At 32.3% G+C, this 266,283-nt stretch overlaps 2 protein-coding genes and 2 long non-coding RNA genes across 4 annotated transcripts; 1 reads left to right on the plus strand and 3 right to left on the minus strand.

Moving 5' to 3' along the window:
• The first annotated feature begins 2,645 nt into the window (after positions 1–2,645).
• LOC127723350 (60S acidic ribosomal protein P0-like) lies at positions 2,646–242,642 on the plus strand. The gene is made up of 10 exons (XM_052229929.1): positions 2,646–2,657; positions 232,552–232,648; positions 234,888–234,987; positions 235,506–235,581; positions 236,306–236,393; positions 239,316–239,462; positions 240,001–240,109; positions 240,640–240,716; positions 241,188–241,328; positions 242,401–242,642. The coding sequence occupies exons 2-10, from the start codon at positions 232,595–232,597 to the stop codon at positions 242,560–242,562; spliced, it is 954 nt and encodes a 317-aa protein (XP_052085889.1). The 5' UTR covers positions 2,646–2,657; positions 232,552–232,594; the 3' UTR covers positions 242,563–242,642.
• On the minus strand, positions 191,027–230,595 carry LOC127723349 (probable hydrolase PNKD). Its single transcript, XM_052229928.1, has 10 exons — positions 230,510–230,595; positions 219,480–219,601; positions 217,180–217,286; positions 215,901–215,959; positions 213,205–213,297; positions 211,030–211,193; positions 209,860–209,946; positions 209,079–209,146; positions 200,650–200,697; positions 191,027–199,224 (listed from the first exon to the last, which is right to left on the minus strand). Exons 1-10 carry the CDS (start codon positions 230,545–230,547, stop codon positions 199,042–199,044), a joined length of 969 nt encoding a protein of 322 aa, XP_052085888.1. The 5' UTR covers positions 230,548–230,595; the 3' UTR covers positions 191,027–199,041.
• A 5,714-nt stretch (positions 242,643–248,356) lies between the features above and the next one.
• Positions 248,357–252,020, minus strand: LOC127723358 (uncharacterized). Its single transcript, XR_007992014.1, has 3 exons — positions 251,766–252,020; positions 250,488–250,784; positions 248,357–249,335 (listed from the first exon to the last, which is right to left on the minus strand). It is a non-coding gene; the product is annotated as an uncharacterized LOC127723358 (long non-coding RNA).
• Positions 252,021–252,819: 799 nt separating this feature from the next.
• LOC127723786 (uncharacterized) lies at positions 252,820–253,747 on the minus strand. Its single transcript, XR_007992251.1, has 2 exons — positions 253,454–253,747; positions 252,820–252,959 (listed from the first exon to the last, which is right to left on the minus strand). It is a non-coding gene; the product is annotated as an uncharacterized LOC127723786 (long non-coding RNA).
• Positions 253,748–266,283: the final 12,536 nt, after the last annotated feature.

Below are 266,283 nucleotides of genomic sequence, written 5' to 3' on the forward strand. Positions count from 1 at the left end.
ATGTGTCAGACCTGAATTTTTTTTACAAAGAATACCGAAAATTTCCAATATCTTCATAAAAACTCAAACCACCCAATTTCAAAACTTAAGTCCTTTATTAAAGGCGAAGGCATTCCTATACTTAGAAACACAAACACTGGCAGTGAATTTCAAACCAGAATAAATCTCTTTATTGAAAGACTATTAATAAGGGAATATAAATTGAAATTGGTAAAACAAATTCTATCAAAAATCAAATTCCAAGACAGACAAGATAAATTAAAGAAAAAGAACAAAGTTGAAAATAAATATAATATATCATTCATTACAAATTACTATCCTCAAGCAGAAAAACATCAAAAAGTATTCAGGAAATACTGGCATCTTATTAAAACGGATTCTACAATAGGAGCCAACTTCCATAAAAACCTATCAATAGGATTCAAAAGAAACAGAAACATTGGTGAATTAGTGAAACGAGCTATAAAATATTTTATCTTAACCTCCCAGTTCCTACTTAACATTTAACTGTACAGAACTAATTAATGACCATCATGTAAACAACACATGTAAACTGATATTCTTATGAGGACACTTTCTTACTATGAAACACGTAATTAATTCAACATTGGTTGAAAAAGTTAGAAAAACAAAACATCAAAAAACTAATTAAAAAGTGTAATTATCAAAAACACCATTTAAAAACTATTTAAAAATTAAAAAAAATAAAAATTAAAACTGTAAAAATTTAAATAAAACAGTAATAAAAAAGAAACACACGAAAAAACAAAACAAAAAACAAAAGGGGTGGTCTCTGATGAAGGTTTCCCTGGAATAAAAACATTTTCGAAATAACCCGAAACATTGCGTACATAGCACAGTATCAATGTCAGGCCACAGATATGATCCGCACCTAAATTATGGATATTGGATCAATTTCTATGAAATTAGGCCAGATACATGATTTGCACCTAAATGAGAGGATATTGGATCCATTTTTATGACATTGTGTCGATGCTTTGTCGCGGACTATAACAGATAGTATCAGGCAATTAGAACAGATCTTCGACACAAAAATATGGTCATTATGTGTTTAACAATTGATTAATAGTATAAGACCTAATAGTAATGCATTCTACAAAATGAAATTTAAAAGATGAAAAAAAAAATACACAAAATACAAATGATAATTAGGTTATGAACATGTCAGTTATAATCACAAATGTACGAACACGTTTTAAATTCATCAATAGTTTTCCAGACGTAATTCAGTCTTCTTATCATGCGTACACACGTTCCATTCACAGCCGGTTGGTAATTTCCCCATTTAGAAAAGTCATCAATGCCCCATCGTTATATGTCCATTTGTTGGAGGGGGTCTATCATACTTGTGCCTTGTATACAGATAGCGTTCTTAAAAACTAGACCAATGTCAGCTGAAAATTGAAATTGTGTCATGTATCTTCACACATAAAAGGAAACAAACATGCTTGCGTATATATCAATTCTAATTCTACAAAGATATATTATATCAAGGGGGCAAATAAATCTCTTAAGTGAAAAAACAAATGGATTAGCAAAGCGAAAACTAAACATCCGTTCTACGTGTTCTAATAGATAAGAAAGGTTTAAATTTCGGAAAAGTTTCTTGTTTAAACAATCTTTACCTTTTTATGTTGTCATTTGTGTTACTCGTCAATTTCCCTATGTTGAGCATAAACCAATCCTCTGCTTATATCGTATAGAGTTAACTTGTCTGAACTGATACATTACGATCGTGTACGTTCTTATTTTACCGACCGCTTTTACAGTATTGATCTCCATACACACAATCTTGGCCTACATCCTGTACTTAGCTAGGAGGAATAACGACTGAATTCGACCGAATTCAATACTTCATAAATTGTAAGATAACCATCAGCAATTTCGTTGACCTCAAAAATATGTCTGTGTCTCATATTTGTCTCACTATTGTCATGATTTACAGTCATAGATCTTAATTAATTGTACACAGCAAAAAGTGCAACGCATGTTTTACGTACGTTTTAGATAACGTCTGTAAAACGTACGTTTTACGTATGGAATACGCATGTTTTAGCCAACATGCGTTTAACGCCTGAATCAAAACGGGTGTAAAACACCTGTTTAGAAACGGGCGTAATACATCACGTACGTAAAACGTATGTTTTAAAAACGCATGTCAAACATCAGTTTACCATGTGTTTTAAGTGCGTTTTCATTATATATTTTTGTGTTACACAGCCTATTTCTCTCAAATTAAAACTCATTTAACATCAATTAAACATTTAACTTCAAGAGAATTTTTTTTCACAATTTATTTTCCATTGTTTTTCATTTTTTAGAGAGCATATTTATAAATAGTGTATAAGCTGATAAAAAAATAACAACAGCATACTGTAAACATGAATATTTGCATAATGGTTAAAATTATCTGTTCATGCTAAGCCTTTTAGTACAACATCCTCCTTTAAAAGCTATTATATGTATTATTTAAACTTAAAATTTACACATTAAATGTACATTCATGTGAATCTAGAATTTTAAAAATGCATGTGCAAATTTTCAGGTGAAGTTATCTTATTGGCAATCATACCACATCTCCTTATTTTCAAATGAATCAAAGAAATCAATGTGAAAAAGTAAAACATTCATTTTACATGAGAAATTTCACACAAATTTCATGAATTTTAAACATAATTACCAATTTGTATTCCACAAAAAAATGTGTCTTTTCAAACTGTCCTTGTTTCTCAAGATTAATTTTATTTTACTTAAAAGGTATAGTTACATCTCTAGACATACATGACAGGGCTTATTGAAAGTTATGTGTCTTGGTGTATATGGATTCAAAATTATATAAAGTCAATCAGAATGCATCTACAAAATAAACACGGTAGGGTGTGCCATTTTTGCCGAAAAAAGTACCCATTTTAATATAACATTCACTGACTTTCAGTACCTATAGTTATATAAATATTTAAAAAAGAATGCCCTGTACCAGAGATATAAATATTTTTAATTAATCTGCACAAACGTAGTGACTTTTGAACAGGTAAATTTCGCGCGAACGTCGATTTGTTTTTTCGCGCAAACGTGACGCGCTGGTGTATATATGTCTCTGCCTATATACTTATATACAATATTTAAAATATGTTTAAAAGTTTATATAACTGCTTTTAATCTGTATCATCACTCATAATTCATAAATATGCAGCTACCCTCAAATTTCTGGAGTTTATTTGGGATATTATTTGAAAGGTAAACTTACAAATGGATACACTATGAACCATATTTTTAGCACATCGCCGTTAGTATGCCAGCTTTAGCTGGCACTTATGGTAGAAGCATCGAATAGGAATAGAGAACGATAACTCTCTCTACATGATCAATCTAAAATGTTTCGTCACTCTCGTTAAATCTCGTACGATTTTTTAAACATTTTTTTCGAAGTTGGTCAAGTCAAGTTATATTACTCTTAAAAATATTTTTTTTCTTTTTTTTTCCTTGTATTTATTAAATAGATATTGTATTCTTGCTTGGCTCCAAATATAAAGTCAATTCTTCAAATAATGAAAACGAAATTAGCATTTGAATATCCGTCAGGACATTGTCAGGACATTAGTTTAACCCTTATATTTTTAATGGCTGCAAGATTCTCGTTTCATCGCGATCTTGAAAAAACAGAACAAAACGGAATAAATTCGATGTGAAATACGACATGAATTTTTACTTGTTTACAAAAAAAAGAATTTAGAAATTTTAGTTACTTGTGTAGTTTACTTAAATTTTATTGTACCACGGAAATAACCGAAGTTTGGACAACAACATCTTACGCCATGTTTTATCGTCTGCTTCATCTTTCCATTATCAGTGACAAATTTCCTAAATTACCACAGGTACTTCATTTAAAAGTTACAATATCATAATTTATGATAACATTTGTAGTGTAAAAGTTCCGTCCAGCCATGGGAACACAGAAAAACCCTCTGCAAGCAATAAATTTCGGGAGAAACGTAGCCGGAGGCGGAGGTAGTAAAATCCGGTGCTCTGCCTCTAGTTGACCATGCCTACTTTTATTTATCTGCTACAGAATTTCCCATATCAAGTTACAGTGATAATGAAGTTGGTTACACTGTTTAATCACTGTAGCTCACAGACAAATGCTGGTGAAATTCAAAACCTAAGGTTCATCATAACAAATGGACAAAAATGACTGTGTTTAGATCTCAAAAACTACTCTGAGTGCAGACTAACCTGTGCAGTTGGAATAGTTTTAAGGCCTGGCATCCACTAGATATATAAAAGTTAAATGCATTTTTTGTTTCAGAAAGATAAAAATTTTTTGGATTGTGTTGAGCATTTATTTTCGTTCCTGCAGAAGGTGTAAAAATAAACTAAGTTGGGGTACAACTTTGAGATGCTCCCTCTCAGGTTAAAACTGTATTGTAGTGTATTGGTTGTCCTTGATTGGCATGGACAATAGACAGACAATAGATATCTACACAACTATAGGTGAGTTAAAGGGTGTAACTGAGTGAACAGTATCTAAAGCAATTCAGGTGCTTGTTTATTTTTACACCTTCTGCAGGAACGAAGAAAAAAATGCCCATCAAAATCCAAAAAAGATTTTATCTTTTTGAAACACAAAATGCATTTAACTTTTATATATCTAGTGGATGCCAGCCTTAAAATTTTTCCAACTGCACAGGTGAGTCTGTACTCGGAGTAGGTTTTGAGATGTAAATACAGCCATTTTTGTCCATTTGTTATGGTGAACCTTAACAAATGTTTTAAACAAAAACAATATATTCAATTTCATTATCTGTAGACTGTACTTCCTTTGGCAAACTTTCAAAGTTCGAGGATTATGCCAGGCAATGGGCTAAACGCGAGAAAGAAGACGTAGATACTCTTTCCGAATGGATTAAGGCTGTGAGGTCGTTGATACAAATCCGAATTAAGAAACTAAATGGGCATATCAATACCCACGCTACATCAATTTTTAAAGACCCAAATGTTGCAAAACACTTGTCCTACCTCCATGACAAATATGTTGTTGTCCCCGCAGATAAAGCCCCAAACAACATCGTTTTTGTGTGTAAATATCATTACATAAACTGCTTGATAAATGAATTAGGTATTGACAATTCACTTGGAAACTCAACATATACCCTCACGACACTTACAAAAGAAGAAATCCTGGATAATCATAGGTCTGTTCTATGTTCCTTTGAAATTTCAACCAAAGATGAAGAACTGGATCTTCCATCACTGTATTGGATACCTAAACTACATAAGTGTCCTTACAAACAACGGTATATTGCTGGGTCTTCCAAGTGCTCCACGAAACCTCTTTCTAAATTATTAACATCTATTTTATCAGCAATCAAAGCGGGGCTCCAAAGTTATTGTGAAACTGCCTATTCTAGAGGTGGCGTGAATCAGATGTGGATACTAAAAAATTCCAAAGATCTTTTAGAGTACATACAAAAGACAAATTGAAAGAGTTGGTTTTACTTTGTTTCATTAAAAAGAATGGCGAACGTAGATACAAGTATCTTGTCTTGGGGAGGGATACATCATACTTTGTAAAGAATCACTCTGATTCAAACAAAAAATTCTCTGAAACTGACATTATCAAGATACTTGATTTCTTGATTGACAACATATTTGTTACGTTTGGAGGACGTGTTTTTCAACAGACTGTCGGAATTCCAATGGGAACCAATTGTGCCCCTCTTCTTGCCGACTTGTTTCTTTATTATTATGAGGCTGACTTCATACAGGAACTTCTTAGGAAGAAAGATGAGAAGTTAGCAATATCCTTTAACTCTACGTTCCGCTATATAGATGATGTTCTTTCACTAAATAATACAAAATTTGGTGACTATGTTGAACGAATCTATCCCATCAAACTAGAGATAAAGGATACTACAGATAGATACAGTTAAGTCTGCCTCATATCTTGACTTACATCTAGAAATTGACAATGAGGATCGGTTGAAAACAAAACTTTACGACAAAAGAGATGATTTCAGCTTCCCAATTGTGAACTTTCCATTTCTATGTAGCAACATTCCAGCAGCGCCTGCATACGGAGTATATATCTCCCAATTGATACGATATTCCCGGGCTTGTGTTTCCTATCATGATTTCCTTGATAGATGATTGCTGCTCACAAGGAAGCTATTAAGCCAAGAGTTCCAAATGGTGAAGTTGAGATCATCTCTTCGTAAATTTTACGGACGCCATCACGAGTTGGTTGACCGTTATGGAATAACCGTTTCACAGATGATATCGGATATGTTCCTTATGTCGTGACTACAATACCCTTCCCTTTTCACGAATGTGACTTACCGAATTAGACTATTTACCGGATTTGTAATAACATAAGCAACACGACGGGTGCCACATGTGGATCTGCTTACCCTTCCGGAGCACCTGAGATCACCCCCAGTTTTTGGTGGGGTTCGTGTTGCTTAGTCTTTAGTTTTCTATGTTGTGTCACCTGTACTATCATTTGTCTGTTTGTCTTTTTATTTTTGGCCATGGCGTTGTCAGTTTGTTTTCGATCTATGAGTTTGACTGTCCCTCTGGTATCTTTCGTCCCTCTTTTTCAACAAATCTTGTCATTAATTATGACACATTTCTACCTTAAACAGTCCCAGGAGATGGAGACTGTTTTTTTCACTCTCTAAGTTTAATCATAAAACAGCTGTAAAGGGAGAATTGAGTCTGAGTGATACATTTATAGGTATATATATTGTAATTTGTATGCGTCCATATTGTCAAAAATAGGATTTTATGGGAAGATGGAGTTATGATAACCCATGACAATACCATGACTTTTGGTAGGTATAGAGCATGTGGGCTACATCCTTTGAAATTCAAGCTGCCGACACATTATTTGGATGCAATATAAGTAATTGCCTCCCGCAGCCGCCTGTATATTTTATGCGTCAGTTTAAACCTGATCAAAACATTTTCCCTTTACTGAATACTTTCATTAGGTGCACATTTCAACCTATTAAAGCAATAAACATTTATGGCTATAACGTCACAGTTCCCAAATTGCACCGAGTACCCAATTTGCACCTATTCAACAAAAATAACTGCGGAAATCTTACAAGTTTTCTTTGAGACTAAACAATTTGTATTGTTATGATTTGACATTATACATGTCTTTCAGAATCGGTTAATATATTTAAATATACACAAATCGTTCACAATGAGAATATGTCAACAGATGAAGCATTCCCGGGAAAAAGTAAATCTTCGAAAACGTCAGTGTTGTCACCATGCAAAAATATCTAATTATAATCTTTTAAAAATGTAAGCAACTTCATAACTACAAGATAATTTTCATGACCAAAATAAAACAAAGTACAAACAAAAAAGCAATAAAATGCTTCGCCTAGCTAAGCCTAATACAACCGCAGATGTAGATTTAGCATATAAAACACACCAAAAATTTTATGTCAGTTGAAACCAAACATATTTTAATTTTGAACCCTTCAAACTTTAATATGGACTAATTTGAAAACAGGTATCAGGGGAGCCCGAATATTTCTATTCAGCAGCAGTCTACAACTACATATCTTAGTAATATATTGATCTTACTGAATCATAGGTCATTATGTAGTTTGGTGTATTGCTGTCAAATTTAAGGATTAAATTAATCTAGGTAAAAAAGCTAGAATTTGGAGTTAGGACTATATTCAGATAGTACACTTTAATTCTTTTAATAACTTTTTCAAATCAACTTGGATTTTCATCAAACTATACAGCTACCTTGGTAATATATTGATCTTACTGAATCATAGGTCATTATGTAGTTTGGTGTATTGCTGTCAAATTTAATCTAGGTCAAAAAAGCTAGGATTTACAATTTTGGACAAAATTCAGATAGTACACTTTAATTTTTTTTATAACTTTTTCAAATCAACTTGGATTTTCATCAAACTATGCAGCTATATTAGTAATATATTGATCTTACTGAATCACAGGTCATTATGTAGTTTGGTGTATTGCTGTCAAATTTAATCTAGGTCAAAAAAGCTAGGATTTGCAATTTTGGACAAAATTCAGATAGTACACTTTAATTCTTTTTATAACTTTTTCAAATCAACTTAGATTTTCATCTAACTATACAGCTACCTTGGTTATATATTAATCTTTACTGAATCCCAGGTTGTTAAGAAGTTTGGTGTATTGCTGTCAAATTTAAGGATTAAATTAATCTAGGTAAAAAAAGCTTGAATTTGCAGTTCGGACTATATTCAGATAGTACACTTTAATTCTTTTTATAACTTTTTCAAATCAACTTAGATTTTCATCTAACTATACAGCTACCTTGGTAATATAATCTTACTGAATCCCAGGTTTTTAAGAAGTTTGGTCGAGACTAGTCGAGTAAAATGTGTGCTCGACTTTACTGGTCGAGCACAAAAACTGGTCTTTTCAGACTCAGAGCAGTTTGAAGGGTCCAAAATTAAACTTTGTTTGATTTCAACTAAAATTGAATTATTGGTGATTTTTTTATATGCTGAATCTAACCATGTTGTTAGATTTTGGATATCAGACCATTCTTAGTAAATTAAATGTCCCATTTCAAATTTTTAAGATCATTGACCACATTTATTTTGTGTCAGAAACCTATATTATGTCAAACATTTGATCACAATCCAATGTCTAATTGAAATGCAGTGTTCTAGGGCCATGCTTGAATGCTTTCTCCTACCTAAATAAAAGTTGTTGTAATTGTGATTTTCTTCTTGGAATATAATTTTAGAGTACTAGTACTTACAATATTTGTTACACAAAACATATATAAACTAAAGAAACAAGTCCATTCTTAATATCATATATATGTTTTTTTTGTAGATGATTCCCAGCTAGAAAAATGAAGCAGTCTACAAATGATAAATGTGCACTTATGATTTGTAGGAAATATAGACAGATGTCAATTGTGGATGAATTCATAATTTTGTGTATATTATTTATTGCTTTTGGAAAAATGAATAGCTCAAACAGCATTGTACAGTACCATGAAGTGATGTTGGGATTAAACTGGACAAGAAGCAAATAGTACATTGAATAAATAGCACACTAATAATTTGTTAGAAAGATCATACAACTGGATGGCTGTTAATACCTTGGATAATTATTCATTTGAAATAGCAATTTGGAATTATTAGTATTCAAAGTCTTAGTGCATATAATTGTAGTGCATCATCATGCTCATACATGTATCTGAATTTAATCGTGCCTTGGAATAATAAAATTTCATAGATTCAGTGAATATTTATATTATAGTTCACCTGAATTTTCTGGATATGTTGCAATGTTTACCGCCAATTGACTGCTTACTGTGCTTAAAGTCTAAATGTGTACCGATACATGTATTTCTGATAATCTTAATTACAAATGCACTGTTTATAACCAAACTGGCATTTTATTCTGGTCAAGCATATTAACAATACTTCAAAGTATCATTTTATTTATATGACCATTGATCACAGCTATGTTTGCTATTAAACAAAATTCAGACAACAATAAATATTCAATTACATGTACATGTACATGTAATTATATTCATGATATTGTAGTCTTGTATAATATAAATTAAGGAGATGTGGTATAATTGCCAGTGAGATAACTATCAACCAGAGACCAAATATGATGTTGCAACAAACAACCGCTAAATATGTGCCTACCAAATTTAAGTAAGGGTGATTGTAAGTTAGTTTCTTATTCTAGACTTAAAATTAGTATTTGCTACTCCTCAGTATACATGACGAAGCATGTAGCATTCAAAAAAGAGTTGAATGTCTTTCAGCAAACTATTTCTTTTTTGAGGTAGCATGCTTAAAATCTAGTTAAACCTAGATCGGTCTACTACAAATTAAAGCGGGTTTCTTACATACATGTATAAAAATGGTGTCCATAATATGCATAGTGTTTTCCATTGATGTAAAGCCACCTTCATTCATTGGAACAGAAAAAAAAACATGTGAATACCAGTGTTAATAGAGGTCACCAGCTGGGGTCGAAGTCACATTATAAAAAAAGTTCAGTTAAGGCTATGATACAATACCAGTAATGCATAGATGGTAATAGTATGTCCCATTATTTGACCGGATTGAAGAAGTCCAAAACTTTCTTGTAGTCCGGATGGGGGCACCTTAAACATGTTAATTTTTGTATTCTTTAAATGTGTAGACCATTTTTCCTCATCTTTGAAAAAAGTGTTAATTCAGTTTAAATTCTTTTGAAAATCATTTTACTATTAGATTTTATTTTATTAGTTATACAAGTGTATGATTTCTTTATTCTGTACTTCATTCATTTCTGTAATCAGTATTGTAATTTTTATTTACAGCCGTTATTCTTTATACTTTGGCTCCCCATTTTTCTCTATTCTTTATATTGCCATTATTCTAGATTGATTTAACCCCATCCAGACCTACATTACTGCCGAGTCTTATATTTTTAGCAAATTCCGTTCAGGAAAAATTGTATTCTTGTGGATATTTAATTTAGTGGGTTTGCCAACGTCTAAATATAATTCTTTAGAAAATGTGTACTTCGTTGAACATTTAATTTTGTGCTTTACAAAAAATGTATCTATTACCATGAAATCCAATATTTGGTATCCCAAACACTAATGAATCCAAAGTAGCAGACATCTACCCATCAACCAAAAATTAACAAATGTCTTAAGGTCAACATATACTTATAAAAAAGTTTTTTGGAAATTTTAACTAGAGAATAAAAAAAAATTAGATGTGGTATAGTTGCCAATGAAACAAAAACCCACCAGAGACTAGATGACCTAGAAGTTACCAACAGACAACTATATATAGTTCACGGTACGGCATACAGCAGTGAGTAAAACCAAGAATGTATATATAAATCAGTGGCGGATCCAGAAATTTTCATAAGAGGGGGCCTCCTCCAGTCATGCTTCAGTGATTCCCTATATTATCAACCAATTTTCCCGGATCATTTTTTTTCAGAAAAAAAAAAACATAACCCCCTTTAATTGTCTGTCCCTATGAACAAATTACACGAGGAGCTATATGAGCAAATTGGACCTTTTTCATATTTGAATGATTAAATTTGTTAAAGATATTATAAATACATGTACATGTATATCTTAAGACTAATAAAGTTGAATAACGACAACTAGCAACCTAAAATACAAATGGATATTAACCAGTAAAATGCCCAGGACTCTTTAAAGTTATCGTATATGCACACAGGACGGATGTATCTATTCGTTGCACGCTGTTTATTTTAGTAGTAAATTTTGGTAGATTTTGATAACGAACTTCGAGAGATATTTATTATATTTATAAAATAATGAGGGCACGTGTCGCTGATTACACAACTACTCAGCCGTGAATTATCCAATCAACAAAATTAAAGACTATGCAAAAACAGTCTAACTTGCGAAGCCTACTTTGATATTCTATATGACAAAAAATAGTGATTCTTTTTGTAGATTAAGAACTTTGAACACAAAAATTTCTATTGAAATTGGTAGATGGCAAAATAATAAGAGAGAAAATTTTATTTGTACTTTATGTAATTCCGGTGATATTGGCGACGAGTTTCATTATTTTTTAGAATGTTCGGCAATAGACAAAAAGAGACAAACGCTGTTTAAACGGGGGTTTTGACCCCCAAGAACGCCAAATTTTGCAATGAATTTTATCGATATTTTTTAACGTTTTCAAATGAAATAAATTGAATGGAAAATTTCCCGACTTTGTGAAGATTTCTCAATTGGCTTCAATATTTACAAACAAAATGAAAACAGTATGTTTATTATTTTTCAAAGGGAAACCTTTTTTGTTTGCCAAGTTTACTTGTATGTGATTATTACCATCACTAATCACAGTGAAACTCTTAATTATTAAAGATCAAACGACCTAATCAGCATGATAATTGGTTATGCATATCCCCAAAAACGGTACGTGTCGATAAAAACTTAAATAACTTTCCAAATATTGAATTGATTTTATGAAAACAAAAATTATAAGATCAAAAATTAAATTATCTATCGAATGCATACCCTTAACGCACACTAAAACATCTATTACATGTCCTGAGTGCACTTTTTATGTTCTGAGCGGTATTTAGACGTATCGTAATGTTAGTGGCCGAATAAGGCTAATTCGATAACCAGGTGTTTAGTGTTCGGTGACCCGTATCGGCGCACACTATACATGCATGTATCAGACAAATTAACAAAAAAGCTAATCGCCAACCCAATCAAGGATGTCCACCTCGGCTTTAAATCACATGTTACAGTCGGTTGAAAGTTACCTGTGTATATTTAGTTCTAACTTTTAATAAAAAAAAAAAGAAATGCATGCATATGCACAAGCCTTACATGTTTGCACATTTTATTTCTACAAATTACCAAACTATTTCAACTCTCTTCTTGAATGTACTTTTCAGGATAATGATACAATGTAAAAAAGGGGGTTAAAATAGTCAGTTTTAAAACATGCTATCGTGTTACCATTAAAAAGACAAACTATACAAGAACTGCATATAAGGTTTAGACATAGGCTTTCCATGAAGATTATATAAAATAAGATCATGATAACTTGTATGTATACCTATGGAAGATTTGCATGTACTTTCACGGCAATGGCTGCATGACTGCATTCTCTATAGACGACACGTTGATGATCATATTTTTTTTGGAAAATTGAAATTATCCCACACCAAATTTACTCTTTTTAAACACTTATTTCCTAAATGAATTCATATTATACACAGACCTTGCTGAGTGAACATGTTTAACTTGAGATAGAGATTTTGAATAAGCATTATTTTTAAAACATCTTCACAAAAAAAAAATAATCACAGTATCACAGCTTCACGTGTTACGGTCTATATATAAATATATACTTACTTTGAGCTTCAAAAACATAATATCATTTATGAAAATGATCGATTGATAATTGCTTAACGTCCAGTGGCAAATATTACATGCATGTTCAGAATTTTTTTATAAAAATAAAATGGGCGTTGATGGCAGATATTTCATTGTTTCCGTTAAATTAAATAAATTCTCAACTGTTATACACTATATGGGTAAACCTGTCTACTGTTATTGACTGTATGTTGGTCTTGTGATGTCTTCTGCATATTGTTTTCGTGGCGTTGCTGTCTTTTCACTTATACCCAATATATTCTTACAAATGTACATTGAATTTCATACTTGTCGGGTTGTTAAAATAATTGAATGTCGTGGTAACGAGCAGTATTTTAGATTTTAAAGTATAATCGTGGAATAAAAACTTTACATGCATACTTGGACATTGCTCATTTTCTTGATCAATATAACTGACAAATAAAACCCTCAAAAATTTGATTCATTTTTACTGTTAATTTTCACTGAAAAGAACAATTTAAACACAACACGTGAGAAAATAAACTGAAGCTTCAAACAAAAGTGTACATTATATAATAATAAAATATTTCAGACTGTCTGGTGGAAGAGTAAATGTTGATATTTGGTTTAACGTAAACAGAAACATTAGTTCATCAATATTATCATTTATTATGCATAACCGCTGGCAGTGACATTTTTTTCAAAATATAAATAAGGAGATGTTGTATAATGCCAATAAGACAAATTTCAATCAGAGTTTCAATGACAAATATATCAGCAATTATATGCCTTCAACCAATACAGACATGTACAGACCGAATAATCTGTTTTTTGTGTGTTTATACTTGTCATTTCATATTTAATTTGTCAACCGACCAGAGGAGGGACGACATTCTGCATACGACACGCATATTGGACTTATATTATCGATCGGTCGCAGTCACCTGGACAATGGAAATTTGTTGGATGATATTATACACATAAGCAATAATATACAGTTGTGATGATTATATAATATACATACATGTATACATAATAATTGAATTTGGTATTTGTCATTATTTGCCGGGTATACACGAATTTACCCCTTTATCAAACTGCTATTTTCCGGGTGCTTTTTTGTACGGCATGGACATTATAATTGAAAACTCGTTTATTAAAGTAATTTTAACAAATTTTGGGTTTTTATTTTGGTCAAAATTTTATTTTATACAAGATTATAAATATTAGACTCTTTTTATCATTTGTCATTAAAAAAAAAGAAAAACACCAGAAAACAAGTAAAATACGAAGCCAACCAATATCCAAATTAAACATGTAATTTAAAAAACAAAAAGCTATCTTACATGATTTTTTTTTCTTTTCGGGGGGGTGGGGGGGGGTGTGATCATTTTTATTTCAATTATCTTGAATATCTGAAATACGCAATTCATGGTATTTGTTGCTAAGGTTTACGTATTTACGTATTTACTCACGGATTTGACAACTTTTTTTTGACATTTTATTTGAAAATCGTCGTTTTTTAGCGACTCATTATGCAGCAACAAATGGAGACTTATGGAGCCTTTTATGTTTTATGCTGTATAAACAATATTCTTTAACGGTTATAAATTTCGATTTTTTTTTACTTGGTAACTAACGAAGTATTAATAAAAGCTTGTGTCTAGTATTTTTACAGACCTCGAATAAAAATTCCTGTCATTACGGAACATAATCTTTATTGATACAATTTACCAAAAAGAAGTAAAAAATATATTACAGTTTTTATGTAAAAGTTATTTTCGATCATCAATATTTCTTTCCATTTGAAAACTTGCTATATTTTTATGATTGCAATAGAGTATATTTGATATTAAAACATGAACAAATATACATTGCAAGTTGAATGATATTCAATGAATTTTAATCTCATAAAACTACATGTCATAGTTACAGTTAAAATTGATTTTTACAATAATAAAGTGTTATTGTCAAGTCCGATTTAATCAATTGAGTATACATTTTTTAAAGGTTAAAAGTTTTAGAATTTTACCGAAAGCCGTTAAAGCTAGGTAAATTTGTACGCAATTCCGAAAAAACATTTTTCATTTTAGTTGTAATTTATGCTCATTTAACCCTCACATATATTTTATTTTGGACAATTGAACAAAGCAAACAAATTTTCACGGAAGGACATGAATATAATTGAGAAATCCGGGTATTACAAAAAAGCTCGAATAAAGGGAGACAAACCTTATTAATCTGCACAAACAATTTTATGTCAAAATTGATAGATTTACCTGGTACTGGATGCTACTGAAAACTCCCAATCAACTATTTTATCGATGAACTGACGTGTACTAAAATGTACTAAACAGTACTGGATTTAACGCTAGGCGTTTTTTCTTAAATTCCTAAACCAGTATTGACTGGTACTTAATCGATCGCGATAGTTAGTGTACTGAACATGTACTGCACAACTGAAAAAGATCTTGACATTTTTCCTTGCGGTAAATTCAGGCATTTAAGAGTTGTTCAGTTTCAGTAGTAAAACCCGTTACTAGTGGCAGTTCGGGAAATTACTGTAAATTCAGAGATGTTTGCGATGTTTTTTTTTTTATTGTTGAGAAATATGTGACCGGATATCTTTTGTAAAAGTATAAACGCGTATTCTAAATTTTTAGTGCATTTCCTTGAATAAAATATTCATTTCGGAAATATTAATTGTCAATTTTTCAACATTACCTAATACAAATAAACTCATCATAGGAACCAGGATTGACATTTTGTATTTGCGCCAATCGCGCGTTTCGTCTACATAAGACTCATCAGTGACGCTCGAATAAAAAAAAAAGTTATAAAGGCCAAATAAAGTACAAAGTTGAAGAGCATTGAGGACCAAAATTCCTAAAAGTTTGGCCAAAAACAGCTAAGATCTACTATTCCTGAGGTACTCAATGACTAAAACCTTTATGAATATACGGTATAGATTTTTTTTTCATCAAAATGTGATAGACACATTCAATTTACGAATTTCGGTGAACTAATCCTCTTGTTATCATTGATGTACATTGATGAACCATTTATTCCTGTTCATTGTAGTGGTGTTTTCATTACAGACATCAATACATTCGAGGATGAATAATCGAATTGAAACGGGGTTTGATTTATTCGGATTATGTTTTAATTTATAAACAGGCTCCCTCCTTTGGATCTTTATTCGTATGTCGTTTTATAGTTAAGAAAAGTCGGTTGTTTGTGAATAATTTGGTCTCTTTTAATGTCGTCAGTGAATCATGTTATCTTTTTTTATAATTATTATTAACTTTACTTATTAAAAAAATACCATCAAGCTGGTATGGTTACTATTGAGACATATATGTTAAATCAAGTAGATTTAATCTGCCATTACTCACCGTAGGAACTTCAACAACGAAAAACCCTTACCTTTTAGTCGGGTATGACAGGCTCAAAAAAGAATAATATGAAACAATTCAATTGAGAAAAAACGAACAGTCTTTATTAAAACAAAACGATTTACAAAGTATACAGACATGAACCAACCACAACCACTGAATACATGATCATATCTTGGGACAGTCATATATAGAATGTGGCAGGGTTTAAAATGTTTGACTACTTTGAAGGATTTGATATTATTCATTATTCATTTATTGAACCTGCATCAAAATCCGAAAGTTTATTTTTGACTAGTAATTTCATAAAGCTAAAAACTATATCATAAAAATAAATAGTGATAATAGTTATAAATAAAAATCTAAAAGAACATATTCCTTTTGTCGTTAATATATTTTGTAAATCGATGTGTTTCTTTGACATTGTAAAATGGAGACACATGTATTTCAATCAATACACATATTATAGATATTATAGATAATACGAGAAATATTTTGCTGATACACATTATCATTAGACATCTCGATGACAGCATACATTGTAAAAGTTAAATCACAAAAATACAAAAAAAATTCAAAACAAAAAGTCACCAATCAAATGGCAAAACCAAAAGCCCAAACACATCAAACGAAGGGATAACAACTGTCATATTCCTGACTTGGTACAGGCATTTTCTTATGTAGAAATTGGTGGATTGAACCTGGTTTTATAGCTAGCTAAACATCTCACTTGTATAACAGTCACATCAAATTCCATTATATTGACAACGATGTGTGAACAAAACAAACAGACATAATAGGTAAAAATGTCAAAAATATAGCAGTCAACATTGTGTTATAATCTCAATTACTAAAAAAACATACAAATATGTAACAAATAAGCACAAAATTGCATATATACCAAACATATTAGCACAAATAAAAGACAATAACACAACGACAGGATGAATAAGTACAGAGCCACGTCATATATGTAACAAAGAAACATGAAAAGACATATAGACAAAGCACATTATCAAAAATAAAAGACAAGAATTCGAGATTATCATAAACAATAATGACAGGATGTACAAGTAGCACAAGAATCTTAATAACAATCAAAACAAACAAACATTTAACCAAGAAGCACAAAAAGGCATGTAGCAAATTTAACAACATCATTCATTGCTTTCGTATTTTGAATGTTATTTATGTATGTTAAATCCCCCATAAACGATTGAAATATTTTAAGCACTTGGACCGAATGGCCAGATAACAAATGCCGACTGACTATATCGTTTGATAGTGTGTAACTCTACCACACATTTTACATTTGTATTGCGTTAACAGCATTGTTTATCGAATGGTGTTATATCAATTATCCCTGGAAAATTAGTAAATAAGTATACGCAAATGTTCTTATAATGTATCAACTTTGTTGGTTTGAATTATGTGGATAAATGTGTTGCTCAATTGTCTTTCTATATATTGAATTAGGTAGTCACATTTACGTTGATATTAGAAAACATAACTCATATATAGTTGTAGTATTTGGTACATAGTTTTAAGTCAATCATGCCGTGTTTTCTTATCTATATATATAAATATTGTTCATCCTTCCTAGAAATCCGAGACGCTCGAGTTAAAAGAATTAAGAAGGTCAAATGACATACGAAGTGGAAGAGCATCAAGGAAGTAAAATACCGAAAGTTTTGCCAAATCCTGCTAAGGTTACGCCTACCATACCTCATTCTTATAGTAATCCAAACCTTAACTATAATAAAACGATATAAAAAAATATTTGAAACTTTATAAAAAGACGAGACGATTTTAATTTTACAATGAACAACACACAAATACTGCTAAAAATGAAGGCGAAGGAAACCAACGGGACATTCAATCTAAGTAGTTGACAGGAACAAACAGATAAACAACAATACGAAAAACATAACATTAAAACAAAAGACAAACACAAACCCCGCCAAAAACTAAGCAAATCCTTTGTCATATGTCATGTTGCTAATCTAAGTACAAACCCGATGATAAGTTTATTTGGGTAAGTCACATTCTGAGGAAATAATCCGGGTTGTCCTTACGATGATTGGAACATATTCTTTGTCATATATGAAACAGATACTTCAAAACAGTCAACCAACTCATGATGGCGTTCTTACAATTAACAAGGAGATAATTTCAACTTATTTGCGTATGCAGACCCTGCTAGAATGTTGCTACATACAAATGGAAAGTTCACAATGTGGAAGCTGGTTTCAATTATTTCGTCGTCCAGTCCATCATTGCCAATTTTAAGATGTAAGTTTAGAAATGAAAAAGAATTAACTCTATCTGTTGTATCTCAAGTTCGATGGGATAAATGCGTTCAACACAGTCCTCAAATTTTGAATCATTTATTGAGAGAACTTCATTTGTATATATATAACGGAAAGTGAAGTCAAAGGATATTGCTAATTTATTTTCATTCTTCTCAGAAGAAGTTCTTGTATGAACTCAGCCTCAAATAAATATTGAAACGTCGGAAAGAAAAGGAGCACATTTGAATTCAATAGGAATGTCAATTGTTTGTTTAAAAACACGTCTCTTAAGGATGTAATCTTCTGACGTTTCAGTCTCGTTGAATTCTCGTTCAGGAATTATTTCCAAAACATGTGATACAAGTGAAAAATACCAATGAATTTTAAAAATGTTATAGTCAAACTTAAATCTGTGAAAAAATTGTGTATTTACAATAAGTCGTTTTTGAGTAGTTAATTTTTCAAATTTTATTGCCAATCAAGTCAGTTGTTTTAGCCAAAATTTTGAGAAAATGGGTGAGATGTACAAGAAATGATTTTACAAGAAACATGTCTATCCCAATACACTTTTTTCTTTTTAAATTTCTTAGATATGTATTTGCTTAATCATTTATAACAAAGAAGTTGAAATAATATGCATTTTGTTCTTAAAACTGAAAAAATCACAAATTTACAAAATTGACAGCATGGTAAATTTAACACAAAAAGCATCAAAACGACAACACTTTCTTATATTAACACCTACATAAAGTTTGTTTAAGTTAAATTTATTCAGATTGGTCCACTTCATCTTTATTGAAACTATGAAAAAAGTTTAATTGTGGAACTTTAATTTTTTTCATGATAATAGCCCAAAAATGGGAAAAAATTGACGAAAAATGGGAAAATCATCAAAATTGGGTACTTTCAAAGGGCCGTAGCAAAAAAATAAGTGCACTACCATATGATTTTTTCTTCACCAATTATTTTTTCACAGTCATATAAACCCAAAAATCAGGTTAAGAAAAAAAGTTTAAATCTAGAAATGTTTTGCTCCTCAGAGGTGTACATCCTTAAAGGTTACACATATGTTTTCAAGAAATCAAACATCTTAATATTGTCAGTTTCCGAGCTTTTTTGGTTGAATCAGGGTGTTTTTTTACAAAATACGATCCATCCCTCACCAAGACAAGAAACTGCCTTGTATGAAGGCCTTTTTTTCTCATGAAACAGAGCAAAAACCAGATAGTTTTTCAGTTTGCAATGTGGAAAACTGTGTAAAGTCTAATGTTTTCATACTGTTGAAAGTTGAATGAGTTTAATTAATTTGAATGTAGTCTAAAGGATTTTTTTGTATCGACATCTAATTCACGCAATCTCTAAAATAGGTAGTCTGATTATCTGGGATTTACTCCTTTATAAATGCGGTGGAGGTATATGTTGAGTTTCCAAGTGAATTGTCAATACCTGATTCATTCATCAAACAGTTTAGGTGATGTTTTTTACACACACGAACGATTTTATATGGGGCTACATCTTCAAGAAAGAAAACATATACTTGTCATGCTGATAGGACAAGTGTATTGCAATATTTAGGTCATTGAAGAATGATGTAGCATAGGTATTAAGAGACATATTCAGTATCACATTACTATCACTGGATTACAGTATCCTTGATAAAGACAGGTACAGGTACAGATAGAATGTGGTTTAAAACGAAGGCGATTTAATTTTACCGGCATAAACTTGGATGGTGGTGGTACAACACAGCTTAAGAATACAGTGTAAAACACAGTTTGAAGGGCACGATTCGTCCGATTGTTACTTGGCTCAAAATTCAAAATCAAAACTTACAATACAAAGATGCAAAGAACATGAACTAATGATGATTAAGCTGACTGAAAAAAAATAAAAGGATATGTGGCATGATTGCAAATCAGACAACTATCCCTCAAAGTTAAATAAAGTAGATATAAGCAATTATAGGAAACAGTACGGCTTTCAAAAAAGGAAAAAACCTAAACCGTATAGTCAGCTATAAAAGCCCTCGACATGAAACAAATTCAACAATTCGATGAAGATATTTTTTTTTCAAATCCTACCAAAAAAAAGTAACTATATAAAACTCCAAGGAAAATTCAAAACGGAAGGTTCTTTATCAAATGACAAAAGCAAAATTCAAACACATCAAACAAATGGGAAACAGTTGTCAAATTTCTGACTTGGTACATACATTCCTTATATGGCAAATGCTAGTTTGTAAGACAGTCGCATATAAACCAGGTTCCACAGACTAAAATTCGAGTCAATTTATAGATAAATCATTGGGGCTCGAATTTATTGTAATTTTATCACGGGTTAGTCCTTTGTGCCAATTATTTTACCACGAGCGAGGCCAACCTTGGTAACATCAATATAAATTTGTCTTGACGACTTTCAAGTTATATTTTTCTTCTTGATTGAGGTATAAAACCACTAGTCCATAGCCCCATTCATATCTATGTTAAACTCTTCAATTTCAATCCTTCATGGCTACTTTGTTTTAAGTTCAAATAAAGTGGCAGTTAGTTCATGTAAAAACTATATATTATCCTGACTTGTGCAGAAATATTTAATATACCTTTAATTGCATATTTGAGCGTACTGGTTTGCGGAGGTTTGATAGGTTTGCCTATCAAGAACCATGACACTGCATGCAACGGCATACTCGATTTTTTTTATAGGAATATCGGGATGTAAATGACTTAACTTAACAAAATCTATTCTGAACGAAGGTTCATAAAAAATTGTTACATGTAATTATGCATTTATTTGTAGAAGAATGTTCTCAACCAGACCCTACCGCCAGAAAAAATAACAAGCATGCAACAAATAACATTGTCCCCAAACCCCCCCCCCCCCCTCCCCCCCCCTCTCCCCCCCAAAAAAAAATCCCTGATATTCTAAATTTTAAACCTTTACAATATTATAAGTTACACAGTATGCTAGTGACCTAATACGATATATGGGGTAGGTAAATTCAATACTGGGTTAGATCGATGCTCTAATCCCTATATGAATTTACTGCTCCAATATATATCGTGTTAGGCCTCTAGCACACTATTCAACGAATTTATCCTATCAAATATCTTTACAAGTGGTATTTAAACTATAGTGGCCTGTCAAAGTGATGAAGTCTTCAATACCGTTAGAAATAAGAACAAATTTCCATGGTCTATACAATAACAAATGCCAACATTAACAACTTGTTAGCTTTAAATGTGTTTTGTGAATTTATTTCAATCATTCATCATCAATTCTTCGTCTGTTGAAACTTTTAACAATTGTCCTCAACATCGTGTTGTTTTTATAAAAGGACGTAACAACACTTCTAACCGTAAATAGAAATAAGCCGCGCCTACTAACCTAATATGGAATATAGACGGTATCCAAGCGATTGCTTATAACCAAATCATATTCCTAGAAATGAATAAAAGGTAAGATAAATAAAGGGACTCGTTTAGTAACTTTTTACAGGTCCCTCTTCGGAAATAAACTGTGATGCTTAGTCAGCACAGTTTCATTTTTCATACTTGTAATATTATCTATACATTTCATACATTAGTATTTGTATAAATTAAAAAACGTAAAATATTATACTTGAAATCACATTGTTTTCGGGATACCCCTGCGTTTTTGATTAGCTATAATGATAGTTTCTGTTGTAAGAATCTCATCACAAGTCAGATGACATATATAACACGTAGGTCAGGGATCAGGCAATGCAGGTTTTAACTTTTTCTATTTGTACAATCATGCTCATGACTGTGTAAATGTTTCCTAATTTATAAACAAAATTACTGACCTTTTTTATCTTTATATTTAATTTAAGTATATTATTTGAGGATATATAACTTTCTGCATAATATTTTCAGGAAAAGAACAGAAACAAATATGCATATTGGGGTTACCACTCTTGCTACATATATAACAAAAAGTTGTTCAATTTTTAGAGAAACCTCTATTGAAATACAATTTCCATTTTTAAAATTTAACACTAATAAAACGTCTCTTTCTCCTTTGTCGTCCATCTAATGTTTTCCTTGCTTACCCTACAAACGTTAGTTTTATTAACGTCAAACTGTTCAGGACTAAGTACAGCAGGTTCATAATTTACTATGCTATTTATACACACTATTTTTATAAAATACACTTTGTTGACAGACGATGAAATCTCATTTAATTTCAAATTTGTGATAAATGCTTTGAGTAATAAAAAAGTTACATGCATTTTCATTCAGTCCTGTCATTGTCCTGTCATCGGTCCTGCAATTAGTTTAACCCCTCTACCGATTGAAATCCCTAAAACAATGTGTCCCGATTTCGTCCACGTGCGACGTCGGAATCGATTTAAAACGTCACCATTCTTGACCGGTCAATTTTGGTAGTTCCCATGAGTGACAGCTTTATACAAATTTGATTGTAGCTATATCTACCAAACTTCAAATGAAGTGGTTGTAAGCAATTATTGGCAACCGTACGACCTTCAACAATGAGAAAAACTTATACCGTATACGTGGTATATCGGGCTTTATAAAGTCACAACATGAAAAGTATGACAGATAACAAAGTAATATTCTTTGTCACATTGTATCCCACATAGCTCGTGAAATATTTGATTCACTTTGATTTAAATGTATTTGCTACAATATAAATACTTGACACTGCTTGAGAATTAATTTGCATCCCATAAAAATACAGGATGATACAATTAGTACAAAGATAAAAAATACTACACTGCTACCTAAAATTGTAGATGATTTCTAACCTTTTGAAATGAATAAATAAAAAAAAATTATTTCAATCTTTAAAACAAAACTTGTTCACCAGTACGTAATTGAAAAGGGACAAGAACAATTTACCTGTACAGGTAAAGTTTTGATGCCAGATGTCATTTACACACCATGTTTTAATCAGTAGATCAAACCAATGCATCTCTCCTGGTCACCTAATTATATTGATCACCAGCCCATGGTTTATGACCCCAATAAATTGCCAACATCCCAAGTTTAATAACCCCAAATACATGGTCATATTTTGATGTTGGACATAGCAGATGTTGATTATTTTTCAGAAAATATCACAGGTTGTACTGTATATACAAAAGTCAAATTTCAATTAGTAATCTTCTTTGGTTAAGTTTGTATTGAATTTATTTATAAAATTAATAGCTAAAACACAGCAAACGAATGGAAAACATTTTGCATATTCCTGACTTGGTACAGGCATTTCCTTATTTAAAAAAGGTGGATTGAATCTGGTTTTATAGCTAGCTATTCCTCTCACTTGTATTGCAGTCGCCTAAAATTCCATTATATTGACAACAATGTGTGAGCAAAACAAAGAGACACAATAGGTAAACATGTCAAAAATTGGGGTACAGCAGTCAATATTGTGTTATTATCTTAATCCATGTATTCTTTGATGACGCTCATGGATTTTAAAAAACATTTAAGGAACTATCTGTCAAAGTATCTATGGTATGCACTGGTAGATAATACGTTAGAGGTAAATAGTGTTACTACTTCGGTTTATTCCAATCATATTCTAATTACAAAAATGTAAAAGTACAAAAATATAGTCTTGTGTTCATTCATTTGTAAAATATATCAACAGTTAACCTGGAGATGTGATCTGCGAATTTTAAAATTCAAAAATCGAATTTCATATGTTTTTATAACGATGTTCTCTTTTTCTTATTTGAAATGCTACTAATACTTCATTTAACTGTTCACTTAAAAATAACATTGAATGCATTTGTTAGTTACAAAGCGCTTCTCCGGGTTTAACCTTTACCAGGAGCGCTTACATTAAAAAAAATTGAAGGTCAAGCACGTGTAGCTGAGGGAGGAAAAAGTTCATAAAGTGAACATTTGGAAATTTTGATAGATCATGATCCATTTTTAGAACTTATCCGGATTGGAATAAAGAGCGATAAGGTGTAACAAATCAGAAAGTTTATACATCGAGTCTGAAATTCAGACATTCCGGATAAATAATCGTCATTTCCAAAAATGAAGAAATTCAGAACTATGCACTAAAAATTAGACAGGCAATACATGAATGAACAAGAGAAAAACCATTGTTCCCCGAATTCAGTCAGGGAAAAAGTAACCAGTGGACTCTTTTGAATGAGTTACAGTTTACCTCCATAAAATCAACATGTCATTTAATATATCTGTATTATGAATACCACACCTGTTCCTGTGTTTGTCCAGTTTTACAGTATATTGTGTTCAATAAATGTGTTGGAGGAAAGGAACTTTAGCAACATCTTATGAGTGTTAAAAAAACTACATACACAATGGCAACAAACAAACAAAACAGGTAACAAAATAGCGCATGTTAACTCTAATAAATCGATTAAGAAAACACATCGATCTAACAAACAATAAACTGAGGTTATCGCATGAACTCCAAAAGGAGCGAGACCAGGTGTGTCGACAAGGAAAGCATCTTCTGACGACGGTGGTTAAGTAGTCGATCAGGTAAATTAAGTAAATGGTAAGCAGAGAAGCGTTTTGAAGGCACTAAATTTATAAAGTGTTGTTTTCATTTACTATCGCTGGGTAGATACCACTGCAGGTGGACTGCTAGTTCCCGATTTAAAACATATTTTGGTAAAAAAACAAACTTTTATACATATTCATAATAATATTATATTTTTTTTAAAACAGAATAACACATATAAAGTACCAATAGTATGATAGTATTTCATCTTCTCTCTCCAATTTTCCGATATTGGTTGATTTTTTATGATTTGTGAGAAAACAGATATTTTCGAAAATCATCTTATACAAAGAAAACAGTCATATCAGATTAACATTATCAGCAGTTCATACATCCTTTCTGTATAATTTATTTCAAGGGAATACAATGTTGTAATATAAATTCAAAATTATAGATTATTATGTATTTTAATGATGGTGTGTCTTTCAATGTCACCATTTGACACTTAATTATGATTTTGTCAACAAAAACAGCTCAAAATTCAAACTCAGCTTTGTAATTATTATATAAATTATATACTTAGTTAAGGATATTTTGTTTCAAATAACTATTTTCTAGAATATTTGAAGACATATGAAAGTAAGAGGTAATAATCAAAGGGCTTGACAAATTCCATAGCGTATACCGAAATTTAAAGACTGGATATAGAATAGAATGATTCAAAGAACAGGATAAAGTCCTACATTCTGATATAATAAAATAATCATGCTCGGCTCCGTCTATAGCAAAATGTTTCAAAACCCTCTTTGAGTTGACATTTTAGCATTGTAAACTTTCGTTATAGTTCCGTTTTTATGAATAAAAGTTATTTTTGTCTTAAAAGTCCATTTGTCTTTTGACTTGCATAACAACTAAGCCATTGTTCTCGATTAAAAATATAACTTTGATTGCCTACTATTCACAAATGAAGCCCATATTTTAAGAACCTTAACAAAAACATGTTTTTTTGTTCATTCTTTTTCCAATTTTTCAAAGTGATGAAAATACCACCAAATGTTCAATATAATATACCACAAAACAACATGTTTCTTTTTATACATTTTACTGTTTTTATACCAAACAATATCACAGGGAATGATTAAATGCCTTAAAAACAACACGACGTTTTTCATCATCATTGCATTAATTGTTTTGATAACCTGTGGATGAGAATATGTAAAATTATTTCAAGCGGAATAGCAAGACCTAATGTTTACGGAGCCCGGAAATTTAGATACGATCTGGGTAAACTTATCAATCCTTTAAATAAACTGACTCATGTATTGTAAACGGTTACCAATTCAACAGTGTTATCAGATCTTTGAATACTGTTTTTATAGCTATAGATATAGATTTTATTTTCAGTAAATTTTAACCATACTAACAATTATTGTTATACACATATTAACATTCACGGTTTTGCAATCTGTCGATACCTACATTTTGGCATTGCACAAGGTCATATTTTGACAGTTAATGACGTCTTTACACTCACTCAAAGGGATGTTTGATGTGTACTGGTTGATATTTAAGGTACTTAATTTTTTATTAGTTATTATTGGCTTTGAACTAGCTGTCTGTAACTGCGAGTACTCTCAGATCTGTACGTTGTGTCTTTTTTGTTTGTTTGAGGGATATATAAATATCCTGCAAAGTTCGGTCTGTGTGTTTGTAAGATGTTATTCTGATTTTTATCCATCTGTTGAGTAAAGCCCTTTCAGTTTGTTCTTATATTGTACTGTTACATCAATGTGCAAGGTTAGGGGAGGGTTGGCGTCTTCAAAATTGTTTAACCCCGCCTCTTTATAATGTGCCTGTCCAAAGTCAGGAGCCTGTAGTTCTGTGGTTGTTGTTGGTTCATATCTGTCATATTTGTTTTTTTCGTAAATTGTTTTGTTATAAATTAGGCCTTTTTATTTCTCAATTGAATTGTTTTATATTTTCATGTCGGGACCTTTTATTGCCGACTATACGGTATGGGTAATTTCTCATTGTTGAAAGTCATAAGAATGCCTATAATGCTTACATCCACTTCATTTGGACTTAGGTGGAAAGATATCTCATTGGCAATCATACCACATCTCCTTATTTTCATATAATAACTGTATCAAATGGATACTTTAAATCAATAGCGGCAGTGTTTTGGGACTCTTGAAATATTTGAGCTTTGAAAGAGATATGGAGAACAATTTAGTTGGAATGAAGTGAACTCCAGAACGTTATTGAACAGAAGAAAACAAACGATCAATAGGTTATACGATGATATATAGTTGTTAATATCCATTTAATTAGAATATTTGTCTCATTGGCAATCAAACCACTTCTCTTTATTTTATAATTAGAGCTACTTAGTGATTCGTATTTTTTATCTAAAACTAAATAACAGAGCGCTAAGTACGTTTATTTCGAACGTCTTTATGCGTAATGACTTCTGTAATACTTCTGATTCTTATGTTTGACCTTTTATGGTAATACAATTACAAAACAATTAGATCGTCCAAATTCGTGTTAATATATATTCAACTTTATAATTATATATCAGAATGTTCAAAAGAGGTAAACTTTGAAATCATGGAAACAATTTTTAATTTCTTAATCTCTTTATCGTCACTGTAATCAATTTAGTTAACAAGGATTTCCCACATTCCCACCGAAAGGTGATGATTCTCTCCGGGTATTCCAGTTCCCTCAACAAATAAACATGACAACCTTGTTACATCCAAGATGACTCAAAAGGGTGCTTAATGACAACAAAAAACAATCAAATTCCTTGATAAAGAACCAAAAACAGCCTTAACAATAATATTTTTTGTAACAGTCAAGATTATCACAAAAAGTCGTTTGTCATTGACGTATCGAATGGTGTCAATTCGATTTAGCGATATTTGTTTTCAACGTTTCACCAATTATCTACCATATAAGTGATGATAATATGGACATACCGTTTCTTCTAATCATAAATACATTATTATTGAAAAAAAATTTCACTAATTTTACTTAACATTCCATCAAGACATTTTGAAATGCTGATAAGCGAATAACTTATTTGGAAATGCAAATTGCCTCTTGAATATTTATGAAACCTGAACGTATGATAAACAAACTTGCATAAAGAAGACAGTTTCGTTTATTCACGTTATTATTTAATCCTTATTTATGATCAATCACCAAAATTCGATATCTAGGAGTTATTCAAGGGTTGCGATTTTTTGCTGTTGATTTTTTTCAATTATCAACTTTCAATTTTCTGCAAAATAAGGTTGACCAATGTAAAACGGGGAAAAAAAAACTATTCACTATGTGCAGTTATCTATCATGCACATTGATTGGAAACATTCATAAGAGATATATACTGCTGGAATGTTGCTACATAGAAATGGAAAGTTCACAATTGGGAGGCTCGAATCATCTCTTTTGTCGTAAAGTTTTGGTTTTCAACCGATCATCATGTCAAGATATGAGGAAGACTTAACTGTATCTGCTGTATCCTTTATCTCAAGTTCGACGGGATAGATGCGTTCAACATAGTCACCAAATTTTGAATTATTTAGTGCGATAACATCATCTATATAGCGGAAAGTGAAACTAAAGAATACTGCTAACTTTTTTTCTGTCTTCCTAAGAAGTTCCTGTATGAAGTCAGCCTCATATATATAAAGGAAAAAGTCGGCAAGAACAGGAGGACAATTGGTTCCCATTGGAATGCCGATTGTATGTTAAAAACATGTCCTCCAAACGTAACATTTTTGCGCCTGTCCCAAGTCAGGAGCCTCTGGCCTTTGTTAGTCTTGTATGTTTTTTAATTTTAGTTCATTTATATGTTTTGGAGTGTGACGTCCATTTTCACTGAACTAGTACACAATTTTATTTAGGGGCCAGCTGAGGACCACCTCCGGGTGCGGGATTTTCTCGCTGCGTTGAAGACCCATTTGTGGCCTTCGGCTGTTGTCTGCTCTTTGGTCGGGTTGTTGTCTCTTTGACATATTCCCCATTTCCATTCTCAGTTTTATGTCACACAAGTAAAATATTTACACACGTAACCAAGAATTTTATCATATCAAATTACGATTAAATTATCTTTGAAAGAAGGAATGAATTCGACAAAATGACAAAACATGTAAAATATATTGATAGAACACCTTTTAAAAAAGATTCGTCCTTATTTATGAAAATATAGTAGGAATAAAAAAGAGCAGACCATATGTAATAGTACAAACCAGACGGCACAAAGGAACCCATTATAAAAGAGGGACGAAAGATACCAGAGGGACAGTAATTTACGGTCAAAAGAAGCTTGTCCATTGTGCAAATCATTAGGCACAGGATACGTGCATACCAAAGTGTCTTTATGCATTTTTTTGCCGAATTGTTGCTGCCCTATTAACGCATCTTCTTTTACATTTATTAGTATATTTAAGCTTAACGAATATGTTTTGACACAAACTGATCCTTGATTTGATTCGTAGAAGATCTAATCATATTATAATTATCAAATAGATTATGGTAAAATACTCAATCAATATTGCTTGACATTTTCAACATATTAAGAATTCTTGACCCCACGAAAAGATTACCTTAGCTCGCAAAAACTTATTTTGGGTCCTCAATGCTTTTGAACTTCGTACTTCATTTGGCTTGCTTAACTTTTTTTTATTCGAGCGTCACTTTTGTCGTCGAAACGTGCGCCTGACGTACACATTTTAAAGCCTGGTATCTATGATGCGTTTTGGTCTTTTTTGATGAGTTATCGACTGTAAAAATTTAGAACCTTGATGAATACAATGAAATACATAAATGCATAAATACATAACGCTAGAAATATTGTGTAGGAAATATAGATTACTGTGTTGATGATCTGGATTTCTGCCTTCAAAAATATGTCGTCAGTAAAGAATTTGTGATCATATTCTACGAGGCTGTGTAACTAACATACCTTTTCATAGTTTATTAACTAATAACGTCTATCGCCATTACAAAACGATTTTTTTGCCTTATTTGTTCTGAGTATAAACTCCATCAGACATTATTCCTTAATGCAACTTATTGATCATTTCTACATGTGCGACTTAAAAACATAGATATTGGTTATCAATACATATAGCAAAAAATCCGCTACCGTCATTCATAGAGCCGTCTTTTAATTGGAATGATTCTTAGTTCACCATGACGGAGATCTTCTCAGTTTTCAAGATGTAGAACTTCAATCACAGCGCAATCTGTTTGGAATATCAACTATATCTCAGCATGTCATGGATTTTTCTTTCATGTACATATATTTAAAATTGTTTTTACACAATGTCACTAAATCTATAACAATAGTGTAGACGAGACAACTTTTTTTTAATTGCACAGAATAGGATAAAAAAAGTATCATGTTTAAAGAATTAAATCTCACATACAATATTTACAACAACAAAAATGAAGCGCTTTCCTGGATATATGCATGATATTTATAAAGTGTTGTTTTCATTTTGTTCTGCACCATTTTTCTCTTTTCGTTTTTTTTCAGATATGTTATCCTCTATTCTCTATCCGTCGTCCAGATCATCATGTCTTTTATTTTTTCACTGCTTATTATTAAACAACTATCAATCAATTGATATATTAATAATGAATCACATTAAATATGATTAATCAAATGTAACACATTACCTGTATCCAGTCACTGTGCACATGTCAACCAAAGGTTACTCCTAAATTATTTTGTTTTAGTAAATTATTCTTTCAATGCAATGTCGTTTCTGTTCGATCTTTTGAATCAGATGTTTGATTCATTCTGTAGATCTTTTGAAAGACTAAATAGTTGCCCTGTGGGTTACAATTTGTTAATACAGCTGATTCACAAACCTTTTGGGGGAGATATTTGATATTCATCAATATTTTTGTTTTGTTTTGTTCACCTGCTGGTTGCCAGATATGATCTCCATGTTTAATCTCATAGAGACAAAATTTTACCAGTATAAATGCAGTTGGATAGCGATCAAACTTAATTCTCAGTAAGACTCAAAGTAGAAAGAGGTCACGGGTACAAAATTTTAGCGTAGGTTAAAAGTCTTAGAAGTTCGAGGGATATACATGTTGAAAATATGCCACACAGCCCTTTGTTTTGACATCTGCCAAACAATAGTTGTGCATGTGAAAAATGAAAACAACACGTTTAATAATTCTATGTGTCCGAAGCGCTTTTCTGGATTTACGTTTATCGGGAACGCTCAAAGCCGAATATTTGAAAGCCGAGGATGTATAACATGTATAAGTACCGAAACAGTTGAATAGCTTTATGACATAAAATACATAAAAGATAGACAAATCCATCTAAGATCAACTTTGCTTGAGGGAGCTTTCCTTTACAGGATATAACTTATTACAAATTTTCATAGTAAAGTGGCACTCTTTCAGCCGTGGAATGAGTTCCTATGGGAAATGCATTGTTTATATTTACAAAGGTGCAACCTGTATTTACTTGACATTTAATCTCCAAATAATTATCTCCTGAAGATTATGAAGATAGTCCAAAGCTTTTGGTAAATTTTGACAAACTTGGACTATCAAACCCAAAATGAATAAAAAAGAAGAAGAAAATGTTTAACAAAAGCAAAAACTATTTATCAAAATCCCTTCAACAGCAACATATATTTTTAATAATATGTAAAATTGTTGACAAATGTTAAAGCGTGTGATATTTAGTCGTTAATACATGTATAATAATTAAAAAAAAATGAAAATGACCATTTTTAATTGTTTACCCTGTAAACCAAAAAAATAGAGGTTATTTGTCCGACCTGGTGTTGCAAAGACATACAATCTAGTTAAATATGTGTTATTTTTGTTTTCCAATATTTAATATATCCAATATTTCGTGTTCTAAGAGATCCTTAATATTACTCTGGGATTGATGGTTTAGGGTTTTTCTGTGTACTGAAACTGTTGGATATTTATATATGCTACATCTGATGTTGTATCTGACAAATTCAAAGGTGAAATCTTCTCGTTCTATGCAGTGTGTTGTATGCTTTTGAGTATATAAGGCCCTATGTTTAAACAATCAAAGTACCAAGAGAAATAAAACGTTAACATACATTCCTTAAAAGATAAATGTAATGTGATAATAATTATTATTGCATGTAACCCTAACTATCGTATTGAACAGATGCCACAATAAAGGGGGAAACAAACTGATAATCAATTGTAGAAAGGCCGGAATCAGCAACAGGAAAATCTAGAAAACAATAAGTGTTCGAATAGTTTAATACAGAATAAAGTTAAGTCATTACACTATTAAATAATATTTAATACATTGTTTTTTTCCAAAGTAATTGTAAATTGAAAACATTAATAAAAAAGAAACATATATTGTTCATTTTCCCTATATAATAAAACAGTTATAGTAATATTAATACTTATGATCTAAAACTTTTTTTAATATGAAATAAAATATTTTAACTATTAAAAATTATTTTAAAGATAAATAATCTGTTTGAAATTATTTTAATCTTACCTAGAATACAATAAGTGTTCGAATTGAACACAAATTATAAACATAGGCTTTTATAGACTTGAATGTAATATTGACAATCAAATTATCGTGGACGTCTTACCCACTTATGATAGAATCTTTAAGTATAGACATAACAACCACCTGCCGACGATAACTGCTTAATTATTATTTATCCCATCTGTGTATTATTTATGACTATCCAGTAAATAGAAAATAATTAACTTTGACCATGCTGCATTTGCAATTTGACCAAGAAAACATTAGAGATTTTCATTATGATAGAAATTGTCATAAATTCATTTATCTTTAACTTGTACTGACTAATAAATTATATAACAGTCTTTGTTGAATTGTGAAACTCAATTTTCATCCTTAATAACAGCAAATTGTAATCAATAATCTGTAATTATAGCAGAAATAGTTAGATAAATTGTTTAAAACCTAGTTTTTCCGAAAGCCATGTCAAATTTACCTCTATAACTTAAAGCATCAAGAATTAATACCAAATATTAGTAAATTGAACATTAACAAAATAAAAAACAATTTTACATTACAATAGTTGTTCTCCCTTTAACAAGATGAATATTCCACCAATAATGTATTAACACATAGTTTTTTTATACATCCATTAAATAATCATAAAGGAAATATTCATATAATATAAAAATAATTAGTAATAACAGACTATTATTTTTTTTTTTAATTCTTTATTATTTTTTTATTTTTATTTTATTTTTATATATGATGATAAAATGATATAATGCGAATAATATAAATCATACGATATAAACGTGAGCTAACAAGATGAGTAATAAATGCTACCATATACTAGTAATATGTAATTGAAATTCTTAAACAATGAAAGACCTTTATTACTTACAATTGTACATATTGAAAATTTATAATGAACCTCGATCAAATGAACACTTTAAAACAAACGATTATCGTTATGTAAACGTTATTCAATCAGATCAATATGCATGTATTTCAAGTAGTTTTTCCAAAATTAATTAACTTTCCTCGCATTACAAAGCAAGGAACATAATTTTTCTCATGAAAATGTGCTTCTTGGTAATGCAATGATAAATTATGTATCAATTGTGTACATTGAAGGCAAAGGCATCGAGCTGAAATGTGAACTTTATATTCATGCAAGCATTTGGCGTTTCTATACACATGCTTAAATTTGTTGTAGGAAATTAGAGGATCGCTTAACAACGATAAGGGAAACTTACCGCTGATTGCTCAATCTTTTGCAATATTTGGATAATATAAAATTAGTAAACAGTGAATAAATGGTAAGAAAGATTGGATATCATGTATCGAAATATGAGAAAATAGTACGAATTGCTGAACATTGTCTTCAGAAATGTTAAGAAAAGATAAAATTTCTACAATTTCAGTTAGAATATCTTTATCGAGAGGAATATTAGAATTATATATAACCTTTTCTCTATGAATTTGAAAGACACAAACTTCAAATAAAAAGATAAATCTACTTCTTTTTTTTTATTAAAGTGTTCTAAAGCTTTAAAATATTCAGAAAATTAATAAACTTATCATCCTCATGAGATAAAGGTATTGTACTTAGTGTTTTTGTGTTGTTGGGATGTACAAGTACCCGGCCATGTCCACTCTTTGTTTTTGTTAGATGTATTTCTATTTGTATCCATCTGATGAGTTAAGCCTTTTTCAACTGATTTTTATAGTTCGTTCTTTTGTTGTACCGTAACACCACTGTCCCATGTTATAGAGAGGGTCGGGATCCCGCTAACATGTTTAACCCGCCACATTCTGTATGTATGTGCCTGTTCCAAGTCAGGAGCCTGTAATTCAGTGGTTTTTGTTTGTTAATGTGTTGCATATTTGTTTTTCGTTCATTTTTTTGTACATAAATTAGGCCGTTAGATTTCTCGTTTGAATTGTTTTACATTTGTCATTTCGGGGCCTTTTATAGCTGACTCTGCGGTATGGGCTTTGCTCATTGTTGAAGGCCGTACGGTGACCTATAGTTGTTAATTTCTGTGTCATTTGGTCTCTTGTGAACAGTTGTCTCATTGGCAATCATACCACATCTTTTTTTATATTGTACTGTTTTTAAAGCTACGGATGATTTCCATTTGTTTAATGGTTATATTCATTAGCATTTGAAATGTATAATTGTCTTAATTCATAAAAATAATCAACGTGTAAGTAAATATGAGGGGGTACATCAGGAATGTATATACTAGGATTATAATAAATTGTAGTTATGCCCGGGTCCTCCACCATTCTATTGTAACAATACTTATTGATTCCTGTAACCTTAATTATCGTATTGACATATGCCACAATAAAGGCGGGACAGACTCGCAATCGATTGTAGAAAGGCCAAAATCAGCAACAGGAAAATGCAGAATACAATAAGTGTTCGAATTGCTTAATAATGTTAATACAGAATGAAGTGAAGTCATTACAATATTAGATAATATTTGATACATTGTTTTTTTTCCAAAGTAATTGTTAATTGAAAACATCAATAAAAAAGAAACATACGTTTTTAATTATTCCCTATATAATAATATTACAGTTATAGTAATAACAATACTTATGATCTTAAACTTTCCTGAATAAGAAATAAACCATTTTTACAACTAAGAATTTTTTTAAAGACAAATAGTCTGTTTGAAATTATTTTGATCTGACCTAGAAAAAAATAAGTGTTCGAATTGAACACAAATTATAAACAGAGGCTTCTATAGACTTGACTGTAATATTGATATTCAAATTATCTTGAACGTCTTACCCACTAATGGTAAAATCTTTAAGTATAGACAAACAACCACCTGCCTACGATAATTGCTTAATTATTACTAATCCTGACTGTATACTATTTATGATTATCCAGTAAACAAAAAATAACTAGCTTTGACCATGCAGCATTTGCAATTTGACCCAGAATACATTAGAGATATTCATTATGATATAAATTGTCATCAATTAATTTATCTTTAACTTGTACTGAATACGAAATTATATAACAGTCTTTGTGGAATTGTGCAACTCAATTTCCATCCTTAATAACAACATATTGATACCAATAATCTATAATTATATCAGAAATAGTTAGATAAATAGTTTACAATCTAGTTTGTCTAAAGTGGTCATCATATGGCATTCAACAATAAACAACTGGTTTTATAATTTGCAATATCTACATTGCCACGTGTCTATACAAGAAGTGATTACAGATTTGGAAGATCTACAATTAAGAACACACTTCTTAAAGTATATACTCCTCATCCTTTGTTCAATTTATATGATAAATGACATTTAATTAAATGCTTTGTCATTTAAGATTTGCTAAGAACTAAATCAATTTCAATAAATGCTTTTAGGGATATAGTTACGATACTGTTGTCAGGTCATTAAAGATTGCATATTTTGGCGTTAATATTGATTCACTTATAGGGTCTTTGCATCGGCACTAAACACATTTATTTAAAAACCAGTTGTTGGCATGACACGGGTTATGTTCTTCTCATATATGTTATGATGGTATGATACTAAACCCCTAACGGGAAGGATTGTGCCTGATATTCATATGATGAAGACAAACTTTCAATCAGTTTAATTGAAGTCTGGAGCTGGCATGTCAGTTAACTGCTAGTAGTCTGTTGTTATTTATGTATTATTGTCATTTTGTTAATTTTCTTTGGTTACATCTTCTGACATCAGACTCGGACTTCTCTTGAACTGAATTTTAATGTGCGTATTGTTATGCGTTTACTTTTCTACATTGGCTAGAGGTATAGGGGGAGGGTTGAGATCTCATAAACATGTTTAACCCCGCCGCATTTTTGCGCCTGTCCCAAGTCAGGAGCCTCTAGTTTAGTATGGCGTTCATTATCACTGAACTAGTATATATATTTGTTTAGGGGCCAGCTGAAGGACGCCTCCGGGTGCGGGAATTTCTCGCTGCATTGAAGACCTGTTGGTGACCTTCTGCTGTTGTCTGTTCTATGGTCGGGTTGTTGTCTCTTTGACACATTCCCCATTTCCATTCTCAATTTTATTTTACATGCTAAAGGAACAATGCTTATATTTTTAAGCCGACTTTTTACATCGTAAGTATTTTTTTTTGTAATTTATTTTTATTTTATCTGAAAAAGCACCAAGCATTGTGATACATGAATACATAGATAATTTATAATACATGTATTAATATTAAATTTTTCAATAACAGTCTAAAGTTAAAAAGTTAAAAATGCTAATTTTTTATTATCTATATGATAATTATCTATTAGATCATACTCATCATTTATCACTCTGGATTAGAGTACATGAATATGTTGATATTGTTAATGATGGCATCAGCCTTCTCCTCTTGCCACATGCATCACTGTCAATACTATGATGTTGAACATGAGAGGTACCAGGAGAGGCCACCAGAGATCATTAACAGATAAGGGTCAGACAGGACATGTTGGACAGAATCACAAAATAAATAACAACAGTCAAAGACAACCTGTCAAGGGGAGATAATTCAAATACAATCAAGCAAAACAAGTGTATCAATATATATATAACAATATCAATAAACATCATAGATAGCACTTTTATGATGCACACAAATCAAAAGCCTGGAAAGATCTAATCACTACTTCAGTGAAAATTATGCACATATCTAATGATAATTTTGAATTTCTTAAAAACAATAAAAAGTCATGTCAATTCTTTTATAAAAAATATCTTGTCAATGTATACAGAACGTCCTACAAAACAAGAAGACAAAATGTGTAAAGAACTAAGCACTCATATAGAAAATTGGGATTTCATTTATAGTTTACCCTTTTGTTGCACTAAAAACAACAAATTTAGTATGTTCCAGTTTAAGATTTTACATAGAACTCTCGCTACAAATGCATCATTGCAGAAATATGGGTTAAAAGAAACTAACTTATGTAGTTTCTGTAATGAAACTAAAGAAACTATAAGTCACCTTTTCTGGGAATGTACCCAAGTTAGAAATTTGTGGTTAGAAATTGCAGCACTTTTTCAAGTTAAAAATAATCTGACTTTAATATTTGATGCGGAAAATATTGTTCTTGGGTCAGAGTCTTGGGATGTTTCCCTAAGCTTATTCACTATTCTGGTTAAGTATTATATTTATACATGTCGCTTTAACACTTCATTACCGACTCTTACAGGGGCGATAGCTATGATTAAAAATTCCTACCAAATAGAAAAAATATCTACCTCCTTTTACAGATCCCCTAAAGCAAGAGAGAAATTTGATAGTAAATGGTTAAAAACTTAGTTTACATTTGAGGAGAGATCTTTCTTTTTTGTACTCACTTTAGGCTTTATAATAATTCATATAGAATTAATAATATGTTGATGCGCATCACAACTGGACAGTGATTTGTGTACATCCTAAGTATTTTATAATTATGTTTTGACAGTATTTCTGTCAATATCAATGTCGCTGCACATTTTCCAGGCTTTAAACACAACCGAAGAATTTATATATATCAGAAGTTACAATACAGTCTAAATAATATAGTCATTTCGATATTTGATAAATGTAGTTACAAAAAATTGTTAACAAACGATATCACTTAGCCACTAAATAATGTTGGTAATTTGCACCACATTTAACCAAGGTATGGCTCTTTATCACTGACATGTTTTGTGCAAGTAACTCAATAAAACAAATTTAAAGAGTTGTTACAAAATTCTGTACCTTCACATTAAGCTGGTATAAAAACAATTGACATGGTCAATTCGGAAATTAATTGTTGACAAAATGTTAAAACCATTTAAAGCAATAAGAGTCTCTTTTTCAGAGACAAAGACTTTATCCAGATTCGGTAAAATAAGTTTCATTTTGTTTTTTGGTGTTTTAGAAATTTTCTACTTCGTTATCACCACTGCTGATTATTATGTATACGAAATGCGCCTCCTTCGTTCTGAAATTTGAAGGCGGGTTTCTTTGATGGTTATAATAGATATGTTTCTTATTCGAGACTAATCGCTATGTATGGACAATATCTTGATAAAAATGAATAATATATTCCAGATGATATATTTTTCATTTTCGTATGTACAACCCACATATACGCCAACAATACTTATACGAGGAACTATATCTAACTTCTTACAATTGTTCTCAACGAATGGTCAGATAAATGATTCCATTGAAAATTCTTCCAAAACAGGTAGCATAAGTGTTGATTTCATACATTGCCCTTGGTGGTTCGTCGATAAATACCCATAATCCATGAATGGCTGGTGTTAAAAACCTCAGAATCATTACTAGAACGAAGAAGGACATATTTCGAGTGGCGACAACTAGTTGTTTTGATGCCATGCTTTGGTTTCCGAGGGTATTCTTTATTTGTTTAATTTCTACATAGAGTTTGCACCATATAAGGAAGTACAAAATAGATAGTACCGTGATCATGTTGGCGATAGGTATGAAGATTATCAAAAAGTTCCACAATACTCCTTTTCCTTCTTTCAGTCCACAGCTAAAAAAAAATCAAATGTTACTTTTTCAAATGTATGTACATTAAAATCAGGTGTACCTCAAGGGTCAGTTTTAGGTCCTTTATTATTCTTAATATTTATTAATGATTTGCCTTTATGTAATCCTAATCATAATATTGATCTATTTGCTGATGATACCACTTTTTCTTGGAAAAGACAAAAGGTATATAAGTCACGCACTCAATGTTGTATTAGAAAATATTTGTCATTGGGTTGATGAAAACAAAATGTTAGTAAATGTCAAAAACTGAGACAATGTGTATCGGTTCAAAACAAAAACTGTTTGTCATGTGCAATGACACATGAAATATATTCATTAATGGCCAACATATTAACGAAAAAGTCACTGTGAAAAAGTCCTTGGTATTTTTTTTGACGCCACTCTGTCTTGGCATGATCAAATTAATCATATTATCAAAAAAGTTAATTCTTCATTAGCGTTATTAAAAGAATCAAGAAATACTTGAATCATAATGCACGAATTATATTTTACAATGCTTATACTCTTCCACATTTGGATTACTTTTGTTCAGTATGGGGAAACTGTAACAAGTTTTTAATGGACATTGCAAAAAAGGGCAACTAGTTTTTTTAAACGAACACGATATTCGTACACCATCTATTGAACTATTTGAGGATTCTGGAATTATTCCCGTTTCTAAGGGAATACTTTACCACAAGTCATTATTAATGTATAAATCAAAACATGAACTGGCACCAAAATATTTATCAAATCTTATTGTGCCTACAAATAGTAAACAATTGTACAATACTCGACTTTCATCATCGGATAATTTTATTGTCCCTAAATCAAATACAGAATTATACAAATCAAGTTTTTCTTCTAGTTGCCCAAAAGTGTGGAATTCACTATCCAGTGAAATTAAAAAATCAAAAACTGTATCTGCATTCAAATACTTTTACAAGTCAATATATTTTTAACAGTGTGAAAGTTTAACCACCATGTATACTATAGGTGTATTATTTTTTGTTGTTATATTTTTGTATATATACATCTATTGTTTATATGTGTGTAATAGTAGATTGATTATGTTTTATTCATGTAGTTGATATTGTATGTAGAGAGTCTTATTGAAAATTGGTTTAATCCAAATTAGTAACTCTCTTTAAATAAAGATATTATTATTATTATTATTATTTTTTTTAAAACCGAATAGCACATTTGTCTTTTATAAAAGAACAAAAATAAAAAGTAATTTGTATACAAATTATCACGACTAATGTTTTACGATGTCAGGAAAAAATTTGATTGAAAAAAATCCATTTCCCGGGTTATTATTGAGACTTAAAAAAAAAACTCATCAAAGATTCGGGAAACATTTATACAAGTGTTTATTCAAGTCTTTCCATGTTTTTTCATATAAAACCATTGCTGGAGGTTTACTTCTTGCTTCGTCCGCAAATCAATTTTTAGAGATAACCATTTGATGAACTGCAATCTTGTCTTCGACCCACAAATGTACTCATGAATCGTATCAAATATACAACAAATGTAGATTTTCAAGCTTTTTCTTAAGCGGGAATTGTGTCCATAAACCTATAAAGCGTTATACTCAGTTTATATATGTAACACTCCCAAACGTGACCAACCCCACAAACGTGTCCGATATCCAGAAATTTCGCCAAAACGTGTCCTTAAAATCCCAAATCGCCGAAAACTTGTCCGATTTCACACCCCCAAACTTGTCTTATATTTGTTATTCGTCAAAACGTGTCCTCTTTTGAACACCACAACGTCCCAATTTTTTTAGCAATAATATCTCCTCAGTGACGTCAAAAACGTTAACGGCAATTCAATGATGGGGACACGATTGTAGACGTCGGATTTTGGTTGAAAGATTCTAAATTAAGATCAAAGCCGCCATCCAAGGATATCTGGAGGAAAGGTGTAGTGATGCTTATAGACAATTGTCCAAGACATGGTACACTATCCACAGTGCAATCACTGACTTCCTGTTTAAACTAAACAGACACCAGATAAGAAAAAAATGGGCACAATGAAAATATTTTTTTACTCGCAGCGGTTATATTTTGTTTTTTGTATCAATATGATTATTATTGTATTAAATGTTAAATGAAGATACTTCACACTTAAGAAATGACTGTCAGAAATCAAAAACATTTTCCCAGTGCTTCAACTATTGATAAAGTGGTCATTTATTAGTATTAGTGGGTTCAACGCCGGTTGTTAATATAAAGCATGATAGCTAGTTAAGTTGCAACACCTAATTTAACTTTTGACTGTTGGTTGCTTAATGTCCAGTGGCAAATATGTCATGCATATTTAGAGCGAACATAACAATTGCAATTAATTAATGTAATTTGTTTTGTACAGTAAAATTCGTCGTTTACTAAGTGAATTCTTTTGTACTTATAACCTCCCGTGATGTCTAACTATCTTAATAATATATGAGGGTATGGCACGGCCTGCTTCCTACAGATGTGGTGTCTGTGCTTTTAATGGTTACTGTCTATTTTTACAACAACACAAATCTAAGGTTCCTGTAATAATATAGATTGGACTGTATTTAAACAACATATTTGATATAATTACGAATCACTATTTAATAATGGTGAACACCTTTTTGTGTTTTTAAAATATGGACACGATCGAGCGTTCATAAGAGGGAAATGTTTGGACCTCATATGGACACGTTTGGGATTTTATAAAAATGGCCACGATTGGACGTTCATAAAAAGGACACACTTTTGTGCCCATTAGTAACTTGACATGTTTTGCAGTTCAGTGACGTTTTATTTTCAATGACTATTCTGAAAGAAACAATGTCCATATATGCTTCAGAATTCAGAGTGAAACTTTAATTAAAGAATTTCTTATTGACTTTTGTAATAACGCATATAAAAATAATGAAATTAATAGAATAGAGAAAAGAAATGGGGCATGTCTCAAAGGGACAACAACCCGATAAAGAGAGGAAAACAACCCAAGGCCACCAATGAGTCTTGAATGCAGCGAGAACATTCTCAACCGGAGGGAGGCTTCAGCTGGCCCTTACAAAATGATGTATACTAGTTCAGCGAAATGAAAGTCACACTAAACTCCGAACAAACAAATAAACCATAATTAAATAAAATCCAAAATACTAGCAAAAGCTAGAGGTTCCTGACTTAGGACATGCTCAAAAATGCAGCGGTGTTAAACAAGTTTTGTGGGATCTCAACCCTCCCCTTTACCTCTTGCCAATATGGAATAAACAAACACACAGCAAAACGAACAGTAAAACTCTGTTTTAATAAAATATATTACTTTAATTTTCCAGTTATTTGTCTTCGTGCTATTTTTTGTTTTGGTCGTATGAAGTGACTCTGTATTTATACATTCCCCATCGGTTTTTTGACTCTTTAATATTGGGCATTCCTGGTGCAGGTGGGTCTTGCGGTGAGTTTTGAGAAAGTTTTGATACTATATACGGTGTGTACTATCAACGACAAAAACGTTTGTTTGTTGATGTCATTGTCAAATTTTAAATTAACTATCTACTAAACATTTTTTGTTTGCGTTTTTGTTAGATTAAGTTGTATATTTGTTTGAATTTTTCAGTCAGTTGTGTTGTATGACTGTGATGTAAGTTTACACAGTTTTGGCTGCTAAATCAAAATTATTATCGTATTAACCTATTATGTCTAAATGGGTTGCCCACCCAATTTTGTAAATATAACGGAACTATTAACAACTGTCTTAGACGGAGGTCTAGCTAGCTATAAAACCAGGTTGTATCTACCATTTTCTTCGGAAAATTCCTGTACCAAGTTAGGAAAATGGCAGTTGTTTTTCAACTATACCGTTGATTGATACCATTTGACTTTCTTTTTTTTTTTCGTTTAATGGACTTTCCCTTAAATAATTTATCTTGGAGTTCGGTATTTGTGTAATACTTTTCTAAAAGAAGTCTGAGTCCGATGTTAGAATTTGTAACAGAAGAAACGAAGAAAAATGACTATGATAAACATGAATTATCAAATGACTAGCAGTTACTGACATGAAAGCTCCAGACTTCAATTAAACTGATTGAAAGATTATGTCTTCATCATATGCAAATCAAGCACAATCCATCCCGTTAGGTGTTTGGCATCATACCATCATGAATTAAACGAGAAGAACATTACCCGTATCATGCCAAAAAACTGAGGTTGGAAAACTTAGACAAGAGGCATAACACTGGTCCTAGAAACACGCTTTAACTCAAAGGACGTGTGGAATATGCGCAAAACTATTGATTGTGTCAGATGATACAAGTACATGTATGACTGTGACTACACAAATTGTAAATATAGGTTTCGGTGATCTTATTCGTTTTCTTTTGCTATGACCGAAAATCTTATTATACAACTTTAATATATTAAAATGTTCAATCTTTATTTAGACTTTCTTCCAAGTAAGTATACTGCTGTGTTTTTTGTTTTTTTTTTCTTATGCGTTTTTTTCTGTTTATGATTTTGTTGCTGTTGCAATCATATAGGTTATACATAGGCTGCATTTTAGTTCATAGTCTTATTATTTTATCTTAAGTTTTTCTTTAGTTTCGACCACAAACAAATGTATATTTATCATCATTCATTGGTACAAACAGGAAGAACCTTATATCATAAAAGGAAAATGGTTTATGTAAGGTGTCGTTTATAAAAACAAAGATTTTTTAGTCTATAAACGCATTTGGAAAATTTATATAAAAATTATCTACCAGTAAACAGGATCTTTGAAATGCTATTCATTGCTCTTACATACTTAAATGCTTCGTTTTGCTGTTGTTAAGCTTTTATTTGAACTGCTAGTGCTTTTTTATATGTATACTCATGTTTAATGTGTGCATAACAAGAGCCATTACTTTGCTAGTTTGTTAACCTTTACCATTTATAATCAGGTCAAGATTAAATTATATACTGCTTTGTGGAGAAAAAGTTTCCGCATGAATGCCCAATCTTACATCGCAAAATAGCATAAAAACTTACATGATTATTTGTATTAATTAGAAGAACTATAAGTTAAAAAAATAACCAAACAAACCAAATGTTACACTATTGTTTCTAGTGTACATACTGAGGTCGTCATTATTGAGAGCCAAAAAACATCCAAAAATCTAAAAGTTTTATTTATATTGTTGTATCACATGTTGTTTCGATGGGTCTTTGCAGATTTAAGACATAAATTGTGATTCGTAACAATACTAAAACAGGTCGGAAATAAGTGTTGCACAGTTAGTCTCCGTTGTAATTCCGATAACTTGACGATATACGGAATCTTTATAGCGAACGATAAGGTTTTCTAGTAAAGATTCAAGTGCAGTTATCATATCAAAGGAGATCCAAATGACATATTTTTGTTGTTTCTTGTCACTAAAATATTACCTAAAAGAGTTTGAACATTTAAATTCACATTCCGACTTTTAAATTGCTATTAATTAGGTATGTTTTGCTTTATGTGATTATAAGGCAAAGGGGTATGTAGGGTAGAATAATCAAAATTTGAACAAATTTGGAGGCACCGGTATCAATTACTTCCAACGAGTTGTTGACACTCCAAAAAAAATCAATTCCGCTATTTTCATATATCTTAAGTATTTTTGAAGTGAAAAAAAAACTAATTCAATTGAATATTTTAGACAAATAACGTGCTTTTGATGAACTTTTTGTTTAGGTGGACAGTTAAGACGGCTTTTCACTCTTAACACTGCACATTCATACAATCTTATCAAACGTATTTTTTTCTTTTTATGTCAAATAATTATTTGAATTATGCGATTACAGATTAATTTGATGCAACTCGTTTAAAACGTTCTTTGGTAAAGAAAAGCGATAAAAATTCTAGATATACTATTTGTAAAGGTAAAGAATTGAATGAAGCTGTCAATTTTCTCCTTGAGATCATCTGTTTACGTTACGCTTATATAGTTTACCAACAGGCTTTAGGTATTCCTATTGGCACCAATTGTACTTCTTTAATAGCAGAATTGTTCATCACACATTATATATTAGTGAATAGTAACATTGAATTAAATGGTCAGAGTCAAATATTTGCCTATTAAAACGTTTTCAGAAGTTGGTCGAAAATGTAACATTTTTGCATACTTATAAACTAATTTATATTAAATGCACTTACTAAAGGGACTCTGATGGATTTTTAAAAGCAAATAAATACACAACAAGCATATAGTATATTAAATATATAGGTGATAGAAATATAAAAAAAAACAGAAGAGTTTTAATTTCCTTGTTTGACCTTTGATCCCAAGCATCTGTATGATTTTTTTGAATATCTACATTTCTTCTGCCAGCATTTCAATTAACAATAAACAAACATTTAACTATTTACTAATGTGACTACAGCAGCAGATGTCATGCACAAAATGAATCGAAAGGATGCAAAAAACTAACGTATTTGTGTAGGGTATGATGATGTACGTATTTTAAACTTATGTACTATTTGACAAACTGATTTTAACAAAGTGCAGTGTCCGGTTTTATAAGTATATTAAGTGTTTACTACGGCTACCATTGGTGGATACTAACGGCGTGTTGTGAGTCCGGGGAGAAGGGCTACTCCGTTTTTCACATTTTTTTATGAGATATCCAAAGGAAAATTACTTCAATCCACCTTCCTACATGAAAGCCTCTAACATCAACCGTGGAGACTTTCTAGGAATGAGACAGATATAAAAAAAAATAATCATTACGAATCATAACTTGGGGCATAAAGTCCAGTGTGAGATACTTAATGCATGTTCAGGACGAAAACAACAAATACAAAAGTTAGGTCTAGTTATAAGGATAGACCTGAATGAAAAGGGGGAGGGGCATTTGAACTGGAAAATGAAGGTAATTTTGATGAGAACATTGCAATGAGCGTAAAAGTACACGAGGCCTTTAATTTAACGTCCCAATTCCTACGGTACGTGGCTGCGTATTTATACATCACACACCACCATACGGACTCCCCCCTTTGGCAAGAGTTTTATGGCGTCAGAACGAGGCTCAATGTGCAGGCACTTCTTTATACTTCAGTTCAAAATATGGACCCAAGATATAAATAATTCCGTTAAATTTCCTGATTTAATTCTATTAATAAGATAATGCAGGAAAAAGAATCAGATGAATTTGATAACGAATAAACCAGCACTTTCACTATAACATTTATAAATAACAATTTTAATGTTAATATCTTCAACTGAAAAGGATACGGCCAGACTTCCCTGAATATATTAGACATCCGGACCCTTTTCAAAGAGTCTTCAACATTACTAACATTCAAAGTATGATATCATCTTGTGTGATCTTTACAGTCAAAACTACAACTTTATTGGTTTTATTTTGATCATGTCACATAATAATGGGTAAAAACTGCAGTTTATGTTACAAATATCCATATTTACCACAAAAAAATGAATAAGAAAAGCATACTTTACTAAAGCTTTTGAAACAAAATCTTTATTTTGTCTTTCAGATACAAATCAATACAACAATATTTGAAACATCTGTGTAAGGCTGGATTAAAACACAACATCTTTCAATCAAGGAGTCAAAGCAGCTACATGTAAGACACGTTTATTTATCAGTAGATTAATCTTTATGCATGCAACGATATGTGATTGGTTGATTATTTTTGGCTTAATGTCCAATGTCAAGTATGTCAAGAAGATACTCATAGCAAATGCAATTATTCAACTACTTAATGTCTTCAAAAGTATCAGATCGGAAGGAAGAGCAGGAAATTTAGACTTCCAAATGTAATAGAAGGATTGTTAAGGACGTAATTTGATTTGCCTTGCAGAAAGATTAATGGTCTAGCTTAAACAAACGAGCCATCGATTAAAAGTTGACATAATCTGTTTGCATATTATATTATTAATGTATTCGATATCCCGTACAGCTAAGTTGAAGCAACCGCAGCAATAGTTTTACTTCCGGAATATAGAAGTACAGTTGGCCATATTTCTAAACCTAGGTCAACAATTTTGTTAGAAAACATATTTCATTTCGAATAACAAGATGATCAAGCCTAGTTCCATAACACCTAGGTTCAATACTACTCTTTTTTTTTTATTTGCAGATTGAATTTAAAAACACCTTTAAGATGTGCATGGATATATACTTTTTAAAATTAAATGCATCTTAATGCACACTGTATACATGCAACACTTTGACATGCGCTTGGTTCAAATTAATGAAGCAATTTTTAAATTTCGTAATGGATTTAGGGAGTGTTTCAGTGTTTACTGATTAAAGAATATATTGTTTTTATATATCTTTGACTTAAAATGGGAGATAATTTGATACTTCAGGTTAAGAAAATGTCTTTTCTGGTCTCAAATGATAGTTTTCTTTGAATTGATTCCAAAAACATATGGTTTCTTTTGCCTTTAATTAAGGATATCATTTGCTACTCCCGGTTAAGAAAATGTCATTTCCTGTTTCATAAGATATATAAGCTTATTTTCCAATGATTTGAAAATATATGGTCTCTATACACTTTTCTTTCAAATAAGAGATATAATTGTCTACTTCCGGTTTACAGAAGGCGAATTTCATTGTCTTTAAAAGATTATTGTATGCTGATTCTAAAAATATATAGCTTTTTAGGATTTTTCCCTGGAAAAAAGTGCAAAACAAGCTACTTCCGGTTTGCACGAGGTCACTTTCAGTTGATATTTTCAAGGTCATATGTCATTCAACATTTTGCAAACGACACTATGGCTTTATCATGTACCAGAATGAAGTTAAATTTGATTTACTTTAAATTTTAACATATTAGAGGTGATAACTCCTATAAGATATCATCAGATTTCTTTGGACCAAATATACCATTTCTTCAGTTTAACAACCCCAAAATTTTGTATCAGTTCTTTTGTTTAGCTTTCATAGGTTGAGGAGTGATGTACACAATATTAAAGAGTAAAATTTAGAATATGACCTTGAATTTTGACCTTGACCTGATTTTTCCAAGTTATAATTCAAGATTCTCAAATCAAAAGATATTAGGTCTTTACAGCTTACGGTTTATGACTTGGACTGACACAACATCGGACATACCTATAAAAAAAATGGTAACGGGTAGATACCTCCTGTAAAAAGTCACCGGATCGCTTCGCTCTAAATTGACTAAAGCTGAATGAGGATATAACGAATAATAAGCAGGGTCAATTTCTAAGCGCATAAACTATACGATACAACATAATAAATATCTAAGCGACATATTGCGAAACAAAAATTTAACGTAAGATCACTTTGGCGGAAGAAACAAAAAGAATAATTATAATAATAATCAGAACAAATCGATAGGTTTTTCCACAGAAAAGTATAAAGACCTATTTTTCTTTCTGTTAGGGTTTTCCTTAGAGAAATGTATAAGACGATTAAGTAAATACATGCATTATTCAAACTTTATTATTACTATTCCATAACACGTTTCATAAATTACCCTTAACTCACGTGAACAGATTATCCTGTACAGTGCCTCAAACTAATTTTATTAACAAAGGGCATTAATTCTGATCAGGTACTTCGAATGACAATATTTCATGAATTTCGTATTTGAGCGAATCGTTGTCGTATTCATGCAGCTAAATACAAATTCGAAGTTATTAACTGATTAAATGGCAACAAAAGATCGTAAATAATGCGACCAGTACCTTCTTCAATGAAAGTTTTGAACAATTATGTACGTACTAAAATTTAAACTATAATTGAAGTTTCCCAACTGCACTATGTAATGAACAGGGAATTTGGAGTTATTTTGTTGCAGAACCATTCTGACTTTGAGGCACTGGCGCTTTACCAATTCCTAACATATTTAAAAATTCAGGATATGGTTGTAAAGATAATACAATGAACGCAAGGAACGATCGGTCCTTGAAAAAACATTTTTAATTGGTCTATCTTTTAGGTAAAAAACTAAAAATTATTTTCTTCGCAATCAATTGCTTCATTTACAAAATTTGATTGAGATACATATAAAATTTTACTGTTCTCAACTTCTAGATACTGCGTGCAAACGTTTGATGTTTGTTTAAATTTCTATAAACAGCGCAAGGTCCTTACATAATATTTCGTGGTTGCATATGATAATGACAGATACACTTACTATAAATCATTATGACCCATTCCTCCATTAAAACTTGCTGTTACCAATACAACAGCTGGGAATACAAACATGAACGAAAACATCTTCCAATCATACTTTCCTAAATTCAATTCTGCTTGTTTAAGAATATAGTAGCAAGCTGAAGCTGCCGCAATTATGCTCAAGTTGCCCAGAGAATATGCAAACTCTAGTAAACAAATTGCATAAATTGAACAAATAGCGGGCGGAAGTTGATATTGAGGTCCTGGTGCCGTAACCTGAATGTTAAATATGAGTTGTACTCCGTAAAACAATATATCGCAGGTTGATGTCACTACAACGAAACGCTGAGCCCTTTTCCATTTGAAAAATGTTTTGCCGTTTTTCTTAAATGCAAAAATGATTACTAGCACACATACTGAAATGCTAACTGTCAAAAGAACAAGTGAAACATATGCAATAAACCTACACAATGATGTCTTAAGTGGTCAAATCGAGTAAAACATATTAAAAGTGAAAACAAGGGACACAAACAGTCTTTGAAAAACATGCCACGTTTTGTATGTGCTTGTCCAAAGTCAGGAGCCTGTTGTCTAGTGGTTCTTGCAAGTTCCTGTCTGTCGTATTAGTTGTTCGTAAATAGCTTTATTATAAATTAAGTCGTTGACATTTTTCATATTTTTTACGTCTTGACATTTTATAGCCGACTATACGGTATTGTTTTTTTTAATTGTTGAAGGCCGTATATTTGCCTATAATTGCTTTCGTCCACTTCATTTCAACTTTGGAGGATAGTTGTCTTATTGGCAAATACACCACTTCTCCTTTGTTTTTATTTTGAATCTTTTAAAAGAAGAGACATTTACCCAATGGGTATCATCTGTAAATAATAAAGTATATTTTTTATATAATTGCATGTTGATCGAAGTACATGTTGCTAGGCTGCTGATTCAACATATGCAATAGTTCCATGAAACAGCAGGTGTGCAAAATATCCCAAAAATTGCGCTCAGATGGAAGAAAATAGTTCTGATTCGATCGTGAAATTAACGTTACTCATGTTTGCATTAACAGTGTGATATTTATTTACATTGCAACAGGTCATCAGGTGAACTCTTTAACAAAAGTTTTAACAATTACTGATCAAGAAAGGATTTTGGTCTTCCATATGATTGTCTTTCTTCCTTTGTCCCGTATGCCGAATTCGAACTGAAAAATAAATAAAAAGTTATTCGTAGACGCTGATTCATTTAATATTTATTTGATTGTGACTCTTCAATTTGTACTAGATACACTAGTGATAAGGTCATATAGACTGTTAACAAACTTATTTTTCGCTGAAGTATCATTATTATTTGAATCAGGAAATCGTATTGTTAGTTCTTTTGATTATAAGGCAAAACACATAAATCTTTATTTCATTGAAAACTACTAATTTCATATAGCGCAAAAACACATGTCATCTACTGGCGCTCAGAAAGTCGTGAATGAGTTCTTTAACGGATAATTGGATTTAAGATTTCTAAATAACTATGTGCGCTCTATATATGACGCCCGATATTTCATCCACTGATATATGGTTCACAATTTTCATATAGGACAATACCTCGTTGTGTACTTAATGTACTGAGTTTCTATCTCAATATATACGTTTCAATAAAGAGAAAATAAATTTGCATTTTACTTTGAGTGCATGAAACGGACATGCTGGGTAAACGCATTTGAACAAATAGTATCCTCTAAAAAAAATCGGTTACATGAATGTAAATTTAAGTTGCTTGCTTTATTTATAAGTTGCTATTGACTTTTGTTGTATTTCCTAATTGCATAAATAATATTTAAGTTAATTCTGTACAACTTTCCATGACTACTTTTAGATATGCATAGACTTATGAATTCTTGTATACTGAAAACAATAAACAGCTTCTTTTTTTAAAATATGTTTTAGAAGTTCAGATTCGTGTTGTGTTACACAAATGACGCCACCATACTCACATGATACTTCAAATTGTGTATAAAAAGCCCTGTCTAATACGTGGTTGATTTGTCGCTGTATTGAAGACCCATTGGTGGCCTTCGGCTGTTTTTTGCTCTTTGGTCGGGTTGTTGTCGCTTTGACACATTCCCCATTTCCATTTTCAATTGTATTGTACAAGTACAGTTCAGCGAATAAATGTCTTTCATCAATTTCATCTCTATGTTGGTTCCATTATGCTGGTGTTGGAAATGCTTGATAACAGCCCAAAAACATATAGGTTCCTTCCTACTAAATACAATATGTTTTTTTTTATATCTATAACTGCAATTGGAAACCAATGATTTAGCCTTTTTTGAGATCACATTTGAATCATTTGTTATATAAGCAGCTACAACATCATATTCGTCATCAGCTGAAACAAAACAAAAGGTGGAATAGTATCCCTTAACACCTCCATTTATACTTTTTACGAGTTTTCAAACATTCTTCGGTACAGGTTTTTTGTTGCCGACCTGAGAGATAACTTGTAATCCATGATCATTGCTCACCCTTATTGCAGGACTGGTCTTAAGTTTGAATAAGAATAATTCTTTCAAAACTTAACGCTCAAGACACATTACAAAATATTAAACCTTACATCCCTACCGCTATCAATGTTACTTATGATTTTATGATATATTTCAATCAACAGATTAATAGTTCGTCGACTGGTTTTTACTTTAAACAAAAGGTTGTTACTCCTCAAATATCAAATCATACAAACGTTAACAAATCTTTTCAGTAATCTTGCAAACTATATACTCGTAACAGAAAAAGGACGACATTTAAGTGATGAATGTGAACGACCTTTTCCATTAGAAATATGATTTACATGTATTGTAAACCAAAACATTCGAACCTTTTTAGCAATATGAGATATATCAAATGGTTTAACTAAGGTGTAGAAATTGGTCCGAAAGCTTCTTTTTACATTCTTAGAATTGTATAAGCAAATTGACAGTTGAAGTTTTTTATTTGGCCAACAAATGGATACACGTATGATGATTGTGGTGGGGGAGGGGGGAAGGGGTTGCATCTCTAATTTAATAACAAAATGAACACAGAATTAGCAATTCGCCACCTTTTATCTATTCATCGTAAAAATATTGTAACTAACTAGCTCTGATGTCAGATTGCACCCGTTGTCACTCCTTGTTTTGTTTTACTAAACCAATAACATGAATAACTTTATTTCAAATTGTGTCAAAGGATTATTTGAAATTTTCACTTTATGTAACAACGTTTTTCATGTATCTATCTAATTGTGGGTAGAATAAATGGTTTTCATTTGGCCGTACTGTTTCTATAGGTATAATTAAAATCACCACTTCCCAGTTCGTTGCATTTTCGTCAAAAACTTTGGTTTTAGTGAACATCATCTGTGCCATTAGTGGCATCATCACTTCAATCCCATTTTGAGAGAGCGATTGAAAAAATATGATGATATATTGCAGGATTTTTTTGGCAAATTAAACTCTTATAATTGATAATTAGCACTGATGTCATTAGAGAATTGTGATTAAGAACCCACTGAAAAACCATTATTTCTGGTTTTACTGCGAAATGACGACCACGACGACGCTTGATGATATTTTATAGTGTAGATATACAGGCAGTACCCTGTATCTGGTAAATGACGTCAACAAGGCGTGTATATTTGACGAACTTCTCCAGTGAACGAGTAATTCATACCGATAAAAAATATATAAATGATCTCGTGCACCTTTTTCGTGTCTATTTGTATTGAACCTTACTGGTTTTTGAAATCTGTCTGATTTATTTTCGTCATCATTTAACGATTTAGTTTAAGATTCAACAAAAATATCATGCTCATGTAGTCCTGCTTTCAGGATAGAATAGTTTTTAAATCATATTTACTTCACCATTTCGACAGTTGTTTTCTATTCGTTCTGTTGGTTGATATAATCAGGAGTTTGGTTTTGTCAGGTTTTATATACCTTCCTCTTTTTGAGTTTACCTTGGAGTTTGGCATGTTTGCAGATACATTTTTTCTATGCTCGTATTATAAATTCTCAATTCATGCAAATAGATACAAACGTTATACAATGTCACTGAGGATAACATCATTTTTCTCAATTGCAATGACAATTAATCTTTGAATGATATTTGTTTTTAAGGCGAAGTATACGTAATTGCATGCCTCTAGCGGAATTCGGGATACAAAACGTGCGTCGTTAGTTACGCAAGTTATCTCCCCTACTCCAAGAACAGGAAATGGGCACATGAAAGAAAAATCATCGTTTTAATGACTTTGTGCGATCTATCATGAACCCAAACAAGTATTCCTGTACTATGTAAAATTTCAAAGAAATTAGCTGACTCCAATCAGAAATCTTAGATCTTAGTATCCTATAGCTTATTGTGTGTTAGTCTGCAACTGTTTTTGTTTTAGCCTCACGCAGGAGCGGGTACATAATACAGAATTGACCCCACAATATTATTTGAATGAAATTTACAGTGTCAGTGTAGCGTAATCTTGAAGGTAACCTAATCACCGGTAAATTGCATGTAAATATGTATGTTGAACTAGAAAGACGTTGGCATGTCCCATAGGCGGATCCAGGGGGGGGGGGGGGTCTGAGGTGCCCAGGCCCCCCCCCTTTCGTGGGAAAAATTTGGTTGATTATACAGGGAATCACTGAAGCGTGACTGGAGCCCCCCCCCCCTTTTAGGTCAGTCAGCGGGCCCCCTCTTACATAAAGTTCTGGATCCGCCACTGTACAGTCCCGTTTTTAAGCAATTGGAATTTTAGGATAATTTATATTTGTGTGAAAAGTATAAACGATGATAAAGGGTAATCGACCACAAGTGAAACATTTTTAACATGTATACATAAGTGGAAGGAAAAAGCTTACAGAAAAAAAAACGAACAAAAAATCAGATTCCGTCTACAAAACATTACACAGAAACTAAGAATTTAGCACTGTGACATTTATCTCAGAATACGTAAATCGTCTATCTCATCCAAATGCTCAAGGAGCAGAAAATAAACAGGTGTCTTCTATTCCGTCCGCAATTTTTTGGGAAAATAAAATTTAGAACCATGGTTGAAACTGAAACTACACATGTATGATAAAAATAGAACATGCAGTTTTTTTCTTGATCAAATTCAAATTTCGAAAGGATAGCTAAATTTGCATTCTTGTGTTGTTCTTTTGTGTATCATTCAGAAGTAGAGAATACAATTTTGAAGTATTTTTTTTCTTCTCAAGTCTCAATATTAAAGATAACTAGTATTATAGAATTATAGAGTATAAGGTATAGGGAAGAAGGGATAGGGTGAAGAAAATAATGTTGCTATGCCGGGGCCTTTTATAACCGACTAAACGTTAGGGATTTTCTCATGGTTGATGGCCTTATGGTTGACTAGTATAATTGCTTATATCCACTTCATTCAATAAGGCAGCTGGGGTGTCAAAATATTCGGCGATAAATGTTTCGTAAGCTTCTGTAAAAGACTTTTCGGTCAAAGTAATTTCAAATTTCAATATAAAAACTGGGGATCGCGGACCTTGTTTTTTCGTAACAATCGTTAAAATTAACCACATTTAGGGTATTTTATTTTGTTTATATAGGGGAAACTTAAGTTTTCCTTATTGAAGAAACATTAAACGATAGAATTGTCTAAAATTGGAAGAGATAATTTCGTTAATCAATACTTCTGAAATATATATATATATATATTTATAAAGAAAGGGATCACGGGCCTAATTTTCTTGAGAAAAAAATATTGATAGTTCAATCTTTAAATTTCATGTTGTAGGTATTTTGTTGTATATTGAATGATACTTGGTAACCTATTTGTAAAACAAATAAGTAATTTTGCAACATGACCAGAAAGGACGCTCAGAAAAAATACACCCGATAGATCTACCTTAAACTGTGGCAAATAGTTGTCCAATTTGCAATGATACCACATCTCCTTATTTTTATATCACATTAAAAAACCCAATTTATTTTCATTGGATACAGGCACAATACGCAAGGTAAACTCGTATATCATTTACATTATGAACAGTTTCCTTGCCAACTTCCGAAGCAAGGTTGTCGGCTCTCCGAACTTTCCAGAGATCCTGATTTTATTGCCGAGTTTATGAGCTTCGATCCTTGCTTAGAAGTGGTCTCCTTACATTATACTAGATACAATCTAATGAATTTACACTAGAAACATTTTTAGCATCATACTGGATGATTACATTCTCACAATATCGCCCTTGGTACATTCGTATAGCATTACATACGTACATTCGTATAGCATTACATACGTACATTCGTATATCATTATATAGGTACATTCGTATCGCATTATATACGTACATTCGTATAGCATTACATACATACATTTATTTCATGACACCAGTACATATACATCATGACAACAGTACATTTATATCATGACACCAGCACATTTACAGCATATAACTATAATACACAAAGCTTTAGACTTAGACTTAACGATTCGGCTTTAGCATTACAATATACACAATGCTAAGGCATAACACAGGCAGTGATCTTTGCAACGGGAAGTTATATAAAAAAAATCTGATCTGTTTTATTTTGCAGAAATTCATATACGGGTTCTTCTTTTGACCTTATTACAGCCATTCTCAAGATAATATGCATTTGCAGATTTCTTATTTTTTATGAGTCGTACATGTGGAAATTTAAGAAATAATTTTCTTTGTTAATGAATCTCCAGCAAACATTATACCATGTATTATGCCTTGTCGTGTCGTTAAAGAAAAGAGAAAGCTATCGAGACAGGAAATTTCCAAGTAAAATTGTAAAATCACGTGCACTAGTGTGAACTTGACAAATAGAATGGGTTGTGTACGCACTACCTCGCATAGTGCCGGAAATGATGAAAAGAAGCGATCCCAATATTATAACCGAATTTTTCAAATATGTATAGAATCATTCTGTACTAATCTGGACAACTCGATATTTTATTTAAAATTACTAGAACAATACAAATATTTCAAAAAAAAGATGTGGAACCCTGTCTCATCAAGAAAAGATGGAGCTAAAGTCTATACAGTAACTTTCTTTCACTTGCAGTATATTTATTTGCCAATTTGCATTATTTTGGCAGCAGAAATATCCTTAAACATTTTTCAGTTTGTATCATTATCAACCATGTCAACCGATTACGCTTTTATTTTTTTTAGCATTTCCAATACTTAGGAAAATGTGTTACACGCACTCACGATTTGTATGACAATACTGTACAGTACAATGGGTATACTAGCGTTATAGAGTAAGAATTTGTGGTGACATTACAGCAGACATCAATAACGTCGCCGAATATTTTATAATTTCCGCTAAAAATCAAACTTCAAGAGAATATAGCTTGAAAACTAGCACGGTTACTAAGGACTTTCTTTGCACCAATGGATTCGTCGTTTATTTTTGAATCGCATTTCGAACTTTAAAAAAATTCTGTGGACCAACGAATTAGAAAATCATGATAAAGTAAAAATATGTGCCGTTTTTTATGATTTTCCCTATATATCCTTTGTATTTCTGGCGTATCATGCTGTTAGTTTAACAGCTTGTATCTGAAAAACGAAAACGGTTACCCCCCTTTTTTATTTTATATTCTGATGTAATTTTACAAGCAGAATCCACATGTAAAATATAAAAAAAATCTGTGGAGTAGTTCTATTACGCACACTTCGCCTTAAAGATTTACACGTTTATAACATCGATGATTAGACAAAATCTTTCAAGGACAATAGGGGACATATATTAAAAAAAAGTGGAAATACTGGACTTAAAGGTAATATCAAAAGGTTGATGTTTATCAACGTTTGCAAAATAAAATGCGCCACTTCATTAACCAATAGAACGAAGGCAAATCCTGACTTGGTACAGGTATTTTCCGAAGAAAATTGTTTCTCTAATTTTTGTGCTATTTTCACATTTCTTGATCGGTGTGAGAAAAATATTTGTCCTCACTAGTGAAATATTTGTTTTCGGCAAATGATTGGTCCAAACCTAATTATGACGTCAAATGTTCTTGGTGTCTTATGAATTTTTCTATTGTGACGTCATGAAAAAAGGCGACTATGCAATGGCAAGTTAATATGTTATTTTGTATGACATTTGGTAATGGACAATAACAAGGATACTAGGTATTTGATTGTATTTCCGTTGATACCAATTTTAGAAGATTAAGGAAAACTCGTGATTTTGCAAAAATCTGCATAAATTCATATACTATTAGAACATTTTTAATTCATTGGACATTGGAATTTCACAAAAAAATTGTATCAACCGAATAATAATGAATCTACAGTATTAAACAGATGTCATGTGGTTGATGGAAGTCATAATAAAATAGAATAAGCAATCATGCTACGCCTATCTTATCAGGTCTAAATGTTGATTAGTCATATAATACCTCCATGACAAATATGATGTTGACCACGCAGACACTGCTTTTAACGATACATATGTTTTGTTTGCAAATCAAATGTTAAATGCTTGATATAGAAATTATGTGATGACATCTAATAAAAATGAAAATCAGCGACATTTTTTAATTTAGAATAGGAAGTAGGCTTTTTGTTTAACCAAACATGAAGAACTAAACATTCCTTCCATGGCGCTAACAAACAAACACATTCTAAAAGTTTCCTTACACAGGCCGTTATACTGATTTGTATGCCAAATGCTTAAAGAAACCCCTATCCAAAATTATTAAAATCCTTTTGATCAGGAATCAGAACAGTGCATTACCATTTCTAGAAATAGTATACTCTATAGTTTTGCTCTCGGAGCGCTGTTAATTAGATTTGGAAAATTTCAGATATCTGTTACAACACATCAGTTTTAGTCTTTTTCCGTGTCCGATATTGCTATAATAGAGTCGAGCGTTTGGGTTTTGTTAGCTTTATGGATTTGTATTCTGTCAATCGATTTATGACTTTTGAACAGCGGTATACTACTGTTGCCTTTATTTATGGACTTTCCGATTTTTAAATGTAACTTAGACATGTTAGAGTTCGATATGTTTGTGAAGGCATTTATTGGTACAATTTCCCAGGATCTTCTTTCATAATTGCTTGTAAAGAGTTGTTCATAATGAAGCCATTGTTGAAAGGAAACTATGATACAAATAAACAAAATAGTATATTGTCTATATTTGCATTACTACATGAGATTGTTCCGACATTCAATATGTTTTATTTGTTGAAATGTTAGAAAACAGTATTCGATATTGAAAAAAAAAAATAAAAATAAAAATGATCTGCTTATCCTTCTGGAGCACATGATATGATGTTTTCAGTTAATGTTTAACCAGTGAGTTTGATTGCCCTTTTAGAATCGTTCACCTTTTTTTATGTCTTTTAAAGTAGTATCTAGCAATTTTATAATTTGATACGTACATATGACTTTTGTCTTTACAAATAGCTCAAAATTCAATCACAAATTACTAAATGATTGTGTTCTTATTTGAGTATCTATTGTTTCAGATAAAAAGTGTTTTTAATGTAAATCAGTATTTTAAAAACATAGCAAAGTAACAATTATTTCCTTACGTACTCAAATTTACAGACAATTCTGATTTCAAAAGAACTGGTTCCAAGAATTGAAAACACAATTTATCAAAGGTTATAATTTGGTACGCCAGAAGCCCTTTTCATCAACATCTGACTCTTAATATCGCAAAATATGAACAAGGATTAATTCAAAGAATATCATTTGATGACAAACACATACAGTGCATATCTTTAATCTGAGATTGCCTTTTGGAAAACTGATCTAGTAGACACTTCTATTACTGCGACATATATTACACTTATTCATTTAAGTGCTTGAACTTTTAGGGGTTGGGGGGAGTGTAACAGTATAACAAAAAAACCGAACTCCAAGATAAATTCATAAAAGTGAAAATGTCCGTAAAAAGCAATTGTTAGAATTCAGCAAATACCACTGAGTGCCAAGGGTAAGCCTTCAGCTGAGTTTATAATGGATAAAGGTTGTTATTGACAGGTAACAATGTGAAACGTTTAAACATTTTCTTCTTCAAGAGTTCTTACCTTGACAGACGAAGGATGCAAGATATGATTAACAATAATTCTCTTGGGTAATACGTTATCACGTGACATTGATAAATATAGATTGTTGGATATTTTTCTCTCTTAAATTCAAACTGCAACTTATTTTTCTCATATAATACCCTATTTTAGACTTGTCTTAAGTAGGTTATTTAGATACCCCAAAAAATGATACCTATTACAGGTAACAATTTTTGAATATAAATTTCATAATATATACCAAAGTCAAATTTCAATTGGTAATCTTCTTTGGTTTAGATTTTGTTGAATTTATTTATATCAAAGGATGTATAAAGGAAAATATAAAAACTACCGAACTCCAAGGAAAAAGTCCCTTATCAAATGACAAAATTGAAATCTAAAACACATCAAACGAATGGAAAACACCTGGCATATTCCTGACTTGGTACAGGCATTTCCTTATGTAGAAAACGGTGGATTGAACCTGATTTTATAGGAAGCTAAACCTCTCACTTGTATGACAGTAACATAAAATTCCATTTTATTGACAACAATGTGTGAGCAAAACAAACAGACACAATCGATAAACATGTCAAAAGTTTGGTTACAGAAGTCAACATTGTGTTATAATCTTAATCCATGTATTCCATGGTGACGCTCATGGATTTTTAAAACATTTAAGGAACTGTCTGTCAAAATATCTATGGTATACACTGGGAGATTACACGTTAGAGGTAAATAGTGTTACTACTCCAGTTTATTCCAATCATATTCTAATTGCAAAAATGGAAAAGTACAAAAATATAGTTTTTTGTACATTCATTTGTAAACTATATCAACGATTAACCTGGAGGTTTTATCTGCGAATTGCAAAATAAAAAAATCGAATTTGATACATGTTTTATAACAATTTTCTATTTTTTCTAACTTGAAATGCTACTAATACTTCATTTTACTGTTCACTTAAAAAAAGCATTGAATACATTTGGTGGGTATAGAGCGCTTTTCCAGGTTAACCTTTACAAGGAACGCTTAAATTGAAAATAAATGAAATTCGAAGATGTGTAGCTGAGGGAGGAAAAAGTTTATAAAGTGAGCATTTTGAAATTTTGATAGATCATTATCCATTTCTATGAAACACAACTTAAAACATAAAAATGCTTTGTTTGAAGTGTTAAGGGTGTTATAAAGATGTTTCAATAAAATGTTTTATGAGCAATACATTCTTTAAACAGAGCCCAAGATAACTTCAACTGAATTGTGACGTCATGAAACGATGTGTAATTTCAGAACTTATCCGGATTGGAATGAATAGCAATAAGGTGTAACAAATTAGAAAGTTTATACATCGAGTCTGAAATTCAGACATTCCGGATAAATAATCGTCATCTCTAAACATGAAAAAATTCAGAAATATGCACTAAAAACTAGACAGGCAATACATTCATAAACTAGATAAAAGCCATTGTTCCCCGAATTCAGTGATGGAAAAAGTAACTAGTGGACTCTTTTGAAAGAGTTACAGTTAACTTCCATAAAATCAACATGTCATTTGATATATCTGTATTATGAATACCACACCTGCACCTGTGTTTGTCCACTTTTACAGTAAATTGTGCTCCATAAATATGTTGGGAAAGGGAACTTTAGCAACACCTTACAAAAAACTACATAAAAAATGGCAACAAATAAACAAAACAAGTACCAAAATAGCTAAGTTAACTCTAATAAATCGATTAATAAGACAAATCAATTTGACTAACAATAAACTGAGGGTATCGCATGCACTCCAAAAGGAACGAGACCCGGCATGTCGTCAGGGCAAACATCTTCTGACGACGGTAGGTTAAGCAGTCTATTAGGTAAATTAGGTAATTGGTAAGCAGAGAAGCGTTTCGTAGGCACTACATTTATAAAGTGTAGTTTTCATTTACTTTCGTTGGATAGATACCACTGCAGGTGGACTGTAAATTCCCGATTTAAAACATATTTTAGTACCAAAACTGTTTTATACATAATCATAGTAATATTATATCTATTTTTGAAACAATTATGACACATATGAAGTATCAATAAAATGATAGTATTTCATCTTCTCACTCCAATTTTCCGATATTAGTTGATTGTTTATAATTTGTGAGAAACAGATATTTTCGAAAATTATCTTATTAAAAGAAAACAATGATATCAGATGTACATTATCAGTAGTTCATACATCCATTCTGTATAATTTGTTTGAAGATAACACGGTGCTATATTAAAAATTAAAAAATATAGAGTATTATGTATTTTAAAGGTGGTATATCTTTCAAAGTCATCATTTGACACTTAATTATGCAAAAACAGCTCAAAATTCAAACTCAGCATTGTAAATTTTATTTCCATTATATACTTAATTACATATATTTTTGCTTCAAAAATAATTTTGAAAATGATCTTTTGAAAAGAAAACAATCATATCAGCTTAATACTATCAGTAGATCATAAATCAATTCTGTATTGTTTAATTGAAGGAAACACGATGCAATATAAATTCAAAATTATAGATTTGTATATATTCTAATGATGGTGCGTCTTTCAATGTCATCATTTGACACTTAATTATGATTTTGTCAACAAAAACAGCTAAAAATTCAAACTCAGCTTTATTAATTATGCTTAATTAAGTATATTTTGTTTAAAAAAAACTATTTTTTTAAGAGTATCTTATAAAAAGAAAACAATCAAATCAGATTATTAATATCAGTAGAGCATACATCAATTCCTGATTATGTAATTGAAGGGAAAACGATGCAATATGAATTAAAAATTATAGATTATTATGTATTTTAATGGTGGTGTATCGTTCTATGTGATCATCTGACGCTTAATTATGATTTTGTCAACAAAACAAGCGCAAAATTCGAACTCAGCTTTGTAATTATTATAGAAATTGTATACTTAGTTAAGGATATTTTGTTTCAAATAACTTTTTTCTAGAACATTTGAAGACATATGAAAGTAAGAGGTCATAATCAAAGGGCTTGACAGACTACATATCATGCATATTATATACCGAAATTTAAGGACAAGATATAAGAATAAAATGACTCAGAGAATTGGATAAGGTTCCACATTCTGATAAAATGAATAATCATGCTCGGCTCCATCTACAGCAAAATGTTTCAAAACCCTCTTTGAGTTGACATTTTAGCATTGTAACATTTCGTCATAGTTCCGTTTTTTATGAATTTAAGAGTTATTTTTGTCTTAAAATTCTACTTGTCTCTTGACTTGCATAACAAGTAAGTCATTGTTCTCGATCGAAAATATAACTTTGGTTGCCTACTTTTCACAAATGAACCCCATTTTTTAAAAACCTGACCAAAAACATGTTTTTTTCTGTTCATTTTCTCCCACTGTTTTAACCTGTTCAAAATGATGTTCAAAATAATTTATCACAAAACTACATGTTTCTTTTTATACATGTTACTGTTTTTATACCAAACAATATCAAAAGGATGATTAAATGCCCATATGATTTACATTATCGTCACTTTCAGAAGAAAAAATGTCTGCTCATTCTCTATGCTTATCACCGTTGCGTTTTTAGCATTGAAAAGCACGCATACATTTGTTGCATGTAATATTGTTGTCAACCCTACCTCTTTATCTTGTTGCGCAATATTTATCAATCGGCATACTCAAAATGAGTATATGCCAAAAAATAACTTTATTCAGCAAGTTTTATATTTATTTTACTAAGTAAATCAAAAACTTATATTGTCGGAAACCTTAGTTGTCAGGTGGTCATAGTGGTGCATCTACGTTAGTAAAGTCGAACCCATGTGGTGAAAAGTGCTTTTGACTCCTATTTCTTAAATGACCAGGGGCCGGTTTCACGAAGCTATCCTAAGACCTGTCATAAGATATATCTTAGGACATGTCTTATGATCCTCTTATGACTATCCTAGGACATATCTCAGACCTCGCCTCGAGGCTGTCTTAGGATGATCTTAGCTTAGATATCCTAAACCTGTCGCAAGTTCTTTAAATTTTCAAATATTAACATGAATTCATGGAAAAATTCATGTAAATGTATTATGTGTTTCCAATAAATTACTTAACGTATTGATTAACATTCCAGAATTAGATATTTTGTAAAATTAATATAAAGCATTAGTTTAATTTATATAAATAATCTATTAATAATACACCAATATGCATATAAAAATTCAATTAAAATTTGAGAAAAAAAACAATAGGCTGATGATTATTTGATTTTGTACAAGTGAGTTGAATTCAAGTTTTCACTGAATCGGTTATAAAAAGGTTAAAGGATAAAATCGTGCATTTTTGATATAAATAAATCGAATGTTCATTGTTGATAAATCATTGTTGATAATCCGCCAACCTATAAAGATTTTGTTACGAGTAGAACAAGGAGATTAGATTATCAAATAATAATAACATAATTTGCAAAATTAATATAAAAAATAAGTGTAATTCATAAAAATAAACTTATGACTATCCTAAGACCATCATAAGACACCTCTCGTGTAGTCCTAACTTTATGACCAACTTTAAGAGATGTCCTAAATTAGGACCACTTTGTGAAACCCACTTAGGACTAAGATATGTCGTAAGACCATCCTAAGACATATCTTAGTCCTAAGACAGCTTTGTGAAACTGGCCCCAGGATAACAAGTTTTTTTTGTAGAAGGACGTTGGTTCTTTCGTTTTTACGGCTTTTTCCACAAATAAAAACCTGCCGCAACAATATAGCAAGAAAGCAGAGCTGGGATGAATTACATGCCAAAATAATTAATTACATGTCATTTACATGTAGATTTTTTCAATTAAATTACAATAACAATTATGTTCATTTTGAAAAGTAATCAATTACATTGAAATTGAAATTGAAATATAATTATTTACATGTCAAGTACTTTTGTCCCAAAGCTTATTCAAATGCAAACCAGCTTATACTTTATGTCATACAAGTGAGAGGTTTAGGTAGCTATAAAACCAGTTTTAGTCCATCATTTTTTACATAAGAAAATGCCTGTACCAGTCAAGAATATTACAGTTGTTTTCCGTTCGTTTGATGTGTTTGAGCTTTAGATCTTGCTATTTTATAAGGAACTTTCCGTTTTGAGTTTTCCTTGGAGTTCGGTATATTTTTTATTTTATTTTTTATACATTAAATATACAACATTGAAACATGTGCGTACTGGGTAATAGCATTTTGTTAAGGTTTTGAATATTCATTTCATTGTTATATCTAATCGTCAGTGGTATCTGTTACAAGGAAATCTGTTAATTGTACAGAAATGGGGTATTACTGCCAATGAAATAGTCAAACCTGCAATAATGGTTTCCTAATTTCAGCAACCACCTGCCTCTACCGGCCACCTTCAGACCCTCCCAAACGTCTTCTCCATATATACTTAAATTCTCTTCAGCGGCCACCTGTCTAACGCAGTCAGCGATCACCTAATTTTTGCACGAAATCGTCATCTTTACTTTTAAAAAAGGCTATGTTCATGATTTTAACAAACAGAATATAATCATCATGATCATGACGAAATATATATGTGTTCAGTATCAATGACAAAATGAGTATCAGAACCCTTTTGCAACAGAGATTCCCCCATTGGAGGCGAATTTGTGAATTTCGCGAGTTCCACACCTATCAGTTTCCGTTGAAAACCGTACCATCGACTTATTTCTCCACGAATATTCACTATCTTGAGTGTTTTCTTCTAAGTAAGAGCGCTGGAATCTGCCATTTTTTATTTTTTTTGCTCGCACGAATGATAACTCAACCGATTAAAATCACTAAAACAATTTGTCCCTATCCCGTCCACGTGCGATGTCGGAATTTAAAAGGTCCACGTATTTGAGCGGTCAATTTTAGTACTTCTCATGAGTGACTGCTTAAAACAGGTTTGATTGTGACTATCTACCAAACTTCAAATGGAGTAGGTGTTCGCAATTATAGGCAACCGTACGACCTTCAACAATGAGAAAAACCCATACCATGTAGTCGGCTATATAAAGTCCCAACATGAAAAATATCAAAGATATCAAAGGAATATTGTTTGTCACATTGTATCCCGCATAGTTCGTGAAATATTTAATTCACTTTGACCTGAATGTCTGACTTTTTATTGTGAAAATCAAGAATTTATTGAATATCTATTATTCAACAAATAACCCCATCTTGAGAACACCAAATCGCTTACAAGGAGAAAATATTTAGAATAGGGAATTTACGGATGAATCGAAAAAATTGATGTTGTAAGTATTTTGTCTAGTCCTAGGTGTACGTGTAGTGATATCAACAAATCATCATCATTTAACACTTCTATGTCACGCAATAGGATACACTCTCATCGAAATTTTACACCACCTGCAGTTTACACCCTGTTAATGCATATGGATGGTTTGATATCCTCTGATCAAATACTTTTAGGAATGTATTATATATACAAACTATACTGTTTTCAATACCCTTATCGAAGCTCAATTCACTACTTCAAGAAGTTAAAAGCAATTCCGCTTTGAATACAAATACTGTTATAAACATATTGGTTGCAATAATAAGAGACGTTTCTTATTATATATTGTCCAAACACAAGACAAGAACATCCAAATATTATCGAAAACATCGTATAATTTGTTAAAGAAAATTCGTTTAGAAGTGTTTGGATGCTATCAATATTAGCAATATTTTCATTCAATCTGTTCAGAAAACAAATCGTATTACCTCAATGATCAAACTATATCTGTCACTACATATACATACACCAAACTCATTGCTTCCCAGCTTTTTAACAACAAGAGGATATCTGAGAGTTGTTAGCCAGAGGCCGTAAATATTGAAAATGCAAGCCCATCAACTTGAGGACGATCTTCAGGTTACTAATGGTTGCAGTTGACGGCAATGCTAGAAAACGGGCTAAGCGCGACCCAGATAAACACAACCATGACACTATGTCACATTGGAACACAGTTGTTCGGTTATGCATTTAGAAGCGTATACAAAACAACGATGTACCATGCTCATGTGAGTTTATAACCCTTTCAAGTTCCATGTTGTAGATGCCTTGTCATCTCTTTATAATTAGTTGTTGTAAAGTAGACAAAGCATCAAACAATATTGGTTTTTATGCAAAAAAAAATATTTGGAATGTATAACTATAGAAATCGGAAATCCCAGAGAGTCCCATTTATAATCTTACATCAACAAAAAAATCAAAGATTTGCAGAAAATCACAAATACGACTTTAATTATCTCCGGTGGTATTTGCATAAACTTTAGGTAATCGGGTCTTGTTTCCTGCACTGCTTTTTTGGTGGATTATATTGCTTCTATTAAAAGTATGCGAAACATTATTAGTGAATATTACTTAAAAACAACACGACGTTTTTCATCATCATTGCATTAATTGTTTTGATAACCTGTGGATGAAAATATGTAAAATTATTTCAAGCGGAATAGCAAGACCTAATGTTTACGGAGCCCGGAAATTTAGATACGATCTTGGTAAACTTATCAATCCTTTAAATAAACTTACTCATGTATTGTAAACGGTTACCAATTCAACAATGTTATCAGATCTTTGAATACTGTTTTTATAGCTATAGATATAGATTTTATTTTCAGTAAATTTTAACCATACTAACAATTATTGTTATACACATATTAACATTCACGGTTTTGCAATCTGTCGATACCTATATTTTGGCATTGCACAAGGTCATATTTTGACAGTTAATGACGTCTTTACACTCACTCAAAGGGATGTTTGAAGTGTACTGGTTGATATTTAAGGTACATAATTTTTTATTAGTTATTATTGGCTTTGAACTAGCTGTCTGTAACTGCGAGTACTCTCAGATCTGTACGTTGTGTCTTTTTTGATTGTTTGAGGGATATATAAATATCCTGCAAAGTTCGGTCTGTGTGTTTGTAAGATGTTTTTCTGATTTTTATACATCTGTTGAGTAAAGCCCTTTCAGTTTGTTCTTATATTGTACTGTTACATCAATGTGCAAGGTTAGGGGAGGGTTGGCGTCTTCACAATTGTTTAACCCCGCCACTTTATAATGTGCCTGTCCAAAGTCAGGAGCCTGTAGTTCTGTGGTTGTTGTTGGTTCATATCTGTCATATTTGTTTTTTCGTAAATTGTTTTGTTATAAATTAGGCCGTTTGATTTCTCAATTGAATTGTTTTATATTTTCATGTCGGGACCTTTTATTGCCGACTATACGGTATGGGTGATTTCTCATTGTTGAAGGTCATAATAATGCCTATAATGCTTACATCCACTTCAATTGGACTTAGGTGGAAAGATATCTCATTGGCAATCATACCACATCTCCTTATTTTCATATAATAACTGTATCAAATGGATACTTTAAACCAATAGCGGCAGTATTTTGGGACTCTTGAAATATTTGAGCGTTGAAAGTGATATGGAGAACAATTTAGTTCGAATGGAGTGAATTCCAGAACGTTATTGAACAGAAGAAAACAAACGATCAATAGGTTATACGATGCTATATAGTTGTTAATATCCATTTAATTAGAATATGTGTCTCATTGGCAATCAAACCACTCCTCTTTATTTTATAATTAGAGCTACTGAGTGATTCGTATTTTTTATCTAAAACTAAATAACAGAGCGCTAAGTACGTTTATTTCGAACGTCTTTATGCGTAATGACTTCTGTAATACTTCTGATTCCTATGTTTGACCTTTTATGGTAATGCAATTACAAAACAATTAGATCGTCCAAATTCGTGTTAATATATATTCAACTTTATAATTATATATCAGAATGTTCAAAAGAGGCAAACTTTGAAATCATGGAAACAATTTTTAATTTCTTAATCCCTTTATTGTCACTGTAATCAATTTATTTAACAACGATTCCCACATTCCCACCGAAAGGTGGTGATTCTCTCCGGGTATTCCAGTTCCCTCAACAAATAAACATGACAACCATGTTACATCCAAGATGACTCAAAAGGGTGCTTAATGACAACAAAAAACAATCAAATTCCTTGATAAAGAACCAAAAACAGCCTTAACAATAATATTTTTTGTAACAGTCAAGATTATCACAAAAAGTCGTTTGTCATTGACGTATCGAATGGTGTCAATTCGATTTAGCGATATTTGTTTTCAACGTTTCACCAATTATCTACCATATAAGTGATGATAATATGAACATACCGTTTCTTCTAATCATATAAACATTATTATTGAAAAAAAATTTCACTAATTTTACTTAACATATAGTAACTAAGTGTACAGAATTTGATGTTATTCTTGAAAATTTGAGGCAATTAATACTTTATAGCCTATCTGCATATAATTTCAAATGTGATGCTTAAAATGTATAAAACATGCAACTATGAAGGAGTTTTGTGTGTGTATCTTGGATGTTTGAATCTGTCTGTGTGTGTGTAGTACGAATATGACTTCAGAAAAATCAAGTATGTGTATGTTTACAAAATAGCTGATAGGTATTTTAAGGTCACGACACGGGATCATGTTCAATTGTTCATAACGTTATGTAGATCAAATAAATAACACGTTTATTTCAAATCATTTGATTTATAACAGATAAAAACATATAATTAAAACATCTCACCTTTTCGTATTTTTATTCCAAATTACAAAACATTGCAGAATTGTGAAAATCCCAACTTGAAGCACAAAAAACGTGCGAGGTCATCGACCAGTGACCGCATTTAGTTTCTGGAACATTTAAGATAGTATACAAAAACTCATTCCGAAATAAATAGTGATAAATTCCGTAATATATTGACGAACTTTTGTGATAACGTGTGTAATGTTACATGAATATATAGTATTTTATATAGAAAAAAATAAACATATTTTGTAGTAGACTATTTAAAACAGCTATTTGTAATAGCAATTTATTTATTTAGATATTGATAGAATTTTTTTTTGTTAATTCTACTGAATATTCTCCCTGGATATTCGGTGGCACTATTAACAGGGATACTTGATGGAATGCTGTACATCAAGTGTTATTGTTAACAGCAAGTTGTGCAATAAAGTATCAATTTGAGTGTTAAAAAAAAAAAAAAAAATTTTACTTAACATTCCATCAAGACATTTTGAAATGCTGATAAGCGAATAACTTATTTGGAAATGCAAATTGCCTCTTGAATATTTATGAAACCTGAACGTATGATAAACAAACTTGCATAAAGAAGACAGTTTCGTTTATTCACGTTATTATTTAATCCTTATTTATGATCAATCACCAAAATTCGATATCTAGGAGTTATTCAAGGGTTGCGATTTTTTGCTGTTGATTTTTTTCAATTATCAACTTTTAATTTTCTGCAAAATGAGGTTGACCAATGTAAAACGGGAAAACAAAACTATTCACTATGTGCAATTATCTATCATTCACATTGATTGCAAACATTCATAAGAGATATATACTGCTGGAATGTTGCTACATAGAAATGGAAAGTTCACAATTAGGAAGCTGAAATCATCTCTTTTGTCGTAAAGTTTTGGTTTTCAACCGATCATCATGTCAAGATATGAGGCAGACTTAACTGTATCTGCTGTATCCTTTATCTCAAGTTCGACGGGATCGATGCGTTCAACATAGTCACCAAATTTTGAATTATTTAGTGCGATAACATCATCTATATAGCGGAAAGTGAAACTAAAGAATACTGCTAACATTTTTTCTGTCTTCCTAAGAAGTTCCTGTATGAAGTCAGCCTCATATATATAAAGGAAAAAGTCGGCAAGAACAGAAGGACAATTGGTTCCCATTGGAATGCCGATTGTATGTTAAAAACATGTCCTCCAAACGTAACATTTTTGCGCCTGTCCCAAGTCAGGAGCCTCTGGCCTTTGTTAGTCTTGTATGTTTTTTAATTTTAGTTCATTTATATGTTTTGGAGTGTGACGTCCATTTTTACTGAACTAGTACACAATTGTATTTCGGGGCCAGCTGAGTACCACCTCCGGGTGCGGGATTTTCTCGCTGCGTTGAAGACCCATTTGTGGCCTTCGGCTGTTGTCTGCTCTTTGGTCGGGTTGTTGTTTCTTTGACATATTCCCCATTTCCATTCTCAGTTTTATGTCACACAAGTAAAATATTTACACACGTAACCCAGAATTTTATCATATCAAATTACGATTAAATTATCTTTGAAATAAGGAATGAATTCGACAAAATGACAAAACATGTAAAATATATTGATAGAACACCTTTTAAAAAAGATTCGTCTTTATTTATGAAAATTTAGTAGGAATAAAAAAGAGCAGACCATGTGTAATAGTACAAACCAGACGGCACAAAGGAACCCATTATAAAAGAGGGACGAAAGATACCAGAGGGACAGTAATTTACGGTCAAATGAAGCTTGTCCATTGTGCAAATCATTAGGCACAGGATACGTGCATACCAAAGTGTCTATATGCATTTTTTTGCCGAATTGTTGCTGCCCTATTAACGCATCTTCTTTTACATTTATTAGTATATTTAAGTTTAACGAATATGTTTTGACACAAACTGATCCTTGATTTGATTCGTAGAAGATCTAATCATATTATAATTATCAAATAGATTATGGTAAAATACTCAATCAATATTGCTTGACATTTTCAACATATTAAGAATTCTTGACCCCACGAAAAGATTACCTTAGCTCGCAAAAACTTATTTTGGGTCCTCAATGCTTTTGAACTTCGTACTTCATTTGGCTTGCTTAACTTTTTTTGATTCGAGCGTCACTTTTGTCGCCGAAACGTGCGTCTGACGTACACATTTTAAAGCCTGGTATCTATGATGCGTTTTGGTCTTTTCTGATGAGTTATCGACTGTAAAAATTTAGAACCTTGATGAATACAATGAAATACATAAATGCATAAATACATAACGCTAGAAATATTGTGTAGGAAATATAGATTACTGTGTTGATGATCTGGATTTCTGCCTTCAAAAATATGTCGTCAGTAAAGAATTTGTGATCATATTCTACGAGGCTGTGTAACTAACATACCTTTTCATAGTTTATTAACTAATAACGTCTATCGCCATTACAAAACGATTTTTTTGCCTTATTTGTTCTGAGTATAAACTCCATCAGACATTATTCCTGAATGCAACTTATTGATCATTCCTACATGTGCGACTTAAAAACATAGATATTGGTTATCAATACATACAGCAAAAAATCCGCTACCGTCATTCATAGAGCCGTCTTTTAATTGGAATGATTCTTAGTTCACCATGACGGAGATCTTCTCAGTTTTCAAGATGTAGAACTTCAATCACAGCGCAATCTGTTTGGAATATCAACTATGTCTCAGCATGTCATGGATTTTTCTTATACATATATTTAAAATTGTTTTACACAATGTCACTAAATCTATAACAATAGTGTAGACGAGACAACTTTTTTTAATTGCACAGAATAGGATAAAAAAAGTATCATGTTTAAAGAATTAAATCTCACATACAATATTTACAACAACAAAAATGAAGCGCTTTCCTGGATATATGCATGATATTTATAAAGTGTTGTTTTCATTTTGTTCTGCACGATTTTTCTCTTTTCGTTTTTTTTTTTCAGATATGTTATCCTCTATTCTCTATCCGTCGTCCAGATCATCATGTCTTTTATTTTTTCACTGCTTATTATTAAACAACTATCAATCAATTGATATATTAATAATGAATCACATTAAATATGATTAATCAAATGTAACACATTACCTGTATCCAGTCACTGTGCACATGTCAACCAACGGTTACTCCTAAATTATTTTGTTTTAGTAAATTATTCTTTCAATGCAATGTCGTTTCTGTTCGATCTTTTGAATCAGATGTTTGATTCATTCTGTAGATCTTTTGAAAGACTAAATAGTTGCCCTGTAGGTTACAATTTGTTAATACAGCTGATTCACAAACCTTTTGGGGGAAATATTTGATATTCATCAATATTTTTGTTTTGTTTTGTTCACCTGCTGGTTGCCAGATATGATCTCCATGTTTAATCTCATAGAGACAAAATTTTACCAGTATAAATGCAGTTGGATAGCGATCAAACTAAATTTTCAGTAAGACTCAAAGTAGAAAGATGTCACGGGTACACAATTTTAGCGTAGGTTAAAAGTCTTAGAAGTTCGAGGGATATACATGTTGAAAATATGCCACACAGCCCTTTGTTTTGACATCTGCCAAACAATAGTTGTGCATGTGAAAAATGAAAACAACACGTTTAATAATTGTATGTGTCCGAAGCGCTTTTCTGGATTTACGTTTATCGGGAACGCTCAAAGCCGAATTTTTGAAAGCCGAGGATGTATAACATGTATAAGTACCGAAACAGTTGAATAGCTTTATGACATAAAATACATAAAAGATAGACAAATCCATCTAAGATCAACTTTGCTTGAGGGAGCTTTCCTTTACAGGATATAACTTATTACGAATTTTCATAGTAAAGTAGCACTCTTTCAGCCGTGGAATGAGTTCCTATGGGAAATGCATTGTTTATATTTACAAAGGTGCAACCTGTATTTACTTGACATTTAATAGATCTCCAAATAATTATCTCCTGAAGATTATGAAGATAGTCCAAAGCTTTTGGCAAATTTTGACAAACTTGGACTATCAAACCCAAAATGAATAAAAAAGAAGAAGAAAATGTTTAACAAAAGCAAAAACTATTTATCAAAATCGCTTCAACAGCAACATATATTTTTAATAATATGTAAAATTGTTGACAAATGTTAAAGCGTGTGATATTTAGTCGTTAATACATGTATAAGAATTAAAAAAAAAAAGAAAATGACCATTTTTAATTGTAAACCAAAAAATAGAGGTTATTTGTCCGACCTGGTGTTGCAAAGACATACAATCGAGTTAAATATGTGTTATTTTTGTTTTCCAATATTTAATATATCCAATATTTCGTATTCTAAGAGATCCTTAATATTACTCTGGGATTGATGGTTTAGGGTTTTTCTGTGTACTGAAACTGTTGGATATTTATATATGCTACATCTGATGTTGTATCTGACAAATTCAAAGGTGAAACTTTCTCGTTCTATGCAGTGTGTTGTATGCTTTTGAGTATATAAGACCCTATGATTAAACAATCAAAGTACCAAGAGAAATAAAACGTTAACATACATTCCTAAAAAGATAAATGTATTGTGATAATACTTATTATTGCATGTAACCCTAACTATCGTATTGAACAGATGCCACAATAAAGGGGAAACAAACTGATAATCAATTGTAGAAAGGCCGGAATCAGCAACAGGAAAATCAAGAAAACAATAAGTGTTCGAATAGTTTAATACAGAATAAAGTTAAGTCATTACACTATTAGATAATATTTAAGACATTGTTTTTTTCCAAAGTAATTGTAAATTGAAAACATTAATAAAAAAGAAACATATATTGTTCATTTTCCCTATATAATAAAACAGTTATAGTAATATTAATACTTATGATCTAAAACTTTTTTTGATATAAAATAAAATATTTTAACTATTAAAAAATTATTTTAAAGATAAATAATCTGTTTGAAATTATTTTAATCTTACCTAGAATACAATAAGTGTTCGAATTGAACACAAATTATATATAGACTTGAATGTAATATTGACAATCAAATTATCGTGGACGTCTTACCCACTTATGATAGAATCTTTAAGTATAGACATAACAACCACCTGCCGACGATAATTGCTTAATTATTATTTATCCCATCTGTGTATTATTTATGACTATCCAGTAAATAGAAAATAATTAACTTTGACCATGCTGCATTTGCAATTTGACCAAGAAAACATTAGAGATTTTCATTATGATAGATATTGTCATAAATTCATTTATCTTTAACTTGTACTGACTAATAAATTATATAACAGTCTTTGTTGAATTGTGCAACTCAATTTCCATCCTTAATAACAGCAAATTGTAGTCAATAATCTATAATTATAGCAGAAATAGTTAGATAAATTGTTTAAAACCTAGTTTTTCCGAAAGTCATGTCAAATTTACTTATATAACTTAAAGCATCAAAAATTAATACCAAATATTAATAAATTGAACATTAACAAAATAAAAAACAATTTTACATTACAATAGTTGTTCTCCCTTTAACAAGATGAATATTCCATCAATAATGTATTAACACATAGTTTTTTTATACATCCATTAAATAATCATAAAGGAAATATTCATATAATATAGAAATAATTAGTAATAACAGACTATTATTTTTTTTTTTTATTTCTTTATTATTTTTTTATTTTTTTTTTATTTTTATATTTGATGATAAAATGATATAATGCGAATAATATAAATCATACGATATAAACATGAGCTAACAAGATGAGTAATAAATGCTACCATATACTAGTAATATGTAATTGAAATTCTTAAACAATGAAAGACCTTTATTACTTACAATTGTACATATTGAAAATTTATAATGAACCTCGATCAATTGAACACTTTAAAACAAACGATTATCGTTATGTAAACGTTATTCAATCAGATCAATATGCATGTATTTCAAGTAGTTTTTCCAAAATTAATTAACTTTCCTCGCATTACAAAGCAAGGAACATAATTTTTCTCATGAAAATGTGCTGCTTGGTAATGCAATGATAAATTATGTATCAATTGTGTACATTGAAGGCAAAGGCACCGAGCTGAAATGTGAACTTTATATTCATGCAAGCATTTGGCGTTTCTATACACATGCTTAAATTTGTTGTAGGAAATTAGAGGATCGCTTAACAACGATAAGGGAAACTTACCGCTGATTGCTCAATCTTTTGCAATATTTGGATAATGTAAAATTAGTAAACAGTGAATAAATGGTAAGAAAGATTGGATATCATGTATCGAAATATGAGAAAATAGTACGAATTGCTGAACATTGTCTTCAGAAATGTTAAGAAAAGATAATATTTCTACAATTTCAGTTAGAATATCTTTATCGAGAGGAATATTAGAATTATATATAAACTTTTCTCTATGAATTTGAAAGACACAAACTTCAAATATAAAGATAAATCTACTTCTTTTTTATTAAAGCGTTCTAAAGCTTTAAAATATTCAGAAAATTAATAAAATTATCATCCTCATGAGATAAAGGTATTGTACTTAGTGTTTTTTGTGTTGTTGGGATGTACAAGTACCTGGCCATGTCCACTCTTTGTTTTTGTTAGATGTATTTCTATTTGTATCCATCTGATGAGTTAAGCCTTTTTCAACTGATTTTTATAGTTCGTTCTTTTGTTGTACCGTAACACCACTGTCCCAGGTTAGGGAGAGGGTTGGGATCCCGCTAACATGTTTAACCCCGCAACATTCTGTATGTATGTGCCTGTTCCATGTCAGGAGCCTGTAATTCAGTGGTTTTTGTTTGTTAATGTGTTACATATTTGTTTTTCGTTCATTTTTTTGTACATAAATTAGGCCGTTAGATTTCTCGTTTGAATTGTTTTACATTTGCCATTTCGAGGCCTTTTATAGCTGACTATGCGGTATGGGCTTAGCTCATTGTTGAAGACCGTACGGTGACCTATAGTTGTTAATTTCTGTGTCATTTGGTCTCTTGTGAACAGTTGTCTCATTGGCATTCATACCACATCTTTTTTTTTATAGTGTACTGTTTTTAAAGCTACAGATGATTTCCATTTGTTTAATGGTTATATTCATTAGCATTTGAAATGTATAATTGTTTTAATTCACAAAAATAATCAACGTGTAAGTAAATATGAGGGGGTACATCAGGAATGTATATACTAGGATTATAATAAATTGTAGTTATGCCCGGGTCCTCCACCATTCTATTGTAACAATACTTATTGATTCCTGTAACCTTAATTATCGTATTGACATATGCCACAATAAAGGGGGGACAGACTCGCAATCGATTGTAGAAAGGCCAAAATCAGCAACAGGAAAATGCAGAATACAATAAATGTTCGAATTGCTTAATAAGGTTAATACAGAATGAAGTGAAGTCATTACAATATTAGATAATATTTGATACATTGTTTTTTTTTCAAAGTAATTGTTAATTGAAAACATTAATAAAAAAGAAACATACGTTTTTAATTATTCCCTATATAATAATATTACAGTTATAGTAATAACAATACTTATGATCTTAAACTTTCTTGAATAAGAGATAAACCATTTTTACAACTAAGAATTTTTTTAAAGACAAATAGTCTGTTTGAAATTATTTTGATCTGACCTAGAAAAAAATAAGTGTTCGAATTGAATACAAATTATAAACAGAGGCTTCTATAGACTTGACTGTAATATTGATATTCAAATTATCTTGAACGTCTTACCCACTAATGATAAAATCTTTGAGTATAGACAAACAACCACCGGCTACGATAATTGCTTAATTATTACTAATCCTGACTGTATACTATTTATGATTATCCAGTAAACAGAAAATAACTAGCTTTGACCATGCAGCATTTGCAATTTGACCCAGAATACATTAGAGATATTCATTATGATATAAATTGTCATCAATTAATTTATCTTTAACTTGTACTGAATACGAAATTATATAACAGTCTTTGTGGAATTGTGCAACTCAATTTCCATCCTTAATAACAACATATTGATACCAATAATCTATAATTATATCAGAAATAGTTAGATAAATAGTTTACAATCTAGTTTGTCTAAAGTGGTCATCATATGGCATTCAACAATAAACAACTGGTTTTAAAATTTGCAATATCTACATTGCCACGTGTCTATACAAGAAGTGATTACACATTTGGAAGATCTACAATTAAGAACACACTTCTTAAAGTATATACTCCTCATCCTTTGTTCAATTTATGTGATAAATGACATTTAATCAAATGCTTTGTCATTTAAGATTTGTTAAGAACTAAATCAATTTCAATAAATGCTTTTACATGCTAAAGGAACATTGCTTATATTTTTAAGCCGACTTTTTACATCCTAAGTATTTTTTTTTGTAATTTATTTTTATTTTATCTGAAAAAGCACCAAGCATTGTGATACATGAATACATATATAATTTATAATACATGTATTAATATTAAATTTTTCAATAACAGTCTAAAGTTAAAAAGTTAAAAATGCTAATTTTTTATTATCTATATGATAATTATCTATTAGATCATACTCATCATTTATCACTCTGGATTAGAGTACATGAATATGTTGATATTGTTAATGATGGCATCAGCCTTCTCCTCTTGCCACATGCATCACTGTCAATACTATGATAGTGAACATGAGAGGTACCAGAAGAGGCCACCAGAGATCATTAACAGATAAGGGTCAGACAGGACATATTGGACAGAATCACAAAATAAATAACAACAGTCAAAGACAACCTAAATCAAGGGGAGATAATTCAAATACAATCAAGCAAAAACAAGTGTATCAATATATATATAACAATATCAATAAACATCATAGATAGCACTTTTATGATGCACACAAATCAAAAGCCTGGAAAGATCTAATCACTACTTCAGTGAAAATTATGCACATATCTAATGATAATTTTGAATTTCTTAAAAACAATAAAAAGTCATGTCAATTCTTTTATAAAAAAATCTTGTCAATGTATACAGAACGTCCTACAAAACAAGAAGACAAAATGTGTAAAGAACTAAGCACTCATATAGAAAATTGGGATTTCATTTATAGTTTACCCTTTTGTTGCACTAAAAACAACAAATTTAGTATGTTCCAGTTTAAGATTTTACATAGAACTCTCGCTACAAATGCATCATTGCAGAAATATGGGTTAAAAGAAACTAACTTATGTAGTTTCTGTAATGAAACTAAAGAAACTATAGGTCACCTTTTCTGGGAATGTACCCAAGTTAGAAATTTGTGGTTAGAAATTGCAGCACTTTTTCAAGTTAAAAATAATCTGACTTTAATATTTAATGCGGAAAATATTGTTCTTGGGTCAGAGTGTTGGGATGTTTCCCTAAACTTATTCACTATTCTGGTTAAGTATTATATTTATACATGTCGCTTTAACACGTCATTACCGACTCTTACAGGGGCGATAGCTATGATTAAAAATTCCTACCAAATAGAAAAAATATCTACCTCCTTTTACAGATCCCCTAAAGCAAGAGAGAAATTTGATAGTAAATGGGAATTGATTAAAAACTTAGTTTACATTTGAGGAGAGATCTTTCTTTTTTGTACTCACTTTAGGTTTTATAATAATTCATGTAGAATTAATAATATGTTGATGCGCATCACAACTGGACAGTGATTTGTGTACATCCTAAGTATTTTATAATTATGTTTTGACAGTATTTCTGTCAATATCAATGTCGCTGCACATTTTCCAGGCTTTAAACACAACCGAAGAATTTATATATATCAGAAGTTACAATACAGTCTAAATAATATAGTCATTTCGATATTTGATAATGTAGTTACAAAAAATTGTTAACAAACGATATCACTTAGCCACTAAATAATGTTGGTAATCTGCACCACATTTAACCAAGGCATGGCTCTTTATCACTGACATGTTTTGTGCAAGTAACTCAATAAAACAAATTTAAAGAGTTGTTACAAAATTCTGTACCTTCACATTAAGCTGGTATAAAAACAATTGACATGGTCATTTCGGAAATTAATTGTTGACAAAATGTTAAAAGCATTTAAAGCAATAAGAGTCTCTTTTTCAGAGACAAAGACTTTATCCAGATTCGGTAAAATAAGTTTCATTTTGTTTTTTTGGTGTTTTAGAAATTTTCTACTTCGTTATCACCACTGCTGATTATTATGTATACGAAATGCGCCTCCTTCGTTCTGAAATTTGAAGGAGGGTTTCTTTGATGGTTATAATAGATATGTTTCTTATTCGAGACTAATCGCTATGTATGGACAATATCTTGATAAAAATGAATAATATATTCCAGATGATGTATTTTTCATTTTCGTATGTACAACCCACATATACGCCAACAATACTTATACGAGGAACTATATCTAACCTCTTACAATTGTTCTCGACGAATGGTCAGATAAATGATTCCATTGAAAATTCCTCCAAAACAGGTAGCATAAGTGTTAATTTCATGCATTGCCCTTGGTGGTTCGTCGATAAATACCCATAATCCATGAATGGCTGGTGTTAAAAACCTCAGAATTATTACTAGAACGAAGAAGGACATATTTCGAGTGGCGACAACTAGTTGTTTTGATGCCATGCTTTGGTTTCCGAGGGTATTCTTTATTTGTTTAATTTCTACATTGAGTTTGCACCATATAAGGAAGTACAAAATAGATAGTACCATGATCATGTTGGCGATAGGTATGAAGATTATCAAAAAGTTCCACAATACTCCTTTTCCTTCTTTCAGTCCACAGCTAAAAAAAAAATCAAATGTTACTTTTTCAAATGTATCTACATTAAAATCAGGTGTACCTCAAGGGTCAGTTTTAGGTCCTATATTATTCTTAATATTTATTAATGATTTGCCTTTATGTAATCCTAATCATAATATTGATCTATTTGCTGATGATAACACTTTTTCTGTGATTGGAAAAGACAAAAAGTATATAAGTCACGCACTCAATGTTGTATTAGAAAATATTTGTCATTGGGTTGATGAAAACAAAATGTTAGTAAATGTCAAAAACTGAGACAATGTGTATAGGTTCAAAACAAAAACTGTTTGTCATGTGCAATGACACATTAAATATATCCATTAATGGCTAACATATTAATGAAAAAGTCACTGTGAAAAAGTCCCTGGTATTTTTTTTGACGCCACTCTGTCTTGGCATGATCAAATTAATCATATTATCAAAAAAGTTAATTCTTCATTAGCGTTATTAAAAGAATCAAGAAATACTTGAATCATAATGCACGAATTATATTTTACAATGATTATACTCTTCCACATTTGGATTACTGTTGTTCAGTATGGGGAAACTGTAACAAGTTTTTAATGGACATTGCAAAAAAGGGCAGCTAGAATTATTTTAAACGAACACGATATTCGTACACCATCTATTGAACTATTTGAGGATTCTGGAATTATTCCCGTTTCTAAGGGAATACTTTACCACAAGTCATTATTAATGTATAAATCAAAACATGAACTGGCACCAAAATATTTATCAAATCTTATTGTGCCTACAAATAGTAAACAATTGTACAATACTCGACTTTCATCATCGGATAATTTTATTGTCCCTAAATCAAATACAGAATTATACAAATCAAGTTTTTCTTCTAGTGGCCCAAAAGTGTGGAATTCACTATCCAGTGAAATTAAAAAATCAAAAACTGTATCTGCATTCAAATACTTTTACAAGTCAATATATTTTTAACAGTGTGAAAGTTTAACCACAATGTATACTATAGGTGTATTATTTTTTGTTGTTATATTTTTGTATATATACATCTATTGTTTATATATGTGTAATAGTAGATTGATTATGTTTTATTCATGTTGTTGATATTGTATGTAGAGAGTCTAATTGAAAATTGGTTTAATCCAAATGAGTTACTCTCTTTAAATAAAGATATTATTATTATTATTATTATTATTTTTAAAACCGAATAGCACATTTGGCTTTTATAAAAGAACAAAAATAAAAGGTAATTTGTATAAAAATTATCACGACTAATGTTTTACGATGTCAGGAAAAAATTTGATTGAAAAAAATCCATTTCCCGGGTTATTATTGAGACTTATAAAAAAAACTCATCAAAGATTCGGGAAACATTTATACAAGTGTTTATTCAAGTCTTTCCATGTTTTTTTTATATAAAACCATTGCTGGAGGTTTACTTCTTGCTTCGTCCGCAAATCAATTTTTAGAGATAACCATTTGATGAACTGCAATCTTGTCTTCGACCCACAAATGTACTCATGAATCGTATCAAATATACAACAAATGTAGATTTTCAAGCTTTTTCTTAAGCGGGAATTGTGTCCATAAACCAATAAAGCGTTATACTCAGTTTATATATGTAACACTCCCAAACGTGACCAACCCCACAAACGTGTCCGATATCCAGAAACGTGTCTATTTCGCCAAAACGTGTCCTTAAAATCCCAAATCGCCGAAAACTTGTCCGATTTCACACCCCCAAACGTGTCTTATATTTGTTATTCGTCAAAACGTGTCCTCTTTTGAACACCACAATGTCTCAACATTTTTTAGCGCTAATATCTCCTCAGTGACGTCAAAAACGTTAACGGCAATTCAATGATGGGGACACGATTGTAGACGTCGGATTTTGGTTGAAGGATTCTAAATTAAGATCAAAGCCGCCATCCAAGGATATCTGGAGGAAAGGTGTAGTGATGCTTATAGACAATTGTCCAAGACATGGTACACTATCCACAGTGCAATCACTGACTTCCTGTTTAAACTAAACAGACACCAGATAAGAAAAAAATGGGCACAATGAAAATATTTATTTACTCGCAGCGGTTATATTTTTTTTTTGTATCAATATGATTATTATTGTATTAAATGTTAAATAGAGATACTTCACACTTAAGAAATGACTGTCAGAAATCAAAAACGTTTTCCCAGTGCTTCAACTATTGATAAAGTGGTCATTTATTAGTATTAGTGGGTTCAACGCCGGTTGTTAATATAAAGCATGATAGCTAGTTTAGTTGCAACACCTAATTTAACTTTTGACTGTTGGTTGCTTAATGTCCAGTGGCAAATATGTCATGCATATTTAGAGCGAACATAACAATTGCAATTAATTAATGTAATTTGTTTTGTACAGTAAAATTCGTCGTTTACTTAGTGAATTCTTTTGTACTTATAACCTCCCGTGATGTCTAACTATCTTAATAATATATGAGGGTATGGCACGGCCTGCTTCCTACAGATGTGGTGTCTGTGCTTTTAATGGTTAATGTCATATTTTTACAACAACACAAATCTAAGGTTCCTGTAATAATATAGATTGGACTGTATTTAAACTACATATTTGATATAATTACGAATCACTATTTAATAATGGTGAACACCTTTTGGTGTTTTCAAAATATGGACACGATCGAGCGTTCATAAGAGGGAAATGTTTGGACCTCATATGGACACGTTTGGGATTTTATAAAAATGGCCACGATTGGGCGTTCATAAAAAGGACACACTTTTGTGCCCATTAGTAACTTGACGTGTTTTGCAGTTCAGTGACGTTTTATTTTCAATGACTATTCTGAAAGAAACAATGTCCATATATGCTTCAGAATTCAGAGTGAAACTTTAATTAAAGAATTTCTTAATGACTTTTGTAATAACGCATATAAAAATAATGAAATTAATAGAATAGAGAAAAGAAACGAGGCATGTCTCAAAGGGACAACAACCCGATAAAGAGAGGAAAACAACCCAAGGCCACCAATGAGTCTTGAATGCAGCGAGAACATTCCCAACCGGAGGGAGGCTTCAGCTGGCCCTTACAAAATGATGTATACTAGTTCAGCGAAATGAAAGTCACACTAAACTCCGAACAAACAAATAAACCATAATTAAATAAAATCCAAAATACTAGCAAAAGCTAGAGGTTCCTGACTTAGGACATGCTCAAAAATGCAGCGGTGTTAAACAAGTTTTGTGGGATCTCAACCCTCCCCTTTACCTCTTGCCAATATGGAATAAACAAACACACAGCAAAACGAACAGTAAAACTCTGTTTAAATAAAATATATTACTTTATTTTTCCAGTTATTTGTCTTCGTGCTATTTTTTGTTTTGGTCGTATGAGGTGACTCTGTATTTATACATTCCCCATCGGTTTTTTGACTCTTTAGTATTGGGCATTCCTGGTGCAGGTGGGTCTTGCGGTGAGTTTTGAGAAAGTTTTGATACTATATACGGTGTGTACTATCAACGACAAAAACGTTTGTTTGTTGATGTCATTGCCAAATTTTAAATTAACTATCTACTAAACATTTTTTGTTTGCGTTTTTGTTAGATTAAGTTGTATATTTGTTTGAATTTTTCAGTCAGTTGTGTTGTATGACTGTGGTGTAAGTTTACACAGTTTTGGCTGCTAAATCAAAATTATTATCGTATTAACCTATTATGTCTAAATGGGTTGCCCACCCAATTTTGTAAATATAGCGGAACTATTAACAACTGTCTTAGTAGGAGGTCTAGCTAGCTATAAAACCAGGTTGTATCTACCATTTTCTTCGGAAAATTCCTGTACCAAGTTAGGAAAATGGCAGTTGTTTTTCAACTATTCCGTTGATTGATACCATTTGACCTTCTTTTTTTTTCGTTTAATGGACTTTCCCTTAAATAATTTGTCTTGGAGTTCGGTATTTGTGTAATACTTTTCTAAAAGAAGTCTGAGTCCGATGTTAGAATTTGTAACAGAAGAAACGAAGAAAAATGACTATGAGAAACATGAATTATCAAATGACTAGCAGTTACTGACATGAAAGCTCCAGACTTCAATTAAACTGATTGAAAGATTATGTCTTCATCATATGCAAATCAAGCACAATCCATCCCGTTAGGTGTTTGGCATCATACCATCATGAATTAAACGAGAAGAACATTACCCGTATCATGCCAACAAACTGAGGTGGGAAAACTTAGACAAGAGGCATAACACTGGTCCTAGAAACACGCTTTAACTCAAAGGACGTGTGGAATATGCGCAAAACTATTGATTGTGTCAGATGATACAAGTACATGTATGACTGTGACTACACAAATTGTAAATATAGGTTTAGGTGATCTTATTCGTTTTCTTTTGCTATGACCGAACATCTTATTATACAACTTTAATATATTAAAATGTTCAATCTTTATTTAGACTTTCTTCCAAGTAAGTATACTGCTGTGTTTTTTTTTTTTTTTTTTTTCTTATGCGTTTTTTTCTTTTTATGATTTTGTTGCTGTTGCAATCATATAGGTTATACTAGTACATGGGCTGCATTTTAGTTCATAGTCTTATTATTTTATCTTAAGTTTTTCTTTAGTTTCGACCACAAACAAATGTATATTTATCATCATTCATTGGTACAAACAGGAAGAACCTTATATCATAAAAGGAAAATGGTTTATGTAAGGTGTCGTTTATAAAAACAAAGATTTTTTTAGTCTATAAACGCATTTGGAAAATTTATATAAAAATTATCTACCAGTAAACAGGATCTTTGAAATGCTATTCATTGCTCTTACATACTTAAATGCTTCGTCTTGCTGTTGTTAACCTTTTATTTCAACTGCTAGTTCTTTTTTATATATATACTCATGTTTAATGTGTGCATAACAAGAGCCATTACTTTGCTAGTTTGTTAACCTTTACCATTTATAATCAGGTCAAGATTAAATTATATACTGCTTTGTGGAGAAAAAGTTTCCGCATGAATGCCCAATCTTACATCGCAAAATAGCATAAAAGCTTACATGATTATTTGTATTAAGTAGAAGAACTATAAGTTAAAAAAATAACCAAACAAACCAAATGTTACACTATTGTTTCTAGTGTACATACTGAGGTCGTCATTATTGAGAGCCAAAAAACATCCAAAAATTTAAAAGTTTTATTTATATTGTTGTATCACATGTTGTTTCGATGGGTCTTTGCAGATTTAAGACATAAATTGTGATTCGAAACAATACTAAAACAGGTCGGAAATAAGTGTTGCACAGTTAGTCTCCGTTGTAATTCCGATAACTTGACGATATACGGAATCTTTATAGCGAACGATAAGGTTTTCTAGTAAAGATTCAAGTGCAGTTATCATATCAAAGGAGATCCAAATGACATATTTTTGTTGTTTCTTGTCACTAAAATATTACCTAAAAGAGTTTGAACATTTATATTCACATTCCGACTTTTAAATTGCTATTAATTAGGTATGTTTTGCTTTATGTGATTATAAGGCAAAGGGGTATGTAGGGTAGAATAATCAAAAATTTGAACAAATTCGGAGGCACCGGTATCAATTACTTCCAACGAGTTGTTGACACTCCAAAAAAAAATCAATTCCGCTATTTTCATATATCTTAAGTATTTTTGAAGTGAAAAAAAAACTAATTCAATTGAATATTTTAGACAAATGACGTGCTTTTGATGATCTTTTTGTTTAGGTGGACAGTTAAGACGGCTTTTCACTCTTAACACTGCACATTCATACAATCTTATCAAACGTATTTTTTTCTTTTTTAGTCAAATAATTATTAGAATTATGCGATTACAGATTAATTTGATGCAACTCGTTTAAAACGTTCTTTGGTAAAGAAAAGCGATAAAAATTCTAGATATACTATTTGTAAACTTAAGGTAAAGAATTGAATGAAGCTGTCAATTTTCTCCTTGAGATCATCTGTTTACGTTACGCTAATATAGTTTACCAACAGGCTTTAGGTATTCCTATTGGCACCAATTCTTTACTTCTTTAATAGCAGAATTGTTCATCACACATTATATATTAGTGAATAGCAACATTGAATTAAATGGTCAGAGTCAAATATTTACCTATTAAAACGTTTTCATAAGTTGGTCGAAAATGTAATATTTTTGCATACTTATAAACTAATTTATATTAAATGCACTTACTAAAGGGACTCTGTTGGATTTTTAAAAGCAAATAAATACACAACAAGCATATAGTATATTAAATATATAGGTGATAGAAATATAAAAAAAAACCAGAAGAGTTTTAATTTCCTTGTTTGACCTTTGATCCCAAGCATCTGTATGATTTTTATGAATATCTACATTTCTTCTGCCAGCATTTCAATTAACAATAAACAAACATTTAACTATTAACTAAAAAAATGTGACTACAGCAGCAGATGTCATGCACAAAATGAATCGAAAGGATGCAAAAAACTAACGTATTTGTGTAGGGTATGATGATGTACGTACTTTAAACTTATGTACTATTTGACAAACTGATTTTAACAAAGTGCAGTGTCCGGTTTTATAAGTATATTAAGTGTTTACTACGGCTACCATTGGTGGATACTAACGGCGTGTTGTGAGTCCGGGGAGAAGGGCTACTCCGTTTTTCACATTTTTTTATGAGATATCCAAAGGAAAATTACTTCAATCCACTTTCCTACATGAAAGCCTCTAACATCAACCGTGGAGACTTTCTAGGAATGAGACAGATATAAAAAAAAAATAATCATTACGAATCATAACTTGAGGCATAAAGTCCAGTGTGAGATACTTAATGCATGTTCAGGACGAAAACAACAAATACAAAAGTTAGGTCTAGTTATAAGGATAGACCTGAATGAAAAGGGGGAGGGGCATTTGAACTGGAAAATGAAGGTAATTTAGATGAGAACATTTCAAAGAGCGTGAAAGTACACGACGCCTTTAATTTAACGTCCCAATTCCTACGGTACGTGGCTGCGTATTTATACATCACACACCACCATACGGACTCCCCCCTTTGGCAAGAGTTTTATGGCGTCAGAACGAGGCTCAATGTGCAGCCACTTCTTTATACTTCAGTTCAAAATATGGACCCAAGATATAAATAATTCCGTTAAATTTCCTGATTTAATTCTATTAATAAGATAATGCAGGAAAAAGAATCAGATGAATTTGATAACGAATAAACCAGCACTTTCACTGTAACATTTATAAATAAAAATTTTAATGTTAATATCTTCAACTGAAAAGGATACGACCAGACTTTCCTGAATATATTAGACATCCGGACCATTTTCAAAGAGTCTTCAACATTACTAACATTCAAAGTATGATATCATCTTGTGTGATCTTTACAGTCAAAACTACAACTTTATTGGTTTTATTTTGATCATGTCACATAATAATGGGTAAAAACTGCAGTTTATGTAGATGTTACAAATATCCATATTTACCACAAAAAAATGAATAAGAAAAGCATACTTTACTAAAGCTTTTGAAACAAAATCTTTATTTTGTCTTTCAGATACAAATCAATACAACAATATTTGAAACATCTGTGTAAGGCTGGATGAAAACACAACATATTTCAATCAAGGAGTCAAAGCAGCTACATGTAAGACACGTTTATTTATCAGTAGATTAATCTTTATGCATGCAACGATATGTGATTGGTTGATTATTTTTGGCTTAATGTCCAATGTCAAGAAGAAACTCATAGCAAATGCAATCATTCAACTACTTAATGTCTTCAAAAGTATCAGATCGGAAGGAAGAGCAGGAAATTTAGACTTCCAAATGTAATAGAAGGATTGTTAGGGACGTAATTTTATTTGCCTTGCAGAAAGATTAATGGTCTAGCTTAAACAAACGAGCCATCGATTAAAAGTTGACATAATCTGTTTGCATATTATATTATTAATGTATTCGATATCCCGTACAGCTAAGTTGAAGCAACCGCAGCAATAGTTTTACTTCCGGAATATAGAAGTACAGTTGGCCATATTTCTTAACCTAGGTCAACAATTTTGTTAGAAAATGGGAAAGTAGAGCCATGCATATTTCATTTCGAATAACAAGATGATCAAACCTAGTTCCATAACACCTAGGTTCAATACTACTCTGACTTTTTTATTCGCAGATTGAATTTGAAAAGACCTTTAAGATGTGCATGGATATATACTTTTTAAAATTAAAAGCATCTTAATGCACACTGTATACATGCAACACTTTGACATGCGCTTGGTTCAAATTAGTGAAGCAATTTTTAAATTTCGTAATGGATTTAGGGAGTGTTTTAGTGTTTACTGATTACAGAATATATTGTTTTTATATATCTTTGACTTATAATGGGAGATAATTTGATACTTCAGGTTAAGAAAATGTCATTTCTGGTCTCAAATGATAGTTTTCTTTGAATTGATTCCAAAAACATATGGTTTCTTTTGCCTTTAATTAAGGATATCATTTGCTACTCCCGGTTAAGAAAATGTCATTTCCTGTTTCATAAGATATATAAGCTTATTTTCCAATGATTTGAAAATATGGTCTCTATACACTTTTCTTTCAAATAAGAGATATAATTGTCTATTTCCGGTTTACAGAAGGCGAATTTCATTGTCTTTAAAAGATTATTGTATGCTGATTCTAAAAACATATAGCTTTTTAGAATTTTTCCCTGGAAAAAAGTGCAAAACAAACTACAAGCCGGTTTGCACGAGGTCACTTTCGGTTGATATTTTTCAAGGTCATATGTCATCCAACATTTTGCAAACGACACTATGGCTTTATCATGTACCGGAATGAAGTTAAATTTGATTTACTTTAAATTTTAACATATTAGAGGTGATAACTCCTATAAGATATCATCAAATTTCTTTGGACTAAATATACCATTTCTTCAGTTTAACAACCCCAAAATTTTGTATCAGTTCTTTTGTTTAGCTTTCATAGGTTAAGGAGTGATGTACACAATATTAAAGAGCAAAATTTAGAATATGACCTTGAATTGTGACCTTGACCAGATTTTTCCAAGTTATAATTCAAGATTCTCAAATCAAAAGATATTAGGTCTTTACAGCTTACGGTTTATGACTTGGACTGACACAACATCGGACATACCTATAAAAAAATGGTAACGGGTAGATACCTCCTGTAAAAAGTCACCGGATCGCTTCGCTCTAAATTGACTAAAGCTGAATGAGGATATAACGAATAATAAGCAGGGTCAATTTCAAAAGCGCATAAACTATACGATACAACATAATAAATATCTAAGCGACATATTGCGAAACAAAAATTTAACGTAAGATCACTTTGGCGGAAGAAACAAAAAGAATAATAATAATTATAATAATCAGGACAAATCGATAGGTTTTTCCACAGAAAAGTATAAAGACCTATTTTTCTTTCTGTTAGGGTTTTCCTTAGAGAAATGTATAAGACGATTAAGTAAATACATGCATTATTCAAACTTTATTATTACTATTCCATAACACGTTTCATAAATTACCCTTAACTCACGTGAACAGAATATCCTGTACAGTGCCTCAAACTAATTTTATTAACAAAGGGAATTAATTCTGATCAGGTACTTCGAATGACAATATTTCATGAATTTCGTATTTGAGCGAATCGTTGTCGTATTCATGCAGCTAAATACAAATTCGAAGTTATTAACTGATTAAATGGCAACGAAAGATCGTAAATAATGCGACCAGTACCTTCTTCAATGAAAGTTTTGAACAATTATGTACTTACTAAAATTTAAACTATAATTGAAGTTTCCCAACTGCACTATGTAATGAACAGGGAATTTGGAGTTCTTTTGTTGCAGAACCATTCTGACTTTGAGGCACTGGCGCTTTACCAATTCTTAACATATTTACAAATTATGGATATGGTTGTAAAGATAATACAATGAACGCAAGGAACGATCGGTCCTTGAAAAAACATTTTTAATTGGTCTATCTTTTAGGTAAAAAACTAAAAATTATTTTCTTCGCAATCAATTGCTTCATTTACAAAATTTGATTGAGATACATATAAAATTTTACTGTTCTCAACTTCTAGATACTGCGTGCAAACGTTTGATGTTTTTTTGAATTTCTATAAACAGCGCAAGGTCCTTACATAATATTTCGTGGTTGCATATGATAATGACAGATACACTTACTATAAACCATTATGACCCATTCCTCCATTAAAACTTGCTGTTACCAATACAATAGCTGGGTATACAAACATGAACGAAAACATCTTCCAATCATACTTCCCTAAATTCAATTCTGCTTGTTTAAGAATATAGTAGCAAGCTGAAGCTGCCGCAATTATGCTCAAGTTGCCCAGAGAATATGCAAACTCTAGTAAAAAAATTGCATAAATTGAACAAATAGCGGGCGGAAGTTGATATTGAGGTCCTAATGCCTTAACATGAATGTTAAATATGAGTTGTACTCCGTAAAACAATATATCGCAGGTTGATGTCACTACAACGAAACGCTGAGCCCTTTTCCATTTAAAAAATGTTTTGTCGTTTTTCTTAAATGCAAAAATGATTACTAGCACACATACTGAAACGCTAACTGTCGAAAGAACAAGTGAAACATATGCATACGGTTTTAAAACAGTTGCTTGAGCATGGAATTGTATGTCATTTGTTGAAGTAATGTTAAGAGATTCCACTTTTGTTGCATTTTCATATGTAGTTGAATTTGTATAGTTATGATTACTTCTCAAACCAGTTCCGTTATTATTAAACATTGTTAATACGAAATGTAATGCATCTTTTTGCAGTGAATAATCTTGGTGATAGCTTTTGCAGTTGAATCAAAAAGTAAACGCAATAATACAAGCATTCGGAATCGCCGAAAATTCACAAACAATTGCTTCAATACTTGTCGTAGGTATATTCTAAATCTATTAAAAGAAAAATCAATAATAACCTTCAACCAATAGATATACAGTTATATTTGTAGATTGATTTTGTCTGCAATAAACCTACACAATGATGTCTTAAGTGGTCAAATCGAGTAAAAAATATTAAAAGTGAAAACAAGGGACACAAACAGTCTTTGACAAACATGTTTAGTCCCACCACATTTTGTATGTGCCTGTCCAAAGTCAGTAGCCTGTTGTCTAGTGGTTCTTGCAAGTTCCTGTCTGTCGTATTAGTTGTTCGTAAATAGTTTTATTATAAATTAAGTCGTTGACATTTTTCATATTTTTTATGTCTTGACATTTTATAGCCGACTATACGGTATTGGGTTTTTTTAATTGTTGAAGGCCGTAAACTTGCCTATAATTGCTTTCGTCCACTTCATTTCAACTTTGGAGGATAGTTGTCTTATTGGCAAATACACCACTTCTCCTTTGTTTTTATTTTGAATCTTTTAAAAGAAGAGACAATTACCCAATGGGTATCATCTGTTAATAATAAAGTATATTTTTTATATAATTGCATGTTGATCGAAGTACATGTTGCTAGGCTGCTGATTCAACATATGCAATAGTTCCATGAAACAGCAGGTGTGCAAAATATCCCAAAAATTGCGCTCAGATGGAAGAAAATACAATCATCAGACACTGACAGAAAAACAATCGAATAGTTCTGATTCTATCGTGAAATTAACGTTACTCATGTTTGCATTAACAGTGTGATATTTATTTACATTGCAACAGGTCATCAGGTGAACTCTTTAACAAAAGTTTTAACAATTATTGATCAAGAAAGGATTTTGGTCTTCCATATGATTGTCTTTCTTCCTTTGTCCCGTATGCCGAATTCGAACTGAAAAATAAATTAAAAGTTATTCGTAGACGCTGATTCATTTAATATTATTTGATTGTGACTCTTCAATTTGTACTAGATACACTAGTGATAAGGTCATATAGACTGTGAACAAACTTATTTTTCGCTGAAGTATCATTATTATTTGAATCAGGAAATCATATTGTTAGTTCTTTTGAGTATAAGGCAAAACACATAAATCTTTATTTCATTGAATAACTACTAATTTCATATAGCGCAAAAACACATGTCATCTACTGGCGCTCAGAAAGTCGTGAATGAGTTCTTTAACGGATAATTGGATTTAAGATTTCTAAATAACTATGTGCGCTCTATTTATGACGCCCGATATTTCATCCACTGACATATGGTTCACAATTTTCATATAGGACAATACCTCGTTGTGAACTTAATGTACTGGGTTTCTATCCCAATATATACGTTTCAATAAAGAGAAAATAAATTTGCATTTTACTTTGAGTGCATGAAACGGACATGCTGGGTAAACGCATTTGAACAAATAGTATCCTCTAAAAAAAATCGGTTACATGAATGTGAATTTAAGTTGCTTGCTTTATTTATAAGTTGCTATTGACTTTTGTTGTATTTCCTAATTGCATAATTAATATTTAAGTTAATTCTGTACAACTTTCCATGACTACTTTTAGATATGCATAGACTTATGAATTCTTGTATACTGAAAACAATAAACAGCTTTTTTTTTAAATATGTTTTAGAAGTTCAGATTCGTGTTGTGTTACACAAATGACGCCACCATACTCACATGATACTTCAAATTTTGTATAAAAGAAGCCCTGTCTAATACGTGGTTGATTTGTCGCTGTATTGAAGACCCATTGGTGGCCTTCGGCTGTTTTTTGCTCTTTGGTCGGGTTGTTGTCTCTTTGACACATTCCCCATTTCCATTTTCAATTGTATTGTACAAGTACAGTTCAGCGAATAAATGTCTTTCATCAATTTCATCTCTATGTTGGTTCCATTATGCTGGTGTTGGAAATGCTTGATAACAGCCCAAAAACATATAGGTTCCTTCCTACTTAATACAATATTTTTTTTATATATCTATAACTGCAATTGGAAACCAATGATTTAGCCTGTTTTGAGATCACATTTGAATCATTTGTTATATAAGCAGCTACAACATCATATTCATCACCAGCTGAAACAAAACAAAAGATGGAATAGTATCCCTTAACACCTCCATTTATACTTTTTACGAGTTTTTAAACATTCTTCGGTACAGGTTTTTTGTTGCCGACCTGAGAGATAACTTGTTATCCATAATCATTGCTCACCCTTATTGCAGGACTGGTCTTAAGTTTGAATAAGAATAATTCGTGCAAAACTTAACGCTCAAGACACATTACAAAATATTAAACCTTACATCCCTTCCGCTATCAATGTTACTTATAATTTTATGATATATTTCAATCAACAGATTAATTATTCGTCGACTGGTTTTTACTTTAAACAAAAGGTTATTACTCCTCAAATATTAAATCATACAAACGTTAACAAATCTTTTCAGTAATCTTGCAAACTATATACTCGTAACAGAAAAAGGACGACATTTAAGTGATGAATGTGAACGACCTTTTCCATTAGAAATATGATTTACATGTAATGTAAACCAAAACATTCGAACCTTTTTAGCAATATGAGATATATCAAATGGTTTAACTAAGGTGTAGAAATTGGTCCGAAAGCTTCTTTTTACATTCTTAGAATTGTATAAGCAAATTGACAGTTGAAGTTTTTTATTTGGCCAACAAATGGATGCACGTATGATGATTGTGGTGGGTGAGTGGGTGGGGGAGGGGGAAAGGGGCTGCATCTCTAATTTAATAACAAAATGAACACAGAATTAGCAATTTGCCACCTTTTATCTATTCATCGTACAAATTATGTAACTAACTAGCTCTGATGTCAGATTGCACCCGTTGTCACTCCTTGTTTTGTTTTACTAAACCAATAACATGAATAACTTCATTTCAAATTGTGTCAAAAGATTATTTGAAATTTTCACTTTATGTAACAAAGTTTTTCATGTATCTATCTAATTGTGGGTAGAATAAATGGTTTTCATTTGGCCTTACTGTTTCTATAGGTATAATTAAAATCACCACTTCCCAGTTCGTTGCATTTTCGTCAAAAACTTTGGATTTAGTGAACATCATCTGTGTCATTAGGGGCATCATCACTTCAATCCCATTTTGAGAGAGCGATTGAAAAAATATGATGATATATTGCATGATTTTTTTGGCAAATTAAATTCTTATAATTGATAATTAGCATTGATGTCATTAGAGAATCGTGATTAAGAACCCTCTGAAAAAACATTATTTCTGGTTTATCCTGCGAAATGACGACCACGACGACGCTTGATGATATTTTATAGTGTAGATATACAGGCAGTACCCTGTATCTGGTAAATGACGTCAACAAGGCGTGTATATTTGACGAACTTCTCCAGTGAACGAGTAATTCATACCGATAAAAAATATATAAATGATCTCGTGCACCTTTTTCGTGTCTATTTGTATTGAACCTTACTGGTTTTTGAAATCTGTCTGATTTATTTTCGTCATCATTTAACGATTTAGTTTAAGATTCAACAAAAATATCATGCTCATGTAGTCCTGCTTTCAGGATAGAATAGTTTTTAAATCCTATTTACTTCACCATTTCGACAGTTATTTTCTATTCGTTCTGTTGGTTGATATAATCAGGAGTTTGGTTTTGTCAGGTTTTATATACCTTCCTCTTTTTGAGTTTACCTTGGAGTTCGGCATGTTTGCAGATACATTTTTTCTATGCTCGTATTATAAATTCTCAATTCATGCAAATAGATACAAACGTTATACAATGTCACTGAGGATAACATCATTTTTCTCAATTGCAATGACAATTAATCTTTGAATGATATTTGTTTTTAAGGCGAAGTATACGTAATTGCATGCCTCTAGCGGAATTCGGGATACAAAACGTGCGTCGTTAGTTACGCAAGTTATCTCCCCTACTCCAAGAACGGGAAATGGGCACATGAAAGAGAAATCATCGTTTTAATGACTTTGTGCGATCTATCATGAACCCAAACAAGTATTCCTGTACTATGTCAAAATTTCAAAGAAATTAGCTGACTCCAATCAGAAATCTTAGATCTTAGTATCCTATAGCTTATTGTGTGTTAGTCTGCAACTGTTTTTGTTTTAGCCTCACGCTGCAGCGGGTACATAATACAGAATTGACCCCACAATATTATTTGAATGAAATTTACAGTGTCAGTGTAGCGTAATCTTGAAGGCAACCTAATTACCGGTAAATTGCATGTAGATATGTATGTTGAACTAGAAAGGCGTTGGCATGTCCCATAGTCGGATCCAGGGGGGGGATGAGGGGCCCGGGCCCCCGCTTTCGTGAGAAAAATTTGGTTGATTATACAGGGAATCACTGAAGCGTGACTGGAGCCCCCCCCCCCTTTTAGGTCAGTCAGCGGGCCCCCTCTTAGAATAAAGTTCTGGATCCGCCACTGTACAGTCCCGTTTTTAAGCAATTGGAATTTTAGGATAATTTATATTTGTGTGAAAAGTATAAACGATGATAAAGGGTAATCGACCACAAGTGAAACATTTTTAACATGTATACATAAGTGGAAGGAAAAAGCTTACAGAAAAAAAAAACGAACAAAAAAATCAGATTCCGTCTACAAAACATTACACAGAAACTAAGAATTTAGCACTGTGACATTTATCTCAGAATAAGTAAATCGTCTATCTCATCCAAATGCTCAAGGAGCAGAAAATAAACAGGTGTCTTCTATTCCGTCCGCAATTTTTTGGGAAAATAAAATCTAAATTTAGAACCATGGTTGAAACTGAAACTACACATGTATGATAAAAATAGAACATGCAGTTTTTTTCTTGATCAAATTCAAATTTCGAAAGGATAGCTAAATTTGCATTCTTGTGTTGTTCTTTTGTGTAGCATTCAGAAGTAGAGAATACAATTTTGAAGTATTTTTTTCTTCTCAAGTCTCAATATTAAAGATAACTAGTATTATAGAATTATAGAGTATAAGGTATAGGGAAGAAGGGAGAGGGTGAAGAAAATAATGTTGCTATGCCGGGGCCTTTTATTACCGACTAAACGTTAGGGATTTTCTCATGGTTGATGGCCTTATGGTTGACTAGTATAATTGCTTATATCCACTTCATTCAATAAGGCAGCTGGGGTGTCAAAATATTCGGCGATAAATGTTTCGTAAGCTTTTGTAAAAGACTTTTCGGTCAAAGTAATTTCAAATTTCAATATAAAAACTGGGGATCGCGGACCTTGTTTTTTCGTAACAATCGTTAAAATTAACCACATTTAGGGTATTTTATTTTGTTTATATAGGGGAAACTTAAGTTTTCCTTATTGAAGAAACATTAAACGATAGAATTGTCTAAAATTCGAAGAGATAATTTCGTTAATCAATACTTCTGAAATATATATATATATATATTTATAAAGAAAGGGATCACGGGCCTAATTTTCTTGAGAAAAAAATATTGATAGTTCAATCTTTAAATTTCATGTTGTAGGTATTTTGTTGTATATTGAATGATACTTAGTAAACTATTTGTAAAACAAATAAGTAATTTTGCAACATGACCAGAAAGGACGCTCAGAAAAAATACACCCGATAGATCTACCTTAAATTGTGGCAAATAGTTGTCCAATTTGCAATGATACCACATCTCCTTATTTTTATATCACATTAAAAAACCAAATTTATTTGCATTGGATACAGGCACAATACGCAAGGTAAACTCGTATATCATTTACATTATGAACAGTTTCCTTGCCAATTTCCGAAGCAAGGTTGTCGGCTCTCCGAACTTTCCAGAGATCCTGATTTTATTGCCGAGTTTATGAGCTTCGATCCTTGCTTAGAAGTGGTCTCCTTACATTATACTAGATACAATCTAATGAATTTACACTAGAAACATTTTTAGCATCATACTGGATGATTACATTCTCACAATATCGCCCTTGGTACATTCGTATAGCATTACATACGTACATTCGTATAGCATTACATACGTACATTCGTATATCATTATATTGGTACATTCGTATCGCATTATATACGTACATTCGTATAGCATTACATACATACATTTATTTCATGACACCAGTACATATACATCATGACAACAGTACATTTATATCATGACACCAGCACATTTACAGCATATAACTATAATACACAAAGCTTTAGACTTAGACTTGACGATTCGGCTATAGCATTACAATATACACAATGCTAAGGCATAACACAGGCAGTGATCTATGCAACGGGAAGTTATATAAAAAAAATCCGATCTGTTTTATTTTGCAGAAATTCATATACGGGTTCTTCTTTTGACCTTATTACAGCCATTCTCAAGATAATATGCATTTGCAGATTTCTTATTTTTTATGAGTCGTACATGTGGAAATTTAAGAAATAATTTCCTTTGTTAATGAATCTCCAGCAAACATTATACCATTTATTATGCCTTGTCGTGTCGTTAAAGAAAAGAGAAAGCTATCGAGACAGGAAATTTCCAAGTAAAATTGTAAAATCACGTGCACTAGTGTGAACTTGACAAATAGAATGGGTTGTGTACGCACTACCTCGCATAGTGCCGGAAATGATGAAAAGAAGCGATCCCAATAGTATAACCGAATTTTTCAAATATGTATAGAATCATTCTGTACTAATCTGGACAACTCGATATTTTATTTAAAATTACTAGAACAATACAAATATTTCAAAAAAAAAGATGTGGAACCCTGTCTTATCAAGAAAAGATGGAGCTAAAGTCTATACAGTAACTTTCTTTCACTTGCAGTATATTTATTTGCCAATTTGCATTATTTTGGCAGCAGAAATATCCTTAAACATTTTTCAGTTTGTATCATTATCAACCATGTCAACCGATTACGCTTTTATTTTTTTTAGCATTTCCAATACTTAGGAAAATGTGTTACACGCACTCACGATTTGTATGACAATACTGTACAGTACAATGGGTATACTAGCGTTATAGAGTAAGAACTTGTGGTGACATTACAGCAGACATCAATAACGTCGCCGAATATTTTATAATTTCCGCTAAAAATCAAACTTCAAGAGAATATAGCTTGAAAACTAGCACGGTTACTAAGGACTTTCTTTGCACCAATGGATTCGTCGTTTATTTTTGAATCGCATTTCGAACTTAAAAAAAATTCTGTGGACCAACGAATTAGAAAATCATGATAAAGTAAAAATATGTGCCGTTTTTTATGATTTTCCCTATATATCCTTTGTATTTCTGGCGTATCATGCTGTTAGTTTAACAGCTTGTATCTGAAAAACGAAAACGGTTACCCCCCTTTTTTATTTTATATTCTGATGTAATTTTACAAGCAGAATCCACATGTAAAATATAAAAAAAATCTGTGGAGTAGTTCTATTACGTACACTTCGCCTTAAAGATTTACACGTTTATAACATCGATGATTAGACAAAATCTTTCAAGGACAATAGGGGACATATATTAAAAAAAAGTGGAAATACTGGACTTAAAGGTAATATCAAAAGGTTGATGTTTATCAACGTTTGCAAAATAAAATGCGCCACTTCATTAACCAATAGAACGAAGGCAAATCCTGACTTGGTACAGGCATTTTCCAAAGAAAATTGTTTCTCTAATTTTTGTGCTATTTTCACATTTCTTGATCGGTGTGAGAAAAATATTTGTCCTCTAGTGAAATATTTGTTTTCGGCAAATGATTGGTCCAAACCTAATTATGACGTCAAATGTTCTTGGTGTCTTATGAATTTTTCTATAGTGACGTCATGAAAAAAGGCGACTATGCAATGGCAAGTTAATATGTTATTTTGTATGACATTTGGTAATGGACAATAACAAGGATACTAGGTATTTGATTGTATTTCCGTGGATACCAATTTTAGAAGATTAAGGAAAAATCTGCATAAATTAATATGCTATTAGAACATTTTTAATTCATTGGACATTGGAATTTCACAAAAAAATTGTATCAACCGAATAATAATGAATCTACAGTATTAAACAGATGTCATGTGGTTGATGGAAGTCATAATAAAATAGAATAAGCAATCATGCTACGCCTATCTTATCAGGTCTAAATGTTGATTAGTCATATAATACCTCCATGACAAATATGATGTTGACCACGCAGACACTGCTTTTAACGATTAATATGTTTTGTTTGCAAATCAAATGTTAACTGCTTGATATAGAAATTATGTGATGACATCTAATAAAAATGAAAATCAGCGACATTTTATAATTTAGAAATCCTTGAGAATAGGAAGTAGGCTTTTTGTTTAACCAAACATGAAGAACTAAACATTCCTTCCATGGCGCTAACAAACAAACACATTCTAAAAGTTTCCTTACACAGGCCGTTATACTGATTTGTATGCCAAATGCTTAAAGAAACCCCTATCCAAATTATTAAAATCCTTTTGATCAGGAATCAGAACAGTGCATTACCATTTCTAGAAATAGTATACTCTACAGTTTTGCTCTCGGAGCGCTGTTAATTAGATTTGGAAAATTTCAGATATCTGTTACAACACATCAGTTTTAGTCTTTTTCCGTGTGCGATATTGCTATAATAGAGTCGAGCGTTTGGGTTTTGTTAGTTTTATGGATTTGTATTCTGTCAATCGATTTATGACTTTTGAACAGCGGTATACTACTGTTGCCTTTATTTAGGGACTTTCCGATTTTTAAATGTACCTTAGACATGTTAGAGTTCGATATGTTTGTGAAGGCATTTATTGGTACAATTTCCCAGGATCTTCTTTCATAATTGCTTGTAAAGAGTTGTTCATAATGAAGCCATTGTTGAAAGGAAACTATGATACAAATAAACAAAATAGTATATTGTCTATATTTGCATTACTACATGTGATTGTTCCGACATTCAATATGTTTTATTTGTATAAATGTAAGAAAACAGTATTCGATATTGAAAAAAAAAAATAAAAATAAAAATGATCTGCTTATCCTTCTGGAGCACATGATATGATGTTTTCAGTTAATGTTTAACCAGTGAGTTTGATTGCACTTTTAGAATCGTTCACCTTTTTTTATGTCTTTTAAAGTAGTATCTAGCAATTTTATAATTTGATACGTACATATGACTTTTGTCTTTACAAATAGCTCAAAATTCAATCACAAATTACTAAATGATTGTGTTCTTATTTGAGTATCTATTGTTTCAGATAAAAAGTGTTTTTAATGTAAATCAGTATTTTAAAAACATAGCAAAGTAACAATTATTTCCTTACGTACTCAAATTTACAGACAATTCTGATTTCAAAAGAACTGGTTCCAAGAATTGAAAACACAATTCATCAAAGGTTATAATTTGGTACGCCAGAAGCCCTTTTCATCAACATCTGACTCTTAATATCGCAAAATATGAACAAGGATTAATTCAAAGAATATCATTTGATGACAAACACATACAGTGCATATCTTTAATCTGAGATTGCCTTTTGGAAAACTGATCTAGTAGACACTTCTATTACTGCGACATATATTACACTTATTCATTTAAGTGCTTGAACTTTTAGGGGTTGGGGGGAGTGTAACAGTATAACAAAAATACCGAACTCCAAGATAAATTCATAAAAGTGAAAATGTCCGTAAAAAGCAATTGTGAGAATTCAGCAAATACCACTGAGTGCCAAGGGTATCTAGCTGAGTTTATAATGGATAAAGGTTGTTATTGACAGGTAACAATGTGAAACGTTTAAACATTTTCTTCTTCAAGAGTTCTTACCTTGACAGACAAAGGATGCAAGATATGATTAACAATAATTCTCTTGGGTAATACGTTATCACGTGACATTGATAAAGATAGATTGTTGGATATTTTTCTCTCTTAAATTCAAACTGCAACTTATTTTTCTCATATAATACCCTATTTTAGACTTGTCTTAAGTAGGTTATTTAGATACCCCAAAAAATGATACCTATTACAGGTAACAATTTTTGAATATAAATTTCATAATATATACCAAAGTCAAATTTCAATTGGTAATCTTCTTTGGTTTAGATTTTGTTGAATTTATTTATATCAAAGGATGTATAAAGTAAAATATAAAAACTACCGAACTCCAAGGAAAAAGTCCCTTATCAAATGACAAAATTGAAATCTAAAACACATCAAACGAATGGAAAACACCTGGCATATTCCTGACTTGGTACAGGCATTTCCTTATGTAGAAAACGGTGGATTGAACCTGATTTTATAGGAAGCTAAACCTCTCACTTGTATGACAGTAACATAAAATTCAATTTTATTGACAACAATGTGTGAGCAAAACAAACAGACACAATCGATAAACATGTCAAAAGTTTGGTTACAGAAGTCAACATTGTGTTATAATCTTAATCCATGTATTCCATGGTGACGCTCATAGATTTTTAAAACATTTAAGGAACTGTCTGTCAAAATATCTATGGTATACACTGGGAGATTACACGTTAGAGGTAAATAGTGTTACTACTCCAGTTTATTCCAATCATATTCTAATTGCAAAAATGGAAAAGTACAAAAATATAGTTTTTTGTACATTCATTTGTAAACTATATCAACGATTAACCTGGAGGTTTTATCTGCGAATTGCAAAATTAAAAAATCGAATTTGATATATGTTTTATAACAATTTTCTATTTTTTCTAACTTGAAATGCTACTAATACTTCATTTTACTGTTCACTTAAAAAAAGCATTGAATACATTTGGTGGGTAGAGAGCGCTTTTCCGGGTTAACCTTTACAAGGAACTCTTAAATTGAAAATAAATGAAATTCGAAGATGTGTAGCTGAGGGAGGAAAAAGTTTATAAAGTGAGCATTTTGAAATTTTGATAGATCATTATCCATTTCTATGAAACACAACTTAAAACATAAAAATGCTTTGTTTGAAGTGTTAAGGGTGTTATAAAGATGTTTCAATAAAATGTTTTATGAGCAATACATTCTTTAAACAGAGCCCAAGATAACTTCAACTGAATTGTGACGTCATGAAACGATGTGTAATTTCAGAACTTATCCGGATTGGAATGAATAGCAATAAGGTGTAACAAATCAGAAAGTTTATACATCGAGTCTGAAATTCAGACATTCCGGATAAATAATCGTCATCTCTAAACATGAAAAAAATCAGAAATATGCACTAAAAACTAGACAGGCAATACATGCATAAACTAGATAAAAGCCATTGTTCCCCGAATTCAGTGATGGAAAAAGTAACTAGTGGACTCTTTTGAAAGAGTTACAGTTAACTTCCATAAAATCAACCTGTCATTTGATATATCTGTATTATGAATACCACACCTGCACCTGTGTTTGTCCACTTTTACAGTAAATTGTGCTCCATAAATATGTTGGGAAAGGGAACTTTAGCAACACCTTACAAAAAACTACATACGAATGGCAACAAATAAACAAAACAAGTACCAAAATAGCTAAGTTAACTCTAATAAATCGATTAATAAGACAAATCAATTTGACTAACAATAAACTGAGGGTATCGCATGCACTCCAAAAGGAACGAGACCCGGCATGTCGTCAGGGCAAACATCTTCTGACGACGGTAGGTTAAGCAGTCTATTAGGTAAATTAGGTAATTGGTAAGCAGAGAAGCGTTTCGTAGGCACTACATTTATAAAGTGTAGTTTTCATTTACTTTCGTTGGATAGATACCACTGCAGGTGGACTGTAAATTCCCGATTTAAAACATATTTTAGTACCAAAACTGTTTTATACATAATCATAGTAATATTATATCTATTTTTGAAACAATTATGACACATATGAAGTATCAATAAAATGATAGTATTTCATCTTCTCACTCCAATTTTCCGATATTAGTTGATTGTTTATAATTTGTGAGAAACAGATATTTTCGAAAATTATCTTATTAAAAGAAAACAATGATATCAGATGTACATTATCAGTAGTTCATACATCCATTCTGTATAATTTGTTTGAAGATAACACGGTGCTATATTAAAAATTAAAAAATATAGAGTATTATGTATTTTAAAGGTGGTATATCTTTCAAAGTCATCATTTGACACTTAATTATGCAAAAACAGCTCAAAATTCAAACTCAGCATTGTAAATTTTATTTCCATTATATACTTAATTACATATATTTTTGCTTCAAAAATAATTTTGAAAATGATCTTTTGAAAAGAAAACAATCATATCAGCTTAATACTATCAGTAGATCATAAATCAATTCTGTATTGTTTAATTGAAGGAAACACGATGCAATATAAATTCAAAATTATAGATTTGTATATATTCTAATGATGGTGCGTCTTTCAATGTCATCATTTGACACTTAATTATGATTTTGTCAACAAAAACAGCTAAAAATTCAAACTCAGCTTTATTAATTATGCTTAATTAAGTATATTTTGTTTAAAAAAAACTATTTTTTTAAGAGTATCTTATAAAAAGAAAACAATCAAATCAGATTATTAATATCAGTAGAGCATACATCAATTCCTGATTATGTAATTGAAGGGAAAACGATGCAATATGAATTAAAAATTATAGATTATTATGTATTTTAATGGTGGTGTATCGTTCTATGTGATCATCTGACGCTTAATTATGATTTTGTCAACAAAACAAGCGCAAAATTCGAACTCAGCTTTGTAATTATTATAGAAATTGTATACTTAGTTAAGGATATTTTGTTTCAAATAACTTTTTTCTAGAACATTTGAAGACATATGAAAGTAAGAGGTCATAATCAAAGGGCTTGACAGACTACATATCATGCATATTATATACCGAAATTTAAGGACAAGATATAAGAATAAAATGACTCAGAGAATTGGATAAGGTTCCACATTCTGATAAAATGAATAATCATGCTCGGCTCCATCTACAGCAAAATGTTTCAAAACCCTCTTTGAGTTGACATTTTAGCATTGTAACATTTCGTCATAGTTCCGTTTTTTATGAATTTAAGAGTTATTTTTGTCTTAAAATTCTACTTGTCTCTTGACTTGCATAACAAGTAAGTCATTGTTCTCGATCGAAAATATAACTTTGGTTGCCTACTTTTCACAAATGAACCCCATTTTTTAAAAACCTGACCAAAAACATGTTTTTTTCTGTTCATTTTCTCCCACTGTTTTAACCTGTTCAAAATGATGTTCAAAATAATTTATCACAAAACTACATGTTTCTTTTTATACATGTTACTGTTTTTATACCAAACAATATCAAAAGGATGATTAAATGCCCATATGATTTACATTATCGTCACTTTCAGAAGAAAAAATGTCTGCTCATTCTCTATGCTTATCACCGTTGCGTTTTTAGCATTGAAAAGCACGCATACATTTGTTGCATGTAATATTGTTGTCAACCCTACCTCTTTATCTTGTTGCGCAATATTTATCAATCGGCATACTCAAAATGAGTATATGCCAAAAAATAACTTTATTCAGCAAGTTTTATATTTATTTTACTAAGTAAATCAAAAACTTATATTGTCGGAAACCTTAGTTGTCAGGTGGTCATAGTGGTGCATCTACGTTAGTAAAGTCGAACCCATGTGGTGAAAAGTGCTTTTGACTCCTATTTCTTAAATGACCAGGGGCCGGTTTCACGAAGCTATCCTAAGACCTGTCATAAGATATATCTTAGGACATGTCTTATGATCCTCTTATGACTATCCTAGGACATATCTCAGACCTCGCCTCGAGGCTGTCTTAGGATGATCTTAGCTTAGATATCCTAAACCTGTCGCAAGTTCTTTAAATTTTCAAATATTAACATGAATTCATGGAAAAATTCATGTAAATGTATTATGTGTTTCCAATAAATTACTTAACGTATTGATTAACATTCCAGAATTAGATATTTTGTAAAATTAATATAAAGCATTAGTTTAATTTATATAAATAATCTATTAATAATACACCAATATGCATATAAAAATTCAATTAAAATTTGAGAAAAAAAACAATAGGCTGATGATTATTTGATTTTGTACAAGTGAGTTGAATTCAAGTTTTCACTGAATCGGTTATAAAAAGGTTAAAGGATAAAATCGTGCATTTTTGATATAAATAAATCGAATGTTCATTGTTGATAAATCATTGTTGATAATCCGCCAACCTATAAAGATTTTGTTACGAGTAGAACAAGGAGATTAGATTATCAAATAATAATAACATAATTTGCAAAATTAATATAAAAAATAAGTGTAATTCATAAAAATAAACTTATGACTATCCTAAGACCATCATAAGACACCTCTCGTGTAGTCCTAACTTTATGACCAACTTTAAGAGATGTCCTAAATTAGGACCACTTTGTGAAACCCACTTAGGACTAAGATATGTCGTAAGACCATCCTAAGACATATCTTAGTCCTAAGACAGCTTTGTGAAACTGGCCCCAGGATAACAAGTTTTTTTTGTAGAAGGACGTTGGTTCTTTCGTTTTTACGGCTTTTTCCACAAATAAAAACCTGCCGCAACAATATAGCAAGAAAGCAGAGCTGGGATGAATTACATGCCAAAATAATTAATTACATGTCATTTACATGTAGATTTTTTCAATTAAATTACAATAACAATTATGTTCATTTTGAAAAGTAATCAATTACATTGAAATTGAAATTGAAATATAATTATTTACATGTCAAGTACTTTTGTCCCAAAGCTTATTCAAATGCAAACCAGCTTATACTTTATGTCATACAAGTGAGAGGTTTAGGTAGCTATAAAACCAGTTTTAGTCCATCATTTTTTACATAAGAAAATGCCTGTACCAGTCAAGAATATTACAGTTGTTTTCCGTTCGTTTGATGTGTTTGAGCTTTAGATCTTGCTATTTTATAAGGAACTTTCCGTTTTGAGTTTTCCTTGGAGTTCGGTATATTTTTTATTTTATTTTTTATACATTAAATATACAACATTGAAACATGTGCGTACTGGGTAATAGCATTTTGTTAAGGTTTTGAATATTCATTTCATTGTTATATCTAATCGTCAGTGGTATCTGTTACAAGGAAATCTGTTAATTGTACAGAAATGGGGTATTACTGCCAATGAAATAGTCAAACCTGCAATAATGGTTTCCTAATTTCAGCAACCACCTGCCTCTACCGGCCACCTTCAGACCCTCCCAAACGTCTTCTCCATATATACTTAAATTCTCTTCAGCGGCCACCTGTCTAACGCAGTCAGCGATCACCTAATTTTTGCACGAAATCGTCATCTTTACTTTTAAAAAAGGCTATGTTCATGATTTTAACAAACAGAATATAATCATCATGATCATGACGAAATATATATGTGTTCAGTATCAATGACAAAATGAGTATCAGAACCCTTTTGCAACAGAGATTCCCCCATTGGAGGCGAATTTGTGAATTTCGCGAGTTCCACACCTATCAGTTTCCGTTGAAAACCGTACCATCGACTTATTTCTCCACGAATATTCACTATCTTGAGTGTTTTCTTCTAAGTAAGAGCGCTGGAATCTGCCATTTTTTATTTTTTTTGCTCGCACGAATGATAACTCAACCGATTAAAATCACTAAAACAATTTGTCCCTATCCCGTCCACGTGCGATGTCGGAATTTAAAAGGTCCACGTATTTGAGCGGTCAATTTTAGTACTTCTCATGAGTGACTGCTTAAAACAGGTTTGATTGTGACTATCTACCAAACTTCAAATGGAGTAGGTGTTCGCAATTATAGGCAACCGTACGACCTTCAACAATGAGAAAAACCCATACCATGTAGTCGGCTATATAAAGTCCCAACATGAAAAATATCAAAGATATCAAAGGAATATTGTTTGTCACATTGTATCCCGCATAGTTCGTGAAATATTTAATTCACTTTGACCTGAATGTCTGACTTTTTATTGTGAAAATCAAGAATTTATTGAATATCTATTATTCAACAAATAACCCCATCTTGAGAACACCAAATCGCTTACAAGGAGAAAATATTTAGAATAGGGAATTTACGGATGAATCGAAAAAATTGATGTTGTAAGTATTTTGTCTAGTCCTAGGTGTACGTGTAGTGATATCAACAAATCATCATCATTTAACACTTCTATGTCACGCAATAGGATACACTCTCATCGAAATTTTACACCACCTGCAGTTTACACCCTGTTAATGCATATGGATGGTTTGATATCCTCTGATCAAATACTTTTAGGAATGTATTATATATACAAACTATACTGTTTTCAATACCCTTATCGAAGCTCAATTCACTACTTCAAGAAGTTAAAAGCAATTCCGCTTTGAATACAAATACTGTTATAAACATATTGGTTGCAATAATAAGAGACGTTTCTTATTATATATTGTCCAAACACAAGACAAGAACATCCAAATATTATCGAAAACATCGTATAATTTGTTAAAGAAAATTCGTTTAGAAGTGTTTGGATGCTATCAATATTAGCAATATTTTCATTCAATCTGTTCAGAAAACAAATCGTATTACCTCAATGATCAAACTATATCTGTCACTACATATACATACACCAAACTCATTGCTTCCCAGCTTTTTAACAACAAGAGGATATCTGAGAGTTGTTAGCCAGAGGCCGTAAATATTGAAAATGCAAGCCCATCAACTTGAGGACGATCTTCAGGTTACTAATGGTTGCAGTTGACGGCAATGCTAGAAAACGGGCTAAGCGCGACCCAGATAAACACAACCATGACACTATGTCACATTGGAACACAGTTGTTCGGTTATGCATTTAGAAGCGTATACAAAACAACGATGTACCATGCTCATGTGAGTTTATAACCCTTTCAAGTTCCATGTTGTAGATGCCTTGTCATCTCTTTATAATTAGTTGTTGTAAAGTAGACAAAGCATCAAACAATATTGGTTTTTATGCAAAAAAAAATATTTGGAATGTATAACTATAGAAATCGGAAATCCCAGAGAGTCCCATTTATAATCTTACATCAACAAAAAAATCAAAGATTTGCAGAAAATCACAAATACGACTTTAATTATCTCCGGTGGTATTTGCATAAACTTTAGGTAATCGGGTCTTGTTTCCTGCACTGCTTTTTTGGTGGATTATATTGCTTCTATTAAAAGTATGCGAAACATTATTAGTGAATATTACTTAAAAACAACACGACGTTTTTCATCATCATTGCATTAATTGTTTTGATAACCTGTGGATGAAAATATGTAAAATTATTTCAAGCGGAATAGCAAGACCTAATGTTTACGGAGCCCGGAAATTTAGATACGATCTTGGTAAACTTATCAATCCTTTAAATAAACTTACTCATGTATTGTAAACGGTTACCAATTCAACAATGTTATCAGATCTTTGAATACTGTTTTTATAGCTATAGATATAGATTTTATTTTCAGTAAATTTTAACCATACTAACAATTATTGTTATACACATATTAACATTCACGGTTTTGCAATCTGTCGATACCTATATTTTGGCATTGCACAAGGTCATATTTTGACAGTTAATGACGTCTTTACACTCACTCAAAGGGATGTTTGAAGTGTACTGGTTGATATTTAAGGTACATAATTTTTTATTAGTTATTATTGGCTTTGAACTAGCTGTCTGTAACTGCGAGTACTCTCAGATCTGTACGTTGTGTCTTTTTTGATTGTTTGAGGGATATATAAATATCCTGCAAAGTTCGGTCTGTGTGTTTGTAAGATGTTTTTCTGATTTTTATACATCTGTTGAGTAAAGCCCTTTCAGTTTGTTCTTATATTGTACTGTTACATCAATGTGCAAGGTTAGGGGAGGGTTGGCGTCTTCACAATTGTTTAACCCCGCCACTTTATAATGTGCCTGTCCAAAGTCAGGAGCCTGTAGTTCTGTGGTTGTTGTTGGTTCATATCTGTCATATTTGTTTTTTCGTAAATTGTTTTGTTATAAATTAGGCCGTTTGATTTCTCAATTGAATTGTTTTATATTTTCATGTCGGGACCTTTTATTGCCGACTATACGGTATGGGTGATTTCTCATTGTTGAAGGTCATAATAATGCCTATAATGCTTACATCCACTTCAATTGGACTTAGGTGGAAAGATATCTCATTGGCAATCATACCACATCTCCTTATTTTCATATAATAACTGTATCAAATGGATACTTTAAACCAATAGCGGCAGTATTTTGGGACTCTTGAAATATTTGAGCGTTGAAAGTGATATGGAGAACAATTTAGTTCGAATGGAGTGAATTCCAGAACGTTATTGAACAGAAGAAAACAAACGATCAATAGGTTATACGATGCTATATAGTTGTTAATATCCATTTAATTAGAATATGTGTCTCATTGGCAATCAAACCACTCCTCTTTATTTTATAATTAGAGCTACTGAGTGATTCGTATTTTTTATCTAAAACTAAATAACAGAGCGCTAAGTACGTTTATTTCGAACGTCTTTATGCGTAATGACTTCTGTAATACTTCTGATTCCTATGTTTGACCTTTTATGGTAATGCAATTACAAAACAATTAGATCGTCCAAATTCGTGTTAATATATATTCAACTTTATAATTATATATCAGAATGTTCAAAAGAGGCAAACTTTGAAATCATGGAAACAATTTTTAATTTCTTAATCCCTTTATTGTCACTGTAATCAATTTATTTAACAACGATTCCCACATTCCCACCGAAAGGTGGTGATTCTCTCCGGGTATTCCAGTTCCCTCAACAAATAAACATGACAACCATGTTACATCCAAGATGACTCAAAAGGGTGCTTAATGACAACAAAAAACAATCAAATTCCTTGATAAAGAACCAAAAACAGCCTTAACAATAATATTTTTTGTAACAGTCAAGATTATCACAAAAAGTCGTTTGTCATTGACGTATCGAATGGTGTCAATTCGATTTAGCGATATTTGTTTTCAACGTTTCACCAATTATCTACCATATAAGTGATGATAATATGAACATACCGTTTCTTCTAATCATATAAACATTATTATTGAAAAAAAATTTCACTAATTTTACTTAACATATAGTAACTAAGTGTACAGAATTTGATGTTATTCTTGAAAATTTGAGGCAATTAATACTTTATAGCCTATCTGCATATAATTTCAAATGTGATGCTTAAAATGTATAAAACATGCAACTATGAAGGAGTTTTGTGTGTGTATCTTGGATGTTTGAATCTGTCTGTGTGTGTGTAGTACGAATATGACTTCAGAAAAATCAAGTATGTGTATGTTTACAAAATAGCTGATAGGTATTTTAAGGTCACGACACGGGATCATGTTCAATTGTTCATAACGTTATGTAGATCAAATAAATAACACGTTTATTTCAAATCATTTGATTTATAACAGATAAAAACATATAATTAAAACATCTCACCTTTTCGTATTTTTATTCCAAATTACAAAACATTGCAGAATTGTGAAAATCCCAACTTGAAGCACAAAAAACGTGCGAGGTCATCGACCAGTGACCGCATTTAGTTTCTGGAACATTTAAGATAGTATACAAAAACTCATTCCGAAATAAATAGTGATAAATTCCGTAATATATTGACGAACTTTTGTGATAACGTGTGTAATGTTACATGAATATATAGTATTTTATATAGAAAAAAATAAACATATTTTGTAGTAGACTATTTAAAACAGCTATTTGTAATAGCAATTTATTTATTTAGATATTGATAGAATTTTTTTTTGTTAATTCTACTGAATATTCTCCCTGGATATTCGGTGGCACTATTAACAGGGATACTTGATGGAATGCTGTACATCAAGTGTTATTGTTAACAGCAAGTTGTGCAATAAAGTATCAATTTGAGTGTTAAAAAAAAAAAAAAAAATTTTACTTAACATTCCATCAAGACATTTTGAAATGCTGATAAGCGAATAACTTATTTGGAAATGCAAATTGCCTCTTGAATATTTATGAAACCTGAACGTATGATAAACAAACTTGCATAAAGAAGACAGTTTCGTTTATTCACGTTATTATTTAATCCTTATTTATGATCAATCACCAAAATTCGATATCTAGGAGTTATTCAAGGGTTGCGATTTTTTGCTGTTGATTTTTTTCAATTATCAACTTTTAATTTTCTGCAAAATGAGGTTGACCAATGTAAAACGGGAAAACAAAACTATTCACTATGTGCAATTATCTATCATTCACATTGATTGCAAACATTCATAAGAGATATATACTGCTGGAATGTTGCTACATAGAAATGGAAAGTTCACAATTAGGAAGCTGAAATCATCTCTTTTGTCGTAAAGTTTTGGTTTTCAACCGATCATCATGTCAAGATATGAGGCAGACTTAACTGTATCTGCTGTATCCTTTATCTCAAGTTCGACGGGATCGATGCGTTCAACATAGTCACCAAATTTTGAATTATTTAGTGCGATAACATCATCTATATAGCGGAAAGTGAAACTAAAGAATACTGCTAACATTTTTTCTGTCTTCCTAAGAAGTTCCTGTATGAAGTCAGCCTCATATATATAAAGGAAAAAGTCGGCAAGAACAGAAGGACAATTGGTTCCCATTGGAATGCCGATTGTATGTTAAAAACATGTCCTCCAAACGTAACATTTTTGCGCCTGTCCCAAGTCAGGAGCCTCTGGCCTTTGTTAGTCTTGTATGTTTTTTAATTTTAGTTCATTTATATGTTTTGGAGTGTGACGTCCATTTTTACTGAACTAGTACACAATTGTATTTCGGGGCCAGCTGAGTACCACCTCCGGGTGCGGGATTTTCTCGCTGCGTTGAAGACCCATTTGTGGCCTTCGGCTGTTGTCTGCTCTTTGGTCGGGTTGTTGTTTCTTTGACATATTCCCCATTTCCATTCTCAGTTTTATGTCACACAAGTAAAATATTTACACACGTAACCCAGAATTTTATCATATCAAATTACGATTAAATTATCTTTGAAATAAGGAATGAATTCGACAAAATGACAAAACATGTAAAATATATTGATAGAACACCTTTTAAAAAAGATTCGTCTTTATTTATGAAAATTTAGTAGGAATAAAAAAGAGCAGACCATGTGTAATAGTACAAACCAGACGGCACAAAGGAACCCATTATAAAAGAGGGACGAAAGATACCAGAGGGACAGTAATTTACGGTCAAATGAAGCTTGTCCATTGTGCAAATCATTAGGCACAGGATACGTGCATACCAAAGTGTCTATATGCATTTTTTTGCCGAATTGTTGCTGCCCTATTAACGCATCTTCTTTTACATTTATTAGTATATTTAAGTTTAACGAATATGTTTTGACACAAACTGATCCTTGATTTGATTCGTAGAAGATCTAATCATATTATAATTATCAAATAGATTATGGTAAAATACTCAATCAATATTGCTTGACATTTTCAACATATTAAGAATTCTTGACCCCACGAAAAGATTACCTTAGCTCGCAAAAACTTATTTTGGGTCCTCAATGCTTTTGAACTTCGTACTTCATTTGGCTTGCTTAACTTTTTTTGATTCGAGCGTCACTTTTGTCGCCGAAACGTGCGTCTGACGTACACATTTTAAAGCCTGGTATCTATGATGCGTTTTGGTCTTTTCTGATGAGTTATCGACTGTAAAAATTTAGAACCTTGATGAATACAATGAAATACATAAATGCATAAATACATAACGCTAGAAATATTGTGTAGGAAATATAGATTACTGTGTTGATGATCTGGATTTCTGCCTTCAAAAATATGTCGTCAGTAAAGAATTTGTGATCATATTCTACGAGGCTGTGTAACTAACATACCTTTTCATAGTTTATTAACTAATAACGTCTATCGCCATTACAAAACGATTTTTTTGCCTTATTTGTTCTGAGTATAAACTCCATCAGACATTATTCCTGAATGCAACTTATTGATCATTCCTACATGTGCGACTTAAAAACATAGATATTGGTTATCAATACATACAGCAAAAAATCCGCTACCGTCATTCATAGAGCCGTCTTTTAATTGGAATGATTCTTAGTTCACCATGACGGAGATCTTCTCAGTTTTCAAGATGTAGAACTTCAATCACAGCGCAATCTGTTTGGAATATCAACTATGTCTCAGCATGTCATGGATTTTTCTTATACATATATTTAAAATTGTTTTACACAATGTCACTAAATCTATAACAATAGTGTAGACGAGACAACTTTTTTTAATTGCACAGAATAGGATAAAAAAAGTATCATGTTTAAAGAATTAAATCTCACATACAATATTTACAACAACAAAAATGAAGCGCTTTCCTGGATATATGCATGATATTTATAAAGTGTTGTTTTCATTTTGTTCTGCACGATTTTTCTCTTTTCGTTTTTTTTTTCAGATATGTTATCCTCTATTCTCTATCCGTCGTCCAGATCATCATGTCTTTTATTTTTTCACTGCTTATTATTAAACAACTATCAATCAATTGATATATTAATAATGAATCACATTAAATATGATTAATCAAATGTAACACATTACCTGTATCCAGTCACTGTGCACATGTCAACCAACGGTTACTCCTAAATTATTTTGTTTTAGTAAATTATTCTTTCAATGCAATGTCGTTTCTGTTCGATCTTTTGAATCAGATGTTTGATTCATTCTGTAGATCTTTTGAAAGACTAAATAGTTGCCCTGTAGGTTACAATTTGTTAATACAGCTGATTCACAAACCTTTTGGGGGAAATATTTGATATTCATCAATATTTTTGTTTTGTTTTGTTCACCTGCTGGTTGCCAGATATGATCTCCATGTTTAATCTCATAGAGACAAAATTTTACCAGTATAAATGCAGTTGGATAGCGATCAAACTAAATTTTCAGTAAGACTCAAAGTAGAAAGATGTCACGGGTACACAATTTTAGCGTAGGTTAAAAGTCTTAGAAGTTCGAGGGATATACATGTTGAAAATATGCCACACAGCCCTTTGTTTTGACATCTGCCAAACAATAGTTGTGCATGTGAAAAATGAAAACAACACGTTTAATAATTGTATGTGTCCGAAGCGCTTTTCTGGATTTACGTTTATCGGGAACGCTCAAAGCCGAATTTTTGAAAGCCGAGGATGTATAACATGTATAAGTACCGAAACAGTTGAATAGCTTTATGACATAAAATACATAAAAGATAGACAAATCCATCTAAGATCAACTTTGCTTGAGGGAGCTTTCCTTTACAGGATATAACTTATTACGAATTTTCATAGTAAAGTAGCACTCTTTCAGCCGTGGAATGAGTTCCTATGGGAAATGCATTGTTTATATTTACAAAGGTGCAACCTGTATTTACTTGACATTTAATAGATCTCCAAATAATTATCTCCTGAAGATTATGAAGATAGTCCAAAGCTTTTGGCAAATTTTGACAAACTTGGACTATCAAACCCAAAATGAATAAAAAAGAAGAAGAAAATGTTTAACAAAAGCAAAAACTATTTATCAAAATCGCTTCAACAGCAACATATATTTTTAATAATATGTAAAATTGTTGACAAATGTTAAAGCGTGTGATATTTAGTCGTTAATACATGTATAAGAATTAAAAAAAAAAAGAAAATGACCATTTTTAATTGTAAACCAAAAAATAGAGGTTATTTGTCCGACCTGGTGTTGCAAAGACATACAATCGAGTTAAATATGTGTTATTTTTGTTTTCCAATATTTAATATATCCAATATTTCGTATTCTAAGAGATCCTTAATATTACTCTGGGATTGATGGTTTAGGGTTTTTCTGTGTACTGAAACTGTTGGATATTTATATATGCTACATCTGATGTTGTATCTGACAAATTCAAAGGTGAAACTTTCTCGTTCTATGCAGTGTGTTGTATGCTTTTGAGTATATAAGACCCTATGATTAAACAATCAAAGTACCAAGAGAAATAAAACGTTAACATACATTCCTAAAAAGATAAATGTATTGTGATAATACTTATTATTGCATGTAACCCTAACTATCGTATTGAACAGATGCCACAATAAAGGGGAAACAAACTGATAATCAATTGTAGAAAGGCCGGAATCAGCAACAGGAAAATCAAGAAAACAATAAGTGTTCGAATAGTTTAATACAGAATAAAGTTAAGTCATTACACTATTAGATAATATTTAAGACATTGTTTTTTTCCAAAGTAATTGTATATTGAAAACATTAATAAAAAAGAAACATATATTGTTCATTTTCCCTATATAATAAAACAGTTATAGTAATATTAATACTTATGATCTAAAACTTTTTTTGATATAAAATAAAATATTTTAACTATTAAAAAATTATTTTAAAGATAAATAATCTGTTTGAAATTATTTTAATCTTACCTAGAATACAATAAGTGTTCGAATTGAACACAAATTATATATAGACTTGAATGTAATATTGACAATCAAATCATCGTGGACGTCTTACCCACTTATGATAGAATCTTTAAGTATAGACATAACAACCACCTGCCGACGATAATTGCTTAATTATTATTTATCCCATCTGTGTATTATTTATGACTATCCAGTAAATAGAAAATAATTAACTTTGACCATGCTGCATTTGCAATTTGACCAAGAAAACATTAGAGATTTTCATTATGATAGATAATGTCATAAATTCATTTATCTTTAACTTGTACTGACTAATAAATTATATAACAGTCTTTGTTGAATTGTGCAACTCAATTTCCATCCTTAATAACAGCAAATTGTAGTCAATCTATAATTATAGCAGAAATAGTTAGATAAATTGTTTAAAACCTAGTTTTTCCGAAAGTCATGTCAAATTTACTTATATAACTTAAAGCATCAAAAATTAATACCAAATATTAATAAATTGAACATTAACAAAATAAAAAACAATTTTACATTACAATAGTTGTTCTCCCTTTAACAAGATGAATATTCCATCAATAATGTATTAACACATAGTTTTTTTATACATCCATTAAATAATCATAAAGGAAATATTCATATAATATAGAAATAATTAGTAATAACAGACTATTATTTTTTTTTTTATTTCTTTATTATTTTTTTATTTTTTTTTTATTTTTATATTTGATGATAAAATGATATAATGCGAATAATATAAATCATACGATATAAACATGAGCTAACAAGATGAGTAATAAATGCTACCATATACTAGTAATATGTAATTGAAATTCTTAAACAATGAAAGACCTTTATTACTTACAATTGTACATATTGAAAATTTATAATGAACCTCGATCAATTGAACACTTTAAAACAAACGATTATCGTTATGTAAACGTTATTCAATCAGATCAATATGCATGTATTTCAAGTAGTTTTTCCAAAATTAATTAACTTTCCTCGCATTACAAAGCAAGGAACATAATTTTTCTCATGAAAATGTGCTGCTTGGTAATGCAATGATAAATTATGTATCAATTGTGTACATTGAAGGCAAAGGCACCGAGCTGAAATGTGAACTTTATATTCATGCAAGCATTTGGCGTTTCTATACACATGCTTAAATTTGTTGTAGGAAATTAGAGGATCGCTTAACAACGATAAGGGAAACTTACCGCTGATTGCTCAATCTTTTGCAATATTTGGATAATGTAAAATTAGTAAACAGTGAATAAATGGTAAGAAAGATTGGATATCATGTATCGAAATATGAGAAAATAGTACGAATTGCTGAACATTGTCTTCAGAAATGTTAAGAAAAGATAATATTTCTACAATTTCAGTTAGAATATCTTTATCGAGAGGAATATTAGAATTATATATAAACTTTTCTCTATGAATTTGAAAGACACAAACTTCAAATATAAAGATAAATCTACTTCTTTTTTATTAAAGCGTTCTAAAGCTTTAAAATATTCAGAAAATTAATAAAATTATCATCCTCATGAGATAAAGGTATTGTACTTAGTGTTTTTTGTGTTGTTGGGATGTACAAGTACCTGGCCATGTCCACTCTTTGTTTTTGTTAGATGTATTTCTATTTGTATCCATCTGATGAGTTAAGCCTTTTTCAACTGATTTTTATAGTTCGTTCTTTTGTTGTACCGTAACACCACTGTCCCAGGTTAGGGAGAGGGTTGGGATCCCGCTAACATGTTTAACCCCGCAACATTCTGTATGTATGTGCCTGTTCCATGTCAGGAGCCTGTAATTCAGTGGTTTTTGTTTGTTAATGTGTTACATATTTGTTTTTCGTTCATTTTTTTGTACATAAATTAGGCCGTTAGATTTCTCGTTTGAATTGTTTTACATTTGCCATTTCGAGGCCTTTTATAGCTGACTATGCGGTATGGGCTTAGCTCATTGTTGAAGACCGTACGGTGACCTATAGTTGTTAATTTCTGTGTCATTTGGTCTCTTGTGAACAGTTGTCTCATTGGCATTCATACCACATCTTTTTTTTTTATAGTGTACTGTTTTTAAAGCTACAGATGATTTCCATTTGTTTAATGGTTATATTCATTAGCATTTGAAATGTATAATTGTTTTAATTCACAAAAATAATCAACGTGTAAGTAAATATGAGGGGGTACATCAGGAATGTATATACTAGGATTATAATAAATTGTAGTTATGCCCGGGTCCTCCACCATTCTATTGTAACAATACTTATTGATTCCTGTAACCTTAATTATCGTATTGACATATGCCACAATAAAGGGGGGACAGACTCGCAATCGATTGTAGAAAGGCCAAAATCAGCAACAGGAAAATGCAGAATACAATAAATGTTCGAATTGCTTAATAAGGTTAATACAGAATGAAGTGAAGTCATTACAATATTAGATAATATTTGATACATTGTTTTTTTTTCAAAGTAATTGTTAATTGAAAACATTAATAAAAAAGAAACATACGTTTTTAATTATTCCCTATATAATAATATTACAGTTATAGTAATAACAATACTTATGATCTTAAACTTTCTTGAATAAGAGATAAACCATTTTTACAACTAAGAATTTTTTTAAAGACAAATAGTCTGTTTGAAATTATTTTGATCTGACCTAGAAAAAAATAAGTGTTCGAATTGAATACAAATTATAAACAGAGGCTTCTATAGACTTGACTGTAATATTGATATTCAAATTATCTTGAACGTCTTACCCACTAATGATAAAATCTTTGAGTATAGACAAACAACCACCGGCTACGATAATTGCTTAATTATTACTAATCCTGACTGTATACTATTTATGATTATCCAGTAAACAGAAAATAACTAGCTTTGACCATGCAGCATTTGCAATTTGACCCAGAATACATTAGAGATATTCATTATGATATAAATTGTCATCAATTAATTTATCTTTAACTTGTACTGAATACGAAATTATATAACAGTCTTTGTGGAATTGTGCAACTCAATTTCCATCCTTAATAACAACATATTGATACCAATAATCTATAATTATATCAGAAATAGTTAGATAAATAGTTTACAATCTAGTTTGTCTAAAGTGGTCATCATATGGCATTCAACAATAAACAACTGGTTTTAAAATTTGCAATATCTACATTGCCACGTGTCTATACAAGAAGTGATTACACATTTGGAAGATCTACAATTAAGAACACACTTCTTAAAGTATATACTCCTCATCCTTTGTTCAATTTATGTGATAAATGACATTTAATCAAATGCTTTGTCATTTAAGATTTGTTAAGAACTAAATCAATTTCAATAAATGCTTTTACATGCTAAAGGAACATTGCTTATATTTTTAAGCCGACTTTTTACATCCTAAGTATTTTTTTTTGTAATTTATTTTTATTTTATCTGAAAAAGCACCAAGCATTGTGATACATGAATACATATATAATTTATAATACATGTATTAATATTAAATTTTTCAATAACAGTCTAAAGTTAAAAAGTTAAAAATGCTAATTTTTTATTATCTATATGATAATTATCTATTAGATCATACTCATCATTTATCACTCTGGATTAGAGTACATGAATATGTTGATATTGTTAATGATGGCATCAGCCTTCTCCTCTTGCCACATGCATCACTGTCAATACTATGATAGTGAACATGAGAGGTACCAGAAGAGGCCACCAGAGATCATTAACAGATAAGGGTCAGACAGGACATATTGGACAGAATCACAAAATAAATAACAACAGTCAAAGACAACCTAAATCAAGGGGAGATAATTCAAATACAATCAAGCAAAAACAAGTGTATCAATATATATATAACAATATCAATAAACATCATAGATAGCACTTTTATGATGCACACAAATCAAAAGCCTGGAAAGATCTAATCACTACTTCAGTGAAAATTATGCACATATCTAATGATAATTTTGAATTTCTTAAAAACAATAAAAAGTCATGTCAATTCTTTTATAAAAAAATCTTGTCAATGTATACAGAACGTCCTACAAAACAAGAAGACAAAATGTGTAAAGAACTAAGCACTCATATAGAAAATTGGGATTTCATTTATAGTTTACCCTTTTGTTGCACTAAAAACAACAAATTTAGTATGTTCCAGTTTAAGATTTTACATAGAACTCTCGCTACAAATGCATCATTGCAGAAATATGGGTTAAAAGAAACTAACTTATGTAGTTTCTGTAATGAAACTAAAGAAACTATAGGTCACCTTTTCTGGGAATGTACCCAAGTTAGAAATTTGTGGTTAGAAATTGCAGCACTTTTTCAAGTTAAAAATAATCTGACTTTAATATTTAATGCGGAAAATATTGTTCTTGGGTCAGAGTGTTGGGATGTTTCCCTAAACTTATTCACTATTCTGGTTAAGTATTATATTTATACATGTCGCTTTAACACGTCATTACCGACTCTTACAGGGGCGATAGCTATGATTAAAAATTCCTACCAAATAGAAAAAATATCTACCTCCTTTTACAGATCCCCTAAAGCAAGAGAGAAATTTGATAGTAAATGGGAATTGATTAAAAACTTAGTTTACATTTGAGGAGAGATCTTTCTTTTTTGTACTCACTTTAGGTTTTATAATAATTCATGTAGAATTAATAATATGTTGATGCGCATCACAACTGGACAGTGATTTGTGTACATCCTAAGTATTTTATAATTATGTTTTGACAGTATTTCTGTCAATATCAATGTCGCTGCACATTTTCCAGGCTTTAAACACAACCGAAGAATTTATATATATCAGAAGTTACAATACAGTCTAAATAATATAGTCATTTCGATATTTGATAATGTAGTTACAAAAAATTGTTAACAAACGATATCACTTAGCCACTAAATAATGTTGGTAATCTGCACCACATTTAACCAAGGCATGGCTCTTTATCACTGACATGTTTTGTGCAAGTAACTCAATAAAACAAATTTAAAGAGTTGTTACAAAATTCTGTACCTTCACATTAAGCTGGTATAAAAACAATTGACATGGTCATTTCGGAAATTAATTGTTGACAAAATGTTAAAAGCATTTAAAGCAATAAGAGTCTCTTTTTCAGAGACAAAGACTTTATCCAGATTCGGTAAAATAAGTTTCATTTTGTTTTTTTGGTGTTTTAGAAATTTTCTACTTCGTTATCACCACTGCTGATTATTATGTATACGAAATGCGCCTCCTTCGTTCTGAAATTTGAAGGCGGGTTTCTTTGATGGTTATAATAGATATGTTTCTTATTCGAGACTAATCGCTATGTATGGACAATATCTTGATAAAAATGAATAATATATTCCAGATGATGTATTTTTCATTTTCGTATGTACAACCCACATATACGCCAACAATACTTATACGAGGAACTATATCTAACCTCTTACAATTGTTCTCGACGAATGGTCAGATAAATGATTCCATTGAAAATTCCTCCAAAACAGGTAGCATAAGTGTTAATTTCATGCATTGCCCTTGGTGGTTCGTCGATAAATACCCATAATCCATGAATGGCTGGTGTTAAAAACCTCAGAATTATTACTAGAACGAAGAAGGACATATTTCGAGTGGCGACAACTAGTTGTTTTGATGCCATGCTTTGGTTTCCGAGGGTATTCTTTATTTGTTTAATTTCTACATTGAGTTTGCACCATATAAGGAAGTACAAAATAGATAGTACCATGATCATGTTGGCGATAGGTATGAAGATTATCAAAAAGTTCCACAATACTCCTTTTCCTTCTTTCAGTCCACAGCTAAAAAAAAAATCAAATGTTACTTTTTCAAATGTATCTACATTAAAATCAGGTGTACCTCAAGGGTCAGTTTTAGGTCCTATATTATTCTTAATATTTATTAATGATTTGCCTTTATGTAATCCTAATCATAATATTGATCTATTTGCTGATGATAACACTTTTTCTGTGATTGGAAAAGACAAAAAGTATATAAGTCACGCACTCAATGTTGTATTAGAAAATATTTGTCATTGGGTTGATGAAAACAAAATGTTAGTAAATGTCAAAAACTGAGACAATGTGTATAGGTTCAAAACAAAAACTGTTTGTCATGTGCAATGACACATTAAATATATCCATTAATGGCTAACATATTAATGAAAAAGTCACTGTGAAAAAGTCCCTGGTATTTTTTTTGACGCCACTCTGTCTTGGCATGATCAAATTAATCATATTATCAAAAAAGTTAATTCTTCATTAGCGTTATTAAAAGAATCAAGAAATACTTGAATCATAATGCACGAATTATATTTTACAATGATTATACTCTTCCACATTTGGATTACTGTTGTTCAGTATGGGGAAACTGTAACAAGTTTTTAATGGACATTGCAAAAAAGGGCAGCTAGAATTATTTTAAACGAACACGATATTCGTACACCATCTATTGAACTATTTGAGGATTCTGGAATTATTCCCGTTTCTAAGGGAATACTTTACCACAAGTCATTATTAATGTATAAATCAAAACATGAACTGGCACCAAAATATTTATCAAATCTTATTGTGCCTACAAATAGTAAACAATTGTACAATACTCGACTTTCATCATCGGATAATTTTATTGTCCCTAAATCAAATACAGAATTATACAAATCAAGTTTTTCTTCTAGTGGCCCAAAAGTGTGGAATTCACTATCCAGTGAAATTAAAAAATCAAAAACTGTATCTGCATTCAAATACTTTTACAAGTCAATATATTTTTAACAGTGTGAAAGTTTAACCACAATGTATACTATAGGTGTATTATTTTTTGTTGTTATATTTTTGTATATATACATCTATTGTTTATATATGTGTAATAGTAGATTGATTATGTTTTATTCATGTTGTTGATATTGTATGTAGAGAGTCTAATTGAAAATTGGTTTAATCCAAATGAGTTACTCTCTTTAAATAAAGATATTATTATTATTATTATTATTATTTTTAAAACCGAATAGCACATTTGGCTTTTATAAAAGAACAAAAATAAAAGGTAATTTGTATAAAAATTATCACGACTAATGTTTTACGATGTCAGGAAAAAATTTGATTGAAAAAAATCCATTTCCCGGGTTATTATTGAGACTTATAAAAAAAACTCATCAAAGATTCGGGAAACATTTATACAAGTGTTTATTCAAGTCTTTCCATGTTTTTTTTATATAAAACCATTGCTGGAGGTTTACTTCTTGCTTCGTCCGCAAATCAATTTTTAGAGATAACCATTTGATGAACTGCAATCTTGTCTTCGACCCACAAATGTACTCATGAATCGTATCAAATATACAACAAATGTAGATTTTCAAGCTTTTTCTTAAGCGGGAATTGTGTCCATAAACCAATAAAGCGTTATACTCAGTTTATATATGTAACACTCCCAAACGTGACCAACCCCACAAACGTGTCCGATATCCAGAAACGTGTCTATTTCGCCAAAACGTGTCCTTAAAATCCCAAATCGCCGAAAACTTGTCCGATTTCACACCCCCAAACGTGTCTTATATTTGTTATTCGTCAAAACGTGTCCTCTTTTGAACACCACAATGTCTCAACATTTTTTAGCGCTAATATCTCCTCAGTGACGTCAAAAACGTTAACGGCAATTCAATGATGGGGACACGATTGTAGACGTCGGATTTTGGTTGAAGGATTCTAAATTAAGATCAAAGCCGCCATCCAAGGATATCTGGAGGAAAGGTGTAGTGATGCTTATAGACAATTGTCCAAGACATGGTACACTATCCACAGTGCAATCACTGACTTCCTGTTTAAACTAAACAGACACCAGATAAGAAAAAAATGGGCACAATGAAAATATTTATTTACTCGCAGCGGTTATATTTTTTTTTTGTATCAATATGATTATTATTGTATTAAATGTTAAATAGAGATACTTCACACTTAAGAAATGACTGTCAGAAATCAAAAACGTTTTCCCAGTGCTTCAACTATTGATAAAGTGGTCATTTATTAGTATTAGTGGGTTCAACGCCGGTTGTTAATATAAAGCATGATAGCTAGTTTAGTTGCAACACCTAATTTAACTTTTGACTGTTGGTTGCTTAATGTCCAGTGGCAAATATGTCATGCATATTTAGAGCGAACATAACAATTGCAATTAATTAATGTAATTTGTTTTGTACAGTAAAATTCGTCGTTTACTTAGTGAATTCTTTTGTACTTATAACCTCCCGTGATGTCTAACTATCTTAATAATATATGAGGGTATGGCACGGCCTGCTTCCTACAGATGTGGTGTCTGTGCTTTTAATGGTTAATGTCATATTTTTACAACAACACAAATCTAAGGTTCCTGTAATAATATAGATTGGACTGTATTTAAACTACATATTTGATATAATTACGAATCACTATTTAATAATGGTGAACACCTTTTGGTGTTTTCAAAATATGGACACGATCGAGCGTTCATAAGAGGGAAATGTTTGGACCTCATATGGACACGTTTGGGATTTTATAAAAATGGCCACGATTGGGCGTTCATAAAAAGGACACACTTTTGTGCCCATTAGTAACTTGACGTGTTTTGCAGTTCAGTGACGTTTTATTTTCAATGACTATTCTGAAAGAAACAATGTCCATATATGCTTCAGAATTCAGAGTGAAACTTTAATTAAAGAATTTCTTAATGACTTTTGTAATAACGCATATAAAAATAATGAAATTAATAGAATAGAGAAAAGAAACGAGGCATGTCTCAAAGGGACAACAACCCGATAAAGAGAGGAAAACAACCCAAGGCCACCAATGAGTCTTGAATGCAGCGAGAACATTCCCAACCGGAGGGAGGCTTCAGCTGGCCCTTACAAAATGATGTATACTAGTTCAGCGAAATGAAAGTCACACTAAACTCCGAACAAACAAATAAACCATAATTAAATAAAATCCAAAATACTAGCAAAAGCTAGAGGTTCCTGACTTAGGACATGCTCAAAAATGCAGCGGTGTTAAACAAGTTTTGTGGGATCTCAACCCTCCCCTTTACCTCTTGCCAATATGGAATAAACAAACACACAGCAAAACGAACAGTAAAACTCTGTTTAAATAAAATATATTACTTTATTTTTCCAGTTATTTGTCTTCGTGCTATTTTTTGTTTTGGTCGTATGAGGTGACTCTGTATTTATACATTCCCCATCGGTTTTTTGACTCTTTAGTATTGGGCATTCCTGGTGCAGGTGGGTCTTGCGGTGAGTTTTGAGAAAGTTTTGATACTATATACGGTGTGTACTATCAACGACAAAAACGTTTGTTTGTTGATGTCATTGCCAAATTTTAAATTAACTATCTACTAAACATTTTTTGCTTGCGTTTTTGTTAGATTAAGTTGTATATTTGTTTGAATTTTTCAGTCAGTTGTGTTGTATGACTGTGGTGTAAGTTTACACAGTTTTGGCTGCTAAATCAAAATTATTATCGTATTAACCTATTATGTCTAAATGGGTTGCCCACCCAATTTTGTAAATATAGCGGAACTATTAACAACTGTCTTAGTAGGAGGTCTAGCTAGCTATAAAACCAGGTTGTATCTACCATTTTCTTCGGAAAATTCCTGTACCAAGTTAGGAAAATGGCAGTTGTTTTTCAACTATTCCGTTGATTGATACCATTTGACCTTCTTTTTTTTTCGTTTAATGGACTTTCCCTTAAATAATTTGTCTTGGAGTTCGGTATTTGTGTAATACTTTTCTAAAAGAAGTCTGAGTCCGATGTTAGAATTTGTAACAGAAGAAACGAAGAAAAATGACTATGAGAAACATGAATTATCAAATGACTAGCAGTTACTGACATGAAAGCTCCAGACTTCAATTAAACTGATTGAAAGATTATGTCTTCATCATATGCAAATCAAGCACAATCCATCCCGTTAGGTGTTTGGCATCATACCATCATGAATTAAACGAGAAGAACATTACCCGTATCATGCCAACAAACTGAGGTGGGAAAACTTAGACAAGAGGCATAACACTGGTCCTAGAAACACGCTTTAACTCAAAGGACGTGTGGAATATGCGCAAAACTATTGATTGTGTCAGATGATACAAGTACATGTATGACTGTGACTACACAAATTGTAAATATAGGTTTAGGTGATCTTATTCGTTTTCTTTTGCTATGACCGAACATCTTATTATACAACTTTAATATATTAAAATGTTCAATCTTTATTTAGACTTTCTTCCAAGTAAGTATACTGCTGTGTTTTTTTTTTTGTTTTTTTTCTTATGCGTTTTTTTCTTTTTATGATTTTGTTGCTGTTGCAATCATATAGGTTATACTAGTACATGGGCTGCATTTTAGTTCATAGTCTTATTATTTTATCTTAAGTTTTTCTTTAGTTTCGACCACAAACAAATGTATATTTATCATCATTCATTGGTACAAACAGGAAGAACCTTATATCATAAAAGGAAAATGGTTTATGTAAGGTGTCGTTTATAAAAACAAAGATTTTTTTAGTCTATAAACGCATTTGGAAAATTTATATAAAAATTATCTACCAGTAAACAGGATCTTTGAAATGCTATTCATTGCTCTTACATACTTAAATGCTTCGTCTTGCTGTTGTTAACCTTTTATTTCAACTGCTAGTTCTTTTTTATATATATACTCATGTTTAATGTGTGCATAACAAGAGCCATTACTTTGCTAGTTTGTTAACCTTTACCATTTATAATCAGGTCAAGATTAAATTATATACTGCTTTGTGGAGAAAAAGTTTCCGCATGAATGCCCAATCTTACATCGCAAAATAGCATAAAAGCTTACATGATTATTTGTATTAAGTAGAAGAACTATAAGTTAAAAAAATAACCAAACAAACCAAATGTTACACTATTGTTTCTAGTGTACATACTGAGGTCGTCATTATTGAGAGCCAAAAAACATCCAAAAATTTAAAAGTTTTATTTATATTGTTGTATCACATGTTGTTTCGATGGGTCTTTGCAGATTTAAGACATAAATTGTGATTCGAAACAATACTAAAACAGGTCGGAAATAAGTGTTGCACAGTTAGTCTCCGTTGTAATTCCGATAACTTGACGATATACGGAATCTTTATAGCGAACGATAAGGTTTTCTAGTAAAGATTCAAGTGCAGTTATCATATCAAAGGAGATCCAAATGACATATTTTTGTTGTTTCTTGTCACTAAAATATTACCTAAAAGAGTTTGAACATTTATATTCACATTCCGACTTTTAAATTGCTATTAATTAGGTATGTTTTGCTTTATGTGATTATAAGGCAAAGGGGTATGTAGGGTAGAATAATCAAAAATTTGAACAAATTCGGAGGCACCGGTATCAATTACTTCCAACGAGTTGTTGACACTCCAAAAAAAAATCAATTCCGCTATTTTCATATATCTTAAGTATTTTTGAAGTGAAAAAAAAACTAATTCAATTGAATATTTTAGACAAATGACGTGCTTTTGATGATCTTTTTGTTTAGGTGGACAGTTAAGACGGCTTTTCACTCTTAACACTGCACATTCATACAATCTTATCAAACGTATTTTTTTCTTTTTTAGTCAAATAATTATTAGAATTATGCGATTACAGATTAATTTGATGCAACTCGTTTAAAACGTTCTTTGGTAAAGAAAAGCGATAAAAATTCTAGATATACTATTTGTAAACTTAAGGTAAAGAATTGAATGAAGCTGTCAATTTTCTCCTTGAGATCATCTGTTTACGTTACGCTAATATAGTTTACCAACAGGCTTTAGGTATTCCTATTGGCACCAATTCTTTACTTCTTTAATAGCAGAATTGTTCATCACACATTATATATTAGTGAATAGCAACATTGAATTAAATGGTCAGAGTCAAATATTTACCTATTAAAACGTTTTCATAAGTTGGTCGAAAATGTAATATTTTTGCATACTTATAAACTAATTTATATTAAATGCACTTACTAAAGGGACTCTGTTGGATTTTTAAAAGCAAATAAATACACAACAAGCATATAGTATATTAAATATATAGGTGATAGAAATATAAAAAAAAACCAGAAGAGTTTTAATTTCCTTGTTTGACCTTTGATCCCAAGCATCTGTATGATTTTTATGAATATCTACATTTCTTCTGCCAGCATTTCAATTAACAATAAACAAACATTTAACTATTAACTAAAAAAATGTGACTACAGCAGCAGATGTCATGCACAAAATGAATCGAAAGGATGCAAAAAACTAACGTATTTGTGTAGGGTATGATGATGTACGTACTTTAAACTTATGTACTATTTGACAAACTGATTTTAACAAAGTGCAGTGTCCGGTTTTATAAGTATATTAAGTGTTTACTACGGCTACCATTGGTGGATACTAACGGCGTGTTGTGAGTCCGGGGAGAAGGGCTACTCCGTTTTTCACATTTTTTTATGAGATATCCAAAGGAAAATTACTTCAATCCACTTTCCTACATGAAAGCCTCTAACATCAACCGTGGAGACTTTCTAGGAATGAGACAGATATAAAAAAAAAATAATCATTACGAATCATAACTTGAGGCATAAAGTCCAGTGTGAGATACTTAATGCATGTTCAGGACGAAAACAACAAATACAAAAGTTAGGTCTAGTTATAAGGATAGACCTGAATGAAAAGGGGGAGGGGCATTTGAACTGGAAAATGAAGGTAATTTAGATGAGAACATTTCAAAGAGCGTGAAAGTACACGACGCCTTTAATTTAACGTCCCAATTCCTACGGTACGTGGCTGCGTATTTATACATCACACACCACCATACGGACTCCCCCCTTTGGCAAGAGTTTTATGGCGTCAGAACGAGGCTCAATGTGCAGCCACTTCTTTATACTTCAGTTCAAAATATGGACCCAAGATATAAATAATTCCGTTAAATTTCCTGATTTAATTCTATTAATAAGATAATGCAGGAAAAAGAATCAGATGAATTTGATAACGAATAAACCAGCACTTTCACTGTAACATTTATAAATAAAAATTTTAATGTTAATATCTTCAACTGAAAAGGATACGACCAGACTTTCCTGAATATATTAGACATCCGGACCATTTTCAAAGAGTCTTCAACATTACTAACATTCAAAGTATGATATCATCTTGTGTGATCTTTACAGTCAAAACTACAACTTTATTGGTTTTATTTTGATCATGTCACATAATAATGGGTAAAAACTGCAGTTTATGTAGATGTTACAAATATCCATATTTACCACAAAAAAATGAATAAGAAAAGCATACTTTACTAAAGCTTTTGAAACAAAATCTTTATTTTGTCTTTCAGATACAAATCAATACAACAATATTTGAAACATCTGTGTAAGGCTGGATGAAAACACAACATATTTCAATCAAGGAGTCAAAGCAGCTACATGTAAGACACGTTTATTTATCAGTAGATTAATCTTTATGCATGCAACGATATGTGATTGGTTGATTATTTTTGGCTTAATGTCCAATGTCAAGAAGAAACTCATAGCAAATGCAATCATTCAACTACTTAATGTCTTCAAAAGTATCAGATCGGAAGGAAGAGCAGGAAATTTAGACTTCCAAATGTAATAGAAGGATTGTTAGGGACGTAATTTTATTTGCCTTGCAGAAAGATTAATGGTCTAGCTTAAACAAACGAGCCATCGATTAAAAGTTGACATAATCTGTTTGCATATTATATTATTAATGTATTCGATATCCCGTACAGCTAAGTTGAAGCAACCGCAGCAATAGTTTTACTTCCGGAATATAGAAGTACAGTTGGCCATATTTCTTAACCTAGGTCAACAATTTTGTTAGAAAATGGGAAAGTAGAGCCATGCATATTTCATTTCGAATAACAAGATGATCAAACCTAGTTCCATAACACCTAGGTTCAATACTACTCTGACTTTTTTATTCGCAGATTGAATTTGAAAAGACCTTTAAGATGTGCATGGATATATACTTTTTAAAATTAAAAGCATCTTAATGCACACTGTATACATGCAACACTTTGACATGCGCTTGGTTCAAATTAGTGAAGCAATTTTTAAATTTCGTAATGGATTTAGGGAGTGTTTTAGTGTTTACTGATTACAGAATATATTGTTTTTATATATCTTTGACTTATAATGGGAGATAATTTGATACTTCAGGTTAAGAAAATGTCATTTCTGGTCTCAAATGATAGTTTTCTTTGAATTGATTCCAAAAACATATGGTTTCTTTTGCCTTTAATTAAGGATATCATTTGCTACTCCCGGTTAAGAAAATGTCATTTCCTGTTTCATAAGATATATAAGCTTATTTTCCAATGATTTGAAAATATGGTCTCTATACACTTTTCTTTCAAATAAGAGATATAATTGTCTATTTCCGGTTTACAGAAGGCGAATTTCATTGTCTTTAAAAGATTATTGTATGCTGATTCTAAAAACATATAGCTTTTTAGAATTTTTCCCTGGAAAAAAGTGCAAAACAAACTACAAGCCGGTTTGCACGAGGTCACTTTCGGTTGATATTTTTCAAGGTCATATGTCATCCAACATTTTGCAAACGACACTATGGCTTTATCATGTACCGGAATGAAGTTAAATTTGATTTACTTTAAATTTTAACATATTAGAGGTGATAACTCCTATAAGATATCATCAAATTTCTTTGGACTAAATATACCATTTCTTCAGTTTAACAACCCCAAAATTTTGTATCAGTTCTTTTGTTTAGCTTTCATAGGTTAAGGAGTGATGTACACAATATTAAAGAGCAAAATTTAGAATATGACCTTGAATTGTGACCTTGACCAGATTTTTCCAAGTTATAATTCAAGATTCTCAAATCAAAAGATATTAGGTCTTTACAGCTTACGGTTTATGACTTGGACTGACACAACATCGGACATACCTATAAAAAAATGGTAACGGGTAGATACCTCCTGTAAAAAGTCACCGGATCGCTTCGCTCTAAATTGACTAAAGCTGAATGAGGATATAACGAATAATAAGCAGGGTCAATTTCAAAAGCGCATAAACTATACGATACAACATAATAAATATCTAAGCGACATATTGCGAAACAAAAATTTAACGTAAGATCACTTTGGCGGAAGAAACAAAAAGAATAATAATAATTATAATAATCAGGACAAATCGATAGGTTTTTCCACAGAAAAGTATAAAGACCTATTTTTCTTTCTGTTAGGGTTTTCCTTAGAGAAATGTATAAGACGATTAAGTAAATACATGCATTATTCAAACTTTATTATTACTATTCCATAACACGTTTCATAAATTACCCTTAACTCACGTGAACAGAATATCCTGTACAGTGCCTCAAACTAATTTTATTAACAAAGGGAATTAATTCTGATCAGGTACTTCGAATGACAATATTTCATGAATTTCGTATTTGAGCGAATCGTTGTCGTATTCATGCAGCTAAATACAAATTCGAAGTTATTAACTGATTAAATGGCAACGAAAGATCGTAAATAATGCGACCAGTACCTTCTTCAATGAAAGTTTTGAACAATTATGTACTTACTAAAATTTAAACTATAATTGAAGTTTCCCAACTGCACTATGTAATGAACAGGGAATTTGGAGTTCTTTTGTTGCAGAACCATTCTGACTTTGAGGCACTGGCGCTTTACCAATTCTTAACATATTTACAAATTATGGATATGGTTGTAAAGATAATACAATGAACGCAAGGAACGATCGGTCCTTGAAAAAACATTTTTAATTGGTCTATCTTTTAGGTAAAAAACTAAAAATTATTTTCTTCGCAATCAATTGCTTCATTTACAAAATTTGATTGAGATACATATAAAATTTTACTGTTCTCAACTTCTAGATACTGCGTGCAAACGTTTGATGTTTTTTTGAATTTCTATAAACAGCGCAAGGTCCTTACATAATATTTCGTGGTTGCATATGATAATGACAGATACACTTACTATAAACCATTATGACCCATTCCTCCATTAAAACTTGCTGTTACCAATACAATAGCTGGGTATACAAACATGAACGAAAACATCTTCCAATCATACTTCCCTAAATTCAATTCTGCTTGTTTAAGAATATAGTAGCAAGCTGAAGCTGCCGCAATTATGCTCAAGTTGCCCAGAGAATATGCAAACTCTAGTAAAAAAATTGCATAAATTGAACAAATAGCGGGCGGAAGTTGATATTGAGGTCCTAATGCCTTAACATGAATGTTAAATATGAGTTGTACTCCGTAAAACAATATATCGCAGGTTGATGTCACTACAACGAAACGCTGAGCCCTTTTCCATTTAAAAAATGTTTTGTCGTTTTTCTTAAATGCAAAAATGATTACTAGCACACATACTGAAACGCTAACTGTCGAAAGAACAAGTGAAACATATGCATACGGTTTTAAAACAGTTGCTTGAGCATGGAATTGTATGTCATTTGTTGAAGTAATGTTAAGAGATTCCACTTTTGTTGCATTTTCATATGTAGTTGAATTTGTATAGTTATGATTACTTCTCAAACCAGTTCCGTTATTATTAAACATTGTTAATACGAAATGTAATGCATCTTTTTGCAGTGAATAATCTTGGTGATAGCTTTTGCAGTTGAATCAAAAAGTAAACGCAATAATACAAGCATTCGGAATCGCCGAAAATTCACAAACAATTGCTTCAATACTTGTCGTAGGTATATTCTAAATCTATTAAAAGAAAAATCAATAATAACCTTCAACCAATAGATATACAGTTATATTTGTAGATTGATTTTGTCTGCAATAAACCTACACAATGATGTCTTAAGTGGTCAAATCGAGTAAAAAATATTAAAAGTGAAAACAAGGGACACAAACAGTCTTTGACAAACATGTTTAGTCCCACCACATTTTGTATGTGCCTGTCCAAAGTCAGTAGCCTGTTGTCTAGTGGTTCTTGCAAGTTCCTGTCTGTCGTATTAGTTGTTCGTAAATAGTTTTATTATAAATTAAGTCGTTGACATTTTTCATATTTTTTATGTCTTGACATTTTATAGCCGACTATACGGTATTGGGTTTTTTTAATTGTTGAAGGCCGTAAACTTGCCTATAATTGCTTTCGTCCACTTCATTTCAACTTTGGAGGATAGTTGTCTTATTGGCAAATACACCACTTCTCCTTTGTTTTTATTTTGAATCTTTTAAAAGAAGAGACAATTACCCAATGGGTATCATCTGTTAATAATAAAGTATATTTTTTATATAATTGCATGTTGATCGAAGTACATGTTGCTAGGCTGCTGATTCAACATATGCAATAGTTCCATGAAACAGCAGGTGTGCAAAATATCCCAAAAATTGCGCTCAGATGGAAGAAAATACAATCATCAGACACTGACAGAAAAACAATCGAATAGTTCTGATTCTATCGTGAAATTAACGTTACTCATGTTTGCATTAACAGTGTGATATTTATTTACATTGCAACAGGTCATCAGGTGAACTCTTTAACAAAAGTTTTAACAATTATTGATCAAGAAAGGATTTTGGTCTTCCATATGATTGTCTTTCTTCCTTTGTCCCGTATGCCGAATTCGAACTGAAAAATAAATTAAAAGTTATTCGTAGACGCTGATTCATTTAATATTATTTGATTGTGACTCTTCAATTTGTACTAGATACACTAGTGATAAGGTCATATAGACTGTGAACAAACTTATTTTTCGCTGAAGTATCATTATTATTTGAATCAGGAAATCATATTGTTAGTTCTTTTGAGTATAAGGCAAAACACATAAATCTTTATTTCATTGAATAACTACTAATTTCATATAGCGCAAAAACACATGTCATCTACTGGCGCTCAGAAAGTCGTGAATGAGTTCTTTAACGGATAATTGGATTTAAGATTTCTAAATAACTATGTGCGCTCTATTTATGACGCCCGATATTTCATCCACTGACATATGGTTCACAATTTTCATATAGGACAATACCTCGTTGTGAACTTAATGTACTGGGTTTCTATCCCAATATATACGTTTCAATAAAGAGAAAATAAATTTGCATTTTACTTTGAGTGCATGAAACGGACATGCTGGGTAAACGCATTTGAACAAATAGTATCCTCTAAAAAAAATCGGTTACATGAATGTGAATTTAAGTTGCTTGCTTTATTTATAAGTTGCTATTGACTTTTGTTGTATTTCCTAATTGCATAATTAATATTTAAGTTAATTCTGTACAACTTTCCATGACTACTTTTAGATATGCATAGACTTATGAATTCTTGTATACTGAAAACAATAAACAGCTTTTTTTTTAAATATGTTTTAGAAGTTCAGATTCGTGTTGTGTTACACAAATGACGCCACCATACTCACATGATACTTCAAATTTTGTATAAAAGAAGCCCTGTCTAATACGTGGTTGATTTGTCGCTGTATTGAAGACCCATTGGTGGCCTTCGGCTGTTTTTTGCTCTTTGGTCGGGTTGTTGTCTCTTTGACACATTCCCCATTTCCATTTTCAATTGTATTGTACAAGTACAGTTCAGCGAATAAATGTCTTTCATCAATTTCATCTCTATGTTGGTTCCATTATGCTGGTGTTGGAAATGCTTGATAACAGCCCAAAAACATATAGGTTCCTTCCTACTTAATACAATATTTTTTTTATATATCTATAACTGCAATTGGAAACCAATGATTTAGCCTGTTTTGAGATCACATTTGAATCATTTGTTATATAAGCAGCTACAACATCATATTCATCACCAGCTGAAACAAAACAAAAGATGGAATAGTATCCCTTAACACCTCCATTTATACTTTTTACGAGTTTTTAAACATTCTTCGGTACAGGTTTTTTGTTGCCGACCTGAGAGATAACTTGTTATCCATAATCATTGCTCACCCTTATTGCAGGACTGGTCTTAAGTTTGAATAAGAATAATTCGTGCAAAACTTAACGCTCAAGACACATTACAAAATATTAAACCTTACATCCCTTCCGCTATCAATGTTACTTATAATTTTATGATATATTTCAATCAACAGATTAATTATTCGTCGACTGGTTTTTACTTTAAACAAAAGGTTATTACTCCTCAAATATTAAATCATACAAACGTTAACAAATCTTTTCAGTAATCTTGCAAACTATATACTCGTAACAGAAAAAGGACGACATTTAAGTGATGAATGTGAACGACCTTTTCCATTAGAAATATGATTTACATGTAATGTAAACCAAAACATTCGAACCTTTTTAGCAATATGAGATATATCAAATGGTTTAACTAAGGTGTAGAAATTGGTCCGAAAGCTTCTTTTTACATTCTTAGAATTGTATAAGCAAATTGACAGTTGAAGTTTTTTATTTGGCCAACAAATGGATGCACGTATGATGATTGTGGTGGGTGAGTGGGTGGGGGAGGGGGAAAGGGGCTGCATCTCTAATTTAATAACAAAATGAACACAGAATTAGCAATTTGCCACCTTTTATCTATTCATCGTACAAATTATGTAACTAACTAGCTCTGATGTCAGATTGCACCCGTTGTCACTCCTTGTTTTGTTTTACTAAACCAATAACATGAATAACTTCATTTCAAATTGTGTCAAAAGATTATTTGAAATTTTCACTTTATGTAACAAAGTTTTTCATGTATCTATCTAATTGTGGGTAGAATAAATGGTTTTCATTTGGCCTTACTGTTTCTATAGGTATAATTAAAATCACCACTTCCCAGTTCGTTGCATTTTCGTCAAAAACTTTGGATTTAGTGAACATCATCTGTGTCATTAGGGGCATCATCACTTCAATCCCATTTTGAGAGAGCGATTGAAAAAATATGATGATATATTGCATGATTTTTTTGGCAAATTAAATTCTTATAATTGATAATTAGCATTGATGTCATTAGAGAATCGTGATTAAGAACCCTCTGAAAAAACATTATTTCTGGTTTATCCTGCGAAATGACGACCACGACGACGCTTGATGATATTTTATAGTGTAGATATACAGGCAGTACCCTGTATCTGGTAAATGACGTCAACAAGGCGTGTATATTTGACGAACTTCTCCAGTGAACGAGTAATTCATACCGATAAAAAATATATAAATGATCTCGTGCACCTTTTTCGTGTCTATTTGTATTGAACCTTACTGGTTTTTGAAATCTGTCTGATTTATTTTCGTCATCATTTAACGATTTAGTTTAAGATTCAACAAAAATATCATGCTCATGTAGTCCTGCTTTCAGGATAGAATAGTTTTTAAATCATATTTACTTCACCATTTCGACAGTTATTTTCTATTCGTTCTGTTGGTTGATATAATCAGGAGTTTGGTTTTGTCAGGTTTTATATACCTTCCTCTTTTTGAGTTTACCTTGGAGTTCGGCATGTTTGCAGATACATTTTTTCTATGCTCGTATTATAAATTCTCAATTCATGCAAATAGATACAAACGTTATACAATGTCACTGAGGATAACATCATTTTTCTCAATTGCAATGACAATTAATCTTTGAATGATATTTGTTTTTAAGGCGAAGTATACGTAATTGCATGCCTCTAGCGGAATTCGGGATACAAAACGTGCGTCGTTAGTTACGCAAGTTATCTCCCCTACTCCAAGAACGGGAAATGGGCACATGAAAGAGAAATCATCGTTTTAATGACTTTGTGCGATCTATCATGAACCCAAACAAGTATTCCTGTACTATGTCAAAATTTCAAAGAAATTAGCTGACTCCAATCAGAAATCTTAGATCTTAGTATCCTATAGCTTATTGTGTGTTAGTCTGCAACTGTTTTTGTTTTAGCCTCACGCTGCAGCGGGTACATAATACAGAATTGACCCCACAATATTATTTGAATGAAATTTACAGTGTCAGTGTAGCGTAATCTTGAAGGCAACCTAATTACCGGTAAATTGCATGTAGATATGTATGTTGAACTAGAAAGGCGTTGGCATGTCCCATAGTCGGATCCAGGGGGGGGATGAGGGGCCCGGGCCCCCGCTTTCGTGAGAAAAATTTGGTTGATTATACAGGGAATCACTGAAGCGTGACTGGAGCCCCCCCCCCCCTTTTAGGTCAGTCAGCGGGCCCCCTCTTAGAATAAAGTTCTGGATCCGCCACTGTACAGTCCCGTTTTTAAGCAATTGGAATTTTAGGATAATTTATATTTGTGTGAAAAGTATAAACGATGATAAAGGGTAATCGACCACAAGTGAAACATTTTTAACATGTATACATAAGTGGAAGGAAAAAGCTTACAGAAAAAAAAAACGAACAAAAAAATCAGATTCCGTCTACAAAACATTACACAGAAACTAAGAATTTAGCACTGTGACATTTATCTCAGAATAAGTAAATCGTCTATCTCATCCAAATGCTCAAGGAGCAGAAAATAAACAGGTGTCTTCTATTCCGTCCGCAATTTTTTGGGAAAATAAAATCTAAATTTAGAACCATGGTTGAAACTGAAACTACACATGTATGATAAAAATAGAACATGCAGTTTTTTTCTTGATCAAATTCAAATTTCGAAAGGATAGCTAAATTTGCATTCTTGTGTTGTTCTTTTGTGTAGCATTCAGAAGTAGAGAATACAATTTTGAAGTATTTTTTTCTTCTCAAGTCTCAATATTAAAGATAACTAGTATTATAGAATTATAGAGTATAAGGTATAGGGAAGAAGGGAGAGGGTGAAGAAAATAATGTTGCTATGCCGGGGCCTTTTATTACCGACTAAACGTTAGGGATTTTCTCATGGTTGATGGCCTTATGGTTGACTAGTATAATTGCTTATATCCACTTCATTCAATAAGGCAGCTGGGGTGTCAAAATATTCGGCGATAAATGTTTCGTAAGCTTTTGTAAAAGACTTTTCGGTCAAAGTAATTTCAAATTTCAATATAAAAACTGGGGATCGCGGACCTTGTTTTTTCGTAACAATCGTTAAAATTAACCACATTTAGGGTATTTTATTTTGTTTATATAGGGGAAACTTAAGTTTTCCTTATTGAAGAAACATTAAACGATAGAATTGTCTAAAATTCGAAGAGATAATTTCGTTAATCAATACTTCTGAAATATATATATATATATATTTATAAAGAAAGGGATCACGGGCCTAATTTTCTTGAGAAAAAAATATTGATAGTTCAATCTTTAAATTTCATGTTGTAGGTATTTTGTTGTATATTGAATGATACTTAGTAAACTATTTGTAAAACAAATAAGTAATTTTGCAACATGACCAGAAAGGACGCTCAGAAAAAATACACCCGATAGATCTACCTTAAATTGTGGCAAATAGTTGTCCAATTTGCAATGATACCACATCTCCTTATTTTTATATCACATTAAAAAACCAAATTTATTTGCATTGGATACAGGCACAATACGCAAGGTAAACTCGTATATCATTTACATTATGAACAGTTTCCTTGCCAATTTCCGAAGCAAGGTTGTCGGCTCTCCGAACTTTCCAGAGATCCTGATTTTATTGCCGAGTTTATGAGCTTCGATCCTTGCTTAGAAGTGGTCTCCTTACATTATACTAGATACAATCTAATGAATTTACACTAGAAACATTTTTAGCATCATACTGGATGATTACATTCTCACAATATCGCCCTTGGTACATTCGTATAGCATTACATACGTACATTCGTATAGCATTACATACGTACATTCGTATATCATTATATTGGTACATTCGTATCGCATTATATACGTACATTCGTATAGCATTACATACATACATTTATTTCATGACACCAGTACATATACATCATGACAACAGTACATTTATATCATGACACCAGCACATTTACAGCATATAACTATAATACACAAAGCTTTAGACTTAGACTTGACGATTCGGCTTTAGCATTACAATATACACAATGCTAAGGCATAACACAGGCAGTGATCTATGCAACGGGAAGTTATATAAAAAAAATCCGATCTGTTTTATTTTGCAGAAATTCATATACGGGTTCTTCTTTTGACCTTATTACAGCCATTCTCAAGATAATATGCATTTGCAGATTTCTTATTTTTTATGAGTCGTACATGTGGAAATTTAAGAAATAATTTCCTTTGTTAATGAATCTCCAGCAAACATTATACCATTTATTATGCCTTGTCGTGTCGTTAAAGAAAAGAGAAAGCTATCGAGACAGGAAATTTCCAAGTAAAATTGTAAAATCACGTGCACTAGTGTGAACTTGACAAATAGAATGGGTTGTGTACGCACTACCTCGCATAGTGCCGGAAATGATGAAAAGAAGCGATCCCAATAGTATAACCGAATTTTTCAAATATGTATAGAATCATTCTGTACTAATCTGGACAACTCGATATTTTATTTAAAATTACTAGAACAATACAAATATTTCAAAAAAAAAGATGTGGAACCCTGTCTTATCAAGAAAAGATGGAGCTAAAGTCTATACAGTAACTTTCTTTCACTTGCAGTATATTTATTTGCCAATTTGCATTATTTTGGCAGCAGAAATATCCTTAAACATTTTTCAGTTTGTATCATTATCAACCATGTCAACCGATTACGCTTTTATTTTTTTTAGCATTTCCAATACTTAGGAAAATGTGTTACACGCACTCACGATTTGTATGACAATACTGTACAGTACAATGGGTATACTAGCGTTATAGAGTAAGAACTTGTGGTGACATTACAGCAGACATCAATAACGTCGCCGAATATTTTATAATTTCCGCTAAAAATCAAACTTCAAGAGAATATAGCTTGAAAACTAGCACGGTTACTAAGGACTTTCTTTGCACCAATGGATTCGTCGTTTATTTTCGAATCGCATTAGAAAATCATGATAAAGTAAAAATATGTGCCGTTTTTTATGATTTTCCCTATATATCCTTTGTATTTCTGGCGTATCATGCTGTTAGTTTAACAGCTTGTATCTGAAAAACGAAAACGGTTACCCCCCTTTTTTATTTTATATTCTGATGTAATTTTACAAGCAGAATCCACATGTAAAATATAAAAAAAATCTGTGGAGTAGTTCTATTACGTACACTTCGCCTTAAAGATTTACACGTTTATAACTTCGATGATTAGACAAAATCTTTCAAGGACAATAGGGGACATATATTAAAAAAAAGTGGAAATACTGGACTTAAAGGTAATATCAAAAGGTTGATGTTTATCAACGTTTGCAAAATAAAATGCGCCACTTCATTAACCAATAGAACGAAGGCAAATCCTGACTTGGTACAGGCATTTTCCAAAGAAAATTGTTTCTCTAATTTTTGTGCTATTTTCACATTTCTTGATCGGTGTGAGAAAAATATTTGTCCTCTAGTGAAATATTTGTTTTCGGCAAATGATTGGTCCAAACCTAATTATGACGTCAAATGTTCTTGGTGTCTTATGAATTTTTCTATAGTGACGTCATGAAAAAAGGCGACTATGCAATGGCAAGTTAATATGTTATTTTGTATGACATTTGGTAATGGACAATAACAAGGATACTAGGTATTTGATTGTATTTCCGTGGATACCAATTTTAGAAGATTAAGGAAAAATCTGCATAAATTAATATGCTATTAGAACATTTTTAATTCATTGGACATTGGAATTTCACAAAAAAATTGTATCAACCGAATAATAATGAATCTACAGTATTAAACAGATGTCATGTGGTTGATGGAAGTCATAATAAAATAGAATAAGCAATCATGCTACGCCTATCTTATCAGGTCTAAATGTTGATTAGTCATATAATACCTCCATGACAAATATGATGTTGACCACGCAGACACTGCTTTTAACGATTAATATGTTTTGTTTGCAAATCAAATGTTAACTGCTTGATATAGAAATTATGTGATGACATCTAATAAAAATGAAAATCAGCGACATTTTATAATTTAGAAATCCTTGAGAATAGGAAGTAGGCTTTTTGTTTAACCAAACATGAAGAACTAAACATTCCTTCCATGGCGCTAACAAACAAACACATTCTAAAAGTTTCCTTACACAGGCCGTTATACTGATTTGTATGCCAAATGCTTAAAGAAACCCCTATCCAAATTATTAAAATCCTTTTGATCAGGAATCAGAACAGTGCATTACCATTTCTAGAAATAGTATACTCTACAGTTTTGCTCTCGGAGCGCTGTTAATTAGATTTGGAAAATTTCAGATATCTGTTACAACACATCAGTTTTAGTCTTTTTCCGTGTGCGATATTGCTATAATAGAGTCGAGCGTTTGGGTTTTGTTAGTTTTATGGATTTGTATTCTGTCAATCGATTTATGACTTTTGAACAGCGGTATACTACTGTTGCCTTTATTTAGGGACTTTCCGATTTTTAAATGTACCTTAGACATGTTAGAGTTCGATATGTTTGTGAAGGCATTTATTGGTACAATTTCCCAGGATCTTCTTTCATAATTGCTTGTAAAGAGTTGTTCATAATGAAGCCATTGTTGAAAGGAAACTATGATACAAATAAACAAAATAGTATATTGTCTATATTTGCATTACTACATGTGATTGTTCCGACATTCAATATGTTTTATTTGTATAAATGTAAGAAAACAGTATTCGATATTGAAAAAAAAAAATAAAAATAAAAATGATCTGCTTATCCTTCTGGAGCACATGATATGATGTTTTCAGTTAATGTTTAACCAGTGAGTTTGATTGCACTTTTAGAATCGTTCACCTTTTTTTATGTCTTTTAAAGTAGTATCTAGCAATTTTATAATTTGATACGTACATATGACTTTTGTCTTTACAAATAGCTCAAAATTCAATCACAAATTACTAAATGATTGTGTTCTTATTTGAGTATCTATTGTTTCAGATAAAAAGTGTTTTTAATGTAAATCAGTATTTTAAAAACATAGCAAAGTAACAATTATTTCCTTACGTACTCAAATTTACAGACAATTCTGATTTCAAAAGAACTGGTTCCAAGAATTGAAAACACAATTCATCAAAGGTTATAATTTGGTACGCCAGAAGCCCTTTTCATCAACATCTGACTCTTAATATCGCAAAATATGAACAAGGATTAATTCAAAGAATATCATTTGATGACAAACACATACAGTGCATATCTTTAATCTGAGATTGCCTTTTGGAAAACTGATCTAGTAGACACTTCTATTACTGCGACATATATTACACTTATTCATTTAAGTGCTTGAACTTTTAGGGGTTGGGGGGAGTGTAACAGTATAACAAAAATACCGAACTCCAAGATAAATTCATAAAAGTGAAAATGTCCGTAAAAAGCAATTGTGAGAATTCAGCAAATACCACTGAGTGCCAAGGGTATCTAGCTGAGTTTATAATGGATAAAGGTTGTTATTGACAGGTAACAATGTGAAACGTTTAAACATTTTCTTCTTCAAGAGTTCTTACCTTGACAGACAAAGGATGCAAGATATGATTAACAATAATTCTCTTGGGTAATACGTTATCACGTGACATTGATAAAGATAGATTGTTGGATATTTTTCTCTCTTAAATTCAAACTGCAACTTATTTTTCTCATATAATACCCTATTTTAGACTTGTCTTAAGTAGGTTATTTAGATACCCCAAAAAATGATACCTATTACAGGTAACAATTTTTGAATATAAATTTCATAATATATACCAAAGTCAAATTTCAATTGGTAATCTTCTTTGGTTTAGATTTTGTTGAATTTATTTATATCAAAGGATGTATAAAGTAAAATATAAAAACTACCGAACTCCAAGGAAAAAGTCCCTTATCAAATGACAAAATTGAAATCTAAAACACATCAAACGAATGGAAAACACCTGGCATATTCCTGACTTGGTACAGGCATTTCCTTATGTAGAAAACGGTGGATTGAACCTGATTTTATAGGAAGCTAAACCTCTCACTTGTATGACAGTAACATAAAATTCAATTTTATTGACAACAATGTGTGAGCAAAACAAACAGACACAATCGATAAACATGTCAAAAGTTTGGTTACAGAAGTCAACATTGTGTTATAATCTTAATCCATGTATTCCATGGTGACGCTCATAGATTTTTAAAACATTTAAGGAACTGTCTGTCAAAATATCTATGGTATACACTGGGAGATTACACGTTAGAGGTAAATAGTGTTACTACTCCAGTTTATTCCAATCATATTCTAATTGCAAAAATGGAAAAGTACAAAAATATAGTTTTTTGTACATTCATTTGTAAACTATATCAACGATTAACCTGGAGGTTTTATCTGCGAATTGCAAAATTAAAAAATCGAATTTGATATATGTTTTATAACAATTTTCTATTTTTTCTAACTTGAAATGCTACTAATACTTCATTTTACTGTTCACTTAAAAAAAGCATTGAATACATTTGGTGGGTAGAGAGCGCTTTTCCGGGTTAACCTTTACAAGGAACTCTTAAATTGAAAATAAATGAAATTCGAAGATGTGTAGCTGAGGGAGGAAAAAGTTTATAAAGTGAGCATTTTGAAATTTTGATAGATCATTATCCATTTCTATGAAACACAACTTAAAACATAAAAATGCTTTGTTTGAAGTGTTAAGGGTGTTATAAAGATGTTTCAATAAAATGTTTTATGAGCAATACATTCTTTAAACAGAGCCCAAGATAACTTCAACTGAATTGTGACGTCATGAAACGATGTGTAATTTCAGAACTTATCCGGATTGGAATGAATAGCAATAAGGTGTAACAAATCAGAAAGTTTATACATCGAGTCTGAAATTCAGACATTCCGGATAAATAATCGTCATCTCTAAACATGAAAAAAATCAGAAATATGCACTAAAAACTAGACAGGCAATACATGCATAAACTAGATAAAAGCCATTGTTCCCCGAATTCAGTGATGGAAAAAGTAACTAGTGGACTCTTTTGAAAGAGTTACAGTTAACTTCCATAAAATCAACCTGTCATTTGATATATCTGTATTATGAATACCACACCTGCACCTGTGTTTGTCCACTTTTACAGTAAATTGTGCTCCATAAATATGTTGGGAAAGGGAACTTTAGCAACACCTTACAAAAAACTACATACGAATGGCAACAAATAAACAAAACAAGTACCAAAATAGCTAAGTTAACTCTAATAAATCGATTAATAAGACAAATCAATTTGACTAACAATAAACTGAGGGTATCGCATGCACTCCAAAAGGAACGAGACCCGGCATGTCGTCAGGGCAAACATCTTCTGACGACGGTAGGTTAAGCAGTCTATTAGGTAAATTAGGTAATTGGTAAGCAGAGAAGCGTTTCGTAGGCACTACATTTATAAAGTGTAGTTTTCATTTACTTTCGTTGGATAGATACCACTGCAGGTGGACTGTAAATTCCCGATTTAAAACATATTTTAGTACCAAAACTGTTTTATACATAATCATAATAATATTATATCTATTTTTGAAACAATTATGACACATATGAAGTATCAATAAAATGATAGTATTTCATCTTCTCTCTCCAATTTTCCGATATTGGTTGATTGTTTATAATTTGTGAGAAAACAGATATTTTCGAAAATTATCTTATAAAAAGAAAACAATGATATCAGATGTACAATATCAGTAGTTCATACATCCATTCTGTATAATTTGTTTGAAGATAACACGGTGCTATATTAAAAATTAAAAATTATAGATTATTATGTATTTTAAAGGTGGTATATCTTTCAATGTCATCATTTGACACTTAATTATGATTTTGTCTACAAAAACAGCTCAAAATTCAAACTCAGCTTTTCGACAATTATTTTTTAAAAAGAAAACAATCATATAAGATTGATACTATCAGTAGATCATACATCAATTCTGTATAATTTAGTTAAAGGGAACACGATGTAATATAAATTTAAAATTATAGATGATTATGCATTTTAATGATGGTGTATTTTTCAATGTTATCATCTGACACTTAATTATGATTTTTTCAACAAAACAAGCGAAAAATTCAAACTAAGCTTTGTTAATTATTATATAAATTATATACTTAATTAAGTATATTTTGTTTCAAAAAACCTATTTCGGAGATTATCTTATAAAAAGAATACAATCATATCAGATTAATGCTATCAGTAGTTCATACATCCATTCTGTATAATTTGTTTAAAGATAACACTATGTTATTTTAGAAATTCAAAATTATACATTATTATGTATTTGAATGATGGTGTGTCTTTCAATATCATCATTTGACACTTAATTATTATTTTGTCAACAAAAAACAGCTCAAAATTCAAACACAGCTTTCTTAATTATTATATAAATTATATGCTTAATTAAGTAAATTTTGTTTCAAAATACTATTTCGAAAATGATCTTATAAAAAGAAAACAATCATATCAGATTAAGACTATCAGAAGTTCATACATCCATTCTGTATAATTTGTTTGATGATAACAGGATGTTGTATTAGAAAATCAAAATTAGAGATTATTATGTATTTTAATGATGTGTATTTTTCAAAGTCATCATTTGACACTTAATTATGAATTTGTCAACAACAAACAGCTCAAAATTCAAACTCAGCTTTGTAATTATTTTATAAATTTTGTTTCAAAAAACAATTTCAAAAATTATCTTACAAAAAAAAAACAATCATATCAGATTAATGCTATCAGTAGTACATACATCCATTCTGTATAATTTGTTTAAAGATAACACTATGTTATTTTAGAAATTCAAAATTATAGATTATTGTGTATTTTAATGATGGTTTGTCTTTCAATGTCATCATTTGACACTTAATTATGAATTTGTCTACAAACACAGCTCAAAATTCAAAGTCAACTTTGCAAATTATTATATGAATTATATACTTAATTAAGTATATTTTGTTTCAAAATACTACCTCGAAAATGATTTTATAAAAAGAAAACAATCATATCAGATTAAGACTATCAGAAGTTCATACATCCATTCTTTATAATTTGTTTGATGATAACAGGATGTTGTATTAGAAAATCAAAATTAGAGATTATTATGTATTTTAATGATGGTGTGTCTTTCAAAGTCATTATTTGACACTTAATTATGATTTTGTCAACAAAAACAGCTCAAAATTCAAACTCAGCTTTGAAAATTATTATATAAATTATATACTTAATAAAGTTTATTTTGTTTCAAAAAACTATTTCGAAAATTATCTTATCAAAAGAAAACAATCATATCAGATTATTACAAGCAGTAGTTCATACATTCATTCTGTATAACTTTATTGAAGGGAACACAATATTGTATTAGAAATTCAAAATGATAGATTTTTATGTATTTTAATGATGGTGTATCTCACACTAAATTATGATTTTGTCAACAAAACAAGCGCAAAATTCAAACACAGCTTTGTAATTATTATATAAATTATATACTTAGTTAAGGATATTTTGTTTCAAATAACTATTTTCTAGAATATTTGAAGATATATGAAAGTAATAGGTCATAATCAAAGGGCTTGACAGATTCCATATCATATACTGAAATTTAAAGATAAGATATAAGAATAAAATGATTCAAAGAATTGGATAAGGTTCTACATTCTGATAAAATGAATAATCATGCTCGGCTCCATCTACAACAAAAAGTTTCAAAACCTTCTTTGAGTTGACATTATAGCATTGTAACATTTCGTCATATTTCCGTTTTTATGAATAAGGGTTATTTTTGTCTTAAAATTCCACTTGTCTCTTGACTTGCATAACAAGTAAGCCATTGTTCTCGATCGAAAACATAACTTTAATTGCCTACTTTTCACAAATGAAGCCCATATTTTAAGAACCTTAACAAAAACATGTTTTTTCTGTTCATTTTCCCCCACTGTTTGCTCATTCTCTGTGTTTATAACCGTTGCGTTTTTAACATTGAAAAGCACAAAATAGCGTGTTTCATACATTTGTTGCATGTAATATTGTTGTCAACCTTACCTCTTTATCTTGTTGCTCAAAATATATCAATCGGCATACTCAAAATGAGTATATGCCAAAAAATAACTTTATTCAGCCAGTTCTATATTTATTTTTCTAAGAAATTAAAAACTTATTTTGTTGTCGGAGACCTTAGTGGCCAGATGGTCTAAGTAATGTATCTACGGGTGATCACTATCCTGTAAACACTGAGTTAGTGAGGTCCAGCTCATGTAAAGAAAGGTGCTTTTGACTCCAATTTCTTAATTGACCAGGATGACCAGCCTTCTCCACAAATTAAAACCTGCCGCGAGCAAGAACGCAGAGCTGGGATGAATTACATACCAAAGTATTTAATTACATTTCAATTACATATGGGTTTTTCAATTAAATTACATTAACAATTATGTTAATTTTGAAATGTAATTAATTACATTGAAATGAAATTGGAAATATAATTATTTACATTTCAATTACTTTTGTCACAAAAAAATGCAAACCAGCTAATACTTTATGTCATACACGTTAGAGGTTTAGCTAGCTATAAAACCAGGTTTATCACACCATTTTTTACATAAGGAAATACCTGTACCAGTCAGGAATATTACAGTTGTTTTCCATTTATTTGATGTGTTTGAGCTTTTGATCTTTCCATTTTATAAGGAACTTTCCGTTTTGAATTTTCATGGAGTTCGGTATATTTGTTATTTTACTTTTTATACATTCAAAAAACAACATTGAAACATGTGCGTACTGGGTAAAAGCATTTTTTTAGGGTTTAGAATTTTCTATTTCATTGTCATATCTTTATCATCAGTAGTATTTGTTACAAGGAAATCTGTTATTTGTACAAACATGACAACATTGGGTACTACTGCCAATGAGGAAGTCAAACCTACCTTAATGGTTTCTTCGTTTTAGCGGTCACCTGCCTCTAACGGTCACTTTTCAGACCCTCTCAAACGTCTTCTCCATATACTTTAATTATTTTCCGTGGCCACTTGATTTTCGCACGAAATCGTCATCTTAATTTTTAAAAACGGCCATTTTCCTGATTTCAACAACCAGAATATAATAATGACGAAATATATATGAGTTCAGTATCAAGGACAAATGAGAATAGGAACCCTTTTGCAACTGAGATCACTCAAAAGGAAGTGAATTTCTGAATTTCGCGTGTTCCACTCCTTTCGACTTCTTTTGAAAACCGTATCATCGACTTAATATTCCACGAATATTGATTGTTTTCTTCTAAGTTAGAGAGTTGGAATCCGCCTTTGTTTGTTTGTTTGATCGCACGAATGATATTGTTCGGGTTACACTAATGACAGGACCAATAACAGGAAACAGGCCAATGACAGGACCAAATGACTTAAAGGATGTCTTCCAATTGTGAAATCTAATAAGATTTCATCATCAATATAAGAAAAAAAAAAAAAAAAAAATTTAAAAGCTTGCGAAAACGTCACTGACAATGACCTGACTACCATTGACAATGACCTGACCACCATTGACAATGACCTCACCGATGAAAAGTCATAATTGTTTTGTTATTTTACTTACAAAATTTTAAAATTGTTAAATTTTGATTCATAATTAATAAGATATTACTATAAAATCGGTACAATATATTTTAAGGGTGAAAAATTTTACCTGACCAACGTCGACTGTGTCCTAACTGTAGTACTGATCAGGGGAAATTACTTTATACTTATACAAATGTTATAGGATTTATAGAAACATTAAACATGTTAAATAACTGCAATAGTAGTATACCGCTGTTCAATAGTCATAAATCGATTTAACTGAAACAAATCCGGGTCAAAAACCAAAACTGAGGGAAACACATCAACTATAAGAGGAAACAAAACGGAACAACAGAAACACTGAACTGCTACAAAAACAAACGCCAACATACATAGAAACGGACTATGTGATCACAACTGCCATATTCCTGACTTGGTACAGGACATTTTAAGTAAAAATGGTGGATTGAACTTGGTTTTATGGCTAGCCAAACCTCCCGCTTATATGGCAATGTTAAAAATACCGCTAAAATGACAACATTACGTGACAGAAATACAGTACAAATAAATGCAAGAACAGTCAGGACAGAGAAAACATAAATAAATAATAAAATAGTCCATTTCAACATGTAAACCACAGAATAACAACGAACACCTAAAATTGATTTACGACAGAACACAAATACAGCACAATAGAATAATGAACTGTGAGTCACACGAATGTATCAACGTCACAAAAAGTGACGTCACAGGTAAATTTCTAAAAATCCAATATGAAATTAAGATTAAGTTTGTAATGGTGTTATTTGGTGTATTTTCTAACCATTACAAGAATATTAATATAGAATTATGTTCGTAATGGTGTTATTATTTGTATTTATAACCATGTCGGTTTTTCGTCTAAATCAAACCGTGTAAAAACAAATAAATCCTATGCATTTAGTTGCTTTAAGCTAAAAATCATATAAATGAACTAGGTGATTAATATCTTTACTTTTACATACATATAGAAAATAAAAAAAGAATTAAAACCACAAACGTTAAGACATAAAACAACATCCAACCAGAATTACAATTGGGTCATCATAACTAAATACATGAATGTTGGATGTACAAATACCGAGACACGTCTAATAGCAATGCGAATTCACACTCAGCAAAACAGTCATATTCGGGAATAAGTCACGTTCGGTACTTAGAAGACCAGACGACACAGATGGTAAACCAGTCTAAGACGTGGTAAAAGTGTCGTTATTTAGTTTAGACACAGACACATCGTATAGATCAACCAATTCGTGGTGGTGTCCATAACATTTACGGAGTGTCATCTTTCCTCCTCATAACTCTGTTGGAGCAGTTTCTGCGTAAGGAGCAAAATCTTGTATATGAAGTCCGTACAGTGTGAACATGCACGAGCATAACGTATCAACTGAGATATGTAAACACCATACGATGGGGCAGAGGGTATGTTACTACTGAGAAATGGGAAATTGATAATTGGGAAGTTGAAATAGTCCCTTTTGTCAAAGATTTTAGTGTGAAGTCGTCCATCTGTGTCAATATTGAGGAAAAGATCAAGGTATGAAGCAGTCCTTCTAGTATCAGTAGTATCCTTAATTTCAAATTCACAGGGATAGATGAGATGTAAGTATTGGTTGAAATGGCTTTTCAGTGATAGGACATCATCAATATATCTCAAAGTAAAATTAAAGAATTTCGCAAGGTGCTTTTTCATTTTGTCTTTTAGAAGGTTTTGAAATAGTTCTGCTTCATACGAGCACAAAAACAAATCGGCCAGTAGGGGTGCACAATTAGTACCCATTGGAAGACCGACTGTCTGTTGAAATATCAATCCTCCAAAATCAACAAATATATTGTCGATCAAAAAGTCCAGCATTTTGATAAAATCATCATCTTCAGATATTTTTGGTAGAATCAGTGTGGTTCTTCACAAAATAAGAATTATTATAACCCAAAACAAGAAATTTATATCTACGATTCCCATTTTTATATAAAAAAGCTTTGTTTATTGAGATCTTTTAATTGAGCACGGGGAATAGTAGTGTAAATATATATAAGAAGATGTGGTATGAGTGCCAATGAGACAACGCTCCATCCAAGTCAAATTTATAAAAGTAAACCATTATAGGTCAAAGTACCGTCTTCAACACGGAGCCTTGGCTCACACCAAACAGCAAGCTATAAAGGGCCCCAAAACAGCATAGAAAAATCAAAAGTTTTAATGTTGCTGCAAAATTGCAGAGATTGTGATTTAAGATTTAGCAAGAAATTCTAAGAATCCACATCTGATTGACAACACTGATGGAATATATCTCATCACAATATTTTTGAAGGCCATATTTTACTGTAGAAAGAATAGTAGTCAGCACTTTAGAAAGATGTTTAGTTGAACATTTTGATGGTTCGGCTATGTATCGTTCTTTATAAGGAGTTTTGTGAAGTTTTGTTATCCAGTAAAATTACAGTAGATTTTTTTCGTTTTCTTTGATGTTAATACCAAAAGAAAGAAGGACAGATTTGTGATTTTGTAAATTTCATCCTTTGTAAATGATGTTTAAGAATATGTATGATTACCTGGTTTGCTGTTCATTCCAAGTTCTTTTGTGAGACATTCCAAGTAATGGTTTTTAGATATGAAGACAATATTATTGGAGGCTTTATCTGCTGGAACAACGACATATTTGTCATGCAAAGAAGATAAAGCATCTACAACCTCCGGGTTCTTGATTGGGTTAGAAACCCTTGTGCTAATAGTACATCGTAGTTTCTGAATGCGTTTCTGAATGCATGATCGGATAGTTTGGATCCGGCTTTTCAGACAAATTGTCCACTTCTGGGTCATCTGGTTCGCGCTTTACCCATTTTCTGGCATAGTCTTCAGCTGAAGACTGAATCGGTAAGTTTATCAACTTAACAAAATGGGGAAAAAATAGTTTAGGGGTAAAACACGTGACCTGACCAATGTACACCTTGCCTAAACTAATCGAATTATCAGCTTATTTTGATAAGATTACTGGCTTGTGAATCCAATTCATTATCAATAAACATCCAATGTAATCAGCTACTGATTAGAAGGATAATTGGTGAGCATTGACTCAATAAAAGATAAAATAAAGGGTTTGATTGTAACTATTTACCAAACTACAAATGAAGTGGGTGTAAGCAATTATAGGCAACCGTACGACCTTCAACAATGGGAAAATCCCATATCGTATAGTCTGCTATATAAAGTCACAACATGAAAAGTATGAAAGATATCAAAGTAATATTCTTTGTCACATTGTATCCCGTATAGTTCGTGAACTATCTATTTCACTTTGACTTGATTGTCTGACTTTCCATTATGAAAATCAAGAATTTATTGAAAATGTATTATTCAACAAATGACCCCATCTTAAGTACACCAAAATCGCTTACAAGAAGAAAAAAAACTGGAGTCATGAATTTACGGATGACTCGACAAAATTGATGTTGTAAGTATTTTGTCTAGTCCTAGGTGTACGTGTAGTGATATCAACAAATCATCATCATTTAACACTTCTATGTCACGCAATAGGATACACTCTCATCGAAATTTTACACCATCTGCAATTTACACCCTGTCAATGGATAAGGATGGTTTGATATCCTCTGTTCAAATGCTTTTAGGAATGTTTCATATATACAAACTATACTGTTTTCAATACCATTATCGAAGCTTAATTCACTACTTCAAAAGCTAAAAGTAATTTTGCTTTTAATTCAAATACTGTTACGGACATATTGGTTGCAATATTAAGATATGTTTCTCATCATATACTGTTCAAACACAGGATAGGTACACAAATAAATATTGAAAACGTGGTTTAATTTGTTAATTTAGCTTATAAGTGTCTGGTTGCTACCTATACTAGCAATATTTTCCTTCAATCTGTTTAAAAAACAAAATCGTATTAAATCAATTTGTACTTCAAAGATCAAACTAGATCTGCCACTACATATACATATACCAAACCCATTGCTTCCCAGATTTTCAACCACAAGAAGGTATAAGAATTTTGTTAGCCAGAGGCCGTAAATATTGAAAATGCAGGCCTATGAACTTGATGGCAGTCTTCAGTTTACTAATGGTTGCAGCTGAGGGCAATACAAAAAAAACGGGTTAAGCGCGACTCAGATGAACACAACCATGACACTATATCCCAATGGAACACAGTTGTTCGGTAATGGATTTAGAAGCGTATACAAAACTAGTAAGTACCAAGATCATTTCAGTTTCATGTTGTGGATGTCTCTCTTTACGACAAATAAGTTGTTGTACTAGCAGAAAAAGCCTCTAACAACATTGTTTTATATGCAAAAATAAATATATGGAATGTATAACTAAAGAAATCAAAATTCCCAGGGAATCCCATGTCTAATCTTAAATCAACCATGAAAGAAAAGATTATTTTTTTAGAAAAATCACAAATACGATCTTATGTCCGTTTATATTAACATAAACTTTAGGTCATAAGGTCTTGTTTTCTGTACTGATTTTTTGGTGGATTATATTGCTTATATTAATTATATGCGAAACCTTATTAGTGGATTCTTCTTTTAAAAAAAATACGTCGTTTTTCATCATCATTGGAAGTAATTGTTTGGATAACCTGTGGTAAAAATAGGTAAACTTATTTCAAGCGGAATAGCACATCCTAACTTTTCACGGTGGTGTTGTTATTTAAGGATTAAAAGGTTTTTTGCTTATTCTTAATTATCAACTTTTAATTTTCTGCAAAATAAGGTTAAACAATGTAAAACGGGAGAAAAAAACTATTCACTTTGTACAATTCTCAATTATGTAAATATGCCTGTCCAAAGTCAGGAGCCTCGTGAAAGTGCCATGTTATACCTAATTGGATTTGTTATACAGGGTTGTTAGGGTTGATTGCACATTTCCAACTGCTTCTCTTAAAATTTTCTATTATTTCTTAGACTAAAGATTGATTGACAGCCTGAGATATACAATATACATGGGTTTTGATTGTTTAGGTTAGAGCGTTCATGATGTATGTACATTACGAAAATCGCATCAGATACTCTACATTTGTTATTTCCATTTACTGGCAGTGTCCATATATTGATTCTGGTTGAATGTAAGTCCGCAAGGGTAACATCAGCTAAGCAGTCAGTGCTTTCATACTGAATTGATTTATAACATACGTTTCTAAAAAATTGATAAATACAGAAATCATTATGAAACTAAGATCCAACTCCCTCATGCAAGTTGACCTTAGATGAATTTGGCAATTCTTTGTCGGTCATTATTTTTATTGTATAGCTCCTCGGTTTCCATTTCCACTTACGTCATGTGCGTTCATATATCTCGAACTGACCGTTCCTGAGAACTGTTAACTCACAAAAGCCAAACCAACGCACTAAGTGTTTTAGTGTTATTTTTTTTCTTCTTCCGATTGCAGACATGATTAAGCTTTTGCGTCGCGGAAACTGGACTATATATGCAACCATGTTTAAGTTACTATTGAAAGTTTTTGTTATGAATAATTGAGACGTTTGCTGTCAAATCCTGATTCAGTAAAGTTGAAGCAAACCTTGTCTTTCGAGCTTCAAAGTCAGAATATTTACTGTACGCTTTATACAAGCCCCACAGTATCTTTAGAGTAGTAAAACTTTTACGTTATATGCAAGTGATAATGTTGTATTCTCTTGATTATGGGAAATTAACTTCATTTATTTCAAAACTAAGATCGTAATGTTTGTAATGCAGATTAATTCGAGGATGTTCTCAATTCAAGATATACTCATCAAGGGGTAGCACTACTTGTGTTTCAACAAATAAGACCCTTACAACATCCTTCTGTAACTTGGTTTCTTTTAGCAATATGCAAATTGTATGAATAATCATAGTAAACATACTATTCAAATAAGAAAATCTCATAGGTAATAAAAAAATCTCAACACTTGATAATATTTGATTTTATTGCATTAAATAAAGAAAGAAGATACACCTGGAAGCACATTAACATTCACATGCATAGAAAAATACAAGCCTTCACACATAAGACAGAAGACTCAGCTATTTCCATTGTCCATGCATTTATCATGTAAATGTCATACATTTCTGAACCCTATTTAGACGAAAGTACTAAAAGCAATCTGTAAAAATGTTACTTGTTAGAACTACTTTCAAGTGTGTTTAAGAATTTCATTTAAAACTTTGAATTGAGAAATTATTAAAATCGCAACAATAATTTATCTCGCATTTTTGTCCATTCTCCAAAAATTGCAATAATTTCTACATTTTTAGTACCGAATTAATTAAAAAGTCTAGGAATTATACATAATGGTTATGTACCTTATGCTATTTGAACTTATAAAACAATATGTGTTCAATACCACATACTGCTATAACATGTACTGCAAGCCATAACTTAAACAATGCGATAAAGGTCCTGATTTTATTTTGAATAGGATTGAGTTAACATTAATTTTCTAATCCTCATATTAGAAAAAAAAATTTAAAGAATTTTTAAGAAGTATTTCGGTTTAATTTGAAATGGCTATACAAACATATAGCATATAACGGATCATCTTCAGTAATATAATATTATTCACAAAAACAATATTACTATCACATACTATTTGTTACATATTCAAAAATTACGCTCAAATTATACAATAAAAAATCCCCAATCGTTATAAAAAGTGAAATAACAAAAATATCGAACTCCAAGGAAAATTCAAATTGGAAAGTCCCTTATCAATGGCAAAATCAAAAGCTCAAACATATCAAACGAATGGAAAACAACTGTCATATTCCTGACTTGATACAGGATTATAACAGAAAAACGGTAAAAGTAACGTCATCTAAATTAGTATTGTGTATAAGTTTCATAACATTTAGAAGACACAAAGTAAAGTTAGATTGCAAAAACGGCAAATTTGCCAATTTTTCCATTTATAAAGTACATAACTCGAGAACGGTGAAAATGACGCCACCCATATTCAAACTTGATTTGTGTTTGCTAGTAATAAGCATAATGTATTAGTGTCCTAATATTTGGTAAAGGCAGACTAAAGTTCGAGAGCAGAAATGGCAAATTAAGCCATTTTCCGTTTATAAAGAAACATAACTCTAGAAGGGTGAAAGTGATGCCATTGTGTATAAGTTTCATACTTTTGACTGAGGCAAACTACAATTAGAGAACTGCAACACATTTATGGATTTACGTTTGTACGGACGGAAGGACAAATGGACTGACTGACTGATGGACCGGCAGGCGCACGATTCGAACACATCATACCTACGGAACTTTGTTTTCTCACTAACAATTTAACCATTTATAATGAAATTGAAATCGAAAATCCCGTATGCATGATTTTATTGAAATATTTTAGCATACACTTTGTCGCTATTTGTCATCCATTACTGGACAAAGGTTCCTGTATAATTTTGTTGTCACAATACAAAATGTTTGACGCCACAAGGGAAAATCATTGCTGTATGACATCGATAGTTCAAGTGTCGCAAAGTCTCAGGTTAAGTGTGGCAGATTCCTAAATAATGATAACACTGTGTAGCATTGCTAACGGATATAGGTAACTCCGAAGCAAAGAAACAATGATAGCAAAAAGTATCATAACAGTCCACGTACAGTTAAAAACTGTTCGCCGTTCAAGTTACTTGCTATATTACATTAATAATAATAATGATAATAATATCAGCTGATAATAACCGTTTTAAAATATTTGATCATAATATTGTTTTTTTTTTTTTTTTTTACTTTATACATCAAAACAATATGTTATAGAGAAAGTCCAAATAACTGTCCATTCCTGGGAAATAATGGAGCGGAGGCCCGTAGGGCCAACGCCCATTATTTCCCAGGAATGGACAGTTATTTGGACTTTTGCTAACTTAAAATACACCTTAAATATAAAAAAAAGAATCTTCATATTATATCATTTTAAAGAATTTTATTTACTTTTGTAATGGTTTTCTGTTCATTTTCCCCGTGTTGTACCCAAGAATACGCAGGCAAAATTTAAGATCAAGCTGACCATCTACTCACCTAACGAAGTATATATGAACAGTAGAATAATTATTATAAAATTTCTTGAATAAAGTTCATTCAGATCTATGTTTAAAGTCATTGGATATACAAATGTATAAGTTTCATACTTTTGACTGAGGCAATCTACAATTAAAGAACTGCAACACATTTATGGATTTACGTTTGTACGGACGGAAGGACAGATGGACTGACTGACTGATGGACTGACAGGCGCACCATTCGAACACATCATACCTACGGAACTTTGTTTTCTCACTAACAATTTAACCATTTATAATGAAATTGAAATCGAAAATCCCGTATGCATGATTTTATTGAAATATTTTTAGCATACACCTTGTCGCTATTTGTCATCCATTACTGGACAAAGGTTCCTGTATAATTTTGTTGTCACAATACAAAATGTTTGACGCCACAAGGGAAAATCATTACTGTATGACATCGATAGTTCAAGTGTCGCAAAGTCTCAGGTTAAGTGTGACAGATTCCTAAATAATGATAACACTGTGTAGCATTGCTAACGGATATAGGTAACTCCGAAGCAAAGAAACAATGATAGCAAAAAGTATCATAACAGTCCACGTACAGTTAAAAACTGTTCGCCGTTCAAGTAACTTGCTATATTACATTAATAATAATAATGATAATAATATCAGCTGATAATAACCGTTTTAAAATATTTGATCATAATATTGTTTGTTTTTTTTTCTTTTTTTTACTTTATACATCAAAACAATATGTTAAAGAGAAAGTCCAAATAACTGTCCATTCCTGGGAAATAATGGAGCGGAGGCCCGTAGGGCCGACGCCCATTATTTCCCAGGAATGGACAGTTATTTGGACTTTTGCTAACTTAAAATACACCTTAAATATTAAAAAAGAATCTTCAGATTATATCATTTTAAAGAATTTTATTTACTTTTGTAATGGTTTTCTGTTCATTTTCCCCGTGTTGTACCCAAGAATCCGCAGGCAAAATTTAAGATCAAGCTGACCATCTACTCACCTAACGAAGTATATATGAACAGTAGAATAATTACTATAAAATTTCTTGAATAAAGTTCATTCAGATCTATGTTTAAAGTCATTGGATACGCACGTCTTTCTTGTAGTGGGTTGAAAGGATATTTATTTGTGTCTTTAAGTGGTATTTCGGGAGAGTAAAAAAACCTAGTATTTATGCATGTATGTTAATTGATTATATGTGTTGTTCGTTTGATAAATATTGGATGTAGAATCGTCTGAGAAAAGTGAAATGGTACAACTAGAATGAATTTCCAGGTATGTAACACTCTAGTATAGGTTATTTAACTAAAAACGGTGTGCTCGATTGAAACTCATATCGAAAACAAAATGATTCTATATTTCAAACCTTTTTATTCGATGAAAAAAAAAATGAAAAAAACAAGAAAACAGTATTTCATGCACAACACAACATTTTGTCTTCCCTTTGCTAATTACAACGAACAAAACTTGTATGCAGTTTTTTGAATAGCAATACAAGCAAACTGAAAGTATGTTTCATTCTTCCCTATTATCAGAAAGGAAGTTTTAGAAACAAAAATCCGCATGATTAAAACCATTCCTGGATTCTGTTTTGTATGTATTTAACTTAAGTGGACAACAGTCTACTTTTTAATTTCATTTAAACATTGATTTTAAGATTAACGCCGTTTATTTGCACTGTCGATATAACTGTTATATTTGCCACTGGACATATAACAAAAGTGAATGAATTCGATTATGTTACGCGTTTCTGTTGAAAATTGATTAAAAACCCCGCCCAATGCAATAGCAATACAAGCAAACTGAAAGTATGTTTCATTCTTCCCTATTATCCGAAAGGAAGCAAAACAGTTTTAGAAACAAAAATCCGCATGATTAAAAACATTTCTGGATTCCGTTTTGTATGTATTTAACTTAATTAGACAACAGTCTACCTTTTAATTTCATTTTAACAATTTTTTCAAGATTAACGCCGTTTATTTGCACTGTCGATATAACTGTTATATTTGCCACTGGACATATAACAACAGTGAATGAATGCGATTATGTTACGCGTTTCTGTTGAACATTGATTAAAAACCCCGCCGAATATTTTATACAAGCCTTAAATTCAAATGTTATCCATACCCCCTCAAATTTTATTCATAAGTACTTTATTTAAATTATAACAACGAACAATCAAATAAAATACCGAATACGCCATTTTGATCATTACAGTTTCTTGGACTTTTTATTCTATTAAACCACAATATTAATGTAGAAACAATCCGAGTAATTTTTGTGTTTTTAATTTATATATATATAAAAATGCAACAAACGATTTTGCAAAATATGTCAAGGAAATGATATCTTAAACGGTAAAATTAAAATCAAATCTTTATGTGAAATATATTTTCTCTTACTTTCATCATTGAATAATGTTAATGTGTTCAATATTACAAAAGAATTCACTGACTCACACACAGTTAACACATTTGATATTTTGTAGATGCACAGAAGAGGAATGGGACTCCATGGAAAATATTCGTGTTTACCCACTTGGATACTATCCATGACAAAAATTCCGCCAAGATTTGCATCGGAAACCAAATTGTGGATTATATTGTTGAATTTTAGTGAATACGATACTATATTTTACAAGATGGAATTACGACTCGTAAATAAAAGCTGTTTGTTAAAAATGAGATATTTAGTGTTCATTGTATTACTACGATCCCAATTTTAAAAAAAAATCCAGTATCAGTCGTTTAGTTAGATTTCATTTTCATTCAACTTATTATCGCGTTTCGTCCTCTAGAATTATTCCCATGGGTGAACACTTTTTAAGAAAGTGCCCATGGAAATATCCAAAGTGCAAAACGTCCGGATGAATGAAGACGAACAATAGAAAATAACTCTTCATTCCTGAAAAATAATGGAGAGTTTGAACAAAAGATTTACGTCACAGGTGTATTTTAAGTATTAATTACTTGTCTTAAAATGAAATACAAATATTTTATTGTGTATATCTGTATTTAGATTACTATTAAAACTGAACATCTCTTTCCTTACAACGGACCTCACCAACATCTCTTTCCCTACAACAGACCTCACCAACATCTCTTTCCCTACAACGGACCACACCAACATCACTTTCCCTACAACAGACCTCACCAACATCTCTCCCTACAACGGACCACACCAACATATCTTTCTCTACACGGGACCACACCAACATCTCTTTCCCTACAATGGACCACACCAACATCTCTTTCCCTACAACGAACCACACCAACATCTCTTCTCCTACTACGGACAACACCAACATCTCTTTCCCTACTACGTACAACACCAACATCTCTTCCCCTACAACTGACCACTCCAACATCTCTTTCCCTTCAACGGACCACACCAACGGACCTAACCAATATCTCTTTCCCTACAACGGACAACACCAACATCTCTTTCCCTACAACGGACCACATCAACATCTCTTTCCCTACAACAGAACTCACCAAAATATCTTTCCGTACAACAGACCACACCAACATCTTTTTCCCTACAACGGACCACACCAACATCTCATTCGCTACAACGGACCATCTCTTTCCTTACAACGGACCACACCAACATCTCTCCCCCTACAACGGACCAAACCAACATCTCTTTCCCTACAATGGACCTCATCAACATCTCTTTCCCTACAACAGACCACATCAACATCTCTTTCCCTACAACGGACCTCACCAACATCTCTTCCCCTACAACGGACCACAACATCTCTTTTCCTACAACGGACCACACAAACATCTTTTTCCCTACAACGGACTAAACCAACATCTCTTTCCTTACAAAGAACCACACCAACATCTCTTTCCCTACAACGGTCCACACCAACATATCTTTCCTTACAACGAACCTCACTAACATCTCTTTCCCTACAACGGACCACACCAATATCTCTTTCCCGACAACGGACCACACCAACATCTCTTTCTCTACGACGGACCACTCCAATATCTCTTTCCCTACAACGGACAACACGAACATCTCTTCCCCTACAACGGACAACACCAACATCTCTTCCCCTACAACTGACCACTCCAACATCTCTTTCCCTACAACGGACCTCACCAACATCTCCTTCCCTACAATGGACCACACCATCATCTCTTTCTCTACAACGGACCACACTAACATCTTCTTCCCTTCAACGGACCTCAATGCATCTCTTTTCCTACAACGGATCTCACCAACATCTCTTTCCCTACAACGGACCACACCAACATCTCTTTCCCTACAACGAACCATACCAACAGCTCTTTCCCTACAACGGACCTCATCAACATCTCTTTTCCTACAACGGAACTCACCAACATCTTTTTCCCTACAACGGACCACACCAACATCTCTTTCGCTACAACGGACCATCTCTTTCCCTACAATGGACCACACCAACATCTCTTTCCATGCAATGGACCTAACCAACATCTCTTCCCTTACAACGGACCACACCAACATCTCTTTCCCTTCAACGGACCACAACATCTCTTTTCCTACAACGGACCACACAAACATCTTTTTCCCTACAACGGACCAAACCAACATCTCTTTCCTTACAAAGAACCACACCAACATCTCTTTCCCTACAACGGTCCACACCAACATATCTTTCCTTACAACGAACCTCACTAACATCTCTTTCCCTACAACGGACCACACCAACATCTCTTTCCCTACAACGGACCACACCAACATCTCTTTCTCTACGACGGACCACTCCAATATCTCTTTCCCTACAACGGACAACACGAACATCTCTTCCCCTACAACGGACAACACCAACATCTCTTCCCCTACAACTGACCACTCCAACATCTCTTTCCCTACAACGGACCTCACCAACATCTCCTTCCCTACAATGGACCACACCATCATCTCTTTCTCTACAACGGACCACACTAACATCTTCTTCCCTTCAACGGACCTCAATGCATCTCTTTTCCTACAACGGATCTCACCAACATCTCTTTCCCTACAACGGACCACACCAACATCTCTTTCCCTACAACGAACCATACCAACAGCTCTTTCCCTACAACGGACCTCATCAACATCTCTTTTCCTACAACGGAACTCACCAACATCTTTTTCCCTACAACGGACCACATCAACATCTCTTTCGCTACAACGGACCATCTCTTTCCCTACAATGGACCACACCAACATCTCTTTCCATGCAATGGACCTAACCAACATCTCTTCCCTTACAACGGACCACACCAACATCTCTTTCCCTACAACGGACCTCACCAACATCTTTTTCCCTACAAAAGACAACACCAACATCTCTTTCCATACAACGGACCACACCAACATCTCTTTCCCTACGACGGACCTCACCAACATCTCTTTCCCTACAACGGACCACAACATCTCTTTCCCTACAACGGTCCACACCAACATATCTTTCCTTACAACGGACCTCACTAACATCTCTTTCCCTACAACGGATTACACCAACATCTCTTTCCCTACAACGGACCACACCAACATCCTTTTCTCTACGACGGACCGCTCTAATATCTCTTTCCCTACAACGGACCACACGAACATCTCTTCCCCTACAGCGGACAACACCAACATCTCTTCCCCTACAACTGACCACTCCAACATCTCTTTCCCTACAACGGACCTCACCAACATCTCCTTCCCTACAATGGACCACACCAACATCTCTTTCTCTACAACGGACCACACTAACATCTTCTTCCCTTCAACGGACCTCAATGCATCTCTTTCCCTACAACAGATCTCACCAACATCTCTTTCCCTACAACGGACCACACCAACATCTCTTTCCCTACAACGAACCATACCAACAGCTCTTTCCCTACAACGGACCTCATCAACATCTCTTTTCCTACAACGGAACTCACCAACATCTTTTTCTCTACAACGGACCACACCAACATATCTTTCCCTACAACGGACCGCATCAACATCTCTTTTCCTACAACGGACCTCACCAACATCTTTTTCCCTACAACGGACCACACCAATATCTCTTTCCCTACAACGTTCCACACCAACATCTCTTTCCCTACAACGGAACACACCAACATCTCATTCTCTACTACGGACAACACCAACATCTTTTTCCCTACAACGGACCACACCAACATCTCTTTCCCTGGTTGTCCTTAAACAAATATATCCTCAACAATACTTCTATTTTAAAATATCAAAATTGTGTTGGTCCTTTGCAAAAGTTAGGTTGTCAAAACCTTTGGACCTCCCCTTTTCGAGTAACTCTATATCAATACCTGACATCTATAGCATCGTACAAACCACGGCCAATAACATATGTGTATCTAAAACAGTCATGTCATGAGTTAAGGTGACAAATAACGGCCAATAATTCGTATGCATCTGAAACATTCATGTCATGAGTAACGGTGACAAATAACTGCAAGTAACACATGTGCATTTGAAACATTCACGTCAAGAGAGAAGGTGACAAATAACGGCATGTAACACATGTGTATCTGAAACATCCATGTCATGAGCTAAAGTGATCTCATTTTGAAGGTTAATTACGGTGGATTTGATTGTTTTTGTGGTCACCAATTTTTCGGGGTTGGAGGAAAAAATTAAATTGTCATTGTCTGCATACAAGTTTATAGCAAATGTGTAGTTCCTTGAAGATTGAAACTTGCTGTTTACCTTTACCCAAGAAATCCATGAAAATTGGTATCTCATGAATGATGATATCATAAATCATTAGTACCGTTGTGTGTATAGAACAAATTATTTAGGAAGAACACGAAAGAAAGTAGTACATATTTTATACAAAATAGAACACCCGTATTAATAGCTGTAAATTTTGAAATATACAAAATGTTGAGGTAATTTTGTATAAAATGAAAGATTAAAGATCTGGGATCACTCTTGAAACTTTGGTTTGAATAAAAAAATTGAAATATAGAAAAAGAAAGACATATCTCATATCTTAGATAAACCCGTGCATCCCCTTTTTGTTTTGCAATTAAGGTATTGTTTTGACATGAAATGATTGTCACTTTATTAAAACTTAAGACGAATTGGCTATGAATTCCCGAAATTGGTGAAGTTCTAAAGTTAGAAAGCAAAGGCGCTATGATTTATCGGTTTGATACATTAAAAACAATTCAGCAGGCTAATTATTTTTAGTATATTGAAATAACAATAGGCTCTTAGAAAGTAATGATTACAGTTATACGTCTAGTTTGTATTTGGTTCATCTAAATCGTACAAAACTCAATCAGATGTCTTAAAAATCAAGAAAAAGTGCATGAATATTTTGGAAAACGTTGAAACAAACCATGGTAAAATTCAAAGAACCATGTAAGTATATATGCTGCTGAATATTTTATTTCAAAAGTTCTGTGATCTCATAGTTGAATGTCTTTCCCAATCATAAAAGATAGCGATGAATTTGCTTTATTTTGACTCCTGGTGTCTCGAAACTCCTGTCATCTCAAATTGTTTCATTATATACAATGAAATACTATGATTTCCAAGTAAGAATAAAAAATAATAATTTTGCATGTGAAATAAAGCCAAATAATTCACTTCTCTGTCATTAGGAAACAATTGGTGAGGTCACGACATTGACTATGACATTGTATCAAAACAAAATTTAAATGCAATAATTGTTTTTTGCAGTTTCTATTCTATTTCTAATGAAAGTTCTACAGTTGAAGAAATAACCAGAATAACTTATCCAAAAATTTAATCATCGAAAACAAATATTCAACTCTTGACCGAGCAACACTGATAATTAACTCATGAATTTGTAAATTAATGGTCACTCTTTAATCATTGTTCTATGTCTCAATTATTGGAACAGTTATTCTATAGTTATTATCTTTTTAAGCAAAGGTTTACTTCGTTTATCTAATTCTGAATTTAGACTCTTTGATGTATAAATTGGTTTTTACTGCTTTTTGTCACAGTGATGCTGCACAAACATGTAGTCCTAGAGACCCAGAACTACAGACGGAAAATCTGAATGACCAAAAAATGATTAAAAATCTCCAATTTTGTTTTGATCCTAAATGCTCCACAAGAAAACAGAAATCGTAAGTTTTCTTTCTAGAACGGCTAATCATTTACAGTTTTCCTGGAATTGCAATATATTTGCTGGTAAAATTAGCCAATGGAATATGATAAAGTAAGAAATTGTTATTCTTTTATTTGTCATTTGAGGTACTGAATTTTTTTTAGATGTTTATATTCATTTGGAAAAGCAACATGATACGTTGGTCGAAGCTTGCTGTTCGGCGTGAGCCAAGGCTCATTGTTGAAGGCCGTACTTTGACCTATAATTGTTTACTTTTAACACATTGTGACTTGGATGGAGAGTTGTCTCATTGGCACTCATACCACATCTTCCTATTTCTATCAAGTACAGATTTTATGAAACTTAAAACAGATGTTCATCCAGCCGTGTCTCAGACAAGTTAGAAAATCGTTGCCAAAAAACCCTTTTAATGCGTTATGTCCCTTAGAAGTATACATTATGTGTGTTATAAATAACAAAAATATCGAACTCCGAGGAAAATTCTAAACTGAAAGTCCGTACTCAAATGGCAAAATCAAAAGCTCAAACACATCAAACACATCAAACGAATGGATAACAACTGTTATGGTATCACCAGCCCAGTAGTTAGCACTTCGGTGTTGACATGAATATCAATTATATGGTAATTTTTACAAATTTACTGTTTACAAAAGTATGATTTTTTCGAAATACAAAGGATTTTCTTATCCCAGTCATAGATTACCTTAGCCGTATTTGGCACAACTTTTTGAAATTTTGGGTTCACAATGCTCTTCAACTTTATACTTGTTTTGCTTTATAACTATTTTGATCTGAGCGTCACTGATGAGTCTTATATAGACGAAACGCGCGTCTGGTGTATCAAATTATAAGCCTGGTACCTTTGATAACTATATAATCATATTCCTGACTTGGTAAAGGCATTTTCTTATGTAGAAAATGGTGGATTAAACCTGGTTTTATAGCTAGCTAAACATCTCACTTGTATGACAGTCGCATAAAATTCCATTATATTGACAACGATGTGTGAACAAAACAAACAGACATAATAGGTAAAAATGTCAAAAAAGGGGTACAGAAGTCAACATTGTGTTATAATTAACCATTATAAAAACAGACAAATATGTAACAAAAAAGAAACACAAATAGGCATATAGACAAAGCACATAAGCAAAAATGACAAGAATACAAAACTGTTTACCATTATGATAGCACAATAACACAATGACGGGATGTTTAAGTACAGAGCTACGTCATATGTTACAAAAAAACACAAAAAGCATATAGACAAATAAAATTGAGAACGGAAATGGGGAATATGTCAAAGAGACAACAACCCGGCCATAGAGCAGATAACAGTCGAAGGCCACCAATGGGTCTTCAACGCAGCGAGAAAATCCCGCACCCGGAGGTGGTCCTCAGCTGGCCCCTATATAAAAAATTAGCAAAAATGAAAGACAAGAATACTCAATGTTTTACCATAAAAAGATATATATTAAAAAGTTAAAATCAACAACAACAAGAGGGAGTTATTGCTTTTAAACAGATAAAATATGTACCCTGTTCTTTTATTATGTTTGTTTCAAGAAATGACTCTTGTTTTTAAAGAAATGGGTCTTGATAAGAGACACATATATCACCTGAAACTTTCTTATAAATATCTTACATGAAATGAAGGCATGAGATCACTATAGAAGTACCTTTAATTAAAACATTAAAAGACTAAATAACATTTCAAAACACGTTTGGTCATTTTTGCAATTTCAGGTGCCAAATAATGGCTCTTATCATACATTTTCCTTAAATGTTAATTCAACCCTAGTTTAGATAAAATTATGCCCATTGAAGTTTGATTATATTGCAAATAATATTGTTGGAAGTGTAAACGAAAAAATGATGGATTCTTTTATACTTTGCCAAAATGTAGTATACATTGGGATATTTTCAAAATACAATAAAATGATAGGTCACTAAAATTGTTTTCAAGCTGTAGGTTGTGAAAAAAGGAGAGATTGTAACAATTCATGATAAGAATAGAAAGTGAAAAAAATGACAGAATTTTGAAATAGAATACAAGAGTAAACTCCTTTTAGATCGAAAGAAAAAAATAAGGTCCCGTACGTTTTTAGGCAAGTTTAGATCAATTCAAATTATTTCATTTAATTAGTAAATTGCATTCCTGTATCGAAATTTGCTGACTTAATAAGTTTTGACCCATTGAGTTTTGTTATTTTGCAATGCACGATGGCTTACGTATCCATACCACCTTAGAGTTAAAAATATAAGATATTGTCCTTGACCAGATCAAAAATGTGCAACACATGGGATAACGGAATTCTGTTCTTTTGTTGTCTGTTTCAAGAAATGAGTCGTGATAAGATACATATAACTTCAATTATAGCATTAAAAGAATGAATAACATTTCAAAACATGTTTCATATTTTTAGTACCCAACTGTTGGTATATAAGTCGTACCTTTTGTGAGGGTATTTGTTTTCATTTGATTATATAATGATATGCTTTTGTGATATAAATACAGTTTTTATTGTGTCTATTTTTGTATGCATTGTTAATACTTTGAGAAAAACAGAGTACATATTGAATTTTGCATTTACTATTCATTATAGTGATTGTTTTGGTGTGGCTGGGTGTAGTTGGTGTGTTAGGGATTCTAATGACCAGAAACTACAACAGCAATATTGTGCCTTACAGAATATATGCTACTTTGGATCTAAAAAAAAATATACTCATACATTGTGTCGGAGGTATGATGTTCGTTTTGTCAAAAAATTTCACACCAGTCAAAAATAATTTGAATTTATGAATCTCTCAAAACGCTTATTCACAGTACACCTACATATTTCTTGTCTACTTGAAACTATTGTACTTTAAATGAGATATGATAAGGTTTTTGACATCAGAGGGATTGTTTTAATTATCATGTCATGAGAGGTGGTGAAAGGTCATTTGCATAATATTATGTTTGGGTCAGTACAAAACAATTATTGTTCAACGAGCATTATATTTTCCGATCCAAAGACAGACTTAAAAAATAAAAGGTTACGAACGACAGCGGTTTTATCAAACATTTTATTTAGTAAACAGGCACAACTACAAAGAGTAAATATTGACTATAATACATTTGGCGTAATTAAATACATGTAACAACAATAGGCTTCATCATAACAATATTTCATAATAAAAAAAAAAGATAAAAAAAACAAACTTTGAAAGGTAAACATGGTTAATACAGTAATTAAACAAACAGCTACAGAAATAAAATAAAAAATCTGTTGTAAATGTAAAAGTAACGTGATTTGGAATGATTTACACTATAATACAATTTATGACAAAATCAACAGGTAGGTTGGTTCCCTCCGTAAAATATTCAGTATGCCTTCAGAATAATAGTACTGTCAAACTTGTCAAATAACGCCCCGGTACCAGTCTTATCAACAGGATACTCAATATTGGTTTCACCTCCGTCAAATTCAACTTACCCCCCCCCCCTCCTTGATAGATTAGACCTCCATTTGAGTCAAACTTCCGTCGGCTAAAAATGTTATCGCTTATCCGTCGGTTTCAAGTAAACCAGAGTAGACAGAAAATGACAAAAATTAACCAACTCAAAAATTTATATTTTATATTCAGAAAAGCAAGGCCATTGATTCTAAGTCATATATGTTTTAAGATAACTGTAACACTGAAGAAGTTGAAGGCCTACATAGGAGAGCTATCTTTTGGATTGTCATCGCTGTAGTAGTGATTGTCCTCTTAGCTTGTTGTGCCGTTCGAATTATATATTTAATTATCAGAGACAAATTAAGTATATAGTCCTCAATTGGAAGGCCAGCTTTCTGAACAGAACAAACAGCTACACAAACTTTCAAATAACGGCTCGGTACCAGTTTAATCAACGGGTTACTCAATACTGGTTTCACCTCCTACAAATTCAACTTACCTGCTCTTTATAGATTAGACCTCCATTTGAGTCAAACTTCCGTCGGCTAAAATGTTATCACTGTTCCGTCGATTTCAAGTAAACCAGAGTTGACAGAAAATGACAAAAATAAACCAACTCAAAAATTTATATTTTATATTCAGAAAAGCAAGGCCATTGATTCTAAGTCATATATGTTTTAAGATAACTGTAACACTGAAGAAGTTAAAGGCCTACATAGGAGAGCTATCCTTTGGATTGTCATCGCTGTAGTAGTGGTTGTCCTCTTTGTCTGTTGTGGCATTCGAGTTATATATGTAATTATCAGACAAAATTAAATACACCATCAACAAATAGAAGGCCAGCCTTCTGAACAGAATAGAGAGCTACACAATAGACAAACGCTCATTGCAACCCAACATTTAGATCACAAAATCAACATTCAACAGATACAACCTCATTTCAGCACCAATCATCAATAAATAAACAGGGAAATGTCATAATTCAATAATTCATCCTCAAAATCAAAATGCTGGGAACACTGTTCCCACATCTCCTGTAGAATATCCTCCCCAATATTCGGTATCAAATTCTGCAGTGGTTTCTTACGGAGGTCAGCCTCAGCATGGTTATCTCATTTATTCATATTTTGACGGGAAATAGATATAGTTTTTTATTACGTAAAAATGATATTATTTGTATCACTGAACATGAATTATGTATCAAGTAAACAATCTTATTTTGGATAGACAACTACTAATACTGTACAATTATTATCTTTTGGTGTTGGGTTTTAAATTGTCCTAGGGTTGTACAAATGTACATAAATTAGTGACACATCTATATTAATCCTGCAAAGGTGTTTACACAATGTCACTGTTCACTTGCAGTTCTCAAGGGATCCCCCGATTACTGGAGGATTTTGGTTCATTTCTACAATTAGATGGTGTTCTATATTTTAGTTTAATTTTGATAGTAATCTAAATACAGCTATACACAGTGAAACATTTTCATTTTATTTTCAGACAATTAATTAATAAAAATATTGTTGTGATGTACTAATTCATGCCTGTCATATTTTTCTTTCGTTAATTATTTTGTTATAAATTAGGCCGTTAGTTTTCAATGTCACTGTTCACTTGCAGTTCTCAAGGGATCCCCCGATTACTGGAGGATTTTGGTTCATTTCTACAATTAGATGGTGTTCTATATTTTAGTTTAATTTTGATAGTAATCTAAATACAGCTATACACAGTGAAACATTTTCATTTTATTTTCAGACAATTAATTAATAAAAATATTGTTGTGATGTACTAATTCATGCCTGTCATATTTTTCTTTCTTTAATTATTTTGTTATAAATTAGGCCGTTAGTTTTCTCAATTGAATTGTTTCATATTTTTCATGTCGGGACCTTTATAGCCGACTATACGGTATTGGTTTTTCTCATTGTTGAAGCCCTATGGTTGCTTATAATTTCTTAGATCCACTTTATTTAAACGTTGGTGGATAGTTGTCTCATTGGCAAACATACCTTATCTCTTATGTTTATAAAGTTATATAAAAATATGTGATAATCACATATTCTTAAATAGTTATTTTCAATCTAATTAAAAATACATCTCTGCACTATGTCTTTTTTAGGCTTCCCAAGCAGCGACCAAGCATAAAAAAGAGCGAGTGCGGAGATTTAATTTTAATTAGATTGTAGTAACTTTCAGCTGATAATTTTATCATTATTGTTATTGTCGTATTATTTTTATTATAGCTTTTTTTTATAACGGTTTGAATATAATTTTTATAGAGTTGTCATTTTTATATAATTATGCAGTATATGTATTCTTGGCCTTTCATATAGATCTCACCATGACATAAACAGCTTTGTGACACAACTGAGCGTACACATAACATTTTAGTTGATATGGATTATTTCATTGCAAACTCAATGTGAAAGCCAAAGTTGTTGATGATTATGCACATGACCTACTTCATATATTACAACCCATCAAGGAACCAAAGAAAATCCATAGGTGATACTTTATAAATGAATTGTCAATGGTTTACTGAACTTAAGGATGTACCTAAGATAGAGGGTAAAATATTGCCCCGTATATCCCACTTTTTTCATAGAATATAAAAAAGAAGATGTGGTATATGATTGCCAATGAGAAAACTCTTCACAAGAGACCAAATGACACAGAAATTAACAACTATAGATCACCGTACGGCCTTCAATAATGAGCAAAGCCCATACCGCATAGTCAGGATAAAAGGCCCCAAAATGACAAATGTAAAACAATTCAAACGAAATAACTAAAGGCCTAATTTATGTACAAAAACATGAACTAAGAACAAATATGTAACACAGCAAGAAACGAAAACCACTGAATTACAGGCTCCTGACTTGGGACAGACACATACATACAGAATGTGGCGAGGTTAAACATGATAGCGGGATCCCAACCCTCCCCCTAACCTGGGACAGTTGTGTAACAGTACAACATAAGAACGAACTAAACAAATCAGTTGAAAAAGGCTAAACTCATCAGATGGATACTAATAGAAATACATCTAACAAAAACACGGAGTGGACGTGGCCGGGTACTTGTACATCCCAACAACAAAAAGACACTTCGTGCAGATCTGAGAGTACTCGCAGTTACTGACAGCTAGTTCAAAGCCAAAAACAACTAATAAAAAAAACATGCATCTAAGACTAAATTATCAATCATTACACATCCAACATCCAATGAATTTAGTGTAAATACGTCATAAACAGTCAGTGAAAAACATGACCTTGTGCAATGCAAAGATACAGGTACCGACAGATTGTAGATACATGAATGGCATATGTATATATGTTTACTTATTCAGGGTTATATCTCGTCCATATACCAGCTTTGATAAGTGTTTGGTATGACTATAAATTTTCACTTCTTCGTACTATGAACAACAAAATTATTTATTTTGTAAAAAATATTTCCGTTCTCCATTTAAACTGTATACCTTGCAATAAAATTATTTTCATTTACCTGTGTATATTATTGTATTTGGCGGCTTTTTGTTCAAGGTTGTTGTTGTTGTTTTTTTTTTAATTGTTTAACATCTCACAGCGGTATACTACTGTTGCCTTTATTTATTCACCCCTTATTTTATTGATTTTGTATTTACATTGTATCATAGATCAAATTAATTCGTTCAGTGTATGTTCACTTGTGTTAATATGTCTTTTGATTGAGTTAAGCCATTTCAATTGATATTTTATAGTGTGTCTTTCTATGTTGTGATGTTACACTATTGTTTCAGATAAGGGTGAGGGTTGGTTCCTATTAAAACGTTTAAACCTGCTGCATTTGTTTGCACTTGTCCTAAGTTAGGAATCTGATGTTCAGTAGTTGTCGTTTGTTGATGTGTTTCATAAGTGTTTCTCGTTTCTCGTTTTTTATATAGATTAGACCGCCGGTTTTCCCGTTTGAATGGTTTTACACTAGTCATTTTCAGGGCCCTTTATAGCTTGCTGTTCGGTGTGAGCCAAGGCTCCGTGTTGAAGACCGTACTTTGACCTATAATGATTTACTTTTACAAATTGTGACTTGGATGGAAAGTTGTCTCATTTGCACTCATACCACATCTTCTTATATCTATATAACAATAATATTTAGTTTGCTTTTAATTTACTGATAACAAAATCAATATTAGTAACAATAAAAACAATATTCAAAGATATAATTACAGTGTTGTATTGGTAACCTTTTATAATAAGTTTATTTAAACGATTAATAAGTTTACTAGGATCGTTTCTAAATTTCCGGGCACGGTAAACAACATCTCCGTAAAAATGAGGATGTGCTTTCCCGTTTGAAATAAGTTTTTTACAGGTAAAACCAAAATTCAAAACCAAATCTTTATATCTATGGAAGAATTTAGTAAAGGCTTTAATTGATTTGTGGTAACGAAATCCCCGACTTGATAATTTACCAGTAAAACATAGATTACGTTCATTAAAATCCAAAACGTCACAACAGACACGGGCATAGCAAACGGGTTGTGATATATAAACACCGTAAGATGGTGCCAAAGGAACATCACCATCCAAAAAAGGAAAATTAACAATAAGGAACGGAAAGTCGTCCCTTTTGTCGTAACTTTTAGTGTGGAGTTTCCAGTGTAAAACTGAAATATCTAAATCTAGGAAAGGACAGTTTATATTTGTTTTTTTAAAGTAGGTTCCTTTGGGTAAATTTCGGCAGTATATTTAGAAAATTCTTGATTATTTAACGAAAAAATATCATCAAGATAACGGTACGTGTTGTTGAATTTATCAATTAAATGCAATTTCGATTGGTCTTTACTGAGTTTGGTCATAAACTGTGATTCTTAACAGTACAAAAACAACTCTGCTATTAAAGGGGCGCAATTATTGCCCATACGAATACCTACAACCTGTCGATAAACTTTGTTGCCGAAACGTACATAATTATAATCAAGGAGAAAATTAACAGCTTCAATCATCATTACACCTCCAGTAAGTATATCTAGCATATTTACCTTCCTTATTAGATAAGAAGGCTTTAAATGAGTTGCAGCAAATATATTTGCATTCAGATTTTCCCAACGGACATTTAATTGAATAGGAAAACTTTTGTTTGATAAGATTGTGTGGAAGTGTAGTGTAAAGAGTTAAAAAGTCAAAACTGTCAACAAAATCAAAAGGACCATCAAAAGCACATAGTTTATCTAATAAATAAAAAAAAATGTTACACTCCAAAAATAGTTAACTCCACTATTTTCATAAATTTTACTACAAAAGATAATGATAAGTTCTTTGAGTAGTTAAGGAACTAGTTAAAAGCACTGAAAGATTTTTTTGTAGAACACTTACTAGAGGCCGAGATGAAACGATATCTTACTGGTTTTTTTTATGTAGTTTAGGTAACCAATATATAGTAGGAACCTTCAAATGTTCAGAAGAAGCATTGTGTTTGTTTACTATATGACTCTCTGTGGAGCGTACGGACTTGAATGTAGATGAATTTAAAATTTCATTCTTAAGAACGTCCGTGTAGTATTTACGGCGTACCACCTCCATATTGTTGGCTGCTTTGTCGGCCGGTACAAACACAAACCGCTTTGAAAGTTCTTGAAGTTTATTTCTTATTCTAGAAATAGGCGTATAATGCACTCTTTTATTTATTTCTGAATTATTTTCAAAATGTGATATTCTAATATCCACAACATTCATACATTCATTTAAATAAGAATCAAGAGATTTTTATCAGATTTTTCCCGTTAACACCAATTTTTACTATACGAGGAAAGAGCGTCTTTTGTGACCTGACGACACTGTTTCCAATCTATTTTAGATGGAGGACGATATTTTGGTCCTTTTTTCAAAACGTTTTTAACCTCTCTGTCTTGGACGATATTGAGGTCCCCCGTAATAACATGGCCATAGGGATCATATCTAAAGTTCGACGATTCACAGTTTCAAGTTAGAGGAGTATTATTTTCTACATTGATGTCTGATGTTACTGACATATAATTAAAAATTAAACTTCTGCTGTGTTTTTTGTATGTGTACGAAATAATAGGTGGTTCTGTGTTATCAAAATATGGAGGTATAAAGTTTTGAACGGTAGAGTCATTAAATATACTCGATAAGTTAATAAAATCAGTACCTCTGTTAATATATTTAATGTTCAGAAAGTGCCGTTTATGATCTTCAGGTTTATCGATACGCGGGAACAGCCTTTGTTGGCAAAAAGCTGTAATTTTACACGATTATTCATAGAGTGGGCTGACAGAAGACTTCAACAGCTCATAAAAAAGGTCATTGCCAAAATTTAAACACATTCTAGATTTTTTTCTTACGATTTGACACCCAAATAATGCCAATCACCCTTTTCTCACCATTTCATAAAAATCAAATATCTCAAAAAGGAGTTCCATAATGTGTTAAGCTTATTAAACTCTTCTAATTCATAGTATCAATTTTAAATTCTTTTTTTTTTTAATTTCACCTAACTACATCTTTAAGTTCTTATATCAGTATCAGAATTGGATGGTGATGTATCTCGTTTGAAGGATTTATGTATTCTTTTACATGTTTGTCCCATATTAATATTACCTTGTATGTAAACTGATTGGCTGTGGAACATATATGTATTTGTTAACAAAAAAATCAACTTTTGTGTCAGATTCGTTAATGTGTTATTTTACTATTTTGTGTACATGTAATTCAATTGTGTAACAACTTTATGATGAGTTACCTCAAGATCTGGATGGGGTGTCTTCATTTTTAGCTCGGCTGGCTTAACGGCCATGTGAGCTTTTACCATCACTTGTCATCCGTTGTCGTCTATGGTCCGTCGTTGTATTCTTTTTTAATCTTCTCATCTGAAACTACTGGGTCAAATTTTACCAAATATCATTTAGATTTTCTTTATGGTATTTAGTTTTAAAATTGCATCCACAGATTTGAGTTACTGTTGCAAAATATAGAACATAGGCGTAAAGTGCTGTTTTTGTCTTATATCTTAAAATACTTTCAGAAAAGTCGGACAATCCATTTTGGAAATGTTGCTATTAAAATGTCAATGTTGAGTCAATTAAAAAGTTTTTGTCTTACATCTGAAAAACTAAAGCAGTAACAGCAAATCTGACAGAGTAGAATTGACCAGGAGGGTAAGGTCTATGTTCCACGAAATTACCTACTAGTATTTTAAAGTTATTGACCAAGAAATGTCAACTCTAAATTAAGTTTAACTGCTGTAATAGTAATGTTTTATTTTTGTAAATTGTGAGGATTTTAATAAAATTATTGACATTATGTATCAAGCATTCTCCATTTAACTCACTAATCATTTTGTAATATCAAGGAGTGGCATAGTTGGGGCTCTTTTTTAAGAATATTGGTAAATATTCGACCCTTATTATTGGGGAGTCAGATAGGAATATGAAGCTGAAAACCTACTTGCTTTAACTATGATTTGGTATGGTAAGTGTACTTTAAAACAGCATATAGCAAATGAATAGTAATAAAGATGAATATAGATTAAAAGAGCAATGCAACAGCTCCCAAACAAGTTTTTTATTAACTATTATAATTTTGCAGGTATAGTTATCTCACTTAGTCATTCAGATATCTCTTATCTATATAAGTGAAAAAGTCATATTTTCTTTTTTTTTCTAGAATTTTTTCATGACTACATTGCTCTTGCAGAGTGTGTAATGGTTTGTATATAATAGTTGTTTTTACTTATCGTAAAAGTAAAATTTAAATCGACAATGAAAATCTCATTTGTTTTTTATTTAACAACATGTTCAAAATACTCCCTTGCACTGTTACTTATTGTTTGGTTGCAGTAGATTTCTTTGATAACTTGATAACTTCTTGAGATAAAAGATCGTTTGCTTATAAATAAAACAAAAAGTATTTTAAATTCAGAACTTATTCTGTGCATTTATTATTGCGGTGTTTGAAGAATGGACAAAACTGTAAGATTAATTATTGCTATTTCGCGAAAAACTGCATACATGTATTTGTATCAGATATCAGAATGCCAGTTCTTATTTTTTTTTTTTTTTTCTTTTTTTTTTTTGCGATACTCACCCAGTCGCATTATTCACATTAATACAGATATTAATATTTAGATAGCTAGGAATATTTTTTTTTATTACATATTTGTTACGTGCAATTGTAATCATACAGTACCCTCACTGACCCAAAATAGAGGGGTTGCCCTGTCCAACCCGTTTCAAACTCTGCCCCTGTTTCCTTACACATCATAAAATTATGTCCTTGTCCCTTGCATTTTTCTAATGTGTGGAACGTTTTCCCGCCAGTCATTTATATTAATTGGCTTTATTAATTTCTATCATTCTTTTTGCTTATATTTAAGACTATAAAAACTATAAGCTATGACTTCAAAAGTAGAGAATTTAAATATCTCGATGGAATAAACCCCTGTAATCCATCGGTACCAATGTAGGAATCTGCATTTATACAGGACAAAATTTGCTGATATGAAATTAAAATGAGTTCATCATGTTCATATGGAATTCATGTTGATTTAATTGGAAGTTTTGACACTTGAATGATTGTAAATTGAGTTATGTTTGAAATTCACGTGAGCAAAATTTGCTTTGTATTTTTTTCAGTTATTATATAAACTATCAATCCGTCAGATCTTCAAAAATTAATTTCAGCTGGATTCACGGTAACTCCATTTACAGGTAAATTTCATTAATCCCGATTTACCAAAAAATCACGTTCTCCAAAAAGAAATTCACCTGTATTCAACAATATCATATGTTGGAGAAACGTGAACACACCCTTATTTTATTCTTAAGTCTATCATGTTATACTTAATATATTTTTTTTAGAATTTTGCGAGCAATTGAATAAATGTGTTGATACTATTGTAACGGGTCTTTATTCTGTGTGTATTTCTTTACTTGTCATTATTCGGATTTATGTATCCGGCATCTATAACTCCATGTTTTACCCGTTAGCATAGGGAACCAGCTATAATATAAGTTTCTCCATAAGCTCCCTACTGTATAAAACTAAGTCAATTTAATGTTCACATGTTAAATGTTTATAGATCTTCATATAACAGTACATGTATAATATGTATATAAGGTTCACAATTATAAATTCCAATTAATATTCGTGCATACAACTTGTTACTTCAAACTCACCTATAAATCTACTTGTTACTTCAAGCTACTACTGACCAATATAAAGTTTCTCACCAGATAAAGCTATTAACATTTGTTCTTAATTTTGGCTAAACATTGCTTTATGGTCTTTCAATATTTTCATAAACTTATCAATGTTATTGCAACGCTACTGTGCAACCCATGTACTGTATAAACTGTCACATTAATCAAGATGAAAGATCATTAAATTGATTAAGAATTGACCATCAACTCTTTGATGTTATTGACCACGCCACATCACTCCTCGCTAAACAAAATTCATTTTCACTCGAATTATAAAATCCGATCAAAAATTATTACGTAAGTAAAACAATAAGCATGATAAGGGGAGGCAATGTGAACACTAAAAGATAAACTTTTTTTTAACTAAAACTACTTAAAAAATCTAAACTAATGATAACAAAAATAAACAATAATTGTTGTGCCATGTAATTTGTCAATTTACGTCGTGAATAGTTGTAGAAAATTTGCTAAAAGATTACTCTTTTAAATCTAAATTAACAATTATCCTTTCAACTTCAAACTCTTGATATTTATAACCCCATAATGAGGCATTAAAACAAAAATCATAAAAAATATACACAATTAGATATAATACATAAGTTTGACTATCATTAATCTATTCAATGTCATATGGTAAGATCTATCTGGAATTTTGACCGTTAAGCCAAGCGTAAACTAAATGATCAAATAATTAAAAGCGTCAGTTATAATCAACTTATCATTATTTCTGGGCAATCAAATTAATCAATTTATTAAGGAAATCAGCATCTCATTAGCTGCAATTTTCACTTCTATGTGACCGTATCACCTTAGAATGACCAACACTGTCAATCAACTTCATGGGCACTCCCATGTACATTTATAATATTATAAGAAACCCTTGTTCTTAACGACATACACCACGCCCACTCTCGTAATGGCAAGCGAAAAAAACTAGCTAAATCAAACATGTGTAATATACAAAAGCAAACAAAATTAAATGCAAAAAAAATTATATACAATATAAAAACTAAACCTAGGCATAACAAAATACTAAATGAAAAAAAAATGAAAGTTTAAAAGTTATTTACAAAAATGAAAATTAATGAATCAGGAGCGCTTTGAAAAAAAATATATCAATGAAGGGATTTTATTATGCAATTCCTTAACATATTTCTGGCATTCCGGGGTCAAGTCCTCAAAATTTACCCACGAATTTTCAGCTGCATCAAACCCTATTCATTTGACTCTGTAAGTCCAATTATTTCCGACTTGTTTTCATTTTTATGATTTATTTCTATTGAGAAGACATTATTACATTTATTGTAAACATTTTATTTATGGGAACTTGATCGGGTTGAAGGTCCGGTTTCACTTGTTCAAAATTGTCCACAGGAGTGTCGTTTTCATTCAATTCCAACGGCTCCAGTTGATTGGTTGGTGGTTTCGGATCACGAGGTTCGCCAGTACAAACGAAACCAGGTTTTATCCTGTCGACTTGTACTAGATTTTTAAGCATTTTGCCGTCAGACTTTCTTCTCAATCGTACATGTATTTGGGACAATCTCTCAACGATATAAATAGGTCCCTTTCAAGGGCGTCGTAGCTTCCTACTTAAATTTCGAGTTGTAACTGGCGTATACAAATAAACAATATCACCGACACTAAATTTTGAATTACTACGGTTTCTATTAGCTTTTTTCTCGGTTTTGTGTTCTTGAAGATTTTCACGTGTTACAGCTCTGGCTTTTTCAATGTTTTCTAAAGTTTGTATAATATACTCTCGCGCAGTAACGTTTACGTCCATGTTTGGCAAAAAAGTATCTAAATTCGACTTCGGGTGACGACCATTTACTAAGAAAAACGGAGAATAATCTGTTAGGTCTATTGACGGCAAAGTATTATATGCGAATTGTATGAACGGTATATATCTGTCCCAGTCGGAATTGTCTTTAATATACTTTGACAACATATCTTTTGATTGTCGACATCATTCGTTCACTTTGTCCATTGCATTGCGGTCTATAACTTTTGGTTTGAGTCTTTTTAATATTCAGTAATTTACATGTCTCTTTAACAATATTAGACAAATAGTGCACACCTCTGTCTGAGTGTAAAAATAATGGTGTTCCGTGTCTCCACACTACGTTGTGTAAAAACGCTGTAGCGATAGTTGCTGCTTTGATGTCACTTAACGGTATAAGTTCTACATATTTAGTAAGATAACAAATGAACACTAATACATACTGGTGCTTTAATGTTTCCCAGTTTGACATCGGCCCTAATATATCTTTACTGACCCGTGCAAAAGGCTGTGAAGCTATTAGCATAGACGTAATTGGCGATTTCGTTGACTTTTGAGGTCGCTTACGCTGACTACATAATTCGCAAGATTTAACCCAGTCCGCAACATCAGATCCAATTGAAGGCCAAAAAAAACGATCGTTGAGTTCTTTGTATTGTTCTGTTGATTCCTAAATGACCTGATAAAAGTCCATCATGTGTCTTTTTTAACACAACCGGTACTAACTTACGCGGTACTGCGATTTGAATTGTTACTTCAGTGTCTTTACAATGCCTCTTATATTTCTTGTTGATGTAGTAAAGTATTCCGTCATTGATGAAGTAGAACGGTTGCAGAGTTAATATGTTTCTTCGCCACTTAGCATTTCCGGGAAGTTCACCGGATTCGAGAAATGTAATAATGTTCTTAAAATACGTGTTTTTTCTCTGTTCAACTTTCAGTTGCGCCGTAGGGAACATATTCACAATTTCTCTAGTAATATTGTCAAATTCGATATTTTCACCATCCGCAATTTTACGTACATACAGTGAATGCTTCTTTATCATTTTAACGTTATTACCAGTTTTATCAATTACAGCACCATACGGCAAAATATCTATTAATGACTCCATGCCCTAATCAGTGACATTATCATATTCACGGAGACTCACTCCGTCGGCATTTCCATGAGTAGGCCCGGGGCGACATAATATTTCCATATTATAAGACTGTAACAAAGCTATCCATCTAGCAAATTTTCCAGTTGGTAAACAACCATTCCCCATGTGAAATTATAATTTTTTTTTTAAATACTTTGAACGACAAAATTTCTTCCTCTGTGACGTTTACATTTTCTGACGTCAGACACGCGAAGCAATGCATGTAGTTTTTAAATTTTATAGTTGCTTAACGATGTTCTTGTGCATTCGTTTGATGTGTTTTATTATTTGATTTTGCCATTTGATTAGGGACTTTCCGTTTTGAATTTTCCTCGGAGTTCAGTATTTTTGTGCTTTTTTTGTTAAATATTTGTTTGTTTTGAGATTGGGACACAGTGATGACTGCTGTACCCATATTGTGACTATTTTACCTATTATGACTGTTTTGTTCACGCATCGTTGTAAATATAACGGAATTTGATGCGACTGTCATACAAGTGAGAGGTTTAAAGCTATAAAACCAGGTTCAATCCACCATTTTCTACATAAGAAAATGCCTGTACCAAGTCAGGAATATGACAGTTGTTATCCATTCGTTTGATGTGTTTGAGCTTTTGATTTTGCCATTTGATTAGGACTTATATCTAGAAATTGACTGTTGAAAACAAAACTTTACGACAAAAGAGATGATTCCAGCTTCCTAATTGTGACCTTTTCATTTTTAAACCAAGAGTTCCAAATGGTGAAGTTGAAATCATCACTTCACAAATTTTACGAACGCCATCACGAGTTGGTTGACCGTGACGTTTATGGAATATCCGTTATACAGATGATATCGGATATGTTCCTTATGTCGTAACTACAATCCCGTTCCCTTTTCATGAATGTGACCTACCGAATTAGACTATTTACCGGCTTTGTATTAACATGAGCAACACGACGGGTGCCACATGTGGAGCAGAATCTGCTTACCATTCCGGAGCACCTGAAATCACCCCTAGTTTTTGGTGGGGCTCGTGTTGTTGTTGTATCCCTATTTGTGACATTTTGTTCACGCATCAATGTCAATATAAAGAAATTTGATGCGACTGTCGTACAAGTGAGAGGTTAAGCGCTATATAACAAGGTTCAATCCACCATTTTCTACATTTGAAAATGCCTGTACCAAGTCAGGAATATGACAGTTGTTGTCCATTCCTTTGATGTGTTTTATCATTTGATTTTGCCATTTGATTAGGGACTTTCCGTTTTGAATTTTCCTCGGAGTTCAGTATTTTTATGATTTTACTTTTTTCTTTAAAAGTTAATAGCCACTTTAGTGCCAAATGATCTACATACGGAGTAAATTTGGTAAAACTTAAATAACAGTCAAATTTCTTCATTCCATACACCAACGCTTAACATTCTTTTTCCGTTATGCCATATTGTTGATCTTGTTTACCTAACAATCGTCCTGAATAACAAATCACTCTTTCTATCCCGTCATGTGTTTGACATAAAAGGGCTCCAAGAGCAAATGAGCTTGCATCCGTATACAGTTGAAACGTTTCGTTAAAATCTGGATAAGCCAATTGAGGTGGTGAAATTAAAGCTTCTCTTAGTAGTTTAAACGCATTGTCACACTGTTCAGTCCAAGAAAAATCGACATTCTTCTTAGTAAGCGCATATAAGGGGGATTCGATTTTAGCATACTTATTATTAGTCTTTAATAAATTTGCGGTAGTAACCTGATAGTCCAAGAAATGCACGAACGTCCTTGAGACGCTTTGGTATCGGATAGTCTTTGACAGCACTTATTATATCCGGGTCCGGTAATATACCGTCACTTCTCACAATATTTCCCAAATATTTAATTTGTCGCTTGGCAAAAGTACACTTTTTAGGATGCAGCTTCAAACCTGCATTTTTCAAACGTTCAAAAACTGCTGTCAAATGATGAACATGATCTTCAAAAGTTTTTGAGAATACTATTATATCGTCAAGATATATCAGACAAAATTTAAATGTCAACCCATGCAAAACAGTTTCCATGAAACGCTGGAACATTTGTGGTGAGTTTTTGAGACCCATGGGTAAATGACGAAATTGAAACAGTCCCAAATGACATCTCCATGCAGTGTAAGGTCTGGACTTTGGGTGTATACTGGACTGATAAAAACCACTCTTTAAATCTAGAGCCGAAAAGTACGTCGGTTGCTTAGCGCCGACGCTTTCTAAAGCATCTTCTGTAGTTAATAAAGGATGTGCGTTTAATTCAATGCATTCATTCACTCTTCGAAAGTCAACCACGGAACGATAATCTGTATTTACGGGATTACTTCTCTTTTTTACTACGTGATATATCTGGCAAATCAAAATGTCCCTTTTTATCTACGCCAACTGTTTGTGTATTCTCCAAATTGACATCGTACAACTTATCATCTCTAGAAAATGCATACAAATTACCCAACATTTGAGTTTTTCTTAATTTTTATAGGCTTATCAAAAAATATAACAAAATTCATGCATAACTGTTCCATTGATAACATTTGAAATCGAATTTGCGGCTGATAACCCATGAGAAGCCAAACTAGGTGATTCTGACGCTAAACCTAGAACATTTTCCGGTAATTGCGCACCTTTAATTTTTGCCGCCATTACCACCTCAGACTTTGGCTGAACCGTTATATCTGACTTGGCAATTAATACACGCCGGTAGTCAAAAGAAATTTTCTGTGCATTAAAATCAATAACAGCACCCTGACGATATAAAAATATAAACCTAATATTAACTGTGGGGTCAAAACCAGTACTAAACAAAATTTAACATCTGAACTTTCATCACCTACTTTCAAATCAACATTAATTGTCCCTACAATTTCTACATGTTCATCATTTGTAGTAATTATAACTTTCTTATCAGATGGTTTAACAACAACCTTAATACCCACAGAGTCAAATATAGATAAAATTGACGGATTAGCTACTCTAATGTCTGCACATGTGTCAATCATTGCATGCAGTGATAAACTACCTATATTTACATAAATAAAATTGTTCAATAAAGATGACTGACACATTGATACATAATTATTATCAAAAGTTCCATGCTTTTCACTTACATCAGGGCGATTATTATCATGGCAAGTTAATCACGTGCCTAACAAATTGCCAGTCTTTGCTAGGCGTTTTTAGTTTTCAGTGCACGAACGCGCAAAGTGTCCTAGTTTTCCACACTTATATTTCGCGCCATTCCTTTGCAAATTCCTCATATTTTCACTCATGTTATACCTTTGGCATGCTTTTGCCTCATGTCCAAATCGGTCACACAATTGGCATTTAATGTTAGAGTTTTTTCCACTAACGGAATTTATACGCGCACCGTCATCTGTTGCCTTCATTTCTTGTATTGACTTTGTAAGCAGTTGAATTGCTGCCAGTTGTTCTTTAAGTGTTTGCTTAATAATGTTATTAGATCCAGTATCAAAAGTAGGAAAAGCTGCCAAAGACTTCTGCGCTAGTCTTGCGGATTGTAAAGCTTCCTTGAGACCACGAATATATGCTGTCATTGTTTCCCTGTCGGTTTTCAATAATTTCTTGCATCGTCTTTGTGTATCCGTAATGTACTCTTCTAGGCCTCTAGCGTTCGTATAGTTGTTGCTCCAGCATCCATGTCGGATGAAGAGATGAAAATGGTCTGAAAATCCCTTGAACAATGCACTTCTACTTTGCTTTGTAATGTTCGGTAGAGTATGAAACCAGGAGAGTGCATTTCCCTCAAGCTTTAGTTGCATTACACTGACAGTCTTGTCTACTTTTTCCAACCATCCGTTAAACACACTCCAGGCCTCAAATTTCTCTGGCCATTGATTTACATCCTCTGGTGGGTGTCCTGAGAAAGTATCCATAGAAATATTTGAAGCACTGTTACGACGTGTTGTATTAAACTCCATTACATGTGTCATCTTATTCAGAGTAATTAACAGTTCATCCAATTGTGACTCCTTTGAATCTGCTTTTCCACCACTAGCTTCTGCGAATTTATTTTCGTTTCCAGGCATTTCAGTTAATTTAACTTGTCTATTTCTTAATTTGTATGTCATTAAGTCCGACTCCTCCACCAGATGTAACGGGGCTTTATTCTTTGTATTTTGTACCTAGTCATATTTCGGATTTATGTATCCGGGATCTATTTCTCCATGTTTTACCCGTTAGCAAAGGGAACCATCTATAATGTAAGGTTTCTCCATATTAAGCTCACTACTATATATAACTAAGTCTATTTAATGTTCACATGTTTAATGTTTATAGATCTTCATATAACAGTACATGTATAATATATATAAGGTTCACAATTATAAATTCCAATTAATATTCGTGCATACAACTTGTTACTTCAAACTCATCTATAAATATACTTGTTACTTCAAGCTACTACTGACCAATATAAAGTTTCTCACAAGATCGAGCTATTAACATCTGTTCTTAATTTAGGCTAAACATTGCTTTATGGTCTTAGAATATTTTGATAAACTTATCAATGTTATTGCAACTCTACTGTGCAACCCATGTACCGTATAAACTGTCACATTAATCAAGATGAAAGATCATTAAACTGATTAAGTATTGACCATCAACTCTTTGATATATTATTGACCACGCCACACTATGTCAGGTTGATGTTTTGTCAAAATAATAAACATTTCTATAAATTTTGTTAAAAATAATTGTCCAATTCAATGCATATTCCTTGTTAATTTATCAGATATTTCCACAAAATTGCACATATTTTGGTATACATTTTTGCACATTAAGGGGGTTACAGAACATCTAAGTCTAGGCAGTTAACTCTCAGCTGAACGTTTTAATCATTTACTATAATAAGGAGAAAACAAGCTTCTCCATGATAAAAGTAGTGTTATATCAAATGAAATTATTCCTGTATATTAGGTCTTTCAAATTGCTTGAAATTTATAAATTTTTGTCAACAGGTCATAGTTAATATTTTCTCAATTTTTTTGAAAATTAAACGAGACAAATCTATTTTTAAGATTGTCAAAGTGTTGGGTACCCCCCTTGATAGTAGAATTCAATGTCCTTTACAGGTAAAATATAGGTAAAAACTTTAACTTTTATTCAGAAATAAACTGCAATGGTTAAAACAACAAAATTACTTTATGTTTTTAGAAATGCAATTAAATGTAGGCAAATCAGGCTGACACCATCTTCAGGTGTTTACCATTTGATTATCTAACTAGCCATGATATTGTAAATACCTCATAGTACACACACGAAGCTCTGATAACTGTGAATTTAAATGAAGGTTGAAAGAAAGAGATTTATAATTGCAGCAATTGAGGAATAAATTCGGGGAAATTGTCCTATCTTTTTGAATTTTAAATAAAATCAACTTTACTACAAGTCATGCTCTAAATCTTCTCGCGTATTAACGTGTAAAGATTAATTCTCAACGGACGAATAAATGATTTGACATAGATGTAATTACATATGATTTTTTATCAACTCCAGTTAGTCAGAAGAAACAAATCTGGCCAGTTGAATGGATTTTAATGAAGTAGCATCGTAAATGACATTTTGTAAATAAGAAATAAATAACAAGGTCTAAGTCAGAAATATTTTCTTACAGTTGAGAATGTATTAACTTTATTCGTTGTCCAGCAAACATAGCTGTGCATCTTCGAACTTTGCACGAACTATGCATTGCCAATACCGCATGTCCATGCTTTTAAATTTATTGTGAGTCTATTGTGTTAGGTTGATAACCCGCTTACCCTTACTCATCATATGTTTCTTATATATATATATATATATATATCAAATTGTGTTATTATACGGTATAAAAGACACAAGGAAAACTATTCAAAACTTCATGTATATATATGAGGGTACATGTAGGAACGCCCTTTACCGTCAGGCGTCAAACGGTCATTTTCGGCTACCATTTGTGTCAAATTGGTTAAAATGTTATTGTGATTCGTCAAAATATCCTTAACTTGATTCGTCAGAGGTCTCAAAAAATTATCCGTTATTTTGGACAGAATTCAACGTGATTGGTAAAATCAGTCGATTGTTTTGTCATCATAAGGAAAATGCACAGTTTATCGTCATGCACCAAAAATTACCGTTAACGTCATTTTGCAAGATCTTTTACCGTTATCCGTAATAAAGGTACCCCCATTACGACCCTCATATATATATATATATATATATATTTATATATTATAACATGCCCTTTTGCATACTGGCCTTGGTATCATCCCCAGACTCCCATAACAGCCCGAAGCTTAAGCCGAGGGCCGATATAGGTCGAGGGATGATACCAGGGCCAATATGGAAAAGATATGTAATAATCTATTTATCACATATTTAAGATGTGCAGAAAAGAGAAAACACGTTCAATTATAACTATTTTAATTAACCACTACAGGTAAAATCTCAAAAATCTTCAAAAAAATGTCCAATTCTTCAATTGAAATATCCTTTGGATTACGAAGCTCTTCAGCACTTTGTAACCACTCCCTTAGAATTTTAATGTCACTTTCAGTTTTTTTCCTTGTGTTAGCGTTCATTATTTGCTCTACTAAGTCTGTTGTGTTTTTCCTCCACTGCGATGAATTGAGCACCGTTATTGCTTGCCATTGTTATTAAGGACGCAATGACGTGACGCCATTTTGAAATCAGGGCACAATAACCAATAACCACCAAGGAACGTTGTTTTCAATTAGAACAACTAGAACACACCGGCGAAATCGCGGGCATTTAGAGCGTGGTTGAAAGTATGTAAACTGTTGTAGGATGAATTTTTGTAAAAGATTTTATGACTGGAGAATTTCAGGAAAGGTATCAAAAGTCATATGTACTTGTGGGCACTATAGTATTTTTTTTAGCCCTCCCCCTTTTTCTAAAGTCCGTTATTTTTTGTTTTCTGTAAATTTCAATTATTTTCGCGTTTTTCTGTATACTATGAACATCCACATACTATAAATACCGTGTATTTGCTATTTACTATTAATTCCAAGTTCACCGTTATCCACGGCGGTCACTAATATAGTCTATATAATAATATCAGTGACCGCCGTGGATAGTAAACTTGGAATTGATAGTAAATAGCAAATACACTTTATCTATAGTATATGTATGATCATAGTATACAGAAACTAGAGGCTCTAAAGAGCCTGAAGTGTGTCGCTCACCTTGGTATATGTGCATATTAAACAAAGGACAAAGATGGATTCATGACAAAATTGTGTTTTGGTGATGGTGATGTGTTTGTAGATCTTACTTTACTGAACATTCTTGCTGCTTACAATTATCTCTATCTATAATGAACTTGGCCCAGTAGTTACAGTGGAAAATATTTTGTAAAAATTTACAAAATTTATGAAAAAATTGTAAAAAATTGACTATAAAGGGCAATAACTCCTTAAGGGGTCAATTGACAATTTTGGTCATGTTGACTTATTTGTAGATCTTACTTTGCTGTACATTATTGCTGTTTACAGTTTATCTCTATCTATAATAATATTCAAGATAATAACCAAAAACGGCAAAATTTCCTTAAAATTACCAATTATGGGGCAGCAACCCAACAACGGGTTGTCAGATTCATCTGAAAATTTCAGGGCAGATAGATCTTGACCTGATAAACAATTTTACACCATGTCAGATTTGCTAAAAATGCTTTGGTTTCAGAGATATAAGCCAAAATCTACATTTAACCCCTATGTTCCATTTTTAGCCATGGCGGCCATCTTGGTTGGTTGAAAGGATCACCGGACACATTTTTTAAACTAGATACCCCAATGATGATTGTGACCAAGTTTGGTTAAATTTGACCCAGTAGTTTCAGAGGAGAAGATTTTTGTGAAAGTTAACAGACGACGCCGGACGACGACGACGACGACGACGACGACGGACGACGGACGCAAAGTGATGAGAAAAGCTCACTTGGACCTTCGGGCCAGGTGAGCTAAAAACGCGAAAATAATTGTCCTGTCCCCAAGTACTTGTGAAAATTATGTGTAATTTTAAAACAGTCCTAAACGGAAGTCTTGTCTATGACTTAAAAGTCCGTCCGATGACGTAAATAATATCCGGACGCCTTTATTTTCGTTTTCCTCCCAAAATAACCCAAACTGAATAATCATAAGCGAGGATGACAAATGCGACTATGCATGGTACCTATAGGACACAGAGGCATGATGATTAATTTATTGTGGAAGGAAGAGAAGCGACACACAAAATGAGGTCTTCTCATTTAATAGTATAGATATATATACTAGTATACAAGTCTAAATTGAAAACAACGTTCAAACCTATGATTGCGTTGGATAAAAACCGCAATTTTTATACGTGTGCATGCAAAACAAATTTCTTGTTAGAGGGGTCTAAATACAGTACAAACAACATTTTCCAAAAGACCAAAAAAGTGAAAAAGTATATTTTAACAAAACGCATTTGACTAACAGGTCGAACAACAAATGTTCATAAACCCTGCTGACTGCCATTGGCGATTGCCAAATAAACGGATCACCAGATGTAACAAAATGGATCTTATAATAATTTATTACAAATGAAACAGAAAACAATAAACTTTCGGAAAAGACGGTATACCGCAAACATGGGTGCAAAAATTTGTACACCATATCCGGATTTCGACAATTAACATATATATATATATATAACACAATCAATGACTATTTATACTGGCCACATAAATGAAACATAAACAAACAGGTAAAAAGGTTTAAGTCCCGCAAGTCTCACCGAACATTTCATGAATTTATTATCCAGAAAGTGCACTGCATCGTTCTCTTTTTTAAGTTATCCCTGTCGACCCTCCCGGTGTGCCCACAATACCTTCCAAATTGTTTTACTATTAAGATGTTATTGTCCTAAATCTGGTAGAAAATATTTGACACTGGACGTAAGAAAACAACTGCAAGTTAATCCTAGCTGTCTGCAGGGATATGAAACTATGAATGCCATTTATTCGCCAGCCATCAGAATGTTGGTACACCCGAGTAAACAGTCCACCAATACTTTGATTTCATGTCGGGCCTTTCACAGCTGACTATACGATACGGGTTTGCTCATTATGTTTAAGGCCATAATATGACCTATAGTTACTTAAATCCACTTTGTTTGGACATGGTGGATATTTGTCTCATTGGTAATCATACATGTACCACATCTTCTTTTTTTATATTCATACTGTATCATATAGCCAATGATTTTTCTCTTTGATAACAAGTATGGACACAGATCAGTGAGGATAGTATTAGTTCAGTTGGAGTCATAGTAATTTTGGACTTTCAAACTGAATTTTGCGCGATATGCTTGTTACGAATAGTAATATTATGGAGGTATAACCACTATATTTGCTCCCTTTTTTGTTGTGGGTATTTTTATAATGAAATGTGCCGGTGTTATATAACCATTCTTCCCCCATGCCAGTTTCCCCTGAAAATTAAACCCAACAGTGTTAGAATAAGATTTTTATGCTAACAAATTTTTATCCCTCGACGGGATTTGAAGTCACAACTTTGATACATTACCGCCCCAATCGATTAACATCAAGGCTTAGTTGCTGAACCGTCTCCTTTCCTCTCGTGCTGGGTGGTGGTCGACCCTCAGCACCTTTACGACAGGCGGGATCTCTTTGTAGATCTTGTACAGCTCCAACTGATGGGAGTAGATCTCTGTATTCTATTGATGTGGTTTCCGGTAGTTACAGTACTTCCTCGTCTGTCATGCTGCTTGGAGCGGGTGTACCTATCTCCTCTTGGTTTGATTAAGTTTCATCCGTATCGGACTTCTTCTTCTGAATGAAAGCTTTCGTTGAGTATTTTGTCTTTGTCGTCTCTAGTTGTAACCTTTCCTAATAGCGGCCATCTAACTGTTAGAATTTACTGTCCATTCCTTCTAGATAAAGTCCAGTCGGTGGTTGTACTTCCAACTACAGCTAGTACCGATGTAACATCATCTGGTAGAGATAGAGTAGGTTCTTTGCATGATTCATCTGAAGTCATTTCAACATATTACGAGACATCAAAAACACGTCTGTCCAGGGGGAAATCTACCTACTGACCTGAAGTGGTTTAAATAATTGTATTCGTTTAGTCAAATGAGACCAAGGGTTTACGAATGAGAATGGATGTGATCACCACATCAGAATGTGCTTCATGTGTATTTATATATATAAATCATCTGATATCAAATGTATATTAATCCGATGAAGGTTTGGTACCGCTAAACTAATAAAAAAGGTTATTTTTCTTTTAAATTGAAAAAATTTCTAACTGACGTCGCCGACGATATATTCCAAATTGATCCAGTTTTTTCTCCCGGAAAAGCTGGCATTGGGGAAGAATGGCTATATGACACCGGCTTAACTGCAATGTATGATTAAGTATGGTGTCTTGGGTTCAAGTTTTAATTGTGTTCCATTGGATGGCCATCTTGGGTTTCAGATTGGCACCAACTACTCCAAATTGTATCATTTATTCAACATTTGGTTAAATGTCTGATATAAATATTAGAAGATGCAGTATGATTTACAATGGGACAAATCTCCCCCAGAGAGAACAAATAACTAAACGGATGGAACAGATTAAAAATATATATAGTATGTCTTTTCCTGGGCTCACTAGTTTTACTATGATTTTGATAGGTTCTTACTCAGATATCTGTTTGTCATTAAGACATTGCTTTGGAGCATAATAGAATACATGAGAATTTCAGGCTTGGCTTTAAGATATCTTTTTTTTACAAATATTTTCAATGGTTGTGCAAATTAAATATTATGTCATGCCTTTTTGGACTTTTACAAGGGTTCTGGAGATATTGGGTATGAATTTCAAAAAACTTTTCCTATGATTTTTTTTTTTTTTTTGACGAAAAAAAAAATAAAAAAAAAAAATTTGTTAATGAATTGATATAATTTAAAATTTATAGAATAAAAATAAAATTTATTATTTATGATCTTGTTTTATTTCTTCGGCTATCTATCAACATTGAATATTTGTCTTCTATCTGGTGTCCCTCCATCAGTTAGCGGTTATTATTGACCCAATTTTTAAACAAAATACCCCCAATGACTCCTTACAATTCTTTTTATTTATAGTTATTGGTTTATTGAACACAAAACTGTTGGCCATTTCTTTTTCCCTCAGTGTATTTAATATATGTTTGTTTTATTGTCCAAAAGTTTCTAAACGTATTCTTATACCCCCACTATAGGAATAGGGGCTATGTTGCAATCATCTTGTCTGTTCAATCCATCTGTCTTTTCTCTCCAACAATTTTTTTTGTCTCACTTTTCTCAGAAATTACTGAACAGATGACTTCATATCATAATTTGGTCAGCTGCTTCATAAGTTGATGAGTTTTAACTTTGAATGTGTGTGCAGTTTTCAGATCTGTAGGACACCAACTGCCTGTTTGCTAATACTTTGAATTTCGGGTGGGGATATGCTTAGCACAACAACACATGCATTCGTGTTTGTACAAAATTAAGGTTCGACTAAGAATGGCTTATTTTTATTTTACATTTAATAAGTGAAAAATCTGAAACATGTTTGATAATATTTTAAGTTTGCTTTTGCTTAGGGTTACAAATATCTTTTATACCAGCCACCTTTCTGGTTTCTGAGGCCCTTTTTTAATTAGTGTATTGTGAGGATTATGTTTTATTGACTTGAGCTCTAAAGTATCCTCATTATTTCCATTATTCATATGGTAAAATAAAATGTTATGTTTCAAAATATATTTATTTCTCCAAAGACATAAAAATATCAATAAATACCAATCAAATAAGTTACAATATAAATATGCAATATGAAATAAAAAGTAAACATTTTTATCAAACGAAGATCAGTTTTGATTGGCGGAGGAAGCTTTGTACCAGAAGAAAAACATTAACCTTCGCAAGGAAAACTGGCATTCCTTCACAGTTAAGATCGGAGTCAAACACACCTGCCTCATGCAGGTTCAACCTGAAAACCAAAGTTGACATGCTAGTGATCACTGTAGGTGACCTACTCAGATCACTCTGCTACCAAGACCTTGACAGGCTAGTGAGCACTGTAGGTGAACTACTTAGACCACTCGGCTACCAAGACCCTCTGAAGTGCATGCATGCAAATGCAACAGTAGAAAATATGTCAATGGTATATCCTAAATACTTCACCATCAACACACTGAATCAGAAAATTTTATTTTTAAAAGTTTTAATTTCAAATTCACTGAATCAACAGTAACAGACTGTCTTGGTGGTGTACTGGTAAACTGTTTGCTTCGAGTGTGGGAGGTCGTGGCTTCCATCCCTGGTCAGATCAAACCGTAGACTTTAAAATTGGTATTTTCTACACAGCAAAGTTACTGGAGTATGAAAGAGGGGATAGGGCCTCATATACTATGAAGGATTGAGATTCATGGATGCTATCATAATTTTAACCCATTTTCATATCATTAGTACTTAAATTGGTTACATCCACATCATTTTAACTCGGGTGGATAGTGGTCTCATTAGCCAATCATACCACATCTCCTCATTTTAACTCGGGTGGATAGTGGTCTCATTAGCCAATCATACCACATCTCCTCATTTTAACTCGGGTGGATAGTGGTCTCATTAGCCAATCATACCACATCTCCTCATTTTAACTCGGGTGGATAGTGGTCTCATTAGCCAATCATACCACATCTCCTCATTTTAACTCGGGTGGATAGTGGTCTCATTAGCCAATCATACCACATCTCCTCATTTTAACTCAGGTGGATAGTGGTCTCATTAGCCAATCATACCACATCTCCTCATTTTAATACTCAATAAAATACTAAACATTAGGGGTTGAGGATGAGGTTGCTAATGATGACCTCTTGTTGACTAAAAGTTACACATTTGTTTCTCACTATATGACTCATTTAAGAACAGACAATAACACACACAAAGTGATAATAATACTTATTCATAGCCCTTTTGGCCAGGTTAGCTGAAATGAATGCAAAAGGATTGGTTAGCCAAAAAAGTTCAGTGGAAGATACCAAAAAGGGTATTCGAACTCATATGTCGAAAAACAAACTAACAATATTATGCCATGGCATAAAACGAAATAAGACTAAAAAACTGACAAGTCTACAAAAAAGCTAAAAATGAATACATTAAAGATATACATACAAAACATACATAAAAAAAATTATAATATCAAACAAATATAATTATATTAATTGCTATTAAATTTTAAGATGCTCAAACAAAATCTTAATGAAAAAACATGAAAATATTATTAGCATTCCAGTGTTCTCCCCAGGCCCTTAAAGGACCGAGGGCCCACGATGTATAATTTTTTACTGCGGTGGTATCGTTCTTACCACGATGTAAAAATTTTCAGTTAAAAAATCTTTAATTGGTAAAGTTTTAAACGACTTGTTAAATCTTTTCCGTGCGGTGTAAAATTCCAGGTGAAATTTGACCAGTTCAAACCAGTTCAACACGGATTGTTTACACCACGTGATCGATTTCCTTTATGAGGTTAACCTTTGTTGATTGGATTTAATCGATGTAATTAACACTTTTTACATGATTCTTTTGTGTTTTAATTTAGAGATCATAACTTTATGATCAAAGATAACTATTTTAAGGCTTCACTCACCACCTGACAAGTCAGCAAATACTTTGTACACAAACTGTGTTGACCCGATAGTTGTACACACGACGGTACATATTTTGTACATTATAAAGTTAGCTCAATACTTATATTATAGTTTTATATGTCTCTGATTAAACCATGGCCAAAATTATCTTTAATTATGACATAGTTATTGCATGATATTCCGGTTTCAAACTGTAAACAAGTAATTCAAAGGGGAAGGATCACATGACCCAGTAAGTTCACGTAGAATATTCAAGATTATTTACAATTAACTGCAATCTATTCTATTTTATAAATAAAATGCATGACTGTACCTTCAAACTGGATATCTATATCCATATGATCATTAATGAATAACAGAAGTGATCTTGCAATTTTAATCCATAAGCACATGTTAAATCTATTTATATCTACTTCCTGTCATTTAGGCGGGAAAATAGGGAGAATTTGTTGTTGACATTGAATATGTTTCTTATAGATCTATAGACCTAAGATAAATTTATAGATTTAGGAATTCTTTTTAAATGGATCATGACAAATAAAGATTTAGATTTCAGTGCAGTATTAAGTCTGTATCTATGTTTGATTAACACCAAAGACAAGAAAGTTTAATATTTACATGTACATGAAATCTATGGCAAAATGCTTTAAAATTTATGAAAAATTTCTTTTTATTAAAATTTAAGATAGAAACTGGTTCAAATTATAACACAATTTTGTTCTTGTTAATATTATATCTCCTTATGACAGGAATCCTTTCACATACAACAACTTTCTTTCTAGAAACTAGAAAGTTTTTTAAATTGAACATTTTTGTTCTCTTTTGAATCCGGGAACAGTATATCTAACAATATATATGTTTCTGTTTGAATGATATTTTATTTTTATTGATCATGGATTTTATAAAAGATTTAATTACTTTAAATTTAGATGAATATTATGTAATGAATCATGTTTTATTTATTTTTAAAAAAAAATTAAAAGTATACAAACTGTTTATTGATCTTTTTAACCAATAATATTCTGACATAACACAGTACCACAGTATTAAAACAAATCAAGAGACATAAAAACTGCAATAACTAGAAATATAGCGACGCCATGTGACACAAATGATTGTATGAATCATTTCACCAAGCTGTTCACACGCGTTACCCTGGTGCTATCCAAAAATCCTGGGGAGAACACTGCATTCTTATATCAAATCTGAGATCGATCAATTAGTTAAACTAATCTTATCAAAACCAGCTGCTACTTAACTAATTATTTTACTGATTAAGGAATGATGTTAATATGAATATTTAAATGTTTTATTAGAATTAAGTACATATCTTCAATTTGATTCTTGTCTGTTCAAAGGACAGTCTCATAAATATAATACAATATAATATAATAACAAAATAAAAAGTATTTTTAATTTTCATACCAATGATATGGCACACAATAAAAAAAATATACACAATAAGCAATTGTTCATCTCCATACGTCAAGATGACCTTTCTTTGTTTCAAGAGTGACACCATTGAACTTTCATGTTTTAATTTTCAAATGTCAGAATAAAAGTTTTCAGATTGAAATCAATCTATCCTTACTAGTATGGCAGATAATTAGGTACTTGGTTTTTCAAATTTTCAAATGAAACAGAAAATATATCTGATTGTGGGTTAATTCTCAACAACCTTTCATTTACAAAGGACTACATTAGGGCTATTCCATTAAAATGTATGTGGGAGGGTAGGAATGGAAGTTTAATTATTGAATGTGGGTCATGGGTCTTTTTTCAGTATGCGTCTATTACCATTATGCAAAATTATCTAAAAAATGGTCCTTGGTTGTAGGGATATTTTGAAAGTCCCTTCCTACCTTCCCACATACATTTTAATGGAATAGCCCATATCATCAGTTACAAGTATAAAGAAATGAATCTGTAAATACAGATATTATTGTGAGGTTTTTATTAAATGCGACCGTGTGACTATCACAATAATAAGAAAACATATTCTGATATATGAAACATATATCTGAATGCACCTTTCCTAAAATCATAGTAATTAATCTAATATTGTTGTCCATTCTCCCAAAATTGCAAAATAAATGCACACAATAATTTCTGAATTTGCAATATAAATTACACCTGAAAGGATTTTGTTCATTGGTAATCTGAACAGCAAATAGCCTCTTGCATAAGAACAGTAAGCCGTTTAAAAAGCTGTTTTCATAATGAATGAAAACTGTAACTGATGCATGTGACATGATTTAATGCTTCTAAGGCAGCAGATAACCTGATTTTTTTATGAGAAAATTCTACCAAAAAAAAAATCTAATTTTATGAAAACTTTCATTATAATTCATGATAAATTTTAAGATTTTTGTACTATTATGTAGACTTGCAGCCCTTATACAACAAAATCATCTTGATTATAAGATACTTATAACAAAATAAACTAACAAAAAGCACTTTACAATTTATATGATTTGTACTTAACCTATAAATTCGGTGATAAGTATTATACACATATATACATACAATATATATATTATACAATTATAACCTTTGTATGAGGTCGATACAAGGTTATATCGACCTTAGAGAAGCATATTGACTGAGGACGAAGTCCATGGTCAATATGCTTCTCTAGGTTGATTTAACATCGTATTGACCTCAACCAAAGGCTAAAATTGTTATATTATTAATCAACAACTATTGCATGAACAATGTAAAATTAGTGATTTCTTGAATGTATTTTTAGTAACATACTTTATGCCCTATGCAATATGCTGTTTTTGACCTACAAATAGCTGAACACAACAGTATCAGTGTGCAAACTGAGTAAATACAAATAAACATGTAATCAAGTTTAAAAGAATCACAAATCCTTTAATATAAACATTATATTAATAATATATATATCACATAAAGCAGGATATAGACAATACACCTATACAGAAACTAAACATTGTCATTCTAACGTTAGTTCTTGCAATTGTGTAAATGGCACTTGAATTAATAAATGAATGTTCAAAACAGTGGCATTCCCATAATGCACCATTATTTCTTACAATATTCCAGAGTAATAAACATAAGAAAACGAAATATTTAAAAATAAAAGGAGAATGTGTCCATGGGACACAGATGATGCCCCTTCTGGCATATAATGTTATTAAGGGATAACACTGTGGTGGGGGCATAATAAGTATCTATAATAAATTAAAACCCAAAAAAATTAATGAAAGTGTTTTAATTGGCTATTATTAATGTCTGATAATTTCAAAGGTTTCACTAAAATGTTTTCATTTTCTGTTGGTGTGAACATAGACCATTTTTTCTCTAGTGAAATTCTAAATAAATGTATTAACATGACTCTGCTAATGTATATGACCAGAAATGAAGCTAGAATTGAAAATTTTAACATAAAATATTAATTTATGCTAATTTCATACACATTTAACTTTATTCTGCTTATCTTAAGTTAGATAAATCCCAGTAAATATCAAGATTTAATGACTGATAAATGGCACTACAAAAGATTGATTGATTATTTGGTGTTAAATGCCACTTTCAACACTATTGTGCTATTCCGTGGCGGTCAGTTTTTATTTGTGGAGGAAGCCATAGCGCCTGGAGAGAATCACCAATCTTCGGTAGGAAAACTGACAATTAAGATTGGAGTCAAGCGCACTACAAAAAGAAGTAATACAAAAAGAAATTATCATATTCCAAGTAATTATGTATAAAAATGTCTACATGATTTTCACAAATTAATCGTTTACTTAAGCCTCAAAGTTCTATTTAATTCAATTAAAAACAAAAAAAACAAAAATTTGAAAAACAATCATGTTAAAGATAGTTTGCAGCAGAGTTTAAAATTACTCATGAAAATGTTCAAGGGCATACGATACAGTTTTTATCCCATGGTTTAATTTTTACGAAAATTTGCATACAAGCTATTTTTCACTTAGTTAATTCAAATATGTAATAAAAAATATACCTTCATATGCTATATTTAGAGATAAATGGGGTCAAACTTTTAGACATTTACTTAAAATTTCAGTTTCTTGTACATTTCCATCCTTTGGACAGACATACTTAACCTTTTTGTTTCAAAAGATAAACACATGCAGATTTTTATAAAACAATTTTGAATATCTTCTTTACAAAAGTATGCTCTTAATTTGTGTAACAATTGTTTGAAAATAATTCATTTTTATTAAAATTTCATGATTTTAGTGAAAAACAGCATTTTTTGCTGCATATTTCTCTAATTTTTAAAATAAAATGCTTCGCTGGGCCCAGCTTGATACGACCACAGAGGTCGAATCCTGAACAGTTGGGGCAAGTATGGACACAACATTCAAGCTTGATACAGCACTGAATTTGGATTGTGATTAAATATTTGACACAGCATAGGTTTCTGACACAGAATGAATGTGGTCTAAGAACTTAAAAATTTTTAATTTACCTATTCAAACCATATCATTATTATTTGCTTTTATATATAAATCAAAAATAACCAATTTAAAATGGAAAATTTTAAAGAAAAAAAAGGAACCCTCCCCCCCCCCCCCAAATTTTTTGAACCCCCTTATGATTCATCACACCAAAACTCAATCCCAGCATTCCCTTTGTAGTATGGTACCTTGCATACAATTTCAGAGAGATCTATACACTTGAACACAAGTTATTGTCTGGAAACTAGAAAAATGCTTGTTTTTTGGCCCCTTTTTGGCCCCAAATTCCTAAATATTTAGGGCAATTACCCCCAAACTCAAACCCAGCTTTCTCTTTGTGATATGGAACCTTGTAGTACAATTTTATAAGGATCCATACACTTACACACAAGTTATTGTCCTGAAACTAGAAAAATGCTTGTTTTTTTGCCGCCTTTTGGCCCCTAATTCCTTACAATTTTAGGCAATTACCCCCAAAATCAATCCCAGCCTTCCCTTGCAGTACAATTTCATAGAGATCCATTCACTTAAACACAAGTTATTGTCTGGAAACTAGAAAAATGCTTATTTTTGGTCCCTTTTTGGCCCCTTATTCCTAAATGTTTTGGGCAATTACCCCCAAACTCAATTCCAGCTTTCCCTTTGTGATATAGAACCTTGTAGTACAATTTCAGAAAGATCCATACACTTACACACAAGTTATTGTGTCATGAAACTAGAAAAATGCTTGTTTTTTTCCCGTTTTTTGGCCCCTAATTCCTAAAATTTGGAGGCAATTACCCCCAAAATCAATCCCAGCATTCCCTTTGTGATATGGAACCTTGTGGTACAATGTCAGCGAGATCCATACACTAACACACAAGTTATGTCTGGAAGTTACAAAAATGCTTATTTTTGGTCCCTTTTTGGCCCCTAATTCCTTAACTGTTGGTACCATAACCCCCAAAATCAATCCCAACCTTCACTTTTGTGGTATTGAACCTTATGGTAAAATTTCATATAGATCCATTCACTTAAACTAAAGTTAGAGTGCGAAAACTAATGTGTCTTCGGACGACGACAATGCCAACGTCATACCAATATAAGCCTGCAAAATTTGTTTGCGGTCGTATAAAAATTCTTCGGTGATTCTTTCATAAAAGTTGGAACAAATAATCTTCATACAGTTTCAAGTCATTTGTCATCTTAAAAAAGAGGAGTCTGTGTATTCGTTTTCAAGCTAAAGATTTAAATCCCTCGAAAAATGTATCTTTTCCCGATAAGTCACAGTTTGACGTCGCGAAAAATAGCATATTACGATAGCAACGTCATTACCACTCCAGTGACTGTATCGTATGACCTTAAGAGCTCAATAAACAAAACTTACAACCTTCCATTTTGTTATTTTTTGGTGAAGAAAGTTTCAAGAAACCACAAAGCACAGTTCAAAGTGAATTATTTTTATGAACATTGGTATTTGATTTGTCACATGAATTTTCAGAATAATTTTTTTTTAAATAAAAATTAAAAAAGATTATATGAAAGATAATTTGACAGCAGTATTCATCGACCACTTTGAGTTGAAAATATCAGTACTAGTGAAAATTGTTCATTTTAATGCATGTTAAATATACCTTACAACCCTCTAATTTACACATAAATACAATATATACATGAAACTTTATCATAATTTGTATTTATATTTGTCTTTCATCTGTCTTAGTTCAAACAAAGCTTGTGCTCTAGCATCATCATCTGGTACTTTATATTCTCCTTCAAACAGGGCACCAGCAGCTACCATTATTGTCTTCTCTTTTGTTCGCAGGAATGGATTATATGTTAATTCTTCTCCCATTGTTGACGGACACTGAAATATTTGAACATTGTGATAGTTGAAAGTGATCTTTGTTGACCTTAAATAGTCAGGTGATATATGTTTGAAAATTGAAGTTTTTCAGATGTAAATCATTTTTATACAAAAGTGCACACGCTGAAATGTCTAGCCTTCTTTACTAACCATTGATATTATGTTGATAGTCCTAAATATAAAGCTTTACTACAACTATCACATAAACTTAACTTGATCCAAGAAAATGAGGTCAAGGTCATATAAACCAAACGAGAAATACATGTACACCTTACAATCATTCAATACACTAAATATAGTTGACCTATTGCTTATAGTTTCTAAGTAATAGACTTAACCAAGAAAACTAAACATGGACCAATGAACCATGAAAATGAGGTCAAAGTCAGATGAACCATGTCAGGCAGACATGTACAGCTTACAATCCTTCCATACAACAAATATAGTTGACCTATTATTTATAGTTAAAGAAAAACAGACCAAAACACAAAAACTTAACACTGAGCAATGAACCGTGAAAATGAGGTCAAGGTCAAATAAAACCTGCCAGACTGACATGTACATCATAAAATATTTCCATACACAAAATATAGTAGACCTATTGCATACAGTATAAGAAAAACAGACCAAAACACAAAAACTTAACTATAACCACTGAACCATGAAAATGAGGTCACCTTACAATCCTTCCATACACCTAATATACTAGACCTATTGCTTATAGTATCTGAGATATGGACTTGACCACCAAAATTTAACCTTGTTCACTGATCCATGAAATGAGGTCAAGGTCAAGTAAAAACAGTCTGACGGGCATGAGGACCTTGCAAGGTACGCACATACCAAATATAGTTATCCTATTACTCATAACAAGAGAAAAATTAACATTACAAAAAATCTGATCTTTTTTTTCAAGTAGTCACTGAACCATGAAAATGAGGTCAAGGACAATGGACATGTGACAGACGGAAACTTCGTAACATAAGGCATCTATATACAAAGTATGAAGCATCCAGGTCTTCCACCTTTTGAAATATAAAGCTTTTAAGAAGTTAGTTAACGCTGCCGCCGCCAGATCACTATTCCTATGTCAAGCTTTCTGCTACTAAATTCGCATGCTCGACAAAAATAGCGATAATGCTAAATATTTTCTTTTCTTCTGTTTAATATTAAAATGCATACACTGGAAATCAAATAGTTTGACGGCTTTGGCACATACATGTCCTGAAATTTTTACTTCCTTCTCTGAAATTTGTTTCAAAAAGCAGTTGTTTCAATTATATAAACATAATAATAATATCAAAATGCAAGAAAACTTTCTTTTATGCCGAGAAATACATAAACTCTGAAATGGCATGATGAATTTTAAAACTCAATGACCTGGAAATATGATTATAAATTCAAGTAAATGAACATTTTCCTTACTGTACACATTTTCTTTAGTCTTTGTTCTTTCACCCATATTAACTTTTCCTAAAAATATTAACAAACAAACTGCATAATTATCCTGATTATATGTGTTTTATTCCATACCTTATGTTGAAACACTGTTATTTCAGAAATTAGTGAGATGACGTCTTAATGGTAATAAATTGAGCATTGCATAGCTAAGAACTAACTTTTCTGTTTAAAATTTTCTTTACATTTGTTACCAGATTCACATAATAGATCATTTCAGAAGGTGTTCCATAACAGGATCTATTGTTTGACTGTTTGATTCAGGTATTAGTTATGAGGACTCTGAGACAGTTAACATACTTTGAAAATTGGGTACTTTGAATCTTTTAAAGTCTTTTTAATAGTTGTTTATTGATGTGTTTTGTGTGGATCTGATGAGGCAAGCCTTTTTCAACTAATTCTTATGCTGTGCTGTTACACCACTGTCTCAGGTTAGGAGACGGTTGGTATATTGTATATGTCTGTCTCAGGTTAGGGGAGGGTTGGTATATTCTGTATATGTCTGTCTCAGGTAAGCGGAGGGTTGGTATATTCTGTATATGTCTGTCTCAGGTTAGGGGAGGGTTGGTATATTCTGTATATGTCTGTCCTAGGTTAGGGGAGGGTTGGTATATTCTGTATATGTCTGTCTAAGGTGAGCGGAGGGTTGGTATATTCTGTACATGTCTGTCCTAGGTTAGGGGAGGGTTGGTATATTCTGTATATGTCTGTCTCAGGTTAGGGGAGGGTTGGTATATTCTGTATATGTCTGTCTCAGGTTAGGGGAGGGTTGGTATATTCTGTATATGTCTGTCCCAGGTTAGGGGAGGGTTGGTATATTCTGTATATGTCTGTCTCAGGTTAGGAGAGGGTTGGTATATTCTGTATATGTCTGTCTTGGGTTAGGAGAGGGTTAGTATATTCTGTACATGTCTGTCCTAGGTTAGGAGAGGGTTGGTATATTCTGTATATGTCTGTCTCAGGTTAGGGGAGGGTTGGTATATTCTGTACATGTCTGTCCTAGGTTAGCGGAGGGTTGGTATATTCTGTATATGTCTGTCTCAGGTTAGGGGAGGGTTGGTATATTCTGTATATGTCTGTCCCAGGTTAGGGGAGGGTTGGTATATTCTGTATATGTCTGTTCTAGGTTAGCGGAGGATTGGTATATTCTGTATATGTCTGTCTCAGGTTAGGGGAGGGTTGGTATATTCTGTATATGTCTGTCCCAGGTTAGCGGAGGGTTGGTAAATTCTGTATATGTCTGTCTCAGGTTAGGGGAGTGTTGGTATATTCTGTATATGTCTGTCTCAGGTTAGGGGAGGGTTGGTATATTCTGTATATGTCTGTCTCAGGTTAGGGGAGGGTTGATATATTCTGTACATGTCTGTCCTAGGTTAGCGGAGGGTTGGTATATTCTGTATATGCCTGTCTCAGGTTAGGGGAGGGTTGGTATATTCTGTACATGTCTGTCTCAGGTTAGGGGAGGGTTGGTATATTCTGTATATGTCTGTCTCAGGTTAGCGGAGTGTTGGTATATTCTGTATATGTCTGTCTCAGGTTAGGGGAGGGTTGGTATATTCTGTATATGTCTGTCTCTGGTTAGGAGAGGGTTGGTATATTCTGTATATGTCTGTCCCAGGTTAGGGGAGGGTTGGTATATTCTGTATATGTCTGTCCTAGGTTAGGGGAGAGTTGGTATATTCTGTATATGTCTGTCTCAGGTTAGGAGAGGGTTGGTATATTCTGTATATGTCTGTCCCAGGTTAGGGGAGGGTTGGTATATTCTGTATATGTCTGTCCTAGGTTAGGGGAGGGTTGGTATATTCTGTATATGTCTGTCTCAGGTTAGGAGAGGGTTGGTATATTCTGTACATGTCTGTCTCAGGTTAGGAGAGGGTTGGTATATTCTGTATATGTCTGTCTCAGGTTAGGGGAGGGTTGGTATATTCTGTATATGTCTGTCTCAGGTTAGGGGAGGGTTGGTATATTCTGTACATGTCTGTCTCAGGTTAGGGGAGGGTTGGTATATTCTGTACATGTCTGTCCCAGGTTAGGAGAGGGTTGGTATATTCTGTATATGTCTGTCCCAGGTTAGGAGTGGGTTGGTATATTCTGTATATGTCTGACCCAGGTTAGGAGAGGGTTGGTATATTCTGTACATGTCTGTCCTAGGTTAGGGGAGGGTTGGTATATTCTGTACATGTCTGTCCTAGGTTAGGAGAGGGTTGGTATATTCTGTATATGTCTGTCTCAGGTTAGGGGAGGGTTGGTATATTCTGTACATGTCTGTCTCAGGTTAGGGGAGGGTTGGTAAATTCTGTATATGTCTGTCTCAGGTTAGGGGAGGGTTGGTATATTCTGTATATGTCTGTCTCAGGTTAGGGGAGGGTTGGTATATTCTGTATATGTCTGTCTCAGGTTAGGGGAGGGTTGGTATATTCTGTATATGTCTGTCTCAGGTTAGCGGAGGGTTGGTTTATTCTGTAGATGTCTGTCTCAGGTTAGGGGAGGGTTGGTATATTCTGTATATGTCTGTCTCAGGTTAGGAGAGGGTTGGTATATTCTGTACATGTCTGTCTCAGGTTAGGAGAGGGTTGGTATATTCTGTATATGTCTGTCCCAGGTTAGGGGAGGGGTTGGTATATTTTATATGTCTGTCTCAGGTTAGGGGAGAGTTGGCATATTCTGTACATGTCTGTCTCAGGTTAGGGGAGGGTTGGTATATTCTGTATATGTCTGTCTCAGGTTAGCGGAGGGTTGGTATATTCTGTATATGTCTGTCTCAGGTTAGGGGAGGGTTGGTATATTCTGTATATGTCTGTCTCAGGTTAGGAGAGGGTTGGTATATTCTGTATATGTCTGTCCCAGGTTAGGAGAGGGTTGGTATATTCTGTATATGTCTGTCCCAGGTTAGGGGAGGGTTGGTATATTGTATATGTCTGTCTCAGGTTAGGGGAGGGTTGGTATATTCTGTACATGTCTGTCTCAGGTTTGGGGAGGGTTGGTAAATTCTGTATATGTCTGTCTCAGGTTAGCGGAGGGTTGGTATATTCTGTATATGTCTGTCTCAGGTTAGGGGAGGGTTGGTATATTCTGTATATGTCTGTCCTAGGTTAGGGGAGGGTTGGTATATTCTGTATATGTCTGTCTCAGGTTAGCGGAGGGTTGGTATATTCTGTATATGTCTGTCTCAGGTTAGGGGAGGGTTGGTATATTCTGTATATGTCTGTCTCAGGTTAGGAGAGGGTTGGTATATTCTGTATATGTCTGTTCCAGGTTAGGGGAGGGTTGGTATATTTTATATGTCTGTCTCAGGTTATGGGGAGGGTTGGTATATTCTGTACATGTCTGTCTCAGGTTAGGGGAGGGTTGGTATATTCTGTATATGTCTGTCTCAGGTTAGCGGAGGGTTGGTATATTCTGTATATGTCTGTCTCAGGTTAGGGGAGGGTTGGTATATTCTGTATATGTCTGTCTCAGGTTAGGAGAGGGTTGGTATATTCTGTATATGTCTGTCCCAGGTTAGGAGAGGGTTGGTATATTCTGTATATGTCTGTCCCAGGTTAGGGGAGGGTTGGTATATTGTATATGTTTGTCTCAGGTTAGGGGAGGGTTGGTATATTCTGTACATGTCTGTCTCAGGTTAGGTGAGGGTTGGTATATTCTGTATATGTCTGTCTCAGGTTAGCGGAGGGTTGGTATATTCTGTATATGTCTGTCTCAGGTTAGGGGAGGGTTGGTATATTCTGTATATGTCTGTCCTAGGTTAGGGGAGGGTTGGTATATTCTGTATATGTCTTGTCTCAGGTTAGCGGAGGGTTTGTATAATCTGTATATGTCTGTCTCAGGTTAGGGGAGGGTTGGTATATTCTGTATATGTCTGTCTCAGGTTAGGGGAGGGTTGGTATATTCTGTATATGTCTCTCCTAGGTTAGGGGAGGGTTGGTATATTCTGTACATATCTGTCCCAGGTTGGGGAGGGTTGGTATATTCTGTATATGTCTGTCCCAGGTTAGGGGAGGGTTGGTATATTCTGTATATGTCTGTCTCAGGTTAGGGGAGGGTTGGTATATTCTGTATATGTCTCTCCTAGGTTAGGGGAGGGTTGGTATATTCTGTACATATCTGTCCCAGGTTGGGGAGGGTTGGTATATTCTGTATATGTCTGTCCCAGGTTAGGGGAGGGTTGGTATATTCTGTACATGTCTGTCTCAGGTTAGGGGAGGGTTGGTATATTCTGTATAGGTCTGTCCCAGGTTAGGGGAGGGTTGGTATATTCTGTACATATCTGTCCCAGGTTAGGGGAGGGTTGGTATATTCTGTATATGTCTGTCCCAGGTTAGGGGAGGGTTGGTATATTCTGTACATATCTGTCCCAGGTTGGGGAGGGTTGGTATATTCTGTACATGTCTGTCCCAGGTTAGGGGAGGGTTGGTATATTCTGTATAGGTCTGTCCCAGGTTAGGGGAGGGTTGGTATATTCTGTACATATCTGTCCCAGGTTAGGGGAGGGTTGGTATATTCTGTATAGGTCTGTCCCAGGTTAGGGGAGGGTTGGTATATTCTGTACATATCTGTCTCAGGTTAGGTGAGGGTTGGTATATTCTGTATAGGTCTGTCCCAGGTTAGGGGATGGTTGGTATATTCTGTACATATCTGTCCCAGGTTAGGGGAGGGTTGGTATATTCTGTATAGGTCTGTCCCAGGTTAGGGGAGGGTTGGTATATTCTGTACATATCTGTCCCAGGTTAGGGGAGGGTTGGTATATTCTGTATATGTCTGTCCCAGGTTAGGGGAGGGTTGGTATATTCTGTACATATCTGTCCCAGGTTAGGGGAGGGTTGGTATATTCTGTATATGTCTGTCTCAGGTTAGGGGAGGGTTGGTATATTCTGTACATATCTGTCCCAGGTTAGGGGAGGGTTGGTATATTCAGTATATGTCTGTCTCAGGTTAGGAGAGGGTTGGTATATTCTGTATATGTCTGTCTCAGGTTAGGGGAGGGTTGGTATATTCTGTATATGTCTGTCTCAGGTTAGGGGAGGGTTGGTATGTTCTGTATATGTCTGTCTCAGATTAGCGGAGGGTTGGTATATTCTGTATATGTCTGTCTCAGGTTAGGGGAGGGTTGGTATATTCTGTATATGTCTGTCCTAGGTTAGGAGAGGGTTGGTATATTCTGTATATGTTTGTCCTAGGTTAGGGGAGGGTCGGTATATTCTGTATATGCCTGTCTCAGGTTAGCGGAGGGTTGGTATATTCTGTACATGTCTGTCTCAGGTTAGGGGAGGGTTGGTATATTCTGTATATGTCTGTCTCAGGTTAGGGGAGGGTTGGTATATTCTGTATATGTCTGTCTCAGGTTAGGGGAGGGTTGGTATATTCTGTACATGTCTGTCCCAGGTTAGGAGAGGGTTGGTATATTCTGTATATGTCTGTCCCAGGTTAGGAGTGGGTTGGTATATTCTGTATATGTCTGTCCTAGGTAAGGGGAGGGTTGGTATGTTCTGTACATGTCTGTCCTAGGTTAGGAAAGGGTTGGTATATTCTGTATATGTCTGTCCCAGATTAGGAGAGGGTTGGTATATTCTGTACATGTCTGTCCCAGATTAGGAGAGGGTTGGTATATTCTGTACATGTCTGTCTCAGGTTAGCGGAGGGTTGGTATATTCTGTATATGTCTGTCCTAGGTTAGGGGAGGGTTGGTATATTCTGTATATGTCTGTGTCAGGTTAGGGGAGGGTTGGTATATTCTGTATATGTCTGTCTCAGGTTAGGGGAGGGTTGGTATATTCTGTATATGTCTGTCCTAGGTTAGAGGAGGGTTGGTATATTCTGTATATGTCTGTCTCAGGTTAGCGGAGGGTTGGTATATTCTGTATATGTCTGTCTCAGGTTAGGGGAGGGTTGGTATATTCTGTATATGTCTGTCCTAGGTTAGGGGAGGGTTGGTATATTCTGTATATGTCTGTCTCAGGTTAGCGGAGGGTTGGTATATTCTGTATATGTCTGTCTCAGGTTAGCGGAGGGTTGGTATATTCTGTATATGTCTGTCTCAGGTTAGGGGAGGGTTGGTATATTCTGTATATGTCTGTCCCAGGTTAGCGGAGGGTTGGTATATTCTGTATATGTCTGTCCTAGGTAAGGGAAGGGTTGGTATATTCTGTATATGTCTGTCCCAGGTTAGGGGAGGGTTGGTATATTCTGTATATGTCTGTCTCAGGTTAGGGGAGGGTTGGTATATTCTGTACATATCTGTCCAGGTTAGGGGAGGGTTGGTATATTCTGTATATGTCTGTCTCAGGTTAGCGGAGGGTTGGTATATTCTGTATATGTCTGTCTCAGGTTAGGGGAGGGTTGGTATATTCTGTATATGTCTGTCTCAGGTTAGGGGAGGGTTGGTATATTCTGTACATGTCTGTCCCAGGTTAGCAGAGGGTTGGTATATTCTGTACATGTCTGTCCCAGATTAGGAGAGGGTTGGTATATTCTGTACATGTCTGTCTCAGGTTAGCGGAGGGTTGGTATATTCTGTATATGTCTGTCCTAGGTTAGGGGAGGGTTGGTATATTCTGTATATGTCTGTCTCAGGTTAGGGGAGGGTTGGTATATTCTGTATATGTCTGTCCTAGGTTAGGGGAGGGTTGGTATATTCTGTACATGTCTGTCTCAGGTTAGTGGAGGGTTGGTATATTCTGTATATGTCTGTCTCAGGTTAGGGGAGGGTTGGTATATTCTGTATTTGTCTGTCCCAGGTTAGGGGAGGGTTGGTATATTCTGTATATGTCTGTCTCAGGTTAGGGGAGGGTTGGTATATTCTGTACATATCTGTCCCAGGTTAGGAGAGGGTTGGTATATTCTTTATATGTCTGTCTCAGGTTAGGGGAGGGTTGGTATATTCTGTATATGTCTGTCTCAGGTTAGCGGAGGGTTGGTATATTCTGTATATGTCTGTCCCAGGTTAGGGGAGGGTTGGTATATTCTGTACATATCTGTCCCAGGTTAGGGGAGGGTTGGTATATTCTGTATATGTCTGTCTCAGGTTAGGGGAGGGTTGGTATATTCTGTATATGTCTGTCCTAGGTTAAGGGAGGGTTGGTATATTCTGTATATGTCTGTCGCAGGTTAGCGGAGGGTTGGTATATTCTGTATATGTCTGTCCTAGGTAAGGGGAGGGTTGGTATATTCTGTATATGTCTGTCCTAGGTTAGGGGAGGGTTGGTATATTCTGTATATGTCTGTCCCAGGTTAGGGGAGGGTTGGTATATTCTGTACATATCTGTCCCAGGTTAGGGGAGGGTTGGTATATTCTGTATATGTCTGTCTCAGGTTAGTATATTCTGTATATGTCTGTCCCAGGTTAGTGGAGGGTTGGTATATTCTGTATATGTCTGTCCCAGGTTAGGGGAGGGTTGGTATATTCTGTATATGTCTGTCCCAGGTTAGGGGAGAGTTGGTATATTCTGTATATGTCTGTCCCAGGTTAGGGGAGGGTTGGTATATTCTGTATATGTCTGTCTCAGGTTAGGGGAGGGTTGGTATATTCTGTACATATCTGTCCCAGGTTAGCGGAGGGTTGGTATATTCTGTATATATCTGTCCCAGGTTGGGGAGGGTTGGTATATTCTGTATATGTCTGTCCCAGGTTAGGGGAGGGTTGGTATATTCTGTATATGTCAGTCCCAGCTTAGGAGCCTCTTATTCAGTGGTTGTCGTTGTTGCTGTATATAATATGTATTATCGTTTATTGTTTTTTAGATATTTCAGGTCATTAGTTTTTTCATTTGATTTATTTTCTATTTGTAATTTTGGAGCCTTTTATAGCTTGCTATGCAGTACAGATTTTGCTCATTGTTGAAGGCTGTATAGTTTTTTACTTCTACATCATTTGGTCTCTGGTGGAGGGTTTTCTCATTAGCAATCATACCACATCATCTTATTCTAATTTCAAAAGGACAGACATTAAGTCTCTGAACAGATCCATTCTGTCATGTTTTTAAACTTAAATGAAAGAATAAAATCATCTGAATCCTGTGTTAAGGAGACAGAAAGAAAATGATAAGCAAGATTCTAAAACACCTAAGTTCACCAAATATCTTTGGAAGGGTTCTTGTTACTTAATCTTTATTTTTTTCATATATTGATGAATTTGATACAGAATCTGATTCTTCATTCATATATTATCAAAGGGTTTTGGAAACAAATCTATTAATGTCAATCAAGAATGAAATTTACATCTATGCACCTGACATGTTGTTCATGAATGTTGTACTATATAGTGACACCAATGTGTAAGTTTTGCACATATTAATCAAATGACCACTTAATGGATTTCATAGAAATTCAGACAAACAGACAATAAGTTAAAAGAAGCCAAAGAGTACACATATATTATGTTGAGCATGGTAAAGCCCTACCTTTGCTTTTTCATTGCTTGGTTCCACATGGCAGGCAAATTCTAGGTTATCCGATGCATATTCATGACCTGTAATGGAAATACTTGCAATTTTTTATCACACTTTTTTTTATAAAATTTCTTCAAATATGCAAAAAAAAGATTAAACCTCTGTTAAATTTCAATAATTCATGTTTATGTTTATCTAAATATGCTTTGTTGTTTTATTTTTCATGGTCAATAAGAACTTGTCATTGAAAGTATCAGAATACAGGAATTAGGATCCAACAGATCCAAAAGGTTCATAAAAGTTACAACTCATCAATGTTAGGCTGTTGATCAAATTCAAAATAATTCTATTCAATAGTACGTGAGAAAAGTGTGACAAACAATTTAAGTTGATAAAACTTTTGAATAATTCAAAGTATCAACAAACAGGAAGTTTATGTCTGACAAATCTGAAAAGTGCTCACACGTTATAACTCATCACTGTACACGTTATATCTCATCACTGTCAAGATGCTGACCAATTACAGTAGTACCTGAGAAAAGTGTGAATGAAATATTTGTTGGACAAACTGACGGATGGAAAAATAAATGGACAGACAGACAAGGTGAATTGAATTAAAGCCCCACTTAAGAGTAGGGGTATAATTTAGAATGTCTTTGTAAGCCTAACAGCTTTTCAACTGATCACAATGTTAAAGTTCTGTAACTTTAATCAACAGCTGGAATACACAATTTGATCTGACAAGGTAACTGTTATCTTGTGATTATTTTTTATTTTGTACACCACGTCTCACCTGGCCAGACCAATGTGTCTTGGGGTAGATCTGAAATCTCATCAAGTGACTTCAACATTGAAAATGCAGGTTTCTCAAACATCCTTCCTATAAAATAAGAAAAAGAATAAAAAAAGCTGCAGGATGTTAATCAATGACTTAAAAATAACTTATTGCCTATCAGATATTCAGAATCCTCTGGTTTTATCCATGTAGTGCCATTAAAAATTTTGCCCGCTAACCCCTACTTTTTTTTTCATATTTTTATTACATATAGTTTTACAAGCCATATTTGAAAATCTTATTAAATCCTTGTTATTTTTTTTTATAGTTTTGAAAGAAAAAAGGTACCAATGTTAAATGTATGAAAAATCTAGAGAGAATCATTTCCCATCAAATTTTCAAAAGCTTATATCTCGAAAGCGAGCTCACAGACCCTTCATTTTTTTCTGCTTTTTTAGTTCCTTTATTTATATACTATCAATTTATAACAGTGTTTTAAATAGCTTGTTATTTTGAAACAGAATAGCTAACATCCTTAAGTCCATAAAACTTAAGAGTTTACTGTTAAAAGTTACAGTCAGAACTTGTTAACAATGTTATTAACCATACGTGTAATTTTCACTTCTAGATTTAAAAGATTTTGTTTAACAAAACTAAAATTCAGTAAAAATTTAAGAGAGAATCTGCATCAATGCCCAAGAGTCCAGAAACCGTCATATTTTCCAGACAAGGCTAATTTTAAAAGGTCCTTGAATTGTATTTCAGGATGTAATTTCATTAAATAAAGTTGAACATACTAATATTTATTTAGCATTAAGCATGCATGCAGGTGTCCCTCTCTTTTTGAGTACAATAGTAAAATGTGCATTTATATAATGATGAGAATGATTATTATTTCTAATAAAACACATTTACAAGTATGATTCCTCCTTTAATAGAGATTGGTTTATATCATGATGTCTGGTACAAATTTGAGTTTGAAATTAAAAAATTTTGGCTTTCTAGTCCAAAAAAATACTGAAATCGTGTGCCAAATTTTCTGTACCCTTGTACACGCCTATAGGAATTTTTATTTTGTTGAACACTCACCTTCGCCCATCAAATTAACAATTATTAGTGAACCACAAACAATAACCAATCCCCAGTATAACCTAATATTAAAAATACAAAAATCATAAGCCTACTTACCACAACCACCTAGGAACAAATGATCCCCTGAAAACACAGAATCTGGGGCTCTATAAGGGGAACCATCTAAAACAAAGTACATGTGACCTGTTGTATGACCTGGTGACAAGTGACAGGTAAACTTCATAGTTTCAAACATTAGTTCTTCACCATTTGTTACACCACTGGAAAGAATAAAATAATATACAAAGACTATCCAAAAATCCTGCAAAATATATCTGTCAAGAGTGGGGATATATGGTATTGCATGAGATATCAGATTTTGTGATGGTTTCTGTTTCTCTTATGATTTCTAGACAATATGTAAACAAGTTGTATCTTTCTTTTCCAATGATCTGCAAAAAAATGTGTTCTTTTTATGTGATGTCATCAAGCATATTTTACTTGACATCACAATAGCAAATTAAGATGAAGGCAATACAATTTGACATAATAATTGAATTTTGACCAATGATATCAAACTAACAACACATTGATTAAATAAAAATAATCAACCGGTCAAGTAAAGTATAAATCAGCTAAGAATTAGGAGGCACCAGGTTTAATGATATAATGAATCAACTATGTTTATATGATTGAAGTATTGATCCTGTGTCCACCCTTTCCCTACAAGGATCTGACATCACTTTGTTCTATTTTCTGCTCTGAGAATCATTATATCAATGAATGAAATTCCAGCTTTAAAGGAACAGTATTTCTGGAGGATCCTGAAAATATCTTTAGAACACAAAGAAAAACAGATGTCTCTTGGTTTTTTTATGTTGTTGGATTGCTGTCTCACTGATGTATATATATTTTTTTCATGTGAAAGTGACATTATCCTTTCTTGCAAGTATTACATGCATTTCAGGATAAGAACATGTTGATGCCAAATAAATATGTTTTGCTTTGTATCATAACAAAATGCTGAGCATGATTTATAATGAGCGAGCTAGTTGCAAGGTAATGGTCACTTTGTACATTGACACATTATTTTGACTCAGAGCTGATAATATATTTAGTTTATAGCAACACAAAACAGCATATGACTTTATGTGCATTGTCATTTGACAGTTGGACAGCAACGGAATAAACTTATAAATTGAATATAAGTACAATAGAATGAGGGGTATATGTCAATCAAACAACCACCCATTGACACAAACTACCATAGGACGTCTATAGAGCAAAATACAGTCTTTACGTGACACAAACTACCATAGGACGTCTATAGAGCAAAATACAGTCTTTACGTGACACAAACTACCATAGGACGTCTATACAGCAAAATACAGTCTTTACGTGACACAAACTACCATAGGACGTCTATAGAGCAAAATACAGTCTTTACATGACACAAACTACCATAGGACGTCTATACAGCAAAATACAGTCTTTACGTGACACAAACTACCATAGGACGTCTATAGAGCAAAATACAGTCTTTACGTGACACAAACTACCATAGGAAGTCTATAGAGCAAAATACAGTCTTTACGTGACACAAACTACCATAGGACGTCTATAGAGCAAAATACAGTCTTTACGTGACACAAACTACCATAGGACGTCTATAGAGCAAAATACAGTCTTTACGTGACACAAACTACCATAGGACGTCTATAGAGCAAAATACAGTCTTTACGTAAATTGCCTACAAAGGTTTTTTACAGTAAATAGTTCCTTAATATTATCTTTGAAAAAGGAGCAGATATGGTAAGGATCCAGGTGGCATCTTCTCTAACAGGTTGAATATATTTTAGTAAATATATCTATTACTATTTTCTGTCCCTTCTGTAATCTTGTTTTACATAACAAAAATTCCTGAAACCAATAAGAGGCAATAGCATGGTCAAATTTAACCTGCAGTCTTAAGGGGTTTTAAGGGCAACAATGTAATCTAATGTCTCATTTAAAAGTACCTGTGACCTTTAGAAAAGTTCAAAACCGTTTTGGATAGATGTTTTATTTGCTTAAAAGTGACCTGGTGACTTGAGGTCATTATAAAAGGTGATCTTGTGACATAAGTTGGATACCCTTCTGGAGCCCCCTGTATCAACCAGTGATAACTCAGTCATCCAAAAAGTCATGACATAGATTTATGCAGGGTAGGATGAAATTTGATGATTATAAGTAATAAATTAGCATAGACTTTGCAGATTAATATCTACTATATCTACAATTTCAACGACTTACTTGGTAACATTATTTATATTATCTGAAGCACTGCCATATATCTTAATTTTTCTGTATTTCTTTTTCATCTCTGAGTTTCCTCCACTGTGGTCCCTTAGAGAAAAAAAAAAAATAAATAAATTTAAAATAAAATCAAGTAAGTAATGAATCTAAAAATACTACCAGAAAAGTTATATTTAGAAAAATACCACATAACTTATAAATAATAAATAAAGAAATGTATAAATAAAAAACACAAAAGTAATAAATAAAGAATTATCATATAAAGGAAAAAACACAGAATAACCATTATAAAAATAAGGGGATGAGGTATGATTGCCAATGAGACAACTATCCACCAAATTCCAAATGAAGTGGCTGTAAGCAATTATGGGCAACTGTACTGCCTTCAACAATGAGAAAAAACCATACCGTATAGTCGGCTATATATATATGTTTTAAATAAAGAAATATCAATTCTCTTTTGATTATGGCCTATTATCTATTTTCTACATGAAGAGATATTTCTCGTATCACACTGCAGGGAGTGTGATACGAAAAAGTGATATGAAAACTGTGTTTATTTTATTTGGCTTATCCAGGATTAGAAAACCATATTAAGACATTTCCGTTGGCTATTGGTTAGGTCATTGTTAACTGTCAAAGGCTAAGGTGATATACATTTCATCCATGGCAACAGACATATGTGATTTCTTCGATAATATACAAAACACTCACACTTTTCACCTGGAAATCCTCTTCTTATCAAATGTTATTACATTCTGTAGCATACAATAATATTCAGAATGTCTGATGTTAAAGTTTGACACTGGAAAAGGACATATGACCTCATGCTGGTATCTGCTAAAGATTAGATCAACTATTCACGGAAATTTTTATTGAAAACAATGAGAGTGTTGATCTTAATAATAAGAGAAATAGGTTTAACAACTCATGAGAATTGGATATCGCTTGATATCAACTCTCCCTATTTAATCTAAATAGAAATAATAAACTTGCTAAAGGCTCATTTATTGTTAAATTGAAATTAAATAACTCAATTTGATATCAAGCGATATCCAATTCTCACTCGTTATGAAACCTATAAATAGTTAATAAACAAATGAAATATCAAATAGGTAATAAACAAATAAAACATCAATTAAGAAATATCAAAGAAATAATACACAAATAAATACCCCATAAATAATGAACAAAAGAAATATCACATAAATAATTTTATACACTACGTATGTACATTTACCCTACAAATCTCCAACAACACTCTGTTTGGCTACATGTGCTGTCCTTATCTATAAAGTCATGAATATTCATCAGCTATGTAGGCGTGTCAAAATCGTATCATACGCGATAATGACCAGCCAGTACACACTGTATTATGATTTTATTAACCAGTATTAAAAAATGTACTATTTCTACAACAAAAAGTACCATATACTGGTAAATAATAAACAACAAATTTCTATGTACATCTTTGTATGAAAAGTTACTAAATAATTCAGAATTGTTCCTTTGTAACATTCATACAGTCTTGCCAATGTTTATGTGTCACCACACTGATACATACTTACCTATGTTTATGTCACCACACTGATACATACTTACCAATAATGTTTATGTGTCACCACACTGATACATACTTACCTATGTTTATGTGCAGTCAGGGGACTTACTTAAATGAGTGATTTTCTAAATCACTGATTCAATTAACATTATGTCCATAAAGGTTGGAAGTAAGAGTTGTCTTTCTTTAATAATCACCTATTTAAGTAGTACAAATTAATCACTAGACTAAGTGATTTAATTTTATTGTACTTTAAATATAGAGTACTAATGATCCAGGGACTAATTATGTTGCTAAAATTATCAGAACCAATATCTGTGTTGATAGGATGACCAGGTCAAGTCAGGTGATGACTTGTACTAAATCTAGAATAATGACATAAATATCACTTGTTTTAAGTATCATACCTCAATTTCCTTCCAAAAATTAACTTCTTTAAGTATCATTATTTTAATAACCCCTACTAATTTCAACACCCCTGAACAGTGAAATTTTGATCGCGAACAGTAGAATTTTATTACATAATCTAGAAGATGAAACCTTGAATTTTACAGGAAAAATACTCCCACTGCTGTTAAGAAAGTATCAGTTCATTATGTAAAGCCATTTTCATAGCATTTTTTCAACTAAAATAGAATTTGCAGCTAAATGATTGCATCAAAGGCATAAACCCTGCTGCTTAATAGAAGCAAAAAGTTCATTTTTTTTTCAATTTTACTAATGAAAAGATATTATCTAAACCTATGTGTTTAAAATTTTGGTAAAACTACAAAATCAAAATTTGTGACAAAACTTTGAACTTGCTACTTAAATAAGTGATTTAAAAATCACTTATTTCAATAAGTCCCCTGACTGATGTGTCACCACACTGATACATACTTACCAATGTTTATGTGTCACAACACTGATACAGACTTTCCAATGTTTATGTGTCACCACACTGATAAAGACTTACCAATGTGTATGTGTCAACACATTGATACAGACTTACCATTGTTTATGAGTCACCACACTGATATAGATTAACCAATGTATATGTGTCACCACAGATACAAATTAACCAATGTATATGTGCCACCACACTGATAGAGGCTAAGCAATTCTATGTTCCAACACATTGATACAGACTTACCAATGTTTATGTGTCACCAAGACAGCATCTGGTGTTAGGTTATTCTTCTCAAGGTATTCCTAAAAGAAAAACTAGCAATTAATTTGTCAAGTACTTAATGTGCTAATAAATTCTTCAAATAGAATGGGTTTTTTCCCCCTGAAAATGTTTTAACACAAATCATCAAATAAATTAGTATACAAATAAACTGGGTTGCAGAGGGATCTGGCAAAGAAAAAATAGATTCACCTGATTGTGTGTAATGTATATATAGTTATAAATCTGAGTTAACTATACAATATGCTACCAGTAAATTTGATGTGTAGTGTTTTGTGGACTACATATTGTTTGCCTTTTTTTCCTCATTTTTCTTTGACCATGGTATTGTCTTTTTTTTATTTTCCAATTTATGGTTTTTGATTGTACTCTTGGTATCTTTTCCCACTTTTGATTTTGTTCTTATGACAAAATATTGGTAGTTAACTCTCTTTTATAAAGTCTGGAAGATTTTCTTCAATACATTGATGTCATAATGACTTAACATTGCTTAATATAGTTGTGCTGATGAATCTATGACTATGAGAGATTGGATGCATATTCTAGTTTCAGGTTCAAAAAATGTATCAATTATGGAGGACAAATTCAAATCCATGAAATTTTCATCGAAAATCAAATCATATTATGAGGTAAAAAAAAGTAAAAACAAAAGAAAAAGGCTGGGTAAACCTGGTTTTATAGCTAGCTAAACCTCCCACTTGTATGACAGTTGTTTAAAGTTTCTTTACATTGGTAAAGTGTATCCTTTCAGCCCTACTTAAGGATGAAATTAGGTGAAATTAAAAAAATCTTGAGTTTAAAATTGATACTATAAGTCAGAAGAACATCAGTTAAGGAACAAAATAAGCTAAAAATATTGATAGGTTATGGAGCTCCTTTTCGAGATATTTGATTTTTAAAAAATGGCGGGAAAAGGCTGACTCAGACTTTTACCTTATATTTGCATTGGTATTATTTGGGTCTCAAATCGAAAGAAAAGAAATCTAGAATCTGCTTAAATTTTGATAAATAACCTTTTATGAGCTATTGAAGTCTTAAATGAAAAGAAAAATGGGTGTTATAGGTCAAAATATTTTATCCTGTATTGAACGAAAAAAAACAAGTAGTCCGAACATCTGACACAAATTCCTAAACCTCACCTAAGTACATCCTTAATGCAAAGATAACCAATTAAACAGTTCAAACATCAAAGAGAGGGTGAAATAATCTGATGCATGCACAGCTCTACCTGGTGGTTACTTACATGAACAGGTTCTGGATCTCCAGGGTCTATAACTACTGTTGTCTTGCCATCTGTTATTACATAGGCTAGGTTGTCTAAGGACATAGGGACAGGTGTTATTTCCAAATCTGCCAAACAAAGTGAACAATAAGAAAATAACTGTTATTGTACTTTTGTATGCAAATGTGCCTGCTTTAATCATGCATTTGATGATTGCAATAGACTATTTTCATATTACCAACTTTTGACTCCAGATTATATAATTTGTCAACGGGACTGTGGTTACCTACTCTGTAGTAGGACATCCTGGTACTCAGTCAAGTAACAGCAACCAAAAGAAGTAAAATCAAAAATATAATCGGTGCAATTTAGGGGGAAAGTTTACTGTTTTCCGATGATTTTGTCGTGCATAGAAAACATATAACAGTGAATTTCCCCCAAAATTTTACCAATTATTAGCTTGATTTTACTACTTTAAGTTGCTCTTACTTGACTGAGTACCAGGATGTCTTACCACAGAGATGGCAACCCGTTGAAAAAAAACAACTCCAGAGTCAAAAGTCGGTAATATGAAAATAATCTATCAAAGTTTACAAGTGACAAAATCATGAAAATGGCAGAGACAGTCAAAAGTATATTACTTGTAATCATAAAATCAATCACTTCACAGTATAATCATTGTCATCACAAAAAACATGAAAAAGACAACCAAAAAATCTCCAGGAAGAAAAGTAGCAATAAAACCAATATTTCTTTGATGTTTAAATACACATGTATGTACAGTTTCTGTGTTCCAGTATTTCAATCTTGTCATGATGCTATAATACATTTCAGGACTTATGAAAATAGAATTCTAAATTGAAATTGTTAGGTGATATTACATATGTCAGTAGTCAGGGGTACTACTTGTACAAGTAATTTTTATTTACATGAAGAAGTAATATTAATATACTTATATAAGTAAATTTGTAGGATACTTATACAAGTGTATTTTATTTACTTGTATAGGTAAATAATTTTTTTGGCTTAGTTATGTCCCTTAGACATTCAGATTTTTTTACTTATATATGTAAAAAAGTCATTCTTTCTTCTTTTCTTGAATTCTTAGGACTTCTTTGCTCTAATAGAATTTTAAATTGTCTGTCCTTTGCAGATGTCTTTACTAATCATGTAAGTATAATTTCATGGACAATGAAAATCTCATTTGTTTGTTGTCTTCAGAACAATGCTCATTTACAAGCCTCCAAGGGGCAATTTTTGAAGGCCTTGCGCAAATACTTAAGATCTTTGCGCAATCAGTTTCTTTGTTGAATTAATGAGATGAAGCATTGAACTCTAATAAAAAATTATGAGCTAACCTGGGAAAAATCATTAAAGGCATGCTTTTACATCTCAAAACTTGAGAATTTTTGTGGAATTGTAAAAAAAATTTACTTATACAAGTACATTTTTGAGAAAATTAAGGGGAGATTATTCAAACATTATAATTAACTTATATAAGTATAATTTTTTTACTGCTTCAAGTAAATAAAGATAACTTGTACAAGTAGTACCCCTGACTTGTCCTGGTGTTGTTGCTGTAGACCTGCTAAACAGCTTAGTTAATGTTTATCATATTTGTTTTTCATTTATTATTTTGTACATAAATCAGGCCATTCACATTGTTTTACATTTGTCATTTCTGGGCCTTTTATAGCTTACTATTCAGTATGGGTTTTGCTCATTGTTGAAGGCTGTATGGTGAGTGACCGTGACCTGTAGTTGGTTACTACTATTTCATTTAGTATTTGGTAGAGTTGTCTCATTGGCAATCATTCCACATTTTCTTATTTATATAGATCTAGGAGTCGTATTTGATCAAATATTAGTAAAACGTTTACACATTTTCCTTTAGTTTTTTTTTTAATGGCTTTCATTTCTTATTTTAACCTGATCAATTACTGCATGTCTGTATTATTAAATTCTCCATCTTTTCCAATTGTTTCACTATCTATTTTATGTTTTAGCTTGAATTCCTGAATGACTTTCTCCATCTCTCCATTCCCCCTCTAGCATATTGATAAACAATCCCACCCCCTTGGTATAATTGACTAGTATTCGCCCTAGTCTATGTTTACAATCTCATGTCTGTGTTTGTATACTAATAACAAACTTGCATTCTTCTTCTCTCTTTATATGTTTAACTTAACGTACCATTGTATGATTTTGTTTGTATTATGGAATGACTTTCTCCATATTTTTGTTTAATTTTACATACCATTGTATGATTTTGCTTGTATTATGGAATGACTTTCTCCATATTTTTGTTTAACTTTACATACCATTGTATGTTTTTGTCTGTATTACTGAATGACTTTCTCCTTCCCCATATTTGTCCCTAGCTTTGTTAACATCTCTCCTGTGATAGATATAACCCAGACAAGTCCTAGTGTAGAACCAATAACTGCCAATCAAATAAAATGTAATCAGGAAATATGAGTAACATTAACACTAAATGTCTGAAAATACAATGGTTATATGTGGTTTTCTTTTGTTATATCCTAATGTTGTTTTTTGGAATACAGCAATCTGACTATCAACAGATAACCTATGGTCTTTCAAACTCTAGGAAGGTTCTCAGCTATTATTCTATGATGAGATATTTGTAGCCAAGGAACTCCTTCTTATAGTTAGAACTAAAGATAATTTATGAATATATATGTGATTTACCAAATTTCAACTAAAATTGCTGAACAAACTCCCTTTTATGTAATTTAAGGCATATATAGCATATGCAATTAAGCAGTTTGTCAGATTTTTATAAAATATTGTATGTATTCACAAATCCTTTAACTGCATCTGAATAGAGAGAAAAAAGATATACACTGTATATAGTACTTAAAATTATAGATTATCAATTGTTTTTTAAACGAGAGGGTGTTATCACTTACAATCTCATTGAAGGGCGACAGCCCTGAGGCTAAGATGAGATGTAGCTGAGAAAAATCGTCCAGTTTGAAAAACCATATGATTGATAATCTGTTTATGGCATTTTGCCTATGACATCATTGATGTTTACACTGACGACACATGCACCTTTAGTTTATCTAGCAATAATTTTCTATCTCAAGCAAGAACATACAGAGCAGCATGACAAACAAAAATGCATGATATGAAAAATTATCACAAAAAAATATCAAAGGAAAAATACACAAAATAGCGATAATACCTGATACAATCATTTCAATATTGATCATTGTTGGTTGGATGACAACATATATCTTAAAATGGTATGAGCCACAATTTACCTGGCTGAATCCTCTGTGCAATATCAGACTCACTTTTGTTTATCTATAAATCTATTTAACATGCACAGTTCATGGGCAATTGAGGGTTGGGTTCAAGGAAAGGGGGCCTAATTGTCCTCATTTGTAATCATATGAGAAATATTATATTATTTCACTATTATCTCCCCTTAGTAGCAGTCTACTAAGAAAATAGCAATAAGTAATTCATATCTCAATTATCACTAATTATGACAATAAAATCATTTGAAAAGTTATAGACTTATCTTCTATTCAATAATTTATGCAATAACGAATTAAAATTTGTCAACCAAAAGTTTTGCTACAATTTCAAAAACATGTCGTAAAAGGAGTATGTTCAATTAGGTCCTAAAATGGCCCCTATTTCTGGCTAAAATTTAAAATTAGGATTAATTGACCAATGCAAAACTGAATCATAGCTTAGACAATGACAATATCGAAAATGTAATTTTTCTTTAAAATTTACGTACTTGCACTCTGTTCATGACATCACAAATAGCACTCATTTTGATTTTCGACGAAAATTCAAGGAAAATGGATAAATTTCCATTGATTTCTTGGATAGGAAACATAGAGCGCAGGCGTCGACAAAAAAAATCTTTTAGCATAATCTTTGTTATGGCATTTTACATATCTGACACAAATATTTAGTTTGTCGACACCTGCGCTCTAACCCCTGCCAGATGAAATTCATGAATTGATGAACCATCATGAACTGTTCATGAATGTCCATGAACAGTGCATGATTGTTCATAAGAAGTTCATTAAGTTAGTTCATGAATAGTTCATAAAATGCAGTTCATGAATATTTTCTGAACTTTAATGAACTGTTAGTCAGTTCATAATGTTCATAAATTGTGCATAACACATGTTCATGAACATTTTATGAACTTTTAATGAATCAATTAATTCATAAAGTTCATAAATCAATTCATAACAGTTTCATGAACATTTTATGAACTTTTATGAAACAATAAATTTATCAACTTTGAAAAACTTATTTTCAATTATGACTTACAAAATTCAACTCAGATTTCTTTTTTGTTTCAGGCCTGAGGAGCATATCTCAGGGTTCTCACTAACTTGTATGCAAATTTGTCTGTTATACAAGTTCCCGTAAAATTTGACATCCATATCATGACATCATGAATTAAAAAATTTGAGGTCACAATTAAAAGTGATTGGTGCATGAACTCAAAAGGTTATTCTGAGACAGATCTTACGATCATTTTGAGACAACATTCAGTTAAATAGCAAAAGTGTATGTTTATTAAATTAAAAATATATATGCTCATTGTTGCCGTGCTGGGACTCCTCATGACCAAACATTATCACCTTCAAAAATACTTCCTGAGAACCCTGATATCTCTTTAGTGTATTATTTGTAGTTTTATAAATACATTTTTTATAATTTATTTCAGTTGACTTGGTGTGGGGTTTGACAAAAAAAATAGCAGCTTCATATGTTCATACATGAACATTACCTCCAGCCCCTCCCCCCCCCCCCCCTTCTCTCTATAATAGTGAACATCTTATCAAGCAAATTGATATCTTTTTAAAGGGAAATTCAACATCAGGTGAAAATTGTTTAAAACCTAAAAAGGACAACTTTAATACTTGAAATTGAAATTGAATACATATGACGTGTATACGAAATAAAGCAAAATTATGTCAATAAAAATGTTTTCTCTTTACATTTGACAACAGAAATTAGCACAGCAGTTTTTTTCTTTCTTCACACTACAGCAGCAGAAGTACATTTTGAGAGTCATACAAAATTTGGGACTATAAACTTTTTATTTTTTTAAGTTCTGTAACTTACTTTTAGATGTTTCTCATGATTTGTTTTACTATGGTAAACTGCCAAATTATTATTTCTTTCTTCCAAAGATGTAATTTCTGATTGTTTCTCCAAGTTCAAACATGTGCCTTTCTTAATCATCAAACGGCACATTGAAGAACTTGAAAAAATCACAGATTAATGACAATTCCTCCTTCCCAGACATTGCAGACCAGTGTCAATAATTATCAACATCAGTGAATTACGTTTTACATAGTGTAAAACGCTTAAATGACTTTAACAAATGTTTACCATGTTTACAAAGCATTTAAAAGAGGAATGAAAGATACCAGAGGGACAGTCAAACTCATAGATCGAAAACAAACTGACAACACCATGGCCAAAAATAAAAAGACAAACAGACAAATAATAGTACAGATGACACAACATAGAAAACTAAAGACTAAGCAACACAAACTCCACCAAAAACTGGGGGTGATCTCAGGTGCTCCGGAAGGGTAAGCAGATCCTGCTCCACATGTGGCACCCGTCGTGTTGCTTATGTTATTACAAATCCGGTAAATAGTCTAATTCGGTAGGTCACATTCGTGAAAAGGGAAGGGTATTGTAGTTACGACATAAGGAACATATCCGATAGCATCTGTGAAACGGTTATTCCATATAACGGTCAACCAACTAGTGACTAAATTTACGAAGGGATGATTTCAACTTCACCATTTCGAACTCTTGGTTTAATAGCTTCCTTGTGAGCAGCAATCCTCTATCAAGGAAATCATGATAGGAAATACAAGCCCGGGAATATCGTATCAATTGGGAGATATATACTCCGTATGCAGGCGCTGCTGGAATGTTGCTACATAGAAATGGAAAGTTCACAATTGGGAAGCTGAAATCCTCTCTTTTGTCGTAAAGTTTTGTTTTCAACCGACCCTCATTGTCAATTTCTAGATGTAAGTCAAGATATGAGGCAGACTTAACTGTATCTGTAGTATCCTTTATCTCTAGTTCGATGGGATAGATTCTTTTAACATAGTCACCAAATTTTGTATTATTTAGTGAGAGAACATCATCTATATAGCGGAACGTAAAGTTAAAGGATATTGCTAACTTCTTATCTTTCTTCCTAAGAAGTTTCTGTATGAAGTCAGCCTCATAATAATAAAGGAACAAGTCGGAAAGAAGAGGGGCACAATTGGTTCCCATTGGAATTCCGACAGTTTGTTGAAAAACACGTCCTCCAAACGTAACAAATATGTTGTCAATCAAGAAATTAAGCATCTTGATAATGTCAGTTTCAGAGAATTTTTTTTTTTAATCAGAGTAATTCTTTACAAACATGACAAAATAGGATTTATCCCTCCCAAAGACAAGATACTTGTATCTACGCATGCCATTCTTTTTAATGAAACAAAGTAATACCAACTCTTTCAATTTGTCTTTTAGTTTGGAATGGGGAATACTTGTGTAAAGTGTAGAAAAGTCAAATGTTTTAATAGTATTGCAAGATGAGAGAGTCTTAGATTGTATGTACTCTAAAAGATCTTTGGAATTTTTTAGTATCCACATCTGATTCACGCCACCTCTAGAATAGGCAGTTTCACAATAACTTTGGAGCCCAGCTTTGATTGCTGATAAAATAGATGTTAAGTGACTTGGATCAGAAATGCATTTCAAATGGAATAGAAAAATGTGTGAATGACTGGGAATAGAAAAACGTCATAAATTACGTCAGCAAAATTGTGATTTGACGCTTAAAATACAAATGAAGATGTTTGATGAGCAGTGAATTAATCTAGCTGTCACATAAAGCAGATTTGTTATCAGATAAGTATATTAGAAATAATTTTGAAATTTTCTTTGCTAGATAACTTTTTGTTGAAGCATTATGAAATGGCTTTCATTTGAGCATATCAACTACAGAAAGTGGCCTTTAATTTGACAGTATTGGATTAATTTCAAATCAGAATTAACTGATAGATTTGTTCAAAGTATAAAAAGATGAAAGATATTTTATTTCCAGGTAAAGATAATTAATAATGCTTCTGAGATTCTTGGGGAAATTAAATTGAAGATTGAAGAAATTAAGGGGGGGGGGGGGGGTTAAATTATTTCAAATGTCCTGAAATAATATACATGTCAATCTTAATCTATTGAACATTTTTAATTTTAATAGATAAACTAGAGGCTCTAAAGAGCCTGTGTCTCTCACCTTGGTCTATGTGCATATTAAACAAAGGACACAGATGGATTTATGACAAAATTGTGTTTTGGTGATGGTGATGTGTTTTGGTTTCAGAGATATGAGCCAAAAACTGCATTTTACCCTATGTACTAATTTTTAGCCATGTCGGCCATCTTCGTTCGCGGGCGGGGTCATCAGACACATTTTTTAAACTAGATACCCTAATGATGATTGTGGACAAGTTTGGTTAAATTTGTCTTAGTAGTTTCAGAGGAGAAGATTTTTGTAAAAAATTACAAAAATTTACGAAAAATGGTTAAAAATTGACTATAAAGGGCAATAACTCCTTAAGGGGTCAACTGACAATTTTGGTCATCTGACTTATTTGTAGATCTTACTTTGCTGAACATTATTGCTGTTTACAGTTTATCTCTATCTATAATAATATTCAAGATAATAACCAATAAAATGCTCCGCAGGGCGCAGCTTGATACGACCGCAGAGGTCGAACCCTGAACAGTTGGGGCAAGTATGGACACAACATTCAAGCTTGATACAGCTCTGAATTTGGATTGTGATTAAATATTTGACACAGCATAGGTTTCTGACACAGAATGAATGTGGTCTAAGAACTTAAAAAATTTTAAATTGGACATTCACCTATTATGGTCCAATATCCAAAACCTAAATACATGGTTAGATTCAGCATATCAAAGAACCCCAAGAATTCAATTTTTGATGAAATCAAACAAAAGTTTAATTTTGGACCCTTTTGACCTCAATGTGTACAAAGTTGATAGCGGGGCCCAAAAATCAAAAATCTAAATACATGGTTAGATTCAGCATATCAAAGAACCCCATATATTCAATTTTTGTTGAAATCAAACAAAGTTTAATTTTGGACCCCGATTTGGACCAACTTGAAAACTGGGCCCATAATCAAAAATCTAAATACATGTTTAGATTCAGCATATCAAAGAACCCTAAAAATTCAATTTTTGTTAAAATCAAACTAAGTTTAATTTTGGACCCTTTGGACCTTAATGTAGACCAATTTGAAAACGGAACCAAAAATTAAGAATCTAAATACACGGTTAGATTCGGCATATCAAAGAACCCCAATAATTCAATTTTTGATGAAATCAAACAAATTTAAATTTTGGACCCTTTGGACCTCAATGTGGACCAATTTAAAAACGGGGCCAAAATCCAAAAACTTAATACACAGTTAGATTCAGCATATTAAAGAACCCCAAGAATTCAAGAACAAAACCCCATTGAAATTGATCAAGAAATAAGCAATTTATAGGAAGTATCTTCTTTTGCACAATACTGTGCAATTGAATATTTCTTGCTATTGGGCAATACTGTACAATTGACAATTTCTTGCTATTGCGCAATATTGTGCTATTGGATATTTCTTGCTATTGCGCAATACTGTGCAATTGAAGATTTCTTCCTATTGCGCAATACTGTGCAATTGAAGATTTCTTGCTATTGCGCAATACTGTACAATTGACAATTTCTTGCTATTGCGCAATATTGTGCTATTGGATATTTCTTGCTATTGCGCAATACTGTGCAATTGAAGATTTCTTCCTATTGCGCAATACTGTGCAATTGAAGATTTCTTGCTATTGTGCAATACTGTGCAATTGAAAATTTCTTGCTATTGCACAATACTTATTATATAATAATTTACACATCCTGTTTGGTGTGTATCTCCTACCATATAATTATTATTTGCTTTTAAATATAAATCAGAAATAACCAACTTAAAATGGAAAATTTTAAAAGAAAAAAAAAAAATCCCCCCCCCCAAATTTTTTGAACCCCCTTATGATTCATCACCCCCAAACTCAATCCCAGCCTTCCCTTTGTGGTATGGTAACTTGCAGTACAATTTCAGAGAGATCCATACACTTGAACACAAGTAATTGTCTGGAACTAGAAAAATGCTTATTTTTTGCCCCTTTTTGGCCCCCAATTCCTAAATGTTTCAAGCAATTACCCCCAAACTCAATTCCAGCTTTCCCTTTGTGATATGGAACCTTGTAGTACAATTTCAGAAATATCCAAACACTTACACACAAGTTATTGTCATGAAACTAGAAAAATGCTTGTTTTTTGCCCCTTTTTTGGCCCCTAATTCCTAAAATTTTGAGGCAATTACCCCCAAAATCAATTACAGCCTTCCCTTTGTGATATGGAACCTTGTGGTACAATGTCAGAGAGATCCATACACTTACACACAAGTTATTGTCTGGAAGTTACAAAAATGCTTATTTTTGGCCCCTTTTTGGCCCCTAATTCCTTAACTGTTGGTACCATAACCCCCAAAATCAATCCCAACCTTCCTTTCGTGGTATAGAACCTTATGGTAAAATTTCATGGAGATCCATTCACTTAAACTAAAGTTAGAGTGCGAAAACCAATGTGTCTTTGGACGACGCCGGACGCCGCCGACGACGACAACGACATCGACAACGTCATACAAATATACGAACAAAAATTTTTTAATTTTTGCGGTCGTATAAAAACTGCAAAATTGCCTTAAAATTACCAATTCAGGGGCAGCAATCCAACAACGGGTTGTCTGATTCATCTGAAAATTTCAGGGCAGATAGATCTTAACCTGATGAACATTTTTATCCATGTCAGATTTGCTCTAAATGCTTTAGTTTCAGAGATATAAGCCAAAAACTGCATTTTACCCCTATGTTCTATTTTTAGCCATGTCGGCCATGTTGGTTGGCAGGCGGGGTCATCGGACACATTTTTTAAACTAGATACCCTAATGATGATTGTGGCCAAGTTTGGTTAAATTTGGCCTTGTAGTTTCAGAGGAGAAGATTTTTGTAAAAGTTAACGGACGACGACGGCCGACGTACGACGGACGCCGAGTGATGAGAAAAGCTCACTTGGCCCTTTGGGCCAGGTGAGCAAAAAAACATTTATTAAATTAAAAGTAATTATACTTGTTAGAATCTGTTAAGTGTTTATTTTAACAAAATATCAAGGACTATTGATTCTTTGTGGAGTGATTTTTAATTTTGCAGGGGGAAACTGGTGCATTTATTGATTAAAAGATCTGTTCATATAACTGTGAAGAATTTCAAGCAGACTGAGAACAAGATGTTATTCAGAATTTCTAGTTGGAAGTCCTCAGCCATCTGATACAGCAATTTTAATTACAGAAAGGAAGAGAAGTTTACTTATGATCTATACATCCTTATCTAACACAAAGTTTATGGGATAGGTTCACTGTCAGACACATGTTTTACCCTGCATATCCATAGTTCAAAAGTTGTATTGGAGCTATCCATCATCATTTCATGGTTAAATGTTTAAGTCAACAATTGCTTCACCCATGAGAGGCTGTGATCATTCTAATGTGTTCTTGTAGTAATTTGGACTTTTCTATTGCCCAGTTGATATTACTTTTATATATATATATTGAAGAATAATTCATACATCTTTTTTATTTATCATCATAGTATTAAATGTTTAAATCCTATTGACAGTTTACAGTTGTCTATTTAATCTTTATTTTGTCTTAAAATACTGACTGCACTCATGATATTAATCTGCTCATGAATTATTCATGAACAGAGTTGGTTCATAAACATTCAAGAAATACCCTTAATAATTTCATGAACTTTAAATGAACAGTTCATGAACTACAAGTGGACAAACAATGTTCATGAATTAAATTACTGATGAACAGTTCATGAACACAGTAGTTCATGTGTTCGTGAATGATTCATGGACTGGTATTGTTCATGAACAATTTCATGAAACATTCATAAAAAATTCATGAACTGTAAATGAACAAGACATGAACTACAAATGGACAAGTATGTTTATGAACTCTTAGATTATGAATAATTCTTGAATAGAAAGAGTTCATGAACTGTTTTGTTCATGAACTTTTATGAACCAAAGAGTTCATGAACACTTTCTGTTCATGAATAGTTCATTATTCACTGGTTCATGAACATGCTTGTCCATTTGTAGTTCATGTCTTGTTCATTAACTGTTCATGAATCTTTTATGAACAATTAATGAATTGTGTTCATGAATCATTCATGAATCATTCATGAACATTCATGAACTATTCATCATCATTTCGCAGGGGATGTTTCCTAGGCATTGATTTGGTTGAAATCAGTACGATTATGTCAAATTTTGCAAAAATCTGTTTTTGACCTATTTGGGATGTAAAAATCAACGCTTCAGAATAAAATTTTGACAAAAATATTTGACTTCCTCACATATCTTTTCATTAACTTAAAACAATTTTTATCCTGAAACATTGAACTTAATAATCGGGGCCAAATATGGACCTTACCGAACCTACTCCTTTACACTCTCAATACAAATATTATAAGTCATCTCCCACACTACAGAATATAAAACCACATTATATAAAATATTACTAATTGGTGTACATGTACATGCATTTCTCATTTTTTACAAAAAAAAGTTACAATTACCAGTCAGGGATATAACTCTATAGGGTTATTACAGAAAAATAACATACATTTGTTATTGTGGACTAACAATCAAAGAACTGTGATAACATATGTATGTTACATGTTTCAAAGGGACAATATACATCATTAGTTTAGTTAAAATGTATACAAGTTCTATTGATATTACTATAGTCTTTAAGTATACTTAACTATAGAAAGATATAACAGTTCATAGTTTGCCAATTTTGCATAATACACCTATGTTATTACAGACAAAATATGCCTGTAATAACTAAAGGGTGTTATATATAATTATCACAGCTTCTCTATATCACTCCAAAGCATTTGCTCAGACATACATCATGCTTAATTACAATGTATTTTAATTTATTGTAAGAAATAATGACCAGAGCATGTAATGAGGTTCTGCGCAAGCTTCCCAGTAATTCCCAAGTGTCTCATATAATAAGTTACATTCCCTTAATAACTAAGCCTTGGTATTACAGCTAAGTTTATCCCTTAAAAGCCTCGTCTCATTGATTTACCATGGTTAATCAAAAATGTATTAATTTAATTAAAAAAACAGTTATCAAGGCTATGCATTCAGTTTCTGCGCAAAGTCTCAAGAGTTCCCTAGAGCCCACTATAAATTAAAATATTTTTGATTATTTTACAAATATCAAACATATGTTATTACAGATTTAGAAAATTTAAGGAATAAAGAGTAGACAACTCATGAAAGTATCTGTAATAACACACACAAGTTATTTTCTGTAATAACCCTATAGAGTTATATCTCTGACTGATTACTGGAACAAAAATATTATAGGTATTCCAGTATTGTGGTCACCAAGTTCAAATGATCCTTCTTTAATAGCTTCTTTAATTTGTGAGCAGCAACCCTCTATCAAGTAAAATCATGACAAAACATACAAGCCATGGAATATCGTATCAATTTATATATAGGTATATGCTGGATTGTTGCTACAGAGAAATTCTTAGGTTTTCATCAGTATTTGTTGAATTCTTAAGTGGAGCAGGCCTTTATTCAATACGATTTAATTATTTTTTTCATAAGTGGAGCAAGTTGGCAGACCTTTCTTCATTGCCATTGGGAATTAACTACTTTTCACTAGTGAGGCGAGTTGGTAGGCCTACAATCATCGGGGTTAGTCTTCATTTCATTTGGGACAATTTGGTAAACCCAAAATGGTCAAATTAATCAAGATGAAGCTCTTTTTCATAAGTGGGGGAGTTGGTTAACACAAATGGGGCGAGTTGGTTAACATGATTCATGAATGGGGCGAGTTGGTAGAAAGTTAGGATATATGTATTTTGACAATTGGGGAAGTCCTAGTCCTAATAAAGGAAGGCGTCACAGAAAAAAAAATAAAAATAGCCTTGCAAGGCGTCATAATTAATAAATTATTTGGACTAGGCAAGTAAAGACTTAAAGATTAGGTGTAAACAGTTACAGGCAATAAATAAATGTAGTGCAGCTGAACTATCTGACAGGCATAATTTAGACACTGAGGCTGAAGTTACGTTTCAGATATGGCAAGATATATCTAAGATATATTCCGTTTACCCTATTTGAAATAAACAACCTCCTTCTTGTGTTGTCATTGTTCGTTTGGATAAAGGTAGTAAACAGAACTACGACGGTATGTCATCAAATCTCCGTGTTTTAATCCATGATTGATCTCCCTTGAATAGTCGTGCGCTGCGAACCACGTGGGTGTCTCTTACTCGCCATTCATATTACGGTACGGATGTGAGAAGTCATAGCTCTTACAAAATCGTAATTTTTCACCACACCTCATGTTACAAGAAATGTTAAGAAGTTCACATTGATTATAAACAGATATTCTGTCTTTTTTATTTCGTTAACATTATCAATTTACAACGAGAATTGGTGTATATCTTAAGACAATTTGGAACCACGTGTTTTTAACTAGAAAAAGGGGGGAGTCAGACATAATAGTTATATTTAAAAAAAAACAACATAAGAGACGGGGCTGACATTCTAACACAATAACAAAACTCATTTTACTAATTAGCGACAAGAGAAATATAATATGAGACTTGTAAATGAATTAAGAAAACTGGTAAACATGTAGTGTCAAGAAAGCTAATATAGTTTATATACTATATAACTTCAATATAATATAAGTAAATATATAGAAAAAAAGAAAAAAGTCGGTAAATAACAGTTGATAATATTTGTTATATTTGTGAAGTTTCAGTGCTATTTTAAAAATGAACCAATTTCTGTTAATACACCTTATCGCTAATCCCGCTTGACCCGAGAATCAGTCCCGCTCGAACTTTTGACGTCATACAACAATCACTTTTCCATTGTGGCGTCAGATATTTTCTATTATGACGTCAAAATTTTACGGGAACTTGTGTGATGTCAAGTAATGGCGGACAAATAGCGATAAGGTGTATTGTAACAATTTAGGTTAAGTCTAATAGTAATAAGTAGTAGGTGTTTCTAATATGTAGTAGGTGTTTCGGATCATCTGAACAACCATTAATTTATTTTATCTGGCTCCCAACTCTTTTTCCCAAAACTGAAAGGTAAATTTAGGGTGTGATTGAATATAAAGCTCTTCCTTTAGCATGTCCCAAAGTCGTCTTTGTCTAATTTAATATGGTATTTGTAAAAGCACTTCTGTGACTGAATGATAAGAAAGGAATGGTTGGTTTATGACTGACTGTGAATGATAATAAAGAAATGGTTGGGTTATAGCTAGTGTGATCGCAGTTTCTATTGGTAAAAAGCAACCATAAACCTGCTATACATTTTTGTACATTTACAAACTTTCATTACAGTTTCTCACATATATATTTTTATTTCAATTATGTGATATAAAAGCACTTCTGTGACTTTAAATTATAAAATAGAGTTAAATTGGTTCTTATAATATAAGGCAAAAAAAAAAAAAATTGTGACATGATTTTGAGTCGTGCAGTCTATATTGCTGTGGTCTGAGTTGTCCATGGGCAGAGTTTACCTCTATTTTAAATAATTGAATTATTTCCCTTGGTTATTGGATGAATAAAAAATTGAGGCAAAGTTTTTATTTCATCTCACAAGTTGTGAGTTTCCTTAAAACAGCTGTCATATTCACGATTGCAAACATTGGGATGTATCAGGCAATTGTTTAAATTTATTGACAACTCGTTACTTCACTTTAAACATGAGTTCAGTTAATTTTTCTCTTTATGACAGATATAAAATTACTTCGGGTTGGTTGGCTAATGTGAACATACATTTTTTTTAGGGCCTTAAAAAAAAGGAAAAAGAGTTCAAAATGCTTCATGATGAGATCAATGATACAAAAAAAAATCCAGACCTACCCACCCTATTTTATTGGGTCATGCAACCAGAAATCCACCTAATTCATTTATATTTATAAATAGACAAAGCAAAATGTAATTCAGATCATATAAATTGAAGGATGGGATTAATAATTTAAAATAATGTAAATTTTTATCACAGAAACAGCAATTCTATCAATAAATGTGAAGTAAATTCAATTTATACTACATTGAACAACCGGATAAGCACTGACAATACTTTAAACCATAGCTTATTATAGTCCATGTTTACTTCTGTTTTTAGTCTGTCTTTAAACTGTAATTGGTACAATCCCTGAACCACAAGATGGTCAAGGAAGATAGATCAACATGGAAGTCCAACTACTTCTTGAAAATAGCTGTAAGTATTTAACTGTACAGTAATGGTGAAATGTCTTGGAAGAAAAATTAATGAGACTTATAATTCATAGGCTTAGAGTGCTTTATAAGCTAATCTCTTGAAGTTTTAATGCAAGATTATGAACCTTAAACGTCAACTTGAGCTTTGATTGTGAAGACATTGGAATACCTTCAATGACTATAGTTCAGATTTGTTTATCTCACAATTAAAAAAGATGTCAAGTTTCTTTGTCATTGAAATAACCATTACAGATATGGCTTCTGTATTTTTTCCAGTTCTCTGATGTGATAGGACACAAAATAAAAAAGTTAATATAAGTAAGACGAAACATAAACAATTCAAGAGTTATCATCCTTTGTAAAAATAAAAGTAAAAGAATGATGTGCACAATGCCATGCCAAAAAGTACATTTTATGGTACTTAGATTTAATGCCACATTTACATCTATGCATAATACCTTTCATTGTGTAAAATTTCTTGTAGCAGTGATCATCCTTAACACTTATGGTAGTTGAGATCTGGGATCACTAGGTATATGTTACCTGATTCAGGCCTCTACAATAACTTTTTTTTCAACTTGTCCAGTAGGACAAGTACATACCAAAACTTACTTGTCCGAATGAAATTGTAACTTGTCCAAAAAAAATCTTAATAATAACCTTTTTTGCATTTTAAGTTGATTGAATTAAAACAATAGAACAGAATTTTATTTTAACATATCTTTTGCAATACTTTTCAAAAATATGAGTCGAGAACAACTGAATCTAGTCATGTCACAGGACTTAGGTTCTAGTTTTCATCAATGCCAAAGTTTCATCAGACTCTGCACATGAGGCACCGTCTGATAGGATTACCAATGTACACTCATTGGATTTGTATCCTGGTTTTTTAAGTTGAAAAAAGTTTATTCAAATACAATCAATAAAAAAAAGAAGATGAGGTATGATTGCCAATGAGACAACTCTCTGCAAGAGATCAAATGACACAGAAATTAACAACTATAGGTCACCGTATTGCAAGTATTGTTTTTTTCTACATATGATCAAATATGGTTTTGTGAATTTTATGGTAAATAATTTCTTCATTTTTATTTAAAAAATATTTTTGTTAAAAAAATTACCGGTATGGTATTTATTATAAAGCAACAGAATAAGGTAGGAAAATGAGGTACTGATTTGTCTTGGTCCCGTAATGTCTCCTGCTTTACCAAACTGTCTATTAATTATGTCTATTAAATATGTCTCCTACGGTGCCAAACTAACTGTCTATTAAACTTGGAGCCGAATCGCTTCCGAGCTGGTGACGAACTGTCTTGTAAATTTACCTTATCTACAAAGCGCAGCGATATTCGGATCAGTAAGACTGGTTTCCGAGAACTGTTAAATAGTACTTGACAAAGAACCAGTTTTAAATTATTGATTGCAAGTAAACATGTCAAATTAATACTTGTTTTTATCTTCTTTTCTTGTTTTTGGTTTATAATTACTTTGTTCATCAAAGTTGGATTAAATTTATTTTCTGCAGAATAATTTTACTTGTCCGACCTTTTTTTCCTCTGGTATCGGACAAGCGTTATTGTCGAGCCCTGTGATTCTAGTTCTCTTTAGTCTAACCTATAGAAAGATTGTAAAACCAATTTTGTATATGTTTTTCTATGCTGTGATGAAATATCGTCCGTTCTGATAGAATAATTGTTGATGTTGAGTCGATCAAGATTCCGTCCAATTATTTCCAGATGATCAATCAATGTCCATTTTTTTAGCAGCTCTGAGCATGATTAACATATACATACTGGACAAATAAATGTTAAGTACCACTGCTATTTGATAATAAGGTTGTTACATTTTCACTATGGGCTACAGAGTCATCTTGCAAGAACTGTGCTTTAATTCTATTCTGATTGTTTTGACAAATAATGTTGATGTTAAAACTCTGTCCAATTTATTTCCAGATGATCTTAAAATAATTGTTTGCATTCCAAAGTAATGCATACATACCTGTTTCTGAAAAGAATGAAGTTTGAGTAGGAATTGATGAAAAGAGGGGGGGGTTATAAGAAAAGGAAAATAACAGAACAGGAGTGGGAAATCAATGTATTTAAAAGCTTTTATACTATTTCTTTATGCACTTAGAACAGTTTCTTTGCAGCATGGACATGATGGATTTGGGCTTTAGATTTCTGTATAAAATTATGCAAAATATTTTCTTTATTCATTAAATCTTTTGTTTAATTTTTCAGCAACTTTTGGATGAATATCCTAAATGTTTTATCGTCAACGCAGATAATGTGGGTTCCAAACAGATGCAGCTGATCAGAGCAGCTCTCAGAGGAAAAGGAGGTAGGTTACAGGACCAATTTATATAAGAGAAAAAGACAGTTAGGAGATCTGACCTTTCTCTAAGCTTCCCACTATGATGAAGACATCCTGTTGCGAGTTTAATGTACACCAGTGTTAGAACCAGAAATGGTTGAACCCACTGACACTGACATTATGCCAAGAACAATAACTCTCCCTCGAGGATGTCTGAGTGGGATAATAAAAAAAAAGATTTCATGGTAGATCTTGAACTATAAGTCTCAAAAACATATTTTGCCAGTAATTTGGTTAACAAGACAAAAAACTACTTGCTGTTAAATATTTGATCTCCCTGATATGAAACCAGAGGGATATTTCCAGTAATATACTTGGAGGCTCTCGCATGTTATATTCAATAAATAATCAGTTATTCAATTGAAGGTATATTTCAGTTGCACTGATTGGTAATAACACAGCTTAAAAGGAATACAGTAGTTGGACTATGTGTTCAGTAGATTGACCAATAGGATTTCAAGATACATCATTTAATTTTTTTTCAGTTGTACTTATGGGTAAGAATACCATGATGAGGAAAGCCATCAGAGCTCATATTGAGAAGAACCCAGACTTGGAAAGGTAACTTTATTTTCACTTAAACGAAGAAGAAAAACATAGTTTTTAATGACTTTTCAATACATGACTTTTAGAAAAGGGGTTGAGTGAAAATATCTTGATTTGCAAGAATTTTTTAAAGAAAATTTATGATAGCATCAGATAGATAGATGAATTCTTAAAAATCCATTAAGTCAAAATTTGATCATATTCAGGTACAGAACTTTTTGATGCAATCGACCACTTTCGTGTAATGTCCTTCACCTGAAAAGTTTGTCAGTTATGACGTCATTTACCAAATAGAGGGGACTGCATGTATCCCTGCACTATTAAAGTTCATTCAAGCGTCTTCGTGATCGTCTTTATGCAGGATAAACTAGAAATAGTGTTTATTCTGTAGGTACTTCATCTCAATTCCCAAATGACAACATTGCTGATTATCAAGTATAAGAATTTTATTCGCCGAATAATTCGTGCAATATAGCATCATATTTTTTTCAACCAATCGCGTAAGATGGGAAGGAAGTGATGATGCCCATAAATGCATGAATAAGGTAGTCCTTAAGTCCAAATTATAAATATATATGTTTCTTGCACCAGACTGACCATGAAAAAATGTAGCTGAAACTTTTTTCCTGAAACCTACCTAGATTATCACTAAAACTTGGAAGGTTTTGATTTGTAAGCTGAAAGTTTAAGATAAAACTTTGCCTAACTTTGACTGTAAAATATGTCATACTTATTTCAGATTGCTTCCCTGTATCAAACAGAATGTAGGAATTGTTTTCTTGAAAGGTGATTTGATTGAAGTCCGAGACATCTTACTGGCAAACAAGGTTTGTAAGCTCACAACAATTACTCACATTGAAATAAAGTTATGGAGACGATTCTTAACTTTATAATTTGTATGAGATCATTTTGTCATTTTATGACGATAAAATAAATGTACATGTAAACAAAAAAACAGAGGAATGAATTGACATTACATGAAGATACCTGTATGAGAGGGTTTACTAAAACCTTCCGTCTGTCTTAAAACATCAGACTGTTAAATATCAATCTTGTCTCTTTTACTTCATTGGTCCTCAATTTCTGTATCGTTTTAAAATGCACCCAACAAAGAAGATATAGTATGGTGATGGATGGCCTCCTTTTTGGTTTTGGTTGTGGCATCTTGTAAATTTTTTTGTTGTTTATCTCCTTTCTCTAACCTCCTCACAATGATGAAGACATCCTGTTGTGAGTGTAATGTACACCAGTGTTAGAACCAGAAATGGTTGAACCCACTGACACTGACATTATGCCAAGAACAATAACTCTCCCTTGGGGATGTCTGAGTGGGGCATGATCATACCCTTTTACCTGCTATTGGTAGGCAGATGTATGTCGTCAAACCCTGTATTGCAATGGTAATTGAAACAGGAGACAAAAGCCTGCTATACACAATTGTTTTTTAATGGCAATTACTGAATTAGGAATACAGATCCTGCTGAATCTGTCATACTGATAGCTGGTATTAAGGTGTGATGATGTGAACTTTTTTAAGGCAGGTCCCCTTTGGACACTAGTTAAGCAGGGGATTTTCTTGAATTAAAATAATCAAAGAGGGGTATATCCCTATTACTTTTGCCAGATAAGTACATGAAGTATTCAATAGATCTTTAAAAACAAAGATCAAAGGTAGATAACTCTGAAAATTATAAAATTGTATTATGCTGCTGTATCTCATTCTGATGGTCATAATATAATATTTAAAACTGGAATAAAAGTCTAGACAACTTACACTTCTAGTATTTAAATGTTCAGCTGCAAATATTTCATGTATATCGAATAGAGAATTAATCTATCGGAAAGGGTCAGCTGGAATGGAGGGTGGAAACTCAAAAATGTTACCTGGCAATTGGTGACTTTGCCTGCCTGCAGACATTTCAAAGAGTTGTCATCAGATTAATTGTGGGCTTTCCGACTTGATATGGATGGGTCATTATGCACTAAGTACAGACAGTTGGACATTTGCTCTAAAAACTTTGATGCAATAATTACAATATTTCATATTTTTTGCGGATGCCATTAATGATGAACAGTGATTGTCTGACTTATGATGTATTCATAACTGAATCCTCTAAGAAGTTCTGAAAGGCAAATTGCAAACTTACAAATGACATTACTTAATACGTCAAAATATACAAAGTGGTAGCCTCATTTCTTGCATGTTGTGTTATTGGAAATGATTTCTTAAACATGAATTGTGCCCCTTTTAAATAAAGCATTGTCCTCTTCAACATTAAACAGCTCAGCTTCTTTAAGAATCCATATCAGCTGTCTACATTTTATTTTAAGAAATTGAAGAATCGGGTAAAACAATGTATTATTTTTCTGATCTTTCAGACCTAACCGTTATCAGCCTTAGAGGGCATCATTCTTTAATGTAAAAATATTTTGGTTGAGTCAAAATATTAAATATTTCTTGCCACATGCCATTAATGATGAACAGTAATACTATCTGAAAATTGATGTATTTATAACTTTATCCTCTAAGAAGTTCTGAAAGGCAAGGGAAGATTTTCAAATGACGCATACTGTGAATTGATTTATTTTCGTGGGTACCAATTTTTCGTGGATGAAAAAAACTTGCATTTTAGTGGATATTTGATTTCGGGTTTGGAAAAGTCCACATAAATTCCTAAATAAAATTTGAAATTCGTGGTTCCCAGGTAACCATGAAATCCTCAAAAATTGGTATCCAACAAATAATAATGAATCAACAGTAACAGCCTCTTAGGGTATCTTCTCTCCAGTAGCTATTGCTTTTCATATTATCATCATTTACATGATATATGTGACTAAATTTCCAGTTCATGAAAGTGTGTGATTTTTATGGAACTAAAGTTGCATTGCACTCTGTCAAAAATAACTTTAGAAGGTTTTAGCTGTTGTGTTTAAGCTTGATTGTTATGCTCTCACTGCTTTACATTTTTGAATTTCCAAACTATTTTAGGTATCAAGCTTGCTGATCATGCTGATGTAGATTAAATCGTAAAACAAAAGGTTTTGGTGGGGCTATTTGATATTTTATCTTTTGTTGCCATATGCAATTAATGATGAACAATTCTTGTCTGACTGATGATGTTTATCCTCTAAGAAGTTCTGAAAGGCAAATGGCAGACTTTTATATGACACATGACCACAATCGGAAATCTGTATAAAAGTTCATGCAAGATTACACTTTTGTATGTTATTTTCATATTGTCCTGTCCTATCCAATCCATTCACAATTCATTTTCGAAGTGATTCAATTACTTTACAGGATTACCAAAATTATTTATGTAAAATTGCTCTGAATGAGTGAAGAAATGATCTTTTACTGGTAGCATTCATAATTTTAATTGCTGAGGTATGGGTACTGGTTTTAGAGAAGAGATGGTAATAAAAGGAATTGCAAAGTATATGCTACATCAAAAATAACCAACAGTCTGCTGGTCTTTCTTCTTTTTGTTAACGTAGAAGGACTGAAAAAAATCTCCAAATCTGTTCTGTTGACTTTTTTTATCTAAAAATTTAAGAAATTCTGAAATTGGATTTATAGAGTGGTTGATTTTTCGTTGCTTAACCTCCAGTGGCAAATATTTCATGCATTTTCATGACAATGCTTCTGTAGATCGTTACCCCATTTTCATTCATGTAAAGACAATATTTATGTCTACAAATTTTCAGAGTGTAGATATGCAGAATAATGAGGATAAACTATTTAATTATAGGTAAAAGCCCCAGCCAAGGCAGGAGCTGTTGCTCCCTGTGATGTAAAGATACCAGCTCAGGCTACACAGTTAGGACCAGAAAAGACTTCTTTCTTCCAAGCTTTACAGATTCCAACCAAGATTACCAGAGGAACCATTGAAATTCTGGTAAGTTAAAGTACCTTAATTGGGAGGTACAGTTCCCGGTTCATTTTATTTCTTCAGCAAAGTGCTTGAATGAGAATGAGAGAGACTATATAAAAAACTTGATAGAGATGAGAGATTTCAGTGGCTTTTGAAACTCCTCTATTTAATTGTCTGTTTTACCCATCTTTCAAAGTACATAACGAAAGGTAGTTTAATTTGTGAAAATTTTATATCTTCAACACATGACTAAAAGCTCTCAGAATGCAGGATTTTGCTTGAAAAGAGGGGGGGGGGGGGTTGCAGTGCTCACTAGTGATACTACTTTGAAATACTGAGAAAATGTTTAATACTACTGATAGACTGAAATAGGAGTAAATGTCTCTGAATACATAGAAAAAGTTTTACAGGGTCTATTTCAGGATAAAGAGAAATTTTGTACTCTTTGTATGTAATGATTAAGAATACTTATAACAAATAAGCACACTTGTATTTTATGCGTGAATTACACACTATGCTATGTCTGTTGTAAATAATGTTCTTTCATTAATAAAACTTGTAGAATGAAGTGAGTTTGATCAAAGAAGGAGACAAAGTTGGACTTTCCGAATCCACCTTACTCAACATGTTGCGCATCTCTCCTTTCTATTATGGATTGTTGATTCAACATGGTTAGTATTATTAGCAGAGGCAGATAGGGGGGGGGGGCTCTCTTATTGAGCTACATATGTGATAAATGATTTTTAGCAAGTTTCAGATCTGAGGATTAATATTAAAACAAAGAACTTAGTAGATATCTGATGTTTGATAAAAAGTATTTGTTTAAGTTTGAAATAGTGATAAATGAGAGAACATCAAAACAACATTGGGAAGAAAACATATGACATTTAGAGTATAACATATATAACATCACATTAAAATTAATCATGTAAGGGAGATAAAAAGCTATTAGTGAACATTTTTGAAATGTTGATTCTTCATATGTAGTCAGCAGTTTTATGTGCTTTGATTCGTTTGTGGTTAATGACAAAGGTACAATATTTTAACCAGTCATTTATATTGAGATACAATTTGTTTGTAGTATATGACAATGGTACAGTTTCTTAACTAGTCTTTTATAATGAGATGATTTGTTTGCAGTGTATGACAATGGTTCAGTATTTTAACAGGACTTTTATAATGAGATACAATTTGTTTGTAGTGTATGACAATGGTACAATTTTTGAACCAGCAATTTTGGATATTAAAGATGAAGACCTTCGTGAAAGATTCATGCTGGTATGTTCAATAATTTACACTGAAAACTTAAGATATGGGGAGTGGTGGGATCAACATAATCAGAACAAAAAAAATACAAGTAAAGGTTTGATGGGACATCTATTAAATATTTTTTATTCGGTTGTGCAATAAGAACACTTCATTTGGAATTTTAGATCCATGCATGTTATTTTCTTGTTTTCATTTGCCAAGCTGTTTTTCTGGACCAATAGGAAAGATATAATCCATAGGTTTTTTTTTACCAACCCTGGTAACAGAAATTTTCCTGGAAACTTTGTTATAAACAATGCCATAATATCTGTTCCTGTTTGGGGAAAATGTTCTATTCTCTTTAATCCAAGCAGAACAAATACTGTTATATTTATTCCAGTCAAAATAATATTTCAGAAAATTTCATGACATCTACAGTTGGCATGATTACTAGAAATTTAGAAGAAATACTTTTGTTAAAGATATAAATTTTATTTACAGGGAGTAAGGAATATTGCTGCCTTATCTCTGATCATTGGATACCCAACTGTAGCTTCAGCTCCTCATTCTATGGCTAATGGATTTAAGAGACTCCTGGCCATTGCTGTAGGAACAGACTATACATTCAAACAAGCAGAGAAGGTAAAGTTATCAAACTACTGTAAATTCAGAAATTATTGCGATGTTTTTATTATTGCGAAAAATGCGACAGGGTTATAATCGCAATAATTTAAACTCGCATTTTGAAATTTTTTATGTGAATTAAACAGGAATTTTCTCAATATCGCAAAAATTAAAATCGCATTTTAGTCTAAAATGACAAAATCGCAATAATAAATGCACGCAATAATTTGTGAATTTACAGTATCTTAATAGTGACAATGTTGGTCATTATACTAGTAAGAATAACTAGTACAAACTGGTAGGAGATTATAAAATGTAACACCGTCAATGTGTGCTGTGAGCAGGTTTTCATATTTTATAGGTGTTCAGCATTTGATCAAACAGTAAAACTTGACTTTTTTGGATTTGTTAACATTAGATGGGTAAACCAAATAATTCTTGTATTAAATTCATGTCCTGAAACACATTTTGGAACCCATATAAATTTATATGTTCATGTTAATTGTTAAGATGCGCACACCTAAATAAGTTCTATTTTTATAAGTATAATATATATAAATATATTATTGTGCGTTTATTATGAGAGGAGAAATTGCATTACGACAATCCAAGATGAGGGGTCAGTAGAAGCCTTTGGCTTATTTTAAGGACCCGAAGATAAAGGTATAAAGGTATTCACGAAGGCTTAACACACGAGTCATTCTTCTCACACGAGTCATTCTTCTCACACAAGTCATTCTTCTCACTTATCACGAAAATACTTGCCAATTGTCACCAATAAAAATGATATCAGCATATATGCCTTGATAAGTAGTATTAAATTGGATGTAATTTCATTATTCATTCAAAGTCCGGGGAGAAGGAGAAAATCTGTAAAAAAAATCTTGATTGACTAGGATTGTCAGTTTTCCTATGGAGGGTCATTAGTTCTCCAGGCACTCCCGCTTACTCCACCAATAAAGATTGATTGCCACCAGATAGCCAATAGTGCTGAAAGTGGTGTTTAACCCTATCAACCAATATAAAATTGCAGATGGAAAAAACAAAATTTTGTCTTGAGAAATTTACATTTTTTCCTTCTTTTTTTTAGACTAAGGAGTATCTGGCTGATCCATCTAAGTTTGCTGCTGCTGCTCCAGCGGCTGCCGCCCCAGCTGCTGGTGGTGGTAAAGCAGCCACCAAGAAGGAAGAGAAAAAGGCTGAGCCAGAATCTGAATCTGATGATGACATGGGATTTGGACTCTTTGACTAAATGTCTAGAAATTAACTTTCTACAACAGTCATAATGCGAAAAAAGTGTTTTTCATGAAATTAAAAAGTTATGAAAATTTGCTTTCCCTTGATTAGCTGTTTTAAAGCCAATTTTAAGATTTTTGTTCAGAATGTTTTGAATTTTTATCTTGCCTTGACGGAGTCAAAAAGCGAGACATAGGAATGCTGTTTCCGGCTTGGGCGTCAACAATGTATAAGTTTGTGATTAGGTCTAGTTCATGGTGAACCACTAGTGGTAGGTCAATGATATTTGGTATGCAGTTGTATAAGCACTGGCATATCTCATTTCCATGGAGATTATTTGGCTCTGCCCCCTTAGTCATGGTCTATAGACTTTGAAAATTTTGCTAAGTTAACATGTATTAGTTTGTGATTAGGTCAGTTCAAGGGGAACCATTAGTGGTAGGCCAATGTTAATTAGTGTTCAGTTGTTTAAGCATTAGCACATCTCATTTCCATGGAGAATATTTGGCCCCACCCCTGATCATGGTTCATTGACTTTGAATATTTGCATAACTTACATGTTAAAAGTATTGCTATTTTAATTTTAACATTTGCATTATCAAAATTTCAAAAAGACGAGACATATCTCTGTGATAACAGTTTATTAATATTTTAAACTAGTTTTGTTTCGCCTGTGATGAATGCTAGACATTGGGATTGCTATTCAGTGAAGGCATCGTAAACTATTTGTATAAAGCATTTTTGTCGAGCCTGCGACTTTTGTCGCAGAAAGCTCAACATAGTGATAGTGATCCGGCTACGGCGGCGGCGTTAGCTAACTTCTTAAAAGCTTTATATTTTAGAAGGTAGAAGATCTGGATGCTTCATACTTTGTATATGGATGCCTCATGTTACGAAGTTTCCGTCAGTCACATATGTCCAATGTCCTTGACCTCATTTTGATGGTTCAGTGACTACTTGAAAAAAAAGTTGAGATTTTTTGTAATGTTAAATTCTCTCTTATTATAAGTAATAGGATAACTATATTTGGTATGTGCGTACCTTGCAAGGTCCTCATGCCAGTTGGACAGTTTTCACTTGACCTCGACCTCATTTCATGGATCAGTGAACAAGGTTAAGTTTTGGTGGTCAAGTCCATATCTCGACTACTATAAGCAAAAGGTCTAGTATATTCGGTGTATGGAAGGACTGTAAGGTGTACATGTCCAACTGGCAGGTGTCATCTGACCTTGACCTCATTTTCATGGTTCAGTGGTTATAGTTAAGTTTTTGTGTTTTGGTCTATTTTTCTTATACTGTATGCAATAGGTCTACTATATTTGGTGTATGAAATGATTGTAAGGTGTACATGTCTAGCTGGCAGGTGTCATCTGACCTTGACCTCATTTTCATGGTTCAGTGGTCAAAGTAAAGTTTTTGAGTTTTGGTCTTTTTTTCTAATACTATATGCAATAGTTCAACTATATTTGGTGTATGGAAATATTTTATGATCTATATGTCAGTCACGCAGGTTTTAATTGACCTTGACCTCATTTTCAAGGTTCATTGCTCAGTGAAGTTTTTTGTGTTTTGGTCTGTTTTTCTAAACTATAAGCAATAGGACAATTATATTTGTTGTATGGAAGAATTGTTAGCTGTACACGCCTGCCTAGCATGGTTCATTGGTCAATGTTTAGTTTACTTGGTTAATGTTAAGTTTATGTGACAGTTGTAATATAGCTTTATATTTAGGACTATCAACATAATATCAATGATTAGTAAAGAAGGCGAGACATTTCAGCATGTGCACTCTTGTATTTAGAAGGTGGAATACTTTGTATGCAGATACCTTTGTCCGTTTTCCTTGACCTCCTTTTCATAGTTCAGTGACTGATTTAAAAAAAATGTCTGACTGTCAGGATTCATCTGACCTTGACCTCATTTTCATGGTTCATTAGTCTTGCGTTAAGTTTTGGTAGTTTGGTGTATGGCATGATTGTAAGGTATGCATGTCTGTTTGGCAGATTTTAACTGACCTTGATTGTATGGTTCATTGGACAATATCAAGTTTTCATGATTTTGTCAGTTTATCAGATACTATAAGCAATAGATTAACTATATGTGGTGTATGGCAGGATTCATACTCTGACCTCATTTTTGTGATGGTTCTTCGGTCAGTGTTAAGTTTTCGTAATTTGGTCCGTTTCTCAGATGCTACGTTTGGATAAGCATTGGATTAACTAGATTTGTTGTATGGTATGATTGAAAGGTGTACATATCTGCCTTGTAGGGTTCCTGTTTACATAGAACACTAATGTTTAGTTTGGCAATATGAAGGTAATGAAACCTTCATATTCAACATGTCTAATGTTATCTTCCATGCAACATGGGGATTAAACATCAAAACTGATTTACTTTTATTTTTTTTTAAGTACTTCACCCATTGAGACCAGATGCCAAAACCATAGTATTGACTTGTTTGATATTTGCATTTGTCATATATAGTAAATCAGTAAACCTCTTTATGAAATATAATGATATAAAACTATATTTTAGGTGACTGGTGTAGTACACCAATCAAAATATCTTTTTATGCCCCCCGCCTTAGTGGAGGGGGCATTTAAGTTTTACCCTTGTCTGTCTACATCCATCCGTACGTCCTGAAATTGGTTTCTGCTCTTTAACTTTAGTTTGCCTCAACCAAATGTTATGAAACTTATACACAATGCTTATTACCACAAAACTCAGATAAAGTCAGATTTTGGTTAGCGTCACTTTTACAGTTCTCAAGTTGTGTCCCTATTCAACGTTATAGTCAAGCGGGGACACCATCTGTCCCATGGACACATTTCCCATTTATTTTACATAAAATGAAGGAAGATCTATCTAGCATATAAATGATAAGCAGATCCTGCTCCACGTGGGACCCTTAGTGTTGCTTTTGTAAGTACAAACCTGGTAACAAGTCTTAATTTGGTAGGTCACATTCATGGAAAAGAGGACAGAATTGTAATTACGATATTTTGAACATAATCACTATCATCTGTGAAACGGATATTCCATAAGGGTCAACCAACTAGTTATGGCGTCCGTAAAAGTTTTGAAGGGATGATTTCAACTTCACCACTTGGAAGGCTTGTTTAATAGCTTCCTTGTGAGCAGCTACCCTCTATCAAGGAAATGCAAGCCCTGGAATATAGTATCAACTGGGAAATATATACTCTGTATGTAGGCGCTGCTAGAATGTTGCTACATAGGAATGGAAAGTTTACCATTAGGAAGCTAAAATCATCTCTTTTGTCGTAAAGTTTTGTTTTCAACCTAGCTCATTGTCAATTTCTAGATGTAAGTCGAGATATGTGGCAGACTTAACTGTATTTGTTGTATCCTTTTATCTCAAGTTCGATGGGATAGATGCGTTCAACATAGTCATCAAATTTTGAATTATTTAGTTGAGAGAAAGTCATCGATCTATATAGCAGAAAGTAAAGTTAAAGGATACTAGTAACTTTTATCTTTCTTACAAGTTCCTGTATGAAGTCCGATTCATATGAATAAAGGAAGAAGAGGGCACAGTTGGTTCCCATGGGGATGCTGATTGTTGAAAAACACGTCCTCCAAAAGAAACAAATATGTTGTCAATCAAGAAATCAAGCATCTTGTTATAGGAGTTATTGCCCTGAAATGACAAATTTCAATAATTTTTTTCCATTTTTGCCTATCATACTGAGATCTGAAGATGAAAGAAACTTGAAATGTCGAAATGATCAGCAAGATATCTACATCAGCTTGGCCGAAATCATCTGATAACTCCTTATAAGAGTTATTGCCCTTGGATAACGATTCAGTTAGCCATTTTTATGCCCCTGCCGTAGTGGAGGGGACATTAAGTTTAACCCTCATGTCTGTCCGTACGTCCCAAAATTGGTTTTCGTTCTCTAACTTTAATTTTCCTCAACCAAATGTTATTAAACTTGTACACAATGCTTATTACCACGAAACACAGATCAAGTTTGAATTTTTGGAGGCCTCACTTTTACTGTTCTAGAGTTATGCCCCTTTACAAATGGAAAAATTGCTGAATTTTTTGTTTCAGTTCTCCAACTTCAGTTTTCCTCAACCATTGTTACCAAATGTTAATTATGAAAGTTAAACACAACGCTTATTACCACAAAACACAGATCAAGTTTGAATTTTTGTGGCGTCACTTTTACCGTTCTAGAGTTATGCCCCTTTACTAATGGAAAATTTGCTGAATTTTTCGTTTCCATTCTCTAACTTTAGTTTGGCTCAACCAAATGTTATGAAACTTTTACACAATGCCTATTACCACAAAACGCCGATCAAGTTTTAATTTTGGTGGCGTCAATTTAACTGTTCTATAGTTATGCCCCTTTAAAATTGGAAAAATTGCTAAATTTTTCGTTTCCGTTCTCTTACTTAAGTTTGCCTCAACCAAATGTTGTGAAACTTGTACACAATGCTTATTACCACAAAACACAGATCAAGTTTGAATTTTGCGGAGTCAACCGTTCTAGAGTTATGCCCCTTTTCAAATGGAAAAACTACTGCTTTTTTCGTTTCTGTTTTCTAACTTTAGTTTGCCTCAACCAGATGTTATTAAAACTATACACAATGCTTATTACCAGAAAATATCTTATTACTCAGATCGAGTACAAATTTTAGTAGCGTCACTTTTACCGTTCTTGAGTTATGTCCCTTTATAACATTGTATGCAAGCGGGGGCATCATCTGTGTCTCATGGGGACACATTCCCCATTTATTTTTTTGTGTTTTTGCCAAATATAGTACAAAAATTCTTCTCTTAAAACTATTGGGGTATTTAGATTTAAAACGTGTCTGATAACCCGTAATGGACTTACTGCCGTTTGAAGATATTTTTTACCATTTTTTTTTTTTTTTTTTAGTTTTTGTCTATTATCTTTAAAAGTATAATAAATACAAATGTAGACAGAATCTTTAAAAAGGAAAAATGACAGGACAAGATCTTCAAATATGTCAACATGACTGAAATTGTCAGTTACCTCTTTCTAGAGCTTTTGTCCCTTCATGATGATTTTTACCAAAAAGTGGCCATACTTGAAGATGAAAGTGAGCGACACAGGCTCTAGTTGAGTTCTTGTTCCTTTTAAATATCAATGTTGACAGGTTTTTGGTCGTTATTTTGAATATCAGTAGCTAGGTAAAAAGTAAATTGCAAAAATGATCGACGTAACAAAAGGTGAATAGTGCAATTAAAGGTCTTAATGCACCAAATTTTGACCAGTGAGTCTTCTGAACATTACACATGACCATAAAACCAGTTATTAAAAAAAATAGAATTGTAACAACAGAATTTTTGAGTCGCGAGATGACGGGATTAGCAATCCTGAATCCAGTCGAACAAATGTGTTTCTGGTTCTATCAAAAAATATTAAAAAATGTAATAAAAATTATCTATTTATTAGCTCACCTTGCCCAAAAAGTGGAGTGTGAGCGTTCATTTGACTTCCATCGTCCCTTAACTTTACATGGATCTTCTTTGAAACTACTAAGCAAAAAAAAAATGCAATCAAACCGGCAAGCCCCTATTCCCGGTACTGCGCCTAAACACTTATACTGAAGTACCATGAGAGATTACTTTGAGACACGGTGTACCATATGACATTGTATGAGGAAACAAAAATGTACCAAGATACAAGTTTTGTCAAATTTGACGTTAGGAGCAGGAGCTTGTTCACACTTGACTATAATACATAGAGGTAACTATAAATGTCAAAAACGATCAGCAGGACATGATCTACAAATAAGTTAGCAGGGCCTTGAAATGGTTTGTCAATTTTTGTTTTTTTTTATTTTAAAGAAACTACAGCGAATAAATGGAACTGAACAACAATATTGATCAGCAAGACAAGATCTACATTTAATTCAACATGGCAGAAATTGTCAGTTTCCTATTGTTATGAGTTATTGCCCTTGAATGGTTATTTTTTAACCATTTTCTGTGATTTTTTTGGGTAAACGATCATAGATTGAGAAAAAGTATAAAAAGCAAAAGTTATCAGCTGGACACAAAACTACAAATCAGTAAACATGTCTGAAACCGATAGTCTACTCTATATAGAGTTAATACTCTTGGCGGATGATTTTACATGCTTTTGGCTTCTTTTTTTTTTTTTTTTTTTTCTTTTTTCTAAACTTTACCCTTGTTGCACTTCGGATTAATACTTAAAACATTCTAATTATTTCCCGGTTGAGAATAATGTTACTGCATGTCTATAAGATGTGATTACGTACTTTTGAATGTACCAAGAGGAGGTAACAGAAAATCTTAATATCACATGACATTATATTCCACACTTAGTGTTAACGCTCTTATTATTCAACCAATTAAATCAACGCTATCTACCTATGCCAAAAATGTGAAACAGGTGATTAAACAGGACCAGTCACTAATAATGACTTCTGATGTCCTTAATGAAAATGAATCCCTTTTTAGTATTTAATGACTCTTAAATATAAAATCTGTCTAACATTTCAAAGTTAAAAATTATTAATAAGTAACCTGCATGTACAAAGGTATTTCATCCCATCCCCATAATATAAAGTTTGTTCAATTGTTGTCAAAAGAACAGTTTATTTATGTTTGTAAACTTGGCTTTGCACAAGTGACACTGATTGTTTCCCTTTTGTAGTTCTTGTGCGTCTTGCTCACAAACTGTATGACCACAGGGATATAGGTAGACATCCACTGGTCTGTCTAGACAAATACTACAGATATTGCCTGATGAAGCTGGTGTTGGGGTTTCACTGAAAAAAAGGGATATTTAGATACAAAGAGCTAATAATTTTGAAAATAGATATATTTGATATGTTAAATAATGTTGATATGTTAACTAGACAATATTAAGTACAAAAAAGTATAAAGAAAATCGTTACGGTATTGCGAGTTAACAAGAAACGTGTTAAAATTGAGCTTATGATTCAAGGCAAACATTGCATTTTTTTTGAAACTGCATAAAACTGATCTTTACAGGTTTAAATCGAACGAAACCTGTTTACATAATTTATAATTTTTGTTTCTTTTCTCCTATTTTATAGTTTGTTCTTACGTGGTGCAGTTACACCATATTCTGTATGTGCCAAATCAAGCGCCTGTAATTCAGTGGTTGTCGTGTGTTACTGTATAACGTATTTGTTTTGCGCTTATCATTTTCTACAAAAATCAGGCCGTTAGTTTTCTCGTTTGAATCAAGTGAAGCCCCACCCACCCAGATCCCTTGCTTATAATTTATTTTCCAGTGGCTACGTCACTGAAATATTATCTTCCTTCAAATCAACTGTTATTAATCTCGCAGAAATGTTTGGTTAAAAAAAAAACACAAATAGGCCTACATAATAACAAAGTATGGCCGATTATTTTCAACGACTGTACCTTACTGACTGTATTTATACCTTACCGACTGTATTTATACCTTAATGACTGTATTTATTTATACTGACTGTATTTATACCTTACTGACTGTATTTATACCTTTCCGACTGTATTTCTTCTTACTGACTGTATTTATACCTTATCGACTGTATTTATACCTTACCGAATGTATTTATACCTTAATGACTGTACTTATTTATACCTTACTGACTGTATTTATACCTTAACTGTATTTATACGTTACCGACTGTATGTATACCTTACCGAATGTATTTATACCTTAATGACTGTATTTATTTATACCTTACTGACTGTATTTATACCTTACCGACTGTATTTATACCTTTCCGACTGTATTTCTTCTTACTGACTGTATTTATACCTTATCGACTGTATTTATACCTTACCGAATGTATTTATACCTTAATGACTGTACTTATTACTGACTGTATTTATTCCTTTCTGACTGTATTTATACCTTACATTCGCCTTCAAAGACCTTGAAACAGACTTATAATCACTCTTACCTGTTCATGTATTGCTTGTTTAGTTCGATACAAAGAGTTGCAACCCATGTAGTGCCCGCTTTACTCGTGAGTTGAAGAGCGTGAGATAAGGCGAACACAAATCCCTGAAAATCTGCTTCTTGAAATCGAGAGAAAGGGTGATCACCATGTTTGCCACAGTCCCAACGCCATACACAGACCTGTCCGTAATGCGCTGCCTTTCCTTGTATTGTTTTACTGCATTTCATGAAACCAGTCTGGGCAAGCTGTATCACAGAATTGTCTTCACCACAAACCCATTTGCACGGAATTCTTCCTCTTGAAATATAAAAAGAACAGTTTATAAGAAATTCTCTTTGAAGATGGTGGTTTAAGTTTTCCTTAAAGCTGTAATAAAAAAAAATGTCGAATAGTAACAGAGAACTCAACATGTACGCGAAAAATGATCTTGTATAACTAATCCTTCGGTAACATATAGTCATTTCTAAATGTTTCCCCACTTTAACTGTGGTAATGTTTGGATAGGATTAGGAGAAAGAATTTGTCACATTAAAATCGACTAAGAACATTCACCACACGCCGCATTCAAAAATAATATTCGGAAAGACGATCGAGAGGCACATTTGCTTTTTAGTTTATATACTTTTCAAACTTTTACAGGCTTAAATTTTATTGATTAATTTGGGGAAAAAATACAAACATATTTACATATTATGCAAATACAGGCAAAACAAATTCATATAGGCTCGGTATTATTAAGAAGCCCTAACCTCAGTTGCTCCTACCATACCATTAGACCAGCCAAATTTACCATGTCGTGCGAATGATTTAAAAGAAAATCCGTTAAAACCAGATTCCTAAATGATAAAGAAGAATAATGAGAGAGAGATAGAAAAGGAAAGAAAGAATATTGTGTGGGATATCAAGCCAAATTGAATAAATAAACGGACAAAAATAAATGTGAATTTCGTAAGTTTTCGAATCAATTATTGAACTTGTTTATTGTATATGAGGACAAGCCAAATTTGAATAAACTTTTCATTCTAATGAAATTTTTTTTTCTCTCTTCAAAATAACGCGAATGATGAAAATAACTCTTATGTACATTGTATGCGTCTGACGCGCTTTTTGTATTTTCCTTCAGGAACGCTCAAAGACAAACAATTGAAAGCCAAGGACTGTAACAATGTGTATATATATAAGTGTCGAAACAAGTGTAGAAATATTGACCAAAATAAAAGTTGCGTAAACAAAATTGTGTCTTCGAATCTTGTGATGCACACTTATATAAAGACTTACCCCTCACATCCTTTTACTGGACATCGAAGTTCATCAAGTACATGCCAGTTTTCCATTTTGATTTATTTCAAAGTGTGGATAACGTGTAAAGTATTTTTTATTTAGTATCAATCGCACACGGCAAAAATTTCCACGAGAAGAATGTTTTATTTCTATAGAAAACTATCCATAGTTAAGATATATATCATTTCTTAGTATAGCACATGATGAAAAACATAAGTATATTTTCGAAATCGACATTTCCAATTAATAAAACGAATAACTACCCAGCAGGCACAACAACGTTGATTCAACATTGAATAAACGTCAGATTTCAACGTTGAATCAATGTTGAAAAGTAGTGTTGGATTGAAAATTGATATGACGTTGAAAACATAACGTTGATTCAACGTCAGCTTTCAACGTTGAAAATAGGTTGAATTTTGGTCTAAATTTGGTCAGTGTATGTTGAAAAAAAGTCGATTGCTGGTTGAATTGTGGTTAGTGTATGTTGAAATCAGGTCGAATGTTGGTTGAACTGTAGTAAGTGTACGCTGAAATCAGGTCGAATGCTGGTTGAACTGTGGTCAGTGTATGTTGAAATCAGGTCGAAAGCTGGTTGAACTGTGGTCAATGTATGCTGAAAACATGTCGAATGTTGGTTGAACTGTGGTCAGTGTATGTTGAAATCAGGTCGAAAGCTGGTTGAACTGTGGTCAGTGTATGTTGAAAATAGGTACGATTTGGGTCCAGGTAGACTGTTTTAGGGTTAATTCAAGTTGAAACTAGAAATATGGTCAACGCTCATTTCTGAATCTGATGATTATTATTCAAGACTTGACAAGAAGAACAGGAACAATTTTAACCATGTTAACCTTACCAGGCATAGATAATCGGAAACTTTATTGTAATGTCAGTTGGCATATATTTTTGTAACTTTGTTTTTCTTTATAGACAGGATCTTGGTGTGCTTATAACTATTCTGTTTATACACAAAATATGTTTGTGACATAAAACAGTAATTATATAACAAGTTGCTCACATATGCATCTTACAATTTTAAACAAACACAAACTGAACAATTAATTTTATTTAAAAGTTTAGTCCTACTACTAGACACATTCCCAGATATAACAGGGGCATATTTTAGGTATCTTGCACAGTAGTTCCATATTGTGGTCTCTGTTGCACATTAGTCACTTGTAACTACAGCATCTGCAACAGAAAAAAAAACATATTGTGCTATCTTTATCATAACTTCGTAAATATCATTATGCAGCTCTAATAAAGAATACTACTGTTATATGTGAACAAACTAGATATCATTGAGATGGGAGCCATCTCTGTGGGCCCCGTTGTGAATAATGGTGTTGGTTAATATACATGTCAAGTATAAACTTTGAAATCATAAAGGTTCTCTAGATATAGAGAGGACACAATGTGTTACGGACGGATATAGAGAGGACACAATGTGTTACGGACAGACAGACGGACAGACAGGCGGGGACCTAATAATCTCTGTGCAATGCTATTGTTATTTCTTTAAATATCTATTGAGAGCGACCATGTGTTTTTTTTTAACTTGAGTTCAGACATGAGAAAATAAAAATATTTCTAAAAAAAAAACAAAGATTTTAGAGACAAAGTGACAAAATCTCACACAATTTGTAATATGGAAAAACAATGATATATATTATTTCAATACTCACTTCTTATTATTTCAAACTAGCCTGAATCACCGAAGACATGTTTATTCTTTATACCCGGTAATATGTAATTTCCGACACGGGTTTATTTGTAAGACATCTACAAAAAAAAATTTTAAGTGCAGCATTTCTAAATTGTCAACTCCCTCTTTAACTTGAAAATAAAAAGTTTCATATGTGTGAAACGCTTACAAAATTTTGACTTCCAAAACCTTTCATAAATTGTTTGAAAACCTTATGGTTCAATTATTTTTATTGTAGCATGACGTTAAATTTGACCTCCATAATCAAACAAGATTCTGGAATCAGTAGCGGATCCATAAATTTTCATAAGGGGGTCCACTGACTGCATAAGGGGGCCGCTCCAGTCATGTTTCATTAATTCCTTATATAATCAACCATTTTTTCCCTCAAAAGGGGTGCCCGGCACCGTCCCCAGCTCTGCCTCTGAGAATCAAGGGCTTTAATTATAACTTATTTAATCCTAAATTATAGTTTGAAGATCTTACAATACTCTAATGGGGTTTCAATTTTATTTATCTTGACCGTCACTTATCTTGAGAAACAATAATGCACCACAGGCAACAAGATCTTGACAGTCACTTATCTTGAGAAACAATAATGCATCACAAGCACCGAGATCTTGACAGTCACTCATCTTGAGAAACAATAATGCACCACAAGCACCGAGATCTTGACAGTCACTCATCTTGAGATACAAAAATGCACCACAAGCACCAAGATCTTGACAGTCACTCATCTTGCGAAACAATAATGCACCACAAGCACCGAGATCTTGACAGTCACTCCTCTTAAGATACAAGAATGTCCCTATATATACTTTTTTTTTAGTGTTTCGGCTGATATATAAAGCTTTGGATGGTCATCTTAAGATGCTTTACTTTAATATAATTCAAAATAAATATTATTCCCGTATAATTAACTATATTAATATATTTTTACATCTAAATTCTTCATCAGTAGATGGTTTCGGCATTGTTGCTAAACGCAAGAAGTAGTTCAACTTTGAACCTGTGTTTACATTTTTCTTCAAACTTCAATAAATTCCAGTCTTTTGTGTTACGTCTTATTTAAGTTTACGTTAACATGCATATGGATTAAGTTTTTTAGATATTGAAACTTAAGGAATATTTTCTATTTCCTTGATTTTTTTGCGCTGTAATACTTCAATACGGTCAACTGAAAGAACATCTATTTCGACGTTATCATATAAACCACTTTGAAATTAGTTAGATCATTGTGTATTAATTTGTTATGGTCACACATGTTTCTTATAGCTTAAAAGTTCTTCTAAATACTTGAACACTCCTTACATAAAAACGTAAATGATTTTTTTTTGTATTCATGACGATGTTTACTATTGCAAATTTCTTAAAAAAAGATGCCTTATAAATAATTTGAAAAATGTTCTAACCTTAATCGACAAACAAATGTAGCCACCATTACCACAATAACAAACAAGGAAACTAACAAGCCTATGATCAAACCTGAAAAAACAACAATGCGAATGTATCACTTCGACAGAGACATCTATGGCTTAAGGGAATTAAATTTGTGTTTCGTTTAATGTGGTTGCTTTTTCATTGACGGATACTTCATATCTTCGTTATTCATATTTTGCAATTACTGAGTTTTCTTTTCTTCTTTTCGTGTATATGGTGTCATTGTTATGTCATTGTGAGTTTTAAGAATATAACATATATTGCATTGATAAATTGCATAATGTCCATTCAGTTTAGTCATTTGTGTAACATTGCTGTTAATATGTTGATATAACAATTTAAAGAGCATAAGCGTTGCTGAAAAAAAGAATACCTGTATACTGGCTGCTGGAACTTTTTGAATTTCTGCTAGTTGTACTTTGGATTAAACTTATTTTGGAAGATTCTGTTACGTCTTTATTAGTCGCATCTAGGCTTTTTACAGTGGTGAATATCATATTATAAGTTATTTTTGTTATTGATATTAGCGATGGTGTTACTATAGATTTGCCAAAATGATGATAACTTAATGTAGGTGAAAAATCCGAGCTTCCTATGCTAGACTGTATTGCAAGGCTGCTATCTGTCCATATTTTCGTTGAATACGAATTTTCACGAGGGCTCGTCGATATATGCTGTAAAGCCATAGTGCTAGATTCTAGCGCTCCTTCGATGGTTGTTGCAAAAGACATTGTCAAGCTTTGTTCTTCTAAAAATAGAACGAAGTGTGTTTGTATTATATAAGCTTAACGATTTGTTTATAGATATGAATGCTCATCTTGGGATATGAAAGAGAGAAAGAGAAAGACAGAGAGAAAGAGAGAGAGAGAGAGAGAGAGAGAGAGAGAGAGAGAGAGAGAGAGAGAGAGAAAACTTAACAGTACAAAAAATTGAATTAATATCCTATATATAACTTTTTTATCGTTGTAAAAAGTTTGCACATAATATGATATTACCAGGTTTGACTTGATCAGATTTATGTCCAGATACGCAAGCAAAACCATTTAGCTGTTGTTTACAGTCGTCAGTATATTTTATGTCCTGTTCATCAACTGTCGTACGATCTGTACATCTAATATACGAACAGTTAAACACAACTGTCGAATTAGTTAAGATCTCTAAAAAAGAAAAAAAAAACGTTTATTCACACCTTATAATATCGTTCATATTTTTGCACTTTTCCTGATGACACTAGATGACACCTTTACTAGCAAAGGCCACAGACAACATTTGAATCTTAAAAGGCATAACTTCTGAAGATTTAGAATGTATTTCTTGTCAACTTATATTTTGCGAACAAGCTATAAAGGAATTCCATTTTTTTTATTTTTTTTCTGAAACAATAGTTATTGTTGTGAACTCAGATGCACTTTAACTATAATTATTTAATGTTCGAAGAATTGGGGAAAAAGGTGTAGTAAAGACGTCTCAAGCGTCAAGACGAAGAAGTAGTTACGTGTAAAGGTAGAAAGGGTCAACTGGAGTAAAGGCATAACAGTACTTGATTTCATACATATTTCGGTGCGAATTCATAATTTTGATTACTGCATTAGGAATGACTTGTGGTTTAATATTCTCTGAGCAACGGGAATAATTCCAGATTTCTTAAAACATGTTTGATAGAACTAAAATGGTTCTCAGATATCGTGTTCATTTTAAATATTTATTGCAGCACTTTTTGAAAATTTCGTAAACTCTCAATTAAAGATTCGCTACAGTTTCTTATACTGAACAACAGTAATCCGAATGTGGAAGGAGATATCTAAAAATATTGTAAAAATAAAAGTTTCGCATTATGATTCCAGTAAATTTTCATTATATCTTTCAAGGTGACTCCATTACATAATGTAGTATGTTGGCCATTGATATATATATATATATCGATTTGTTCATTGCACTCTGAACCTATACCATTGTCTTTGTTTTTGACACATTAACTCATATTTGGTTTCACGCACCAATTACAAATACAGTATCGAATGCCTGCCTTTTATACTTTTCGGTTTTTTCGAATCACAGAAATAGTGATATCATCAGCAAAAGAATCAGTGTTATGATTAGGATTATAAAAAGGAAAATTATTCATACATATTAAGAATAATATGACCTAAAACTGACTCTTGCGGTACACCGGTTTATAATTTTGACACATCTGAAAAGTATTTCAAATGGAAACGACCTGATATCGGCCAAATACGAAGAAACCCGATGTAGTGAATTATAGGAACATTTTAAGTTTTGCATTTTTTTTCAAGAACAGTTTATGATATATATAAATTAGAAGTTTAAAAGCTTACACGGATCACGAAATACAGTCTGAACTAAATCGCTGTTATCGATGGCTTTTGTCATTTATCTATGAACATGTCATTTCACTTTGACAGGAATGGGTTTTTACATAGCCTAAATTCATGACATATAACAGATTACAATTGTTTAGAAAGTTCCTCATAAGAGTTACACATAATCCTAAGAGTTTAGATGTAAATAGTATAATTGTCATAGGTCTTTAACTGATCACATTTCAGTCTATGCAAAATTGCCTACAAACCGTCAAACAATGCACCACATCAGAACACGACAAAAAGTGTACCGTCATTATCCATCCTTCCTGATTCTATACCAAACTCTCTCTCTCTCTCTCGACAATCCGGATATCACAATTAAGGCAAGCGGCTTATCCGTTTTCTGAAGGAGAAAACATAATTAAAACAGCTACAGATGTCGTTCAGAAAACGTTTCAGACAGTATAAGTGTTACACCCACAACTTGATTGTTGTCTAGGTTGAAGGAGAGAACTGTTATCGTCAAAAGAAATAATTCTAAAGATAAAGAAATGTCTATATAAGAGTTCCAGAATTGAACACTTGATAGAAATTAATGTGAGCGCGATTTTACGAAATCTACCAGGCGGTCGCGCTCCGCGATTTGACGCTTCAGATCGTAAAAAATCACGGAATAATAAGCACCAGTTTTTCACCAGAACAATAGTCACATGAGTCCGCACTCAATGAAGAAAGCCCGGCTCACTTTTAAAATGATCATTCTTATTCTTATATTTAAATAAAGCTGGCTTGGTAATAAGGAAACTGTCAATCACAAATTAAACATTTTACATTATTTGTCTATCATTGCAGTTAGTGAAGAACATTCAGCAAGACGGGATGAAACTTCCGTATCAGGTTATACTTGATTTGGTTACACTAGGAGGGACATGCATCGAAACCAAACAAAAGTTTCTGGTGCATTATGGATCTAGATTAAAAAGTTTATTTTGAAATGTTTCAATGTTACAGCAATAGACTTGTGATTCAAAAGAATTCTTGGAATCAAACAATGAACATATTTTGTGATAACGAATTTATTATCGTTATAAAAATAAAAAGATGTGGTAAGATTGATAAGTTTCCATGTGAGACCAAATATCGTAGAAATTAGCAATTACAGATCACCGTAGGACCTTCAATAATGAGTAAGATCCATATCGCATAGTAAGCTATAACAGGCTCCGCCATGACAAATGTTAATCAATTCAAACAGTAAAACTAACGACTTGAGTAATGTTAAGAAATAAACAAAAGACAGATAAATATGATATACAGCAACAAAGGACAACCACGGAAATATCTTTTTTGTCACTAACCTCCTGATTAGTTATCTCGTCAACGCGATTCTAAGAGTTTCTTTGCCAACCCACACTAACATTAATGAATTAAAAATGTAATTACATATTAATGGTTGACAAATTGGCGCCTTACCAGAAATTAAGCCAAACAGATAAAATACCGAACATAGTTGTAATGGATAAAATTATTGATCAGCACGGACTTGAATCTGTTGATTTTTAAAACTTCAAAGTGATAACACCACAATCAAATGTGGAATACTACAACTTTACAAGGTAAATTGGGGATACAGTAAAACTACCAAACCATTCAGTTATCACCTGTGTATTTGAAATCACGATTTATAGACTTGTAGACAAGGTAGAAACATGTTAGCAATCAAATCCCCCCTCCCGACACAGACTAGACTGAATCACGTTGGATTGCATGTCATGTGATGTACGACAAGCAACATGTTTAATAAATACTAGTATTATTGAAAGTTGGAAAACTAAAGAAAGTAGTTACAAAATATATGACCATTTATGTAGTTTAATTATCACAGATATTGATAAAGACAAATCCGAAAAAACGTTTCATTGGTTCAAAAAGACGCTGTTAACATAATACACTCTACTTGAATGATATGCTTTTATACCTATGGAATGTCGTGTGCAAATGCAAGAAAGAGTTAATTAAGTGTACGGAAACTCGACACAAAAAAAATATTATACTGTGCTCTTAAAAGTTGAAGGATCATGAGTTATTTTGAAAGTCATGACATTTTAGCCGACTTGCTAAATGAATTCAGACGGAATTGCTCGTAAAAAAGATCAAACATCAATCTCAACCTAAAGAGTGTAGTCCGAAATAAAGAGAACTTATACATCGGTTTATTGACTTGAAAATAGAGTTTGATTTGTATATGCAGAGAGATGATGTTGTTCAAGTTGCTGAGAGATGACAATAATGGTAAAGTATTTAACTATATTAGGAGAAAAACATGTATCAGTGTTCTGAATCGTGTATGACACTGAACAGAAAATGAAAAGAGTCTGTTGCAAAATTGGGGACAATGTATAGACTACCATGTGTTCGATTTTTGTTAACGTTTTATTATTAGAGTTAACATATATGAATCTAGGAATTGGAATAACAGACAAACATCTTGCCATATTACTTTACGCTGACAATATTTCATTATTTGGGAAAAGTAAGAAGGACATAAAGCACATGCAAGATAAACTTCAGGACTGGTGTAAACGCTGGATAATTTTAATAAACAAAGCAAAATAGAAATGGGTTCACTTTAAAAAAAACTAGAACTAAACCAACCGACATTGAATTCAGATTTGATCAACATAGAATTGAAATGTGAACAAAATGTGAACAAAAAATAATATATATATATATATATAAAGAAGTGGATTTCATGAACAATGGATATTTTTCAACATACAATGAAAAGTTATCAACCATTGGAAAACATGATATCTAACATTCATCAGTTTAAGTAGTTTGGAGTTAAATCGTACGAAAACAAAAAAAACTGTTTTATTCCTGAGTTGTGCCTATGTTCGATTATGTATCTTCAGTTTATGAATGTCTTTCTAGGCTTTGGAGAATATAAAAAAAAATAGGGATATATGCTATTTACTAGGAACTAACTGCTTCGTATTTCTGTAAGTTATCAACAGCAATATCGGGTGGATTCCTCGTCAATAGCGACAAAACATTGACATGGTTCGTCCTTCGAATAAATTTATTGTGTTCGACGATGACTAAACTGGATTTAAACTATTGCTGTGCGCAATGCTAGATAACTGGTTCTATGATTTTCAAAAAACTTTTTTTCTTCAGAAACTTTATGTATCCGAACATTTTGTCACTAGGAACTCATCAGTATGTTGTATTTTAGTTAGGAATCATACGCTAAACTGAACCTCAACAAATCAATGCAATCATGCTTAGTACAATTAAGATGTGGGATTCTGCCGCTAAGATTAGAGACCGGAAAGTTTGGTGAACAATAACATGAACTACTTTGAAGATTCTGTAACGGTAACCGTATTGAACACGAACCGTACTTTATTAAAGATTGCTTGTTTTACACTGAACTCAAAGGGAAACACTTTGAAGAAATTAAATTAAATATCGTTTTTTTTGCATATCAACACTAATGAAAAACTGTGTATTATGTTTTAATAAATTTTCCTTGAAAAACTGCGAAATATTTGGTGGACGCCATAAGGAAACAACATTATCTGGTATTTGAACATAACTTTAATTTTTTATTATATATCTTATATCTTCGTTATACAGTTTGGTTATACATATTACTAATTGACCTATTGTTTATAACCAATCAGTGACATGGATCATCAATTAACTTAACTGTTCGTATGCTTCCTGTTTTTGTTGGTCACAGTTCAGTATCATTGCCTTTTATTTGTCTTCTGTAAATTGTCATTTGACGTTTTACGTTTATATCAACCGCATTAAACATGGTTTGTCCAGTACTATCAACAATTTCTTTATTATGAAAGACTTAGTCATATTTCCAATTATCTTATTTGGTCTGTAAATGTGTTTCAAGGAGAAGTATATTGTAATTTTCCCTATTTTCTATACAATTTCCATTAGCATACTGCTTCCAAGCATGTAAGAAAATTTAAATCTTTTTTACCTCAATTTGAGACCTGGTGCTTCTGAACATCTTTTACAATTCCAATGATATGATGCTCCTGAACATCTTTTAAAATCCCAATTATATGACATTTAAGCATGGGTTTTATTTACTAAGCCGAGTATATTAGACCATTGATATAAAAATAGAAAGCATAATTCTCAGATTTAAAAAAAGTTCTTTATTAGGACAACAATAAGTCAACTAGAACAAAACTCGTACAGGTATTTCGAAATATTGATTTCGCCCTCCAACTAATTATTTTGAGTACAGCTGATGATTCTTCTTTAGACAAAATGCGCGTTCAGCTTAACAAATTATAAGCCTGGTTTCTTTGATAAGTTTTTATTTTAATTTTCCTACATTTCCTTTCATTGATGTGAAATATTTATTTTTAATGGTTTGATTAAACTATAAATTCTTTTAAAATGTTACTGTTCGAATGAAAAAAAAAACAACCAATTATTCAAGTCACAAGAAAATATTCGAAAATGATAAGTTATGATGATGATAATCAGAAGAAGAATTCAGTCTATTATTTTTGTTTTTGGAGGGAGGGCATTGTTTGGCAATATCGAAATATTAAGAATATGATGACAGTATTTTTATCTTTTAACGACGATTCCTGACATTTCACGTGAACTATTCCCTTTAAAATGCTTATAGACTTTCAAATTTATAATGACATGAATGAATGCAATTTTATTCACAGAAATAGATGTCAACTAGATTTAAGGAAATCAATATTTCTTTATGATAATATTAGAAAATTCATACGTAACATTGACAAATATTTACCTGAATTATTAACATTGTGTAATGAAATGGGATGATTTGTCTCATTGGGGATAAACTCTTTTCTACTTTTTCACATTTTTCATTGCTTTGTTTGTTTAAGTTTTAACAAAAGAAACTTACCCGTTTCATTGTACAGCCATAAATACGCATATTCACCGTTGTCTGTTGTTGTACAAGCAGCGTCAGATGCATGAGTAATATGTGTATCTTTCTTTATACAAGAACAGTGATTTTCCTAGATAAACAAACACAAATTACTTATGTTTTCAAGTCCTTCATTATCAAAGTAATAACTAAATTTACTTTCAATGTTTTTCTTATTTCAAGTTTAAAAAAAGCTATGTCTGTTATTTCCATGAACTTTTCATAGCATATTTCATACCAAACGTAATAATGTGTACATCGATATTATTTTAGACAATGTCGTAATATTTCTTCCGTTTCGAACCCTTACAGAGGGCAATTGTCGGACCCACAATCCCGTCCTTCATTCCACGATTGTGACATCGCCTAATGCAATTATAACAGTGTATAACCAATTGTTCACCTCCTATTACCAAGAATTCTGCTTATCCTTCAGAAACAACTGAAAGTACTACCTGTTTTGGGGGTTCTGTAACTCTGTTTTAGATTCTTAGTAACTGCATTGTGTTTGTACACTGTTTTTTGTCATGTTTGTCTTTTTTTTTTGTCCATTTATTGTTTTCTCACTCTTTTATCGTTTCCAGGTTGTGCAATTAATAACTTTTTAGTTGAAAATATGTTTAAGTACGATGTAAAACAAAGATCATGCTATAACGAAAGACTACTATCTTTCATTATTCAAAACTCATCATTCGGGAGAAACTGACAAGGTCATTGCAAAGAGAAAAAGACAACAAACAGCCAAACAAGTTCTCAAAACACTACATAGAAAACAAAAGTTTGAGAAACACAAAAGGCAGGCGGATATCAGGTATTCCGGAAGTGTAGGCAGATCCTCCTCTGCTAGTGGCACCGGTTAGTTACTCACGGTGGATACAAATTCGGTGATGATAAAAATATTAACGTTATGGTATGGGGCACAAGTGTTTTACCTGATAATTACTAGACATTATGGTTTACTGATGAAACCAAGTCTCTGATAAACATAATTGATACTTGATTTTATATCAAAAAACAATATTTACACTGAAAGTAAAATATTTTACTTAAAATTTCTATGTTGCGTTGAAAATGATTCACAAAATTATTTGCAGTTAATTTTGGTATTCATTTTCAGTATTCATAAAAAAATATACAACAGATCACCAAGTCACTAAACGACCAATAAATAAGCACGGAATGGAGGTTTTTTCCTATATACAGATAATCCCAGACGTGTCGCTTGTGTGAGTCACTTGTTTTAGAATTTCAAATATATCAATGGCGTGCGATAACAAGAAGGTCATCTAACAGTGGGAAGAAATATATTGGTCAACGAGTCATAAATGTTCCTCTCCGGTAATAAAATGTCCGTAAAAATTGTTTACTGATCTTTTCATCTTATATAATGAATGGTCACGTGTTGTTACGGTCTTCATAAGATGTCCAAGATTGTATGTCTGATAGCTGGAAAATATATTTATGGGTGGTGATTTTCCTATGAAATAAATGAAGGGGTAGGGATTTTTAAAAATCAATATATGATAGATACGTTTTTTACCCAATTTTCTATGTTGACAACCGCCTTGTAACTAAATAAGAATATTCGCAATTCAAAAGTGTTGTCTCAAATGTCCTTCATAGTACTTACCTTGTAGGCAAAATGTGTCGAGTCACATGAATGATAACATTTCAAAAGAGAATCAGCCCCCTTTCGGTTTTCAAATCTTCCATAGCAACCTAATAATATACAAATATCACGTTATCAAAAAAATTAAAAGTAAGAATATATGGTTTCATTGTTAATGAGGAAGCCTCTGCGTGAGACCAGATCAACTATAGGTCACAATGCGGCAAATACCATACCACATAGTAACCTATGAATGGCCCCAATATGACAAAAGTAAAACAATTCAAACGGCCAGATTTATGTACAAAAAAAATAAAAGAAAAACAAATATGATACACAGCAACAAACCACAACCACTAAATTACAGCATCTTGACTTGGGACAGGTTCATACACAATGTGGCGGGTTTAAACATGTTTGCTAAAGCCAAACCCTCCCCTAACCTTGAACAGTAGTTAAACAGTACAACATATCTTATTGCATATTCTATTTTTTTCTTAGATAATTTTCAAAGAGAAAACTAAACGTTTGCATGTCATACATACATAAATCTCGAGAACAACCATTAAAAAACATAACAACCAGAAACTCTATAGAGTAACAAAAGTTATGATGTAGTACAGCACAAAATACAACAAAAATAATATTAACCATCCTAATCAGCATAAAAAGGAAACAATGTTATATTCTGACAATGTTCCTCATACTGACGGTATAAAAAAGCTGAAAAAATACTAAGGGGACATTCTCCGGAAGGGAAATCAACTCCTGCTACACTAGTGAAACCCGTCATGTTGTTCATTGAAGTACAAATTCAGTGATAAGGTTCATTTGTTGATATCACAATCGATGAACAGAGGACGGGATAGTGGTTACAACAATTGGAATTAACATATCCGCCGTAAGCTGTGAAACAGATATTCCGACGGTCAACTCACTCGTGACAAAAATAATGATAAAGAATGACTTTGTAAGTAGCAACCAATTGCAGGTAAGGAACTAAACAAAAAATATATATCATTATATATAAATAAAGAGGTTTTTTTCCGTAATGCACATAATTATATATTTGAAGATGAAATCAATATCAGAATAAACACAACTGTCAAAAGCTTTCACATTAAGACGTTTTAAGTGTTTCCATTAAGGTACGTCATCGTATTGTTACAATGTTTTATCCACCTTATTGTTCGGGTGTTTCTGGATTTTTTTAAAAGAAAACGTTTTCTCATCTGTTTATTTTTGGTTTAAATATCATATGAAATACTTTTCCGTTTGTTCTTTGTATGTCTCAGTGTCTTTTTACATAAATATAATAGGAAATTTTTTAATTTAGTATTTCCGCATCGTTCAATAGGTTCTCTTAACAAAATTTGCCGTGTCCTTGGGTCCCGCATTTGTTGTTTGTGTATCCTTATCCCCCACAATGCTATTTCCGGTTTGTCAAATATAGTCTTCTTTGCATCCTGGAAATATATCTATAGTAATTTGACCATTTGATATTCTTATTAAAATGTCTAAAAATGGTAACTTTTCTGCACTGGTTTATCATGTTTATATAATAAAGTTGACGGAGGGTGCAGAGAGTATGTTCAATTCGTTTAAAAATGTGAAGGGATTGTAAATTTTAAGTTTTAACCTTAACTGTATCAAGCACAAGTACGTTTAAAGACGTTTCTTAAATGTAAGTCTATTCGTTCTATCTTATTGCTTTGAAATTCAACAATTAATCAACTACAATCTAAAATCCCGTTCAAGATGATATAAATGTTCTTCCGAATAGTTGATCTGTTTCATTATAGAAGTAAAAATTAAAGTAGACAGTTGAGTAGAGAACCCCATGTTTGCATTGAAGTCTCAGTTTCCAAATCGGTAATGATTTCATAACGGAAATTATTCACAGCAAGAATATAAATCTCATAGGTAAATAAACTTTACTGAATTTTGTTTCAAATATAGAAATTCAGTGTGGAAGTATGATTCTACTTCAAGTATTTCATTTTAAAAAGCTGTATCCAGTTTTTGTGGTGATATTGTTTATCAAACTAACAAACTTACAAATTGTCACTCTAAAATGTCAATGTTTTTTATTTGTGGTTTTGTTTGAGCGTTGCTGAGTGTATAATTTTTATGAACGCATGACTAATGAGAAGCCAAAATAAGAAACATAGACCTTTTATCTGTAATGATGGTAATTGATGATTCGGTATTTTATTTATTTCATTAGTCTCGCCGCGATATAGTTATCACCAATCAATCAATATATTTATTTCATTAGTTTATTACCGGATTAAAATAACATATACCCTTTTTCGTAATCCACTTTGTGACTCCTTTTTGTTCTCTCAGCCAAAAGTTTAAATCAGCCATATTGGTGCATGCATTGATGTTTTTTTGTTCTGCAAGTTTTCCTCCTTGTTTTAAACATTCATTATGTGCTGCTATCCAGCTGACATTGCTTTGAAAAAAAATGATATCTGCTGAAAAAG

Source organism: Mytilus californianus, unplaced genomic scaffold, assembly GCF_021869535.1.
Source record: "Mytilus californianus isolate M0D057914Y unplaced genomic scaffold, xbMytCali1.0.p SCAF_13, whole genome shotgun sequence".
Classification (NCBI taxonomy): domain Eukaryota; kingdom Metazoa; phylum Mollusca; class Bivalvia; order Mytilida; family Mytilidae; genus Mytilus; species Mytilus californianus.

Excerpts from the sequence above, each read along its gene's own strand:
- LOC127723350 (XM_052229929.1), top strand. The coding sequence starts at position 232,595 with ATGGTCAAGGAAGATAGATCAACATGGAAGTCCAACTACTTCTTGAAA. Across the intron at positions 236,394-239,315 it reads ACATCTTACTGGCAAACAAG|GTAAAAGCCCCAGCCAAGGC; the intron begins GTTTGTAAGCTC and ends ATTTAATTATAG. Across the intron at positions 240,717-241,187 it reads TTCGTGAAAGATTCATGCTG|GGAGTAAGGAATATTGCTGC; the intron begins GTATGTTCAATA and ends TTTTATTTACAG.
- LOC127723349 (XM_052229928.1), bottom strand. The coding sequence starts at position 230,547 with ATGACAACACAAGAAGGAGGTTGTTTATTTCAAATAGG. Across the intron at positions 209,147-209,859 it reads AGACACATTGGTCTGGCCAG|GTCATGAATATGCATCGGAT; the intron begins GTGAGACGTGGT and ends TTTCCATTACAG. Across the intron at positions 199,225-200,649 it reads GACTAAAGAAAATGTGTACA|TGTCCGTCAACAATGGGAGA; the intron begins GTAAGGAAAATG and ends CAAATATTTCAG.